Source organism: Acanthopagrus latus, chromosome 23 (genome assembly GCF_904848185.1).
Source record: "Acanthopagrus latus isolate v.2019 chromosome 23, fAcaLat1.1, whole genome shotgun sequence".
In the NCBI taxonomy this organism is placed as follows: Eukaryota; Metazoa; Chordata; class Actinopteri; order Spariformes; family Sparidae; genus Acanthopagrus; species Acanthopagrus latus.
The window spans coordinates 18709662-18998019 of record NC_051061.1 but is presented as its reverse complement, the minus strand read 5'-3'; the positions used below and the strand labels follow the sequence as shown (position 1 = coordinate 18998019).

The following is a 288358-nucleotide window of genomic DNA, read 5'->3' as shown; positions in this document are numbered from 1 at the left end:
ATCACATCCAATTAGTTGATGTTGCTCTGGCTTGTGTGGTGAGAGTAAACACAACGGGAACAAGCCTCCAGGCTGTACGATGTTTTCATCCTCGCTAGCTTTGAATGTATGTAATGAGTGATGTGCAGATACTTTTCATCATCAACTAAATTCATTCATTTATTCATCCCTCTAAAATTGACCTTCACCTGCGTTACTTTTCTCTATGACGCCAACAGGTCACTATGCTTTTTGCAGCTCCCAGATTTAAACCAAAAACAATGCCTTGCTAAAGGTTAATCAATTCTCACACCTTCCATAAGCAAATAGAGGAAACTCATGAGGTTTTTAAAGCAGTTTATAAACTGTTTGTTTTATAATCCAACAATAAACAAGTTTATGATGCTCTTATCATGGCTTACATAGTCTAACACATGTTATATTGCTTATCAGTTATGCTTATTACAAGAACCCTATATATAAATCTGTACTGGAGACATTTCAGTCTGACTTGACAATAATCTGTATAGACCTTGAGCTGAATATAAAACAATTCACACAAACACAAATGGGAAGGATATTTGTTTTCGAGCACTTTCAAACAGTTCCTGGGTGAGTTTGTGGTTATTCTGTTATGACTCCTGTAACGGCCCCGGGGCCTCTGCTAGGGCTTGCTGTGTGTTGTGTGTTGTTGCAGTGTTGCCAGTCTCTTGTTGATTGAAGCTGAGAGGTCACCAGGGCTGCCAGTTTGCATATAACCCTCCTAATCCTGTCAGTCTGGTGGCCTCCTCTTCCCCTGGCACACTCCTTCCTCAGACTCTTTTGTTTTTTAGTATATTAGTTATTTGTTATTACCCGAGTTATCTTCATATGTATACATAGATTTTTCCAGCAGATGTCTTTGTTAGAAACCTCATTCTGAGATACATTTGTTATCTTAATATTAATCTTTGTTTATCCCTCACATGTGCTTCCCTGTTTGTTTGTTGTGGTTCAACAGCCGGCCATAACACTCCAAATGACACAGACATTTGGATTTTGAATTGGCAGAAAAGGGAGATTTACCAACAGACTGGGGAACTATTTATCCATGTAAGAAATGCATGTCAAATAAACAAATTATTATATTCGAATATTACAGTGTGCTCCATATGTGGCTTTACAAAATATCTCTATGGCGACACTGGAAGTCTGTGGCGACATGTTGGAGAGACTTTTGAAAGGCTCGGAGATTTTGTCACTTTTGATGGAGATGATTTGCCAGCTCTGGAACATACTGTATTTATTACCAAGTTGTTGTTGTTTTCTGGTTGTGACTGCTAGGATCTTCTAATTGGTCTGCATTTTCAGAGCCCAGGCACATTACCCAGAGGTCAATTTACTTGTTTTTGCCCAAAAACATTTGAGACGATTAATGAACTATGTGCATCGATTTTACATACTGAAACACCAGGCGAATCCAAAGCAGCTCAGTACTGAGGAGTACGAAGGTGACTACATATTTAATGCTGAGACAAATCCCCTAAGAGACAGCAAACGAGGGGCTTTATAATGTGAAGCAGTGTGAAACTCTCTTCTTTCCGTTCCGACAGCCGAGAGGATCATTTGCTGAGATTAATTCGCTGAACACCCCGCAAACAAACAAAAAGATCGGCATTACGCGGGTTAATGAAGTACATAACAATGATGCTCGGAAAGATCTCACGCACCCTGACGGGGGAAGGGGTGGTAAATTCATGTTGCATCAAAACATACATGACATGCATATTTTACAGAGCTGAGAGTTCTCGCCCATGCATTACTGTTGAGAGGCGACTCACATCTGAATACTCAATATGACCGCGGTACATTTGTCTCAGTGCAGCCCCGAGGTTCAGCCAACATGTGTGGCTTCTGTGAGAATGGGTGATTTTTAATTTTCCTGCCCAGATCAGCCTCGGCAAAGCATCCACTTTTTCTGTCATCTATCAGTATTTCTGCCTGAAAGGATTCTCGTCACGGGAAGCTCTGTTGTCTGTCTTTGTGTACAAAGGGGAGAGCAACCGAAGCAGGTTTTGTCAGCAGACAAAGAAACCTTTTAATCACAGATGTGGTCTCAAAAGAGCGCCATGGCAGCGTGCTCATAATGCTCAGGTCGCCGCAGGTCCTCGTCTAATATTTCTTAAATGTGGAAAACAGTGTGAATAGAATTTGGTCCGAGCAAGGGAAATTAAATCTGTAATCTACAAGCTGTCTCACTGGGCATTCTTCATTCTAGCACAGAGCTTTTTTTTGTTGAAAGCTGGGTTCCATTTTTGTAGTTGTGTTTGGTGTTTCTGTGCTGCTGTTTCGTGTCATTTCTGCATGATTTATCGCCTGCCTGATGACTACTCACACACACTGAGAATGGTGTCAGGACTCGAGTGAAAAAAAAATGCAAAAAGAAAAATGAACTGAAACGGGCTTCCTTCTTCAATATTTGACATTTATGCTAATTTGAAATGAAGATCCTCATTTTTGAAATATCAGCCTTTACACAAAGCCTTTTACATTTCGCCCACCATTGTAGATTTCAGCAGAGGGATTTGGCTGGTTTTCAGTTTGTTGTTTGATGAATACATGAGACCATTTGGGTATTGTTTTTCGTGAGACATAATGGGCACAATATTTTACAGTGACATGGCCGTGTCTTTGTAGGCGGGCCACCCTTAATTCATTCATCAATCTGGGTGCCTGCGTGTGATGGCTGGGTGGCATTTTGTGAAGACCGAGAGCAGGTACGGTGCTGGTCTGAGATTCTGCCTTGGCATTATTTAGAACAGCAGGAAGCGCACAAATGCACTGCACACACCTGAGAAAAGGTCACCGAGAAAAATGGAGAACAGCAGCAAATTGCCTCTCAATCCCATTACTGGTCTCACCACAATATGTTATCCAGTCTGCCACACTGGTCGATGTGGACTGAGGGCTCCGGAGACTTAGAAGGAGAACTTTGACGGTGTGACATTAATCTGGTCTGGGTGTTTTTCACTTTCTACAATGAATTCTTTGTTTTACCTTCTCAGGGGAAGAAAAAAAAGGCTGATGACATTATTTTCCACTTTTGATTTTCTGGTTATCTGACATCAAGGCCACGGTTTTTTGCACGACAATTGCAACCCAATTGTCAGAGTAAATTAACAATGTAAATTTATGCCAACCATGGATATGTTCAGATTTCTATGTGCTGCAACTTTATGTTTCTGTAGATACATTTTTCAACATAATTTTCTGACAATGCTGTGCTTATGCTCTGGTTAGGTTGGAGCACAATAACTGCTTGGTTATGGTTCAGAAAATATTGGTTGCCTTGAACATGGATGAGGATGTCCAGAGGACTTCTCGTAAAAAAAAAAATATTTGTGTTTTACACAAACATCACTTGAAGTTGTCCCCAGGTCTCTTTAATAGTATTCAGCGGTTTCCGAGTTACAAATGTTAAAACGCAGTCTGGAAATATACCCTTAAAAATATGTGTGTTGCCTGTTTGGCAGCCTTGATTGGCTGTAATAACACCCCCACCATCACCTCCTTCTCCTGATGTGAGAGTCGGCTAATAAGCATTTATTGTGACCGTGATATACCACGTTTGCTACACGTGTCAGCCTTAGACTTGGATCGGTTGTTTGCAGAAATGTTCACTGCTAGCATTGCAATTCCCATTCGTCACAACTTCTCATATGAATATCAGGTAAAAACATGTATTGTGAAGGTGATACGAGACATTAATAAATGCCAGTATGGTATGCATGATATAAAAGATGATTGTATCAGGGGTTTTCAGAGACTGTCAACATTTTGCTCTGCCGAGTGGGCTGTTCGTTGTGTTTTCACTATGCTGGAAGTGACATTATGAACGTGAGTGATGAAACCCGAGTGCTTTACAGATGACTAATAGTGCCTTGACTGGATTGACTTGCCTTCAAATAATGAAATGGAATAAGTTCTCGGTGTAAATGCTGTGAGGTAAGATGAATATCTCCTCTCATTCATTCCTGCGGGTAATGATTCACAGTCATACATCTGGCATGTGAATGGGCACTCCAGCTCTTCAGAGCACATAGGCTACAACGCACAAAGAGTTCAATGAAAGCTGCAGTAACACAAATGCTTTTACTGATCAAAACCTTAAACTGTTAATACACTGAATAATTGTACTGCGGATTAAACATTCAGTTTGTATGATGCAAAAAAAAAAAGACTGTTTTGAAATCTTCTAACCAGTGGAGCTGCTCAGTGGATCAGATCAGAATTTCTGCCAGTGAATGCTTCACGTTTGTGTACATGACAATAGAAGAACTTGGACTTGGACGTCATTGTCAATCCCCCAGGCTTGGTTTGTCATTATCAATGGCCTCCACTCACACACTTGCCTCTACAGTTATTTTCTCCCCGGTAATCTCTGCTGTGTAAACGTGTCTGCAACGTTCAGACCTTCTCATCCTGCTATTATTACAGACATGTCAGCTGTGAGCTCTTGACCTGCCCTTGGACCCATCAGTCTGTCAAAGTGGTGAAATGTAACCCGATGGTCTCGGACAAAGTGGAAATGGAGTTCAAGGAAGCTTAAAAGAAGAAAACAAGAGATGTAGTTGACAAGTATATTGGATTATTTTTCTTATGGTAAATGCACAACATACTGTATTTCCCTTACAACCTATGGAATCTTATACAAAAGTGTGTGTTGGTGTCTGTGTCTGCTGAGACAATGCTTTTGTCTTAGTTTTTTGCTGTAGTTGGGGTGATGTTCGGTGTAAAGCTTCAGGCAAAAGTGTAGTCTTTGGCCAACAACAGTGCGCTTGGTCTGAGGTCTCTTTAAGTGAGGGTGATGCTGAGCTGTGTGTGCGCACACACACACACACACGCAGCACAGCAGGCCAGGAGATAGGAGGTCAAATTTAAATGTTGTGTTTACTAACAGCAACCAACAAATCCTGCATAATGTGCTCACTGTAGTCGTTATGATATGATATTGTTATGAACCAACCAACAGTTTTTGTGTCACTATCGATTGCTCTCCTGACTCTTCATTTCATTATATTCATGTCAAAATTAGCCCAAAGTGATGTCTTCAGATGTCTTGTTTTGACTAATGATCCAAAAGAAATGAATTTTACTAAAATCTCTGACAAAAAAAAGCATTTAACCTTAAAAGCGGGGAAGCTGGAACCAGTACGGGTATTTTTGGTTAAAATGAGGGGTGATTATTGTGTTAACAAAAGTTTTTGTTGTTGCAGCCTCTAATAGTAAGCTTGGGTATTTGGGCGGAAAACAAATTAAATATGCTGTCAACAAAATGAAAAACTAATAGAGAAAGAAAATGTTATCCAGACAGCATTATGTTTCCTTCAAAACATGTTTGTTTGCATTACTCGTAAAACTACTGTCTAATTTTGCAGGGTTGTGTTTTTTATTTGCTACTGTAAAGTCCTCGAGGACAAATCTATGTTGTATTTGTTAAAAGCTTCAACAAGCATGTGCTCTTTGTTCCCTACCGCAGGAGAATAGGTTAGTTGAATAACTAATGACACAGTAATTTTTCACAAGATAAAACAATTCTCCACTAAAAAAAAAGAAAACACTCCAGCCTTTTATCCCTGCCCTCTGGACTTTCCAGATGTACCAAACTCCTCTTCAACATTCGTTGGACAACAATTACCCGATCGATGTCTCTTTTAATTCTTCTAAAATGCTCAAGGCTGTACGTGCAACACAGAGTCACATTTCATGTTCCTCCCTGGCACAATTCCATTCATGAATTTATTGAATGAACACTAAGCTGCATTCAAGAGATCCGTTAGAATGGTATACTTTGATGTTGTTTTACTCGGCAAATCAAACTTCCCATCGGCCCGGTTTTTAATTCTCCTTTAGCGCTCGGCTAAATTAACAACATGACGGGAGTGATTCAGAGTGGGAGTGCACTGCCTGTCATCATTCACAAAGGCATCAGAGCATCAATGGAGCACCGTGTCTGTGTGTGTGTGTGTGTGTGTGTGTGTGTGTGTGTGTGTGTGTGTGTGTGTTTGGAGGTGTTGAGGGTGAGAGTGAAGCGGTTGATGAGGTTAGGGAGGTGTGTTCCTCTGTGGGTCTCTGTGCTGTTTGCTCTGGTTTACAATCTGTTTGGAAAGGGCTCCCAGCGAAAGCCTCAAAATGTTCACGTCTATGTGTCTTCAAGTGTACCCGGTGTCCAGGGCTCAAAATCTGCCAGTTTAATGTGCCCACTGAACAGGAACATTGTGTTTGACTTCGGCTGTTCTTATCTGCCCCTTGGTAGTATCCTTCTCACAGTCTAATTTACTTTCCACTGAAAGGCATTTTTGTTATTAAATTATTCAAATGAAGACTGCGACAGTATATGAAATAAACTTAAAGAGAATGGCTTCCACTTCAGGCAATAACGGTTTAAAATCATTTTAAAACCAGTAAGCCCTCAAACCATGAAAGAGACAAGGGGGGGAAGCAATCAGGCCGTTCTGTTGTCATGTGGATACATTCCCACCCAACAAGAACTGATTAGGGAAAACTTGGACCCTACAGAAAGAGTGTTTAAAGGGTAAGTTTGTCCAAAAAATAAGGCAGCTGTTTTCTACTCAACTTAACGCTGATGGGAAGTCAGGTAACGTTTTGTAGTCCACAAAACATTTCAGGAGCTTCACAGTGTTGCATCAACAACTGTAGTAGACAGGGACTAGTTTGAAATGTTTGGACTAATTGGACTAAAAAAACATAAAATGGCTCCATATAGTTCATCCAGCCTCATCAAAGTCTCAGGGACTCCTGAGATCTAAATCTATTTGAAGATGTTATTTATATTAAACACGTTTTCAACACTGCTTAGCTAAAAGCGTGTTTCAAAAACTTCTTCTCAAATCATTTTGATTACAGAAAATTTTTCACCTGTTTCCCAACATTAAAACAAAAAAAAAAAGCTAAATCAAATTGGTGGTCGGGTATCTAGGAAGTCTGCATGTGCTGCTGGCTGTCTAAACCCACAAATCAGGCAGTAAACCGGGGGCCTCAGGTGGATTTTCTACAGACTTCCAGAGAGGCTGCTCGGGGTGCAGATTTCACCAGACCTCACTGATTTAATTACAAAGCAGTTTATTACCATATGCAAGTGAGGCTGTAATTTTTCCAATGCAGACTAAAAGATAGAAAATGCATTATAAACGTGTGGAACGCTTACTTTATTTAAACATTGCTTGAATCATGCCGATAAAATCATTCAATATTCAGCCACATCATTATCCAGAAATATGAATGTAGGCCATAAATAAATGTTGTTATTGTAGTGTGTCTATAGCCATGCTGTCTCGTATCCTCCCTGATGTAAAGGTGAGCAGGTAGGAATGTACGACTTCTACTGTTCTCAAAACTGAACTATTTAAAAGCAACATTTCAAGCCCACATGAGGTCAGTAACTGACACTTAAACAATATCGCGATGCTATCATTTTGATCACTCAGAGGACTAGTCGGCTTTGTCTCATATTACATTTGTTTCAACAACTCTTGCCTGACATAAACTCCTGACCTGGGTCCACTGAGTGCTTTTGTGAAAAACAAATAAAAAAAAAATGACATGACAGACTGTCACATCATATGATTTATGGGCGCTATACTTTGCTGTCATGTGGATCTGTGAAGTTAGCTCGTGTAGTGAGCCAAAAAACATAAAAGCGCCACAACAAAGCTGACATTTGACAGGCTATGAAACATCTGTGCTGTGTGGAAATTCAAAATGGAGCTTATTACAGCAGACTGATGAAACTATCCTGATGAAGTGATTGGATCAGGAGATCTGCAATTAATGTTGGGCTTTTCTACTTGTGAAGATCTGGAGCTGAACGGACTTTAGTTGTTTACATTGACACCCCTAACAAACCTGTAGCTGCCACATGCAGATACTGAAAAAATAAATATAGTTGCCATTGAATAAAATTATTTATTATTCTTTTGAGAAGAGGTTGACAACTCTCATTACAAAAAAATAAAAACATTGGGGTTCAGCATAAATGTTAACACACTGCTGGGAGCATTACCTATTAGAAGTCAAACACAATGGCTTAAGAATCACCGAAGGCAAATGACAGCTATTTCTGCAATGTTTTTTTTTTTTTTTTTTTTTTTTACATCACTTCATCCCCAGGAAGCTGTAGAAAAATGTTAACTTTGCTCCAGCTGAAAGTGAGTTCAGGCCCGGGAGCTCTTCAACAATTAATTAGAGACTTCTAATGAAGGAACCATGAATAATCCATGTCTAAAACCACAGGAGTTAGCATAGCCTAGAGGGTGATCAGCATGCAGGTTTATTGTAATTATTATCATTCCCATTTCATTTATTTATTCTGCAGCCAACACATATTAACCTCCACCTTCTTTTGATAAAATCTGTTTGCACTGGGCTGATTTCAAGGCTTAAGCCACTCAAATAAACAGTTTAACTGACAGTTTACCCACAATGAAACTTTCTTTTTCTCCATTTCCAAATCCTTTTAGTCTGTTTTCACCTATTTTTGTATCTGCAGGTTGATTTATTATCACAAGAGGACTTGAGTCAATGTTAAATCAATGCCACTTGAGTGAAGCATTTAATAGAACAATCACTACCAGATATCACACAGTTCTTATTTTTTTATTCATTCTGTTTTTCACATTAAGCAGCTCTTTGACAATTCCATAGCACCTCTGAGTGTTTTCATATTAACATCACAGGAAGGATTACTGTTTTGGATTAGAGGGACTGAGTCATGTGTGGGTAGAACAGGTAAGCAGAAGACGAAGTGTTGCTATGGTGTTGGACTTCTCTTTATGTTTCAAGATATCAGACTGGCTGCGTGGGCAAAGTCTGTGCAGTTGTCATCCATCCGACCTCCAATCTAAAGTCACATCTCTGCGTGCAGCATTTGATCTCAGATATGATGTCTCAAGAGAAATCAAAACAGTGTTTGCAGTAACAAAATGGTGAAAATCAATCTTTCTTTTCAACAAAAAACCAAACAGTTCAGTTAAAAGAACAAACAGTCTTCATAATTATTGTTTGTCATTGTTCGTTTGATAAAAATCTTAAAGGAGGACCTATTATGCTTCTCCGTTTTTTGAAAGTTAACAAGCCATACATTGTCCAAATGTCACACATTCACATAATTTATGCATATATTCAAGGTAGAAGGGAGGTTAACTTGAAGCTGAAAACACGACAGAGCAGACAGGAGGGATGAGAGGTGCTGGGTCAGGTGTGTGTGAGCTGACCAATCAGACCAAACTGGGAATTCGGGAGGGGAGGCCTTAAAGAGGAGAGCCTCTCAGTAGGAGGGGGATACAGCGCTGCTGCAGAGAAAACTGATGCAATTTTGAGGATTAAAACATGTGATCTTAAAAAAATAGTGATCCAAAATACAATTTTTAATCTAAAAATTAAGTATAATGCGTCTCCGTTAATGCAAAGACTGAAACGAGTGCTTCATGATAAGAATGAGCAAGAAAGACACAAACAATTTAGATGACCTTCAAACTACGGAAGCCTGTTTCATAAACTTTTATGGCATTTCATTAATCATCCAGGTGATAACTGTCATTTTAATCAGCTCAATCATCAGAGTAAATGTTGGCAATGTGAACTTCTGCATACCCAGTATGATATTTTGAAACTTTTACATTTCTTTACATTGCAACTCTATTTATATCAAGGTTCAATTTTAAATGTTATATTTTGACCGTTCTTATGATCTGAAACCACTTGTTTAGAGCTGGGACAAGATCCTGAGTAGGTATGACACATTTAGTAGAAATGATGATACGATACAAATGAAATGTTCAAATTGAAATTGTAATCATTTTGCAGAAAGAAAGCTAAGATTTTATTAACCGGCAAGTGTGTTGGTTTAATCTCTGAGGTTGTATATGCATACCCACAAACTGACCTCGAATATCTGCTTATTGTATTATAATAATTATAAATATGTAACGTAAGCATAGACTTTCAAAATAAAGCATTCTGACAAAAATGTTTGCATATTATGACATACAGTGTAATGTAATCATTGATGTGAAACAGTTAGAGTGTTGCCAGGTTTAACCCCAAAGTACATGGTTGGGTTTAGGAAAACATGGGGTAAAATAACTACATTACTATTACCAGTTCAGCACTTACATAACATAACATAAATACAAGTCAGTCTCAAGGCTTGGTCACAGACACAACAGCAACCCTTGCATCCTAGAGGAGAGGTCTTTATATGATACATCCAACCAACCCGATCATTCCATATAATACTGCCCAGATGGGAGCTTCACCAGTTGATGCTAGGGGGGATAACAACAATGTCATACTTGGAAGAGTTGGGGCCACAGACCAGGCTGCAATATTTGATGCTTTGGCAGTGAGAGCAGGCTGTTATGATGGCCCTTTTTGACAATAGCTCCTTACCAAATCTCATTAAATATTCAACTCAGCTTTACTGTAAAACGGATAAACAACAGAATATTTTCCGTTTTCCTGACTGTCATTTGTTGAACATAGATCTCAGCTGCAAGTAAATAAATGATGAGGAGATCAAACGTTTGTCAAATAATTCTTCTCTTGCATAAAGTTATGTTTCTATCAGAGGAAAAACTGCTATTTGGATTCAAAGCTCCTGTCAAAGTTGGAAGTTTTTTTTTAACTAAATTATACCCATAAGGCTTTCTAGACTAAAGGCTGCCATATCAGAGGAGGATAATACAAAAGTACTGACAAAAATCTAACAGAAATAGGAATAATAACAATAAAACATTTTCTGTAGTTTATAAATTCAGGACGTGTATCACTGCTATAGGACATAAACATGAAAAAGTGGGCAACACACACTGTTTCAGTTTAGCTCTGCAGACAGGCACACATATGCACAAACAGCGTGAAGACACCACACAAACATTCCAGCTTCCCTTGTTTTCTTCAGAAAGGCAACCTGGTGGGTTGAATATACCGGCTGATATACAGCATGTGTGTAGAAAAGTCCCATCCAAACAGCTTTCAAAGCAGAATGTGAACCAACTCAGTTCACAAATTGTTTGCCCTCTCTGCCTCTAAACTCTGTGTGCTTGCAAACAGTATTTTTAAGAGCCGGCACCTGCGGATGTGCCCACCAGATATCTGGATGCAGTGGACGCCTCTGACTGGCTGATGTGGAGTGGGAGTTACAAGGATGTGATGGAGAAAAATGTATGCGATGTGGGAAGATAACAGTGAGGAAAATGTCTGAACGTTTAAAATTCCAGGCGTCACTTCTAAATTAATTTGATGTCTTAACTAAAATCATGGAAATAACTTCTCATACTGCTCTTCAAAAGGGAAAGTTAATGAGTATTCGATGAAAGAAGTTGTTATCTTTCTTATATTGCGCTTCTACACTGATTATTAAATACCAGTCATTATACAACGCCTTTAGATTCCTCTGTGTGTGTGTGTTTGTGTGTGTAGTAAATACAGATTAAATGATATGGTATGCATGGAAACAGGTAGTAGGGGTGCTGAGTCTTATGTTTGCCAAATTTACAAAAGATCCAAATAATTTGTCATAGTCAACGTTTCACAAAGTTCATACAATTCCTCAACAATGCTCCAAATTGAGCAGTTTTATAAAGGATTCTTGGATTTACTCTCCGTCTTCATCTCCTTGCTGTTGTTGAGTGCAGTTGCTGTGGCTGCTCTCACCTATATTGTTGTGAATTGTTCAAAACTATTGCCATTAAAATCAATGCAAAAATGTCCTTGAATTTCCTCCGGGATCACTTGAATTTCCTCCGGAATCAATAAAGTATCTATCTATCTATCTATCTATCTATCTATCTATCTATCTATCTAAAAAACATGTGATGATGCACAGCTTTTACTATGATGTCATTATCACTGTCCTCTCAGCACCTCCGGCTGTGACTGACTGTCCCGCTAGTCTGGAGTCGAGGCAAATCCGCTTCACTGCTCTCCTGGCACCAACTGTGAAATCTCAGTATGAACATATGTGAATATATGTATGCAATTACAAGAGTGCATTGCAGGAAAGGGAAATGCTTTGCTGGACAGTACTGCAGATTTCCTCTCTTTTATTGATCTGCTGCAGCCTACATTATAGAGAAGTGATAGGACTTGTTCGGCTTCTCTCTGCACACTGCTGCTGTCCTTCAAAGTCTGATAGGATCTTGACTTTGTCCAAATTAAAACGATTTTTTTTTTCCCAGTCTTTAAACTCCATCACCTGCTTTTACCTCTGCCAGAGTCGTCCCTTTGCTCATAGACCTTCTTTGTATGAAATGTCAGTTAGTGCTGTCACTTCTAATACTTTTTTTTTTCTCAAACCTTGCTGCATTGTCTGACTTGTCTCTCAAGATAGCTTTCAATTAATGTGGATTAGCTTCATTGCATTACCCCGGTAACACGGATTTGAATCAGAAGAAGTGCTTTTTTTTTTTTTTTTTTTACCTGCCGATGTTTCGACATGATGATTGTGTTATTAACCAGATTTCATGTTAAGAGTTCACATGCACGAGGATTAATAACCGTATAAAAGACAGGAGCTGCTGGTGAACCAGCTGTGCACGTCAGTGTTGCCCCGTCATGTTAAGTACGCAAGCATCCTAATAAACTCTTAAGCACTCAGAATGATTAGCTATTGCATAACCTGAAACAGCGCCAAAGGGTTAAAGCCCAGTTTTAATGTAGTTCAGACATTACTGGGCTTCAGTTTTGGGCTCCATTCCAAAAAGACAATTTAAGAGAATTACTAGCGGCACATTAAGTTGTCAAGATATCCATTCGATCAATGAACGCCTAAAGAAACATTGTGCTGCTGGAGAGAAATGCATCCCACACATGTGGGCTTTGTTAATTTGCCGCATTCATATCCTAAATGAACTCTCTTCAGCGAAAACAGGGCGGCTAAATTGCTCATAGTTTCAAACATTCTTCTAAGGTAGACCACATATTGTTTGTTTTTGAACAGTGACCTGCGCACCGTGTGGGCTGACAAACAGAAATGATGAACAGCTGCCTCTTGATTTGATTTTTATCATCAATATAAAGGCACAACTGTTTCTGTTTGGAAGAGGTGAGACGAATGCGTTATTGATTTGGGTCACGGCAGTTATATCCCCGTTAATGTGCATCTGCCTCTCAGCGTCACCTCAATCATCATTATCCGTAGAATCACACGGAAAAGCCAAAGAGCTTTTCAGCATATGGTTGCACTTTTGTTCAGATTGTTTATTAATGGTTGAAAGTGATGTTCACTCTAGCAGAAATCCTTAAATAACATCTACTTAAGGCAATTAACTAGACATCTTCATGAGTGTTCTTTGTGACTGTGTGTCCTTAAGGGACATAAAAATGAACATTCAGACATATTTTTGGTACATTGTAAAAAAAAAAAAAAGAAAAAATAGTTAAAAGAGGGTAAAAGTTGTAAAATTTGAGGCAGCAAAGTTACCAGCAGCTTCCATCAAAGAACAGTGAATTACTTACATCAACAATGATATACTGTAAAATTACAGCTTTTCTTTGGATATTCTCTGTAATTTGTTGATCAGATTTTAGTAGAATTACACATTTTCATGGTATTAAAAGATTTAAAATCAACAAACTGAAAGTGGTTTCCTTTAAATAAAGGCATAATTATGTTTTATGTCACAGAATCATTCAATCAATGTACAACATGCACCTGTCAAATTATTGGTCATTTAAAGTGAAATAAAACTTGTCAACAAAGGAAATATGTCAGTAAATGTTCTCATGCTATGAATTCACAATGGATGACGGTTAAATTTAGCTCATAAATTACTAGTTACTACCACATATTGTGTCTCACTGTTAAAGAACCGTCTTCTACTGTAACCACAGACCTTTTTGCATCTACCAGAGGAAACTTTCAATATTCTGAATCCTGTCCTGGAACTCAACATGGGACACAAGAGCTCAGTGTCATGGTGCCGAGCTACAGATTGAGCGTTTGCTTTTGGGACATACAAGGAAAACACAAGAAACTACTTGGCACATGGCATGATGGTAAATGTGGGCTGCCTTTGGCTGCAAAATATATCGTCTGTGTTTTCACACTTGTAACTGTGTTGCCTAAAAGAATAAACATGAAATCACATACTTGTGTTTGAAAACTGCTTCCTCAGATTTTAAGTTACAGAAGTTGACTGTACTTTTACAGGAGGTATATTTAAAAAGTCAGTGTTCCCATATTTCACAGGTGTTTTCTCTTATTATGAGAAAAACCTGCATTTATTTATGGTAGATTTATCTAAAATATGTACAAGTTTAATTAAATAGCTTAAATAGCTATATAAATGTAAAGTGGTTTGAATAGCTCAAGGTTCGGCTGGCTGAGTTCATGCTGTCTGCCTTGTTCTGAATCGGCTCTATGTGGATAGTTGTCCCTGTTCAGTAACGTTTCTGTGACTGAGCTGGTATCAAAATCACTTGATAAGGACAATGTGAGTTTGCAATGTCCTGAAGAAAAGGAGTCTGATAATATTCACAGCCCAACAGTTAGATGGTAGAAACTGAGTTTTATTTATGACTTATTTACTGTTTCACAGGAGCAGAAACCACAGCAATGACTTCCATGTAAACACAGTCTCTGCCTTTTGTTTGCAGTCCCCAGCCGCTCCCAATGTGTAACGAAAACTAATAAAAACACAGTGCACAGGAAAGGTAATCCATCATTGCCAAAAGAAGCAGAAAGCAAATACTAAATATCACTATTTCACTTATTTCTGATGCACAGTCTTTGTTGCTGTAAGTGACTGGACCTTGAATGTTAGTGCAGCACAAATTCATTTGATGGTGATCAGCAGCGATGTCTGATATCCTAATGGTAGAATTATCTCATGGATCTCTGGACCAGACCCGATACTGTTGCAAAATAATCTGCAAAATGTGAGATAGTTGGCAGTGCCAAGACTTCATTTGTGCCAAACTTTCAGAGGCAGCTGGTTATTAGTTCAACACTAACAGCTATTCCACATTTGTCCATAAGCTTCCATGAAATGTCTTCTTTTCTTTTAAGTTAGGTTACTGCTGCTGGCAGAGTAGGCAGAGGTCACATCAGCTGATATCCCTCTGTTCATGGAGGTTTTTGGCAGCTGGTGTACAGTTACTCATTTAGAGCTGCAGTTGGTTCGAGCCCTTTTCACAGGACCTATAGTGCTCTCAGGTCTCTGTGAATGGTCCTCAGAGATCTGTGAACGGTTGGTTAACTGTACGGTACGGATCTCTGCAATTCATGAGTTTGTTCAATATGAAGCTTTTGTGTAGAAACGCAGACGAATGAAAGCAGTGCAGTTCAAGGTGATGTCTGCCCAGGGAGTCATGCAAGCTAGGACTGCCACTGAGCGCCGCCATCCTCGAGAGTGCATTTAAAAAGGAAACATATTTACAGTTCTTTCTTCTGCATATGTGGAAAAAAAAAAAGATCTATAAAGCCTTGTGTGGCTCTAAGATGAAGATGCACAAAATCTGATAAATTGCTTAAAATTCCTGCAGTCATGTTGCTCTGTGAGTAATGTAGGTTTCATATTTTCACAAGGAAGAGGAGAGGAATTTCTAAAGGGGAAAGTTCATCCCCAAATCACAAATAAATATTTTTCCCCTTCCTCTGCATCTAGATCGAGGTCTCAGCCGCAGAGATGTCTGCCTTCGCTTCAATATGATTTCTTGAGCGAGTTCTTCAAATGCATTTTTGTGTGTCATCTAGTTAAATTAAATCCAAGAGGAGGCTTCCACTTCTCTGCGGAAGAATCACAAAAACTCAGCAACTCCCACCTAAACAATTTATTCTTTTTTAAATTTTAGGTGGAACTGTCCCTTTAAGTACATGTAAAGCGCAGAAATGATTCAGATATAGTATTGCTTTTCATTTCAATTGAATTCCTATCTTTACATCCAAATATCCAAACTACTATGTAAAAGTATACACAGTTTTTTTTGAAGGTCTCTGAGAGATAGTTTGTCTTCCTCTGCCTCTTCACATGCAGCCTTCCTCTAAAATGCATTTTCTGCCAAAGAACAGCACAGAGCAAGGTTACAGCTACAGCACACGGAAACCCAGATGAGAAAGTGGTAGCCTTCACTCCTTTTGATACAAGAGTCACCGTGCCTGACCTCTGTGCTGTGTTCAAGATTATGTAACTGCTACAAAAGGTGATCCTGTCAGATCTGACCGAGCTCCGAGGCAGTCCTCACTCTGCCTCTCTTTGCCTCGTGTCCATTGTTACATGGAGGCTGAATTCATGGTTTCAGTGAAAAGCCATCAGTAATCCATGGGAGTGCTGCATTCGCTTGCATGGTTGTCTTTGTTCCTCACATGGAAAGCCCGGCCTGAACCGATCTGGCCCGAGCTGACGGACGCTGACTGAGCATCAATATTCAAGCTCTGTGGCACCATCTGTGCCGCCACATTAAAAACAGCGTTTTGATATCACAGTAACAGAAACTTCCATGCCACACCTACTTGTGGTATATAAAAACGATACAAAGTTGTTGTTTTCAGCCTCTGTGACAACATTTTATTTTTAAAAGAGAACCATCCAACACTGCAAAGTTTAAAAAGGACAGTTAATCTGCATGAAGGCAGAGTGGAGATCAACAAAGGGTCATTTCCAAATGATCATTAATCACAGATGACTAACCCAGAAACTAAAAATATAAAATATAAAAATGTAAAATAGAAACATTTATCCCATTATATTATGTCAAGCCTTCGAAGATAATTTATCTAATTTCATTTCCTCTCTGTTTTCATTTGAAAATGTTTCATCTTTGCCTGTCTGGGCTGTGAATATGTGAGGGGTATTTGTACATGTGCTGTATTCATTAATGAACATTTTGAATGTGGTCTAGTGCGGTTACAAAAGCAGCTTAGTTCTTTTAACTGCCACTGAATGTAATCATCAGTAGGGGAAAAATACACATAAGTGTTTTTTAATTAAAGTCTCTTGCTTAGAACTGCCTGTGGCAACCTCTAATCTCAAAGCACCATGTTGTTGAGAACAGGGATATATTATTTTCAGGTCAAAATTAAATTCTCTGCAAAGGTTCCTATCAGAATCAAAGACCTTGCTTTTTTTCCCCTATATGAGAAAAAAAAAAACCTGTCTGAAGTTGTCTGATGTCGGCGGGACTGAGTGGAGCTTTTTATGTCACACAAAACGCTGTCTAACGGCTTTATTCAGGCCTGCTTTGCTTACTTAACTGTATTCATCTCTTTTATTTTAACCTGTGTTAATATTCCCAGAGAGTAAAAAGTGACTGCCACAGAAGTGTCACCAAGTAGAAGATATGGTAATGCAGAAGAGCAGCGAGTGTCAGTGAACAATTTAGTTTGGCAATCTCAACATTTAACCTCAGTTAATATTTAGACTGCAACCCCTTCATCTAGGATTTAATTAATTATTTAGTTTGGGGAAACTCTCTGTGTGGGATTTAGTTAAATATTAATTTGGGGAATCTTAACATTTAACGTTTGATGAAATATTTAGTTTGGGCTCAACTTCTGTCATGTCAAAAAATGCATTTTGGTAAAATCTTCTGCTAAGTGTCACGTCTTAGCTGCAAAGCTAACACTGGAAACTGTTTCAGCCAACCTGAGTGCACGCTGCATCAGCAGAAAAAATACTGGAGGCAAAAAAAAAAAAAAAAAGATGTAGAAAGTAGAAACTTGACTTTCCATCTAGGACATTTACTTGAGAGTGTGTGGAGATATCACTTCATCTGAATGCTAATTGTGAGACCTGATAAAAAAAAAATAAAAAATAAAAATAAGAATCAACATGCCTCTGGAAGAATGTGTTAGAGTATGTAGCACGGCTGGTGGACGAAATGATGTGTGATCTTTCTCCTCATATAAACAAACACAAAGCATCAACATTGGGACATGTTTAAAATCTATATGGAAAAAAGCTCAAATGGGCAGAATGTGAGCTTTAAAAGAAAGTTTTGAAATGCAGTAAATGAGGTCGTAGCCCTGCGGGTACTGGCACAGGACTCAGCAGCTTGGAGTCTGTAACCTTAAAAACCCCTGTGATGCTGAAGGAGCAGAGTTTGTCAGGGAGGAACGGGGAGGAGGAGCGCATGGGAGGAGTGAGGTGTGAAGGGCTGGATAAGGTCAGCAAATCATGCCCAAGACCATATTGGACTTGGAGCCAGTGTCTGTCCTGCAGGGAGTGTCGACTGGGTCACAGCGTGGAGATGAACACACTAGGTGTGCTGCTACCTGTGTAGAGACAGAGTGGTGTTCATGTACTGGAGGCCGGGAAATTACAAAACCATGCACTGGCCCTCAGATAGCTATAGTAAAAGTTCTCAGCCGTGGCGATGGACATGTTTCATGAAGAGATAAAGAGGTTTTTGTTCTTTTGAGTGAAAGATTCAAACGTGTGACGCAGGAGGAGGAATCGCTGCAATTTAACAAATGCCAGGAGCTTCACTTCAGATCTGGATCTGGCTGTATGCAGAATGTAAATTAAGGAGAGGCACCAGAGTAAACTATATCGTCTCTCTATATTTCTACTGGAGGAGTCATTATCAGGTGTAGCTCAGTAATTAATATCCGATCAATCGAGCATATATCTGCCAACTCCTTGCACAGAGGACGTCGATGTTTTGATCCACAAACCTTTTGAAACCACAACAAAAGGAATGAAACAAAAATGATTCCTATCCTAGAACATCCACAATAACTTTAATGACAGCAGTATTTCAGCAGCAGATCCTTTTTATTCTGTGTTCCTGCTGTTTACCAGCTGCAAAGCTTGTGGTGTTTTTCTCTCACGATTGCACAAAGTGACATCATGAATGTCTCTAATTATATGTGAGATAGACAAATATCTGCATGCCGACACTGGGGGCTATTAAACCCATCCAATCTAAATTTAAGTTTTGACGACCGCGGTGGCCGGGGACATATGTGCTGTGATAAACAACCGATAGAGATGAGGAGAGAAAAACGCTATTCTGGATAAAAGAGAAGCACATGTTTTTTTAAAATGTGCTTGTTGTTTGCTATCAACTATCAACAATGTGACAGGTGACAGGAAAGAGGAACCGTTTCACAATGTGGTATTATGGCACAGTAAAAATTTAGTGTCACCCTGAACAATTTCACTTCTGATGTGCCAACATTCATTCCTCTTCAGAAGCGAAGAACAATTCACAGAATGGTTCTTGTTTTTTTTTTTTTTTTATGTTGACAACCTCCCTCCATACTTTCAACCTGGCAAACAAAGTACAGGCTGGTGGTGTTGAATGTTACGTGCCAAGATCACAGGAATTCAAGTAGGAAATGTTATTATATTATATTCTGACACATCATTCTATTGAAAACCAGAACATGTTGCGTTTTTTTTTACATTTAAGTTTAAGTACAAATTTAACAAACACGATATAACATGAATTGGTGAGCTTTAGAGGTGCAGATAGTCAGATATGGCCGCTGCGTCCTCTGTTTCCAGTCACTACTAACATAAGCTAACAAGCTGCTGGCTGTAGCTTCATATTTACTGGAGTGTGAGTCAGAGCCATCTTCTCATCTTAGTCTTGATAAGAAAATGGATGAGCAAATTTCCCAAAATGTCAAGCTACTCCCTCAACACATAACTGTGAGCTCTGCTCCGGTTTTTAAATGCTTGTATAGCTCACTGATGCAGCTTTCCATTGACATAAAAATCATAGAGTTATGTGCTGAAAAGTGTTTCCCAACAAGTGGCCTCGAACAATTCAAATGTTGATGCTCCTCAGCTCGAAAACAGAGAACGACCAAAGTTAACAAAGTTACCTTTTATTTTTTACCTTGAAAATTAAAAACGATCAACAAACTAAAGATCAAGATGCGATTCTGTGTTTCGGTTTTTCTGAACAATCCTACAAGGTCGCAACAACTCCCAACAACATGACAGTTCCTAAAACAACGTGACATCTATAACCCTAAAATGTACATGATGTAAGTTGACATTATCGTAATTCTAGAAATTTTGGTAGAATTTAATCTATTCCAGTCTAGCCCAAAGTAAATTCAGAGCAGTCGTTGAACCATTTGGAGTACAGGCTGGCTGTGGGCTTTTTTTCAAAGGTTATAAGCTGATTTCCCCCCCCTGCCCACCCAGGCTTTCAGAAGCTCTTCAAGTGCTCCTGGCATTAATCTATAGGAGTTTTAACACACTGAATTATTAACTTATTTTTCTTGCCTAACTTCTTAATGCAAAAATAAACCTGCAGATGACCTGTAACTGCCCCCTTTTAGCTGAAAAGCACAATGGGTCCACTTCTTATTGCGTGGTCTAGGTTCAAATTTGATAACAATATCAGTGAAAATAAAAAACACTTAACACATGTTTTTCTGAGGAAAGATTTTGGCCAAGAAAGCCACTGTGTGACCTCATTATACCTTTGCTTTAGAGTAACAAAGCATTAAACCCACTATAGTTCTTTATTTCCTGGTTTACATTTATTTGATGCAGATAAAATAGTCAAAAACAAGTGTCTGGGTGGAAAAACAGCCTGTACAAAGAGCAAAGTGCATAAAAAACTACATAAACTTGCACAAGTTTGGAACTTTAAGAATTGATATAAACTATATAGTGCTGGATTTGAAATCTAATTGGCTACATTATATATCAATCCCCCAGAGGCTGGTGTGTGAGTGGCTCAGGAGAGAGAGGAAAGAAAAACGAGTGGCTCACTTGACTACACAATCACTCACACATTGGCTATTGTTAGTTCTAGGACAGGCATAGAAACTCATATCTGCTCAAATGAGCCGTCAGTCAAACGTAGTGTAGAAGGATAATGGCCTCTGCTCTGCAATGAGAGTCATGAAAAAGCATCCACAATGGCACTTGTGGTGTCCACCACATGAGGTTTTCTTGCCATCATAATGAATTTAAATCAGTGTTCACAAAAGAAAAGATTGATACAGTAGGTGTTTTTATCTGAACTAACTTTTTACTCTCTGTATTCCCACTAAGCTTCAGAAAGGTCACAGACTTCGAGCACGTGGTCGAGGACGAACAAAAGGGTTCCTCTGCATGTTTGTTTGTGTCATTTTTTTTCCCGCCCGATCCGATTAGAAAAGCTCAATCTGTCACAAGAAGCATGTTGAAAAATACGCTTATCGCCTGTAACACCGAGCGAATGTTAATCCGGCGAAGGTTTATCGCGATGATGAATTTAAATGACAACAATAGTTTTTCCTGCAGATAAAATTATCATTTCAAATGCCTTCCTATTCAGTCCCACTCCCACCTTCATGACCTCCCCCAAAGAATGAAAATGCCCTCTGAATTTTTAATCAGAATATGAAGATCCTTATTGTGGAAAGGTCACAAGGTCTCATTTGTCATTTCGCCTTGGAGACTGTCCCTGACTATCATGTTATTATTAGCAAACTAACTTTCAAGGTTTCGGTGGAGTTCAGTGCAGAAGCCTCGATGTGCATTTGATGACATTAAACCTTCCGGTGTATTCATTGAAATATATGATCTCATTTGAATGGGATGAAAATGCCATCTGTGCAACAAAAACTTTCATGATTTATAGATTTAAAAAAAAACTGGATGAAATGCAGACCTGAGCCTTTGAAGAGCGCAATCACGTCTCACATTTTTCACTCCATCTGTCATGTTGATTTGCCAGCTTTTAAACACTTTCCTGTATTCATGTTGTTTTTTTCCAGTTCCAAACATTTGCCAAAGTAATTTCCTTCTTTGGTACAGTGTGGACAAGGAAGCCTGTCTGTCGAGAGCCAATTTTCTTTCTGAAGTCATTCAAAAAAAAAGAAGAAGAAAAAAGAAAAAAGAAAAACAGCACTGCCAGCAGCAAATTTCAATAATAATGTAAATTCAGCATCTAATTGGCAGCACACCAGCTGTTTCTCATCAAAATAATGAGCTTTTTTTCCTTTATGAGAATATAATTCATCTTCTTTAGATGGTGAAAGCTCGGCTTTAGTGTTTCTTGTCTTTCTGGTGAAGCAGTGTGTCCTGACTGCACCACTGCAGCCTGAGGTCTCCACGCAGAGTTCCAGTCTGAACCTGCCTAGTGTTGCCAGCAGCCAGAAAAGCGAGAGGGAGGCTTTCACCACCAACAGGCACCTCACTGACTGCTCAAGACTAACTGATTAATTTCCTGCCTGTGTTGGTCAAGGCAATATAGACTCCTTCATAAGTCTTCTACCTTGTCGCCATCCCCCTTAATGGCCCGCTGCACAGTTTGATTGTATGCAGATGAGGGAACCTGATCAAGTCAGTTTCTGTGCACCTGCAGGGTCTTAGAGCTGCCACCTGAGTGCAACGTATTAATGATTCCTGGGACTCCAGCGCTTACATATGCACCGAGCAATATAAAAGGTTAATAGGTATTTTATTCTGCCTGTTTAAAGGGAGGCGGACGCCAGTGATCAAATTGCAATTCTTGTTGGGTATTAAATAAAAGAGCCTTCTGGCGTGGTGCTTTTGAGATTGAATGATAGCCACTCAGTAGCATTAATGAATTGCTGATGGCTGATTACATGAGATTGCTTCAATTTGTACTGTATTTGAAAGTAATGATATTCAGGTTCTAATTCAGTCTGTGCTTGAATCTTAATGAATAAACATAAAAAAATATGTCACTGATCAATATCTGCTTGGTGCCTGTAAGAGGTTGATAATCCTTTCATGTTTAACTAAACTATCAAGAACTCAGAGACACGGTAAATACACAGTATATACATCTTTTTATATTTTTATATAAAGCCTTTCATGTTGCCAGGAGATGAGCCTGTCTTTGTGTTGAGGTTTTTTTCTTGTCTGTCACGTTCATCATCGTGAAAGCAGCTAAGGACCAGAGACACCTCACTTCTTTCTCGTATCTGCTGAGAGTTGCCCATGGCATCTGGCGAGGCTCCTAAGTGCGTGGTGACACGGATACCACAGACAATGTGGGCTCACGGTTTATTTTGCTTCAGTCTCACTTTCAGACTGAGGGGATGGAAACATATGAGCACACCAGCATCTCTAACCCCAACATAGCATCACCCCTGATGAAGTGCGAAGATTGGCGTGTCCTACCAGGTGGTGCTCGAGCCAATCAACACCTGTATCGACTGCAGCGGCGTCTGATGAGGGAATGAATGCTGATTGTACCTGTCCACATTTAAGACCAAAGCCAGATCTTAGCAAGCGTTAGCTGGGTTTTTGTTCAGTGTGAAATGGATATAAAGGAGTCAACAGCCAGACTACTAGCTGCTCTGTGAGGTTACACATTCATAAAGAGTGAGTTGACATAAAAGCCAATCGCAGTTAATGTGCTAAAAATGCTAACATGGACATTTTTTGCAGATATGATGTTTATTAGGCTCACCATTTTGGTTTAACATGTTAGCATGCTAACAAATGCTAATTAGTACTTAAGACAACACAGGTCAGGCAAAGGGAATTGTAGTTTAGCATGTATTTGCTCATAAATCAAAGAACTGGAGACTAAGATTTTGATGATGATGGTGCTGGAGGAAAAGTAGTGGGATCATCAGTGTTATTGAAAGTCATCCTGAGGGCCATGAATATGTGGGTAGCAAATCTCAGTGACACCTCATTTTACAGGCACAGGAGATAAGTAGATAGCAATTACAGAGGCAACGTATTTTCAATTCTTCAAAAAGTACCAGAATTTACCACAAAACCAACAAGCTGTGAATAAATAACTCTTCTTATTTTTTTTATTTTTTATTTTTTTAAATAAATGTGTCATGCTTAACTTCTGCTCATCATGCCATTTTGATCCAGCTGGCTTGGGTCTCACTAACTCACCCAGACCCCTAAATTCAAGAGTTATTGCAACCTCAATATGTTACTTGCTAATTACCGCCTCCTGAACCTTTACAGTGAAGTTTAGCTCTGACTCAAATGTTCTGGAGTGCGGTCAAGTAAACACAGCACTTGGAAAGATACACTCACACACATGAAAATCTTTGACATATGTTAAACGCTCCTGACACTTGCAGGGGATGTAAGCCGCGGCGTCACCCCCACTGAGTTTTCATGTGAGATCCGATAAATTTCAAGACTCCATTACCAGCACTCATGGGTGATTTTCCTCCACAGCACGAGAAATATTGCTAAGTGATTGCACGGTTTGCATGCAACGATATAGGATGAGAGACGTGACGCAGAAGGTTCACAGCCAGTAATGTGATTAATTTCCACAGCATATGCTGCTCCATCTTTCTCCTCTTTGCCCCCCTTTGGTTTCTGAATAGTTTTGTTGCACGTACTGTACGAGTGAATCACAAACACGGCTGAACATTTGATGTCTGTGCACGTTAAGATGCTCCCTCTCATACAATTACACTCACATTTCCAATCATTGTACGAGTTACTGAATAGGTTAATGAAACTGATTGCCTGTTAACATGCTCATGCATAATGCCTGATTAATTAATCGTGCTTTGTCCCACTTCGTTATTGTTCCTCGCATGCTGTTATTGATTACATGCACAGGAGCATATTTTACATAGTGTTTACAAAATGATTCTCCAAAAAGTGTAGAAAGTTTAAACCTTTAATATGATACAGTAGACTATTTACAGTGCAACGCAATGTGACCACAACTCTCCTTTGGCTGTTAATGAGCCACAGTGACCTTATTTCTTTGTATTTCTTATTACAAAACAATACTGCTGCTTACTCATAATGATCTTCATGCATGTTGCTGTTATGGTTCTCTTGTGACAGGGCTTCCAACTGTGGAGGCTTAAAGCACTTATGGAAGCAGAAAACGATCAAGAGTTTATTGTGGTGTTTTCTAGAACGACGAGGATGTGACTAATCCATTCAAGTCGGCCTTTACACCGTGGAAATCGTTTATTATTCCTTCACAATCGCGTGACACTGGCAGCGTGTTGTGCACAGCTGACTTGTGATAGAAGATTTCATACATCCTCAAGACTGAAGAGATCAGCATGCTTTTGATATAATACAATACTCAAACCTGAGATGATACAGACCATGGGTTATAGTTTACATTTATTTGATTTCTCGTTATCATAATTGAAGACATTATCCTTGATAGTAAAAAAAAAAAAAACTTGCTCAGTAGAATGCACCAAAGTGTGATGCATGTACACGCTGGTAATTGTACCTCATAGCAACACATATTGTAGACCTTTAGTAGACCTGCATTATGTGTCTACCGGGCCATGCTGCAGGACTCATAAATCACTCTTCTGAATATTGAATTGAAGGTGACCCCAACCTCGGTGCAGTCACAACACATTGATTCCTGCATTTTGAAACAGAAATTAGTGAGTTATGGATCTATTGAATGCCGTCTTATGCATCTATTACTTAAAGGGGCACGAAGTAGTTTTTGTAAAGAAATTCAAACTCCAAATGTCTATATCTATAATATTAATAAGGTAAAAACATAAACTCATTTTATTTCCATAACTGATGAATAAGCCATCCTTAAAGTGAAACTCTTGCCAAAATGCAACCCAGGCTTTATTTGTGAATGTATATGAGTCAAACATTTGTGTAAAAGCATAATTACGACAAAAGGGGCACTTTTAAGATTTACTGTAGTTTTTGGTCGAGCTAAATTTCCCTGGAGTGCTGGGGCACGCGTACGCTAGCATCAAAAAGTGTTGATCCCTGAGTGCAACCTAACAGGAAGACTTGAGGAGCGGTCCACCCTACTCTCCTTCCTGTCGGTTGCACTCAGGGATCCACACTTTTTGTCTGCCATGACAGCGGCGCACCGAAGATACAGCTTCTAACGTGAATTGTTCAAAAACCTTATTTTTAATAAACTCTACGTACACAAACAATGTTCGCAATGCTCGTGTTTATGTGTAGAGACCCTGGTGATACTACGAGCAAAGTTTCATGTTGTGCCGAGCCTTCTTAGTGTTTTAAAAATAGCGATTTAAATGCTATAGTAAGGGTGCCACAGCACTCCATTGAAAATGAGCTTGCCTGAAAATGCAACTACGGTAAATCTTAAAAGTGCCTCTTTCATCGTAATTATGCTTTTACACAAAGGTTTGACTCATATACACTCACAAAAAAAGCCTGGGTTGCTTTTTGGGGAGAGTTTCACTTTAAAGGAGAGCACTGTTTGAAGCTAGAAAGGTGGCAGGGTCCAGCAGATGCAATGAATATGTTATATAGCTCTTTATATCTTCTTAATTCAGTTTATTCAGTCATTAAAATCAATCATTGAAGCCTTTTTTTTCTTATTATCAAAACTGAACATTGTTTATGACAATAAATATCAATTTAGTGACATTTTACATTCCAAACTTAAAATAATCACAAAATAGTAACATGCGTGTATCCTACCTTTTGAAGCAGTTTGTCTCACTATTGCAAATCTGCAGGCACATTTTCACAAACTGCATGAGAATTATAACTTTATCATAACTATTATTCTCTATTTTTTTTTTGTTAAAGCCGCCCCACATGCCTCAGTGGTTAGACACACAGTAACGCAATAAATATTAATGCAAGCTGCAAAAACACATTTGCCAAGAGACATGGCCAACAGTCTGTTTGGAATAATTATCTTGGCACTTTTTGTATAGTCAGCTAACTAAATAGCTGTGTTTATCTCGCATCAGGCCCTTATTCACAGATAATGTCAGTGGTAGCGACAGTCAGGCTCGGTTTGCATGACAACAGTTTGCCGCCTTATAGTGAAGACATTGGGCTAATCAGCTGCTGAGAGGGGATTAATAATGTTTGTGCTGCTTGTTGGATGTTTTTCTTTAGGATGTGGCTATTGTATGAACAGATGTGTGACAAGTTAAAGGAAAAAAAACAGCACAAACCTCCTAGTCTCTAGAAATCGCATCTCCATCATTTTAATTTGTCACCCATCATGTTTGTGTTACAAAACAAGGGGAAGTTTCCGAGTGAGACCAAACAAGCTCACGTCGAGCCTGTGAGCAAAGGAACATTTTACACTAAATAAAATCCAAGGGGCAGACACCCATGTGAAGCGCCCAGCAGCACGCTCACTCGCACTCAGGTTTATATAAATCCTTTAATGAGTATTTTTTTTCATTTGGTGTGATGCAGCATAACCAAACACTCTGAGGCATCCTCTGAAACTTCCATTTGGACTTTAATTTAATACCCTGGCTGTTAGGGACTTGATGTTCAAAAACAATGAGAGAGGAAAAGAAAACTTGTACGGTGACAGAGAAAATTGTATAATTGAAAATGAAATCATGGAGCCCCTAAAGAGACCACACTAATTTGCATAATAATGAGTACCCGTGTGTTATTGTGCGGTCCGGTACATGCTGGTTAACTGCACCGACACTTTGAAATGGTTTGTTCTTGGGCTTTGAACCTCTCGCTGTACAGCTGATGACTCTGCACCGAGCAGAATGACAGGGAAATAATGAAAAAGCATCTCCGCTCACATCAGAGGTCTCTGTAAATTCATTGGGAACACATCTGTTCCCCTGGAGTGTCATCAAGCAGTGCAGCTGTAAAATATGTGGGAGCGACGGTCGTTAATGGGGGAAGAGCACAAATGGCTAGCGTTACCCATCAGCCGCCATTTATTTACAAATAAAATGGGCTTATTTGTGTACTCAGTCGTTCTTCTCTGCTCAGGGGACAACTGAAATAATATCTTAGCAGCGGAAACAATAAATTGAAAATGTACCTAAACGTTGAGTGGCTGAATAAAAAACACTCATCACATTTATCAATTAAAAAACACGCTTCGCGGGCCCATATGCCTGCCATTAGCGGGTCTGTTATTCACTGTGTTGGCGCACTAGTGTTTTTTGCCCTTGACCTGAATGAAATATTCACCAGACAGCCACACACACACACACACACGCTGAGCTGGTGGAACACAAGCAGGTGTTATCTCCGGGTGGGCAACAAGCAGACGTCTTCATCTGCAGCGGTCAGAGTCACCGGGGTCGTCATTGTTCTGCTCTGACCCGCTCCGAGCGCCAGAGACACCTGAATCATTTTAATGGTTCCATCATATGGAGCCGCAGACACACGAGGAAGGATTACTGTGATTGCATCTGCACCGCTCCAGTGATATCAGTCTGCACGGTGGCATCGCAGGGTCACGTACGCCTGTGATTGAAGAAGCCGGCGTAGAGTTTAACAAACCTACAAAACAAAACTGTAGTCCAGAGAGAGAGGGAGGAAAAGAAAAGTCTCTTTGGCATTCACAAAGTAATTTCTGATTTTTTTTTTTTTTTTTTTGTCTCCCCTGATAATCCAAGTCGAAAAGCAATTTCATCTTGAGGGTTGGAGGTAATATCTCACTTGAATCGTATTTAGGTCAAAGATGATGGAGGGAAAAGGGATCTCAAACAGTGGTCGTCCACTGGCGGCACACGGCTGCATCTGGACCCCCCGAAGCTCTGCACCAAGGCACTAACGCATTCAGATAATGTACACGTCTGCTCATCAGCAGAAGAGGCCCTGAGTGTGATCATCGATTGACTTGCCAACCCCTGGCGATCAGCCAAAAAGTCATTAATTTATAGTTCACCCGTTCTACTCCATTCATTCTACCCCACCATCAAACCGCTCAACGTCTGAGCATTCCCCGGAGCCGGCAGAAACACATCGGCCGGATAATGGGAGTTAACCGCAGCAGTGGGAGAAAGTCGTCTGTTTGGCTCAAGAGCCGTCAAGTATTTACTGAGTTCGCGTCTTAAGAGAGAACTGTTCACCCTGTTTGTGAGGCTACTTGACATCTGAATAATGTTAATTGATGAGCCGCACAGTATTAATCAACCAAGTGTTGTAAACATCAGTTGCAACATCACAGTTACAGTTACTTGCATTTCCTTGCTTGTTAACAGCTAAATAACTGCGAACTAAAGTCTAATTCACTATAAATTTACCTTGTATTAATGATTCTATTCTAAGCAGAATCTATTGTCAGATAAGAACGCATTGATTGGTCGTTGAAGTGATGGTTTTGTATTGATCACTGGTTGCCTCCTCGGTGGTCTGAGAGCAATGTCAGTGAAGTGACTAGTTATGATTATGGATTTTCCATGTTTTTCAGGAGTCTGTTCAGGCTGATACAGGCTAATTAAAATAGCAATTTCATAAGAAAGTAAGACAAAAGTACCATTGTTTTTATTTGAAAGTCCGGCCCCCAAAAAGTCTGCTTTTAAAAATCTGGCCCTCGGACAAATGTAGTTGAGGACCCCTGATCTAAAACATCTAAAAATCAGTTTTATAATATCATAGAAAAAGACAAATGAGGTCTATACTGCTTTTATGATAATTCAAAGAATGGTAAAATACTCTTGCTCGATTTCTGAGCACAATTTACATGAGAAATTTGACACTGCCTCAATGACGCTAGCTTCAATAGCCAGATCATTTAGCTCATTAGTTTAGCAGGGTAAACAAATGATAAATAATGTGTTAATTAGTGATTTAAAACATGGGGACAGAGCCACTGCAGCTGTTTGCCCAGTTTCCAGTCTTAATGCTAGGCTTAGCTAACCAGCCGCTGGCTACAGCCTACTGTACAGACACGAGAGAGGCCTCTAAACACTCTTTTTACTCTGGGCAAGAAGCCAAATAAGCCTATTTCTCAAAGTGTCAAACTCATTTAAAATGTTCTTATATCACAATTCAAGTAGTAATGTACGGTTACATACGTGCAGAGAAAAGCAGTGCTGTATGATGTATTCACCGAGGGAGCCGGTAGGCTTTGCAGCTGAATGCCTCCATATGCTGCATGCTTTACACATGAGAGCTACGGGCCGGAAAACAAGGCAGGAGCTGTTCTCAGCGCTCCTTCCTACATGCTGCTTCTGTCTCTGGGGCTCTTGGGTTTGCATGTGTGAGACCAAACTCATTCTGCGTCAAAACCCTTCCTCCGTTTCACAGAAACTCCCTCGTCTACTCACGCTTCTCTCTTCGACTAAACAACGCTTTTACCGTGAATGAATCCATCTTAATTATCCTCTGAAACTATAAGTAAAAACCTCTCGGTCTCAGAAGTGTGTGGGGGAAATATGTGACTATTTCACTGTGATGTAACAAGCAGATTATTCATTGGATCATAGCAGCACCAGCTGCTGCCCTTATAGCTGCTGATTTGCGTATTTGACACCTTTGTAGATACGGCATGTGGAAGCATTCATAACTCTTCCTGTCACATTCAATAGCACCACAGAGTTGCAGCAATCTATAAAATGTACAGTAATTATTAAAAATGTTGCTTTTGCAAGCTTACAGTAGCAGCTTTTTGACTCCTCGACACTGAGCCTTTCATGAAACCAGAAGAGACTTTCTGATTTTTTTTTTTCCTTTGGCTTGCGTAGTCTCCTCTAAGGGACCCCCCAGTGATGGAGTCACTTGATTCAAAGTGTTTTCCTCTGAGAGAAGCTCTTTCAGAAAGTGATGTGTGATTATCTCCGCTTGTCACAATCCTAATCAAAATAAAGTTCAGATGCACCGCGGCGCGGGCATTATGGGGGGATGCACAGATGTCTCAGATAGCAAGAATCAGGTGCTACTCCCTTTCTGCCTCAAACAAATAACGTGATGTCTAAGAAGTGAAGGAAGCGTTTAAAATTTTATGTGGGGCACAAGATCGGAGAGCGCTTCTCAGGGGTTTTATTCAAACTTTTGGTCGCAGCATAGGAGTATTGGACCCACTATGTTTTACACTGCTGAGGTGACAGTGTCTGGTAGTAAACACCTCATACAATAATCCAGAGCTAAACAAGTGGGATTTGAGGTCAGATCAATATTTCATGATACTGTCAACAAAATATTAACACAGTGGAGCCACTGTGTAGTAAAACACACACACACTATGGTAAAGAGTGTTGATGCTCTTTAAATGTACAATCTTCAAAAGGTTCACATGCTGAAAAAGTCCCACACGTGCTTTTCATCTCTGCATCGATAGATTGATCGAACAAGTCATCTGAAAAGACCTTTGTAACCAAAATCTCAACCTTTTTAAAATAAATCTATCAAAGCAGAGCTGAAAAGTGTGTGTGAAAAGATGTCAAACGTTTTGAGAAAAGATAATTGTGGCTCAGATGTCTCAGACTTTTTTTTTGACAAATGATGTGGTGGGAAATTCAATTCCTTGCAGCAGAAAAACACAAGGAGCGAGTGAAGCGTGTGCTGCCTTTGACTCAAGGTGCTTGCCAACATTGATAAATTCAACAAGCTCACATACAGTAAGTGCTTGACCCACTCGGGGAGACTGGTGTGTTTAAATCCCCGAGCATTGGACTTTGAACGTTATGGGACAGCGGCTCAAACCTCTCCTGAATAAACCCACTATTCTCTATGACTGGCACAGCCTTCATGCTAATGTCACAGATCAGTAACTGGAACTATCTAAAAAGCCTGCAGAGCTTTCTGTGCCAGCTCAATATTTGGATATCCTTGCGGTGATGAAGGCCAGAGTGGCTGGATGACAATTAGCAGTTAGTGCTGTACGAGGCTCATGCATGAGTTCACCTCTTTCATAAGCATATTGACTGTAAGCAGAATATTTGCTCATTTGCTCACAGGACAGGCAAAAAAAAGGGGGGAAAAAAAGCTATGGGAGTTCGGGTGCAGCAAAGTACTCACCACAATCATTTTATCACACTATGAATCATGGATTTATCAAACAATGTTCTTAAATTCTGTATTCTAGTTTAATTAAGCAGCCCGATGTGCCGGAGGCCATCTGATTTCTCCACATTAAAGCAGAGGGATATTTTTCTAAGAGAGCTACACACAGAACGTTGAAAAAACTAATTTACCCAAAAACCCTGAGGTGTAAAAACTTGGCAACCCGGACGGAAGCCACAGCAAAATGGTTGTTTTCAATATGTTGAATGACTTGACTGTGGGAGCTGGGGCCCACATGAGGCTGAACGCAGGTGACTTTCTATTGTCACAAACAGCTTTTTGCACATTCATTCAAAAAACGGCTGTACCACTCCTCTGAACTATGACAGAAATGATGACTGGTGAACCTTTAACACTCAACGGGGCTCTGTGGAACTGCTGGTCATTAAATGATGTTGCTGTCTTCAGTTTTAAACGTGGGCTACTGTTGTTCTCTGTTGGCAGAATGGAGAATGAAATGAGACACTCGAGAACGTGCATCGAGTCAAATTGTTAGACTGTCGCGGAAAATCCATCCAAAGGCTTTCAGATGAAATCCACAGTCCAGCTGCTTAGAAAACTTAAAGGAGACATACATGCTAATTTTTAAGTAAATGATTTTATTTTGGGTTACTCCCATTTCCGTTTTTAGCTTTCAGTTGGCTTCTACTGTAAATATAGGCATAAATCATGTAAAGTGTGACAAGGTGACAAGTCACAGAATTAATGACGGGACTACTGACGAGGCGTTATAGGCACTTCAGGAGCAGGTTTTTCTTTCTCTGGGCTTTCTCCTTTGTATGCTTGTAAGGGAAGGTCTCACTTTTCATGTCACGTGTCAACCCGCTCACATATGGCCAATAAATAGTGATTAACACATGTAAATTGCCACAAATTGTTACATCCACTTTAAATACTAATAAAAACAGTCCTCTGCTGTTGAGGTATTTCGACAGCATTCCTGGATTCATTTTGATTTTGTCGGTTTGCGTTATTACAAATAATGTGCAATCTATATGAGCTCATGAATGAATAAATTCTCGTGCTGATGAGCTGTAATTAACATGTCGAGCTGGTAAGGTCATGACGGATTTAGTCGCTCGTCAAAACCTTGACAATAAGACGGAAGCCAGGATGTGTGTGCGTGGTTGTGTGCATACATCATGAATGCCTGTGTGCGCGTCTTGCTTTTATCGCTTTACAGCTTCAATAACACCACCTGCAATAATAGCGGAACATATGCCTGCTGTGTGTGAGTGCACTTCACTTGCCCCGCTCTCACCTTCAAAGATGTAGCAGAGTTCAGAAGAATGAGGCACTTTTAGCCCGAGTTTATCAAAACAATCCCTCTCCCCGCGCAGCCTGTCAGAAATCATAGACCAGCCTGCAACCTTTGACCCTCCTCTCTTTATTCAAGCGACTCTGCAGAGCACTAATGAAAAGTTTTACAGGAACTGAGGCAAGTATTTTCTCTAAACACTTTCCAACCTCCACTGATCATACACTTCACAATATGCTCTGCTTTTTTCACCGTTACGTGAGCCAGGGAATCATTTAGACAACACAGTGTAGGCGGATGTCCTTTTGTCAGTATGCACAGCATCTGTGTGGGCTGCCTGCTGGGCTCAGCTCTCTCATGGATAGGGCACTGGAAGGCCCAGGCTCCCTGGCTGCAGTCAGACAGATGCAGACTGGTGGGCGCCTCATTGCTTACTGCCTGCAGACAGACACGCAAACAGCAGTGGTAGTGTACCAACACTGGGTTTGAAATGGCTGTGAGAATGATGTGGCTATCCATCACATGTGCGCCCGAGTCCACTTCCCTGGCCTCTGACCCGCCATCAGTCTTATATTATGATGAGTCAGGTGTTGTGAATGAAGAAAACAACACTGTGTAGGATGAGGGATGTTTCATCCGCAGTGTTTGCCTTTATCATTGCCACATTGGTTTCTTTTTTGTGTTTAATTTCGTTAAATCGCACAAACAAAAATGAAAAGGGGGGTTAAGGGAATTGTTTTGGGAAATACAATTATTTTCTTTCTTTGATTGGATGATTGATGCCACTTTTATATATGTTTGGTAAATATGGTTACATAAACTGAGTATATTAGCTTTCATAAACTGTCATAACAGACTCGAGTCTGAGTGAAGTTTGGTGACCACTCTCTCGGTTTGGTTGGCGGGTCATGTTCGGACAGAAAATGCGACCAGAACAGTTTCCAGGAAGTAAGAGACGGCCTCAAATACATGCAACCCCCATGTAAAACTACAGATTATTACATTTTCAACTGATGAGCTTTAGAGGTGCTTGTTGGTGGATCTTGTTACCTTTGGGAAAAGTTAGCCAAGCTAGTTACCCTTGTATCAACAAAGCTAGCGTTATAAGCTAGCCATCGATTATGTTTGGTCACTATGGCTCTCTTTTCCACTCAGTTGCTAAAAACTGAAGTGACTGATGTACAAGTTCTTGTGAACTTGTGACCTCACCGCTGTATGAGGGATTAAAATCAGATGTCAGAGAGAAGGATGACTGGCGCTACTATCATGTGTACATGCAGAGCTGTTTAAGAGGCTAATGAGGCTAGCTGACAGGCTAACTTCGCTAGTTAAAAACACCTTTTGTGATAATCTAAATGATCGAACATGTTAAAAACACTACAAATGAAAACAGACGGTAACATGTAAAAACATGTACGTAGCAAACTGTAAAAAAGTGACTTTATGGATGAAAAACACTCAAGCAGATCACTGGGCAGATGGATGGTGCTTTACTTCAGAACAATTCTATCTGAATCTGGATTGATGAATGCTCTATGGTTGTTGTGAGAATATTACTCACGTGTCAGAAATGTATTTCAAACCCAGAAAGTTAATATGAAGGTGTCATCTAATATCAGCAGGGTTGTCTTCATATCAGCTCACATAATTAGCACTAAAGAAGATTATAAAGAATCTGAATGGGTAGCACATCCTTCATGACTGTTCCTCTTTGCTACGGCTCAATTGATACGCTGAGCGTCTGTACTGTTTAGTTGAGATGTTTCTCAAGACATTTCAGATGATGAAAGACGGCATCAGTTCCACAAGATGAATAATTAACTGGTTATTTTAGCCCCTCTGGGGCATGAAGCGGCTGCCAGTGTGTGTGCAGACAGGTGAGAGGATTGCTGACTGTATAAACGATCACATTGAGTCAGAGGATCTCGTGGCTTCACAGGTGTGCAGCCAGCTTGTTAATAAAAGTCCCTAGTAGGGGTTTGCTCTGCATTCAGAGCACTCTCATATTTGAATAATTCAAGAACGGAGATATTGGAAAGATTATTCTACATCCCAAGAAATCGAAGAAAAACCATGTGGCACTTAGTATCTCAAGCAAAGTCACTGTCATCAACTTCCCTCATGCGACAGAAATATATTTCCTATATCTATCGATTTTAAACACAGAACAACTGACTAACATGCGAGTGGTTAAACCATGAAATGGGCTGACATGGCTGGTGAAACTAGCTAGATAACAAATTTGCTAACACATCTAAATATTAAACAGAGGCAACGTCACATGACGTGTAATTTAGGTGGCGTCCGCAGCCTTTTATTTAACAAAGCCATAACAACGACTGAAGGCCAGTCAGAGATTTACTCTTTTCTCTCTGTCTCGTTCTCTCTTATTCCCTCCGTTAACATCCTCTGTGGTCCCTTCAGCTCTGTCATGATGTCCATAGAGGCTGTTGAGCCCGGTTCTGTTACCCCCCCAGCTCCAGTTCTGGTGCCCTTTCTGTCTGTGGACCTGTCTAAACTTCTGTGGTAGCGGTTCAGTGCACAAGTCACTGCACCATCACAATAATTTAAAAGCTGTTATATTAAAGGAAAAAAAGTGACATAATGTTGCTTTAATTCATGGATTTTTAAACACATATCAGTTTATATTGCCAATGTATTATCAAAGAGTAAATTGATTACATTTTGTACTATATTCTTGAAACACAATGCCGATGTACTGGCACATATTTGTTAGAAATTAAAATGTGTTCTGATATATTCCATTATATTTTTCATTTTATGTCAATATCTTCTTGCTCGCTCAGGGCTGATGGCAGAGCGGACACATTCCTATGACTACAGCGCTAAATTGTCGTGATATTCAAATTAAATCGATCTGTCACGGAACCTCAAATCCGAGTCAAGTCGTTACTTGTTGACGGATAAATTGAGCCGACAAGGCTCAACAAGCATCTGAATCATGCATGTAGTTCAATTTTCCTCTGAGCTATGTGTAAAATATAGGTATAACCCTGTTTCGCTTCCTGCCTCCAAGCTAAAGGCTAGAGAAGGAGACGGAGGTAGTACGACCAGAGCAGGCGCACAAGCACTTAGCCATTTTTAATTATATATGTCTTGCTTCCCTTGTCAAAATAATCCCACTGTGCATTCCCTATAAGTGTATCAATATGTGCCTGACACTATTTACAGACATGGCGCTGCCGTTGCTTTGGTCGGGGGGAGGGCAGCAAACCCTAAACCTGAACCAGAGTAGCGCAGCTGGGAGAGCTCAGAGTACCACCATCATTTTCATCCGTTCTTCCCTCTAAAACCATAAATAAACCTCGTTCATTCCAGAGTCACCGGGTACAGGCTGCATGTCACAGCTGTTGGAATAGCCGTGTCTCTTTTGTAAGGCTTTTAGTGTAGGTGGTGTGTTTATCCCACCGGTCACGCTGAGGCAGCCACCATGGGGCCTCAGCCCTCCTCGCTGAGTGTTGGCTGAGTTTGCCCACGCTCTGTTCTCCACTGCGAGCTGTCTGTCTCTCCCGGTACCCAAGCTGTCAAACATCTTCACAGGAAACATGCAGGAGGAAGGTGGCTGGGGGTGGTGGGGGTGCGGTACTGAGAGTGGACATAATTTTCAGTAAATCACAGAGCAGGTACGACCCTCCCACTAATTTTGTTTTGAGCTCTCTGGGAAATTGGGGCGCAAGTCTGACTGCTGCGTGATCAGGGTGGACACCGGCACAGCAGAGGGACAATAAATTTCACAGAGCACCGTGGCCTGAGCGACATTAAACTACTTCTGCAGTCAAGGATGAGAGAATAAAATCTCTAGTTGGTCTTCCTGTCTTTGTCAGCGGGTGATTGATGTTTCAGCCGAGTGAAGAAAGTTTCCCAAACAGCCGCACATTAAATTACGTGGCCGGATGAAACGAAAGCAGATCTTTGACTGAGTGACGACTGCGAGGCTATTCTAGATGCAATTTAGGACTTACGACTCCACCAGGAAGCGCCAGATCAATTATCATCTCCAACAGTTTATCTGCTCTGACTAAATATTTAAATGAATGCAAATGGTACTCCCACAAAGGCTCATGGCTTGGGATCTGTGTCGTAACCTAGTCCCACTCAGTGCTCTACCTAGTGTTTATGCAAATGAGTCTTTGGAGTTAGTTTGCTCATTGCGATTCTTTGGTTAGCGCGGCGCAGGTTAAGCTGGAGCCTGCGTACACATCTCTCCTTCCTTTTATCGCCCTGATTTGTCCCTCTGTCACTGCTTGTTATCGTGCACTCAATAGAATTTCAGATGGAGCTATTAAAGAGAAAATGCAAATGCATTCATGGCGTTTCGTAGGGCTCTATATATCACTGTGTTAATATTTAATGGTGGAATGTAACTGCGTACATTTACACGAGTACTGGACTTCAGTTCACATTTGTAAAGGATCTGAACTTTGTTTCGGTGTTCCATTACTTGATACTTTATATTGCACTTTTTACCCCACACATTTATCTAACAGGGAGAAATGACTCATCAATTAGCTGATAAGTCAATATGAAAAAAAAAAAAAAAAAACAATCAGTGGCTTCTTTGTTTTAGATCCACAAAGAATACAATTTGCTGAGTTTCCTCCAGTTAACTAAATCATTTTGAGGTTTATACTGCCAGCTGGAGAAACCTCTGAAAAAAACATCTGAAGATGTCACTTTAAGCTCGGGGGGTAATTGTGATGTGCATTTTCAATCATTTTCTTTAATTCTACAAACCAAACCATAAATGGACCGATCAAAGAAAGACAGTGAGATTAATAATGAAAAGGCTCAGTTGTTGCAGGAAAAAGAATGATGTTGAGTCAAGAAGGAAGGTTCAAGCGGCAGCAGCAGCTACAGGAGCAGCAGCAGCTACAGGAGCAGCAGCAGCAGCAGCAGCAGCTACAGGAGCAGCAGCAGCAGCAGCAGCAGCAGCAGCTACAGGAGCAGCAGCAGCAGCTACAGGAGCAGCAGCAGCAGCAGCAGCAGCAGCAGCAGCAGCAGCTACAGGAGCAGCAGCAGCAGCAGCAGCAGCAGCAGCAGCTACAGCAGCAGCAGCAGCAGCAGCAGCAGCTACAGGAGCAGCAGCAGCAGCAGCAGCAGCTACAGGAGCAGCAGCAGCAGCTACAGGAGCAGCAGCAGCAGCAGCAGCTGCGACAGGAGCAGCAGCAGCAGCTACAGGAGCAGCAGCTACAGGAGCAGCAGCAGCAGCTACAGGAGCAGCAGCAGCAGCTACAGGAGCAGCAGCTACAGGAGCAGCAGCAGCTACAGCAGCAGCAGCTACAGCAGCAGCAGCAGCAGCAGCTACAGGAGCAGCAGCTACAGGAGCAGCAGCAGCAGCTACAGGAGCAGCAGCTACAGGAGCAGCAGCAGCTACAGGAGCAGCAGCAGCAGCAGCTACAGGAGCAGCAGCAGCAGCAGCAGCTACAGGAGCAGCAGCAGCAGCAGCAGCAGCTACAGGAGCAGCAGCAGCAGCAGCAGCAGCTACAGGAGCAGCAGCAGCAGCTGCTACAGGAGCAGCAGCAGCAGCAGCAGCTGCTACAGGAGCAGCAGCAGCAGCAGCAGCAGCTACAGGAGCAGCAGCAGCAGCAGCAGCAGCTGCTACAGGAGCAGCAGCAGCAGCAGCAGCAGCAGCTACAGGAGCAGCAGCAGCAGCAGCTACAGCAGCAGCAGCTACAGGAGCAGCAGCAGCAGCAGCTACAGGAGCAGCAGCAGCAGCAGCAGCTACAGGAGCAGCAGCAGCAGCAACAGCAGCAGCAGCAGCAGCTACAGGAGCAGCAGCAGCAGCAGCAGCTACAGGAGCAGCAGCAGCAGCAGCAGCTACAGGAGCAGCAGCAGCAGCAGCAGCTACAGGAGCAGCAGCAGCTACAGGAGCAGCAGCAGCAGCAGCAGCTACAGGAGCAGCAGCAGCTACAGGAGCAGCAGCAGCAGCAGCAGCTACAGGAGCAGCAGCAGCTACAGGAGCAGCAGCAGCAGCAGCTACAGGAGCAGCAGCAGCTACAGGAGCAGCAGCAGCTACAGGAGCAGCAGCAGCAGCAGCTACAGGAGCAGCAGCAGCTACAGGAGCAGCAGCAGCAGCTACAGGAGCAGCAGCAGCAGCTACAGGAGCAGCAGCTACAGGAGCAGCAGCAGCAGCAGCAGCTACAGGAGCAGCAGCAGCAGCAGCAGCTACAGGAGCAGCAGCAGCAGCTACAGGAGCAGCAGCAGCTACAGGAGCAACAGCAGCAGCAGCAGCTACAGGAGCAACAGCAGCAGCAGCAACAGCAGCAGCAGCAGCAGCTACAGGAGCAGCAGCAGCAACAGCAGCAGCAGCAGCTACAGGAGCAGCAGCAGCAGCAGCAGCTACAGGAGCAGCAGCAGCAGCAGCAGCAGCTACAGGAGCAGCAGCAGCAGCAGCTACAGGAGCAGCAGCAGCTACAGGAGCAGCAGCAGCTACAGCAGCAGCAGCAGCTACAGGAGCAGCAGCAGCAGCAGGAGCAGCAGCAGCAGCTACAGGAGCAGCAGCAGCAGGAGCAGCAGCAGCAGCAGCTACAGGAGCAGCAGAAGCAGCAGCAGCAGCAGCAGCAGCTACAGGAGCAGCAGCAGCAGCAGCAGCAGCAGCTACAGGAGCAGCAGCAGCAGCAGCAGCTACAGGAGCAGCAGCAGCAGCAGCAACAGCAGCAGCAGCAGCTACAGGAGCAGCAGCAGCAGCAGCTACAGGAGCAGCAGCAGCAGCAGCTACAGGAGCAGCAGCAGCAGCAGCAGCAGCAGCAGCAGCTACAGGAGCAGCAGCAGCAGCAGCTACAGGAGCAGCAGCAGCTACAGGAGCAGCAGCAGCTACAGGAGCAGCAGCAGCAGCAGCTACAGGAGCAGCAGCAGCAGCATCTGCTGCTATGGACAATGTTGTTTTTGTTCCTCTTTAATCACAATGAAAACAGAGGATGAACATTTTGAGTAGGTGCTGCTCCTGTGTGACAAAGTCCTCCACATTGCCTTTAATTAACTAAACGGCAACAGCAAAAACTAAAGAAAAAAGCATCCCACATGTTGGTGAACACACAGTGATCTTTTTTGAAGTGTTTCTGTGCCTTAACGTTGCACATTTGACAACATTAGTAACAGTCGTGTTGTGTTAACTGTTTGTCAGGAAGGTTTCATTTAAAAGTCTAACCAGACGTTACATGTTGTTGTAGCCCTTCACATGCAAAACTAACACAAGAGGCAGAACGCGATCGTTTGAAGTTGAAGGCCACTGACTAAGCTGCCGTATTCAACTAGTTGGGAGTGAGAACATGTTGCTATGCCAAACTATATATAGCATCTGATTAGATATACACTCACAGGGACCCTTTCTCTGCATTGACTGCTTTTGCAGCTGCAGCCATCTGTATTTTTGTTAAAGGTCCATTTGTATGGCATCCAAAACATTTACACGACTATTTATTTCTTTAATTGATATGTGATTGTCACTTCATTTGATCAGGATCAGCTTTTGATGTATTTCTTTTTCCGACAGAGAAGACAGACAAGACCTGTGAACAAGTCATTAATGCCGTGTCACGTGGAATCATCTCGTACCGCTGCCTTTCCGAGGTATAACACCATCTGTATGCTGTGTGGACAATACGCTCATGTGTACGTAGGGCTGGTAAGTGTCAACAAGCCCCTTTGAGTGCAGCCCTCTATATCTTCCATTATCATTGGCGAAGCAGCTGTAGATGTCGGCCCCGCTGCTTTGCCAGTAAGATGGATCTGCTGCACTTCACTGACAGCAGATATTCCATTATATCAACCAGCAGTCACTGTCTCCTCCCCTGAATTATTGCCTGCCCTGCTACTTGCCTCAGCACCAAATTGGCTTAGCCAGTAAATGAAAGAATTGAATAATACATTCCACCTATCTGCCTCCTTTTCTTCTCCACCCAGACCGCCTGGACCTCATTTAGTGACATTATAAGCTTTCCATTTGGAGCAATTTCTCACAATTTACTCAAAACACCAGCCACCATCTGCATCATGCAAATCAAGCCAAAGCTGGCTGATGTCGAAAACAGTAGCGCTGTCATTTTTATCTTTTAGAAGTCTGGGTATGAATCTGAGTTTCTGACTAACAGAAAAATCAACATTTTTGTTATATGTAGATGCTCTGGACTTCATTGATTAGCAGGTTCAGGGGTGTGTTGGTCTCCTTTGTGCCTTTATTTCTCTTCAAACCTGTGTTGACAAAAGCAATTCAATGTGTTTTCCAAGGGGCTGAAATGTTATGTGTAGTTAAACCATAAAAATGTTTCATAGCACTCAATAAATACAAAAAAAATAAAAAATAAAAAAATACACACACTACTTTCAGTTACTTATGTCTTGTCATTGTGTCTTGAGGGTAACTCCATAAAGTTTACACATCACAGTGTGTGTACAGGTCTTGGGGGTGAGCTACCGCTTATGTGAAGAAGAAGAAGAAGCTGCACGTAATCTGATAAATGAGCCACAATTAAGTGGCTGGGTTGCATTGTGGGTAATGTAGGCGAGGGGTTTTAAAAGCAGTCCGCTGGTCTCAGCACTGCTCTAACGCTAAATGATCAAAATCAATACAGCCGACTCAGAGAAAAACCTGATGTGCCTACATTAGCCACGCTCCAATTTAGTCACTGCACGACTAGAGATTATATGCAGCTTCATCTGTAGCCACAGAAGGTTTCATATATCGATTTTTATTTTTTAAGTATGCAGTAGTACTCCCCAAGGGCTGTAAACATACTTCAGTGTGTAAATGTGGTGGAATTAATGCCAGCTAAAGTTTAGATAGTTTCACAGTAGAATATTCACATATATTCCACTTTTATTCAGTATGTACAAAAGTTTTTATGAGGAGTCTGACATACAAATGACATTTCTACTCTTGCGTGTAGGTGTACAGTGCAGTATTCAGACCTTGTTTACCCGTTTGTAAAACAGTAGATTAGAAAAACAGGAAAACAATAATTGAGGTGGATTTAAATTTGTACCCATTGCCAGGGGGAGTCATAATTTTTAGTTTAAAGCGTGCATATAGACTAATATTAAGTGACAGAATCATTGCTGCGCCTGCTTGTTTAGAAACGGACAATCACCTTGAACAGAAATGTGCCGCTTCAGGCTCAAACCTGAAAGCATCATTTTTACTGAAAAAGTGATTAAGCCACTAATGCAAAATGACTGAAATGTGTTGTAAACAAGCCTGTTGCTTATATTATTCTAACACCTTTCTGTTAATGCACTGCCCCTTTGTATCAAAGCAGACACACTACATTTCTAGATTTTCCCACATTTCTCTCACATATCCTCCGCATCGATAAAACCAGTAGCAGGCTGACGAGGTGACATGACATTTATCAGATATTCCCTCATATATTTACCCTCCTCTGTGCATCATTAATCATTATTATGAGCAGGAACAGTCCTATCCACTGGGAATCAAAGTTCATACCTGGACGACATTAAAGCTATCATGCCCTCAAGGTAGATTCAGCCGGGAAGGTTCATTATGAAAGCCCATCATGCCCACCCCATCTGCTGCACTCTGGCAGGTTCCTCGTGTTGTATCTGTGTGAACAAATTAACAAAAGAAATAATATTTCAGGAGCTTGTGATCCTTTCACTGATGTTTCCTTAAAAATATATATTTTGCATGTTCAGAATTGAAGCAGAAACATTGACATTTGTCAGAATTCATGTAGCTTGGGCTGCTCAAAATAAGAATGAGACCTTTGACTGTGACCTGTCTTCCTTCCTTCTGCCAGCTGTGGGTCCTGATATCTTCAAACCTTTATTTTGTAAATTAAGGCTGGTGTGCAGTGGCAGCACCGGGCTCAGAGGTTACAGTGTTTGTGTGGGGTCACGAATCAGCCTCGCCCCGAGGTCGCGAAGATATTAGGGAGCATGATACAGTGTGTCTGTCATCCTCAGTGCTGCAGCTGTGCTGCTCTGACTTCCTGGGCCGGGCTGCCCATATCCACATTTCACAGCTCCAATGTGACTGCTGCAATGAGACAAGACATTGCAGTGTGTGTGCCAAGTCTTCACACAACCACTTGCTCCCTCTCAGAGAGGAGCATCTGCAGCCTGGCTGCCGCTTCCCGACTTGCTCGGGTCATCCCCCAGACTACGTCATTACAGAGGACATCAGGCTGCACTCTCCATAAATTAAATCTGGGACTGCATTTACACAGGGACGGACAATGTGGGTTTAACCCTTGAGGCACAGATCAGATCTTTGCAGGGCTGCATCTTAGCAGGGGAATGTCACATTTCTTTTGTTTCCCACACACGTTTTGACGATGTTGTGATAACATCTTTGTAACACAATTTGCTTTACTTGGATTTTATTCATGTGCTGAATAAAAGGGGCAGGAAAGGGATTGTTTGGTATCCACACATATCAAAAATATGTCTCCAGGTAAACATGTTAGTATCATCTTGTATTTCTTGTAAGCACCATCCTGTCTCACACTGCATGGGTATAGAGCCTTACAGGGGGTGGGGGGTTGTTTGTATTCTGCAGGTTCTTGTATCCAATAATGTATCATTGATGTGTATTGATTTACTATCACGAGGACCGAGGCTTGACCTCTTCAGTGAAGTATGGCCTTCCTTCCCTCTGCCTCCCACTCCATTTAACCCTGAAATTTACAGACCACAGCCATCACAATGTGGCAGTTTTTACTTGTCTAAGGGGACTCTTTAATGGTTTCAATTTTCATTAGTGTGCCCATGTGCTGTCACGACAATCAGCCTGTAATCAAGGTGTCTAAGTACAGAAGTTGTTATATTCTTTTTAACCAAAAACAAAAAGAAAATCAGTCATCATCCAGTCGTCCTCACGCTGATGGAATGACAGGTGAATTCTCGTAATCCAAAAAACATTTCTGGAGCTTCGCAGCAGAACAGAGTTGCCACATTCTCCAAAAGAACTGAAGTAATGGGGGCTTGTTTCAAAAGAACAACAGAATAAATCACATTAGATAGCTCCATACTTCTCCTCCGTATTAAACAGACTAAATACTCTCAGCAGAGACGAGTATTATTATACTTATTTACTTAGTTGGGTGTCTATTGTAGCTCACGTATTAATATTTTGGTATTTAAATTCAGTTGGTTAGTCATCTACTGTACTACTGAGAAAAATATGGCGGACTTGTGTACATTTAAAAATAATGAATAATTATATAAACAAGGAAATAAGGATTTAGATGGGAATTTTTTTTTTTTTTTTGGGGGGGATTCTCAAAACAATTTAAAATTAATGTTAAATATTAGCTTAAGTAGGCAGTTCATGTCTTCGCTGTCTGGGCCTCCTAGTGGCACGAAATCCCTTGGCATGTGCCCTGAATAGATCCTGTCCAGAATGTTGGATCTCAGGGCTTCTGGAGACTTGGATGATGCCGGACATGCTCTGTGGAGCTTCATCATCACACTTTTTCTTTTCTGCGGATGTTTTCATGCATTTTAAGTCAAGTCTCCATCTACCTCAGTTGTTTCAGAGAATGCTACAACATTGTTTTTATCTGAGACTCCAGAAATGTTTCGCGGACTATGAAAATTCACCTGATTTTCTGTCGACAATGACTCAATTTGCATTTTGGGTGAACTTGTCCTTTAACGTGCACTGCATAAGAAATGGCCACCTGTCGGAATCGTACTCACAGGAAAAGGGGGCGGCATATCACCAGAGAAACCACTGACTGCTGCTTTTAGCTTGTTAGCTCAGTTAGCCGTGCAGCTAGCAGGTCGGACTGGGAGCTCTGCTATCCATGTTCAGTTGATTTATCATTATTTATCAAATAATAATACATTTTATTATTTAAAAGTAATAACCTTCTTCCATAAGGCATCTTTAAAAGCACATTCATGATTTTCGATATCAGGCTATGAAAATAAAATTGACTTCACTGCATGAATTCAGAGGGAGGCCAACATGAACGTGAGTATCATCCAGAGAACATCCAGGTGATGTTTAATTTCACAAAACACGTCCTGCAGGACTCAGTCAGCAAACAGCGTCAGACGGACATAATGAGCACTTATTTTGATTTTCAAGAGGCCCCCTGCTGGTGAGGACCAATGGACCTTCATGTGGGGAAAAATGTTATCTCCTTTCGTGCAATACCAAATTAAACATACCCCCAACCAGACTGTGAAATTGAGCAATTCAAAACCATTTCCAGCGCGGTGGTGCAGCCCGTCCTCCCCCAGAGAGAGAGAGAGAGAGAGAGAGAGAGAGAGAGAGAGAGAGAGAGAGAGAGAGAGAGAGAGGAAAAGTTTGCTCACAGATAGGCTGCTCCAGCCCCAGAGCTCATGTGACGTAGCTGATACTTTACACTCCGGCTGTCTTCGTTAACTTGAACCTATTCAGTTTTTATAATACACCGGCTATCATGCGTTTCCACTCCGGCCGGATAACCCTCCCGCCATCCGTGATGAACCTGCCACCATTTATAGCCTCGCGGTGACAAACAATCTTCTTAGGAGATTTAAACTTTGCCTCGGCTAGACCGGAGGATCAACATGCGCTCCTCTCGCACTTATTCCCCGCAGTTTTCCAACTGAATCCTCCGTGCCCACCTTCCCTCACCGCCTCCCCCGGCTGTGCGTGAACGCCGGTGTCAGCTCTCGGTGTAACAGACGAGCCCAGGCAGGGCTCCGGGTCTGCTCAGCATACATAAAGGCGAGCGGTGAGAGGAGCTCAGCCCCGAATTAAATCACTCACCGCTAAATGGATCTTTGAGACTCTCCCTTGACGCAGTCAGCTGCCGCTTTGTGCGTCTTCAAAAACCGAGAACAGAAAACTGGGATTCTCTCTCCTTTTCTTTTTTATGTTATTCCTGTTTTTTTTCCCGTATCATCATCAAGCAGAAAGATCTCATGTTGTCTTTAAACATGTCTTGTGTTCGTGGTGACATACAGTAAAGCCGCCAGCTTTGTGCCGGGGAGAGAAGAGGCTCGCGCTCCGCGATCGTCAAGCAGGTAAGCTTCATCTCACAGTGTTTCTCTGGATTCTGTCGCACACCTTTTTTAACGATGTAAGGAGCACCGCTTTGTGATTATTGTTCTGCTGTTGCGTGCAGAAAAAAAAACTCTTCTGATTGGGAGTGCACGCACACCTTGGCAAAATGCGCAGCTGAACTTGTGCACCATCGCGCCGAAATCGGTGCGTTTCTGCGTGCGGCGTCTCTCCGCTCGTGAACGGAGTCACTTATTTTCCGCGATCCGTGCGTCATGCACCAACAACAACAACAAAATCGCTCAAGTTTCTTTTTAAAGTTTATTATTATTATTATTATTATTTGTCTCTAAATCAGTCTGCGTGTGGTGCATTCCCTCCTACAAACCCTCCACCTGATACAGCTCCAGTGAAAGTCGAGGCTACTTTGTAACTGTGGAGCTCCGGTAACACCCGCTGGAGACGACGCTCCAGCACCGCGGACAGCTCCCCGACCGCTTCACTCCAACAGGGCGAGCCTCAACTTTCACACCTGAACACAAACCTTCACATCTGACTGAGAACTACATGCTCCTGTGAAGGTTTATGTTTTCTGATGAGTGTATTGGATAATAAATATGCAGAAAGGCTCCATATCAGGCAAGAAGCCGCATGAACTCATGACAAAAACATGATGAATGATTAGTGCATCCATGGCCTGAACCCATTATGTTGTCATTACACAGTAGCCTACTTACAGCCCCGTGCAGTCTCACTCAGATTAGCAGAGGATTTTGCTGCGTCTGTGCCATCTGTTTGGGAAATGCACACTATACACACAGCTCACTATAGGTGTTCTGATCCATTTGAAAGGTTTCCTATGGATTTTTTATTTCTTTTTTAAATGTATTATTATTATTTTTTTATTCCAGTCAGCATGAGCCTCGTTTCCAAAGCTTGTTAGAAAGCTCTGGAGTCTTTCACACTAATGAAGACTCTGAATTCTCTGACAGAAAGAGAAAGGGAATGAGGAGGAGGAGGAGGAGGAGGAGGAGGAGGAGGAGGCGGCGGTGGTGTTAGTGGTGGTGTTGGTGGGAGTTGGAGGGGATCTGCAGTCAAAAGCAAAGGAAAAAAAGGGTTCAGAAATGCTGAAACAATGCCAGGTTTAATATAACCTACACCTGCGGTGACATGAGAAAGAAATGAGAAGCCGATAGGAACAATTTTCTGGCTTTCCACTCAGCTGCACTATGGACGTAGGAGGGAGGAGTGCTGTATCATCTCTGTTCTGGCTAAGTAATGTGTTACTGTCCTGGTGACATTTAAAGCCAGCGAAGCCTTTTCAGACGTACCGCTTAAACAATCTGTTTCACGCCGCTGAACCTGCTGCCATTGTATTAATTGTCAGCCTGGTCGTTTCACACACAGGATCTCGGCTCAGCCTCCAACTTTTACTTGACTGTCCCAAAAACATCATAGTTTTGCTGCTGTTGCTAAAGCCGTCTCTCGCACACAGCCTTCACATCTTCCCCTTTTTTTTTTCCTGTCCCCCCGTCTCCCTTATCTTGATTATGCAGCTGGATGATTGAGTCAGCTATTTTGTATGCAAGTTGCCTTAGCTTGGTTTCTTTGTGGAGGAGAGAGAGAGAGAGAGAGAGAGAGAGAGAGAGAGAGAGAGAGAGAGAGAGAGAGAGAGAGAGAGAGAGAGAGAGGTAGAGCGAGGGAGAGGGGGAGAGATCGTGCAGAGGATACTGAGAGAGAATTACAGCTTCTCATGACGGTGAGGAGTGGGAAAGACGAGGCTGCCCTGTTCGATAAATTGCTGTTTGAGAGAGACAGATATCCTCGGGGGGGGGACGGCAGTTTTGGAAATGTGTCCAACCTTTCTAAATGGAAATGGCAGCGCACATTACAGCTTTCCACGGCTCTATACTGCGGACGACTTGAACTGAAGCACCTGAAAGTCTTTGTTGCCAAGTTAGTCTGATATATGCCTCCGAATGAGAAAGATTTTAAGGGGCAAGTCATGTTGCACGGTGTGGGGGAGGGGGGCGGAAATATCCCCACTGACAGTTTCAAGCCCACAGAAACCTTAAATGTGTGTCACTGCCTTTTATCTCTAAGCAAGTGATAAAAAAAATCATCTTTTTATCTTTTCTGTGGAGCTGATCCTCTTGGTAGTCAGTATTAACCACTAAAGATGCCTTTTTTTCGTATGTGTGTGTGTGTGTGCTGAGGATTGAGCACAGGAAACAACAACCTAATCATCATCATCATCATCATCATCACACATGCAATGCAAATAACATGTTTGCATTGTGAGACTGAAGTCAGAGTCGACGAGGCTTGGCGTTCTCCGGCTGTACAGTTAACAACGTGTAAAGTGTAATCAAAAGGGGACCAGACGTTTTTTTTTTTTTTTTTTTGTGGACGGAGCTGTGAAACATATGGTACAACAGCACGCCGTGTTTCACTTCCACAGCTCCACACACCCGTAAAGATTTCAGACAGTAACTTCCTGTGCAGTGAGAGTGTGTGTTGGCCACAAGCGCTGTTGCACCACCTCAGCCGCAAGTGTCTCATGTGACACTCAGGTGTTTTATGAAAGGAAGAATGAGCTCTTTTTTTTTTTTTTTTGCTCACTGGAGAAGAATGGTGAGGCCAAACAAAGTAGCCGGCTTATAAGAGCTGCAAATATGAGTCGATTAAAAGAAGATCTATTTTGACAATGAATTAATTTAGTTTCACTCGTTTTTTAAGCAAAAAAAGTCAAACATCTGCAGGTTCCTGCTTCGTTAATTTGACGTTTTGCTGCTTTTCTTGAGTCTTCTCGTTTTTCGACTGTTGATTGGACAAAAGAGAAGCAATTTGAAGATGCATTTTAGGATCTTGAAAATTGTGATTAACATTTTTTCACTGTTCTATAGACTAACCCAATAGGAAAATCATCAGATTTATCAAAAATAAAAACAATGGTTTGTTACTACTAACAATGCAATGTTCTTTTTTACCATTTAATTAATGTATATTCTGTAATCACCTCTTCATGTATTAGTATATACTGTTTGGGTTAAATAGCCTTCCCGAGGGATTCAGTGTGTAGGATTTAGTGGCGTTTAGCAGTGAGGTTTATGACTGCAACCAACTGAATACCCCTTGATTTATGTTTCCCCATGTAACCGAGCTCGTCTCATTAACATTTCCCAAACCTACGCTGCACACACGTTCACACGAGGGGGCACACAGTCATTAACCCTCAAAGACCTCGTAGACTTCCAGTGGCAGCTAAAAATAGCAACTGTGCTCAAAATGTGTGAGTTTTCAGCTTTTCTGTGGCATCCAACATGTCTCGTTTGGACGTCCGTAGGGATTGTGATTCTGCAAGTTTATTCCTGTGATCCAATAGGCAATGGCTGTATTCAAGATGCTTGACATATATAATGGCGGAAATGGCAAGTGGAATCATACACTATTTAAAGGGCCCTCTCCAGAGTCAGTGTTTCTTTTTTTCACGCTCCTAAAGCCATATCAGAGTTGAATTCAGTCACTGCCTCTGTGCTCTCCTGCCAGAACACAAGGTGGCTTTTATTGTGACGCACTCACAGGAAGTTGCAATTATTTTTCACGGACAGCTTTCTTAAAATAAACATACGTTTGTTTGACTGCGCTGTAAACAGATATACCAGTCCTTCTGATGCAGCATATCATCTAGCTCGAATTAATAAATAACAGCTTTGGCTTCTTGAATACAAAATGTTGAACTTCTCTGGTTTGTTGATGTCTCGTGTTGATGATGTAATAGTGAGCCAGGCCCATCAGCCAATCATTATTATATAAGCTTTGAAAAACAGATCACAATTAACGCATTATAGCTGAATGTACTTTGCTTTGAGTCTTTATTCCTCAGCATTGTAAATCCAGTTTTCCGGCAGCCAGGACTTGTGAAGAGTCCTTTGTTGTGAAGGACAGGACCATCAATGCCACTGTCAGGGTTGTGCCTCAGGACAACAGACATGAAAAGGAAATGATATTGACAGTAAATTAACATTCAGGGCAATGGGTTGAGGATTTCCAATATCTAATAAAGGCTGTGACTAGCAGATAAGCCTGGAAATACACAAAACTGCTGCCTCCTAAATGCAGCTGCCCTTGAGTGCGTTTTATTCAGCCGGTGCAAAACAAAGGCGCACCTTTGCTGAGATGATGATCTCCTGGAAAGCATGCAAAACACCATTAGCAAACTTCACCTTGAATCAGCAACTCGTGTGTCATTAACTGCACATTGTGCTCGCAGAGCTGTGGCCTCAGCTCAGGAAAGAATGTATTTGAGTTTACTTAGCCGAGTTTATTGAAAGTGGCAGCGATGGCCCTTTGGATTCCAGGCGCGTTTCAAAGTAGGGAAAAAAAAAAGAAAAAGAAAAAAAACATGGCAGGTGTAACCATTATCGCTGGGTTGTCTGATTTCTCCTACTTACTAGCTTCTTCACGTGCTGATTACATTTCAGGAGAAGATGAGGTGAGTGCCGTTTATGGTGATTTTTACATATAACAACTGATTAAACCAGCAGAGTATGTACATATGTACAGGAGGAGAGGGCTGGAGACAGTCTAGTTGGAATGAGCCACTGTACTATTGGCAGATTGTGGGGATCAAGCCGGAGATGTTGGGATTCACTCGAGGGTGTGAATCACTCATAATTAATTTAGGAGTGCACAAAAATTAATCCATCCGAGAGTGCCAGAGATTTGACTGTGTAGTTTCCCCAGCCACCTGCCGGCTGCCTTGTGATGGATGAAACCCTTCAGTAAACAAGCGTCATGAAATGTCACTGAGTGAGGCATATTGAACATCTCTGTCTCTTCCTTGCCATCTTCCCGGCAGAGTAATTAGATGCTGGGATGCAAAAACACCATGGCAGTGTATCTGCGGGCACCTGCCCGGCGTGATGAACATCCCGCACACGAGAGCCCATTAAGGCGATACATAACGGTTCTGTCAGAGATCACTTTTGTGTGACGTCCCTAATGGCCTAAATTCTTTCTTTTTGTAGCATCAGATTATGCATATGATGATGAATATGGCGTGCCTTACAGTCTGTCGGTCCTTTTCATTATAAGCCAATAGGAGGGGGGCAGTCGGAGGGAGTTTCAACAATAAGACTCAAGTGGAGTTTGTAGATACGCTGCTCACAAACACGGAGCTGGTTCACAATATGCAGGGCTGCTGGAGCTCTGCGAGGCAACATATTTCCTCTGTGCATTGTGCACTGCAAACCAATCCACTGGACATAAACACACACCAAAATAACTCCTCTTCTTATCTGTTTTATTTTCATGAAACTGAACTCTAAGTATTAGTTCTATCAGTTCCAAAAGACGATGCAAGCCAGTCAAATCACAGTGATATGCACGCTACAGTACTTGCATGTCGAAGACAAAACTCAGCAGATAAAGATCATGGTATGGGATGTTGTTAATAATCAATTGCTGGTGCCAGTTTATTTTAAATCCTAAAGCAATCCTGTTTCTTCTTGACCAAACAGCTCAACAGGGGGTTAATATGCAAAGCTGAGCAGTTACACTTACGTCTGAAATCCGATTCCTTCATGGGCAATGTAAAAACAAAGTTAAAGGCAGAATGTGTAAAAGTATGTTCAGATGTTATGTCAAAGACATCTATGTATTGTGTTGAAGTGATATCGACTGAAGTTAACCCTCTAACATGCCAGCCCCACCCGTCCTTTCTTCTAACACCACCACGAGCTCCCAGCCCGGACCGCTAACTGAGCTAGGTAGCTAACAGCAGCTATAGCTCACAGCAATTAGCGGTTAGTAGTGTCCATTTTTACATATTACACCTTTAATGCCAATATCTGTAGCTACATCAGTTTATGTAACACAAAGATCTGTGCTCAAATTTATACAAAGAGTGGGTGTGGAGTGTACTGGATGTCACGTCTGCTTCATCATCTGTATCTATACTCCTCCTCATATAAGTTTAGCTGCCAAAGAATATCATTATATCTAAATCATGTACCTAAAATGGTGCTTGTGGGAACCCCACCCTAAAAAAAGGGGTGTAAAAACTCCTAATCTTACGGAGTATTTAATCCAACTTCTGGTAGAAACTTGTCATTACACTTAATGTCAGACACAAGCACCGAACAGTGTTGGGTATAATGAGCTCATTGGTCAAATGAAGAAAAAACACTTTTGCACATTGCCCAGGTCACTTTTTTCTCTCCAGCATAATGTTAGAAGGTATATAATACTTTGAGTCAAGTACATAGGGCATAATAATTACCACTAAAACATTTGAACAGCAACACAAAACATCTAACTCACCATACAGTCCAGTATGCAGTGGGTAGTGAGTGATTTTGGACACTCCTTATCTCTGAATTTTGTCTCATTCTATTGGCAGATTTTATACTTATCACACGCGAGAAGAGCCTGTATTCATTCTTTTTGATGTATTTTTGAAGTGGCATTTCCCTCCAGTGTAATATTTCAAGAGGAAATAGTAGAAGTGGAATAGGGTGTTCTAAAGTGGAAAAAGAGTGGAAAAATACAAGTCAGAAATGCGATGGGTCACAGTGCACAGTCTTCTTCAGAAGACAAAATTTGTCTTTATAACCAGAGCAGGCCGTGAGAACCAGGGAGCAAGTATAAGTAAAATGTCTTTGATGGATTTTGTATTCATCCGGAGCACACCATCTGTGCATATTTGAATATAATATTTGTATTCTTTAACCCCCCCTTATAATTTTAAACCTCTGACTCATGTGAAGTCCATAACTTCACCATTTTCCATGTAGGCCTTTCTTGCAAGTTTTGGCTTTAAATTACTGCCTGTCCCAAACATCAGCTTCCTATACAGAGTCACATATTGTATGGTGTCAATCAGAAAGTACAAGCTGTTATAAAGGCCATATTTAGCTATAATGAAGGCACTTATGTGGGTTGTGATTATGTCTATTATTAATTTCCTTGGGTCCAAATCACGCAGGAGAAGTGTGTGAGATCTGGCCGGTGTGCTCGGAGGTTTTTACCTTCAGGCAAACACAGAGATGATAAATGAATAATTGCATGTGAGAGTCAGTCTCATGGTCTGTGCAGTCCAGACAGCATCTGCTCTCCATTAATTATAAAAGAAAGGAATGCCACGAAGATAAGGAGCCCACATATTGTTTATTGCCGTCTCAATTACGGTGGACACTTTTTTCTTTTCTTAATTTTTGATTAACTGACTAGTTGTTTGGTCTGTAAAAAGTCAGAAAATAGTGAAATACGTTGAATTGGGGTTTCCCAAAGAGAAACATGTTAAAATACAGCTGATTTTATGGTAATTACAGTGTTTTCCTCTGGATTTACCAAATATTAACAGTCAAATTGTTGCTTTTCTACATGTGATTATAGTAAAATATAAAGTTAAGTAGTATTTTTCTTGTTTCGTGTAATTGAATGCAATGATTTTATGGTCTTTAACCCATTCCCTTTGACAGGTTTTTAGTTTTATTTCTACTTTTCATCCTGACATGGCTTGTTTTGCCACAAACACATTCACTTTACGGTCATAGAAAAGAGAAGAAAAGAAAAGCAAACAGAAACTCTTCACGTTTAAGAAGCTGGAATCAGAGAACATTGACTTATTTAGAAAAATTACTCAACTAATAAGCAGTCGACAAGTAATCAGTTGATCATTGCAGCTCCTGTCTCGACACAGTTTTATGCGGCTCATTTGATCTCACCTGCTAAAGATAAGAGGTGGCGTGTCTTTTCATGAATTGAAATTTAACAGATGCGGTGTGAATGTGCCGTCAGGTGTGAATGAACAAAGTCTACAACGTGCCAGGGGTGACGTAGTTATAGTATAAATGACAGATATATATATATATATATATATATATATATATATATATATATATATATATATATATATATATATATATATATATATATATATATATATATATATATATATATATATATATATATATATATATATATATATATATATATATATATATATATATATATATATATATATATATATATACATATACATTTTAGAGTTTAAGGATCATACAAAGTGACAGCTACTCTAAGGAAGTCCTGGTGCTCCATCTCTAAGATACACAAATGAGCACCGATACTTCCACGCACACACAACATATCCTCTCTATATAATACAAACGCACGCACACTCTGTCTCTCACTGAAAAAGGCAGGACACCAATCACGTTAATTGGTTCCTTGGGGAAATTTAAAAATCCAAAGAGTAAGTCTGCAATGTCCAAGGCACTCAAAGTCTACCAAGCAAGAAAAAAAACATATCCAAGATTGTGAACTGTCCGTCCATCAAATCAAAGAAGTGCTGTGAGCTGCATGTCTTTTGTTTGGATAATCACATTAGATTTTGGTGCCATTACAAATAGTGCACGAAGATGTCGCTGATTAGATCCCTGATTGGTAATGCGGCATGATGAGGCAGTTGGCAGCTTCCTACCAATTATGAAATTTAAACCAACAGCCTTTTTAAGATGACAGATGCTCCGTGAATAAAGCCGCTCCCCACTTGCCACCACTGGAGTCGAGTGCTTTTTCATCAAACGGTGAGAAAATTCTTTGAGGTCAAAAAAATGTGCCAGAAGTCGAATCGTGATAATCAATACGTGGCTCTCCTCCCCGCGAATGTTAAGCAACTCCGGTCGGTGCTTGTAAACAGCTGATGTCCGAATGATGCACTGAGGAAATTAACCTATTCACTGACCTCTGCAAACATCGGGCGCAAAAATGTCTTTTAAATGTTGCAGCACCATCAGCTTTTCAGTTTACATACATCTTTATTCCTTTCAGCGTTAATTCCTACCGGTAGTTTTATTCATTCATGCACCACAGCAGATCGATTGAGCTCATCCTGCCAGAGTCATTAATTCAACTCTGGATGCAAAGAAAACAACTATGGAGATCTCTAATTCAGTTAGTAACTCATTTCTTTAAGTAAAATTTCATTTTAATTTAGGCCTAACATGACAGCAAAGAGGAGACAGGACGAGGGCCTTTTACCTTCTGTTCTGCCTGTAAACCATAAACCGTATGGTCTGTTTGTGATAATGTTTGAAAGGCCTTCGTAACAATTTTGTAGCCGTTTTGTTTCACGTTGCTGTCATTATGTCCATTTTAGGTCATTTTGTGTGTCTCTATAGTTGTTCAGCATCTTTTTGTGGTCATTGTGAATCACTTTGTTGTTATAATGTCTGCTTGGGGTCACTTTATATCTCTTGTTTTACACCATATTGTGGTTTTATGTTTCCTTGAATTGTTTTGTAGATGTCTTCTGGCATTTTTCAGTTGTGTTCTATCACTTTGTAGCTGTCTTGCATGTCTTTTAAGTTATTCAGCATCTCTTAATGGGTCACTGAGCATCACTTTGCTGTTATTATGGTGGTTTTTGTCTTTTTGTGTCTCTTCGTGGACACTAGTTCATGTCTTTGACATTGTTTTTGGCATTTTATTGTTGTTTTGTATCACTTTATATTGTTGTTTAACTCACAGTGCACCACTTTGCTGTCATCATGATTGTTTGTAGTCATTCTGTAGATGTTTTGCATCATATTGTGATTGCTTCACATCTCATGGTAACCGCTTCTGCATCATTTTCAAGGTGTTTAGACATTTTGTAGTTGTTCTTTATCACTTTGTAGTCATTTAACTTTTCTTTGAAGTTGTTTTAAATCTCGCTGTGCTTGTTTTTTATTCTCTTGGTAGATGTGTTGCTTCCCTTTGTGGCTGTTTTAATCCTCTTTTTGGTTGTATTGAGTTTCTTTGAAGTTGCGTCTCTTCGCGGTCACTTTGCATCTCTTCGTGGTTGTTTGATTGACTTTCCAACGAGAATGTATCTTCACTCTACAGTTCTGATCCTAAAAACCCACTACCTATCACCGTTTTTCTCTGGTAGGAGTAGTACACCAGTAGTGTCCAAACAGGTTGCAGGGACGTGTGCACACAACCCTCGGCCCTCCTTTGGCCTTGCCTATGGAGTAGTTTCCAAAAAGAACTATGATATGGGAAAGATAGAAGTGTAATAATGTGATCAAATTACTTGAAAACGCTCTGCAGTGAAATGAAAAAATTAAATTGACTGCGGGAAATACCTTTAAAAACTGTAGAATAGAAAAAGAATTGTTCTTTTCAGCTCTGCTATTAGAGGTCTCTCTGATATTGTCTCCACGTTTTTAACTCAGGCGATTGATTGTGGGGATGTTTTTTGCTCCGTGCACCCAATTGCCCCTCTGACACGGACTGAACAAACATTTCTTTAAGTGCACAATCATCTGAAGTGAAAGCCAACAAGACACAGAGCAATCAGATGATCAGGGACTCATCTACACTTTGATGCTGTGTGAAGGTCGTCCCTTAATCTTCCTTCACACCACAGACAACCATATTGTCGTACAAACGTCTGACCGATGATTTGATCAAGCCGATTGCTTCCCGTTGAGCCAACTGTACAGAAGCCATGTAGGGGACAAACTGCAGTGCTCGGGAGGGGTTGATGGCTGATGGGCAGCCCCTACAGATATCCAGCCTACCTACGTAACAAGGTCAATATCTGACAGTTCGTTGGATCATAGAAATGCAGGGAGGTCTGTGACTGAATTTAATGACTTCTAACATTATTAACATTGTTTGGATTTATATTATTACCACTTTTCTTAGAAGGCAACATGAGAAGGAAGCAGGAATAAGAAAAAAAAAACGCTGAACATGAAAACATGCTGCACATAGAGAACAGATGAAATTGAATTTGTAAATTGTTTTGTGTTTATATCCCTTCTTCTTTAAAAAAAAAAAAAAAAAAAGTACATCATCGTTTGATGTGTTTAATTTTAGGTTATCCGTTGTGCCCATTAGACAGAAAGCGTTCAAATTGGGAATACAGAAACAGAAATGGCAGAACATTCACTCAGTCAGCTATCTTATCAGACAGCTGATCATTTTAGGTTATCAGGACAAATACCTAAAAAAAAATGTAATAAAATAAAGCAATGACTTTATTTAAGTGTACACCGAAAGTATTAGATTTCACAAAAGAGGACCAAAAATGCGAGACACCCAAACAGTCCAAAACTTAAAGTTAGGCAACAATAATGGCAAAAAGTAGGTAGGGGCAAATCCTGAAAAACTAAAGAGAAATGCAAAACATAACCCAGGGAACAAATAAAGAACGCTGAAGACACATAATAAGCAAAGACAGGAATAAAGGAAGGGCAAAAAACAAAACAAAAAAAAAAGCAGACTCGGTGAAACACATAAAGGGAATCAAAAAAGGAAGAAAACACACAAAGACAGGAAGTGTAAAACTGAGTGCGACACATGAGGATGAAACCTACAATATAACACAGGAACTAACAGCTGGAAACCCCAGTCCATGTTGAAATTCACCAGGTTTTCAAAGTACATTTGTATTATTGAAAAGTACTTTGAGTAGAGGTATAAAGTATTTCATGTGTTGACAGCATAATCACTAGTTCCTTCACAAATTAAATGTTAAATGATAAATTCTTAAATTATACTTAAGATTAACTAATAAACCAAGGGGAAAAAAACCTAAACTAAACCCAAAAGCATATGAAGGAATTAACATGTGCTCCATTGCCCACAAGAATAATTTCTTGGCATTATGTAGTTTTACTTTACAGACTTTATGGAACATTTTTCTCTTGCCTTTCACTTTTAATGGAGTATTTTCACAGTGTGGTATTTCTAGTTTCGAACAACTTTCATTTCCCCCATACCTATCAGAGATTCAGTGTGGCATGGAGACTTGATTCTGATTCACAGTGAGGAATAATGCCACACAAGTGATTGTGGGTGATCATTTCCACTTCCTGCAGTAACAGCCTCTTGACTCAGTGTGCAGCTGTTGTAACAGAAGGCTTTTATCTCACAACAATCCCAGCATCTGTTTTACTATTGAAGTTCTGTTATCTTTGCTGCCAGGAAGATGGCAGTCAGACAAAGCTTAAATTCCCCACTTCTCTTCATTTTCAGCACTTTTTAAGGGTTCTGTTACTGTAGGACAATCGCGACTCGAGGGAGATTTGAGTCAAGGCTAATGGCTTACAATATCACAGAGTACGGATTCAGAAAGTCAAGCATTGTTCAGTGAGAAGATGGCTGCTTTAAAGACCAGCCGAGAAGGGCAGGTTGTAAATAATAGGGGGACTGACTCATCAATAATTTAGTCAGTCATATGTCTAGCCTTTCCAACCTGCGGACGACCTTGTTTGTTGTACTGTGGGGATCAAAGGTCAGTTTTGTGAGGAAATAATCAAGTAAAACATCTTTTGATAGCGATTGACTTCAGTTGATGAGTGTGCAAGCTGGCACAACCGTGAATGCATCTCAACTTAAAAGCCTTTAAAGGCTTCTGTCAAGATTGTGTAGAGCTTTTAAGTTTTGGCGATCAAGCGGCTTTGCTTACCTAAGCAACATGTTTCAAAGTGTCCGTGCAACGGCTGCCCGCAGGCTCGTCTTCATTTTTCATCAGTAGTACTAGCTAAATCTACAGATTGTCAGTGAGAAAGTGAAGATAGGACATTGTTGCCATAGAAACTGCTTCCAAACTTGGAGCCAACATACGAGCATCTACTTATAAAAATGTGCCAGTATTCACACCATTAGCAGGCCACAGTGTACCATAACACTCACATTGGAGAGCGTCGCTGCATACTTGACTTAGTGTTCATTGACACTATCCGAGGCTTTAATATGATGCAAATTATTCAAAGAGCCTGATTTCTAAACAGTCATTTAAATTAAGTCTTGAAAGGGCCTTCGTGAAGGTGCTCTGCACAATTACTTGCATAAGGGAGCTTAAAACGGCCAATGTGATAAATTAATTAAGACTCATGGTGTTTGTAAAGAATCCCACTGAGTCACTTGTGTTTCTATCTTTGTGACTGATTAAACGATGCAGTTGTTTAGAAAAAAGTGTCCTTTACAGAGAAGATTTGTTGAGGAGCAGCAAAGCGAGGCAGAACATCGGACTTTCAAAGCAATAACTGAACCGAGTCCTATCAGCTGGAAAATAATAAATAAAAAATCCCTATATTTGGTGTGCCCAGTGCAATGAAGTCAGTGTTGCATTGTGCCAAGTTTGAGAGTGCTGTTACCAAATACTATGGAGCATGATTCAGATCCGATGCAAGACCTTTCTTGGCAGCGTTCTTGCTGCTTGCAGCAGCGACTCAGAAACATATCAATATTTGCCTGGATAGCTGCCACACTGAAAACTGATGTCTCTCAACAACAGCCAGACGGATAACATGCAACTTTTTTTCTCCAAAGAACTGATTATTTCGTGGCCAAGTACCCTGGTAGCATGAACACTTTTGCAAACATACTTTTTTAATGATTATTATCCGGGTCGACAGCTGGCGAGAAAAGTGGTCCATCCCCAGCTGCAGAGCATTAATCTGACGCCCCACCTGTTGTCTCCACACTCACGCCCTCCGTTGCTCATTAGACAGCGCTGCCTTTCAGGCCGAATCAGCTCAGCCTGGTGATCACCCACTGTGAGACCAGAGCACAGAGAGAGAAGGGATCTGGGGTGCCAGATTGTCAGGCCTGTGAGGTGTTATTCCTCAAATAAATATGGAGATTATGTGTAAGGCCTATGTGCCAATTATGCTTTACCACTTCTTTAGTAAGACCACTTGGAATCTGAGCGAGGCCACAGTATGCACGCTGAATAAAACGCACAGTGAGGGCCTGATGTGACTGAAAGAATATAAGCATTGAAAATGAGCACATTTGTCTGTTCAAAAACAGGAAGTAGATCGTCCCTCCACCGGTGAAGCCGCAACAATCGAACCCCTCGGGACAATAAGCGTTTTGTATGTGAGGGCAGACTCTGTCCTTTCCTTTGGGCAAGAATAATTCCCATTTCACACACATGCACACACACACACAATTCTCATATCACCCATATTTTAGTTCCTATGTGCAGGGCTTCAACATCAAGGTGGTGGCGATACCTTGCTAAATAAAATATTCTTTTATTTATCCCCAGGTTGTTTCTAAGAACTGGATTTATGTCACTTGGTGTTCATGGATCACGTGTCACAGGAAGAGGGAATTGGCTAGTCACCCTGACTGAGCCTGTAAAAGCTTTTGCTGAATATTCAAGGGGTTTTACCACACACTGGGTCATTGCATATTCACACTTGTGTCATGTTTTCTGCCATCATGGCTCATAGAGTTGCTCGCTGGTTAAAGTGTCCTGAGTTAAGTTTTAAAGATTTTAACAGCCATATTCTGCAAAGACACAGATGGCATCTTTTCTACAATAGACTTGTCCCCCATTTTATAATGTAAGGCAATGTACTAGTACAATAAAGCAATCTGACAATCTGAGAAAAAAGAAATGTTTAGATGTTAGCAATTTAAAGTCCTGCCATCTCAACACAGGGTCTTTAAAATGAGTGTTTCATGCCTGTTGCGCCTCTGGAGTCTGACCTCTGACCTCCCTGTGTGGTCGAAATGTCAGGATGCATTGACCACATCCAGAGGGAACTCTATCACCAAACCAAGAGCAGCTCACGTCTAAATCGATGTCACAAAACACAGTAAATGAAAAACTGAAGCAGGGACTGGTGGAACCAAACGATGATCATCAACCATCTTTTACTCTGTAATTTGCAGCAACTAAATAGTGGCAGAGGTGCAACTTTATTGTTTTATGCATCCTTCCTTTCCTTTATCACAAGCAGAGATGCTGACATATTTCAATCAGATGATATTGGACTCGTGAAAAGTACATTATCTGTACTTACAGTACTCGCTCAGCTTTACTGTGCGTCCTCTGCAGGAGAGGAGAGCGACCTCCCACACAGCACTGTGACAGCGAGTGTTCAGCTGAAGGCATTCACACTCAATTAAAGCCATCAGTCCTTAGCTGTACCTAAAACATATCCTAGTTACTGGATGTTTTGGAGAACAGGTGATTGTCGAACAAGTGAAAATAGTTTCATTTTGTGTCTATTGAGGTTGAAGGAGGTTTTATTTAACGATGATCTTTGAGATAAAATCAGTGTTTTTGTCAATGGAGGCTGGTAGTTTTGAGGAGCACAATAGATCGCTTGTTTCTACCTCGAGGGGATGTGCGGCATTGTCGGATGACGTCTGTTGTCGGCATAGAAACAAATGTGTGCTCTCCATAACCCGTCTGAATTTAGATTCTGCCAAACCACTTTAGGTAAAATACAGGTGCCAAGGATCTTCACAATGACCGCCTGCTGCCAAAAGCGCTGGCGAATTCCAAATAAAAGCTGCAAGGAACAGGAAGAAACACCTGTTGTGACCTGCCGATAACAATCACAAGGCTCGATAAGATCATAAAAATTATAAGACGGATCCTAGGAGCACCTTGTCGCTGGTGTCTGTGAGGCTTTGTGTGTCTGTGGAGCTTTGCTAATGCATGTCTAAATTATATAGTTTGCTCCCTCCATACAGTTGGATACATATAGGCTCCACCTATATGCATACTGTACATATATAGGTAGTGGAGTGTAAGAAGTCATTACAGCTCCTCGCCTCCCTGCGTTTTGCCCGTTGAACATTTGACTGGAACATTGCTGCTGAACCAAGAGGGTGATTGATTGCGTCGTGCAATAGGAAAAGCAATTCACGTTCTACCATGTAAGTGTGTGACTTAATGAGCGCTCCGGTCATCCTGTTATAATGTAGGAGAATGAAGATCTGACCTCTTTAACTCTAAATTCACTGCCTTTTTCAACTTTATTGCTGGAGTCTGAAGTTGTTCATTTCAGTAACTACATGAAGAACCATAAATGACAGAGGTGACTCTCCGTCGGTCAAAGCACTGCTCAGAGATCAGATGAATACCAAAGCCTCGTGGTGTCAGGGCAGGAAATAACCTGTGAACGAAGGGTGGAGCAGAGTGCTCGCCTCGTAATATAATGCATCTGCTCGCTTGCACCAGCTGCAGAGGATTTTCATCACCTAATAAAAAACAGTGACATTGCATGGAGCAGGGGGAGAATATGAGGTGCACGTAAACATGAAGGACTTGAACACACTGTCACTGATTTCATGCAGAAAGGGGAGGAACCCTGTGATCCGGGAACCCCTATTCTCCAGAGAGGCCTCACTATGGGATTAGACTGATGGTTTCAGAGAGAGGAACATCCTCACACAGTAAGTTACAGTGCAGAGATGTAGATCAGGTGAACTCCAGGGAGAATGAGAGGTGTTTAAAGGAAATACTGTATAAGTAAGAGATGTTCCACAGACTGAAGTCTAACACCACTCGGGCCCTTCAACACCCCTTAGAGTGCTCGGTGGAATACCCGATGAATAAGCCCAGGCAGTGAATATTACTACAGCATATACTGTATGTTTTATTCGAGGACAGGGCCTCCCTCGAGGACCAGAGTGCCTATTAGCCCTGCGGGTGTGCCTGCTCAGACTTCACTCCTCTCCGCCGCAGGCACAGTCCCTCTGTCCGTTCCTCTGTGTTGTGCCTCCAGTCCCTCCTCCAGGGAAGTTTTCAAAAAGATACATCTGTTCTCCCACACGTTATGCCTCTTCTAACACGATGATTAAGTTGTTCTCCGGGTTTTTACAACTTATGAAAAGAACTATGATTATTAGTTTGAAGGTCCAGTGTGGAGGATTTAGGGAGGTTTAGGGGATATGCTCTCATTAGTTGTCTTCGTTTTTCGTTCCCCTCCTGAGGGGAGAACAGCCAACTCCCCAGAATTTTATATCGGCGGTTAACATTTCAGCAAACCACTATCACGTTCACATTCGTACATGTTGTAAGCTACCACAATTACATGTTGACAACACATGCTATCTTCACATGACTTCCATATCAGGAGGTGGGGGGGATTGTTGTAGCGAGAAAGCTGTCAAGCCAGTGACCACAGTTCAAGACTGTGTTTCAACATTTCTAGATGGGAAACCACTGGATATTTTTGACAAGGGACCGTTAGCGTTTTAACATTTGCAAGCCCGACACCAGTGGATATTTTAAGGATGGGATTGGGACAATTTCCATCCAGTTTTTGGGGACAACAACAGGATATTTTTGGACATCTCCAGCCGCTATTGTGCAACCAAAACAGGCATTTTAAGCCAAAACATGATGTTTTCCTAACCTATACCAAATGGTTTATGTGCCTAAACCTAACCAGAACATAAGCACAGCATTAAATTAAAATAAATTTAAAGTTGCTATATAAAAGCAACACAAGTTGCCAACATTGATTCTGGTGAGTGGGTCGAACAAAAGTTATTTGTTTAGTCACAAATTTCAACCTCACCACTAGATTTCCCCTAAATCCTACACACTGGACCTTTAATTGTGAAAAAATATTATAAATGAATTTAAGTTAAGCAGCTGGTCTTTTTTATGTGGGAGCTACAAGTTTTTCCCATGAATGAATAATAAACCCTCTAACATTAATTAAGCATTTTAGTAACAGTAATCAGTAAGCTTATTTCTGGAACTGTGCGTGACTCAACCCCTCAATATGGCATGTAATGTAAAAAATGTGTTATATTATGATTACATTAATCACGGCATAACAGAGGTCGAAATTTCAATTAATTTTCCCAGACAGACTTCTGAGATGCGAGCGTGATTAAAACGCATAATCCGTCTTGACCGGCGTAGAAATCCGACATCAGAGGAAGTGGATATATACATGAGGAAAAGTGTGAGTGGATGTTGGGCGCTGCACCCTGTTTTTAGAGGTTCAAGCTTGACTAACTGTATCCTTTTCTGTCTAATCTGATTTGCACAGCTAAATGCGTGTGCCTAGTTCCTCGTGCAAGTGTCACAGTGCTTTTAATTAAAAAACGGTAGCTCTTTCACTTTTCATTATTCTTGCTATTTAAGGATTTTTCAGTATTCCCAGCCAGTTGATGGGATCTGATCACAAAGATATACAGTGTAAATGACTCTGGCTGGACCGAGGAGACATCGATGCCTGACGTCCAAGCACGAGCACTTTTGATAATGAGAAATATATGCTAACACCGTTGATGATGCAATCATTTTACACAATTTCATCCATAATCTTGCATCCAACATCTTCTTCAGATCGTATAACAAGCAGTGAAGGTCTAAGATTAAAGTGGAAGTATGTTACAGGACACATACGGAGTTCAAAGCATACTTTTCCACATTAGTTGCCGTTCCGTGTAAAAGCTCCTTGATGGAAACGATGCATCGTATGGCGTAAATCTTTAATGTGGACGATGTTCAAAGCGATGAGGCTGCGCAGCTTCCATCATACAAAGAGCACAGGATGTTTCAGTTGTTAAAAATGAAATAGAGCCTGAAGTACATCATTCACAGGTGTACATCAAAGCTTTAGGAGTTTTTGTGCCTGTCTACATCAGCGAGCCAAAGCTGAGAGATTTGAGCTCTGCGATCTTGGCTGTCGTCCCTGCAGCTCGGACTGCAGCCAGGGTTCGGTCCGATGCGGGGGCTCCAAAGTTTGAAGGGACCTCCCATAAGAGGGAGACATTTGAACTTTGCCTGCCGCACTGTTCCATTGATTAAAAGTTGAGTTTTCTGTGAAAATGAACCCGCTGATACGTAGTGACTTTGTCCTCTTGTCCCGGCTTTCATCAGAAGTTTTTTGTTTTATTCCGGGGAAAGTTTGCAAACTTGCAGTTTTGTCCAGCAGTGTACAGCACAGTGAGCGACTGTGAGTCACCAGGCTGGAGCCCCGGCAATATGGCCTTCATGAATATCTTCACCTAGGAAGTGTAAACTAAAAATGTGGAGCAATCATTTTTTCAGAAGATCGCTGCCAAGACTATCTATAGAAAACTGAGGTCAATTAGCCTCTTTGAGTCAGATACTTATTACAGAAAATGGACTCACTGGGCTGAACGGGCCAGTAGAGAAAATATTAAAGAGTCCGATCCACTTCCTGTTTTCATTGCCCATGAAATAAAGCAGTATTAGAGCTTGTGGCAATGTATCGCTTCTTGTTTTCACACATCTAATATGAACTGATTAAAAGCATCAGTAATTCCCGTGAAAGGAACTGTAATAAGATTAAGCATTCGCGTAAAACTATCGCACAAAGCACAACATTTTACTATCAAACCATTAATCTGCTTAGAAAATTGCAACTGGAAACCTGCAATGTATTATTTTTATTACCATCTCTGTTTATTCTTATCCCCTTATTGAAACATCTCTAATGATCCAAAAGCAGGCTCTGTCTCCTCCATGTACTCGTCTATATAAAGCCTGTTGTTGGGGTCTGCTCCAGCCTGGACTGCCCTGCCACGATTCATTTGCATTTATGTGCATCAATAACTATGTAGGCCCCTGACCACATGGGGCTTCCTGGTGACCCCGTGGTGTGAAGCATGAACAATGTATGCGTGGTCTGAGGGCCTTGTTACATGTCTTTGCCCCGGGCTGCAGCTGTCTACTGTTAACTGCCAGGAAAAAAAAAAAAAAAAAGGAAGTCAAGTTAGAGCTTGGTTTGTTGGTCATGTTGGGATTAAAGTTGCTTCAAAACCACTACTGCAACTGGGCAAAAACGCCATATATTTTAAATGAAGAGTAGATTGTTGTGGTTGAATAAGTGAAGCGCAGCACTGTGTCCTGAAGGGTTGGGCGTACAGACATTGACCACTGAGCCCTGTACCATCGTAACATCATGATTTAAGAGATCCAAAAAGTAGTACGTCCCTTCAGAGTTGCCATAAGGTAGGAGTTGTTGTTTATTATTTTCTCATTAAATCTGCCTGGTTAGTTAAACCCGAGACGCCATCTTACATTGGTAGCAGCTGTGTTTTTCCCCAGTCGTACCCGTGTTGTTGCCATTTTCCTAGCTTCTACAGTATACCGTCACAGTGGGAAGAGGCGATGACTACAGTTGACTCCAGCCTTATGGCAACTCTGACTCTTTTTTGTTTGGTTGAGGCAAAAAAACAACATAGTCAGGTTTAGGAAAAGATCATAATTTCTTTGAAAATAAAGTGCGACATATGCATGATTTTCTGGCCTTTTTTTCCAAGATCATCCGTTCAGCTGTAGATGTACAGCCGCGGATGCTGCTGCAAAAAAGATGATTTAGATTTCTTTCTTGGTTTTGCTTCAAAACAAGCTTGTATTGTTTGCATCACATTGATTTTTGTTGTTGTTTTCTCCTTAAACCCCTCTGGAGCATAAAAAAAGCACAATTACATATGGAAGAAGAGGATTCTGGTGTTTTTCCTGCAAGTGGATGTTGGTGTTTTCTCTTTGTGAGCAACAACAAATGACACTTAATATTTAATGCAAGGTTCACATTCTCAGCTCAGCTGTTTTCTTACTATGTATGTGTGGCCCACATTCCAAAACAACACACTCTTTTTTTTGTTCTAATATTATTAAATGCATGCATATGAGCGCTTGCGTTGGCGCGGGAGGCAGGGGAGAGTCACATGTTTGCATCTCCCTCAACAAGCTCACATTCACAAGATTCTTTATACAGATTTTTTTTTTTTCCCCCATCAGCGCATTTTTGTGAACTTCCAGCCATGTTGTATTTTAGCAGTAGTCAAGTATGAGGAAACAGGCTCTTGTGAAATTACACAAGTCCTCTCACAAAACTGGAGAGATGCCAGTGGCAGCTTTGTGGGATCGGCTAGACCGGGCTTCTCTTCTCTCTTTAATGTGTTCTGCGCACACAGCCATGAGAACTCACACTTCCCCCGGCATCCTACAGACGCTCTACTTTTTTTTTTTTTTGTTTTCATCCTTTTAGTTTTGTAGCGTCTGCCTTTTACCCCAAAACATCAGCGCTGGTTTTTAAATGGCCGAGTGGGAGTTCTGCTCATCCTCTCATATTGTTTTTATTGACTCAGACAGTTTAAAAGCACAGAGTGAGAGACTTGGAGAGGGAACTGAGACAGAGGTGTCAGACACTGTCCTGGATCTGCTTTGTGTTCTGAGGCTTGTCAATAAATACAGTGAGAATGTACTTGTGTGTTGTACGGCTGTACAGAAACCAACCAACGGACACGAGCATGTTCTCCTTGGTGGGGGTAAAAAAGTCAAATTAAATGAAAATTGCACCATTGCTTGTCAAAAGATGTAAAATTCAATATTCGATTATTCATAACATGAATAAATCTGATTAAAAATCATAGAAAACATTGCAGAACTTGTCACGTTTTAAAGGGTTTGCAAACGAGAACTGATACCAGCTAATACAACCAAATTTTAGTAGTGCAAACCTGCAAAAAAACAAACCCAAGTGCATAGGCTAGCCCATAGCATAACTTAGCAAATCCATGGAGACATTATACTTCTTGTTTAAATCCCCCAAAGAATTTACTTGAAATGTGGTTCCAAGTACAAGAAAAAGGTAAAACTAAGAATATCCATTTTTATATTCAGCATTACTAAATCTCAGATTGTCCCATCGACATGGTTCTTATATTCCTGTAACAGTGGCATACTCTTTCATCCATCCATAGCTGTAAACCTGTGCACACACAGACAAAATAACTAAACATTTTCAACAATGTGTCATAACATGTACGATGGGAACCGCAGGGATTTTCAAATCAATATGGGCGGATAAGAAAAGCAGTGGGTGGTCGTCGAGTCACTGAGAGATGGACAAATTGAAATGATTTTCAAGACAAACATTCTTGTCTCGTCAGTCATCATTAGCTCGGCTCAATGGGATTTTTAGCTTTTACAAAATCTTTATTTTTTTTTTATCTGGACACGTATTAGAACTTGCCGAGCACTTTGATTGCGTGGAGTGTAGCAACCGAGGCCACGCGAAAGACCTGCCACTCCTGCAAGCTGTAAGCTCTCCCGTGCACTCCTCTGAATTACCTGTCAGCATCGATTACAGAGAGTCAGTGTGGATAGGATCTTGGATTTTCTCTCTCTCAGAATTAAGATAAGCTCCTGCCTGCCTGTTTGAGATGCCCCTTGTTGACCCACCTGTTGTGTGTGATGCGAGATGTGTGTTCCACCGCTGTGGCCATATTATCCCACCGCCACTCACACACACACACACACACACACACACACACACACACACACACACACACACACACACACACACACACACACACACACAGACGCACTCACGCCCAGCTGGCAGCACTCACTGTCCTCATCTGTTCACTTCTCCACCTCGCCCCCACTGCTCGCCTCTCCTCTTCACCTTTGTTTTCAGCCCTTGTTTTTCTTCTCTCTTCTCTGACCCCTCGTGCTAAGCTATCTGTCTGCTTTTATTCAACCTCATCTCTCTCGCCACACCTCGTTGACAGTGGATTCCAAAGAGAATGTCCCATTTCTGCCGTCATCCAAGCAGAAATAAAACATTCTGCTCATTTAGTTTGTGAAATTGGAAATATATACATTTAAATAGCCCATTTCCGTACAGTTAGGGTGCAAATTATTATGCTCCTCAGCTTGAGAATACAATGAATATCTACTTGGATGGAGAAATGTTTAGATGAGTTTAATCTAAAGTGATACGCGACATGTCTGTCTTTTTGTGATGCCTTGTCACAGCAGACCAGAAGGATCAAAATATTCCCAGAAAGATCTGTTGTTGTGTCATTATTAGAGCTGAACTATATGCAACAGAAAAACATCAGAGTGTGATTATTTTGACAGATGTTGAAATTGCAATCTGAGTCTTGGTTTGAGAAGAAATGTTCATTTCTGCATCTCATTTTCATCACACAAAACAAAACAAACAAACAGAGATGATTATGTATTTTTTGCACTATACTAAACAAACATTTTCCTTCATGGCTGGAGAATATGATTTATAGCACCACAATGCTTTATTAAAATGGTAAGTGTGACTTTTAGCCTTTTTCAAAAAGAAATGCAGCTCCTGCAATTTAGATAATGCACTTGGCCATATTTCAATAATATTTTTGATTAATTGGTAAGCCCTGATTATAAGACATATAGCATAATACATACATAATACTGACACATATTTGATTGTTCCAAGTCCTCCAAATGAAGCAGCTTCCAAAACAGTCACAAATCACTGTGTCTGTCCCGAAAAAACATTATGGTTAAAGTTTACTGAGGTTTAGACAAAATACATCAGGAGAAGGATCTAATTTGGGTTAAAACAAACAATTTAATTTGTCATGGTTACAATAAATAACATGTCAATGTGTTGACACATACATCTTTTTTTCCAATGTGTCCAAATATCTAGCGGTGTCTAGCTTGTCAGCCTTCTTGCACGACGATATGAAAGTCCTAAATATGTTTTGTGAATATGAAACTCTTAAAAATACAATTTTTCCATAACAGCCCCATATATCTAATATTTAATCGCTTGCAGGAAATGATTTAATGATAATAAACTCTCTAACCTCTGAGCTCAACACATTTAACTTACTGCCTCTATATTTGCGCTGCTGGCTTTAGACTTTGTCTCCATTTATCACTCACATGCGTGATGTAGTTTCAGATATTCAAACAGAGATCTCAACTTGAGCCAAAGATTAGAAGGCAGCTTTCAAACATTATTCCTGTTTTATTACAGCATTGTGGAAAAAGAGATTTCCCTGAGCTCTAATCCAATGCACAGTGTGTTTCACTAATATACAGCTCGAGAAATAGAGAAAGAAGGGAGCAGAAAAAATAGGTGGAGAAAATGGCCGAGGCAGTACAAGAATATTCTGCTCTTAGCAAATTGATCAACTTTTCCGTTCTTACTGGTATAATAAAGTAAAGCTCCCTGAGCAGTAAAGTTCCGACAAACTATTTATGAGTCATCCAAGTCCGTTTCCTGTGCATTATCGATGGAGGAGTTCTAGGCCGTGCATCAATGTGACACTGCAGTTTGGTCTGGGTTCTCCGGCTTCAAGAGGGAGTTTTTCATCTTTATAGATTCTGATTGAAATTTTTAACACCTCACGAAAATGATATGTGACTTTGCGGCGTTCTCCGAGCCATCGAAAAAGGTTTCATCTGGGTGGAGAGGGCCGGTCCTTAAACGAACGCTTTCCATAATTTGCACAGCTTCAAGCCTAATGTTAAGTTGATGAGAGTCTCATGGATGGGCGTCTGGAATCTAATATAATTTCAGCGGAGGGCTGATTACACTCCAAATGATGTGCAGACTTTTCAATATGTTGGGTTAAGTAGATAGGGGGGGAAAATGTATTTTTAGGCTTCTTCCGAGGGATTTCAATTACAAACACTGGATGGGCTTTTCAGTGGCAGAAGAAATAAGATATGACTTTGTAGTCTTCTCCCAAACTCTTAATGCAATTTCACATGTGGAAACAACACATCTTATTGTCGATCTGGAACTTACACATTTACACCCGAATTAGTGGGTCAAAACTAGTCCAAAATGACGCTCTATTCATGAGAAGAAAACTGCCCTCGATGAAGGTTTTTGCTGGAAGATTTGTTATGAACAACATAAACACAGCTAAGGTAAAAGGTTCAATTTAAGTATATAGTCATGTCATACATTGTTAGAAAAGCTTATATTGTGATTCGGTTCAGGCAAACAATGTAGAAAAGAAAAAATTACATCAGGCAGGTTCAATCTAATAACAAAGAGACTAGTCAACAAACAAGCACGTACAAGGTTTTGACAATTCACCGGTGAAGCATCTGACAGTTTTCAGAATCCAACAAAAGCTGGCTGTCACTATTTAAAATAAAAAAGACCGTCAAACTGCACTGCAGAGTTACCTAAGATCACTGCCAAACTCTGAACTACTGAATGACACCTCTTTTGACTTTTTGTTTGTTAGACCCTTCTATGCTCGCCCTGTGGTCTGCAACAGCCAATAAATTATTTCAGAGAGAGACCTCAACTTGTTTCATCCCCTCACTAGTTATTTTTGCATCAAGAAGTAATGTCTCAGGTGCTTCAGGTGCTTCTGTGCCTCGATTACCCTCGAGAACCATTGTTACTCTCCTCCATTTGATGCCTAGTCATACTTCTGCAGTTATTTTGGTGAAAGTAACACAGCGGTGTAATAAATGACACATTATTCTACACATCATTGAAGAGGAACTCATTAATTTCAAAGCGAAGTAACAAGTAAAATGTAATATGATACATTTTGTAGGCCAGTTCTTCAACACTGCTCACTTTCAAACCTGTGCAACATTGCTGTTGAAACTCATGTCTGATGGTGCTCCTCTCAGAAACCATTGTGCAGTTTGGGATTGTACTGAATGATGGCACCAATTGTCACAACACTTGTTTCTCTGTGCTGGTTTAACACACAAAAAAACCCTTCTCTACAAACAAATGGGAGACAAACTTCCACCAGACCAAACGGGCTACATCCTCAGAGGAATACTGTACAAAAATGGAACGTTTTCACACAAGGCAGACGCAGACTATAGCTTCTTTGAGGACGAAAGGAACCGGCTGTCAGTTCAATGAGTGGAACAGCTGATCTGTAGGAAGAGGTTCGTCTTCTCCAAGCGAGCTGAGCAACTGTCTCTCTTGCCTTTTACATGAACCTTTTAAACTGCCAAGATGTGAGGCAGCAAATGATCAGTGTGAGTCTCCAGACTTCTTTTCATCACCTGACACATGTCCATCAGTGTAATGTATTGGAGGAGCTCAGGGAGATGGGACACACGGAGATGTCCTGTGCTTAGAGTTGTGATTGACTCATGCCTCGGTCCTCTGAAAGGTACGACATGTCTGTCAGGGGCTGAAATAAACACTATCGCGTGACAGAAGACACGGTCCTTCCTCGGCTGTGTTAACTCGATGTGCTGATGAGGTCCCTGACAAGCATCAGAGGGCAAGCGTTTTTTCTCCGTATACAGATCGAGGCTTAACATGTACACGTCTTTTATACTCAACAAATGTAACAGAATAAGATCCCATGCAACACCCGATGAAGAAAAAAAGTATGGAGGTTGTCTTTCTGGCTCTTAAGAATTAGTCTTCGATTTCTGTTGTTTCAACAGGGGTAGTGTGAAGAGATAATGTCAGAGGTCTGAGGTTAGTTGCCACCTCAAAGACGGTGTGCAGGGCCATTCGAGCTCCGACCACCACCTCAAGCACTCGAGGCGACCACACAGTCACCTTGTTTTGTTAACTTGCTGAACTTCTCTGACCTCACTCGAGAAGCTTCCACATGTTAGGACATGGGGGACTGAGAATACAATCAGAATCAGAACGGGAGTAAAGTTTCATCAGCTCTAAGTCAACAAGAAAAAAAAAAAACGTTAAAGCAAGTGACTCGAAATGACATTTGTTTGTGTTCAAGTGCCAAAGCCGAGGTATAATTTACAGTCGTGTTTTCATTAGTTCATAATCACCTGTTATTATGAATCGTTGTGTCTCTGCTATCTTTTAATGGACAAATCAAAACATTGTTTCTAGAACAATTAACTTCCATTTGAAAATGTTATTTGAGGACAGTTTATAATTGAATCATTATTAGTTAGTTCATAATTATCTGAATGGACAAACTGACCACTGCCCCTGATGTGAACCAGCCGCTGAGTGGCACAAACTAGTGACGAATCATTAATTACTCATTATTGAATCATTAGTTACTCTTTGATTTACTTTCAAGTAAAATGAAACAATACTGACTTGTTGCCCTGTAAACTCATTAAATACTAATTACATAATCATTAGTTACAGCTCTTGTTTAGATTCAAGTAAAGTGAAACAAAATACAGAGTTGATGCCCAAGAAACGTAACCAAATACTAGCTACTTGTTAAATAATGCTGTATATAATTACGTATCCCTTTAGTTCAAGTTACACAATAAGATTAAGTAATGTGTTTTTAAAAACCTGTATGTACAGAGTTCTTGGAGGTAAATTGTCCTTTTTTAAAAACACAAATTCAAACAAACACCACACGTGAACTACTAGAAACCAAAGCATAGACACCTCTGAGCACCAGAGACACTGTAAACACATTGCGAGGACGTGGAAATGGAAAAGTCTAACAAGACGAGTGCGCTGTTTCTCTTCAAGACTCAGGTTCAATGCATGTGAGAGACTATTAAGCAGTCTCTCAGTCGGCGGTGGTCAGCGCGACGCTCTCTGGAGGCAGACAGGATAAACAAACTGTGAGAGAGTGTTGAGGCTGGACAGCCTGGAGGCAGCAGCGGGGAGGAAAGTCAGGTCTAAACTGCATCTTAGACAACACCTGGTGAGCTTATGCAGCTACAGAGCACCTCCAGCCTCTGGCTCAGAACCCAGCGGTGCTACACAGAACTCTTCTGGGGGCTCCGCAACCATCAGTGTTTTTACAGCAGCGCTTTATTTTATTGCTTGTCTCTTTTTCTAACTTTGGGTGAAAGTTCTGCATGTAAATACAGCCCAAGCTGTTGAAGATCATGAAGACACAACGCAGAGATTGAGCTCTGCTTTGTTGTGGATTTTCTCTCTAATCCTCTACACAAGCCTGCACGACAGAGTAAAAGGGATTTACCAAAGAATTCCAGTGTTGCATGTTATTCTGACGAAGATTGTAGAATTTCTTTTTGTATTCACTCAGCGCCAAGAAGAGAGCGTTTATTCTGCCAATCTCCAATTGTGCGCTCGTACAGTAACAGTTAAGAAAGATTCAGAAAGGACTGAAGGTTGAACTCCAGAAAAAAACACTCTTTTCACTTTAGTTTTAGTAAAGTTAGACAAGAAGCTAGGTATAGATAATGAACTCTGAATTTGACATTAGACTTTCTCCCTAAACTCGCACTTTGAGGATATTGATTGACCAAAAAACAGGACAGAAATGATTGTGGACATCTTTTTTCCCCCCAATCTTTTTAGATCCTTTCACCATAATACTGCTATTGTGAATTTGTTTGGTCACAATAATCAGTCTTTATGCTAAGCTATGCTGACTGGCCTCATATTAACCATGGACACATGAGAGTGACATCAGTCTTCTCATATTACCCGTGACAAGAATTCAAGCAAGTGTATTTCATAATGCACTGAACTGTTCTTTTAAGGCTTCCGGGTTGACTTTTAAAATAGCAATTAAATTAGTGGCAAATTATTGACATCGTAAACTATTATCGCTCAAGAAAACATCTCACAAGTCGCTGTTGAAGCCTGAAACCAGCAAACATAATTAGACCTTGTAAAGTAATGACAACTTGTCTTGTTCCCAACGTGCAGCTGTCTTTTGAAAATTAAACTACTGTTTGGCATTAGATAATTCCGGATTATTGATGAGCAAGTAAGATTTTGAGCATGTGTTGCAGGCCTCTACTCTGGCCTCAGAGTACGCCTGGACATATTAGATCAGCGATGGCACTAAGGAAATGGTGTCAACCTCAGGGTGGGATGGGCCCGAGGCGGTGTTGACTATCAGCTGATAAGGATATCTGCAGCGTCCTCGGGTCCTTTCTCCACCAGTATCACTCGATTCTTACTGAAGTTCAGACGCGGAGAGTATATTCCGAGCATGGCGAATAATGGATTAGAGGGATTAGAGGCAAGCAAACATGAAAAGAATCATATGTTTAGAATTTCCTTGTGACCTAGATGTATGCTGGCACAAAGTGATAGAGCCCAGTGTGCCGGTGTGTGTGTGTGTGCGTGTGATGTGACACAAAGTGAGAGCGAAGGGGTGCCGGACCGAGCGGTTTTTATGCGCATGTGTTTGATGTGTGTGGCAGAAATCAATTTACGGAAGATAATTGTTCATTTCCGAGGGGAGAGGAGGAGGCAATGAAAGATTGAGTCTACATCGCTGTACACAAATGGCACTAATGGGGACAATGATCATCTCCAAATGAATCCAATTACGGGCCTGTTACTCTCACACCTCACAAGTCTTTCGCGCTTTCATGCGGGTGCAGTTATTGAGCCGACAAAAAGCCGATAAAAAAAAAAGTTGTTGACCGCATCACACCTCGCTAATAAGCTCATATCTGCCCACAACAGTTTGTCAGTTAAATATAAACAGATGACAGGTGTCCAGGAAAAGCTCAACCAGGGAGGTTGTGGCTGTAGTGAAGTCGATGGGATTACCTGGAGGATTAGGAGCTGTAAATACAATAACAAAACGGGCTCGACGAGGACGCTATTACTTTGCCATGTTTGAGACGAGCTGATAAGCGCCAACAGTGTGGACATGAAGGCCTGAGTCAGCGTCCAACTTAACTCAAAATACGATTACCACGTCAAATAGTTCATTTAACATAACTTTTTTTTTTTTTTTTAACCAAAAACCACCTAATATTGACATAGTTTGGATCAATATCGACACAACACTCGGGTTTCTTTACTTAATGGGTAAAAACATATCACATGAATATTTCAAATAAACATATCTATTACCTTTTTAATATCGTAAACAATAAAATCTCTTTTCCAAAAGATTATGCTGTCCTCATAAACTTGCATTTATTAATTTCATATGTAAGGGATAAAGAAAGAAAACACTGAGACCATAAATGTATATTATGTAAATGTTATTCCATCAAATATAGTATAAATAAAGTTGTTTTTTTGTTACTCACACTGGCATCACCTAGCAACTGTGATTAAGATACAGTCTTGAAATTATTTTTTTCTCGTGGTCTTTCACTGTTAACACTTACAGTCATGAAGCAAAGCCAACACCAATGATAATAAAATGTTCCGGAGGATATTGAGTCCTCATCATTACCTGAGTTTGTAAATTCCAGGCTTGTTTACTGATTGCACAAATGAGACATCATGAAACGAAAACCACCAAATTGGCGGCCATTAGGGGAACCAGCCATTTGTGGAAGCGTGCATCCCGCTGGCTTCGATGGCACTTGTGGATTCATTGTTCTAAAACATCCATTAAGTGCAACTTTATAGATTGAACAGACTCATTACATGTCGCCATGGCGACGACAGTCACGAACGGTAACTCTAGTTTCACAATCACAGTCAGAGTCTTTTAATGGGGCTCTTTGCCACTTATCCTTGAATCTCTGTGGAGTGAACATTTGCATATGTGCGGCCGTCCAGGATGAGCCAACTTAGTGGTGTGGGGGGGAGGGGCTTCCCATGAGTGACAACACCACTTCCCTGACAGGAGAATGGTGTGGCAAAGTGCAATTACTGGGTCCTCTGCCCCTGACACTGACACAGCGACGTAATTAACTCTGAAGCTGGCCCGATGCAACTCTCATTGTTTAACCCTTGTGTAACAGGCCAGCAGGGTAGCCCGGTGCCCCCCATCTATCCTGATAGCAGAAGGTACCCAAGCTTGACAATAGACACATCAGAATGGAACAATCCAACACATCCCACCTTTTGTCAGGAAGTTGATGGGTGGCATGACGCAACTCAAGAGACCCACTGTGCAGAGAAACACGCAAGACACACACACACACACACACACAGCCTCTCAACTGAACGCACATCACAGTTCAAAACAACTGATTTCAACCCCACAAGATACATAGACAACACATGGCATTAGTTTTATTTCTATTTTAGTGAATCAAACACCTTGCTTTCACATGTCACCAAGCGCACCTGGCAACACCTGCTCTGTAGCTGCTGGAGATGAGTCAGTTGTTGTCAAGAAACAATTCAACCCACCATTTCTAACACCGTGATGTGTTGTTTATGCATTAATTCGACCAGATTTGAAGGTAAAAAAAAACAAAAAAAAAACACGCTGGCAGAAGGGGAGTTTGTTGACGAAAAATAAGCCGAACTTACATCAGTGTGATTCAAGCAGGATGGCTAACAAGTACACTGCTACTAGTCTGTGTAACTAAGAAGGCGAGAACACAGAAAATAGATTGTGCTGAGTTGAGCATTATGGAAATTATGTGAATCCATGAGGGGTTCCTGGTTGGTACCTAAAGAAAACATTTCCTCAACCCACAAGTTTCCCCCATTCAGAATTCCTCCCAAAATGGCAATTCATTCAGAACGTGTGCTTGTTTACGATAAAAGCTGTAACCCCGTCTCGGTGAGCAATAGAGTATCATACTGCAAATTGAATAGTGGATTCTTTACAACCCCAAAGTTAGTTGAGAAAGTTCATTACGTCATGTCTTTATTGACACCACCTATAATGTGGAGACTTGGAGAAACCAGAAGCCATTTTGCCAAACATCTCGTCCCAGCAGAACGGTGATGTAAGCACACAGGCTTTTTAGGTGGCCGGTGTGCAGCCAGGTAGAATGGCATATGGCAGGGAGGCATGAGCAGTGTGCTGCAAATCACACTTAGGTGAACACAATCTCTGCCTTGACTTTCAGGTTTCATAAATAATGCAGCATGGGCAAAGGAAAACATTTGGATTTCCCAGGAGCAAAGACAAATACCTTTTACATTCCGCCTCTAAGTGCACTTGTTAGGAAAGGGAAAAAAAAAACATTTATAGTGCGAGAGAGATAGAGAGAGCTTGGAAATGTCACTTGACTGTTCAACTTTGACCCTGGAAAAAATCTATTGTCATCCATTTTCAAACAAGACATAAATCTGGGTGCTGAACCAGACGGCGAGGTGACCGGCTCAGTCAGGTCTGTCCAGGTGGTCAGAGTTCACACAGAAGCCAGACCCATTCACAATGTGTTTGTCTCTGTTTAAAGCCGACTCTCCCTTGAGCGTATTATAGATAATAATGGCTCGTGCATTCTTTGAAGTCTATACTGACAATCTCACTACTGCACTGTGAGAAGTATATGGAGTTTCAGGTGATACAACAGTGTGAAAAACAGAGTGAGAAGTGTGTAAACGTATTCAGCGTCTGGATTATTGTTAGAAACTGAGTGAGGAAATGTTTATAAGAGGAAGGTTAGGGTTTTTAAATAGTAAGCAACCTTATGGTCTATGTATTCCTTAAAGATCTGCTAACCACATGAGGGCATGTGTTTCAACATGCGTAGGTGTTTTAACTTTCTGTGCCAAAACCTAACCTGATTATAATCACAGCGCTGTCAAAACATTCAAATTGAAAACTGAACCTAAGGAAACGTTAAGTTACAACATAAAAAAATGTAACTTAACATATCTGTGGTTTTCAGAAACCACATTCAAAATCCTTGCTAAATGCTAAATCCGTTCTTATGTGCCAAACAACCCACTAGGCATAAATTACGCAAATGCGTGACATGTCACGAAGTCACAGATTTAAAAGGTGAGATGACTGACGAGGCGCGGCGTTTTCTGTGGAGGAGAGGAGCTTCTGTCCATGTGACCTTTTTAACTTTCAAGACCTTTGACACGTACAGGAACATAAATAAATACCGAAGGAAAGGGGGGGTGGGGGGCATAAAAGGTCTCCTTTAACCGCCTGACACAAGACAATTCACGCTTCACTCTGACGTCCATTCTCAGTGTATGTGCACCGGAGGCTTCAGGTTTCTAAATGACATGCTGATTATTGGAGCATTGTGGGGCTTCCAAACTATTTGTGATGTCGTAAATCAAATTTCTAGGCCCTCCTCAGAATATCAGGTTTTGCAGTTCGTGTGAAAACAGCCTCCTAGATTCAGTCTCTGCACAGACAGCGTTCTACATAGTGAAGCTCAAACATTCAGCTGTAGGACCCAAAAGAAAAACACATTATTGGCTGGAGGGGCCACTGGATAGTCTGGATATTATAAAATCGTTCATTAAAACAACCAGTTGTTTAAAAAAAAAAAGGAGGTGGCAGGATATATATTAGGGCTGTGTTGTTATTATACGTATCTCAACTCAAATGAGTCTTGATAAGATGAGGTGGGTTTTTAGGAGTAAGGCACAGCAGACACTCACTCAGTAGTGTCATAAAAAGAGACAATGAATAAATGAGAGAAAAGGTGAAAAGGAGGTGGTTGAGAGCCATATGAAGAAAACAAGACAGGAAAATAAGAAGAGAGGGGTTTTTTTTTCTGCCTCGGACAGCATGTGGCCCTTTGTGTGATAGCCGGCGGCTGTAGGAGGCTGTGAATAGATAAGGTTTACTAATGGGGTGTTCAGGAGAATGTTTCATTTATTATCGCACTCTGCTAATGCGACCGTGGAGTAATATTGAGTGTCGGTGCTATTCATGCAAGCTCTGAGAGGTTTACATTGTTGGGACTGTTAGTGGTGCTTCCAAAACTGTTAATCCTGCTGGAGAAGAGGCAGCTGCGGTCCTGAGAAGCTGTTATGAAGTGTGGCTGCAGAGCGGCCGTGGGCTACAGTACAGTATGTTCCACAGACCTGATACTTCAGTCCGAGCTCATTTACATTATCAACTATTCCACCATGGTGCTTGTGTTTTCTAGTCCTTTCTATTCAATGCAAAACCTGCTGTCTGCTTTACCCACAATGCATCTCAACCACAGACGGTCCTGATGGAGATTCATGTGCGTTATGCGAGCAGCTAATGTTGCCTGGAGCCTCTAGCCTGCAGTAGAAATGAGGAATTAGCTCTAGAGGTCTGGTAAGCTCACTGCTTTCTAACTTTTCTAATTCTATTTTTCAGGCTTAGGCTTTAACTGGCGCTTAAGTGACATCACTTTAGGCAATTTATCAGACTTTATGCAGCTCCTGCTGGGCCCACTAAAGGCTTATTAAAATATCCTCATATCTGCAGTAATACTGCCCAAGACCTGTAAACAGGCTTTGATGTGTTAAATCGATGTTGTATCTCTTTATCTTCCATAACCTGCAAATGTTTTTGGTTTTAATGTTTGTTTTGTTTTTTTTAAGCTTTTTTCTAAGTTCTAACATCATTTTTAGTTGTGGTTTAGTGTAAGTTTTGTTTTGAGAAGACATTCTCATATTCCACCTTCACTGGAGGGGCTGTAAAACAGAAATGGAATACTTAAATAAATAAAATGAAATCATCCATGATTAAAACCCTTCTTTCCACTTTAAATCATACATATATATATATATATATATATACACACATACATACATACATACATACATACATACATACATGGCACATTTAAGAATCTTGCACAGTGCATATGTGTCATATGTTCAGTTTGTCTTATTGTGTCGTCTCTGAAAATACCTTCAAAGCAGAGTTACCTATTCCGTCTAATAAAATGTAAATTAACCTCTCTATCACTGAGTCAGAGGTGGAATTCTCCTCCTGCCAGTTTAATCTCCCTGACAGCTTCAATAACCTCAAGGAATTCAAGCATATAGCAGAGAGCGAATCACAGGAATTCAGATTATTTAAAAAGAGAGTGTTAAGTATGGAACAGCAAATTAGGAGAGCCACACAGCAGATGATCAACAGGAGGGGGAACATGCATGCACTGGGCAGGAGACGTCTCATGGGTGCACAGCCCAGAGGAGCTCTGGAAGCAGAGAGAGGAAAGCAAATCCCAGGAACATCGCCAACACAAACAGATGTCGGAAAATGTACCAGAAATGCAACACAGCCCAGGTGCCGGATAGCAATATAAAAGTGCAAGAAAACGTGGAAACACATAACAGACACAGAAAAGTTTCTGTTTGTTGCAGACAAACACAAAGTATTGACCGATCTGATCAAACTCTACCCTCAGACAGTTCAGAGAGGTTGTTTGTCTTTATTTCTCTAGCCGCGTTTCATGCAGAGAATATAATGCATGCTCCCACCAGCGAGAGGACTCGCAGCAAGCCATCTAGAAGGAATAAAGTAAAGCACCATGAATGAACTAGTAAAGTGCTCCACACTGAAGGTTCAATCGGTCCAAATTCAGCAAGCCCATCCATTTAAAGTTAAACACAGGATTCCACAGAAGGGAAGAAGACAAAGAAAACAACAGAGCCGACGACGATGAACTGGTGTGCGCAGATGTTTTGTGCCAGGAAAAGAGAAGCCAGATTTATGTTTGAGTGAAGCAGCTGAATGAAAGCAAACGGAGGAAAGAGGAACGTGATGTTTCCCAACAAGACATCAGCTATCTGCGGCAGTCATCTCATCCCTTGATGCATGCAGCGAGTCTGGCAAATCCCACTGCATTAAAACAGAGTGCAGGCTGCTCAGTGATGCCGCATGACATGGCTCTATTTTTATTATCACTGTCATGTGAACTTACGAACTCCAGAGAGCAGAGCGCTTACCTGTGCTCGCGAAAAACAAAGCGTCTTATTTCATTTATTTAACAGATGCAGGATTCTTTAACAACTCGGCCTGTTCCATTCACTGCAACCAAGATTGTGACCAATCGATTCTAATAATTTGGTAGTGTTTTTTTTAGGCATGCCACAAAATATCACTCTTCTGCTCCCCTTTTATCACTACGACTCAAGTCCTATTAGATATTAAACCTTCCGGATGACTGAGGGAGGCTAGCGGGGGGGAAACTGGGTCTGCATTTGTGATGAGACATTAGCCTCAACGTGTGTGTGTGTAGCCCTCAGATAACCCAAGGATCTATAGAGTTGACAGTGAATAATACATGTTATGGATGTTCCAAAACCTACAATGCCATGTTTTCTAAGCTCTTACATGCTGTTTGAGAAATCAGAGATGAGAGTTGATACTAAACGTTGGTCCACGCATTGTACAGGTCAATCAGGTGCATCAGTTTCCCAGCTGTTTTAGAGGTTTTTGTGTCATTTTTAGTGCAACCTTTGTTGAATGTCACCCTCCTACATGTGTGTCATCTTAGCAACTTGAAGAATTAACCGTAACAAACTGAATTGAAAACATGCACACACGCTCCTTCAGGAAATGTAGAAATTAAAAATAAATTAGACCTTTTGTAAGCGGTGATATTTGAACTTCCGCTTTAGTTAATGTCGATCATTTTTCACTGGATGCCACCCGGTTAATGTCAGTGATTATAATCATGTTTCCAACAGCCGATGCTTGAATTTGTCTTTGTTTTTGTTCATGTTACTTGAGACAGGTGATCCATCACAGCAAACAGCATGTCATCTTTTATTCATGTCAAAGCAATGTTGTTGTAGCACATTACCAGCTTTTTCTCTCATTAACGGAGATTCTGAAGATTTTTTTTTCAACATTTTGTTGTGTAATGATACGTATGTCCTTGAGAGTGTTTTACAGCATACCTGCCAGCGCTTACAATTTTGCAGGAGTCTCCCTATTTTTAACCACCTCTCCCGCTGTGCTCCTGATTGGTTATTACTCCTGTTAATCTCCCAATTTCATAGGGGAGTTTTCTAAGTCTCTCTGTGGGATGTGTGTCTTGGTACCTGGCAACCCAACTCTGAGTTTGCCCATGAATGAAGGATAAAACAGGTCCGAACAAGGAAGAATCCAAATTTCTACCCGACCTCTTCTTCTGTGTTTGAAGGTCTAACAGACAATGATGGCTCTTCAATGGCTAATTCCCCAGAAGTCTGTCTTTTTTTACAGCCTAATGTTGGCAGGTGTGCTTGAGCTCAACCCAAACTATTTATTTGCAAAACCAATTAATCTTGAAAAAGTACTCCACTAATTCAGCATTGTAGTCTTATAACAACACTCAGTTTGATAAAAGGTAACGGAAGCAGTAGAACCAGAGATGCAGTCTATTTCCTATTTTGTCAAAAACCTACACCTTCATTGACTAAAATGCAATCAACAAAATCACGGGATCCATCAACTGCTAACAGTTGAGTCAGAGATTCAAATAATGTGGTATGCTAGCAGCGGCTAGCCTCAACTCAGAGGTCAGATGAGCTCACATCTGCAGTCGTCCACCGCAGAGCCCATTAACAGACTCTGATGTGTGAAATCACTGGATTTTCCCTTTAATTTGATGTGATTGTTAGAAGGAACAATAGAATTGTAGAAAAAGGAAGAGAAGAAAACCTGATAATTGATGTATAGAAGTACTTGATTTAAAAAGAAAAGCATGCAGATACTGAGCAGGTGAGACCTGCAGTAATCATCTCCTCTGTTCAAGAAGTGGTGAGTCTCTTTTGGTCTAAAAAAATAAAAGAAAGGGAAGCCTCGTTTCTAAAATAAAAACCCAACTATGGCACGCTGATGAGCAGTTAAATATGTAGTTCAAAAGACGAACCATCATCATTAAGATATTTGTTCTGTGGAACTGACTCAATTACATTACCCTGAAAATAGTAATAGATGAATAGATTGGATCCTGTGACCTACTTCCAGAAGTAGAAAACACTAAAAGTTTGGTTTAATCAGCATTCAGCAAGTTTTAACCGATGGAAAGTTTGCTGAACTATATTAACACCCTAACAGTGGCAGCTGATAGTGGCAAGCAGATTTGGGCCAGGAGTGATCATCCAACAGTTGGAGGGTTGGTGGTTTGGCCCCTGCAGTCCACATGTCGAAGTGTCCTTGGGCAAGCTACTGAGTCCAAAAATATCTCCCAGTGGCTTTTCAATCTTTGTGAGAGTTAGTGTGAATGGTTATTGCTTATAATGGGATGGCGGCGCCTTGCATGGGAGCTTCTCCTACCCAGTGTGTGTCAATGGGTGAATGCTGAGAATTACTGCAGATGAATTAAATGAACGGGGTCAATTTGACCCTGAACAGAAGGAGGGTATCAGCTCTATTCATTAACATCGCCCCATTACAAAAATGGGAAAAAAAGTAATGTTATTTTAATCTAATGGAAAAACAGGCAAATACAGGCAATGTTTATTAAGATTTTTTGAGATCTGGCAACTTTTGGAAGGTTAAACTGGGTGGCTGTGGTTCAAGAGGTAGAGCAGTCGCCCACCAATCGGAAATTCCGGTCTGCATGTTGAAGTATCCTTGGGCAAGATACTGAACCCCAAATCGCTCTAAACGGCTCCTCCATCGGTGTGTGCGTACGTATGAATGGTTATCGGTCCTGATGAGCAGCTGGAGCCGTGCATGGCAGCCTCTGTCATGAGTGGCTGCTGCAGACCATTTAAACATGCAACAGGTCAAACTGAACCACAGACATTGCTGCTGCAGATCGAACATAACACAACGGGAGGGTTAAAATGCATGTTGCTCAAACAGGCTAAGTAAAACCAAATTGATAACAAGCACTTAATGGCAAAGTCTAATACAGAGAGTGTAGGCCACATTTATTGGTGGAACAATATGAAGTAAGTGAAGGAAGTTAATGTGCTATAATAAGCACTTACACAAAAGTTTTTAGTAGTCAGATAAATTCTGCTTAATAACTCAGGCCAATGAGTTGGCAGCTGCTCAGAATCTAAAAACGGTGTTGATCCTTGCATGACTCAGACACTGTAGGTAATTTAAGCGAGGAACTATTTGTGTTTTATTGCTCCAACTGTACACTTTGCACTTTAGACACCGTGGTCAGTACATTATGCAATATCATTATGTTCTGCGAGACGTTTTTATTAAGATATAATGTCGTTCCCCGCAAAAAGGCCTTTGGAAACAAAACAGGAAACGACTATTCAAACATCTCAACCAATTCATCTCCGTCAACGTTCTACCTCGTGCCGCAGAAACGCACGGAGGCAGAGGCTTGAAGCGGCTGCTTGGCTTCACTCTTGACACTGTAGCTTCATCAGACCCCAAAGTGCATTACCAGCTCCACTCAAACCCTTTAATGAATCAACTCTGGCAAGACCCATCAATATGAAGACACTGAATAATGCCTTTAGTGCAGACACTTAGCTTGTTAGCCTCTCCATCCATTCTATAAGTGCTGATTGAGGAAACGGGGAGGCGGGGGGGGGTAGCTGCAGTGCACAGGTCGGTCTCATTTATGGTGTCAACCCAAATGCTTTTATGGTTAATAGAATTAGTTTGATTGATGTGATGTGCGGCCATTTCTATATCAGCGTGGAACAAATGTTGCAGTCATATTAAGATTTTCCCTCTCCGGAGTGTAAATCGAACCATGAAATGTTACACCTGTTTTGAACAGCTCTCTCACAGACAACAATACCTCTACATGCTCGTAGCTCAAGTTACTTTCTACTCTTTGTATTATAGATGATGTCTGTTCATTTTCCCTTTTTAATTATTCAACCCATTAAACAGGAGCCGATTACATCAGTCGTCACTCATATTGCAAGGAATCGACGGTCAACGTGTGGTCGCACTCTGCATTGCGTTTGAGGGTTGTTTTCTTTTTTTATGTTTTATTTGTTTTGGAAATAAAAAGCAAAAGGTGTACGCTTTCAGCCTGGAGTTTGCTGAGTCATGACTATTCATCCTCACAGCCACTGACATTGGTGTCTTAGCGGCTGCAGAGTAAAGGCGGAGCGCTGCGCTGTGATTTATTGAGTGGGCCTACTGCAGAGGGGAGCGGGGAGAATAAAGTGCTCTCACCTGGAAAGTGAGGCTCACTGTGGTCAGAGGAGATTTGCAGAGGCTCCGCTGCTCACATCACTGTAAAGGGAGCCAATGAGGTCTGAATGATTCCATATTCATGAGCGGTTTAATGAAGAGTCGCAGGAATAGAGTCCGCGGTGCAAAATTGATTCTTAACATTTAACAGTGTTGAATATATGAATGGACATGAGTGAGTGCGCCGGAGGTTGACACGATGACCACCTGCTCTAAATAATGAACATAAACGGTGCGGTGCAGAGGCTGTAAACTGCCTGAACACACTCTGTGTGTGTGAGGGCACTCTGCGTGCTGCGTCTTCGCTGGCCTTGCAGGTTTCTGCGTTAACATATGTACTGCGCAGCCCCCCCCCCCCCGGTGGGCCCGACACTCCCTCTCCCCCGAGAACACTGAGCATTGTAAGTTGAACCGGGTGAGATAACTTGTGCCATTTTTCATGTCAGATCGTGTCCCAGATATACATCACCTACCAGGAAATGTAGGATGCATTTCCCATCTCATGCTTGGATATTTGACATATTGCAGCCACTCAGTTCTACACAGTGAAAATTTCAATTCTCCACCGGTTCAGGCGTAATAATAAACTTAAACATGAGGCTTTAACAGCACTCTGTCATGCTGACAACGTCTGCAAGGGACTCCAAGGCCTTAAGGCTCACCAGGGATGCAGCAATTCCAGGCTTTTACGTCTTACAGTCCTCTAAGTCTCCTCTGATCCCATCAATTAAACTGCAAGCTCCTCTTCACGGAGCGCTTATACCTTTTGTCCTTTACACAGTAAAGACCACCTTCAAAGCCATCCACATAACCTGATTGTTACCTGGTCAATCTGAGCAAACTGGCATGAGAGATTATATTTAAAATTCTATAATAGATGGCAACCAGCCAACTGGAAAGAAATGTTTTAATAGTAAAAAGTGCAGACTATTAAAAACATGAAATAACACAGTTTGAAAAGGAACACAGGAAACAATAATCTATTGTTTCATAGAATTTTCCCTGTTTACAGATTTTACAAGATCTCAAGAAAACTAATTTTGTTTATAATTTTATCCCCACAACAAGATAATTTATCATGAGAAAATGTATTCATTAAGATATGAGATGAGGCCACTTCTCCAGGATTCCAAACCGGACCAACATGGCGGCTTGCTTGAAAACTTTGTCTTACATTACTGAAAGAGCTCAGTGTTTCTGATGAGATTTTTTTGTGGGAAATAGGCCGTGCAGTTGTTTTTTGACTCAACAATGTTTGGGTTTTATTGTTTTCTTTAGTAGATTCCAGAGGGGTCGGTCGCAGTATCCACATTTCCAGTTTATGCTGATGAGGAGCAGACAGTGCAGCACCTCATCTTTCGAAACACAATGCACAATGACCAGAATGCATTGCACGGCTGCTTGCATAAACAATAAATGAGAAGTGTGCAAGTTGTGGACACCTTGAGAATCACAGTTTAAATTCAAGTCCACTGCTAACACTGATGACTCATTTTAATGATTGCTGGAGCTGAATGCAGATTTTCCTCTGCTGTTTGTTTTACTTAAATCATTGCAGCGGTGCTCGATTTGTTGTGCAGTTGCTTCTTGATAGGGTCGTCAATCTCAAAACTAAGAGAAAACCGCTGTACAGGAGCTTCGCCGCAACATCGGGGCAGAATGGCGCCACATGTCCTCCCTGATGCCTCCAGCTTCCACTCACAGGAGTATCAGAGAAAGCATTTCTGATGAAGCGACCTCTTTGTAACTGCACAGTTATGTGAATTACAGTAGACTTTGCGGTTACACTACATACTCAAAGGCCAATTACTTGCTAACAAAGGGTCCATAGATTCATTAGCAGTCGCTTATTAACTGTCTCCAATTTGAAATATCAGAGATACTGAAGATTATTAGTGCAATAAAAGGATACAGGACTGTATGTGCGTACGTGACTCGATAGATTTTCAGACTGAAAGTGCACGCTGTAGCATGAATCCTTTCTGTTCGTGAAAAGAGCCAATGTGCATTAGTGGGTTCTCAGCGTTCACATGTTCCCGACTGTTCTTCTCCTGGAATACCAGCACACAAAGCCCTCTTTAACCGGTCCTGCCCTGAAGAAAATCAGCAGAAAGCAATAAAGGCAGCAGAGTAAAACCGGGCCGAGCCCCTGTTGTACTTGTCATCCTTATCATTCTACCCCACTTATTTCAGATAATAACAAATTACTGGCCGTGTCACTCAAGAGATCTGACTATGAACGAGAATAAAAGTCATTACGGTGCTTCACAAGATGTTCCCGATGAATAATCCTGGAGAGCGAAAAAAACAGACACGGGAGTACATTAATGTCTTTGTCACATGCATGTGTGCGAGGCCACTCTCGGGCACAGATTGCCATTCTGCTGCTATTCATCACCATTCAGAGCTGGCCCGGAAGAAAGAGGAATCTGCGTGGCAAAGATCAGGCATTAAATGAACGATTCCCCGGGCTCAAAAAAACAGCCCCAGAGTTTGTGCCACTTAATAGCTTTTCCTGCCTCTGTGCCCCCGGGTCCAGTCTGTTCACAGAGCACAGAAACGGCTCGGACAAAAGATTATGAATGCACCTCTGAAATGAAGTGTCAACAGCATGGTTTCCTTTAGTGTGGCAAAGGTTAACTGCACAGCTTTTATATGTTAAAACAACCCAAGAGGTACCATGCTGAGAGGGTCATCTTAGACTATGTATGTAATAAAATCCTGACAAGAGGCGCTGTGCTGCGAGGTACCTTTTGAATATGATGATAAATACCGCCAGGAAATGCTGAATTCTAAAGCACTGTAGTGAAACGGCAGGAATGAGAGGTCAAATTTAATTAAAGTGTTCAATAAATTATGTACTCTAGGTTATTTGTTTTTCCTCAGTGTGCTGCTCTCAAGTTCAGGGTCTCTGTCTGCAAAAATCTGCTTATTTATCCGCGTTAGGAATCCGAAAGGCTTCATATTTTACCACATTGCACTGGAGTGAATAAAAAAAAACTGTAATCCTTTTAAAAGGTGCAATATATAAAAAAAAAAAAACAGGTGTCTTGTCAAATTCATACTCAAAACAAATATGGGCCAGCATACCACCAGAATAACCTAAGTGTCATCATCCATGCTCATTAACCTTTTCTATGTTTGTTCTAGGCCTAGACCAGAAAAAGATGGTTTTCATGTGCTTATAGGCTGCAGATGAGATGTAAGAAATATAATATATATACAGCATATTTATATACATAAAATATTACAATGAACGAACCCTTCGGCACAGATCTGCCTTTCACAATTTTGTTATATTTTCCATAAATAACAATTATTTTGGAGACATTGGAGGGATTGTACTGCTGTTTATCTCTGTAAATTTTACTAATGCTTGGGAGAATATTACTTTTTAATACAATAAAATACAATATTCAGCATCCCTCGCAACTGCAATAATTATTATGCAGTCCCTTATCTCTGAATTAGAATAAATCTTCTAATCTCTGATACATTTTACAAGAACACGCAGTTGCACAGTTTATACATTATATGATTATTAGGTTCCAAGTTACATTAGCTCTTGTTACAACTTCTAAGATAGTTGAACCACTACAATGTGCCTTTTAACTGAATATTTCATCCGTTTTATTTAATTTTAATAGGCTAGCATGCACAATTTAACTTGAGATGCTGTTAGACGTTAACCTTTACATGACAAAGTGGCAGTTTCTTGCATAAACTTTAGTATAATCTAAAACGCAAATTTCATTCATGTAACAATACCTTAAAATGTCCCATTTGTTGTAAAGTGTCCACACACTGACACATTTTGTACTTAAGCACTGACGACTGCGTCCAGCCGTTTTCTTTTTTTTTCAGTCAAGCCATTACAACATCATTATGTGTGCTCTAGAAAGCATGCGATGCTGCTTTAATATTGAATGAGTGAAGGAATAGCACACCAGTATCTTGCTTTCATGAAGCTATCAGGAAACCCATTCTGTCTCCAAATGTGTTTTTTTTTTTTTTTTTTCACTGTCGATAGCATTTGCTATGGTTGAGGGTACAGTAAGTATTACTGCACGTCTATTTTTAGAAAGGCAATTTCAAAGTTTGCTGTGTGCATACGGATGCACACCGGTAAGTGTGTATATGCAAGGATCCTTCAGCGTGTGTGCGTGTGTGTGTGTGTGGACGTTGCTTTGCTCAAGGCTTGTTGTTTGTGTGTTCAACAGGCAGCACATACTCTCATATTCTCCATAGGGGAAACTAGCTGTGTTGCTCCATTTCCATACCTCCAGGCTCAGCAGAGACTGAGTCACTCAGATGTAAAATCAAGAACTTAGCAAGTTGAGTATTAGAAAATAATATGTAAATCAAATAACTTTATAATAACCCCCCAGTTCAGCTACTTCTTGGGCGGAACAGCCTGGCTGCTGTAATAAACTGCATTTAGAATCCATCCCAAATAGGGCTGGGAAAACATTATGGTACAGGAATATTTTACAGTACTTTCTCTTATAACAAGTTATTGATGCACCAGTGGCAAAATATGAAGAAATATGTGAGGAAATAACAGTTTTGACTTTATGTCAAAGACATCTTTTGAAGTTAGCATGCTAACCAGCTAGCCCCAGGCCTTAAAAACCTCTTTCTCCCAGTGAGGTGGCCAATTATTAAGTATTGCACCTTTAACATGCAGGCTTAGGTGTTAAACAGGCACTATGCCCAGACATATAGTCTCATCTCAGCTGTCAAATTATGTGGAACTGGCACCACAATATACATAATATACCAATATTGATGGCTATAGTGATATTAAAAGATCAAATATTGATATTGTGTTAATAATACACATTTAATAATATTGTGTAAATGAATCAGCACCTCTTAGATTGTGATTGTGATTTGTGACTTTTGATTGTTAGGTAAAGCCCCATTTAGGAAGAAAAAGCCCTTTGATAACTAAGGTTAGAGGAGTCAGTAATGTTTCTTTAGAGTTCAAACTGGAAATAATTTAAATGCAGTTTGTAAATCAGTGTCAATCAGTCCTGCTGTTATCATTCGCTCAGTAATCGTATCATGAGTAATTCTGGAATCCTCGCCCCTCAATCCAGTGTAATCCATTGAGATTCTTTTAATTATGTTAAAGTGAAAAAAACTTAACAAAACTGACCCACCCAGCAGCGTTCATACTTTTAGCCGGACTGCTGCTCACTCTGTGCAGTCTATTGCTTGTGACTGTGCCACAAAGATTTGTTCTGCTTTCATATACCCTCCTCCACCCCAGCTGCCACACTTTTTAAGCTTTGCAAAGTGAGGTGCTCCTTGATTGGCAGCACAGGATCAGTGAAGTACATAACAGGAAATGTTTTCACCACCTTAACCTCGTCATCCTGCCAAGACCAAAAATTGTCTAATTTAATACATGTTACTCTGACTCAAATGTACCAGTCAGGGACCAAGCCATGTGAACAGTGTTGTATTCTGTTACTTCCTCACACTGAGATTTATTTCTGCTGTTTGGCCACCGGCCATCGGAAGTTAATACATAGCGTTACGAGATAATGTGAGCCCGTCAGCGTCATGTCGGCTTATGCAACCTGATTTTATAATCATGAGAGACAGAGATAAGAAATCAAACTGAATGATGTGTTTTGACATAGAGTGGAGCACACTCTCCATTTCAAGCAGGTTACCAATCAATGTGATTAATGCTTTTCTTTTTACAAAATGGATTTGGATTTAGATGCTTTTTGAAGCCATGGGAAGCCGTCTACAGCCCAACACAGCCCATGGTACCAGGGTCAATACATTTTTAAGGGCACTTTCTCTAAATTGCTGTTGGTTGTTGGTAACACCTGATGCCTGCAGGGTTCACCCAGGAGAGCAATACTTGAAATGAGTCCCACCGAGGCTGAGGGAGAGCTGAAGTCACATGTGTATCTAAACACTCTGCACCAGCTTTATAGATGCTTCCCGTGAATTTATAACACTTTCATTTTCAAAATTGTTTCTTCAAAGCCAGGCCCAAAATGTGTATTCCTCTGAAGAAATGTATGCGTATGTGGCTGCTACACTCTGCAGAAGATAATTTAAATGTGCATGAGGTAACCTCATCAGAGCGCAAGAGCACAAGACATTTATAGCTCATCTACTGGCATGGTAGATCAACAGAACATTCATCAACAGAACATTAATCAACAACCATTTAGATAGTCAGCCAAAATGCCAAATATTTTATGACTCTGGCTTGTCAAGTAACTTAAATTATAATATTTCAAAGCTTTTTTTTTTTTACTGCTGATCGGATAAAACAAGACATCACCTGATAACATCACGTTGAGCATCTTTCACTGTTTTCTATTGTTTTCTAGCTCAAAACCATGAAAAACTGATAATGAAAATAGTTCAGCAGCGAAGTTACCAACTACCTGTCTGTCCTGAGAGGCAAGGTGGGACTTGAAACTGAGTAAGCGTAAAGCTAGACTGGGCTTTTGTTGTAAAACTACAAAAGGAAGTGCTACAACTCGCCTGGTAAAGATGGCTTGGTTCACACTGATGGCCAGAATGACCTGTGTGTGTATTGTTGAATACACAGTGTGTCACATGTAGGACAGAGGAATGGGCGATTGCATCCTCCTTGTTGATTTTTTAACACTTAAATGTAATATTCATTTAGAAAATCTCACTCGCTCCCATCTTAAGGAGGCCTTAAGTCTGAGAACCACTTAAGCACACTAATCTCTTCGATTAATGATCAAGCACAACTAGATGATTTGCCTTTTTCCTCGCAGAAAGCTGTGAAGGGCACAGACGATTTGACTCTGGGTCGCTTATTTTATGAATGGTTGAACTGCTTTCTTTATTCAGATAGATTACACAACACAGCTCTTGAATAGCAAATCTCCACTCAAGGTGGTAATGCCACAAATTAAAATCAAATTAGCTGAAACATCCTTAAAATATTGCTATGCTGTGATCCTACCATAGAAAGTTGACGTGGGACAGAATAAATTGGCACTGATTTGAATTCCGGACAGTTGCGTCAAGCTGTGGACCACAGCATGCTATTTTTGTCCTCATATCCATGTGCGCTCCTCTGCACGTCAGCAGCTGAGCAGAATCAGTCAGATCGGTGCCAGTGCTCAACCTTTCAGCGCTCCGGGTCAGCATCCTGGAGTTATGCCAGGGATTCCAGCTCCTCAGGACCATATGGGGTCTGTTTCTCTTCACCACCTCTTCCACTCTTCCCCTCCTGCAGTCCTGCCTCTGAGGCCATGACCTGACCCACTCTCATGTACATCATGTCTTATGAAAAGCAACACAAAGGATCAGTGTCTATGGACCAGAGAGAGAGAGAGAGACCTCGATGGATACTCCTCTAGTTCTCCAGAGGAAACGATCAGTACTTCACAGAAAAGGAATTTTATAGATTCACTGTATATTTTTAGTTTACCTAAGGAATTAACACAAGAGACCAGTTGTCTTATACAGTGTTACAAAATAAGGTGTAATATCCCTTATTGTAAGAAGATGCATTTGATTAGATAATTTCACTTAACAACTTAGTCTGAAAATCTCCAAGATTATGTTGTATCTTGAACATTGGCATCAATTTTATTAATGTGAAGTGTTGTGTATTATTACCTGAAACTAAGAATCATTGTGCTTTCATTAACTGAGAGGGAGCCTTTTGTATTGTTGGTCCTCTTCCAGAGTCTGCAATGTTGCACTGCCATGTTTCTACAGTAGCCCAGAATGGACAAACTAAAGACTTGCACTAGAGAGGGGCTTTTGCATTTTCAGGGGACTACCATGAGGAAGGAGGCGAGGGGTATTCAGTTGGTTGCAATCTATCGCCACACTGCTAAAAGCCACTGACTCATGTAAAAGCCAAACTAATAATAATTATAATAATAATAATATTTTAAAACAGGCAGTTATTACTTATTATTTTCAAAACATGTTTGGACTATATACATATATGCTTATTTATAAGCAGCCTTATAACAAGCCGACAAAAAAACACCTAAATTGAATTGAAACAGCAGCATAATATAACAGTAACTGACTGTACATATAGGACACATTCTCCATCTTCAATGATGTCGGACCGATGATTTTTACATACCTACAATCCTTTCAGCAGTTGCGTCATGGTGGCTTCCAATGTGACAAACTGTCATATTGGAAATACTAATCATTATTTCATGCTGAACAACATTCATGAAGGAAAATCACTTTCTTCCATATAATGAGCTCCACCTTAAATTCCCTCATGGAGTCACTTTGAGCTCATCCTTCATCTGTGGCAATAGAGCCCGCGTGAACACGTGGAGATGTGTTCTGTGAGAAGTTCTCGAGCAACCTGTCTGTTGAAGCCTGGTGGGGGGAAATAAATAAAGTTCCCTCTTGGTTGAAGCATGGCAGTCAGGGGCAGCTGCAGGACTGACCCTGCCAAGGACAGAGAGCTTCCCATGCCTGCTCAATGCCGTAAAATGGGTCATTGAACAGCTAAATGGAGTCATTATGACGAGTAATTAAAAGAATACTGCTGAAGACTCCCAAACTCCCCTTTTCTCTTGGTTCCGCTGCTTTCTGTGTTGTCATGGGCCTTTGCTGAAAGGCAGCTGCCTTGGGCCACTTAAACTATCACCCCTTTCACTGGAATGCAAATAGCTGCCTTAGCAGCTAATTGAATTGCATTATCTATTGTCCTCTCATTTACTGGAAATCTAGCCATTTTGCAGATTTCCATAACTGATTGTTGGAGATTGAATTTTGCCCGCGCTTTTCATCTGATACAGCATGTCATACTCTCTGAATCACAAGGGATGAGAGCACAGAATTGTTTCATTAGAGGAAGAGCAGTAATATGAATACTGATTGTGCAGTAATCTGGAGCTTGTCTTGTGCCGGTATTAATATGCATGTAGGTGGGAAAATTGCAGCCTTGCATTGCTGCATTGCTGAGGATTCTCAGTAAACAAAATCATAAAAGCAGGGATGGAGCACGGATAAGAGATGGGAAAAATCATGTTTCATTTTTATTTCACATATTGTAATGAATACAAAAACATCAATCTCCCTCAAAGCCTCACCTTCCCTTTATTTTAACTACCAATAAAAATGCATGAAGATTTGCCCATGCGGCCTCCCCCTGGGCGGTGTGTGCCGTACATTCTCATTCACTTTACGGGGAGTCATTAAGATGATAGGAGGGGAACTGATGTTTTGATTAATTAGTAAAACTAACTTTGGCTGGACCGGAAACTGAAACAGAGGATTTCATTAGCTTGTACTTGTTAGATAAGGTTAATGAGGTGGTTCTGATTCTTGAAAAAAAAAGTTCGGGGAAAAAAAGAACATTCATGCTGCTGAATTCATTTCAGAGACTGCAATGCCAAAAGAAGGTTATCCTCTGAAGAAGCAGCCTTTTATTACATGCCCCATTAAGAGCGGCCTTCATGGACTGGATTTAATATGTTGACTTAAATACGTGCATGTTAAATTAAAATGTTAAAGGTCCCATATTACAGAAAAGGATATTTGTTTTTCTGTTTTATTGTGGAGGAGAAAATAGCTATTGTGATCACAATTCCACAATCCCCATATTCAGTAACTGTGCCTTTAAACAAGCCGTCAGGACTTCTGTAAAGTTGTGATGTCACATCTATACAGTCACCGCCCTCAGCCACGCCCCCAACATGGCTGTGGTGGCAAAAATACCAAGGTTGTTGCTGAAACACGGGGTGGTGCTTGCATCAGAGTAAACTTTCTTGCTAAATAAGAGGATTCAGACAGGGGGTGAATAGAGGTGCTGCAGGATTGGGCAGTATGAGAAACATTATGTGTTTTCTGAACAGTAAAGCATGTAAACAATGTCAGTAGACACCAAAAATACAATATGAACCTGAAAATGAACATCTTGTGGGACCTTTAAGCCCTTTATATACCTGTCAGCATACAAGCTCATATCAATAACTATCTCTCTCCTTTATATCTTCCCTCAGAGTTCAAGAAGAGACATCAGTGAACATCTGCACTGCTGGAGGACACCAGGGATGCTCTCTCACACTGTGGACTTCAACCTAGATTACAGAGGTAAGTGCAGTTATGTGGTACAGCCTGAGTCAACTGCATCGCTGCATGAGCAAACGCCCCTTAAGAGGATCACAGAGAATCCATCGCTAATCTCCTGGTCAATACAAGTACAGTGCCAAAGAAAAGTCGCTCAAAGGACACGTCAACCCGAGGATGAACAGTCTGTACATCGCTCCATGTTTGTTAGTGTTGTGCTTAGGTGTCTCTGTTTCAGACTCCTCTTTTTCATTTAAGTCAGCATGTTGGCATAAAGAACTACAATGTTTATTATCATTTTAAGTAGGCAATATGGCGTCTATAAAGTAGTTAAATAAGAAATAAAGATAAACAAAAAATGAGTAGGAGTGTTAAAATAAAATGGCACTTTCAGCTACCTCACCAGAAGACAAATCAAATTAAATGGCTGAAAAATAATGATCTTATCATCCTATTAGATTATCCTTTACAAATCTATTTCAACAAGAAGATGTTACTCCTAATTCATTTCATAATAAGTAGAAACCTGTTTGAAAATTATTGTTAATGTCAACTAAATAGGCCCAGTGTGCAGGATTTAGTATCTAGTGGTGGGGTTGAAGATTGCAACCAACATATCATCGCTCGTCTCACCCTCCTGTACAGAGGCCACTAAAAATGTGTAAAACATGAAAGGCAGTCTTCAGAGACGATGTTTGGTGTGTCCACTGTGGGCTGCTGTAGAAACACGGTGCTGCAACATGGCGAAATCTCAGCAGAAGACTCGCCCCTTCAATGAATTAAAAAAAAGGTAACGAAAAACAAAAACTCTGAGCTTCAGGTTATTGTACTACAATAATACATTCAATTAGTGCCAATATTCTAATACATCTCTGCCCATAAAGTCAACTTAATCCTACTCATTGTATTTCTTAAAAGGTACTTCTGGCTCTGTCCCCTTTTCTTCCCACCTGTGATGAAGCAACAAATGAGTAGACTCTACTCTCATCCACTGATGCGTACACAGCGACAGGAAGAGCATGTGCATTGCACTGAGCAGCGTTACATGTAATCAGGAAGCCATTCACATAAGGGACATGGCCTCAAAATTTCATCATTGACTCACTTTCTGAAAATACATTTTCCTAATGCCCACAATCTTTCTATTTGACTGACTCATGAGTTACTCAACCAGTCTGTCAGGTAAGGCAGAGCGGATGAAGTGGCCTCTGGCTTCATTAAAAGCCAGTAAACACAACATATCACTGCTTATCCTTACACAAGAGTTGTTACAGCAGTGTTAACAGTACCTGCCAGCCATCTCAGTGACCACTTTCAGCTGTATTGAAGAAAATGCAGAGAGAAAAGTGTGATTTAGAACACCTTCCTCTGCCGAATGAGAATAACATAAAACATAAATTTCCGTCTTTTATAAATATGTATACACACAGCCATTCCCATCCCAGATGTATTTAAAGAAGTAATTTGGAGGCTATATGATGAGAATTTAAGTTTAAAACATGCAATAAACATATCATCAGAGTGTGAAAAAACAACAATACTGACACTATGTCAAATATGTCTTATGTCCTTTGTTGCAGAGAAGTCATAGCAGCAAAGTTGTGTGTTTCATTAGGGAGATATTAAAGTGGCAACCCTGCAACTTAGTCTCATAATTCAATAAAATAAACTCACAAAATATAAAGAGAGTAGACAATTTAACAGCAGTTTTCCTCAATAAACAGAAAAATACTACTATACACCGCCTGAATCCAAGCTCTCTTTTTCACCAAACCAAGATGAGCTGCCGCATATACTCACACGCTTCATTCACACCCGACATAAACTAATTTAAACCACCAACGCAGTCTTGGCTTGGTCAAATGTTAAATATTCTGGCACTGCATACCATTTTTGCATTTTGCTGATGGCCACTCTCTTGCTCCCCTGCCACCTCACGCTTCTTCTGACCCTGCCTGCTGTGCCCTCTTGTCCCATGAGTCAGGTCTTCTGTAAATCGCCTCCATACTGCATCCCCTGTCTTCAAACTGGCATCTGTTGGTCTCAAAGGCTGTGCTCAGTCCCAGTCTTTGGAGGCTGGTTAACTGAGCCCAAGTGGACGCAGTTACTCCCCCTATCATACGATGCTGTGGTGCAGGCAGACTTTCGCATCATTAGCGCCACAGCTAACAGAGACTTGCTAACAGCAGCTAGTCGCTGCAGTAAACCATAGCTAAAACAAAGAGTAGCAAGAATTATACCTTCAAATGAAATTCATAGCAAGTAGAAATTTCCACTTGTCCAGTTCCTTAACTCCTCTAAGGGTTTGTATGTGTGTTTGGCGTTTACATTGAATCTTTATGTCATCATGAAGTTTCTTTACAGGTAAAACTTTATGAAAATGGTGTGAAATCAGCAATACGATCTCAGGGAATGCTTGTGTAGCTATAAACCTTTGTCTTTCGTCCAAACTAAAGCCCCAGTTTCCTTTAAACCAAGATAGAAACTACACTGAATAAAGAGTTGCAACCTCAAAGAGGGCCTAAAACAGGAATGTATACTAATAAAGATAATGTTGTATGGGAAGCTATGGAGAAATTATAAAGACTTTCTGGAATCAGCTTTACACTTGGCAGATAATGTAATCAGTGGTTCATGTTTTATTCTATCAGCTTGCAACAAGACACTGTACGAGATCTGCCCGAGGCCTTAAATTGATATTGGATCTGCTGTTTTAGTGTCATCACTAACCAAAGAAATCCTCTTTAATGTATTTTTTATACATTTGTGTTATAAATCTTTGGATTTCATGTTTACATAATTTGTTTCAAATGGGCGCAGCTTCTCCTTTGATCGTTATTTAAACTGCAAGTTGAAAGATAATCAGCCGTTGTTTATGCGAACATTTGTATTATTTCTTGTCAGTCTTATAAGGGAATTCATACTTGGAAAGACTCCAAACATCGAATCCCTATTGGACGCATCTATGAGTGCTGGATCAATTGAATGACTTTGATATCATCCACTCTGCCTTTCAAATACGGCCAGAGGGATTTTTCTCATGTCCAGAAATATTTCTACACAAATTTCTTTGGGTATAAATATAAAACCACATCATTATGCATAGCGAGCACGGCGAGCCAATATATGCACACTATTTATTGCAATCCTAAAACAAGTTCTGGCAGCCTGTGAAAGAGTGGTGCAGTGTAGGTTTTAACCACAGCCGTTAAAGCTGCCGATGGAGTGCTGCTGCTGATGAGGTTGAAGTCGCGAGTCTGTGGGTTCAGAGCAGGAGAGGGACCACAAAACTCCCAGTTTAATTATTTTATTTTTAAAAAGAGTGTCCAGAGCAATATTCTTTTAGGGGACCTATATTTCAAAGTTTCCCTACAGAGATAATGTGCTTTTAGTTCAGTGATTTGTGCAAGATGTGGAAGGAATGTCCTGCCAACACTGGGTCTGTCTATCGATTTTTAACCTACATCTCTCTAACTGTCTTCTGTAAGGCTTGTTAGTGCAACTGTTCTAAGTCAAAACGACTGAATAGGTTGATTGCCCCCAAAACGAGATGGCTGTGATACAACCCAATCACCCGAGTTAATGTTAGCTAAGTGCGCTTCTGCAAAACCACAGATAAGTTAAGACTTAACTCTATCTTGCTGCTAAAGTTTTGATTGCCCTCTCCTTACAATGCTGTGCTCATGGTCTGCTTACGTTTAGGCACAAAAACCACTCAGTTAGGGTTAAGAAAACATCATGGCTGAAGTTGGTACGTCTACCTGTGAAAAATGACTGGCTTCAATTGCCAAAAGAAATAACTGCTTGAAATCTCCCCACAGGGTTGAACTGCAGTCGCTACTTGGCAGCCGTGTGGCTTGTAATAACCCAGCCTGATCAGCGATCATTACAATCGACGCCCCTAAAATCTCACAAATAATGCTACTCGTTAAGTTTCACTCACAAAGATTTCACCAAAGAGCAGAACGGAGGATTTCATACTGCAGTGTTTCAGGTCCTGCTGTCAGAAATCCAACAGAAAATGTAAAAGTCTCTATAGCAGTGTTGAAGGACCAGAAACTATTTGAACTAACATTAATAGTTCAACCTCCAATGACATATAATCAGAGCAGCGCGGTGCTGAGCCTGAAATAATTTGAAATCTAGTTAAAAGGCAGAATGTGCGTGTGTGCGTGTGTGTTTTAATCTTTTATCGATAAAATCAGTAAAAGGCAAACGGTTGGCCTCTGGGTCAGAATATCGCCAAAGCCACTGATCACTACAATGATTGCTCTTACGTCCAGGTCACGGCCGCTTTAAGCTTCAGCCCAATCGTGCCATGCGGTGCCAGCTCCTTTGGTCAACTTGGATTCCTAATTGATGGCACTAGAGGAGAGTTATTTGAATGGATTACCGTAAAGAGCATCATGGATTAGCCTGTGAGAGACATGGATCCTGGGGGAGCCTTAAATTGGTCACATAAAGTGATTATAAAACATCCATATGGCCGGCCATTATTGGGCTCCTTTCTCATCGCAGGAATTTAACCCTTCCTCATCGCTCGCTCAATGCATCGTTATCATTCTGGCCCGTGCGACCTCACGTTGGCTGCCATGTGCACGTTGGCTGCTGTGGTGTTCGTCTGTGTCCAGATGATCAAAGCCTGCAGGATGGTTGATACTGGCTGTAAATATAGCATTGCTTGATGTTGCATTACGTTGGGGAGTTAGCTATCAGGATGTAAGTAACACATGGTGACTGTATGAAACCAGCCGTCTTTTTTCAGGCAAGATTAGTGCGGCATACCACACTCTTCATGGCCGCATGATCCACATTTAAAGGCTAAATGACTGGTTTACACATCTTGATTAATGATTCATGTGATTACATTATTACTGGGAGCTGCGGTGCTCAATCAGAATAAAAGAAAATCCGACACTGTGCCTCCTCAGTGGTTCTGCGAAGGTTCCGTATTCCCAGAATTGAACTCATCCAATTGCCTCGCTGTCATCAGTCCTAATGTGCCGTAATTTTTAGTGATCACTTATTCACTTGATGCTCCCTCAGTCCATTAATTTCTTGATGCGAGTGACTCCTATCAGAAATAGGGCCACCAGAAGATTTAAGGCTGTGCCCTGGGAACGACGAGTGGAACCAAATCGGAGAGAATATGCCTTCAGTAAACATCCCGTGCAATTAAACTGACAAAAAGCTGAAAAAAAAAAGAAGAAAAAAAAATAGGTGTCCTGGTACTATCGCCACAAAGACTAGACATTTTCTAGACATCTCATTTAAAATATTCAATTATGTTGGGACTAACAGCTGCAAAATGTCGAGTTTACTTGGGATAAATGTTACAATTGGCTTTAGTCTCACATTATTTTGGGTTTCAGAGACCCAAATTCTGTATGTTGTGAAAATTACAATAATCTCAAAATCTACCTTTTTATGAATATTAAACATTTTATTCTGCCCTCATTTAAAACCATATGTAGATAAGTGTTCAACCCTTTCACAAACCAGGCAAAATCAATACAGAAAAGACCATGAAGCGTCATTACACCAAGGAAAGAACTGTCTTATGTTTCAGTCGCTATGTGTGCAGTGCATTGATATATAGTCCTTTGACATGAACAGTGAGTATCCTGCACAACAATGCTACTTTTGAATTAGACAAATTCAGACAACGAACCCTACAAATACACTTATTTAGGAGGGCTATTGATGTACGGAAGTAATGCCTAAAATCTATATTTATACACAATTATCATAAAAACAGAGAGGGTCTCAAGAACCCCTAACAGATCATTAGAGAGTAACACTTTACAGTAACCATTAATATGTTGTGAATTTAAAGTTAAACAATGAAATGCTAGATAAACCAGTTATTGAGCAATTTTAGTACACAGAATTTGTGTTATAAACATCAGTTGCAATTTACAATAAATAAAATGCTTGACAATTGATTTATAAAGCATGTTGTTGTTTGTTTACACTTATAACTAAATTAACATTTAATTAATTATAACTTTAACATTTATTAGTTGTGGCTGATATAGAATGATGCAAATAAGGTTTAAGTTACAGGGAGAAAAGATTACAGCCCACATGAAGTGTCACACAATGAAAACCTGTAAAATAAACTAAAACTACACTACCATGACCTTAAGCAAGTCAACCCGCGGCTCGATTGTATAATGTCATCTCCATTACTTTAATCAAACTTTGTTAATGAAGATCAGCACCAGCAGGCAGGTGGTGACTTCACAATGAGAAAGGCAATCATGCAGAAAATGAATGAAAGCTTACAAAAAAGAGGCCGCTCTCCGTTGACAGACAGCTGTCAGCCGCTCATTACAGACTCCCTAATGATTTCTCTTCCACACCACTGATAAAGAGCCGCGGCACCTTTCCCAGCACGACAGGGGACTCTTCTCAAATCATGACACCGCAATTCTTCCCTCTTATTACAAATCAGTCAGTCAGACTACAATCACTGGAGTGTAACTGTAGACTTTTGATTCAATGCAACAAAACAACGTTTAAATCATACAGACTTAAACACACACACACACACACACGTGTTCTTGAGTGGGAAAATAGGAGATAATTAGGGATTTGGTGTTATCGTCAACAGAGAAGGATTAAACACCTGAGGCCACTCACCTTTAAAGAAGGATCTCTGGCCATCTGCTTTTATGTTTCCTCTTGTTAAAAGATGTCCTTCGCTTTGCCACGTCACTTGAACATTTCTGTTGTATGACATGATCTACTGTGCTTTTATTAAGGCCTGTAAATGAGTGCTAGATTTCATAGACACTATAAATATACCAGAACAAATGGCGGTGTTCAGATGAGTTTTATTGACAATTGAAGAGCATGCACTATTATCCGTACGTGCACTCAGTTGTCCCCCGTCTTGCATTATGTAAATGTTAAGTGACTCATCATTTTTAATACGGGGGCTAAAACTGAAGTGAAAAACTGTCTCAGGTACATAATCTTCCTATTGCACTTCAAACAAAGTTTTCTCTGGTGTGAAGTCTAAAGAGATTGCAGGAGATGTGACAGCAGGTTACTCAAATGAGAAAACTGTCACCGGAATCATTTGATGAACCGTTTGCAGGAACTCAGTTTATTGGCTTTTAATCTGTCTGACTGCCGTCCTCCAACTTTATGATTTCAGCCTCCCCCTGACATCACTCCTTTAAAACAAATATCTATAATTTCCATTAAAACCTGCAACATTTGTTTACTTCTACTCGACAGGAAGTGACCGAACCATTTCGGGATTGACTCATGTTTGATGATGTGTTCTTCAGTGCCTCTCCGTTCCCTCATCCCTTCTGAAAGATAGCACAAAGCTGGAAATTGCATCGCAAATGGATTATAGATCAGTATCAGTGTCTGACTGTCCAACTTGGGTGGTAATGTGTCAGGATTGCCGCACAGTCCTGACAAACAATCACTCACCTGGTGTGTTTTGAAAATCTTGATAAAGGTGCAATAAATCCTGAATCCAGCTGATATGAGTGAATCAGTCAATAACGCTGACTTGAGTTTCATTTATCCACATCAGTTATTTCTGACTGTGAGCGAGAATCATCCAGCTCTACTGTACAGCAGGTGCATTTACTTATTAATTCACCTGCAGCAAGTGAGAGGGAATGAAGTGATTAAATCAACAGCTGTAACACCCTGATACCTGTAGACACACAGCTGTGAGGGTTTCATGAATAAAGAACACTGAGGTTACTGCGTCTAACAGTAAACAAAATACATAAACACCAAAGAGTGTAATTATTAGTTTACATTTCTTGGTGTCATTTTGATAAACGGCTCAGTTATGAATGACAGGAGTTGTAACAAGTGTGGGTGTTTAAAAACAGCAGTGACCGTATCTCCACTTTCACTGAAGTATGACTATTGAGAGTGCATGTTCACAGTGTTGGTTAGAAGCAACAGATAAATTGTTGAACATCAAGCTTCTGCTGCTCCAATGTAAGAAGTCTGGATGCAAACTTGAAGAAACTCACAATGTCTTAAGGTTTCCTGTCAATTTTCTTTTTTGTCTTGTATATTCCCGACATATTTGAGGTATGTTTTAACATAAAAACATATCGTATGATTGTTTCTTATTTTTTTTTCCATCAATGATGTAATCAAGTCATCATACTAGCAACAAGTATTTTTCTCACTTCGTCCACTGCTTGATATGTCACTGTACCTGGGTATTTGATTTGATTCATCTCATGTCATGAATTGCATGATTGTGCAACATTTGCTACCGTCAAATCCAAGACACTAACCTTGCATTCACTTCAGTAGACTCTCTTTTGAGCTTGCACTTTTTACAAAACTACGCATTTATTTAACAGCTCAGTTAAATCTGAGCCCGCCGGTGTAACTGACCTGACTTAAAGAGCTCGGTAAAAAGAACACTTTTCATCTGCAAAATGATAAATCACGTCACATAAGGCGTCTGTCCAGCTGGTAATACATCTTGTCATATGACCTTTTCACTTTGTTGTAGAATGATAATTGCCTCTCCCTCATCTCCTTAGTAGGTTATGACATGGATGACATTTATTGACTATCCACCCTTGTACGAGGATTTTACAAGATGTGTGCATACGGCGGTGTAGATGAGGAGCATCTGTGATAGAGAGGCAGCTGATCGTATTCTCCATGCCGTTAAAAAACATTACAATGCTTCTTTAAATAGGAAATTCTTTTTGTAATAAAATCTCTTTCACACAGTCAGATGGATTTTTCAACCGCTGTTTGCACTACAAGATTGTTCCTTTGTGAAGAAACACTTCCCTTTTTCTCAAAATCAGCAAAGCACATCTCCCTTTTTTTCCCCATGTGCTTCCATGGAAGTAAATTCAAATGGACAACAGCAATAAAAATGCAAATTCTGACACAATCTTATCAGAGCAATTTACGTCAGCTTAGCTCCACTAATGTCCATTAGCATTTAAAACCTTTATTTATTGCATCCTCCAACCTAACTGGGATAAAAGTCCTCCCTGTGGTCCACCTGTCATGTCCCGTTCGGATCTCCTTCAAGTCTGCAGTTGGCTATCTGCGGTCCACCAAAGAGCCTTTCACTCCTTTGATAGTCAGGCACGAGCTCTCCGTTGCATCTTCTGCCCCTCATTGAGCCGGAGAGAATCTGTCCTGTCAGAGACAATAACTTTTCTTTTCAAGGCAGAGACAGTTTTAGTTCTCAATAAATCTATCGCAGAAGGTGGTTGTATCCATTTGCCTCCCCCGTGTTTCCTTTCATTCCAGCACTCATCATAGATGGATCAAATTGAAGCGCTGGGAAAGTCAGACTTTCTGACATCCTTGCTAGCACAGATTGATTTTTTTTTGGCTGTCACCTTGTGTGACTGTAACACTGCTTTTGGGTTCAAAAGGAGCTCATACTGCAGCTTCAGGATGGAGCACGAAGTCATTATTCACCTGGAATCAGATGATAATCATCTGATGTCCCTGAGCTCCAACTATACACCCACACATCTATTCACACAATAGGCTAATGTATTAAGAGTCTTTTCCTGTGATTCTTTGTGAATCTGCTGCTACTATCTGCTGTCACTGTTAACCACAAGCTTAAACTGAGCACCAAAGGCTGGATTACAGAACAAGTAGAGATCCAAAAGGCCCAGGATGTCAGGGCCTCTGTTTGAAATAACTGTCAACATCAAATGACTTGTGTTATGTATTATGTATTGATATTCATTTTCATACCAACTAGTAAGAAACACAAGTTGACTACAAAATGACAGAGAGATGCAAAATGAATCCAAAAAGCTGTGAAACAACTTTAATGAGATGCAAACGACTACAAAAAGATGGTAAATAATAATAGAGTCGAGAAACATCTGCAAACGTGAGACGAGTAAGAGATTCAAAATGACTACAAGCAGACACAAAATGAGCTCAAAAAGAAGGAATTGACTACAAAGAGATGTGAAACAACCACGAAGACACAAAAAGATACTTCAGAGAGATGCCAACAACTCCAGACTGCAGCAAATTACCACAAAGATAAAGAAAAAAACATAAACGACCATAAATGACTACAGAGGGATGTGAGAGGACCACAAGGACACACAAAACAACTACAAAGAGATGCGAAATGACTACAAACACACACAAATTGACCTCAAAGAGATTCAAAGTGAGTGGGGGGCTTTTACAGTACATGTTCACATAAGCCCATTATCTCATAATCCATCATTGGCACCACCCACCACCAATAGCCTCCAGTCACATTTTCACTTTAGGCTACTGATGCTTTTAACTGCTTTTGTTGCTAACCATCATTATTTGGCAATTGGCAGTGGTGTATTAAACACCACCCACCACCTCAGCATTCACCTGCACCCAGTTGCAGCGGCTGTCTGCTAACAAAACTGCTGTTCATCTGTTCATCTCCTCAGTCCAGGTCCATTCACGAACAAGTGGTTAACCTTATCATTATTCCGATGATACAGCAGGCGTTTTAACACGCTGCTTTGAATGGAGCCATCATGTCCGGCGTGATGATGATATTTGTGGCATGAGGGTGCAATTAAATGAAAATCAGCAGACTCGGGACACGGTGGAGGATTCAGTATTCCAAATAGTTTGATTAACAGTTTGATTATTTTAGCCAAACCTTACGTTTGTGACTAGATTTTTAACTCTTATATGTACGACCGCTTCCCCCTTTGTTTCCCAGCAGCCTCCTGAACATTATAACAGTCTTGTTTTAATGTGTGGTTGTGACAATAAAAATGTCCATGAACAAATCTCAGATTCATTTTAACAACATGCAGAGACATGCTGAAAATAAAGAGGCGGTTATCACACGGTATGTCATCAGTGAGACAGAGCCTCGCATTAGTTCAGGCAGGCACGGATGTCATTTTATATTCACATCCTCTATTCCCTGTTCACGACCTGCAGTATCTCTCACACAATGGCCCGTCCACATTAACATTAGGTGCTCGGTCTGCATATACAGCAATGCTGAGCTCTGCATCCTCGCTGCTCCACTGCTGCCTGCTATCAAAAGTTTAACTCACTCCACCTCCCCAGCCTCTTCCTGTATACACATTTTATAATATGTGAATTTGTAATGCGTTCACGTAGTAAATGTTGTATGTCTCAGGTTTTGTTAAGGGGAAATGTGAGCATAGGGACGTCTGTGTCATGAGCAGAGTCACACCGCCAGACTGAAAAGCATAATGCTGCAACAAAAAGCTCAACACCTTGACGTCTTGATCAGTAACTTAAAGACAGACGATGTGTCTCCAGCTGTACAAAAAAAAATTAAGCCAAATTATCTGGGATATGGCCGCGGCCAGAATGCACTGGTGACATGTTTAAGAGTCATCTTCCGAACATCTTTGGGAAATATTGATGTGTACTTTGAGTTTTAACGTGGAGAGGGCAGGATTTACGATTATACAATTTTACTATAATGCATATGATGTAGTCAAACAAGATGTTTGGCTTCAATTTCAAAACAGTAATTTCAGTCTGTCATGTCGCCCATCTCAAAACTAGATACCAAATGCAAAGATGATTCCTATTTGTCCAAAGAGAATCACTCGCCTGCCAAAAAGTTTCAGGTTTCTTTCCAGTTATACGACCCACTGAACAGTTTCCTCCCCACCGAGTGGAATTTTTGATTGCAATACCGCAAATGACCTCCAGGCTAAACTGGAGCGAAGACTGAATGCCACCACTGCATCCAGGTCTAAATAGTTGCTTCATTATCTCTATATACAGTAAATCATCCAACTGATTTAAGTATGAGGATGAAATTGTAAAATTCCATGGCAATCAAGGCAACCCTCTGAGTAAATCACTGTCCTCTTTGAGGAGATAATCTCAAAGTGATAATGTCCTCTTCCTAACTGTGTCAGATAGTGTGTCGGGTCAGACAGATATAAACATGCAGCTCGTACAGCGGCTGCTCTGCTGTTCACAGCCTGTCAATCAGAACACTGAGGCAGGTTGACCTGTCAGTCAGCAGCACGGTCCTGCAGTGGAGCGTTATTGAATTAGCTCCAGTCACTTTCTGAAGGTTAATTGGTGGGGAAACCTTGGCTGAGCATGGCGAGGTAATTGACCAAGATAAGGAGGGCTGTCTTATCACAGATTTTGTCAGCATGTGTGAACTTCATCAATCCTCCAAATGTAATATATTGAGAATTCTAAATATAAAGATGTTGACACTCAGCAATCCTGTTAAATCCGCCTGAATCGTGAGTTTTCTGTACGTTTCTGTCACGCTCAGGGCTGCACAGCAGCTCCTACTTTAGTTCCACATGTCATGAGTCAGCAGCGAGAGACACTGCTGGCAGATGCTTTGGCTCGGAGGCCAAAATAACGTGCCGAGTTGATGGTCAGTTGATGGCCTGGAAAATTGCATTTAAACCTTCAGGTGTTATTCCAAGTTGTATCTTACTCTCAAACGTACAGAATTAAATTAAACTCTACTTTGCTCCTGTCCCTTTGATAAATGCTCTCCATAGCCCAGTTCACTTCCCCCCCTGTTCAGTATGCATCGTGTGGAGCCGAAGCTCTTATGGTTTTGTTACAGAGCGCAGTCCAGTCCAGATATCGCAGCATTAATGTTGAAGAAAGAGCTGTTGGAGGGGTGAGGGGGATGCACTTTTACTGCTTTTTTGTTCTCTGCTAACTGTTAAATCTCCTGCAGGGTTCCACCGATGCATCTGTATCTATCAGTGCCATGTGATTCCACGCCATTCTCCATGGCTTATCATCTTTATAAGAGGTGTCACCCAAAGTAGGGCTTTTAGTTTGTAATGAGATTTTTTTTTGCTCTCGTCTAAGCTTGAAACGCACTAGGTCATGAGCCTGCTGAAGGACTCTTGATACACTGAAGAACAATAGAGTGAGATATTGGGAATTTACAAGAGATGGCAGGGCAGTAAGTCATTTAAAGTTTTACAAAGTATGACACCTGTGTGGAATACCAAGTAGTAAGTGGGCTGAATGTAACTTTTCCAGCAGACTGAGAGGCAGTGTCTCATGCAGGATGCCTGTGCAGATCCGTATCCGCCCAACCTTTGCACTCAAGGCCGTAATTAGCCAAAAGGATGTGTTATTTGACATTTAGCACTAATGTATCATCAGCATTAATTGAGATCAACCCACACTCCAGTAATTCTCAGTATCCCCGTGCTGATTTGCAGCTAATTAGCAGGTAGCGCTAATTAGCAGCAAAGTTATGTTTTTCCTTTATTGATGTCTACAAAAACTTTTAATAAATCTAGGATGTTAGATTACTGGATGAGATAACAAAAATAAAGGTTTACACGTATTTTTTTAGATTTGTTTTCACAAGACTAATGCTTCAGGCATCAAGCAGAGACGATGTGTGAGGAGAACGCAGCTCACTCAGGAGGCCCTTGTCCGTCTACCTCTTCATCAAATACAGATTTTTCTTCTTGCTTCGACAGTTGAATGTTTGAGCTTCACTGTGCGGAGACTAATAGAATGGTCTCACGGTCATTGCTCGAAGTGTAAAGTTTCTCTGCACTCATTGTAAACCAGATTTTAAGGGGCGGGCCAATGGGCATTATTTATGACTCTCAATAATATGAGAGCCAGTCCTGGTCCAATATTAAGTGTGCACGCATACAAGTGTTATGGGGAAACACTTACAATGGACAGTGAGGATGGAGACATCTTGTGACCAGTGGTTAAACTTTCTGTTTGCTGGTGCCCCACCACTTTTCTTTTATGAATTTTATTCATAAAATCACCAAGTGTAGATTTGCAGCAGCTGTGACGGGGTATGCAGAGACTTTCACGTGCATATAACAGTCCACCCGCGATGGTCAATTTCAGCCTCATAGATAGAAAGTTGTGTTTTCTTTTTGGTATCATTTAATCATAGTATCCAATGGGGTGGCAGATCATGCATTCCGGACTCGTTTACAAGAAGCTCATTTTAAAGCACTGGAAATAAACATATCATTAGAGAGAACTGATGAGGTATTATTTGACCATAGAAGAGACGTCGCCTGAGCATAACAATAAAACCAATCAATTCAATGAGGTGTTGAAGTACATTTCTGAAGGGAAGGGGGGAACTGGTGGAGAATACAGGACCATAAATTAAAGTAAGGTGTGTGTGTGTGTGTGTGTGTGTGTGTGTTGCTATACATTGTGTTTGTAGAAGGTGGGGGGTTGGCGTAAGAGGGATGTGTGCTGTGTGTCAGATATATGAGCATAATATGAACATAAATGTCTCTTATCATGTGTTTTATGTCTTCGGTGTGTGTATGCATTAATGTTTCATGTTATCCTGATGCCCTCCCAGGCTAGTATGAAATGCCTTATACAATATATTATAAGATACATTTGTTGTTGAAAAAAAAAAAATTGTTTGGAACATGAAGTTAAATAAAGAAATAGATGGCTCGAGTCAGTCAGTGCTGAGTTTGAAAGAAAGATGAAAAAAGATGCACGATGTCTCACTCCATAGCAACTTCCATTGATAGATTAGTGTAAAACTGTTTTAATACAGAATTTGATTAATTAGAACCTTTTAAAATAAGTTTTAATGTGTTTGGATGTAGTCTGATCCACTGCTGTCTACTGTTTTCCACAAAGGCGAACTCCGACAGATGGCAATGTGACAAAGTCAGTGCTTATTGTAGCCTACTTTTAGCCAGTTTACCCCTTTAAAAAAAGCCTAAATATACAGGTTTATTTTGATGTAAAAATGTGTCAGAGAGGATAACTGATGGGTGGCTAGCGCTCCCACGACTTTTGCTCAAAATCTAGTGTAAGTATGTGAATTAATTTAGAAGTTATGCACCTTTATTATAATGAGCCCCTCCCATTAACCCCCTTTTAGCCAATTGGCATGAATAAAAACACTGTTACACATTCTCGTCTGCTATGCTAAATTTTGGCCTCCTCGGACGAAAACTGGGGGGAAATGGTTGCAGCTTTAAAAAATAAGCAAATTACCGTTTTCGAACCCCCTACGTTCTGCGACTCCAAATACAGTCTTATCACTACATTTATCACTTTATTCCAGCCTCAGGAGGTCATATTGAGATAAATGCTGTGCTGAAAGCTTCTTCTGGCTCCGTTTTATATGAGGAAGTAACTCCAATTGTCGTTTGGGAATAAAAGGCTTTGTCTGGGAAACAAATGAATCCAGCGCATCGAGGTGGCATACAATACTCCTCAGGATATACTAACTAAAAACTCCATCTGCTGTCTGAAAAAAAGACATGCCGAGTCCAACGAGTGATTTCACCCAAGCCATAAAATGTGCTGAACTTTTAGCAAAACAGTATTCAATGAAGACGGCGTCACCAATTCTTATCCAGGCGATATTCCCTGAGTAATTAATGCATGAGTTTAATATCCTCTGATATAACCCAAGCATATGTGCCCTCATTCTCCCTTTCTCCAAAGCAATTCGGTACCTCAATGAGCACAATGTTTTCCTTCCCCAAGAGAAGTAGTTCCATTTCAACTCAATTGATTCTCCACTTCTGGTTTCCCATCTTTACTTCTTTTTTTTTCCATTCTTCACCGGTGAGAGCTGCATGCATTTTCAATGACATCAAATAAAGGGCAGTCATTGGTATGGATGAGGGGGGTCCTCGGAGAATGAGGCACCTTCACCGCCACAAAGCACAAGATAGGAAGCTCGAGGGGGGGGGGAACAAGAAAAAGCAGGGGCCTCAAACTGTAAAAGCCGATCCTTTGATATCACGCTTTTGTAGACACTCGGAGACAGAACAGAAAAATATTCATTTGGTATGCACGCTGAAATTGCTTGGACAGACACGCTGACAAACAGAAGGGGACTGAGAGGGAGAGATAGCCAGACAGGGAGGTGAGGTGCAGCCTGGTTGGTTTGCATACAATATACGACTGTTTGAGTGGAGGGAAGATTCTTTTTAAAAAAAATTTTATTTTTTTTGTTTGTCTTATTGTGTCGCTCCGGAGCTTCTGTCAAAGTTTGCCTTGAAGCTCTGGCTCTTGAGGCGGGCGGAGCGGCACTCCAGAGGCTCCGAGGGAGAGGGGCTGACTCTTCTGCTTCATATTAAGAGCCACCGCAGCTAAAAGGTTCCCCTTAAAGTACTGTAACCTGTCACCATCACCTACTTCAGCCCTCTCACTTCGGGCCATTACAGCTGGCATTTGACACCAAATTGTTGGCTTGAATTGTTGTTGCTTTATTCGCTTCCACAACTCAGATGCAGACCTCAATTTCTCCACTTTTGCAGCCGCGCTTGTGTTTTTCATAAGAAAAGAGTCAACGATTTACTGAGTTGGGGTGAAGTATGAGGAGGCTCTGAGTAACTGGAAGGGGAAATACACATGGCTGTGTTTGAATCATTCTTCAGCAGCAGGGTTTCAATAGGTTATCCACAGAAGAGGGAGAAGAAAAAAGCCTTCATTACCCAGTGCATAAAGCCTAAATGGAAAAGAGACTGTGGAATGGCTGCCTGTGTCTGATAGGGGAATATACTCAGCTCTGATGCCTTGGGTGTTCTGGCCTGCTGCACTCAGAGCTAGTACTGGACTATACAGATTGCTGCCATTATGGAAAGTGGCTATGTGGTGGCAAACAGACCTAAGCCCTCTTCAGGCAACACACCCAGGCTCATTTGAAGATCTGACTGTACAGTGTGATGCGATTTGCATGAAAACAAAGCAGTGGAAATTAATTTTAATGTAGTTGGTTGCTTTGTTTATCCCCCCCAATAATGCCACACCGCTGGCGTTGTTTTTGTTGACATATGCTGTGTGATACACTGGGACACAAGTGCAAGAGTTAAGACAGTGTTTGAATGCAAAATCAACATTTTACTACAGTATCACCTCTCAGTGATAGCGTGTATTCGTGTTTACCCTAACAAGGGGGAACTAGCCCGGCTGTAATTTATGCAGGGTTTTCAGTGGCGTGGCAGTGAATCAGTCGGAGGCTCGCTAGAGTGAGTCACTGTGGACAAACACAACACAGCCAATGCATGCCAAATGAGAGGAGACTTCTCGGCTTTCACTTAAACTTCCATTTAGCCACTGAAGGATCTCGCACCAGTGCCACGCTGTGAGCAAGTGGAGGTCAAGTCAGATGGGCTCAGGCTGTGCCATGCGGTATTTGTGATAAAGGTCAGCGACTGGGGAATAATAACAAGACAACGTTTTTCTTTATGAGATCCTCGCCGTGCCGGAGATTCTGCAGAGCTGTATTTTTCATATTCATTTCATGGAACATTTGATTTGGGAGCTCTCTTCCCTCCCAGGGGCGTCAAGAGTGTTCTTTTCTTCAACGCTCCTCTGCCGCTGCTCTTTTGTCGTCATGAAGGTGGTTTTGTATTGGCAGCCTTTGGCATTTTGTCGCAGTGTGTCCTCCACCACAGCATTTATTTCTCGTACTTCTCTGCACTTAAATAGCTGATCGGTGCTTTTACTCGATCATCTCAGCCCAATTGCATATAATTTCTCAGTACATTGCGAACCAGAGAGAATAACAATTAAAGGTTTTAGATGCAAGGATATTGCCCATCCCTTGGGTTAAATGAGGTCTCTTATCTGCCTCTGATTGAAACCAAGGTCGTCCTCTTTTAAGTGTGTATGGGTACAGCCTCCAAGACATCTATAGATGTACCAGGACTGAAATCTGTGACAAGGTCTGCCCTCACTCACCGGAACATTGACAAAGACGTCCTCACAAAGGACTGCCGCTGCTATAAGAGTTTATTGAAATGAATGAAAGAAGACATACAAGCCTGCCCATTTAAGCAAATACAGGCTTAACTATGAGCTATAGATTTTTATATGATAATTATATGATGACTCCAATCTGAAACATGACATGAAAAAGAGAGTTAAAAAAGAGGTAATCATGAACGTTTTACATGCTTGCAGCCACTCCTTATTTATGACAGCTTCTCTTTATAACAAACTGTTCGACCTGATGAGGGTCTGGTACTCGGACATAACACGGTGTGCAGGAGCTGGTTTGCAACTCTTTGTCTCCTCATCCCTCACTCCACACCTGGCTCATGATATAGACGTGTGAAGAATTTTAATTGGATTTGTTTAAAATGTTGGCACTCAATTTAAAAAACTAAAATGATAGTTTAACAGATTTTGCAGAATCGTCCAGTGTCAGTGGAGATATATATATATAATACTGTGCAGTGAATGTATGTGTTCACTGACAGTGGAATTAATTTGTTTTTCTGTATCTGCAAAAAGAAGCAAATTAATTAGTTTCCCACAAGTGTCTAGACCTGGCCTTAAAAAAAAACAGTTACAGTTGAAATCGGGGTCCTGGTTAAATCTTCAAAGAGTCGTTTGTGATACAAAGCACTTAATTAACACTTATCCAAATCCACAAACCGTAACGTTTGGTGCTTAAACTCTCTGGTGTGTCCAAGTCCTGTTCTTTGTGCACCCATCATGAAATCCCATATATATAAAAACAAAGCACCTCTGAACATGTTTTGGTTGCAGACCCATCCAAACCAAAACGTTAAAAAAAAACCCTCCTGTGATCATGCTCAGTCAAGGCCCTGGCCTCAGAACTGGTGCCGGTCCCCACTTGGTACCCATCTACCAAACTGATGATTATGTTTCAGTGCAGACTCTTGTATCTCTGTCCTGATGTATGAAGAGGAAAACCGCAATCCTAATGTGATTGTAACGTGATAAAATAAACTCAGAAAAAGGTCAAATGACAGCAGGAATGGTCTTTAAGGCCAAAGCGGCAGGTGGGATTTCAACTTGAAGTATATTCTTTCTGCCACAAACTGTCACATTTATTCTATTCCAACAGTGATTGTCTCTGTTGTGTGGAGCCATGTCCGCTAACACGCAAAAGCCCTTTCTCACCCACCACGTCTGCCCCACAAAGCAATCTGACTGGTGAACAAAAGGACAAAAGTAGATTACTACTCATATCAAGACCTCAGGAGAGCTTGTATTATTTACAAATTAGTGGTTATTACAAGATCAGTTTTCATTATAATCTTAAATATTTCTGTGGTTGCTTCACAACAATTTCTCTAAGTTTTTAACATATTTCTCTTTCATTGCTGCAGCACCTTTCACCCTCTGGCTGAGTGCTCCATTTACTGCCTGTCTCTTTAAGGTGCAGCCTCCCAAATATCCCAGTCTGCTCTGATTGGTCAGCTCTCACAGGCCTGAGTAGGCACCACCCACTGCATATTTATATCTATCAGCTCTGTCAGTGTTTCTGCAACCAAGGTCGAGCTGGTGAGGGTGATGAGTGTGTAGCTGTGACATCACAATGTTACAGGAGTACAAGTAGCTCATTTAAAGGCTCAGTTTCTGAATACAGGGTGCATTTCTCGATGGATTCATTTTTTTTAAATACTTTTTATAGTATTTATGTAACACCAATACCTGCTTTTTAAAATCAGAACAAGACATACGATCTAATTTTCTACTGTATGGGATCTTTAATACTGTCATCATCACCATAAAGTTCACTATATAATGGCAATGAACAGGGGAAATAACTGAAAAAAGGAAGGCTGTTGATATCTACGAAGGCAACAGCAAAACAAAGTGCTCAATTTTATTTTAGAGATGTATTAAAAAAAATCTAATGTATTTTAGAGATAATGAGGCTTCATTGTTTAGAATGCACCATCTTGTAGAAGTCAGATTTAATGACAAGATTTCTAGATGAAATTCTTCTTCTGACGGTCAGAACACGCCCAAAGTCTTGCTGCATGTTAAAAATTGCTTCATAGGACACATTGTTATTGTCAGTTGCTGTCTTGAAACCACCACTGCATAACTGTGCAGCAGGAAGCATTTTCTGTATTTCCTTGTCAGCAGCAATACGTTGACCCTTGAACAATTAATTGCTGTAATGAAGGCTGTGATAACGAGTGATTTGGAGATGTAATAGCGTGAGGTTGTGCTCTGAATCCCTCTACACAAAGAGCCATTATATCTACACTTTTAAGCAACATTGTGTGAGTGTCGAAAGACTATATAGAACATTAATTACATTCTAGCAGCATTTACCATCAAATTAAATGGCGTAGGATCAGGGTCAGAAACAACCGCCAAGCACTAGTGTGGCAAATAAATTGCTGATGGCTATGTGCCACACTGGAGGGTACATTTTTGTGCCAAAATAGCCATATATGATATAGATATAGATATAGATCATCATTATTTTTTTTTCTTTATTTATAATATGATAGCCTGTACCTCAGCTTTAATTTTCAAGTTTACTTATTGCAACATTTCCTCAATAATTAAATGCTAAAATCATATTCAATATACATAAACTGTGGCTGGTAAAAAAAAAAAAAATATGCTTGGCTGGTCCTTCAGCCAGTCCTCCGGGCCATTAAGTCAAGTCTTCTCAGACACCACATAGAACGGCTTTGAATCTAATTATCTGTAAGATTTCCAAGTAAGGAAAGAAGACCGTTTTCAGCCAGGCTCAAATGCATATTATATCACTGAGTGGATTTATTGGTGTTATGTTATTGTATTGATTAGATAGGGCATGGATATTGTATGGATATGTATGAGCTTGTAAGGATGTCATATAATGTATTTTGTATTTCATCAGCAAGAAAGAAAACAAGACTTGTCAAAAAAGAAAATCATTTTGCTTTTTTTTTGTTTTGTTTTTTTTTGCTGCTGTTGCCTCCCCTGCATATTAAAGAGCTGTTGCTCCCATTTTTCTAGCATGTCACCCTTCGCAAAAGATCTTAAATTAATTTGGGATAATCCAGTAATCACACCTCGCATGTGATTTTCCTCTTTTCTCTTGAAGAATAAGTGCTAGAAAATAACCCTTTTAATATATGAATGAAGGTTTTCAGAGGAAAATCCACCATACATTCATCCAAAGTGTCATTTTATTAGGTGTTGACTAATTGATTTAATACAGCTTCTTTAACACTGGACCTCCCTCAGATGCGCCTGACAGTCTTCAGGTTAATGGTGTGAAAATAGGGACCCTGCTTTTCCCAACCTGTCAAGTGGTAATTGGTCGACATCTTCCCTAAATTGCAGTCTGCCACAGGGATTGCAAACACCTCTTAAATTGTGTACAAAATAATTAGTGGGGCATGAACAAGGAGAGCATGCAGCATACATGAATCCAAGGCTTTGAGTGTACCCTCTTAATACAGACATGTGCAACATAAATACATTGTTTTCCAGAGAAACTGTAATTAAAGTCAACTGTGTGTTCTTGTCTTTATGTTGCAGGTTATTCCTCCGTGCACATGAGAGAGACTCAGAAGGGAAGACGGTAGCAAAAACAATAAAATGAGACCATTTAATGATGGTAACCTTTAAGGAGAAAAGCACAAGCCAGCCCGAGATGGTGAATTCTCTTTCAAGCATCACCAAAAGCTCCCTGCAGGCGAACCTCAATGAAAGAAACTCAGTGTAAGGGCAGGCACTCGACATTTTTCTGATTGGTACATGGGGACAAAACCATCCATCGATGAAGAGGAGACCAATAAAAGGATTGTTTCTAGTCCATGAGAACAGTTGAACATCCAGCTGATTTCCCTACTAGATCACCTCAGCTGTACTGATACCAGAGCAGTATCACCTTCCTCTCGTTTTATTTTAGCCCTGCACATGACTCTCAGAGAAGCACCAATGGCCTGCAGCTTAGGCATGGTGATGAGTGCCTTGTTTTGGTCTGTAGCCATTGTATATTTGACTCAAATTGGCAGAGTCAGCGGAGACTGCTGGTTAATTGAAGGTGAAAAGGGCTTTGTATGGCTTGCAATTTGTAGCCAAAACCAACCACCTTATGAGGCCATCCCCCAGCATATCAACAGCACCATTGTGGACCTTCGTCTGAATGAAAACAAAATCAAGAGTATCCATTATTCTGCCCTTAGTCGCTTTGCCAACTTGACCTACCTGAACCTGACAAAGAATGAAATCTCCTACATCGAGGATGGGGCCTTTTCTGCTCAGTTTAACTTACAAGTCCTTCAGATGGGCTTCAACAAGTTGCGGAACCTGACGGAGGGGATCCTCAGGGGTTTAGGAAAGCTGCAGTACCTCTACCTCCAGGCAAACCTGATTGAGACTGTGACACCCAATGCCTTTTGGGAATGCCCCAACATTGAGAACATTGACCTCTCCATGAATCGAATCCAGCAGTTAGACGGGTCCACGTTTACCAGTTTGAACAAACTGACCACCTGCGAGCTGTACACCAACCCCTTCAACTGTTCGTGTGAATTACTTGGTTTTGTCAAATGGCTCTCGGTTTTCCCCAACAGGACGAACGAGCGGATGGTCTGTGACTCCCCACCTGGCGTCTCTGGTTATAGCTTGTTGAGCCAGAATCCCAATAATCCGACATACCGAAATGCGCTTCACATGCTCACAACTGTGTGTACTGACGACTACGTGACACCATTCATCCCCATGCCCACCGAGTCCACGACACCCCCACCGGACTCGACGATTTGTGGGCTGGAAGATTGTCCCTCAGGCACAGAACCAGACGAGCTCATCATCAGTACAACCTACAACGATGTGGAAGTAAACCCTGTGATGAAACTGAAGCAAGTATCAAACACAGGTGCCACCATCACGGTTCAGATCCCTCATCCCTACAAGAAGATGTACATCCTTGTCCTGTACAACAACAGCTTTTTCACAGATATCCAAAACCTGAAAGATATAAAGGAGGACATTGAGCTAAAAAACCTGAAACCCCACACTAACTACACATACTGTGTCGCTTCAATACGTAACTCTCTTCGACACAACCACACTTGTCTGACAATCACGACTGGCCCTTGGAATGGAAAGGAGAGAAATGTGAATAATGCAACTGCTACTCACTACATTATGACAATTTTAGGCTGTCTCTTCAGCATGGTCATCTTTCTGGGTGTGGTCTACTATTGCTTGCGGAGGAAGCGTCAGCAAGATGAGAAGCACAAAAAAGCGGGTAGCCTGAAGAAAAATATAATGGAGCTTAAATATGGACAAGAACTGGAAGGAGGGACTATTTCTCGAATGTCACAGAAGCAGCTGTTGGCCGGGGACAGTATGGCACGTATGCCGTACTTACCCTCTGCAGCTGAAATGGAGCAGTACAAATTTCAAGAGATGAGTGATACGCCGAAGATGATGAAAGGAAATTACATGGAGGTGCGGAGCATGGATCACCACGAACGCAGAGAGTGTGACATGGGAATGCCTGGGAATAGCCAGGGGTCAGTGGCGGAGATTTCCACCATTGCAAAAGAGGTGGATAAAGTCAATCAAATCATTAACAACTGTATAGATGCTCTGAAGTCAGAATCCACCTCTTTTCAAGGGGTGAAATCTGGAGCAGTGTCCACTGCAGAGCCCCAGCTTGTGCTAATATCAGAGCACCCACAGAGTAAATCTGGCCTTCTGTCCCCAGCGTATAAGGACAGCTACCACCACTCTCTGCAGAGGCATCGGTCCTCTGATGTCTCGCCAAAGAGGCCCAGTACTGCCACAGGAGGGCCCATGAGAAGCCCCAGGCCTTATCGCTCCGAATCCAAGTACATAGAGAAAACCTCCCCGACAGGAGAAACCATCCTCACTGTAACACCTGCTGCTGCCATCCTGAGGGCTGAGGCAGACAAGATCCGCCAGTACAGTGACCACCGGCACTCATACCCCGACGCTCAGATAGAGGAGCTTGAAGGACCTGACGGCCACAAGTCCTCCATGTTGGAGCCTCTTACTCACTCCCGTTCCAGAGACTTAGCATATGCCCAGCTGCCATCTCAATACCACAATCTAAGCTACTCCTCCAGTCCTGAATACTACTGCAAACCTTCACACAGCATCTGGGAGCGATTCAAACTGCACCGGAAACGGCACAAAGATGACGAGTACATGGCTGCGGGCCATGCGCTGCGTAAGAAAGTCCAGTTTGCAAAGGATGAGGACCTGCATGATATTTTAGACTACTGGAAAGGTGTATCAGCCCAACATAAATCATAAACTCTTTAGGTGTTTTTAAAATGGACCACACATTGCAGAAATGACACAAGAACCTCATCTGACAATTGAATCAATGGATACTTCCATATTATAATCAACTACTCACACACACGTGTCACATTCTCTTTTGACTGTGAGGAAAATGGGGTGAAGATTCTTTAAATTTGTCATATTATGTAAAGCATTCAACAGGAAAACTTTTATCTATTAAAGAGAAAATATATTGCAAATTAATAATATATATGTTACAATGGATTATAGGTTTTATGGGTATCGCATGGCCAAGTCCTGTGACAGTGGATTTGCTGTTGTGTAATATGAAACTACTATATGAAGATATGTCTACTGAAACCTCAATGTTTTTTGAGGAACTACCCGGACCCTTCATTCAAAAAGAACTTTGTTTTTCTTCCTTCCCTGCATATATTTAATTCAACAAAACTATGTACAGATATGGGTTTCTATATTTGCAATGTTTGCTGTGTAAATGGAAAAGTATTAGTGGGTGAATCAGGTTTTATCAAATGGAGCGCTGTTCATTTAGAATAACGTGTTGCTGAAGAGCAGCATATTCCACTTTAAACCTGTCAGATCATTTGTCATATTAACCATCGCCGCCTGTTTTACACCTGTTTTATTTTTTTTTATAATTGTTTCTTTTTTAAAAAAAAAACAAAAAAAAACGCTTTTACATGCATTTACACAAGACACAGACGGATTCAGTTTTAACGTCCCTTCAATCACACAATGCAGTATTCAGTGGATGGACTCTGATAGACTGCATACAGGCAAGCTGCAGTGTATTTTGATGCTGTAATGAAGGTCTTCAGTCGTCAGTTTCATCAACCATCCTTTGTATCTTTAGTACCAAAGTAGTAAAAAGCTGAAATGTTTACAATATTTCTGCCTGGTCTGGGAATCGTATGAATTTTGAGCAGTAGGTCCATGCTGACTTCTTTTGTTTTTTCTTTTTTCTATTGTATCAGTTACTCCTTCAAAAGTGAAAACATTGGGAAACGATAACGTCCACACTGAGGATGTGGTACTGAAAGCCTACAACTAATCACTAACATTTCAAGGGGGAAGGCAGCTGCTTTCTGTCGCCTGTGGTTTAGATAGAGGCAGCTGTCTTTCCCTGCAGGAGAGCCCGATGGATGAATGTAACAGATACATATTCTGATCTGTCTATGGCAGCTTTTATGTAAGGAAATATTTATTTGATGCTATTAACGACTGTGTTTTCCATTCCTTTGCTTCAGTATTTCTTCCAGTGTATTATATTGCATAATGTCTGATCCGATAAATGCAGGAAAAGTAGTTTGTTATTCGGATGGGCCTTGTTGCTTGCTGAGAGGTTTCATTTGATTTTTACCTGCTAGGCTGTTGAATCTTTTTTGTATATTATGAAAGCTACGTACCAGACGAATATCAACATGCTAGAGTAAAATTTGAGAATGTGAAACTGAATCCTCTGACTTACTGGCTGTGAATTTGTATATCATGAAATTTTTTGAGTAAATATGAAACTTAACGCTTTTTACTTTGTAAGATGTTTATGTAACTTTTTCCAGATGGGCTCATGATGTTTCATTACACATCTATGAATGAGAAATAGATATGCGCTTACTTAATTGCAGGATTGTAATAATGTGGTGTCAGTATAGGATTTAGGGTTTATTAAAAAGCAGAGAGCAGCTCTTTAAATTTTAAACAGTTAAGCCTCACTTCAGGTATTTTTAGGGCTGCAGAGATATTAAAAAAAAAAATTTCAAAATTGCTGTTATATAAAATCTGCTGAATTGAAAACTTTTTCCCCAAGTCGATGCAGGACTTCTTGACATTGTTCCTTGAGTGACCTCAAACTAGTTTTTTAAATTTTAGCGCATTTTTAACCACACTTTCCAAAAAACAAAAGAAAATGCTATTTAGTGCATATTTTCATTCAATCCTGTTTCCAGTCAAAATTTTAGATGTTAGCTGCATTAAGATAAACAGTTGGTGACACTAATTGTCCGGTCCTATTTCATCTTCTCCCAATGCTGTGCTTATGATGTTCTTAGGTTTAAGCACAAAAACACCTCAGTTATGGTTAGGAAAACATCATGTTTTGGCCTCAAATACCTATTTTCGTCAGTACAAACACAGCTGTAGATGTGTCGACTGGAAAACGTCCCAGCATCTGCTTCAAAACACCTAGTGGATTCACGCTTAGAGTTGTTGAAATGCAGTCTCGAACTGCGGCTGCTGGCTTGGCACCCTTCTTGCCTGTAACTCTGCCATCATCCCCTCCACCACTCGACGTGAAAGTAGGGGTCGTAAACAAGCGACGGGAACGTGATGGGACACGTTTTTAAGTAATGGCAACATAGCCTGTGAAATGTACAAATGTGAACATATTATAGTGGTTTGCAGAAACTGCCAACACGCCCTGGCAACTGGGCTGCGTTTTCTGGGCCGAGTTAGTGCAACCCTCTGTTTAAAAACATCAGATAAACCAAATTGGCTCTTTATGATGTTGTATGAAGGTAAAATCCTGATACAACTTTGGCCAGAATCTGTGGTGCTTTAAACAGAACACAAAGAGGTAGTTTGTCCAGATGACACACACATGATCCACTGATAATTTGTTCCTTTCCATTTTGTTTCGCTCTACATTTTATCTCACTTTTGGAACACATCAGCCCTTTGAGTGTAAATTAATAGCAAACACTTGGATATCGATGACTGAATTACGTGAAAGCAGGACAGTGAGATATGCGAGTTGAGGTGAGGAACAGAGTCTGTGATCTGATAGCAGAGCTGAGCCCGAGGGAACGACTTTATCTGGTGACATATTTTTTCATCAGCTCTTTTTTCCTTCCATTAGACATCGAGTGTGGAAGTATAACTGCAGGCATTAGTTAGCCCATTTGTATTTTTTTTTCTGTGTCATGAAGCTGCGTCCATTTCATCTAAGTGTGTCATGACGCCGTTATTATTCATTAATGTGAAATGAAGCATTCATGAGCCTGATGTGTTATGTAAGCACTTTATAAAGTGTTAACTTGGTTGTCTGACTTAATATTTCAACCGCCTTAAGATTTTGGGATATGTGTACAAGTGTAAATTTTCCTTTTGTTTGATTTCAATGTTGATACTGTTGACAAGTCTCCATTTGTTGTTATTTTTATAAAAGCATTTCAGTATCTTCTGAGAGCTGTCAGGTTTCTAGTTCATTTAGCTATTTAGCAACATGTTTTTTATACTGCATATTGTAGCACTTCTGTGTCTAATAAGAGTTTAAAGTGATGATAAAACCTTTAGAAAGATCAACAGTTGTTGTTCAAGTGCATCAAAACAAACAAGAGCACAAAAATGTGTTTTTTTATTTTATTTCTTAATACTATGTTATCTGCTTTCAGACAAAGTACTGTGAAATAAAGTTAAGGGTGCACATCAGTATACACTCGGCATCTTTTTGATGACTTTTGGCCAGAATCACTTTAAGGCCTCTCAAACGTCTGTTGAGCCCTCGATCCAGCTGTTCAAGCGCCAGTCCCAGCTGCCGGAGATGATGACCTCTGATACTTGCCGTGGCACAAACATCTCGCTCAGCACTCCTCAGCCTGCTTTCTTTATGAGCCAGGTGGACTTTTTCTTCAGGAGCCACTGTTTAATAGGTTACTTCCACTGGAGATTAAAACCATGGTGGCAATGTGACTTAACCAATCTTGGAACCCGTCAGTTGCCATTCTGATGATGATTTTAGCTTCTTGGGCTGATTGTTTTGGGGTTTCTGGCATAGTCAGCAGATAAGACACGACAATTGAAGTTGAAGCAAAGTAAAGACTTTAAATTTATCTGCATATTAATGACGATATTTCGGTCAATGAGTTCTGCTTTGTTTGTTCGCCGCACTGACTTTTTTACCTTCATATAGCGTGAATGGTCAATATTAATCAGACTTCTAAACTAAAATTCTTCCCAAAATGTTCCTCCTATAGATTCTACATACTGTACATTAACACATGTCTGTTTATGATGATTATAACTAAGGCAAAGTCAAACCAGAACATGACACGGTGGACATTCGTTAGGAGGCTATACCTCGGCAAAGTATCTACTTTTTATTCAAACCAGTAAAAACAACATAATGAACGCCGGTTGAATAAAATATTTTATGGTAATGAAAAAAGAAAGAAAAACAATACTTTATTCTCTTTGGCAAAATATGCAGACCTCCTGTAGAAATCTACCTGTTGACACAGCAAAGGAGAACATGTCAGGACCTGCCCTGCCATTTTACTTCATTAATTCACAGCTTTATGCGGCAAGGTGAGCTCCTGCCTGACAGCCTCTCAGCTTCAACTGCTGCCATGGAAATCAACGTCCAAGGTTTTTGAGGAAGCAGAGACCAAAAAAAGAGGTAAAAACTAATAATGAACGAGAAAGTGCACGCACATGATGTGAACATACATCTGGGAGGATTCACGCCCCATCATGCTGTGATGGACATGAGCTTGACCTTCGACCCTCCCTATGTGCTCAACACTGATGTCTCCCCTCCCGTCCTCCTCCATCATTAAACTCCAAAAGGATGTAAGTATATAATGACAGCTGCTGTTGCCGCCTCTCGGCCCCCCGCAAAGCCTCGAATATGTGCAAGTGATTCTTGCTCAAGCTTTGAAGCCACAAAAATGATATTCGGAAGTCCGTGTGCATCTACACTAGATCCAACCTCTGTCGTTAGCATGAACCTTGTTGTTCTTGAGTAATTTAACCACATTCTTGTGATGTATTCATTATGTGATCTTGCAAGGGAGGTTGAGTGTTCCACCCCATCCATTTGGGATTTTGTGGCTCATCATGACATTATATGTGCTTTAAAGATGACGGTTAATACAAATCAGTTAAGCTTGCACAAATATAAACCTCCAGAGAGATGACATCATCTCCTTTCATGAACGCTACACCTGCCAGTCTCATTTTCATGTAAACTCTGAACCAGCAGACCCGTTTCCATGCACACCTCGTCATATATTTTAATGTGATTAGGTTGAAAATACAAGCAAGTCCTGAACAAGTGGATTAAGAGCCTTTTTTAAAATTTTTTTACAAAACCACCTTGTGTTTCCTGACTCCATGTTGTTGTTTGGTGGCACAGTTTGATGTATTTCCAGTATTTCCAACATTTCTGACAGTATATTCTTTGAGGTATTGAGAACATAAATGTAGGACCTGGATGTCATCTTTTCACAATCAGAGCCGTGGTGTCTTCCTTTGCCTTTACACCCATCGCACCGGGGGAAAAAAAGGAGCAGCAACACCTTTTTTCTCCATCTGAGGTAGCTTCAATAGCACAACACAATGTAGCTGCACATTGCGGCAGCTCTGCCATTGTCATGATTGCACGGCAACAACTATAAAAGAAGGTAAAAGGCTGCATTTGAAAGCCTCTCTCATGTCCGTACTGCCACCTTTGACAAAAAACTAAAGTCCAAGCCCATTGACAGAGTCAAAACGATTGTATTAAAGATCCTGTGTGGTTCCTTGTCCTGTTTCTGCTTTCTGGATGCATAATATGAGCAGTAAACAGCTGCAGGGGTTGCTGATTAATCGAGCTGGGTAAACAAGCCAAGGTACATGTCCAGACTGCATGCAGCAGCAGACCAAGGCTGGGTTTTTTTATGTTCTCTCACTGTCTCATCTAGTTCACTTACATTTTCTGTCCTCAACAAACCACTGCCAATGCAACTATATGACATCCGGTAATACTCCTGATGAACAACAGCACTTCATTCACGTACTGTCCATTACCCAGGAAATGCTCATTACTACTTCCCTAAAAATGCAATGAACTTCGACAACAAAGCAATAACTATATTACCTCACTGTGCTTGACTCACCTCAGCCATCAATAGCTTGTTTACAGTTCTGCTTTTGCTGCCTTTCTGTTGCAATTTGCTTCGCCTGGAGGGAAATGAAGGGGAGAGGCTGTGGAAGGCATCGGCTGTGATTTGTTGTTACTCACATCACTGAACAACAGAGTTTAGCATTAAGGCAGAAATTACCCACAGACTCAACCGGTAACTTCTCACTTAATCTCTGTGTGGTAGGAGCAGTGTCGGACCCCCGTCCATGGTTGGAAAGTTTTACACCTGTGCCCAACTTAGGACTTCCCTTGCTGAATGTTAGTGACTTATTGTTAGAAAAGTTAGCTATTAATAATGATGATAAAGAAACATGTGGAAATGCTGTTGCTCTGATGGATTTTCCTCTCAGCCAAGTTCCTAAGTCAGTTTTTCTCTGGAGACCAATAACGAACTAGAAGATAATAAAAACACAGGCTGTGGCCAAACTCCCCGTCTACTATATGGTGCAATTTATTTAGTGTCTAGTATTTTATGTCCGTGTGCATATTTATTTATTTTATACTGCCTTCCAAAATAAAATAAAAAATCCTGATGTAAATGTAAAGCAGTGCACATTCTCTTAAAGGGCTCCTGACACCAGGTGGAGGGGGAGGTTTGGTATTTATTTTCTTTAACAAGGTTTCTACAGCTCTCTTTGACCAACAACAGACTGGAACAGCTGAAGATACATTAAAGTGAATTGTCAACTTTAGCTTAACACAACTAACATTTGTTGCCTTCACTATCTTCCCCCTTCAGTCCCCTTTTCCTAGCCAATATACAGCATCAGAGAAAACAAAGCGCATGTTTATCTATCATTTGAAAGATTATGTTTTTTTTAAATGGAGATAGCTAGCAAACTTACACAGTAAGTCAGCTGAGCCCTCTCAGTGTCATGGTTTACATTTTTAGCTCAGGTATTTCCCGTTTCATTTTCTAGGTTCTCTCCTCATGTCGTGTTTTACTTTCCACTTCCTGTCTGTCTTCCTGCACTTTGTCCTTCTCACCTGTGTTTCCGGTGCTCTGTTTCCCTCCTGTGTCGCTGTGCAGCCTGATTCTCCTCCGCGCCTGTCCTGCATCAGCCTCATTAGGCCTGCCTTGTCCCCAGTGACTTTTCCCATCTTATCAGCTCCTTCCTTGTGTCTCTCCACCTGCACCACATCCCCTCATTAGTTTATTTTGTACTTACGTCCCGTCTTTAGTTCAGCCTTTTTCAAGTCATTATCTTGTTTTAACCTGTTCTTGTTACTTATTTTGAATAACATTTCTGCTGACCTGCCTGCAAATAAAAGTGATCATCCAAGTGTTTAATGTACAATTTCATCCTAAATGGAGAACAACACATAAAGGACTACAACAGTGATGGTCAAATCTTATCTCATGTCTCATCAGAATCATATATCAGTCACAGTGACATTTCACTGCAAAAAGAGAACTTTCAGTACAATGCTTTAAGAACATTTTACTGATAATACTTCTGTAGTTTTACACCCCCCAAGACAACCAACTAACTAACTAACTAGGGAATTAATGTAAATGCCGCTGGTTTAGTTATGCTCCATCTGTTACATTGTGCAGTTAACATAAACATCTTAACAGTGTGCTGAAGCAGAACACTTGTCTATTGCCAGAACCAAACACCTCTGCCTCCACAGCATCCAACTGTAAAACCCAGGGCAAACCCTGTAGTGCCTCACATTTCAAAGATGCAAAAGCACCATTTTGCAACTGCACACCTGTCAGTGATGATTACGTGACATGACTTACTGTCCGAAATATCAATTCACTACTCACTATTGAGTAAACTATTGAGCGTCCATCCTGTGGGGAGTACTGAATGAGTGGTCGTGGGAGTGATCTGGGACGAAGCCACATTCTTCAGTTTAACAAGACAGGAGAAGCAGCTCCGTGAGGCACAGCAGTGCTTTGAGTTAAATGCCAACATCAGTGTGCCAGCATGCATCTTAGTTTAACATGTGCGTATGCTAACATTTGCTTTAGCACAACGTTGCAGAGGCTTGTTGGATTATATTAACTTTTGCACGTAATTAGACATTATCCAAAGTATTTAACTGATTATGGACCTAATGAATGCACAATGTTGAAGCGATGCAGATATGGGGACTGTGAGTGTTTTTTATGTGTGTGTTGAGATATTTCACAGGATAAATGTAAACATTGAGCTGATTGGATATCCTGACAAAAAAAATGGGCAATACATCCATTTATAGAGACATTTCAGTAAAAAAGAAATCTGTCTGCTAGCAGCTGCAGAGGGAAAGTCAGTGGATCTGCTAAGTACGTGTGATTCATCTTTCGGAGACCATGAATGTCTGCACAGAATTTCAAGGCAATCCATTCAATAGCTCTTGAGAGGCTTCAGTCTGCACCAAAGCTCAGGACTAACCGACCAGTGGATAGACACTGACATCCAGTATACGATCCAGGGTGAGCAGAGACATTTTGAGCTTTAAATCCATCCAAACTTGAGACTTGTCAGAGACTATAAATATTCTTTGAAAACAAGACTGCACCAAGGCATGTGCAGTGCTCACAGCCTGGCTGCACGGCACTGCTCTCTCTGTTTGAAAACAACAGCTCAGTCAGCACACAGCATGAATCATGAATCATCATCAAAACCTAATTAATGGAGGGAGCGCTATGATGAAGTTTCGACACCTCTGACCACACCCAGTGCTGATGTAGGCTCATATCATGAACCTGTGAAAATCACAGTTGCTGAATGGAACCTTAAAATTATAGAAATATTTTAAATCATCAGAAAGTTTTGATCGTATGCCTCCATGTCCCAGTGAAGTAGATAGATAGATAGATAGATAGATAGATAGATAGATAGATAGATAGACACACACTCAGCAACCATGGATGATGTTAGATTGCATGCAGTACAAATTTCTGCATAATGTTGCTTTATAACGGATGCTTCACAATATGGATGTTGCTGCAAAGATGCTACAAATTCTAAATCTGGATGCCTCATCACATACTGTACAAGATCACTCCAATGACCACAGTTTCAAGATGGACACCCATGATTAGTGTGTGTGTTAGCCAATTCAGTGTCCAACTTACAGTAATGTGAAATATGGCCACATCTCTCCATCTCTGCTGTTGAATTGTGGCCAGAAAAGTGTTTATATATTTTTTCATATAAGTGTTGTTGAGGTCAACAGGTGACTTAATGGGATTTGAACTGAATTCAGTCACCCACAATCCTCGAGGTCCACAGAGTTACTGTAGGTGCAAAGACCATGCAGGGACACAGTTTTGAGCTGCCACTGATTCATAGATTCCCTCTAAATATTGGATGAATTTTTGGGTTATGGCCAAAGAAAAATGTTTTGTTCGAATGTTTATCATGTAGGGAATAGTGAATGTGAGAGCCGGTGAGTGATTTCAGAGACAGCACAGACTGAACTCTGTGGAGCTGTGGACTCCATCATGTCACAGTTGAAAAAGCAGGGCTCTGTACACTGATCACACAACTGGGGCTTTACCCAAGGGTACATGTTGATCCTGAACAAACAAATATTTTAGGGGACACAGTGTAACAGCTAGATAATAATGAGGGAAAAAAAAGGTCAACCTAATCCCCAGAACACATTTGTTTATGCCATTTTCTTCACTGAAACAGGGTGCAAAGACAAAAGATCAAGTCAATTGTTGAGATGGAAAACAAGTGACAAATATTACTTTCATCTGGAGACATTTTTAAAAAGCCCCTTTCACTGTAGGGAAGATTGCTTTTTTGGACGTAAACACCCTGCCTGCCATCCTTTAGCAAAGGAGACCTTCTATCTCTGGAAATGGCACACAGAGTGCATTAATCAGCTGTCAGCAGAGCATGACTACGGCTCCCAGTTTGGCGCACTTGAGAGGAAACACCAAAAGCTCCTCAGCTTGTCAAATCCAATGTCTAATTGGATATGGGTGATCAGCTATAAAGAACGGAGCATCTACAGTGGGCTCTAAAAAGGAGATCTGTGCAGAGATCAAAGATGAAATAGCTGGTATAATTAAGAGATCAGGCTTCTATAAAGCTAATTTGGAGGATGATCAAATGAGCCAATAGCAATTCTCCGGGGAAGAAAAAAAAAAAGCCTGGTAAATTAGAGGAGACAGTTAGCCAATTTTTATGTTCGGAGTTTCAACTAGAACTGTACTCACTCTCTGAAACACCCTGTTTTGGCTCCTCCAAAGAGTCTGCTCTGATTGGCTAGCTCACACAGGCCTGAGCTAGCACAACTAACCTTCTCTCCTTTCTGTTTTTTCTCTTTAGCGACCAGTTAGCTGCACTTATACCATAAATAGAACTATTATGATCCATTTTGATCTCAGCCTCACCACCCAGCACCACTGGAGTTACAACTGTGATGGTCTTTGTATGGTATTAGCAAGCTAACGTTTACTGCGGGGTGCCAATCAAAGTTTTGGCCACATTTTCTGTTTCACATGTATCTGTATCGTTATCTACAGGGCGTGTCTATCTACTACATGTACGCACAGCAGCAACATGCATGAACATACCAGTGATGAAAATGAGCTACGTATAACAACAAAGCTAGCCCTAGCTAGCATTACAAACACAAAAAGCAATATGAAGTTTGAATATACTGTTCATTTCTTAGTTGGCTTCTAATTACATTTAAAGTCCAGCAGAGTTTCTCTTGACTGTCAGTATTAGACCATTAGTCCAACATCGCCCCAGACTGGGAGTAGTCACTCTAGCAACATGCTCACGCCTGATTCGACAAGCTAACCCACAAATTATAAACACTGAAACAACATAAAACATGGCAAAACTTACAGTTTGAAGTCTGGTCACGGACAGCCGGTATTGATCTTTTCTTGAGCTTGTACATGTCAGGTTTTCAAAAACAGGATCCAAATGAGAACAAGAGGGCACGCAGGTCCACCACCAAAAGCTTAATGAAAGCAGAGAAAACAGTCCAATAATCCGAAAATGTGATAAACAAAAAGGCAGGCAACAAAAATAGATATGGATATGAAGAAAATCCACAGGATAGCAGTGGACCCAGGATGAAGCCTCAACAAAGAGCCGAGGGGGGAAACACAAGTTTAAATACACAGGGAGTGATTGACAAATGAGACACAGGTGTTCAAGGGCGGGAAAACAGACAAAGGGGTGAAGTGGAGAGTGAAACGTGACACACAAGGACATAAACCACAAAAAGAAAACAGGAGATGACTAACGAAAACTGTGACTATTGTCTATAACTATTTATATACACATTTAAAAAAAAAAATGAATCCAGTTGGTCTTGACAACAACAGAGCAGCTGGCCTCAAAGCAGCACAATTATGGAGAAGAAATTAAAACTCAGAATTTGACTATTTAAACTACAAACCACAAACTCAGAAATATTTATTTGTTTCCTTAACTGGATAAACAAGCTGTTCTCAAAGGAAAATATACTGTTTTAAGCTAGAGAGGTGGAAGGGTCCGCCAAATATAAACAGAGTAAAACAGTATGAAATTGTGTTGTTCTTTAAAGTCAGTTCATTTGTTCATTTTATTAAAAGAAGGATAGTTTTGAGTTTGCTGAGGCATTAAAAAAACAGTCAATGAAGCTCTTTCTCTCCGTCCCCAAATCTACATAATGCACCTTTAACTCTTACCTTGAAATAATGCTGATGCTCAAATGTCCTTAGAGAAAACAATGGCAGACATTCATGAGAGGTAGTTTTCTAGACCCCGGCAGCCCTTTAACAGTTTCTGGGTCGGTGGGTACTCCACATTTTCATTATGTCCCCTTTAATTTCAAATGTGTTTAACTTGAAAAGTTGCAGTTTACTTTGATATTAGAAGTATTTACATTAAGCAGTAACATTCCCCACATACAGCTAAATGTGTTATGTGCCTACCACTGTGACTTATCCCTCCAGAAGGAGCATTATGTATGAATCTTTAATGTTTTTTACCAGGAGGCGTAGAAGCCTGTGATCTATGAGCACCTTCATGTTGATGGGCTGAAACTCTTCACTCTTGTTAAAGGAGATTTATGCTGATGGATGGCACCAACGAGCCGAGAAAGACCCAGGACCCGCTCATTAATACGTGGCGCAGCAGCGGCAGTGATCGGCAAGCAGAACGAGTGAATGATCCTTCAAATGAGCGCTGTGCAGAGGCAGGTCACAGAGACCACCACTCAACACTACTGGCGGAGAAGAGAAGTAGAACTGCTGAGCACATACCCATGTTGGAGCAGGAGAGACCGTACGGCTCATTACGATATGAAAGTGAAAGCAAATCAAAGAGGCTTCTCACAGTGGAAAATATGAGACGTGAGCCCACACAGGTCACATGACTTTGGTTCCCGTAACTTTTGCTTCTGGCGATAATGAGCCTGCCTGTCTCTTCCCCACATCTTTGGTCCTCTTCTTTTTCTTCTTCTTCTTCTATTTTTTTTTCCAGCAAAACAAAGACTCCTCTGATCATGGCCGACTACAAACGAGAAGAGGCTGAACACAAAAAAGGAAAAAATCAATGGTTCCATTCTTGGGGAAGATAAAAAGCTTTTAGGCTTTAATTATTTCCCCCTTGTAGCTCTATGAATTTGCTTACAGCACCACTCAATTCAGAGGTGAGGACTTCCTCGAGCACGATAGGCAGGATCAGTTAATTTTCCTGCCACCACAGTTAAAGTAGCAAGATAATTATTAGCCTGTATCAAAGCCTCAACTCACTCAGACACAAACTTATATTTCACCATAAACAGAAAGAGTTTGCTCCTTCATTTTCTCTTGTTTTGCTTGAAATCAAATAGTTAGTCAATAACATTAACATTTTAAGAAAACACAAGGCTGACGAGCAAAATCAAAGTGTTCTTGTTGTTTGTTTTTGTATTGTAAATTAACAATAGGCCCATTTCATTTCATTTCAGATATCACAGTAAGAAAAGCTGTAAATAATAAAATCAATGAAGGTGACATTTGATTCAGTTTCCAGGTCCAGAGTCTGTGCATCACTGTCAAGCTGTCACGGCGTAATGGGACGTTTAAACAGAACTGCGCCGTAGTTAATGACGTTAGTGGCACCTGAGCTTTTCCTGTTTTGACAAGTCAAATTGTCTGCTGTCAAAAAGGCCTCAATGATCAAATAAACAATGGATGTATTTTTTCCCCAAACAACCTATTTTTCTTTATTATTTTTCATAGGCTACTATGAAGGTAATGGACACTGGTGGATACCAGACTGTCACTGTGAGCTGGTCTCTCATTGGTTCTACACCAACTTATGGTGGGTCAAGGTCTTTGTAACAAACAGCATGTGTATCTCATATTTGTGTGAAGGTTGTTTGTCTCTTGTTTAATACCAAATTTTGTCTAAAAATAATTGTGTTAAAATAACTACATTCCGTATTTGCATGACAAAAGTTATATCAATTCCATATGTGCAATTACGTAATACGACTTTAAAATAATTCACAAAGTGTATGATCCATGTTATCCCCCCAGCCACACCCAGACTCAGGCTGTTCTCAGTCTTTATACTACTGCCCTAGAAGGGTGCTTCAGGAAGTAACTAGAGGAGTATTCACAGTGTCAAACTCAGAGGCGTCAGGCCACTGACCAGGCTGCAGTATTTGACAAGTTGAAAGAAGTGCCTGGAGTGTTTTTTTTTGTTCCCCCGACAAGTTTAAAGGGTATTTTTTTCAGTGACCCAATACTGTTTGAAAAAGTTAAATCTCATAGAAAAAATTTTGTATAAGAATTATCCATCTATATCAAAGTCTAACACCTTCTACTTCAGTTCAGCACCAGTAATTGTTTAAAACGCCGCCTCTGTAGTTTCTGACCACTAGGAGCGCTGTGGAGCAGCAACCTGTCGAGCTGGTCCCTGTTTTGATCTGGTTTATCTGAATGCACGTGAGGACGAACATGCATGTGCGCAGGTAGAGGACTGATGCCGTACACGATCCTGCCAGTGGTATCAAACTTTTCTACCAATCCAAGAAAACACTTATGTGAACAATACAGGATTTGAAATGTTTTAAAAGTCATCATCACACACAATTTTATTAGGGAAAGAAATTAAGTGAATGTTGTCTAAAGTTTCACTTTTAAACAGCCCAGGCACTTTTGTGGTTTAATTTTGAAGATAATATCCTTGTGTGCCATGTTTTACTTTCCACTTCCTGTCTTTGTCTCTTTCCTGTTCGCTTGTGTTTGGTTGGTTAATCAGCTCCTGTGTATTCAAGTCTTTGTTTTTCCAACACTCTTTGTTGGTTGGTCTGATTCTTCTGTGTCTGTTCCCCAGTCATGTTGGCTCCTTGTGTTCCCTTTTTGTTTCCTGCCTGTGTTCCCAGTGCTTCACTGGCTTGTGCTTTGTTTAGTTTTTGTATTTCTTGTACTTCATTAGTCGTCGGATTTGCCCCCGCCTGCTTCTTTTATTTATTTATTTATTTTTGATGCCTGCCAGTTTTGTTCTTTTGATTACAGCTTTCTTTATTAAAGCTCGTTTTTTGTTTTTCTAACCTGCCTGCCGCGCTGATTTGCGTATGGGTCCTTTTTTCACACACAAAAACAGGCGCAGGGTGCCGGAGGAATATCAGCATTTATTTGAAGTCCCATCTTCTGACAAAGCTGCCAGTGATATAAAGCCATTTTCATCGAGCTTGACACAAAACTAGAGTGTTAAAAATAGTGTTACAGCAGAACAGATTTATGAAAAATGCATCAAAGATTCCACTACAAACCCCGGTGAGGGAGAATTCTGAATCTCACTGAGGGACTACGTCACTTTGTGCAAGATGAGCAGCAGTTCAGATTCATTTTAGAGGAGGAACCCGCTGTGTTGAGTGAAATGATGTCAAGCTGCTGTGTTCTCGTTTTTTGTGTGTGTGCGTGTCAGTACAAGATCCTGAGCAATGACGTCACACAATGAGATTTCTTTCTGTCACACTTTGTGGGTGCTTTTGTCCCGGCTGGGAATTCACCGTCATCCTCAGTGTGATGTCTCTTAATCTCAAAACGCTGCAATCACAGGAGCTTTTTTTTTTCTTTCTTTCCTTTCCCTTTTCCTGGGGGACGTGTTTCTGATTGCTGAGGCACTTGTTATTTCCTTGAAGAGGCTCTGGTGCATACTACAGCTCTCTAATCTGTCCAGCAATCATAAAGTCTCGGGAAGCTGTCACTGATTGGCCTGATAGTGACATCATTTCTGAGGATGCGTAAAAATGATTTCCTGTGAATGAAAGGCCCTTTTTATTACCACCGTCAATTTATGTCCACATCATCTCAATGTAGTATTTGTAAACACTAAAACATTTACAGTACAAATAGATATTCAGTGCTCTTGAGGACAAAGATGAAAAAAAAAATAACACTCAAGCCATCAATTTAAGAACATTTTGTTTGCAGTAATTACATTTCTTTACAGCGTAGCGGGTCAGCCTTTATCTGCGTGAGTTAGAAGCAGTTGAGAAGGATGTTTTTTTAAATTATCAGCTTCGAAATGTGCTGCCTTTGACTTGCGAAATGACTTTGTGGTGCAGAGGAGAATGCAATTAGTCAGTGGCTTCATGATTTCAAATAGCCTAGATTGCAATCCATCATAGACTAAAAAGTATTTCAGGAATTCTCTGAATACGTTCACCCTTTGCATTATTGTCTCCCTTTAGTGAGAAACAATTCTCCATTATCTAAATCCTATTGACTGTTTAATCACACAGAAAAGGGAAGGAAGTGCCGTGATATTTCTCATACTCTGCGTATGAATCCCAGCATTAATCAGAGCGCAGTGGCAACAAGTACGGAGACATCAGGAAGTGAAGAAGCTGATGAACATGAATGGAACATCTGCACGGCACCCAAATGAAGGAAACTCGACTGCTTGTATCAGATGCGATGCAGAACTGTTTGGGAACTGAAATCATATTGACACATTTCAAGTCACTCATTAATTTCCCATGCCCACGGTTCAAATAGAGGTCAGAGTATTTCCCAGCATGCATCAGGCGAGAGGCCCAGAAACAGCCTGGATAGGTTTCAGGTCCATCACAGGCCAGACAATCACAGAGATGCGTGTCAAAGTGGTGTGTGTGTGTGTGTGTGTGCGTGTGCGTGTGTGTGTGCGTGTGTGTGTGTTTGGGAAATTATTGAACATGTGTTAAGACTCTAACTCAAAGTCCTGGTTCCTGGTGATATTAACATGTACATTATTAATACCTACCATATTTATTCAGTAATAAATGAATGCCAAATTTTGAAAAAGAACTTGCTCTAAGTAATGCTCTAAACTGAACTCATATTAATAATTCCAGATAGCCTTGAGCCACGGACCAGCTGAGCAATAATAAGCCAGATAAAGCGCCCCGCTCTCTACACAGCAACAAGACCAAGGCTCGACAAACAAAAGTATTGTTGTTGTTCTGTGTCTCTTTTTGTTAGTTTTGTGTCTCTTAGTCACCAGTTTGTGTTCCTCCATGACTATTGTCTCTTTGCTGTTGTTTTTGTGTCTCTGGTAGTCGATTTGCATGTCCCTTTGGTCTTTTTGCCCCTCTTTGCACTTCTTCTGCATCCCTTCGTAGTTGTTTAGCATGTGTTTGTGGTCATATTGCGCTTCTTTGACATCCATTTTCACGTCTTTCTCATCTTTCTGCATATCTTCATAGTCGTTTTTGCATCTCCGTGTAGCCAATTTGTATGTCTTTGTTGGCTTTTGCATCTCCTCGTGGTTGTTATGTGTGTCTTTGTGGTCATTTTCCATGGCTCTGTGGTCGTTCTGACCCCGCCTCTGCTCTACATTCATTCCTATGGGACCTAAGAGTGTGGAACATGTAAACTGTATGCAAAAATGTATGGCCTTCATACCATTCACACTGCATTTCATATGCTATTACAACCTATGAAATATGCAACTCTATTACAACATTTAAGACACTGCGCTTATAAGCATGTTTGCATTTGATTACCAAAGAATGTCTCTTGTCTCTGCAAGAGAAACTTCTTTTGAAGGATAAAGAGTGAAAAAGACAAGTGATAATTTGGACTGAACCTCCTCTGCATTCCCCTTAACAACCACACTCTCTGCTGAATAGAGAATGAGAGGCATCAGACCGGGGAATAGCGCGTTAGTATGCATTGTGACTGAAATCAAGCTTTGTTCTTCATTTTACATCCTTGGCATGCAGAGAAACCTGAATTCTACGGAAATAGCTCCTGTAGGTGGCTGTGCATAAATTCATTACTTCTCGTAAAAGCAGTGACAACGACCCAGTCACATGATGCTATGTGAGAGGAACGGAGGACTCTATCCAACAGAGGAGATCAAAAATAAATGGTGCTGATGTGGAATCAAAGGAGGATAAAGGGCCTCCAGCTTTTCACCCTTTTCTTTGATTGATCGTGGGACAAAAGTCAAGTTTCACAGTCAGACGGTTGTTGTTTTTTTTGTCTCCTTTGCTGTGAGCCTGAGCGCTTGTATGTTCTCAGCATGTCTGAATGGGTTTTCTGTGGCCGCTCTGGTCTCCTCCCATAGACTAAAGACATGCAGGTCAGGAGAAAGTAATTCTAAATCGCCTGTGGGTGTGAACGTGAGTGGGAATGTGTTTGTTTGTCTGTCTGTACGTATTGGCCCGTGTAATAGATTGGCGACCTCTCCAGCAGCGTTCCCCCAGCCTCTCACCAAATGCATGCTGGGCTAGGCTCCGACCCCCCACAACCATGAGCAAAATCAGTGGGTTTGGACCGAGGGAGGGTGTGAGCCATCTATGATATCTGTAAATGCCTCGTCTACGGTGAGTGCATCAAACACAGATGAGCTGTGAAGATTATTTTGTTGTCTTATTATAAAAATCCTTCAGCGTTTTCACATTTCACCATGGATTGTTTAATTTCATGAGTTACTATGTGGGTTCTTGTAAAGTAAAAGGTCTTGAGAGTTAAATGCACTGAAGTCTGCACCAACGGGAGCTCCTATCTCCCACAGAAAACACGGCCCCTGAAACACCTCGTCAGTAGTCCCTCCTTTAATTCCATAACTTTGTGACTTTTTGAAGATAGAAGTGAATCTAACTGGAAGCTGACAACATGACGTAGATGACTGGGGACACAATGAGCAATGCTGGCTCATGCGTGTATGAGCAGGCCAATCAGAGCAGACTGGGTTTTCAGGGGGGCTTAAAGAGACAGGAGCTCAAACGGGAGAGGGAGTACAGTGCAATGTGTTTTTCGAGTATTAATGCACGTGAACCTGTTCCAGTAGTAACCCAAAATAGAATTATAAACCTGAAAATGAGCATAATGTGTCTCCCTTAAAATCCACAGAGAATTATCTTTAACTATCTTATGGAAAACCTTTCAAATTACACACTATCCACAAAACGCTCATTCAAGTTTTCAGATGCCTGTGGCAGCTGTCGAAGTCTCCAGCTGACAATAATCCATCATCTTCCATTTACCTTCAAAACCTCTGTGTCCTTCTGTTTGTTTATGTTTGCGAACGCTCTCCCCATTTAGCCCAAAACCAAAAAAAGCAACTCAAGACCGAAGGTAACGTTTTGTGTAAATAAATCATGAGAACATAGTCAACCTTGATGGGAACACTTAGTAAGTGGAGTCTTCCAGATACTTTCAGTGTTAGAGGTGGCTGTGCCATCTGCAGAGAGGAAAGACTCATATTTGCCAATATTGTAGTTATAGAGTTGTATCAAATTCATGTAAATATATTATAATACTGTAAGTTGTAACAGCTGCAGGCCAAGCATTTTCTTGGGACTGTGTAATGCTAATGAGACAGGAACTCATTAAAATCTCTGTAAACATATGCAGCACATTATTGAATCACCGCTGCAGATATAGAGCTCAACAGTGAGGTTCTGCTAGTGAAAAGTCCCTTTCAGATTCTTAAGGAGGATGTTGATTATGGCCATATTGTTGTAACTATCTAAGATAGACTTATCCGTACCTTTGAGATTGTGTAATGCTGTTAAACGCTCCTGTAGAGGCCATTTAACCAACAACAAAAAGCTCCTTGAGACAGAAGGTAACACTTTGTGTAAATAAATCATGAGTACATGGTCAACCTTGATGGGAACACTTACTTACATAAATGGAGTCTTCCAGATACTTTGAGTGTTAGAAGTGGCTGTGCAATCTGCAGAGGGGAAAGATTCATGTTTATTAATATTGTAGTTATAGAGCATCAACCTTGGTTCAAAAAGTTTAATTTTAAGGTAGCTCTAAATCTTCTAGTGGCACCAAAACCTCTACAGCTGCTCACTATATACTAGTTACTATAGTCTAACTTTTTTTGTTACATTTATCTGTCTTTAACAAATAGGGCAGTTAGCTATGGAGCTAAGTGGCACTGGCTCCCCCTTGCTGTGGCATGTTTGCTGAAATCCACCTGGTTGGGTTTTGAAACCCTGATCTTCTGTACCAAGATTATTTATTTATGCATGTATGAGTATTAAGGTCTATAATTATGTATTTATTTATCTATGTATGAATTTTGGCCCTTAAAGCTCTCCATATTCTATTTTTTTTAACATTTTTATATTGTGTTTGGCACAAGTGCCGCCATACATTTATTACTTATATAACAATTCCAAGCAGAATACACACAGTGAATACTGCCCAAATGTAGACTGTGGTTGATAGCATGACTCATGGCTTTGTTATATTTGGGTTCTTAATTTCCTTACTGGTAATTAAACACATAATACTGAGACACCTGAATGTAACGCCACCAAAAACCATCACTGCCAATACTGTCGGTTCCGCCTGTGCTTTTCCCGTCACACCCATGATGGAAATTTGTGAGAAAACGAATTCAGTTAATGACAACCATCACTCCTTTCTACAGTTATGTCACGTACGTAAGAAAGTGAGAATAACAATCTAAACGCTAAAACTATTCAATGTCACTGGTGCCAGGGTGGCGCAGGATGTGATTAAGACAATTAGATCCACCTGTTCTCTGCTGTCCCCAACGATCCCGTACTCAACCACTCACTGATTAGAGGCTGCAGGCAAAACAGTCTCTACCCGACTTTCATTTGAGGAGCGAACACCCTCCAGCTCCTGTATGTGTTTGTCCAGTCCAGGTGATTGATCCCCGTCCTCCTGAATTATCCCTCCTTTATTTTCCTCTCTGTTTTCAAGCCAATTTGTCCGAGAGGGGCTAGCTGAGAGAGTGGGTCAGATATCGAGCTGCAAGAGGATATATTCAGTGAAAGCGTGCCAGAATTACTTTATACTGAAGAAGTGCAGACAGTAGTGTGTCCGACTCGGCTGATTGATCTTGATTTGGCTACTTATCAGAAACAGATGGACAGAGCAGCGAGACCGGTCAGGCGAGAGCTGCAGGAAGGAGGACCAGGTTCCAGTTTTTGCCCTGAAAACAAACAGCTGGATCAGCTGGAGGACATTCATGGTCCCCAGATGATGTCTCCTAATTTTTTTGGTCATCCAGCGACCTTTCCAGCAGCACTTCCATCCAAAACACTTGTCATGAAAGGTACTGCACTCATTGAAGCTACAGTTTGGAATAAGATCACCCTCTGGCACTACCATTATGAGCAGAGTCTCATTCAGTTTCATGGCACATTAATGTAGTACTAAAAGGATTACGCACAGAAACCTGCAAATAAGTGAGGCAGGGTACTGAGTTTAAGATATGCTGTGGTATGAAAACTGACAATTATCAAGATACCCTTCTCTGGGTATGAAATCTATGGTGTAATTGTTATTTGACAAAAAAATAATATTAATTGTATAATAAATAAATGTTTTGTTAAATTATAATAATAAGAAGAAGAAGAACAAAACACTTCTGTTTTGTTCATTGTAACTGATAATCATTGCAATATTGAGAGTGTAACATACTGTGCTACCATGAAACAGTGATATTTTCTGAGAAATGCATCATACCATGAAAATGCTGGTTCCATTCTCCGCCTTGATAACCTTGATCGCTGGGAAAACATGGCGGGTATTTTAAATGAGTCGATCAACTGATACAGTAATCTACAGGTTAATCAAACAGGGGAAATTATTGCCCTGCAAACCTGTAAACTCAGTTTTGGACCTCTGCAGGTTTGCTCATCATTGATCTTGTAAGCCATGTTATAGCTATCTTATTCCCAGCTTTAATATAGTTTCTAATCCTAAACAATGTAATTTCAAAGCCACAATCAATAAAGTAATCTGCAAATCTCTGATTGTACCTTTACTTTACATACCTCTCTTTAGACACAAGGATTTGTGTGCATTCAATACAATATGATATATTCTATTGTCCCCAAAGAGAGATCTGACTTGGACTCAAGTGCTGCACACAAATAGTTTCCTTAATAGTACTAATAATTAAAAAAAAAAAAATCAACATGTATACAGAGCAGCACAAGCACACGTATTGCCAAAATTACACAACCAGTCGTAAGAACACCGTGAAGCTGTTACAGCCTCAAGCAACATTATTTACATTTTCAATTGAGGCATGTGTTTCAAAGCAGCAGAATAGAGGACCTCATGCATAGACCGAGCCAGAACAGGATGAAGAAAAAAATTACAAAATCAGTCTTCAAATTAACAGGCTTACAGTCAGGCATGAGGAGGCAGCCTGTGAAGGTTCCTCAGAAATTAACGGGCCATTTGGGAAAAGTGAAAAGAGGCTGGAGACGGAGCCAGAGGGGCGCAGTGAGCAGAATAAAAAAATCACTGACGCAGCCGTCGTCACAGCGTTGTCCACCCCTCTTCTTCTACCACTGTACTCCAGAGAGTGAGTGGCAGGTTCACAAATGTTTCACTGACTCGAGGGTTTTACATATTTTCCAGTGGCTTATTTGTCTCGCTCAGCCAAGCCTCCTCACTTTGTGCTGGGTCATTCAACATGTGTTAGTCATGCTTTTAATGTTGCAGAACATGGAGTCGCTTACTGACTTCCTGTGCAGAAGCAGCGCGTCAGACAGTGTAGGTGAGAATTACTCCCCGTTTGTTAAACCGGCAGTGTACTGTACTATACGCACTACACCTCTGTAAATGTCACAGCAGGAGGCGAGCATCTGATCTCCTCCAGAGAGAAAGAAGGTCCCATTGTTTTCACATTTATTTAAAATCTTGGTGACATTGGCTGTCAAAAATCCATCATTCTAAATAACACATCAAATGTTAGGAACGTTCCTTGAATACCAAAATCATCGTATGAAAATCGTCAGTGCTTAAGATCAGCATGAATCTTCCCCTTTACCTCAAGGTCTCAGTGTGTGAGTTGCAGTAAGAAACAGCGGTAAGATCAGATTGAATATTGAATGTACATTGATTCATTATGTGTTTTAAATATGTGCTCCTACTAACAACCACTTTGATTTATCGATGAATCTGCTCATTATTTTTATATTAATAAAATGGTGCCATGGTGGGCAAGGAAGGTACTGCAGGTGGGCTGCGACAGGTCATTTACACTAAATGAATAAAAAGTTTTACAATTAATTTTTTTCTAAAATTAGATAAAACATGTATGATTTAATGTTGTCATTAAAGCATTCATGACAGTTGATTAAACATGTAAATGGTGTGCTGTACTTACTTGAAGTTAAATCTTGTTTTTCCATTGATATGTGCAGGAAACATGATATTTGATATTCAACAGGCTTAAACACAACATCGGCACACAGTTGTGATTAAAAGTTTGGGTGGGCCAAAGACTGTTTTCCTTTTTTTTTTTTTTTTTATTGAATGGTCGATAAAATGTCAAGAATGCTCGTCATGATTTCCCAGAGCCCAAAGTGACGTCTCTGAAGTCCTCCTTTATTCTAACCAACGGGCCAAAAACCCTAAAATGTGTCATTTACTATCATGAAGACAGATTAAGCAGCAGATCTTGACATTTAAGGAACTGGATCCAGTGTATGTTTGACATGTTTACTTAAAGAACGACTGGAACGATAAATCAAGCATCAAACAGTTGGTTCATTACTTTTCTTTTGATCGACTTATCAATTAATGGATTTCTAAACGATAAGGCCCAAAGGAACATTGCCCTCACTGGAGTTTTTACTCATTATGAGACTTTCAAGCAGCTGACATATGCTTATTAGTAAAGCAAATGAAGAGCAGTGGATAAATTGTCAGGAGGCATTACAGTCAAGGCCACTCTGTTCTCCCCGGAGAGTACCTGCAAAAAGTTGTAACATCATGGAAGATGCTTGTTCTACCACTTATACCGTCCAAAATAAACAGAAGTGATACTTAGTGGCAATCTGTACAATGCTTTAACCTTGACTTTGCTCAAGAATACCCTCTTTAACATTACGTACATAATTATTTTTTGCAAGAGGAGTCATACAGAAAGAAAAGAAGAGATGATGGTATAACTTTCTTGTACAATACTGAGATAGATTCAGCTTTTGCACATTTTTTTCAGAAATAGCTTGTGGCCTCCTGCATTAAAAGTAGGAGGAATCCACCAGTTTGGCCTTAAAATAAAGTCAGAAATCCAATTCAAAGATTGAAAAAATTGTTGTTTTCAGACTCAAAGCAGTCTGTACCTACTACTGATACAAAGTGGGCAACAGGATGGAAACACTCTTCACACGTGTCCAGTCAGTGACAGAGCTAACAAAGACAAATACCTCACCTTCACGTCTGAGAGCGAGAAGATGGATTACAGGAGCACCTCTGACTTGCAGGTCTTTTTGCTGAGAGGAAAACATGAGCACAGATTGCAAAACTTAGGAACACAGGAACTTTCTTAGACTTTTTTTTTTTTTCTTCTTGTGTTCAACATAATTAAATATCACATTTCTTACCCTGACTGTTTACAGCAATTACTGAGACTAACTGGCATGGGGAATGATATGCGTGCGCAGTAATATCTAAAATCAAAACCCATTAAGCAAAAGTTACAGATCAACACGCTGTGCTGCATTTTAACGAGACGCATCATACGGTGCATCATAATAACAACAGGAATACTCAAGTGCAGCCCCGGTCAATACCGGTCGCACTAATTAACAGCAATGACACCGAGAGTCTGGACTTCTGCTAATATGATGTGCAGTTATTGACTAAGTCTTCCTTATTAACATCAGCTGCCTCCAAAACACAACCGTGGACGGCTAATTTGCTTTTAATTCATTGTTTGGGTCAGAGTGTGAGTCACTGAGGAGCTCTGACAGCTTTGTCGCCCCTGTCAGCGCTCGCCACAGAACGCTTTCATATTTTGGCTCAGTCTTTTAAAAAAAAGTGTAGGTGGACTTGAAGTCCTGAATGCGGTGACTATGTGACACTTCTAGCAATGTGTCCAGCCTCTGCGTCTTTTGAAATGTAACTGCAGAAAAGAAGACTGTCCCTCCATCTAATGCACTCTGTATTCCTCAGTCTTAAGCAGGTGAAATGCAAACATCAGAATAGATTTTTCACCTTCAGGATGGCGTATTTGAATTCGTAAGCGTGTTTGCAGAACAGAACACCAACTTCTGAGAAACCCACACTTCCTAAATGTTTCAAATGCACCGTGGAGAAGATATTAGGTAAATACATCTCAGATCAAAGCCTCTGGCGCCGCAGTGAATGAAACTAAAAAATGTCTGCGGTGAATGAAAAGCCATTTCTATCCTCAGAAATGTGCAGAAAAAAAAACTTGATAACTCTGGTATTATTCTTATAGGGTCACATCCCATTTTAGATCTAATAAATTTCATTACACTTTAATACCATGACCGCCATGAATACTCAATTCTGAATGACTCGAGGGATGTTGATTAATTTCAGATAACAGCATATAGCTTTGATGGAGTGGTCTTATCACTGCTTCATATAACTGGTGATGTGAGCATGCTGTTAAGCCACCGGGCTGATGCAAAGCCTGTGGAGCAACATGTATGTGTCCAGACAATAGTTATGTTTCTTACAGTACGACATGATCACAGTGTATATATATATATATATATATATATATATATATATATATATATATATATATATATATATATATATATATATATATATATATATATATATATATATATATATATATATATATATATATATATATATATATATATATATATATATATATATATATATAACTGCCTTCTCCTATTAGGACTGTTTGCAACATGCAACAAGTCTCAAAACTGAGCATTTTTTTAAAGGAGTCTGGTGATAAAAATGTTGCTTTTATTAGTCACTGTTTACTGTATGTGTAATATTTGAAAAATTATGTAAAATGTTTTTTTTAAGTCAGAAATCTTGGAGCCATTTAAGATGTCACCTTGAACTAATTTCTTTTGTACATACCTCACTTCTTCATTTCAGTGCATCGTGCGCTTCGTCGTGGACATTGTTTCAGCAGTTTCTTCACCTGCTGCCAAGTTGGCTGGTAACCTGATGACTCTACTCGCTGCAATTAATTTTTAAACATGTTTTGGACGGTGGGCTGGTGCTAATTTCAAGCCTTGATGGGCACCCATAAACACTGTCTCATATAGCTTCGGGCGGGTGGTATCATGACAATTGTTTCATCTTGTTTTGCATGATGGTCATGTCAGGTTCAAACATAAAAATTCATGGTGAGTTTTAGGAGACATCATACTTTGTATCTGATGCATTGGGAGTGAGAAAGTGCTGTTATTTTTCTATCAAAGGTCTGGAGTCGTTTCCCCGGGCACAGTGTGCCGGCTGCCCACTGCTCCCTCAGGATGGGTTAAATGCAGAAAGAACCAGTTTCACCACGTTGTGCATTGTATATGTGATAAAAATAGAGATTCCTCTTCTTCCTCTTACATAACATGGTGACTTGTAAAAATCAATCCTGACTCCTGGTCACAAACAGGAGATGAACCCCGTCCTCCCCAGGGGGAACGTTCTATTTATGACCCATCCAGTCACCCCAAGTTCAGATTGTCTCCCTCTTTATATTAGTGCACTAGAGGAGAACTTCAAGAAATGATGCTAGAGGAGCAACTTCAGTGTGAAACTTAAAAGGTAGTGGCCACTGACCAGGCTGCTGTATTTGATGTGTTGTGATGAAGAGTTTAGTGACCAAAGCACGTGCGAACAAATATGCAAGTTTTATTGCAGATATGAATGCAGTTAAATTGAGATCCATCGCTTCATTCCGCACCAATCTACAGGAGGTTCATGCACAGTGTGGTGTCACACAGCATGTTGCCTAACAAGATGGTCAAAGTACTCATGGCTTTATAATAAAAGGCCATTAGAGGCACAAAGGCATAAAGGCATAAAAGCACAACAGCAAGTCCGCCCACTCTCCGAAGATCGACTTGTGAGATTGTTTCTAGTGGGGTGATTACAGACTGTCAATAAGTCGGATGACCTTTGATAGAGTCGTCGTCTTGGCCAGATGTTTGCTAACACACATGGCTGTGGTTCAGGGCGGAGGAATCATATTTCTTCTCTCTCCGTGACATTTAACACTGTAAAGATTCACAGTCGTTATCTGACGGTCTGACACGGACCAGTCGAGGCGACGGACAGCACTCGCTTGTCTTTTTACAGCCTCTCTTCTTTTGCTTCATGGTCACTTCCCACGTCTCCCTCGTGGCTCTCTAACCATGATCTAACACCCACTATAATAAAAGGCCAGGATATTGAATTGAATTGTATGCGAGCGCTGGTGGATGGGACTCTGACTCGCAGATCTGCGATAAGGCACAGCAGTGTTTATTTTACCCAGCGTAAAATAAACTGCTTAAGCGCATGTGGTGGAAAGATGACCTTGTTTGACTGAATCCGTTTTTAACCTCTGTGCTGTAAAGTCTGGCTTGGCAGCTTGTGCTTACAGAACAAAAACTGACTGGGGAGTAAAAATTACAAGGTTGTCTGATTCTTATATTTGAGCAGACGACCTCGGGTCGACACTTTAGAGAGCCGAAGAATACAAGGCCGAAGACTCACTCAACTCGGCGGTGATTTAACTTAGCAGTGTGCACATACAAAATGACATCTTGCCATTCTTTAATGCTCACTGTTGTAGTGAATGTCTGTCGTCTCTGGAGAAACAACAGTATTGATCATTTCTTAAAGCCCCAGATGTTTGTTTTTTTTGGCAGGGTGGGGGGGCAAAGGTGGACGGAAAGGCTTGACGTTGATACACCACCACAGTAACAGTTAGGGCGGAGGGTCGGTGGATGATTGATGAAAACATGGGGCTTTGAAGCTGGAGGCAGCGCTCTTTCTGTCTCCTACAGATCTGAAAAACTGGTTCGTTTTCACTGTAAAAACAATAAAAGTTCCCTGACCACAACAAGAAGTCTTAAAGTTATAATTCAAGACTTCCCAGTCAAGTTTTATTGGCTCTGATCTCAAGCTGAGCCCTTTTATATTGATCTGCTGATCCAGCGCTTGTGAGTGTTGATTAATATCTGACTTGCATTATTATTCACGAGCTACTTGATCCAATTTTGATGGTCCTGATTCTAAACAGTCAATACACTTAAATGTTTGACATGATGAATGGAAATTTGCACCTCCTGAAACCAACATGAGGCGGTCTGCCAAAGCAGCTTGTCCTCTTAAGAACGACACATCAGTCGTGTGTGAAATCTTCATATTATGATCCATATGAATGTTTGTTGTGACTTCCAGTGGTCGTAGTAATAACTATGGCAGCAAGGGAGGAAGTCCTGCTGTGCCAGAAGGCTGCCAAGGCGGTGACTACAGTCGGAGGCTGCATTTCAACATTTTTAAGTGTGGCACCAACAGATATACATTTGACGAGGGACCCTTGGCGTTCCAGAATTTGGAAGTGTGACGATACAGAATAATTTGAAGGAGACATCGGGACGATATCCAGCCATGTTTGTAGTGACCAGAAGAGGTATTTCAAGTCAAAACATGATCTTCTCCTAACCTTAACCAGGTGAGTTTTGTGCCTAAACCCAAGCAGGCTACAAGAACAGAAAAAAAAACAACTTGAACCTAAAGAAAAGTCAGAGCTGTATGTGGCTTCGACTTATAAACAGTCAGCTTCTTCAGTCGTTCAGGTATGAGGACGTGTTGGTTAGAGAGAGATGGATGGACCAAACCCTTCATAATGCAGTAAAGTAAGAGCCGCATCTTTTATCCTCTTTACTTTATCAGGTACGATCCATCATCTCGTTATAATGCTTGAGATTTTCATTAAATCAACACCTGTTTTTGATCTAATCTATTGCCTACATGTTCTAGCATTTACTATTCGCTGTCTTTTGACTCAGTAATTACCTTTCTAAATAGTTTTTAATTGTTGGCGGCAGAGTCCGCAAATCCTGCAGTGGATAAAAATTGTCCGCCACTAAAAACAATGCAGCATGTAATCCAGAATTAAGCAGATAGAGGCTTTTTGTTTCATTTGAGTGGCAGGTCAGGAATATTTCTACACACATATATTTCTTCGTACTTCAATACACAAAATGATCCTCTCCTCCGTTACTGTCTGCAGTCAATAGGTGTCTTTTTTAAAATTACAGCATGTGCTAATGTACAGTATGTTTGAGATAGCGGAAAATATACATAATTAGTTTTTAATGAGCTAAGACATTCAAAACCACCCATCTGGTCGTCTGATTCCTCTTTGTCATGATTACCTTTAAATAAACCTGTTGTTTTCTTGACTTTCTTGTTAATTCACCATGAAGAGCTGCTATTTTTCTTTCTGTAAGGCACAAATAAAGACAAAACCACAGCAGCATGTTATATGAAAAATAAAGAGCAGGGTAGTTCCAACACTCGACAGTGACTGGCAGACTGGACTAACTCCTCTCGCTGAAATGACAGCTTGACTGGCATCGCTTACTCTCAGTGTGAGCTGCAGAGCTGTAAACCTGACTCGACTCGATGGGAGACGTGACAATCAAGAGCCACCAGGAAGAGATGCAAAAGAAGGCTCGACGTTCAGCTCTAGTTTGTTTGTTTTCATTAAAAATCAGAACAGAACTACATGTGATGCAAAATGTAAGAAGGAAGTCTGAATTTATGCTGTGTGTTATTTTCACGGCAGCCCTAAAATAATATCATTGTTTCGAGGTTTTAGTGTGTTTGTTTAGCTGTGTGAAAAGACTCTGTGTCTTCAAGCGTAATAATACGAATTTTCATTTTCCCCAGTCGTCCCTAATACTCTGCACTACATTTGGAGGCAGCAGGAAGCTACAGGCTACAGAGGAGGTGACACATTTGAATCCACACACATCCAAAAAAAAAAACTGAAAAACGGGTGAGGCATGCTCTCCTCTCCTCTTCGCCAGTGATGACTGTCAAAGTGCCCTTGAGCAAAGCATGAACCTCCCTAACTGCTCCAGTAGAGCTGCTAATTGGTCTAAAGTAGACACAAGAAAGCGACGGTTCTCTTGGGCGGATCCCAGATGTGACTGTTTGCAAAATGTCGATTATTAACCTCAGTGCTGTTTAAAGAAAGGGCACAAAAACTTTGGTTTAAAGGAAAACCCAAAACAACTGATTGTCTTTTTGTATAACTGAACATAAATGATCACAAAAGTAACTAAATACATTGGGGACTGTAAAATTGCAGCCCTTTAAGAACTACAGCCAGCCACAGCATAAACCAGACTTCACTTCCACACGCCTGGCAGCCAAATCCACTACATGACCCCTGAGGTGGACGGCATGTCTGTACATGTTGGACATGTTCCTCGTCCTCTCAATAAGAATCTTCATTGATTTGGTCTTTCGGTGTGATATCTGGTTTCTCTTGGTAAATCTAACACGTTTTCTGTTTTTTGCTGTGATGTTTGAACCTCTAACAACTGATTTTTCTGGCCACTAGCAGGTGGTGAAGACAAGCTGTGAACACGATCATCACTTCTGGAGTTGATGTGTTTGACTTAGCGAGCAGTCTCTTGCTAGCAACAGACATATTTGAGGAAGTGGAATTAACTTTAAGCTAGTCGCTAACTGGTGCAGTTTGGTGTTTTAGCTGTCAATCTATAATTAAATTGAATTGCTGGGTGTTTATGGGCGGGAAAGGAAGAAGGTTTGATTAAGAGGAAAAACCCAAACATGCATTTTTTTTTTTTTTTTTTCACGTTTCTGGTTTATAATGATGGGCAGCAGAACAATACAGCTATAGGCCCACAGGGTCACACTACAGAAAAGACATTTTTCATTTCCGGGGACCTTTAAGCCTTCTGAGTTACACAAGAGTCATTTAAAATCTGCCAATACGATTATGTTTACTATCGGAACATTCACACTGCATTTAAGTACAATGCCTCTCAGGAAATTACCACTGTAGGTTGTTTCAGCATCGCACAGCTGGCCCACTTTTTTCTTTTTTTTTTTGCACGATGACCTTTTCAGCCCTCATGAAAACCATTTATATTATATTCCCTCAAGCACAGTGGCATTAATTCATGCTCAAACTCTACTCCAAGCTCTGGATTTGAACTCGCCTGCACTCGTTGTAACCCGTCTCACCTCTGCTGGTTCTCTCTCTCAGCAGCAGTGACAGAAGCCTGAAGCTTATTTAGTTCACCGGGCTCTCTGCAGCAGCTGACACGGGCGAGACGGCCGCCGTCGCACCTGCGCTCACATCGGATCGGGAGCGCGTGGCTCTGACAAAATGCCAAGTGTCAGCGTTTGGGAAACCTGAAGCACATCGGATATATACTCGATTCTGTGATTCTAATAAGCCTCATGAACTTCACTTGTTGTCTCCCACTAATTATTTGAACATCAAACAGTAAAGACGGGCGAGGCTGCATTCATTACCGCACTCAGGAAGATTAATGGGTTCAGCCGTGATGGCGAACGCCACCTCAGTCAGGAAACAAAGCAACACGCAACAACATAAACACAGTGACACGGCTCCTCATAATGATCTTGAGGCCTCTTTGAAGAGATCGGCTCGTCGGGAGAGCGTCTGCAAAGTGATTTATGTCGCAGGACACCTTTAATGTTAATGGACGATTCACATGAGATAACAGATCTCTAATCAGTCTTTGAGATTACTGAGATGGGAGCGTCTGTTCCATTTACAGCGGCGCCTATTCTATTTACATGCAGTCCTCACGGCGGAGGCTGCGGCCAAACAAGACAGATATGTCAGAATAGGCTGCACATGGCCATCGGCTTATTGGCCTCGTGATATCTTAAAGCACAGACGTTTCTGCCTCTCAGCTACATGGTAATGTTTCCTTTCGATTTTTTTACATTCTTGGGATGAAGTTGGTTGGAGATGTAACAATAAGTCTATATTATTTTAAGTTATTTCATATTCTGGTTCCAGCTCCTCCAATGTGCTGATATGCTGCTCCTCTTTGTCTTCTACGTGATTGTACAAGGAAATATGTCTGCGTTTAGAACAGAGCTCATTGAACAAAACAAGGAGGAAACTGCGATGGACATCTTCCCACTTTTCTTTGCAATTTATTGACAATCATGAATTAATCAAGAAAATAATCAGCAGGTTAATTAATAATGAAAATAACTATTGTGGCACTGAAATTCACATCATAAAACTGTGCACTTTGTGTTGAGGTATGCCAGCAATAATAAAGTGCAAAAGAGTGCCCCTGAATGAAAATAATGCATGTGTTCATTGCATTTGGTATTCTCTTAATTTAAATGACGTGGAAAACTTAACGCCTCTGTAACATTAAATATCCTTTACTTGAAAAGCCACTTCAAAGATCAAAAGGCATTATCTCTTAATAACTCTCAAATACTTCCTCTGCTTCACTGATCAAAAAATCACCCACTGAGGCGTAAAGCCCAGTGCCCCTGAAGAGATGAAGCCTGGCTCATGTAGTGTGAAGGTGATCTGATCACATATTGACAGTTTCCAAACAACCCCCGCCCCCAAAATGAGTCTGAGATTCAAAAGTTGATAGTCTGTGACATCACATATTCACGAGCAAGCGCTTCAGAAGAGCGAGAAGAGCTCAGACGGCGTGTGGCGAGGCCGGACTTTGGTTAAACACTGGAGGTCAGGTAATGTAGGTGATGTCAGAGGACGTCATGGCGCATGGAGCTAAATGAAATAAAATCCCCTCAGGAAATAAAGAACACGCAGGTAGTCGGCTGGTTTCCTGTTTTACAGCTCTTCTTCTTCTTCTTGCATCACACTTCATTCTTTGCTTGCGTCCAACAGAAGTCAAAATATTCTCAACTTTTTCAGCTCAAAGCACAGAGTCGCATCCCTTTTACACACAGTCCCGCTCTTGTCAGGCTTCACAGCTAGAGTACATTTGCCAGATATTTGGCTGTGAACTCTAATTAGGAGACTGTCGGGTTGTTGGCTAATGCGACTTCAGCCCGTCTCACACCCGGTGGCTTGCTTTTCACAGTCTGGACCAAATCTGCTGTGATTAATGGAGGGAGACGCTGTAGTAGCAATGCACAAACGCACGCAGCCCATTCAGTAGGCTAGCTATTATGCTACAGGTCTGCAGCATAATAAGCAGAGACGGTGCCTGACTCACTTGTCGAGTGAAAGTGGTACAAAAAACAGAAGGAACCGGCGGCACACAGTTTAATGTAGCTCCACTTGTTCGACCTGTAGAAACCTGCCCACCACTTTTATTCAGCAGCTGTTTATTACATTTGGTTGTTTTGTTACTTAAGTGCACATTGACAACGATTTTTGCAGAAGGTTGCACATGAGATCACAAAATATTCCACTAAACCTCTTCCTCTTCTGTGTGCTGTCACCTCGAGCACAAAGTCAATCATCCCGCTCCGTCCTCAGCGAGGAAGGATTTAAATGGAGCCTAACCTTGGAGGGACACTCGGCGGATGTTTTACAGTGGACGTGTTCCACCCGCGGACCTCCAGAGAGACCCCTTAAATCCGATGTGACAAACGAAACGAGGGAAATAATGGCGGTTCAAAGATGGTCAACTGTTAAAAGGATTTCGGATCACCCGACTATAAAGATGAAAAGATGCCGGGGGGATAATCATTTCTCTTTGGGCTGCGTTGCGTGAGTGAAGGTGCTGCTCGGAAAATATCATCTCCCCCTCATTTGCATCTGCGAGTGCCTGTCCATCAAGACGTATGCGTGCGCTGCGCATTGTTAAACACGCGCCGCGGCAGATCTTTTACCTTGTCACCTTCATCCGCACTCAGCCGGCTACTTTCACAGTGAGGGCGTGCTCGGCCTGCCTGTGTGTATGTGTGTGTGTTTTAACTTTGCAGGGCAGTAGCTCTATTAGTGGCTCTGTCAGCAGCCATATTTCAGCATCCGTATGTGTTCCCACCCCTCTGCTCCCAATAACAAACACCATAAAGTGTCAATTGAATTATGAGGCCTGGTTTCTGCCTACTCATTTTGATAATAGATTTTGCGATAAATCACGCAGCTTTGTTTGGTGACTAATGCTGCGTCGACGGAGGACAAAGCTCCCACATTATATATATATATATATATATATATATATATATATATATATATATATATATATATATATATATATATATATATATATATACACCTCTGTCTCGTCTGAAGCACTAACGAGACGCCGCTGGATGTTTCTCACAGCAACATGCTACACGGGAGACCGTGGATTGAATTGCCACCGCTTCCGAAATCTATGAAGAGAGAGCGGGGAGCGTGGTCGGGGGGTAGCTCGGCTGGCTAAGACAAAACACGACCACCAAGCGGGCGGGAAATCTTCCTGCCTATGTGAATGGAGCCTGTTTAAATTGCTGGAAGGCCACAACTCTGCTGTGACAGTTTTGTATTGCTCTTTCTCCAATTAATAACTTCAGTGTGAAAGGTTTGCGAGCAGTGCTCATTGATTCCGTGTTATTAAAACTCCCAGCGCTCCCCACTAAGTCTCTGAGCCCTCGCCTGCAGACTGTTAAGCAGGACCCCCCCCCCCCACCCCACCCCACCTACCGTCTGCTCTTCTAATTTGGGCTGTTTGCTATCGATATTGATTTGTTCTTGATATTCCCTTCAGCTGGCCTGTCTGCGAAACTCTCCACTGTAAGTCATTGCTCACCCACATGTCAATTACCGTGGAAGGGGGAGAGCACCACTCGGTCTTAATGAAAGCAGATGGGCTGAGGAGTTGAACAGTTTGCCTCTGTTGCAGATATAAAGGGATGTGTTGAGGAAGTGAGAAACTGGCTTGTTGTGGACACTGCACGCAGCTTCTCTACTGCGGCAGACCCGACTGTGATGCAGCGTGATTACAGCGGCAACAGAAAGCGTGTTCGTCTGATTTAAATTTCAAAACATTAGGGCTGAAGGCGATATGTAGAAGGGAAAAAAACAAATTTAATATATAGGACTGCACAATATTAGATTTGGGATTTGATCAAGTTATTCTGACATATTCTCTATTATTCAGCTCATTGGGTGTTTCTGGAGTATGCTGTGCACTGTTGATAAATGTGTTTTATTCCCAATTTCAAAAGAAAAAAAGAGGAGACATTCAGATCTTCAAGCTATGAAGACGCTGTGTGAAATATCAATATATTCAATCAAGAAAAAAGCCTTCCGTTTTATTTGCTCTTCTCTCAATAAAGAAGTACTCTCAAGTTCACTGATATAACTGGAGCTAGAGCAGCATCTGTGTTGGTAGCTTCCACTCTACAGCTGATGAATGAACGCTACCTAATCCAGTGCTCCTGTGACGGCTTGTACAACAGGCTAAGTGATGAAAAACGCTTGAAGAAAAAAAAAGAGGCAAGGAGACCTGCTGAGAAATTTGTTATAGTGTGCTGCCATAGAGAGGCGGGAGGGGGTTTACTAACTGTGAAACTGACAGGAAGTTAGCAACAACAACGCTTACAGCAGCTGTAAGCCAACCCAAGACGCTCCGTTACATTGAGGCTAGCTGAGTTTTTTTTTTCAACCTCGCCACATGAGCTTTGATTATATGTACATTAGTGTTGTGTTCGCAACTTGTGTCTGCTCCCCCAAACTGGCCACAAAAATTCATAGCAGGTTTAAGAATGTTTAAGATGGCATATTTTTTTGTAGAAAAAGCATATGGTAACAATATAAATGTGCTCGCAGGAATTCTTTATATTCATCTAGGATTTGCAGTGACGGCCTCTTTCCTCACTCAGACGTTGCGTCTTGCCACGAAGATCTCTGTGTTCTTGACACCCACAGAACGCTAAATAAAGCCTTCCATCAAACCGTAGTGCAGCCTGCATTCAAGTCACTCTCCAACTCTCTATTTTGACCGTAGAAAAGAGCCAAAAGAGCCAAAGGGAAGTTCTGAATGACAGGATGTGGCGGTTCCCTCAGCTCGGGTCCATCCGAAAACAGGCGTGTGAAGCTCGCAGCCACGAGGAAGCAGCCAGCGACTCCAGCACAGACCGGCAGCCGGAGGCCAAATTCAGGTTCAGGTGCAGCAGCCACTAAATTGAGTGAAAATACAGTAGACAGCTGTTGGGAATGGAGCAGAATTTAATCTACATCTGCTACAGTACTGTTGTGAGCCAGGATTTATATCCGTTCACCAAAAACAGCCCCAATTCTCACACTTTTCGCCGTAAATGATTATATTTCAGTTCAAACATTTTATACATGGACGGCTCTGGAATTAAACACAGCCACATTAAGCATCACAACCTTGAAGTATGTGCAATCATGATTCCTGAAAGCAGTTATTAGTACAATTTAGTCTGATGAGCTATTAACACATGTCAATGGAGATGATTGCTGAGATGCACATTTCCTCACCACCTGCTGCATTTGATAATCACTGACAGAAAAGGCGGAAACTCCATCCAGATAAATCAGAATCCTCATCCCAGAACTTTCCAAACAGGTACGACAACGTGATGCAGCGGCACTTTATGTCCAAACACTTTCTATTACACACGGAAGAGGTTTGCTGGGTTTTTTCTCTCCCCGACAAAGGAGCGTGAACAAAGTTTCCAAATTGGCTGTGGATGTTTTGTTTTGCCAGTGATGGAGACTTTTGTCAAAATGTAATGAGGCCATTTTTCGACACATCCAATCTTACTGCAGCAGCTGAGCGACGGAGCGTCATGCATGAACAGGGTTGATTAACAGGGAGGAGTCGCATTCAAAGCAAGTGTGATGACTAATGTGGGGAGACGTGAATTATTTGTCCAATTTCTGATTAAAAACCCCATTATCAGAGATCATCGTGAATGGGAAGACAATTTGGATGACAGCAGCAGCAGCAGGCCGAGTCCAGGACGAAATAACAGAAAACAGAAAATTACTCCTTAAAAGTACCCTTGTCTTGTCTGTGATGTGCAGAAGGAGAGGACATCAGAGTGATGTTGAGAAAGTGAGAGCTCTCCATTTTCAGACTAATGGCATTTCAACCAACCTGCCATCATTAGTACTCTTACCTATACCATTACATCGTCCTCATCGTCTCCATCAAGGGTGCCCCTTTGGGTATTTATGGCTTTTATACGACGAGTATGCTGCTCAACAACCTCTCAACAGAGCAGCAAGAAGAAAAACTCCACAACGGATCAAGAAAAGTTGAAGAAAAGTTCCTCAAACAGCTTCCAGGCCGGGTGAGATGTAGGAACAGAGGTGAACATCGTGACCATTGTCAAGTTAGACAGGACATTCATAAATACTTTTCAATTAAATGACAATGTTGCTCCTGTCCTCATCAGGAAAAAAACAACCACATGAATCGAATTTAAAAGCAGCTTATTAAAGCCCGTATTTAGACTTCATGTCAGACGGCCACCTCTGGGTGGGTGGAGTAATTGCGAAAGGAGAAACTGAGTCGAAGTAATATGATGAGCGAAAAGTCCTCATAGAGAGAATACAGGAAGTAAGGTCAGAAGTCAGCGGTGATTTATTTGAAAATACTAACGTTGTGCAGTTGCGTCGTGTCTGTTACATAACTGTGTTCGTAACTGAATTTACATTCAATTTGATAAACATAGTTATTTTCCCGTCAGACCATGATGTCATCCTCAACCTAACCAAACTGTGCAGTGCGTCACACACACACACACACACACAGTGCACGTCGATGGGCCAATTTAAGTATTTCACAGCCTTCCGCAATCAGTTCATTAGGTGACAATCTGCCCTCGCTCTTTCCCTCCCGTCAATCACACAAGCTCCGCAGGCAGAGAGAGATGCTCTCTGGTATTACATCCCTCCTGCAAACACACTGATTGTGATGTGACCTCTTCTATTTAACACAGGCCTACTTACATCGCTGATTTGTACAAGCTTGTTAGCGTGACTTCGTTCGACGCACGTCGGTTTGATCTTCCGCATGCGGCTCACCTGCTGTTATGACAGCTCCTAAACGTGAGGTGTGTATTTTTGTTCGACTTTAGAAAGCCTACCGCTGACAAGAATGCAAATAACGTTACCGGTAGAGAGAAACAGAGGGGCGAGGCAAGCCGGTGTGTGTGCATTATAAGAAGGACAATTAAAGCAACGCTCAAGGCAACTCTTGAAGCGATTCCAAAGAAAGGAATGTGGTTTTTGAGTTTCATTCTCAAGCCGTCAAATGCACATAGATGTCCTAAAACAAGACTGCATTTGAGTGATAATGCTGCTCCCAGTTGCTGAATGTGTAAAAGCACACATTCAGCACACATCAATTCTCCTGCATGTACATTGTGCAGCCAATTGGTCCTTTACCTTGAATGTCAGCATGATGGTCAGATCTGCACATGCGCCTAAAAAAAAAACTGTGTACACATCTGTTATTTTGACACAAAGCAATGTGATCAAAGCTTCTCGCTCTGCACAATCTGCATTATTTTTAAGTCATCAGCATGTTAAGAATCAGGATGCAAGCAGCTCTGAGGGGGGTGGAGGTGATGGTGATGGCGGTGGGCTTGTCTGTGAAGCGGACCGCTGGGCCATCGATCTACCACAACACATCACTCCAGCTCCATTTACACAACCAATCACATCCCCCGCTGATTGATGTGCGGATAATTGAGCTGTCGCGAAGGTTTTCATGTTTCTCCTCCAGCCCGCTTCAGACTTTAGTTATTGTATTGTATTTTACTTTAACACCGTTTACAACAAAGGACATCCTGATGTGTATTTATGTCAATATCCTGCCAGACTGCTGTCAGGGAGACAGAGAGATGCTAACTCCTGTGATAGACCACTAGCCTGTCCAGGCTAATTAACCTCAGGGGCCGGGCCTCCTGCTACCCTGCAGGGTCAGCCGGTGTGACAGCTGCTTCATCCTCACTGCTCAAAGTCTCGGGCTCCTATCTGTTTCTGTATTTATGCTGTAACCTTACATTTCATTAATTTCTGGTTAGGTTCAGGATAAACAACTTGTTTAGGGTTTAAAAAAAAAAAAAAAGATTGTGTTTTGCCTTTAAAATACCTGCTTTGGTCACCACACACACAGCTGGAGATTGTGGAGAGTTCTCCTTAAATATCCCGTGGTGTCATGCTTGGCACCACCAGCATCCCCTCCACCTCCAGACATGAAGTCAGGTCAGAAACATGTATTGTCAACGTGATATGACACGTATTGTGGAAATGAGAATATGGCACGTATGACTCATACAAATGAGGTGGTTTGCAGAAACATTATCTGCCCACATGTTGTCCTGACAGCCTATGAAAACAGGACAAGACAACACATGAGGACTGACTTCTCTGTGCACGTCTGTAACCTGCCGTGTGTCACGCACGCTGTCAATCAAGCAGCTTCATATTCTATCGGAGAGTCATGCCCTGCATAATAATGTTGATTCTTTTTTATTTTGCCATTTTTCCTTGATTTTGGTTCCTCTACCATGAGTGAGTTGTTAAGTGTTTATCTGTTAGTCTGTTTTAAGTGTGTTCATCATTAATATTTTCAGCTTTGTTGTGCTGCAAATCCTGAGTCTGCACCGGTTGTTTTATTTTGAAAATTGACCAGATGCTCCTTGCCAGTCTTGTTTCCGACTTTCTGAACTTATCAGACTGTTCAAATTGTTCTAATACTTGACTTTACACTCTTAGTCATTATATCCTCTTATTACTGTATGTTATTTATTCATTAGAACTTGTATTGTGCTAATGTTTAGTGAAAGAACAGACAGTCATCTCTACAATGCGGTCACAATAATAATATTAATATTTAGCTTTTTCTCGGTTTGGGGACTTTTCCCTGGTTTTTGCTGACATCGCGCTTCGTGTGCAGACCCAGCCATCTGTAAAACCTGCTTCTTCTCCTCTCTGTTCTTAGTCCTATCAGGGAAGGACCTATCACGGCCCACTCTGTTCAATGGATGTATAAGTGCGTATCTGGCTGGTGATGTTTCCTCAGTTCTGCATGACCTTTGGTGGACTTCTGTTCTCTAATTTCCCCCCAAGCTTCAGTAGACCACAACACAAGCCTAATGTTATGTTGTGTCTGTTGGAATTGCAGATTCTTTCCCTTCATTAAAAAACAGTAAAACTGGGCAAGAGGACTGGCGAGCGAAATGGTTTCTCTTCTCTCCAGTTTGTAATTTTCTCTCTTTTTTCTTATTCATGGAAACTTGTTTTTGTTGCTCCTTTACTGAAGCACCACTTTTTGGTAGGACAAGAACTCAGATAGTGTGGATCTCACCAAAGCTTGGTTATGTTAATATTGTGATTATTATGTAAATATGTCTACTTCCAAAGATGACATGTCACAGGCTTCAAAACAAAATGAAACAAAGAGAGCAACACAAAGAAAAACAGGAAATCAGAATGAATTCTTTATTTATGCATTGAGTCGATGACAACTAGGCCAGATGGCAGTTTACAAGTGTCTGGGGCAGCTAGAATTCTGAAATGATGATGAAAATGGGTTTTCTCCGTGGTCTGAGCAGTCGCACTTTACAGAGCACATTAGGCCACGAGAACCTCCTGTGGTGTCTTTCTGTCCGCGAGTGGACGAGCAGCAGGTTAACGCTGCCCACGTGGAAGAGGCTGCTGCCACAGAATTAATAATTAAAGAGGCCCAGCGTCTCTCCGCTTGTATTGTTTCCCCCTCGCGATGGCCATAAGCGAGTTGATTATCCCTTTCAGCGTCGACTCGGCAAGATTATCATCTGCTGCCCGCTGATACAGCGGCCATCACATCAAAGCTTGCTTTCCAGCAAACTGCATCATTGCTCTCAGGCAATGGCAGCTTCATCAGGAAACTCAGCCATGCACTGAGATAGCTGGTGATAATGCTTCCACACAGCGGGCCACATCTTGGAAAGACGTCTCTCTCTCTCTCCCTCTCACTCTCACACTCTCTCGACTAGCGGTGGCCATGGCTTCTCACAGCCTGTCATTAGTTTCACTAACATATAATTAATTATGCATTCACAAGGTGGGTTAGAAGGAAAAACCCTTTACCAATACGACTGCCGTGTTTTCATGTACGTGATGTTTTCTTTCAAGGCAAAAAAAAAAAAAAGACATTTGTAGAATTTCCATGAGGTAAGATATGTGGGGTATAAGTCATCAGCCATACAGCCCAGGTCACCATGTGGGCGAGTTTCACCTGCTGAAGTGTTATTGAGCAGGACCATGACCTCGGTACCGACACCGATCATGACCTCTGACCTCTAAAGGGGCAAAACAAAACATTTTCCAGTGGCTGTTAATGTGAGTCATTTCTTTTCGCGATATGCTTTGATCCACTGGCCGCTCTCAGACTGGGTATCAGTTACTTGCACTGATGAAATTGAGACGGGGCTAAACAATAGCAGTCAGGTGGTAAAAGAGTCAGTTCAGACGCAGAGATGAGGGTCTCTGTACGGGTCACTGAGTGCCAATAGTGGTACAAAAGGTGGAGAGTGAAAAGTTAGACAATAAAGCACAGGAAGACTGTGATGGGGGAGAAAGGATATAATAATCTTTTAATAGAGCTTACATAAAGGACATTGATATATTCAAAGTGCAGAGGTGTTTAGTCAACATGTGTTCAGATGGTGAAAAGGCTAAAGCTTCAGTGAAAAAAAGAAGAAAAACAGCCGTGCCAGGGGTTCTGGGAGGGCGCTGAGTTTGAGCTTAATGTCAAAGTCAGCAACCCACGACGCTCACTAATCATCCTGATGTTAATCGGGTATTTTACCATGTTCAGCATCCGCAATAGGAAACTGCTATAACAACTAGAGATCGACGAGGTAAAACAAACAAACATGCTACTGCAAGGAGGAGCCAGGACGACAGGTCATCCTCTGCACACTTATTGGGGTACCAAGCACCAATTACAGCTCATGAGAAAAGATCATTCATTAGTGTTACATTATCATTATCTTAGAGTGAAGTGGGTAAGTAGCAACTCAGCAAAATATATAACAAAGACATACTTGTTATATATTTTATTTACATGTTTATACAACATTTTTCCACATATCATCGATCTATATATTGTCTATGTAATATAATCAATATAAAATATCATATAGTATAAGATTTGAGCTGTAATACCCCTTGACTGCGAAAAGAGAAATCACGTAAGGACAGACATGATGAAGAAACAACATGTCATGTTGTTGTTGAGTTGCACTGTAATCCTCATGTCGGAGCTGAGAGGCTCCTCTGGGAAGAATGATATGGCTGCACATTCCTCTCTGTGCCAGATGTCCCTGAAGGGAGCGAGCTAACCTCTTTCATCCATGTGCTTGGCTTACCCGGGCTCCATGAAGCATGCCACGCTGGTTACAACTGGGCCCTTTACTCTTTATGTGCCCCTTTAATTTGAATGCCTGACCTCTCATAGCTGCCAGAGATGTGGACGAGGCAAACTGTGGCGCTTCGAGGGAGGCATGGATGAGAATGTTTTTGACATTCGTTTCGGGTGTTGTCCCATTTCAGCATGGATCAGTGTCCCCCACACATCAATTTCACATGAGTTAGATCCAAAAGCAAACATAGCCGGAGGGGCTACGGCTGTCTGGTACTCAAATCTTTTGGAACAAGGCCTGTGGACATCAGAGTCCAGAGCATGAGCAAAACAACATATGCTGAGCAGCGAATGTCTTCATAGAACAGCCTCCTCAACAGGTTTACTGTCACGCAATATATGTCTTATGATGTATATTTCTAACAGGGCAGAGGAGGTGTTAGCTCCAAGGGAACCAATATTTATCTAACCCTCTGTGGTGCATTCAAACTGTAGACCAACTGTTCCCCTCCTGTGGGAGCCCAGACCTCTCCCAGCCCAGGTTTTTATATCCCTCACGTGGAATCTGAAGTTGAATATAGATCTGCTCAAGTCAATTAATTGAATAAATCAAAGGCAAACATCTCTTTATATATTTATAAGCTTTTAATAACACTATTACTCTTGTTGACGTTGCATTTATTGGTTGTATCCTTGGTAAAGAATGGCTCAACATCACATTAAAACAGCGGAAACAACTGTGTGCTGTGCAATTTGCAGTTGCTCCCTGGTTGCACATTACGAGAGCACGGACTCCAAGTTACAGCACAGAGATGTTTACTGCAACGGGCACAATAGGAGGGAGCGCTCTGAAATGGAAAGAGATAACGCCAAGATGTGTTTGACAGCGCGGTGGAGTTTTACAAATTAAAGGCAGCGCATGGCCCTCAAGTGAAATAACAAATGTGATGTAGAGGACGGACAAATAGACACCATTCTGAGAACAAAGTTACAGAGAGGCCTCATCAGACAGCTGCACAGTGGTGCAGTCGGCTCCATAGATTTTTGCCGCTGCACCGGCAGGAGTTCATTCTCTTTCATTTTTTATGCTTGTTTTTGATTCAATAATTGATGCAAATTTATACAGTGCCCCCCAGAGGTAAACCGTGACTCCAGTAGGTGTGTAGACATAGTTAAATGTTTTACTCTTTGTGTCCTGAATAAAATAAATGAAGCTGGAGTTGCATCGGAGAAACCAGCGAGGGCAAGCAGGATTTTGAAAGCATTTAACCGGAAAGAAAATCCTATTCCCTCCCGAAGCCATGCCTCCAAAACTCTCCCTAACTCTCTTAGCTTTCTCTGGTCTAATAAATACATAAATAAGCAACTCCGTTAAACTTCGCAATCACATAATCACAAGTAAAATCGCCATTGTGAACATATCTCGGTGTTAAAAGGCTACTTGGCCCAGCAGTTGCTCCTCACTGCTGCAGGCGTGTGCTTTTATGCGCAGTGGGGAAAGTATGCTGTTGCCATAGCGTGCTGCAGGAACGAGTCCTAAAACCTCGAATTAAGGTCCACCAACCAACCAATCGATCAACAGCAACATTTTTTGAATGTCACAGTGTTTGATTTATCGATTGCTGTCGGGATGTTTTTCTGGAAATACACCAACACTCCTTTAGCTTTGACTGCGTTAGTTTTGCTATAATCTGAATTTGTGAGATATTCCGCAGTGAAGTGGTCGGCCAGTGGAGTTCCACTTTCACATCGGGGGAATAAACATCTATTGTGGATGTCAGATGAATAAATCGATAGAGTTAAAATTAATCTTGGTCACTTTAAGTGGACGGAGATTGATAACATGTGACGAAAGATCCCTGGTGGGACTGAGGACGCTGCTCTCACACGGTCACAAGGCCAACGGGACATGACTCAGACGTCGTCATTTGTGTTCAGTCTGACTTGTGTATTAGTTTGTGATTTATAACATGCATGACCAAACTGCTGTCCAACCAAGGGATTAATGCTAAAAAAAAAAAGACTGTGTTGAAATTGTTAAAAACAATTGTATGTGATCACGTTGTACACTGATCATTAAACAGTGAGTTACACTTTTAGATACTAAAGCTAATGATTACTGCTCTTCAAGCCGACTGATCGTATCTACCAAACGGTCTGTAGATGGTGCATTTTGAATTCAAACTAGGCCTCCTTTTGAGAGTATTTTGACCAACAAATTTCGTCATATTTCTCAGAAATGCAAAGCCCTCCCTGCATCATTTCATTCACTGAAGCCAAGTTCACCCACCCGACTGTTCGGCAGCAGCGAGCACCCACAGCACATTTCTGTTATCAGCGCCTCGGTCAAAGATCTGCAGCAGGAAAAGACCTGATGCCAAAGGATGCACGGAAAAGGTGAAAGAAGACTAGAGCACCCGCATGAAACTCCTCCAGGCATGGCGAGATCATAAAAGGATTGATTAGTAGATTGCAGAAGCTTCCCATGTGGTTTGCGCCTCTCATCTGAACTCATTAGAGTCACAGTGTCGCTTTAAATATGATGTTCACGTGTGGTGAGCGGCTAAATGCTCAAGGGAAGGCGACAGGTTTTGAGCAGACGGCGTCGCATGACACAAGTCCTGCTGGTTTTGAACGGTTCTGGCTTAATGAACAGCAACGTGGAATCATCTCTGCAGTCAGGTCGCAGGTGCACAATGCAGGCGACTTTTAACTCAGTCGATCTGACAAACATTGATCAAAGGTCCACGAGGCTCGGAGAAGAGAGGCACGGATCCTATGCAACACTGCTCCTGCTAGGATGCAAAGGGTTATCTGTCAGAAGTTTAACCAAGTGAGAAGCCTGCTGAAAATGAAGCCGAGTAAGAAACCAATATTGCTTTTTTTTTTTTTTTTTTTTACATCCAACATCACACTTTCACACCGGAACGCGCCGTCAAAGACCTGTTGGGAGCTGCGGTATATTGACGAATTCCCTGTCAAATGCAAACGCTGGTGAGGATTCTATTTTTTTTAAATGGCTGCGCAGTGTTGTGGACCAAAGTACAGAAATAAGACCAAAACTCTGCAGGATAATTTCAAAACCAAATTGGCACTCAATGAAGCACATACAAACGGCCAACATGCCAGGTTTCCAGTATCAGTTGAAACAAATACAATATCACTACATCTGATTTTTATCTTTATTTGGATAAACCTAACCCTAACCCGACATTAGTGACCAAATGAAATGCACCATTACATTAAGCAAACTGGTGGATTTCTCTGGATCTGAACATCATTTGTTGAGGATAATCAAAGTACACAGCTCTAAAATATAAATATAACAGTCTAGTTGTTTTGGGTTTTTTTTAAGATATTTTAATGCATTATTCCTTCATATTATATCTTTAAAGAAAGTGAGACAGTAGTTGCACAGGCAAAAACAGAACTTCCCTGGGGGAGGTATTAAAACGAGTCATTTAAAGCGAGCTGATCAATTCTTGCACCTCATGTACCTTGGTGGATATCATTCTATCTGTTCACCATCACTATCATCCAGCTGAGCTTTTGTGTTTCTTTTTTAAGCGGTGGATTAAACATGTTTTCCCTGCATCAGTGTTAATAGTTGGTAAGATATCCTATTGATTCAGTGTGTTATTGCTCAACCTTTAGGCACAATTAAAGGAAATCATTTAGTTTAATGAAATACTGGAGTGCTGGTCCACTTCTCAAAAGGTTCCTCTCATTAGAATGGCCCCACATCGTCAAGTATATGTGATTCTGCTCTGTTCACTGTTTGAGTTAGGCCTCTCTCATTAGACATCTTTTCCACAGGGAGGATTCATGTCAGATTTAGCCCTCAAACTCACTGCATGGTGGTGTTCACATGGCAGGAGCTCTGCTTTTTATTGAAGGGAATCCTGTTTTAATCCTTTAAGGATGGCTGCCGAATACGTTTATTGATATCTTAACTTTGCTGCTGATTGCTCATCAAGGTAATTCCCTGTTTTATTTCGTAACGCGGCAACAGAAGATCCGGGATAATTCACAATCACTCCACAACAGAGCTCTTTGTCTTTTGCCTTCCAAGATGCCGGCCCTAGAGGGGACCACTGCAAGCTGCACTCTCTCTGAAGGAAATTCAAAAGTGCAGCACCTCTAAAATAAAACCTTGGACAAAATCCTGGACTGAATGATGATGGGAAATAGGTGGCAGGGGAGGCGGGTGAAGGGTCCAGATCAAAAATTATGTTTCAGAAATGGAAAGCACTCGCCCCACTGGACAGATTTTCAGTGGGAAGATCAATACCTTTTCCAAATGCTCTCTTAACAAACAACCTTTATGTCCACCAGCCAGTTTAGATTTAGATGTGAGATAAATATAATTGCTTGGATGCTCCTTGATGGAGGTTGCTCGATCCAAAACCCAAGCGCACTAATTAGGAAAGTAGGAATAATCCAATGCCAATATTAGGTTGCCCTGAGCAGCAGCCCTGGATAAGCATTTGTGAAGGTCACCCCTCTCAATCAGCTCTGCTGGTTATCATGTCAGAGCAGAAATCGTGACTCACGAGGCTTTCAGAGTCAACGGTACATCTTAACCTGTGACTGTTATTCCTTGTAATTTGGAAAGAATAAAGAGAGCGCAGGGGAAAATGCAGTGAAGTCATTTGGAGAGAGTGAAAAAGTGCAAACACTGAAAAATGAAATGGCAAAGAAATGAAATTTAAATCAAACATGTTTAATTATCATTTATACTTAATCAACCTACAATCTTTTTTCCAACAGGAGAGTCTTGGTAACAGCGATGCCCTGTGATATTTTGCACATTTTCTGGAGGCCGTGTTCTTTTCAGATCCTTAGTCTGAAAATCCGGCACTCCTGCATCGATAGCTCATTCAAAGTTGCGTTCAAGTACCACAAATTGTAGCTGTAATCAGAAACCCTGTATTTATCTGGTCAAAGCTCACTCACTGACAGAACGCTGCTCTCTAATAATGTATATTACGCCTACTCCATATGTTAATTCAGCGTTCTGAATGTAGTTTATGCAAAAAAAAAATCACTCTAAATTCACCACCATGTCATACTTTGTTCTTTTACACCCCATCTGTTCTTGCTTCACCTGTGCCACTTTATTTTGCACGACATTTCAGAAACACGCAGCTCAGTTTCCGATCCCCGAAAGCAGAAATTATTACCTCAAACAACTGTTTTTAAAAGGCGCAATTTGTAAGATAAGGCCAGAATTTTAATTTAAAACATACAAATTTGAACCAACATTATCGAAGTTAGCATGCTAACCACTTTGAACCACAAGAGACCGTATAGATTGAGCTGGTCTTCACTCTGAAAGCAATTCACTCCACATGCAAATGAAAATTTCAATGTGTAAATGTGAGAAATGATTTGGTCTCACCGGTGATCGACTGTTCTGACACCTGAGTGCACTTGCTATTAGCTGAGACAGTAATAAATCTGTTGTCTCTTCGCTCTTGTCAGCAAAGCTTACTCCTCCTCTCAGCCTCTCTTTAATAGCCGTCTCTTTAATCTGTAAAAATGACAAACGTCTCAGGTGGCAGGTCCTGTCAGCTGTCGCTAATTAAGTTAATTCCGTGAGTAACCTGACAGGCCAAAACAAAACTGTTGTCATTTTTTCTGTCAAGCTGTCCGACTGCTCCGTATTAGTTTCAGGAGTCACTCTGATCCATTCGTCAACTTTATAGTTTTGGATCTGGATCCTTGCTATTGGCTGAAGTAGCGTGTGACAAAAGCTGCAGCTTTAAGTAGCTACAGCTGTGTTGGTTTTCGCTTACCGTCATCAGATCGCAGACGTTAATGGATTAGAATTGGGATTGGGACCAAAAAACTTGAGATGAAGACATTTCTAGTCAGCGGTCGACTCAGGATGCTTCGGGGGAGGGGGAAGAAAAAAATAAAAAAGGGAACCAGTGTGCAGAAACTGGTGATACATTTAAAGTGAAGAGACGTCACTTCACAATGTTTTTTTCCACTGGAAGGGCACATCACAGAGATCTCTAATTGGTTGTCTTGTGCTTCGGACAGTAGCCATGCTGCTGGTGGCAGCCATGTTGCTAGCGCCGACAGTATATACCACATGGATGCACTGGGAGGGAGGAAAGGTGAGCAGTCGTCTATTTCCTCTTTGACATCAGCCATTGTTGCTTATTTTTTTGGCGTTTTTAGGCATGTCATGGTGAAGCACATCAAGTTTTACTATGATAAAACACTTTCCACACCACAGAGTCCTAAATAGGGAAATGCACACAGTGTTCACAGAGCAGCAAAAGATCCTCATGCTCTTCTGCCTTTACTGGAGCAAATCAATGGATGATCATATACAAAAAAAAAGCTTAGAATACCCTTGATGATATTATAGTAAGCTTAAGTCGAACCGCAAACACTTAAACACATTGGTGTAAATGGATGATGATTGAATAAACAGGATAAGCATTGGAGGGAGCCTTTAGTGGCTGATTTTCATCCTTCTTGAAGCGTAGGCAGCGGCTGCAGGATTTGCTTCTTCTCCCCTACTGAGGCCTCATGCTGCCAGCGGCAAGAAAATGACAAGACAAAATGAACAGCAATGTGGCAGGCTTAAAATTCATAGATGAGGATATGTATAAATATTTGATGAAGATAATTAATGGAAAGGGCTATACTCAGTGAAAATAGACATCAAAATTCTTCACATGCTGGGGAAAAAGTTGTCATTGAACCAATTTAACCGTGACCTAATTCTAATTTACTTTGTTCAACCAAAAAGCTACGTCTGATTCATAATCTTGATCGCTTTCTGGACAAATTGCTCCTTGATTAGTCTTACCGCTCTGCCCTTAAACTGTTGCTGATCCAAGAGCACTGGCTACTAATTTACAAGACAGACAATGTTTTGTCATGGCTGTCATGCCACGTCAAAACTAAATGGAGATGACAAATGAGCTGCCGGGATCAAGATAATTTAATGCATGCGCCATACTCGGAGGGATGAGGGTCCGAGCACCTCGTCAGCGACAGGTTCCTGCCAACATGATGGAGCAGCCGAGTCGGTGGTTAAATCACTGGCAGGATAAATGGATCCACGACTGAGCAAAGGACAAGCGAACAAACACTCACTCACATCCAGGTGTGGTGAAGAACATTAACATGAGTCTGAGCGCAGGAAGTGGCCAGACACCTGCAAACATTACAGTCGTTATCATTAACATCAGCTATACTTTGTGTTTAATCCTGGTATGAAAAGTGAAGCCAAGGCAGAAGTGCCTTAAACCTAAGACCCTACTTCTCTCTTGATTTATTACCTCAGTAAATAGTTTCCCAATAAGCATATTGTCTTAAACGCTGGTTTCTGCCCAGTTTAGCGAAAAGGACCCAAATGCCAGACGAAGGCAGACTGAACAAACAAAAAGTGAGCTTTGATACAATAAAGCTCAAATCCAACGAACAGAAACTGGCAGAGCAAACAAAGGCAGAAGGTTGGGGCAGATCCAAAACACTTAAATGAGAGAAAAAGAAGAAGAAAAAACAGAAAGACAAAGCAGGAATACTGATGAGGGATGAGCTATACATGCAGGACTGCGGGAAAGACCAGGACCAAAAGCGCAGGGACGGATTAACTAATGAAACACAGGTGATCAAACCCAACAGGCTGGAAAAGGATGAAGATAGGAAGTGTAGGAAGGTCCTTTACAACTTAAAACAGGAAATAACGAAATATAACCCAAGACTAGGACAATTTCAAGTCCTCTTCAACAACAACCACATAATGATGGTCACATTTACAGTGAAATGGACGATGAAGCTGGGAATGCTTTGGGGCGTGGCCAGCTCGTGATTGACAAGTGGCAACCACAGTGTGTCCTCAAGTTCTCAGTCAAATCCGATCGGGAATTCATCGACAACACAAACTTGAATTTCTTCAGTCACCTTCATTTTGTAGTCAGATTTTTTATGTGAAGTACCTTCTGTGTGATATAAAACACAGCACAAACGCTGTAAGTAGTCTGATGTTTATTACAGTTTGTTGTGCCGCTGCGCTCCAGATCAAAGAGTGCTTTTCCTCGCTCTGAAGTGTTTCATCTCGGGCAGATTCAACAGTTCTGTAAAATACAACACCCACTCTCGTCTGCTCTGTATTGCAGCTCAGAAACTTTTCCCTTGTCGAAGCGTACAGGACACAAAAATACCTGTCTTTGGCCCCAGGTGTTTCATGTCATGAACAATGAAATTCTGTGGGGGGAAGCACATAACAAGTACAACACACCGATCCACCAGAGGGGACCCGGGCAGAAACAAGAGACTCTTTGAAATGTTGTGGTTTCACTTTCCAAAGTTTTCTTGGAAAGTCTGACTGGAACATTGTTTTAAGCTACATTTCCTCGTGTCGGTCCCATAATCACACTAAAATAACAATAGAGGGGGGGATATGGTTTAATACATCAAAACACGTTACAGTGGCAGAGTGATAAAAGAAGCAATTATCATTGTCATGTTGCTCATTGAGCTTTATTGTTGCCTCTCAGCGTGCACGCCCCAATATTGATGTCTCTATCCACCTTTATCCTAATTACGCTCAGAATAATAGCTTGCTGACATGTGAAAAGCGCGGCCTCGTGAGAGCACCAGACTAAACATAGTCTTCACAAGCTTTCATTATGATCTTCTGGGAGCCTGTAATTTACAACTAAGATTTGCACTGCTGTTCAAGGAGACAGAAGTGCACAGTCATTTACAAAACACACAGCCTTTTTTTAAATGCACCACTGGCAGCAATTTGCTTTAGCGATATTTTTTTATCATTATTTATGCTTTGGCAACAGATCTCTAATGGGAAATGTAGGCACACCAGCTCCCTCTTTTTTTAGTCAGGTGCCTCTAAGCGACACACACAGACCTTGAGCTGCTCTGCAGCCAGCGAGCACTGTGGTCATACTGGTATGAACGCATCGGCAAATTAAACTGAAACATCCAAATGCCAAAGGCCAGATGGGAAAACTCTGAATTGAGTAACATGTTAATACACTCATCTGAGCAGGAAATTATTTTCAAACCTTTATTTTGCTTTGGATTACGTCTCTCAGGCAACATACAAGCAGACTAACCTTGTTTGTGGAGGCTGAGCACTGATACGTGAACACTGTCACAGGCTATGTTTCATATTGATATTTCTAGAAAATCATGTCATGTCACCTCCACAGTATGTGTTTATGACCTGACTTCCGTATCAGGAGGTGAAAAGGATGGAGCTGGAGCTACGAGCATGAAGGCTGCCGAGCCAGTGACCACAGTTCAAGACCACGTTCAACATTTCTTTGCATGAAACATTGTGTGCATTATTTTTAAAAGGAGAAATCAGGGTGACTTCCTGCCATGTTCATGGCAACAAAATACAGATATATTTGACACAGGGTTAGGACACCTTTGGTTGTCTCTATGGTGACAGAAAACAGGTGATTTTCATGAGACTTCGGGACATCCCCAGCCATGTTTGTGCCGACTAAAACAGGCACTGTAAGCCAAACATTATGTTTTCCTAACCCTAACCAAGTGGTCGTCGTGTGGAATCTAAAGATATCTGATAATCTGCCGTCTTTAGAAACGTTCACTGCAAACATTTATTCTTGTCATCATCTAGTTGGGGCTTTCTGCAGCTTGTGAGGAAGACGATACTTAGGTGAAAAAAAGTCTCCGCAGCCACCAAGAACAAAATATAATGTATAATTGTCTCACTCAAAGTTAAGTGAAGTTTGAGAGCAGTGAAGAATAAATAAAACATTACTGAAGTTAAAGTTTCATTACTGAGATCAGGAAAAAGTACTTTGAATCATTTGTTAAACATTTTTATTCTAGGCTATTACTGGATCAGTCAACTGCAGCAATTTATGTGTTGTTTTTGTGCAAAGATCAAGAGCAACTGAGAGAATCCACATCACACACACAGAGTCGGGCTGGGGAGGAGCACAGGAACACAAGAAAACAGGCTGGAAACAGAACACTGTGAACCAAGGTGAGCAGGGAAAAGTGCGGGATAAAATAAACAAACAACTTAGAAAATATAATTTATGTAACAAGCAACATTTTTATTTGACTCAGATGTTGCAAGAGGTCTTTTTTGTGCTGAACAGACACGTTTATCTTCCATGTTGCTCATTCTGAAATCTAGCTTTCGTAGATTCAACAACAAGCCCCTCTCTGCTGAATCCGTCCTGTTTGTGTCTGCCTTCGGGCGACCTACCAATTAGCATTATTTGATATCATTATCGTCTCTGACAGTGTTTTGTAACTTCCTGTCCCTCTTCGGGGATGCTGATTTTCTCGGCTTAGTTTCGTCCTGATGTTTGAAACTTTCCCCCCTTGACACATTAAATAATTTAGTGCGATTTTAGCAGATGCACCTGCGATTGACACAGAGGATTTGGCCTCTTTGAAGCATGGTTAGTCAGTTCATCATGCTTTGAAGAGTCATATCAAAGTGCTAATCTGCAGACTTTACAGCTGAGGAATGACGTTAATTGCCTATTAGGACGCGCATTTGTTGACTGACTGTAACTGAAATAGAGTTTCTTTTTGGTCCAGGAGTTTTTGTGTTGAGTTGCGTTAATGTCCAGAGGAGCAGACCGGCTTTGTTGGCTTCGTTGGTAGAAAAACGGAACCAGCTCATCATCTCTCATGTGTTTTATCGGTACGCCTCGATTTGCTACGGCATACAGTGAATTTAATCGCATGACACTAAACGTCGGGGAGCACTAACTCCAAAAATGTCATCAATTAAGTTTACAAGCTACCACTAAATTACCTGCAGTTACGACCACATTAACGCTGCCTCCCAGTTTGTTTAATACTGATGTAAAACAGTGATTTATTAAACGTAGTAACCCCCCAATCTCTTTCTCTGTTTCAGTATGAATACTCTCATTGTGGCCATCTTGTTTTATTAGTCTATGTGCAGTGGTTTGCTGCTGAAAAGCGTGATTGAAGCCAAAATTTCAAACCAAAACCCAGCAGAAAACTGACAGAAAAACACAGGCAGCTTCTACAAGGTGGCTTTCAAACTGGGCTGTACTTCAGAACATTGTCTTCACTGCAAATGAGTTGCCTTATGTAAGAGTACGTAACATGGCTGGAGTCATCTATCTGCATCAATAATGGCAGTAAAGAGTTTTCTGATATTCGCAACCTGGTTCTGAGTTAATGCGAAGATGACGACGAAGAAGACTCCTTCCACAGGCTGCATCTCTGACAGACTTTTATGTTACAGGTCGAAGCATTAATTAATGACCGTCATGAGCATGAGTGACGCTTGGCTGCTCTCCTCACAGCAAGCACACAAATACGCTGGCATCAATTTCATCATTTAACGATATAAGAGAGCAAATCTGCTGCCTGATTTATAACACCCGACGGTGCACATGATTTAAATGAGAGGATGTTAAGTTGGCACTCTCACCTGGGTGTGTTCACCTCTTTTGCCCCGGTCACACTGTGAGGGGAGAGCAGTTTGATGAGACTTTTGAAGGATCTCCTCAAAATCTAGAAACTGGCTATTTTATATTTCATGGTTTACTCAACTGCATTTTATTTTCTCTGTGCTTAAGACAGATAAGTCATTATCCACTAACCCTCATGTAGGTGGAAAGTCAGGTGATGTTTCATGGTCCACAAAACATTTCCGAAGCTTCACAGCAACAGCTAAAGCAGCTGGGGGCGTGTTTTAAACCATAAGAAAATAACGTAAAAATGGCTCCTTACAGCCCATCTGCTGTGATCAAAGTCTCTGGAGATCCCAAATTGATTTGACTGATTGAAAAGACACTATGTACATCATTTTGAAAGATAAAAAATTGTCACTTTAGCTGCTTAGCTAAAAGCAAAGTCTCTGGAAACATTGCAGAGTTGCTCACAAGTCCAAGTCAAGTCTCAAGTCTCTTCTGGTTGTAATGAGGTGCCATGCGGTCTGCTTAGTTCACTGCATAGTTATATCTGAGGAATTCAAAGCATGTACTGTATCATCATCACTCTTTTATCAGCATAAAATATTATCAGCACTGATTAGTTGTTTAGTATATGATCACTTTAAACAGGCCATTGCAATGCAATATGAAGAAAAAAAAAAACACAATCAAAATTCATGACTGTTTTTTGCTCTGCAAAATAAATACACAGCTGAATGCAGAAACACTATCGCTGCCAAATTATCTGAAATAAAGTGCGAGTCCATAAGCTGGTGATATCAAACCGTGAACAGTTTTCTTCAAAAGGAGAGATCGACCATTTGTGAAAATTGGCACCTTTCTTTGTGTGACAAAAAAAATGATTCCTTGCATGAATATAAAACTCATGATGGAATATAATTGGAGTTATTGGCTATTTTGAGTCCTTCTCTACAGAAAAAATACGTTTTTGTTCATACAGCCAATTCTTTAAGGCTCTGCAATATCCAGTTTAATCCATTTAAGATGACAGGCTGTTGCTACAGTTAGCCCGACAGAAAGTGATCAGGACTCAATAAAGAATTGGAACTAGGATCAATAATGGCCTTGATATCGATAAAACATTTGAGCTGCTGTTTTTCAGTTGATCAGACAGTTTTCGATCTTTGTTCAGACTTGGTTGGAGTTGATGTTGATCGAGGTTCAGGGGGCCAACGTGGCGACATCGAGCTTTTCGTCGACTCGATTAAACATTCAGAGATTTTAATTTGGTCCTTGTCGCAGTAACAATGAAGTCATGAAAACAGTTCTGGTTAAAGAGAATTTCCAAATAAAGTGTTGTTTTGAAACAACACCACAGACTCCAGGTGGCCTCTAATTAACATCTCTTTCTAGTGCTACTTGTACGTCGTGTTCTGCCTTGATCAATGCACTTCCCCCAGGGCTGCACTTCAACGGCCCTGAGGTGAATACATTGGGTCACGATCACACTTTCTCACTTCAATTCCTAAGAGCAATAACACTTGATTGAAAATGGCGTGCTGGGCTTTCGATTCGGAGCTGTCTGATCTGCAGTTTGCAGAACTAATAAGAGCGGAACAGCTCTGTTAACAGTTGTCTTGGGAGGGGCAACATTCAGCTCTTATTTCATCAGACCTCTGATTGCAGGGATTAATTAACTCTGTGTTCCTGGCATGTGTCTCGGAAGAGCGCTTCCATTTTGATGCGGGAATTCTAGATACAGATTTACTGAAGCCTAATTGGTTTTGGCAAGATTACATATCAGAGATTTTTAACTGACAACCAGAGAAACAAAAAATCTGAAAGGCTAAAGAAAACGCTGAGACCGCACTCTGCGCGCCGACATTGCTCTGCGTGGGCTACGAACCTGCCACTCAGCACGGGCATGTATGAGCAGTAGATTCTCAGAAATGCTTGGACAGTTATGAGTGCACATCCTATACACACTTCATCAAAGTGTTGACCAAGGCCCGAACTGAGAAGGTGAACAGAGAGGGCAGTTTGGGGCCCAAATCGTGGAAATGCAAGTCACAATCAATAGATGAGATAATCTTCTACATTAACACAACGACAAGTTCCTCAAACAAAAAGACAAAGTACATCCTTTGTCCATGCACAACATCAGCGACAGATTTAAGGTTTGGTTAAGGTTTAGTCAAGCTTAGGGAGACATTATGCTTTCAGTTAATCTTGCAACTTTATTTAGGTCAGGGGAGCTTCACTGTCATGGCTGCAATAACACAGAAAGTGGTTGAGGTCTGGGAACGACCACTGACTGTAAACAGAAAATAACAGTTGTTTCCTGTGTTGTCTGATGTCAAAAGTCTGATGTTTTGTTGACCCTCTTCATCAAAAAAAACGGTATGGGTTGATAGGCGGCAACCAAATGTGGCTGCAGTAATTATTAAATTCAAAAGGAGAAGGAGGGGAGTTGATACAAAAGAGCAGAAAAGTCAGCTGAGGGTGAAGGTGGGAAATGGATGGATGGTTGGGTTAAATAAGCACCGGACATTTCCCCAGGAGACCAGTGATCATGTCCCACGCAAAACCAAAAGTCAGAAGAGAGTTATTTCATCCATCTGTTCAGTCTTTAAAGTCAGACCTCCTCTGAGTCCTGACTTTCTCTTTTGCTCCTGTCATAATTCACATGGACTTCAGCCAGAGGAGTTTGTAGCGTGGTATCGGTAAGCCTGCTCCTCTTGGAGTTGAGTCTCTTTGACACCAGCCCAGTCACCAGGATGATATGTTAGCAGTTAATGTTTCTGAAAACCCCAGGTAAGTCTGAGGTTGACGTGTGTAGCAGACGTGTCATATCCCGCTCTAATTATATGCTTATTAGCCACCTGACGCAGCAGGAAGTGGAGGCGACAAGAGCAGTGTTGTTACGAGCCAACAAGGCAGCTAAATAGGTGACAGGACTTCGAGTCACACCGCTCAAATTACACCACTCGATATTCTTCGTAACATCTGGAGACATTTCCAGCTGATCGACCGGGTGTTTTTTTACGGTGCTGTGGAGACATCTCTCTGTTTTACCGTGGCGCCAAAACCAGCTATTTTTCTCGGGAAGTCAGACGATCTCCACCCATATTTGTGGCACGTGTAAAGCGAAACCATGATGCTGTCCTAGCTCTTTGTAAACAAAGGGAAAGTCCCAACAAAGAGAAGCTTTGAACTCCCCCCTGGTGTTGCAGAAACGTACTTGTTTAACATTTAATCGGGCTTTTGGGTTGTTGCTGTGTGTTATGTTGGCAGAAAAAGGTGTACACCGCCTTCCATCTTCTAGCCACCAGCTGCTTGCTCATAATAAGCAATTTTTGACCTGCTAGATGATCTATTTCAACCTATAAAAACATAAACCACCGCTCCAATTACAGCTGAAGCAACCACTTTCAAGCGGAATATCAACAGTCACAGCTGGAGCCTTTCCAACAGCAAAGGCCATTAGCCCCATTACCCATCGGCCTACTGTTGCTGACAATGATGCTGAGTTTGGGGATTATTAGATTTCGACACTGTGGGCTAATTCTTAAGGTACAAACACTGCAGTAAGTACAGTGCAACTCAAACGAGCACCCAGAGCGGGTATGAACGTGGCAGAATTAAATGCTGAGCCTCCAGGAGGCTTGTGGGCCCCGAGTCAGTGAACCAGCCCTGAACACAGGCGGCAACTTTACAACCCTAATGAAACACTTAGCCTCCTCAGGCCTTTGCCCTACTTTTCACAGCACTTCAGACAGACACACCAGGAACCATGTACTACTTTTACCTGACAGTGGAGCAGTTCAATCAACCAGAGTGACATTAATGAAATGCATGGGATAGAGGAAACGCACGGCTGCAACTGTCCAGGGTGGTGGCCCAAAATGTAAGGCATTGGGGGGACGCGGTGCTCACCACCAGCTTCTCAAAATCACTGTGGAGCCAACAAATCTGTGTTCTTCTGCTGTACCAGGGAATATTATTGTCTTGCAAAATATGGGTTATTTGAATTTCAGTGTCAACATGCACTTTTGAGATTTGCAAGGTTTCAGTTAGGCTTACATACGGTAAATATGATGAGGGATTTGAAAGGATACGAGAGGATTCGGTGTTGGTTCAGATTTGTTAAACTGCAAGCTACAAAACTAATCCAAACTATGGATTGTGTGTATCTACACTGTAAGTGTCGCTGAGGGCTGCATTCCCATTCAAGTGTTCTTTCCAGAGTTTTAAAACCCTGTCGAACTGCGGTTTTGGGCATCTGTTCAACATTAATATCCATTTTCATTCAATTTCTCAAACTGGCCCCCCTGGATTGATTTTCATCTTCTCACCCGGTACCTGTAGCAACACGCCCACACCAACTCAGACGGTTGCATGTTTTTTAGTAATTGGTTGTTGTTCTGTCAGAAATATAGAGCTATTTTGGGTGGACTAAAAGGGGTAAAAAGAGGACACGGGCACACCTTTTTTTTTTACTTGGCCTCAAACTGACCTTTGTGACGGTTTTCACACTTCCTCTCGTCCACACGTGAACCTGGGGGTGCAAAAACGTCAAAAACCTTCCAAAAAAATCCACAGAGATAAGGGTAAAGAAAAAGGTCATGTAGTTTCATGTAACCACAAAAGTTTGGCTACCCACTGGAAAGACATATCTGACAGTACATGTCTGAGCCTCGGCCGGCGAGCAGAGAGGACTGAGTGGCCCTCCCTCGGGGCTGCCACTCTCTGCTGTCCATGTCTACTGAGAGGATGAGGCACGGCGCTGAAGCCGCTCCCTGCTGCACCCCTGGGACCGAGGCTTGTGAACGTTCTGTCACAAGCAGGGAGCGCCCACGTCAGGCTTAGTTTGCTCTGTTACATATAATCCAGCAGAGGCTTTAATGAGGCTGCGTGCTTCCCTTTTATCAGACGTAAATTAATTAAAGTTCCCCTCCTAGTCTCAGAAATCTCCCACCTGGTGTTCCAGAGGAAACGGCCCATAACTGAAATCGGAATGTGTGGCAAATTCCTCTCAATCATCCTGTAATTCACAAAATTAAATGCAAGGCTTTTCAAGACCTTTTTAATACCACATGGCACGCCATTCAACAGAGTGAACCTTCACTGGCTCACTCATGATTCAATAACGATTCAGCTGTCAGCAACTGAAATGCACAGTTCTCGATGCATCTCGATGAACAGCATGATCAATTTTCAAGACTTCTGCAAACTTTTTATTATTAAATACAAGTGAAATCTAAATTCCCTTTTTATTTAGAAAGTCATGTCAAGTACGAGACTACAACAGCCTACAATATAAAAAAAAATGCATCTTTTCAAAACCAGTTGCTTGTCTTGCCTCAGCACATAAAGATTAGAAAAGCAGAACAGAAATCCCTTTGCAGTGAATTACAAGTGTCCTCCAAAGGACGCAAATATTATTTTCACGTAGCAGCTTCCAGACGGGCCGTACGCAGGTTGAATAACGCTGCATGCCGTAAGGTTAGACGGTAGCAATCTAACATGGGCACAGCGATATGGACTTCTGTAAAGTCTGTATCACACAATATACTGTATATGTACATCAGAAATACCTCAATATTGATATTGCACCAATATTGCAGGGATGACTATCAGAGCCATCTGGCTGGTTCTGACGTCACTCTGCTGTTATTCAGCCTTTAAAACCAGGATCACGATATAATGATATCCCAAGTCTAAGATGATACAAAATCTCATATCACAGTAATATAATATCAATATACTGCTCAGTTAAATATTGGGAAATATGTGTTACTGGGTATTTATTGGTGTCGCTGAAATTCTAGCTGATAATATGAAGCCAGTTTGGTTTCATTGACTGAAAAATGATTCGGTCAGAGGCTGTTTGCACCTTGAAAGTTGGTTTGTGATACACTGATAAAGAGAGAACATGGAGAAACAAAAAAAACCTCCTCGTCAGAGTGGACGTTTTCTACAGTTTCTGCAGAAGAATATGCAACTGCAGTTTGCAACTCATGTTCCACGAGGGTTAAGAGAAGACGGACAAGTCCAGAGGTTTTCACAGAGCAGATCTAAGTGAAGCTGTGGAAGATTAAATCATCCATCTTTGCTCATTACATCTGAGCCTTTCTTACAGCAGGTGAGCATTAACTACCAATTATGAACTTCATAAATATAAAAATGTGAAATGATCAATTTGCAATATTGGCATTGTACATGCCTTAATTACTGACATTATATCACATCTGTCAGAACTTCCCAGGTGTACAGGAAAATAATTCCAAACAGTATTACTAATCAGTTAAGAAAGAGAAAGGAAAACATGTTTGACACAACTGTAAATTGAATTCCAGACTTTTTGATTCCTTCCCAGGCCTTTTGTTGAAGAACTGGTTCAATCTGTTAAGACTTGCAGATATCCTGTTATCTGGTGAAACTAATTTCCAAGACCACACTGCAATCCATAGTGTCGTTTTTTATTAGAGAGCAAAGACATTCAAATCTCAACCACGATTGCTTTATAAGAATAGATCTGAAAAAATAAAGCCAGCCGGTCCCTAAAGCCCCATCCTGTCTTCACCTAGGGCCCAATTAGAGCAGCCATAGTGACAAGTCAAGCGTTACTGGTCTCGGCAGGCCAAAGAGATCTGGACTCTTGTTTATCTCTTATTTCAAATGTAGAAACCACATTAGAATTCTCCTTCAGCGTGCTATTAATAAGTGCCAAAACAACGTAAGCTGCACGGCCAATATATGTTCAATTAGGATTATCCAGAGACACAATTCATTGGGAGTGTGGAGTTCAAGTCTTCGTGAAGCTTGTCAGACTGCACAAACTTCCACGAGGCTTTAAAGGGTTCGGATTTGCAATTAACTAAAGCGACGGCGGGGAGAACAATGCATCTGCCCGAGCCCGCCCCCACCCCAAAGCTTTCCCATTATTTTAACAAGCACAACAACATATTGTATGTTAATAGATTTCCTCCCGGGCCTCTGGAGCTCGCCCCGGCCTGTTGTCAGTCTAGTTGATTAACAGGAACGCAATTAGAATTTCAGGGCGCTGTTTAGCATTAGCATTCCTGATGTACGGCTCAATGCACCTACATGGTCGTCGGTGTCACCTGCCGCTTTTACCTGCCGGTTTCAACTCCAGGGGGTGTTCTCCGTTTGACCCTCCGACGAGAGTCACACTTAAATCTTTTGTTGTGTTAATTTTAAGACGTGATTGCATCTCAGACTGAGACTTCAGCCTCCCCGCGATGCTCCACGAATACTAAGGAGCAATACGGACAGATGTTGAAGGAGCAAGTGACGTCATTAAAGGTACAGTTCATCTCTTATATTATAATTCAGCTGTTACGTCCTTTAAAATGTTTGCATTGAAAGAAATAAACGATGTGAAATAGTTTTAAACTTTTTGGTCAGTTGTCCATATTGTTGACATTTTAGTGGAACAAAACCACTGTAAACTTTTACTTGTGATGATAAATATATCTGACTTTTCCACCAGCAGGTTAAATCCTGTAAATTATCTATACGCTGACTCGAGTGTCACTCATGGTTGCTTCTTTGATAAACCCAGTGAGTTTGGTGGTGTGCCCAGGTCAACATTTCTAATTTGTCTAACAAAAAGAGTGATGAGATTTCTACTTGCAAGATGTTTAGTGCTAATTAGCAAAAGCTTGCACGCTCACATGCTAAACCGAAATGGTGAAAATGGTCATATCTGCCTGATATCATCACATCAACAGTGTGACAGAGCTGTTGGCATGACTGTAGACTTGTAATCTGCAGTCTTAATAGATAGATGTTATATTTCAGGAGGGATGTATAGGGTCATTTCTTTGTTGCTTTGCTCTTGGACTTTTTCCTGAGAGCCGGCGTCTCGCATGAAATGGAACTATTGAGACTCTCGTGTCTTGGTCATAACTCTTTTAAAGACAACCTTTAGCTGTTTTCTTTTGCATTTCCTTTTCAGTTTTATACAATTGCAAAGGGAATGTCTTTGAGCTCTGACATTTATAAATAACAAGATTCATAGATTTATCCAAATATAACTGATGTGTACAGATTTCTCGCCGACACGACGGTTGATTATCCGCAGAGACGAATGATTCAGACCTCTTCAGTTTGCTCACTTCACCCTGACCTCGGTGAAGGACCTTCTATCGTTTTACTTTCCCGCTGTTAAACCCTGCGCCGCTGTGGAACATGAAGTAACTGTTTAAATGTACGATTGCTCAAATAAAGCTCCATTGTAAATGTGATGGAGACATCAGCTGCTGCCAGTCGTCGAGGTAATTCAGCGGATCCTGCTTCTATCCCCACTCCTACGCAGACATCCCACACAGTTATCAGGCACTATGAATAATCTATTCAGAGCACTCCACCAGTGTGATGATATATTGGAGGGACCTGCCACTTAATGATACACTTGTGATTCTGTGTATAAAAGGTTTGCAGACACGGAAAAAAATGCCTATTTGAGTCTGGAACAGTCTGAAATTTTACCTTCCAGTTTATCCATGAACACAGTGTCTTTTGCTGCTGTATCCCCACAGCACCCGCTGCACATGCTTGCCATTGAGGCGTTGTGTACTAATATCCCATATCGACACGCTTTAGATACAGTTCACACAGAAGGAGTCTCTGGAACTTTATGTGAAATCTGGCTTTGTTTGTTTCAAATGGGTCTTTTTGTCCTTCAACAAAAGCACTCTACCTACACATCCTCGGAACAATAACGGGAACAGACACTGCTGCAGGTTATGCAACTCGCTCTCAGTTTGTCATATAATGAAGGATCATTTAACACCTAAGAGGTTTCTTGAAGACGAAAACACAAACATTGTTTTTATTCAGAATCATCGGATGGCGATGTTGAATCCTTTCAAGCTGTCACATCTGAGTTCTTGTCCAATTTTGGGGGCGCAGGGAAAAAAAAAAAAGGATGTGAACACAAGATACAGTATCATCATCTTTTAAAGGTGCAATGTGTGGGGATTCTAGTTTAAGATGTTCTAAAATTAACCACCAATTATCAACCAAATGTGAAGAAATGCCAGTCAAAGATGTAAATGTATTGTGTTGCAGAAGTATATACTGAAGTTAGCATGCTACCCTGCTGGAAAAAACTAGCATAGACCAGCACCAAAACACAACACATGCTGGTCTTGCAGGTGCTGGTTTTGGTGCTGGTCTATGCTAGTTTTTCCAGCAAGGTAACCAGCGAGCCCCAGGCCTGGAAACCTCTTTCTCCCAGCAGTTAAAAGGACCTGCGCTAGCAACACTTATGCTAGCTGCACAACTAACCGAGTTACATGGAGAAAAAAAGAAGTATGCCACAACACCTTGATCACTTCCTTTCTGACACTTTCCAGGCTCCAGGCTTTCTGTGATATTAACCTTGTAAAATGTGCCATTTTTTGAGTAGCACTTAGTCATCGAGTTTAAAGCTTAAAGCTTAAAGTGACTGCTCGTGTCTTTAATGAGCCAAGTTCAATTACGTCGGCATCAGAAGCGGAGAACAAGACGGATACATCTGAAGCATTCAGGCTTTATTCAGATTAAAGAGGCGATAATGCGACCTCGAAAGGCTTCTGTTTCTGCGTTTATAGCTCTGCCGTTTTTAGCTCCCTAATAATCTGATGACTTGAGGTGGAGAAAATGTGTTGTCTTTTTTTCCATTTTCTCCTAAACAATGCCCTCAGCTAGAAGTACATTTCATTAAACCAACAGTTTGTCAGGCCAGCGAACAGCCCGCCTGTGTGAGACGGAGCATTTTCTCTCAGTCTAACAAAGTGCTTTTTTTTTCCCCTTTCATGTCTGGAAATCTAACAAACAAGAAGAAGATTAGGCAGCATGTACACCCTCAAAAGCCTCATTTTAAAACACGGGATCTGCAGCTTATCCTCGCGTTCGACAAATGCCAGCGGAAACAATAATGAGGGATATTCAAATTTCCGGACTTGTGCATGTTCAAGTGGAAAAGTAGTTCATTTCTTTCACTTCCTGTTTACCAAAGTTGTGGAAAGAAAACTTTCACACCTAAGCGATCTGCTCCACGTACGGCCCAAAAGACTCATTTCTCTCGGCAAGCAACTTTCCGGAGGACATCCTAACATCCCTATATTAACGTCAATTCAATCAATACTTTTTCATTTAGACTTTTAATAGTTTTACGTAATTGAACCTCCAGGGTCCACTAGGTGGGACTCAATCATTTATCTAAATGGCTAAACTGCTCACTGATACCTGTTTTAATTTTGTCAGAGCCGCCGCAGTGAGCTGAAAAACATTAGAAGCTGGAAATGAAAAACTCTCCACCGCGGGGTCTGTGTTTCCTCTCTTATTTTCCTGCTCACAGCAAATAGGCTACCATTAGCCAGTCAATGTGCCACGAAGATTGTGTGAATATAAATAACCGTTTTGTCGAGACTGTGTGTTTTTCCAACATCTGCGCCGGTCGCGTTCTGTAAACATTTTCGAGCACCAAAACCCGGCTGAGGGGATTTTCTCTGGTGCTCACATTATCCTCAGACAAACACAGAGCTGACATTTACAACACTGTCAAACACTCTGCGCCATCTCTGACAAATCATGTTCAATTCAAGTAGCAAGGAGACTTCTTTTTTTTTTTAAAGCGTGAAGGTTTAACAGGAGTAACGGCTGTCGTTTGTGGTGTATATACACATGATGATATGGACATCATCTTATCTAAAATACAAATCACGCATTGCACTTTTCTTATAAAAGACGAAGACGTCACAGTTCATCCTTTTTCCTTTGCACCTGCAGCTCATGCCTTCCTTCCAATTACTCCCCCCCCCTTTTAAGCCACACTGGGTGTCTAAATGCAGCAATTAGCCAAAGTCATTTACATCCCAGGGCTCTATATCAGGCAAAACTTTTTTCCCTCATCTGATCACTTTTGTGTTTCTGAGTTGCACTTCAAGGCAGGGGAGTGTGGGTGCCGAGGGGGTCTGTAACACCCCCTAAAACCGAGGCATTAAAATAACCCTCAGTTGATTGCAGAAGAAGTGCAGCGCACACTCGAAGCGGAGAAAGAGAGTTTGTGAGAACATGAAGTGCCCGCAAAACTTTCTTGACGTTACTCTTTAATTCTGTGGTTTCAGAGACAATCAGGTAGATCCACATTACATACGTTTGTATTTAATTAAAAAAAAAAAAAATCTGCGTTTCATGATATTTTCCTTTTCTGGTGGAGGTGTTAACACTCACTGTGTTTTTGCCTCCTATGAATCTAGTCACGCCCACGTCCTCCTTGCTCTGATGTCCTGATGTCAAATGAAAAAACAAACAGGTAGTAAACAGCAATCTGAACTGCTACCTGCACTGCTAAATAAGCTTACTAGTTAGTTAGTTAGCAGTAGTTTGCAGTCTGGTGATCTGTTGCCCCCATTTGTTTTAAGTCAGAAATTGACAGAGGGCCAATGTGGACACTTTCCAGTGGTAACCCACTACAGACTGCTCTGTGGAAACATGCTTACCTAAGTCTCATTGCATTTGATGGGAGAACATGGAGCCTGTTGAATCATGGTGCCAGTGCGTCCTCTCGAGTGTATAGTGAAGGTGAAGATGCTGGAGGAACAGAACGCGACCTTTGTTCCCCGAGAGGCTACATCTTATCCCCACATCAGCACAAAACAGTCCTCCACCGTGCAGAGGAGCATGACCCAGAGCGTCGCCTCGGGTCAGCTCTACCACCTGGGTGAGCTGAGTATATAGACAAATTGAAGACTAGGAATCTATAAGACATAACATTTGGAAATTCCCTAAAATGGGCTGCAGCACTTTAATGTGCAACATGAGCTGAATTTACAAGAAGCCCCAAATAATTCAGAAAATTGTCAGAGAGAGCTTTTAACAAGTTCGTTAAGTTTCTTCAAACACAACAATGATTTTATGACAGATACTGGGGAGTAGATACTGTGGCTGCTTTGACCTACAGTCTGTTGGTGTTCAAGTTTGCAGCATAGTGAAACATCCTCTCAAAATTAAAACGACAAGTAGATAATATAAGTTTAATCAGTGTGTGATCAAAGTAAATGGTGGCGTAGACTGAACTCTGCAAACCCTGTTTTAAGGTGTCATAGTGACAGAAGCATATTTAGGCACAATTGGAGATGTTTTATTAAAGATCAGTGAAGCTCTTCTAAAATTAATGAATTTTCTTTTGTCATCTTCACAAGTGAGAAAGGTGATTTGGGCCTGTTTCAGTCAGCTCAGAGAGAAATGCTCAGCATCTCAGAGGGACGGTGCGAACCTCAATTCGGATGCGTTGGGAGCCGAGGCGTTTAGCTTTGATGTTGCAGTTTTTTGGGAGCTGCCTCGCTCCATCTGAATAGTTAACAGCGAGAGCGAATCCCATCAAGGAATTACAGAAATATGACAGGCAGCAACCTCGTGAGATTACTGTAGATGCTTGCTCCGAGTGGGGGAATGCCTGGAAGACGCCTTTTTTTTCCCCCACCTGGGGGGAGCTCGGTGCTTACTCAGCTTTGTGGGAAAATTAAAAGACGAGTTAGAAACGAACCATTTTTCTCCACAAAACAAGCGAAAATGTTAAAGCTGGTAAATGTCACGCAACAGGTGGGTTCCCTTTTTCATCCACCTCCACCTGCGTTTGTCATCGATCTAATGGGGGAACAATGAAGTTCTATAACGATGACATTTTAATAAAATAACCCTGGACTGTAAAAGCCCTTTACATAATAAAAACATTGTGCAGCATGTCATTAAGCCCACTTTCCAACGCTGAATTTCCATAAGGCAGAAAATTGCCTGGTTTTATCTGCTGCCAGGCGTAAAGAGCAGACAGAGATCTGTAACCTCTGTCTTTCATGCATATGTTGAGATACTTGAGGTACATAATGTGGCTGAGGGGTTCCTAATCACACGGAGCAGCACGCTGTCGATAAACTGACCTGCTCTAAATGACAGAAAAATATACGTTGACACAGCATCAAGACAAACATCTATTGTGTAACGCTGGTGTCCTTGCCTGACTATATATGGAATCATGTACTCTCATTAAAAAAGTAGATAACAAGCAAAAAAAAAGAAAAAAAGAACATATTATGAGTCATTTCTTGCTTTGTGTGACCCAGACGCCACACTTTTCCCATAGGCAGGCTAACAATATCTGATTTGAACTGCCAGTCTGATCCCTCTGGACCGATTGTTGCCGTTCCAGGCAAATTAAAGTGGATAGAAAAAAAGAAGAAAAAAAAGCCAATCAAAATGTTATTAGTTCCTTACTGAACTCTTCTCTGTTTAGTCACCTCAGCCTGTTGCGGCACTTCTCTCCGTTAAAGCAGCCAGGCTTGACACTGCGAGCATTTGGCTGCATACGGGAGTGAAAATTAGAGCGTGTGTGTGAATGTGTAAAATGATTTGGACACGCTGGTGACTGACTCTGTTCTGACACCCGGGCTGGCAAAATATATGGATTCGCTACAAGCCCTGATGATAACAAAGCTGTTATCGCCCTTCTCTTTCATTAGAGCAGAGCCCAACACATTCAGCCGCAGACTCTCGTTATTAGACGACAGCGGCTGCCGCTCTCTCTGGTTAAGATGATGCAGCCGGTCATATTAGCTGTTTGCTAATTAACAATATCTCTGTGAATGAATTGGCTGCCGTCGAGTATTTGCACTCTCTGCAATCTAGTTTCTGCTCAGCCAAAAATTGTTTGTGTGGTAGAAGAAGCATCGTCCTGTGACAAATGTTCAACCACAACTGATTGTGTTCATAAGTAAATATCTTTAAAAAGAGTGCATAAAGTGCCGAAAGTGATGTCTTAGTTTGTTGCAGAAGAATGTTGACATCTTTCCAGAGCTTCCAGTTCACCTGTCAGCACAGATGTATGTATAATCGGCACTTATGTGGTTTCAAGCAGAAATGGTAATATCTTGGGACTGCTGCATTATTTATTTGTCCTCCTCATTACCTACACATGAGGTTTAATTTCTGGCTCAAAACTCGCTGGGTTACCAAATTTTGTGGTACACTGCAGATGGAGTTTGTTCTTCTTAAGTATCATCCCTGGGGTGCAAACTTTTTCTCTAGCAGAAACTAAAACAATCACTCATGCTGAGGGAGTCTTTACAAAGATGACTGTAAACTTTGTGAAATTTCTGGGACGGACCAAACTGAAAAAATGGTGCATGACTGCTGGAGGAGACAAAATGGAAGACAGCTGTTAAGTGAAATTAAAAAAGTCTCACTATATGATGCCTGAGTAAAGGCCGGGCAAGGCTCCATTGGAGTCCGTCCTCATCAGGAGATCATTATAGGTGAACTGTGAAAATAGCTTAATACGACCCCAGGGTGACCTCTAGTGACCGGAATAAGTATTATAGCAGCAAAGGAGGACGTCGGGTGAAGTATTTTCAACCCAAACCACAATATTTTCTCAATCAAGCAATTAGTTTCAGTTCAACCAACTGTGACTATACGACAAAGATCAGGTACTCCTGTCACTGGTACACTGCAAACACGCTGTAGTCTGGGGAACGTAAAGCCTTGATCATCCAGTGCAATGTCAATATTCTGCCGGGAAAACGGGTCCTGACATTCATGATAGGATGCCACAATTTGACAGTTGACACAAACGACCCACCTAAACACTTGTGGACCAAGAAAAAAAACCTCCAGGCAACACCCCAGTGCCAGTGCCCTCAGCTCAAGGCGTTAATCTGGCCTGCATGTTCCCAACTTCCCAATCTGATTGAGGCCGTGCCAGAAAATGTCCGATCCGTGGAGGCCACAACCCCCAACCCACAGACACCACAGTACAGCCATCGGAGCTGTTTTGGCTGCACAGAGGTAACCTTCAAAATATAAAGCAGGTGGTTTAATTGCTGTGGCCGATCGATGTGTGGCATTTTGGGAGTCACTGGCAATCAACCTGCTATCCGTTGAGGTATGAGGATGAGTTGCGTAGAGCCAGCGAGTGTTAGTCATTCAATCCCCAGCCCACATCCTCCAGGCTTGTCTGCAGATTTGAACCAGCACCTCCGTCATCACTTCTCTAACATTTAGGCCTCTAATGTAGAGCTTAAACAAATACAGAGGGGGAAAAAATGTGCTGAACCATTTGATTAAACTACAAATGTGTTATTAAAAATACTGTTTGCATATTCTGTAATTGAAAATATGAAATGGGTGCCATCTGATATGCCGGAGAAACACATGGGGGATTGCTTCACACAACAGCAAGCAGGAATTAATGAGCCAGGAGCGTCGACTAATAAAGGGAATGTTTATCTTTCAAAGGACATGTGTCATTTGAATTTAGACGCAATTTAATAGGGCTCGGATTTGAGGACAAAGCAGAGGAAACTGCTGCAGGACACACTGTTTTAGTTAGCTCATTAATTGGGTGGCAATTAAGGAAACAAATCCTTCCGGCTGTTCTCAGTTTTCTACTGAATACTGTATATTTTGCTTTTGGATCCATTAGTGACAGCCTCCGCTGTCCACTTTCAAGGGAAATGTCCTGGGACCGTTAAAAATGCAGTTCATTAAAATGTTCCTTTTTTCAGGTCCACAAAATTTCCTTCGTGCTGTCAACGTGTCATCGTAATAAGTTTATGAGCAACAGGACAAAGTAGTTTCCCAGCGGTGGTGAAAATAGAATTGAACAATTATGAGTCAGAGATAATGTGGTTGTTGTCATTTTCCTCTTTTCATACATAAGAGCATTTCATTCTGACAAATGAATATGAAACATCCCCCACAAACCGACTTTAAGATGAAAGTGAGGCTATAATGTCTGACACTTCCGTGTGATATCCCACATCATCGCCGCTGCTGAGATCTTTTTTTCGCAGGAAATTCTCCAAGTGTACTTTCATAACATCGAGGAGACTTTAAAGTTGTTTCTGTCACATTTCATGAGTCATTGTTGCTCTTCAAAGCAACGACTGGAGCAATTTCGCTTTCAGCTCTCGGTAGTCCATCAGATGATGAAAGCGTAACGGCGCTTTCATTGAACACTTACGAATCCAAAGTTCTACATAAAACCAAATTTTCAGAGTATCCTCGCCGCTGATCTGAGCAAACTTTGCCACTGCAGCAACACAGGAATGGAAGAAATTACAGTTTGTTCCAGATTGGTTTTACTAGTTTGATGAGATTGCTCCCTCCCCCTCCATTTAACCAACCAGAGTCTGCCACGAACACTATCAGCCAATCACGTCCCTGCTGTCAAACCTACAACAGCTCTCCTCTCTGTTGCCGTCAGCTGTCATTTCAGGCATTCAAGCGACCCTCCTCCACCTCATCCTCCTCCAGCTCTTCATCTAGTGGATGCCAGAATCAACTCCCCCGTCGCCAGATCTCCGGGATCCTTGTTCCTCCATCACCTCCACCACCACCACCTTCACCACAAGTGTCTAGACTCCATCAGGGGAGGGGTTTCCTATTCCAAGATTCATCATCTCCCCAAATATTTCTTCATCACGATGGAGACTAACTGCACACATGGCAATAAATCTTCATGCTCACTCAAAATAATTATATACCTCCTGACTGAAACGGTTAAGTGTGTTTGCCCTTTTTTTTTTTTATCCTGGGTAAATTTGGATACAATTCAACCATTTCTTACCTGTTTATCTACATTTTGATGCTTCTGGCTGTATTTTTATTTCGGTATCTTTAAATGGCTGTCTTTAAACTTCTCTTAGGAGCATTTCTTGCTGGATTTGATTGCTTGTGATAAATTCTTTAAAGTTCTCCCGTGGCGTTAATGTTCTTGTTTTTGTTTTTTGCAGTGGAAGCTACATTTGGTTTGCCGGTAATGAGAAATGAACTGCACACTAATGTGTGACATTTACTGTACCTACAGACACACATACACACACAAAATAGTCACACTCCCATAATTTACTTACACATTAATACTTACACCTGTGTTTGTAGGGCAATAGGAACAATGGATACATAGATATAGTGGTATAACACACATATCAATGAGAGAAAAAAAGATGGAAAAAAGTTTTATAAAACATTGGTAGCTAACTGCATTAGCCAGCTCATATGGGCTGGATTTGCTATGTGAATACTGTAGTGCTGTACTGGTGTTATATATCTTCACCTCACATACACACCATAGCACAGCAGAGCGATTAGAATATCCATAATAAACTTCCCACCAATACCGCATTAGATACAATACTGCCCCTAAAAGCTGAGATAAACAGCCTTTCTGTGGCAAATCTAAACACCAGATTCTAGACTGATATGCAGCACCAGCAGCAGGTATTTTTATCTCAATATTCATGTCTTGTAGCAGATAGTCTTCTCCTCTCTCGTGAAATGTTATGAAGCGATGATAAGCTGCAGATGACCATCAGCACATGACTTTAAGATTAAGGTTGTGAGGAGCGCCGCTTGTACTGCATGTACCGCGTACCATTAAATAGGAGCTCGGTTCAGATGCGATTATGATACGAAGTAGAGTAAAGAAACTGTCACATAAACCTGCCGAAAGTAAGGCCGCTGAGAAAAAAAAATGTAAATTTGAGAGCCTAAGATAAGGAAATAAATATTTGTACATCAAGAGGCTGTTTTTATATCCTCAGAGCCAACATCTCCTCTGCTAGGGACCAAAGTCTTCACCTCAACATTCAATCAGCACGAAAAACAGACACAAACACAGAAATAATCTCAGCTAATGTTCTCCTGAATCTGGGATTGACAGTTTAAATCAAATCAAAACACAAAAAATAGCAGGTTTTTCAAAAAAAAAAAAAAAAAGACAGGAACATGGTAGGTATCACTTTATCAATCACTTTAATTAACTTTAATCCACTTAAGACAGCGTCTGCAGTTTGCTGCTACATCATGAAAACAACCGGGAAATAATCCCTAACTACCCTGCTGAGGTTTAATGAACAGCAGATTATCATGTCACTTCTAATATAGATAAAGGATTACGTAACGTGGGAGAAACCTGCGAGACGTTTAGGCACATAACTGCTCTAACCACGGCTCCCGTTAAAGTGCAGCAAGTCTGGTTCATTATTTCTTTTCCTATTTAAACTCAGCCCGGAGATAATTGTTTTGCCCCGTTTCTGTTGAGTTTCTGTATTCTCTCTTTTAAGCAGCATATTTATTGGTGAATTCAAACCAATTATGATGTACATTAGCCTTTATTTGTTCGGTTTGTGAAGATAATTGGTGAAAGTAGTGCCGTTCTACTAACTTGTGATGAGCTTAATAAAACTATTAGGGGCTGGATATTGAGTGGATGACTGTTTTATTTCGTATCATTTTAATTATAGTCCAAATTAGCCCAACAGCTGAGTTTTTCATAGGCGCTTGTGAAGGTGCAGCATTCTGTGAACCGCTTGTTATTGCAGGTATAAATCTCTGGCATTATTGGATTTCGGTGTAAAACATAAAAGTCATAAATTGCCACAACCAAAAAGGAGCTGCGGCGCAGGCTTCAGACCGCGAGTGCTCAAAATGCATCCTCCTCCGGTTTTTACAATAAGAGATAACACGACCATTAGGTTCATTGTAATGACTGCACATGGCAGTTATTCAAATCTATCTCTGTAATATGGGGATCAGCGCCTCTTCCAGTCATAAACCTCGGCGGAAATCACATAAAGAAGGAGGAGAAATACTATTTTGTGAACTTTCATATAATGAGACTATTGCCCTCCAGATGAGTTACAGGTTCCACGACTTTATTGAACAAGCTCGGAATTGGTGCCGGCCCACAGTGTAGGTTGGGAAAAAAAATGGTTAGTAATAAAGTGATGTGTTCTGTCTTTTAACATTTTGCAACTCGTGAGGTTGATGTGTGGGTTCAGCGCCGACTCTCTGCACTCCCACATCTAACCGAAGGAAGGAATCTCCATCCGTCTGTCTGGATGTTATCCACTTATCTCAAGAACCGTTCACCTGATCTACTTCACACTCGGCAGGTGTGCTGCTGAGGATCCAGGCAAACACAGTGTCAGATTCGATGCAATTTGGACACGTGACACATTCAATATTAATAGATTTTGAACTGACAGTGAACACTGCTCGGTGTAGCAGCGGGGCCACAGCTTCAGCAGACTTGCCATCCCTCCTGATTTTCCCAGTAGACTCCTGTTTTGCATTTTTCATTTCACAATTCTCCTGTATTTCTCCTGATGTATGACAATATATTGCACACCTTTTGCCCTCTTAGTCACCGCAACCACTTTCTGGCAGTGTTCACCGCGCATGCTGCTTTACTGTTGCACCTCGTCCCCCTCAGTGAGCAAGAGACGGACTGAGAAGAAAGACGAGACTGAATATTCAAACAAATTTCTGATGCACTATCAATCCTTGTCGAGAGGCTGACAAACACAGGGCAGACTCTATAAAGGGCAGGGGCAAAACTGAATGAAAAGTGACAAATATTACTTCATGCCAAAGCTTTACACAAGTTTGCACCAGGGGGCAAATTATTCTGCAGCGTTTTCTGAGAATTCAAAGTAGTTTGACATAAAAACGCTGTTGCATTTGACTCATGCTGCTGTTTTTTTCTGTCTTTAAATGTCATTCGAATGCAGGAAACACATTTCTTGAATCTCAAGGTTTCCAGAACACCGCCTCGGTTGCTAAATTCTCCCTATTCTTAAGGTCTCAAGGTTTCTAAGTATTGGCCGCAGCACTTCAGTGGCTTCACGTCTCTGCAGACTGAAGCTGGACTGTCATGTCATCTCATGATGAAGCAGAAGGTTAAACGAGTAATGCTTCAGCGAGAACTAGAGGTGAGATTTTAGATTTCCATCAACAATAGTATGCTAGCTAGCATTTACTGTTACAGCTGCCAGGAGATGCCTTTTAGACAGCAGTAATTGTCCGATGTAATGATCCATCAGGTTTGATATCATCCCAGTGGACCCGATGAGTCCGTAAGCACTGGATCTGTGAACCCTTCACATGAGCAGCTAATCTGGGCCGAACAGCACATTTTTGGGCAGGCACTGCACTAGTACTGTTAAGGTACAAGGGAGTCAAACCCAAATTAAGACCAACACAACATTACAGATGATCCAAGATTATTTTAAACCCACAAATATGCAATCAGGGAAATGAACGTAGTTATTGATAACGCCTCAAATGTGAATACTGGTTCATTTACATGGCAAGACATCACAGTGTAGATAATGTTTCTTTCTTGTGTAATGACAGCTTCTTGTTTTGGATCCTCTTCAAGACATTCGCACGAAGATGGAACTTTTAAATTCAATTACCAGAGAATCTCAGGGTTTTCAGCTCACTTAAAAAAAAAAAACTTGTTATTTACTGCTGCCTTCTGATGCTGTTCATCACCTTTATTTGTTTTTTATGTCTTTATTTTCAGTAATACCTCCCAGTTTGTCTGCTCACAGTTTATTTGCAGCTGCCTTGTGTATGAACTCTGAGATATAAATAAATGTGCCTTTCCTCGCCACATTTTATTGCCCCATAAAATGCTATATAATTTGCATATTTAGTTGAAAATGTTGAATTAAGCTCTTTTGATATAATATTGGCTGTGTGGTTATCCTGTACCAAAACAATCAGACTCGCATTAACTGATGCATTGGGTCATTTAGCGGTCCTGCAAGCTTTAAACAGAACATTACCATCTCATGAAGTCCATATGGCTTATCTGCACATGTTAGCGTGTGTTTTCATCTCACAAATGTAACTTGAGTATTCACAATCCTTGAGGGAAACATCTGGCAATATGGCTGCTAAATGCTCCACTTTTTACCATTTAGTCACTAACTGTGTTGTCTGCTGTCTGGTGCCGGACAGTGGGCTCTTTGGAGGCACTCTAACTGAAAACAGCTTGCATGCTTCCCGTCAAAAATGAGGCAGAGAATGAATTAAATTGGCGAAGTTGGGGAGAACATTTCACACACGAGTGAAACTAGTTAGAGCAGTGCATGAAGAGACGAGACAACACGCAACATATGCTCAGGTGAAAGTCTCATAACGGACGGTCTGCAGCTGATAGGTCACCTGCAGGTGTAACCTACCTGCAGAGGTTTTAAACATGCTAAAGCTCCACTCGTTTATAGTCGATGCCAAAGCTACATGGGACGAGTGCCTGACTGCTGACCTGAATTAGCCGTGTGATGAATTTGGCTGTGCTGTGGGAAAAGGGACAGTCTGTACTTTTGAGCATTTGCTGTCAGATTCGCACTGCTTCAGGCAGAATATTGAAAATAAATAAAGACTGAAGAATCTGGAGCAGCAAAATGGATGAATACGGTCCAGGAGGCAGAAATAGAGTGGCAGACATGAAAAGACTTTAAGGGGCTCTAGCAAACATATTTCATGTATTAATCTTTCTTTGTATTGGCCACATGAGCAGTTGCCTATACGAGTGTGTGTACCATTTGTCTAAGTTGTTTAACTCGGCTGGCCTGTGGATTTCTTTATAAAGGACAAATCCAAAGTATGTGACTTCACGCACGTTCTCGAGTGCTTCGTCTCAGCGCCTCTCTCCGGTCCTCTGACAGAGAACAGTAGCCAACATTAGTTTAGAAAAGGAGTCTGCCAGCGTAAACTGACGACCAGCTTCCAGCGCAACACAGAAGATCCCTGGAACCGTTTTGAGATCATTTTTCGATGATGTGTTTATTTTTCGGGTTCGGCAGGGCCTAGGCAGAGGAAGTCTTGGAAACAGGAGACAGTATAATATGGCTGGTAGTGTAGGCAGTAAAATGACTGAGCAGTGGCTTCAATCAGGCAGCATGGATGGAGAGAGACACTGGGGAAGTGGCAACAATTAAGCTCTTGAAGTTGCGGGACTGTCAGCAGAAGCAGACGTACCGCAACACGATTTCACTGAGCTATTCAGTCTGCCATCAGGCTGGATTCTGCCCGTAAAAGAAATGATGGTCGTACTTTGGCACAAAGGAAGGAAGAGGCATTGTTTTCCGTGGTCGCTATCTCCAGGTAATGGTGGAAGGAACTGGCATAACTGTGCAAACTCTAGGCTGGAAAAGACAAAGAACCCTGCTGATGAAGGAGGCGCAGAAGAGAACGGACAGGCATTCACTCAGTAAAGAGGGCCGGTGTTGTGTCAAGGTCTGTTCCCATGCTGATATGTGTTTCCTCTCACCAGTGAGCCTGAGATAATTCAAAACCAACATGTTTTCTACCAGATCAGTATGTAACAAAAAATACATGCAACTGGATGTTTCACTTTTGCTTTGGACAGTAGCCAGGTTGCTACCGTTAGCCATGTTGCTAATGCTGTCTTTGCAACAGTAATGCAAGAGGGAAACTCCAGGAGGGAGGATTTGAAAAGTTGTCTGTTCCTACTTTAAGATCAAAACTGATCGGAGATCTGTTTTCTGAATAAGGCCCTCGATACAAAAAGTTACATGTTGTGTTTCAGCTTTAAAAGAACAATCACACGATCGCTGTCGAACATTCATTACCCTCAAGTCATCAGTCTGAACATGATTTAACATTCTCGAAACTGAGAGTGGGTTTATATCAATCATTTTCAACATTTTAAATAATAATCAGTCTTTAAGTATTGGCAGAAGCGACTCGACTGCAGACTTCTCGCAAAGTTTAGGAATGCAATTAAGGTGATACACAAAATTGCTCATTGAGAGCAGATTTGTTTTTGTCTCCCCAGTTTAAGACGTTCCTCCTGATGATAGGTTACTCATCCATTGTCACCGTGATTGCACATCCAGTATGAAGATTGAGAACAAGCTAATTTAAAGTTTTGACGTAGATAATGCCACCTGATTTTTCTGCTGCTGGATCTCAACAAAACATCTATCAAAGTATCCACTCATAAATCATCCCTGACAGGGTATTTAAAAACAAATACACATTGAAGTCGTGAGTGCGGAGTCACGCGGTGTCGCGGCTGCGAGCTCGGCACCAGTGCACCCACGTTTTGGCACCAGATCATCGGTTTTGTCTTCTTCTTCTGCTTCCATCAGTGTCCACTGATTGATAGTGACACTTCATTTCATTTTTTTTTCTCTCTCTCTCTCCCATAACTTCCAGTTGCCTTCCATGCCGCAGTGTAAACATGTAGACAATGAACAGCAGTGCACGAAACGAGACGGACAGCGGGATCATGTCTGCACTTGTGTGTCGGCGGGTCGTTGCAGGCCCGGTGATGAGAGACAACTTTCGGCTACATGACTGGCATATTTGGATGAACACACAGCCTCAGGATTTCATTGAGCGTTGATGCACCGCTGGGCCGGAGACAGATTTCCTGCTTCACGAAAACACACAAGACTTTGGGCCGGGAATAATCAATGAGTTTGCTTCACCACTACAGCCACGAATCAAGTTGAGTGTCTTGAAATCGGGCTGGTATCCTGCAGAGGGAAGAAGCCGTGCTCGTTGCACTTATTTTCATTTCATTTTGCCGGTGGATAACCAGTAATATCCGCCTGTACACCCGCTGAGAAAGATGCAGCTCTTTTCAAGTCCGCCCCTGCGGCCGACCTGATTGTTATATTGCTATGTGCCGCTAAGACAGTCAGAATGCTCAACAGACGCTTTCCATGATGAGGAGTTATTTGTCAGTCTCAAGTCTGTCACTGAGGGAAATATGGGACAAGCCAGTCCAGTCACCTCAGAAATGATTTGTTAACTCTGGGTGAGTCGGCACAGAACAAACTATCTCTGATGCCAACATCTAGAGCTAATGTGAAAATAATGGGCCATTCATGTGGCATGCTGGAAACTAAACAGTGGAGACCCAATTGCAAGAACGAAATGTTGGCAATTTAAGTTTCTGCAAAACACAAACATGTTTGAAATGTATTTATTATATAAACTTTTGTTTCTTTAGATTGAGTTTTGGATCATGACAGCACTATCCTTATGCTCTGGATAGGCTGAGGCACAAAAAAACACTTGGTTGGGGTTTGGAAAAGATCCTGTCTTAGCTTAAAATACTTGTGGTCGGCACAAATACGGTTGGACATTGTCCTGATGTCTCTGACTCTGTTTTGTTGGCATAAATGAGTCTCGAGAAGTCCCAACTCCTTGTCAAAAATATCTATCCCCTCAAACGCAGCTGGAAATTGTCCCTGTTTTAATATCATCACTCCTGGCTCCAAAAAACAAAGATGGCGATGGCCATAATGATAAACCCGAAGCTGCATAACCACAGTCCACAAATCAATGTGGGATGCAGATCCAAAACTGAAATATCTCATCAAATACTGGACGGATCTGTGCAGATACTCACGGTGCCAACACAGAGGGCTCTGCCAAAAAAAAAAAAAAAAAATGCAGGGTTGTTTAACAAAAGAGCAGGCTCAACCTTTAATGCACTGAATGTAACATCATCCAGAAAAACACTGCATCAGCCAATAACATATCTGCAACCGCAAAATTCACGTTGTTTACTTCCTAATAATCATGACAATTAACTGAAATAGTTACCAGTTCTCTGTTGCTCCAGCTAGACTTCCTGGATCATACTTCACTGTGTCACCAGTAACTTTAAGTTGAATTATTAGCAGCTCTCACCTTCTTCTTGTGTCTAACTGTGAGCCAGATCCAGTAAGTGTGCATGTTTTTTTTCAGTACTTTACTTTTTGTAGTTAAATTATTGTTTGATATTCAAATTAGTCAATACTGCTTGAATGGCTTCTGTATGAAAACACAACTGTTTACTTCAAAACAGTAATGGCTTTTCAAACCAGCCACGTAAAAACGACCTGTAGTTGTTTACCATTTTGTTCGACTGGTCTGTGGTCACTTCATACTCAACACTGTTTTTTTTTTAACTTTTGTTTTCTCATCAGTGTCCCTGCTGGTATTGACTGAGTCTCTGTGATGTAAATGTGGGGCAAACGCGGCACTATTGACCGAAAAGCTTTATTTTTAACACGCGGTGGCAGAGCAATTGTGTTATCACCATGACTGCAAGCAATATAAACTTTCACTCTTGAGTAATAAAGCCTCAAATTAATCAGGCAAATCGTGTTGTCGCGTTTGCCATCACCGGCCCAGGATGCGATGTTTCATCAGCACGCAGCGAGCCAGCGCATGCTTCCTTCCAGAGAAGCAAAGCCGCCGTTTGGAAACAGTCTCCTCGTGTCCTGAATGAGGGATTGAACAGTTCTCAACAATGCAACATAAATTGAGGCTGCGGGCCCCCAGAGGATTCTGGCTTCCTCATTCTCGCCTCAATTGGTCACATCGAATGAAAAGAGGCGAGGCCATTCCTTAAGCAGACTATCAGACTGAAGGTGCATCACTGTCCACAGCTCTATGCATGAGGAAACGCAAAAACACATAAATCTGTGAAACTGAAAATTGCCAGTTCTGGTTTCTGTATAGTAGATATGCAGTATTGTTTCCCAGAATCTATTAAATTCTTCTGGAAAAGCTTCTGGCTGCAGAAAAATAAGACCCAACAGCTCCCAAAAAAAAAAAAAAAAAGAAAAGATGATAGTAAATAAATGCTCCACACCAACACCATCTGTAACAGGCACGTGTCCGGGGGCCCAAAGAGTCAAGGGACCCGTGGAACCAGCGCCGCTGCCTAAAGTGACATTTCTTAATATTTCCAACACTTCTTGTTGGATAGTCGATCCAACAAAGAGACGCAAAACAACCACAAAGACATGTGAAACAATGAAAAAGATATACAAAATGACCAGAAAAAGGAACACCATGGCAAAACCAGAGGAAACAGTCCAGCCACTACTGCAGCCGCTGAGCACCTGGCGGTGGTCACGCCAGCAGCCCGTCAGGTAATCAGGGGAGAGATTCACTCATTCAGGCTTACAAGCAGGCCGTCAAATTAGCCGTTAAGTGAGCAGCAAACAACCAGCATCACTTGGATTTCTACCCAGAGGCTTGTAAGAAGCTTGTCTGTTCGAGTGAGTCTTTTTCTGGCTGAACCAAACACAATCTTCGAACAATGCTGGACATCCCCAGATTTATTGTGGCTCACCTAGACTTTCTCCCTCTTCTCCTCCCCCACCTAGGAAAACTGACCATTAACCCGAGGGAGAGGCTGGAGCTGCAACAACGTGATTAGAAAGGCTCATCGCTCTCACTCTGCTCTGCCGGCAGAACAGTGGAGCAGCCCTTTGTTAGCTGAAGGCTGAGCACCCAAACGGTCCTGGATGGGAGGAATCTTCAGTTCCAGTTCGACCCCCTCCTCAAAAATGATTTATTTAACACACCTTTGTTTACTGTTACTGTTTGAGCCTCATATTCTACTGTGACTTCTGCCTGTGCCTCCTGTGGTTCTGCCAAAACACAAACAGCTACGAAGATACACAAACAAAAACACACACACACACACAGAACCACTACAAAGAGATGTGAAACAACCACAAAGATATAACTACAAAGAGACACAAAAAACTGCAGAGATGCAAAACAACCGCAAAGATGCAAAACTACAAGATACACAAAATGAGCCCAAGAAGGCACAAACTACAGAGAGACGCAATGAGAAAACGAGATACCCAAAACAAAAACAAAGACACACAAAACTACAAAGAGACAAACTACAAAGAGGTACAAAAAAGAGACACAAACAACTACAAAGATGAGGCCATCTTGACCACCCAACCCATGAGTGCTTTGAACTCCATTTCGATCTCAGCTGTGCAGCCATAATGTTTTGTGAGTGAGCAAAGTAAAACTGTTTATGGGGTAGTTCGCACTCCAATAGGCGTCTCCAGGACCACATTTTGTCATGATGAGACACACACACAGTGAAAGCACTAGCAGCCAACGCTGTTGTGGCTGCTAATAACCACAGAGAAACAAAAAGAGACGCCAAGCAACTATAAAGGAACCTAAAATGGCAACGAGCAAAGTAACTGCACCTCTTCGCCAACGTAGAAGCAGCGGGGGGTCTTTTCTATATTTTACACGTCTGTCCCAGGGGCCCACTGTCTCACATCACACCCATTCCTCACCCAAAGATTCCTCTAAACAACGTAGAGAAAATATTCTCAGTATTAAAACTCATGTCATGGCAAGTAGCAATAACGTCATATTCTGTCCAGCCCTAATGATGTCCTGATCCGAAAGGGCTCAGTAACTGGGAAGCCTGTCAGAAGCTAAGATATATGCCTCTTATTTATGGAACGTCAATAGTATGGACGATCCATCCGCAACTTGCTCCTTTGATTAACTCACTTCATTTGGATCTACTCTCACGGGCTTGTTTCCGTCCTCGCCTCGATCGATGACCCCCTCTGTTTGTTAAACAGTCACGTGATCCCGGGGTTGTATTTTTAGCACCGGCAAACATGATCGTTTATTGCAGGGCCATTGCAGAATTTCAGATTATGTGGTAAATTCTGCATGTCTGCTATAAAAAAATATCAGTACACATTATAGGATGGCTTGTGGCGAGGGCTCCTCGTGCTTTTTTCCTACTGCGAGACTATATTTCCCAACATTACACAACCAAAAGTGCCCTCATGATCTCCTTAAATTGCATCAGTATCACTTAATTTAATTCAAAGCATTACCATTGTATTCAAGTTCCCCTTTCTAAGCTCTTAATGCTTTTGGAATCTCAAGTTTTGGCTCTTTGTAGTCGACTGATGAACTACACGTCTTTGTAATAGAGACGAAATAAAGCTGGCCAATTACTGAGACAAGCCCCCTTCATTAAAAGAACTGAGACATGTTATTCCCATGACTTCAAGGCAGAGCTCTCACTTCAAAATGATGTCGTTCTTTTGAGGGAATGTGGACTGCGCTTCTCTCTTAACAACACAAATCTCACTTGGACCAGTAAGCTGCAGCACTGACAGTGAATGCCAGCCCCAGTTAATGTGATTGATGGAAGAGCTGCCTGTGAGCCTGGTAGGAATGGTCACTGTGGTTGAGAAAGAATTTTCTTCCAACAATAACTATGATGGTTTTCAAGGTAGCCCATAATCCGACGCTGTGGCTCCACAGTAATGGAAATGTTAAGATGAATTAGTCCACACATGGCATTAGAGACTGATCTCACAGGCAGCGGAATTTGATTAAACTTCTCAACAGTCTCGCCAGACGTCAGCGTTCCGGTCTCCAGCAGCGTGGCCATCAAGTCTGCCGGCGCAATTTGACAACAGGCCTGCATCGATCATTTATCCAGCCAGACAAACACGTGGCCTTTCTCAGCGGAGGTCAAAATTTTTGCTTCATTAGTCACTTTTCGTTTTCATTAATTCACAATCAAACCGCATCTCCCGTTGAGAAAAACAGCCAATTGTTCCACATGAACACCGACAAAATGCAGGAAATGCTTCATTCCTGACACGGTCGATTTAACATGAGAATTATTTTAAGGAAAGTCAGCAGACGACTGCACACATTTATGATGACTGATATACAGTTTATATGTATTCCTTTCAGATACACTACAACAACAAAGTGATTTAGAAGATAGTGCTGTTGTGGCTTGGTGTGTGGATTTAGTGTCATTTAGGAACAAAAGTGGAATTTATATATGAATGAATTATAATTATGTTTTCCTGAGGGTATAATCACCTAAAAAAAAACCTGTTGAGTTTTCATTACCTTAGAATGAGTCTTTACATCTACAGAGGGAAGCAGTCCTCTTCAGCAGACTCTGCCATGTTCTTAGCAGCCACTGATGGAGAGGGTGAGACGAGGGATATTTAGTTGGTTTCGAGCTGCAACACCACAGCTAGATGCCGCTACATCCTACACGCTGATTTTGTGACTCTTTTTTGGTTTGCCTGGACTCCTGGTTTTTGTGTTTCATTCAGCTTTGTTTAGATGAAGCTCGCTTTTTGTCGTCTGCACTTGGGTCCTTACCTTGTTTGTAACAATCTGTGAGTGTTGCTGAAAAGGCTTCAACAAAGTGCAAACAAAAGAAAAAGTACAAATCAATGAACCTTACCACAGGGACAAACTAGGAGACACTGGAGAAGACGCGGGTGGGAAACACAGGGCGGCATCATGGGAGAAACATGGATGAACACGACACAGACTGGCAAAGACATGAGGGAGAGGAAAGACTAGATACAGACATACTAACGAGGGGATCAGGTACAGGTGAGGGAAAGGAACGGAAAAACACCGGAAGGAGGGAAAATCACATAGAGGGAGGATCCGAAAAGCAAAATGTGACACTTAAGGGCACAATTTCAAAATAAAACAGGAAACACAAGACCAACAAAACTCATGTCAGATATCCTCCATTGGTTACATGTCTTTGTCACAAGTGTTTGATAGCCACATTTGAGGGACCATTGCAAAGAGAAAATGTGTGTTATCGACTGGTAAATCATTATTCTTACTCCCTCATATCATCATTGTTATTGGCCCCAAAAGTTGGTTGGGTTGCAATATAAATGTGTTGGTTAACATGTGTCTTGACAAAATAATCACTTTGAATTTTATGTGTGGGACTTTTCCTTTGGTTTTCTATGAGCAACAACAACATGAACCGTTTTTATTCAACTATCCACCTAACACAGCGCAGTCTTTTCTGCAAGCATATCAGCGTCTCATAGAAACCATCATTAAGTCGGTATGGTGTCAAACATTGATGTAATGCAGTGACATCCCTGCAGTCATGGCCGACCCTCAGACAAAGACCGATCTCGGGCACTCCAAGTACAGAATTTCACATATATCATTAAAATAGTTGGTGAGACATCCCAGTCTGGACCTGAATGTTGAATGCCACGGTTCTAACAGCAAAGGTATCTGGAAGAAGCTATACAGGTTGATTTAAGTATTAATATTCATTGCATAATATATACGGTCGAGTTGCTGGTGGAGGAAATCGGAATTGATTGCGGTGATAATTAAGGAATTCTGATGCATCACATGTAGTGTAGAGTGTATGAATATTAAATCACACCTCTCTTAATAAGCAGTTTGGACACTAAACCCTAGACAGGACCCAGCTTCCACTTCCTGCACCTGCTGCATAAAAGAACAGGAAATTCAATCTGTGAGGGAGTTTGTTATTCAGCCGGTCTGGGATCATTTTCAACCAGGAGATAAGACACTTCTATGCATCAAATCCTGTTCCATATTACTGTCAAAGTGGGGAGAATCATTTGTGGTCACACTGCAAATTACAATATTGATTGTAAAATGGGGATGTGAAGTGTTATGCTGCCGCACCTCATGCAGACAAACTTCTGCCTGAGGTGTCTGACTGTGTTGGCGCAGACAGATCTCTGTTGTCTTTATGGACACATTCTTTGTTATATCGCCCAGGCTTGTTGAGATTAAAGTCATCTTTTAGAGGATTCATGGGAAAATTGCAACACAATTTTGTTACATAAAAAATGAAAAAAAAAAAAAGCTTCAAACATTCAAACAGACATTAAAATGAAGCAGTTTGTAGAAAACTATACACAGAAAAAAGGCATTTTGAACTGAGGAAATATGAAATACAGACACAAATCCAGAAAGATACTCATGCAAATATAGAAGGCCCAGTTTTTATCTGGAAGGAAAGTGATGGCAGAATAAGGCAAGGACAAAGCGACCTGTACAGTTATTGTGTTGATGAGAGATCGATTCATTTTGGCTGGCTTGACAATGGTGATTTTTCACCATTAGGCTCCATTAGCTTTAGTTTAAGACTTAATCATGGAAATTATACTGCATCATTTCTATCTCAGCATGTGAAAAATGGTGGTGAGGTGGTTTCACAATAGAGGTTGTTACAGAAGCGGAGGGAGAACCGAGAAAATTACAAACGGACAAAAAAAAAAAAATGGGTGAATAACCTGACAAACCAATCTGCAGGAAAAAATATTAACATAGAAATAGGAATTAACAAGAGTCACAAAGGATAAAAATGGGTCAAAATGGGTCAGCGTTTAATTTAATAGTCATTTTACAACACCAGGGTTGGAGAGGGAAATGTAAGGTGAAGTCCCTTCATGCAACATAAAAAGAAATAACTATTTTTGTGTGCGATCTGTAGTCTGGGTGGTAGGACAGCAGATACCGATGTCACTGATGCAAAGAAGTTCTGGGCAGTTTAAATCACCCACCGTGCTCCTTCCTGTCCTGGGCTGTGAGCAGTCCAGCCAGGATGCTTTTAATTGCTACTCCTTAAAAGCTGCCACCAAAAAAAAACACAAATATTGTAATAGTAAAATATGAGAAGTGTTTAGCAGTGTTGGGTTTGGGGTGGGTGAGATGTTCTGCAGCACATTCCAGCTGTGAAGTTCATGCAACCAAGCATGACTGTGGTAAAAATACAGCAGGTCTGACTGTCGTGATCTGTCACTGCCACAGGTTAGAGGAGAGGGAGAGGCGATGCAGACTTTTTAATGTTTGGCACGTTAGTTTCATCCCGATTAAAAATGACAATCGCTTAATTATCTCCTATACGGCTTCTCATATTACAGCCCTCCTGATAGTAAACACCTCACTCCTGGCATCTCCCTCTCTTCCATTCCACCATCTCAGCAACCTTGACTAAGCCCAGTAAAACTACAATGATGCCCCTGGGTGCAGAGACACAGAGCAATAAGCTCAAAGTACCACAGAGTTGTTTTTCCCGGCAATATGTTTGTTTGGTTTTTTTGCCAGAGCTTTGCTCTTTCTTTCCTCTTTTTTTTCTCACAAAACCAAAAGACCGTGGCAGGAAATGTTAATTCATTCAACAGCAGGCTGAGGAAAATGGATGATAGAGCCATTCTGAAGCAAAATCAGAACAATAAACCGGGAAACAAAGAGACTGCTCATCCTGGAGGCGACTCCTGTCACAAGGGGAGAAGTTTTTCCAAACAGTGTGTCCTGCTGAGGCTCGCCTGCACCAGAAGACCACAGCAAAACACTACTTTCATTAAATGAAGCCGGTGCAGCGAAAGGTGAAGCCACCATATGGTGAAGCAGTGGCGACAGGTTGTGACTGTGCAGGAGGACGGCGACAGATATAGAGACTTAATGGGACTCAGGTGCTGCTCGTTGTCTCATCAGGCCGCCTCTCACCTCTGCCCGCCTCCTGACCGGCAACACAGCTCGGCCTGCTCGCCACACACATCCATCTTTCAGCTGTCTCATTTTCACTCCTTTCACATTGATGTGTTTTTGAAAATCTACTAAAAAAAAACGTCTCTTATGAGTCTCGTCAAGATGTTCATTAACATTAACACGAATATGTTCGCGTCCTCACCCCATCATTGACAGGTTTATTGTCTTATTATACAACATTTATAAGAACTATGAGCAAGTTCACTGTTGCAAGACTGCTTATGAACATATTTATTGAGTTGACCTAACATGAAATGTAATCTTTAACCTTTACTAAGCTTTTCTTTTGCTTTAATAAGTTTAATACTTACTTTACTATGCACTTATTAGCAGATATTGTAGGTTTTTGTAGCTACTGGATTTATTTTTTACTTTCTAAAGCCCTATTTGGATCAGACCTGTGTTATATTTCTTCTCTTGGTGCTTTTACATGTCTAGAAGGATAAAAAAAAAACACTGTCTGCGCCAACAGGAGCTCCTCTCTCCCACAGAAAACACTGCTCTGAAACGCCTCATCAGTAGTTAACACCTTTTATTTACGTGACTTTGTGAGGTCACACATTTGCATCATTTATGCCTATATCAACGTTAAAAATGAAGCAAACTGAAAGCTGAACACGTGACAGAGCTGACGATGACACTGAGAGCGATGCAGGCTCAGGCGTTTGTGAGCTGACCAATCAGAGCAGACTGGGGAGGGAGGGCCTTAAAGAGACAGGAGTACATACGGTACAGTATGGGGAAACCGATGTGTTCTTTGAGCATTAAAGCAGGTACATCTTTCCAAATAGTAACACAAAATTAAATTTTGAACCTTAAAATGAGCATAGTGAGTCTCCTTTAATCAGGTGGCTGCTGTAGAACAGGTGCGATGCTTCTGAAAGTTGACGTTACGTGGAGCCTTGAAAGCATCTCCAGGAGATAATGTCAGTAAATATGAATAAATACTGTGTTAATGAGCCACATGAAATACAATCCTGGCAGGGGGGTGTAATATCTAACTCACATGAGGTCCCCTGGTGATAGTAGTCCCATGGGAACAGGGCTTTAAATAGGCCAACCAGTTGACTGTTTTCCCAGAGACTTTTTTTCAATCTGTAGAGAAAATGCACATAAGATAGTTAAAAGTCATACAATGAGCTGGATTTTCTTTTTTGTCTTATCTGTGTTTGTTTTGATGGATTACTGAATGTCAACACAGATAGTGATAATCCTGAAAGGGAAAGGTCTTCCATGTTAACACACAGTCTTCGCAAATCATATGAGTATTTAAAATCACAGCTTGAATCGACCAAAACTCTGAAATAGTAACACGTTTAATTTCAGTCTTCTTGCATAACAACGGAGATGTTTTTCTTTCGCATTCATCAACCTCCCGCTGCTCTTCAAGTCTCAGGGAACGTTTTGGATGCTTTGCCAAAAGTGTTGTGTTCCTCTCCCGCTGGTAGAATGACAACTCCCCCAATAGGTGAAGTTTTGCACCTTCCAGGAACGAGACAAGTCGACCATAACAGCCAGCGGAGCACTGTGGGAGCGCGCAGACAGCTCGCCCCCATCCGTCTCCAATTCTGCTCGAGAAAAACAAAAAACCCAACGCAGCGCCTCTGGCTGTACAAGCGGCTCTCCACACAGCGCTGACATGAACCCAAGGGGTTGCCGCCGCACAGCCATGTCAACGTGAGCCTTCAGCATCTGCAGAAAGATTAATGAGCAAAAGACCAAAAGACTCCCCTGCCTCCTCGCCCGCTCTCTAAGTAATCCAGGGGGGGGGTTCAGTCATCACCTGAGACGCTAAGTGGGTGAATTTGACTTCAAAGTCTCGGATTTGATCTTAATTTATATAATTAAAGTCTAAATAGAGGAGACACGAGTGTATTTTGGCCCAAACCACTAAAACATTTTTCAACATTAAATCTGGCTGGAGAGAAATTTTCGGTATTTTTTTTTTCCCCAAATCAGCCACTCGAGTGTTACCACAGATGATGTGAGCTCCTCCCTCCAATATGTAAACAGATACATGAAGTGAGATGTCACACAATTAGCCCTTGCACCATCTGTCTTCTGCCCAGCCTTTCACTCCCAGTCGCATTTCTCTCATTCTTCTATCCAGCAGAAAGCAGATTGGCCGCACGATTCCCACAAGACCGCTCCCCATGTGTCCCGTGACAAGTTAATTAAACGGAAAAGAAAAGAAAACAAAAAAAGAATCCAATTAAAACTTAGATTTCTGCTCATCTTGTTTACGGAGCGCTTAAACAGGAACACTGCATGCATGTAGCTCTACTGTTGCGTTCCGCTGAGACCGCGATGATTCATCGTCGGGCACGTCGCTCGCTCGGAACCAGCACAAACAAACTATCCGTTTCTTACATGGCGAGGTAAGACAAATGCCCCACAGCCGCTAAACAGAGTGGAATCTGCAGAGATTTAAAAATAAAGATGAAACTGCAATCGCCGCAGACATGTCAACTCAAGTCAGGTTTATTTGTATGTCTCAGCGGAGCAACAACACTGGAGTGTCACGATGGCTGTGGGCTTTAAAGATTGTCTAACTATGAGATCGCAACATCCACATCTCCAATCTTTGTTGCATGACATCCCTTCTCTCTGTTTTCTCTCAGTCCCTGTCACCTCACTACTATCCACGGTCACAATGAAGGCAAAAATAGTCTTTAAAAAGTCATAACATCGTTGGTTTCTGACCCAGTGACAAAAACCACAGATGGATCAGAGTTGAATGAACAGGGAAGAGATCCTGAAAGCCAATCTTGCCAGAAGTGAGTATTACAATACTCCACATGAAAAGAATATTCTATAACTTTTGTCTGCCATGTTGTCTTGTCATCTTTCTGTTTAAAAAACATGTCACAGCCACACCTGAAAGATTTGCAGCTCCACTGTACTCGGGGTCCTTCTCCTTCTCCCCTGTTTTCCCTCAGGCTCTCCTCTGTGGGACCGCAGGCTGCCCAGGAACCGCTCTCTCTCTCTCTCTCTCTCTCTCTCTCTCTCTCTCTCTCTCTCTCTCTCTCTCTCTCTCTCTCTCTCTCTCTCTCTCTCTCCCTCCTGGATGTCGGTGCCTTGAACAGATGTTGGATCTGGACCGTCACCCCCCCTTGGAGTCCTGTTACGGATCATCACTCACTTGTGTTTTACAGTCAAAAAATATGTATTTGTTACAGCCACAACAGTGTCAGCTGGTGTGTGTGTGTGTGTGTTTGTGTTTGTGTGTGTGTGTGTGTGTGTGTGTGTGTGTGTGTGTGTGTGTGTGTGTGTGTGTGTGTGTGTGTGTGTGCCGCTGTCACTGTGTTCTTGGAGACAGCCTTTGCAATGGAAGTACTACCACAGAAGCAGTTTTGAGCACTTAGCCAGGTGTTTATATGCAACCAAATCACCAGAAAAAATGGTTTATGCTCACTACTTGGTTAGGGTTAGGAAAGACTGGCATTTGGTTTAAAATACCTGTTTCAGACACCACCAACACTGCTGGAGATATCCCAAGGTCTCCTCAAAAATACCTGCTTCTGTCAACACAAAACTGGCTGGAAATTGTCGCGAGGTCACCTTAGAAAGATCCGATCGTGTCTCACTTCCAGATGTTGAGACTCAGTTTGGAACTGCGCTCACTGGCTTGGCAGACTATCGCCTCAATCACCATGTAATTATGTAGTAATTACTACTGAGGACTCATGGGTCGCAAGGTGAACATGCTGACAGGAAACATGGATAGTGTGATCATATCGGATGCTCGTTTACTCGTGCGGCCTGTCCTCTTCTAGGTCACCGTGGTGGCGAGGAGGCCATGTGGCGCAGGTTCTGCCAGGCGCCACCTCGAGCTGCTCGGCCTCTCCTGTGATATCGCTGATGTTGGTGTTGTTCCTGAAACATCATAATCAATGTTGCTCATTAAAACTGACCAACACATTTTTTGTAATGTCATAGCTTCGCAACTCTGAAAAAAAAAAAAGATGTTATCCTTTCGAACAAGTATTTAGTGTCGCGACAGGGTCTATTTTAACCCAAACCATGTTTTCCTAAACCTAATCAAGGATTTCTGTTGCCTGAGGACAAGGTCTGAGGACAGAGGGTGTCTCACACTCTACAGCCCCCTGAGGTGTTGTGGTATGTGATTTAAGGCCGCATGCAGTGAAAAAGGGAGTGGGACTGGTGTGGCAGTTGTTATCCAGATGATTCACCCATTTCTGAAACTACCAGCTACAGCTGCCACGCAGCATTTTGATTCTCCTTTGAGTGACCGAAATCAGGAGTTACTTCAGCTCCCTGACATCACCCATGATTCATTGACCTGTTTGCTCTGAGCTGATGCTGAGCTGATTAAAAATGTAGCCCCACGCGGCGAGATGGAAGTTGCGTAATCTAAAATGGCAGCGCTTCGCTGTTTGATGTCGGTAAACACGGGCACAGTCTTTGTCTAGATAAGCCTTTTCTGGTTCTGTTTTTTGATCGTCAAGTTGACTCTCGACTGCCCTCCTGCATGCCGCTGTAAATGATGAAATGTAAAATTCAGCATCTTGAAAGGACAAGTCATCTGCTGTTACACAGATTTGGCACGGACGATGCCTTCACAGAGGAAAAAAAAGTGAGTATAGCGAAAGAGGGAGAAAATCAAATTTATACATTAGCTGATTCATCGGAAACATGATATTAAGATCTGACAATTATAGATGCTCTGGGTGTTTACAACGACCGATAAGTGGTCTTTCTGGTCTTCAAAGGATAGCTGACGATGATAATGAAGAATTACTATTCATGAGCCACAGAGGGGTTTAAAGCTATACTCGTGTTTGAAGGCTCTGATAAAGGGAGCTGACACTTTCAGACATCAAGTTTCATCAGATTATACCTCCCCTGGTATGTACTGCAATTACTAATTAAGAGTAGTGACTAGTTAATCTATCAATGGGAGGAAAATCCCCTTCCTCCTCGTCCTCCGTTTCTACCACACGTTGATTTATAGACACTTTTCTGAGCTAAATCCTTCTAAACTTAAAAACCACCTGAAGGTCAACGACTCCAAATGTTAACGTCAGGTCGTTTTCTTTCAGTTTCCGTCTGCAGTCATTTTCGATACTTTCGAATAAATGTCAGATTTGGCTAATGTGAGGATGGAAAAATGGTGCCACTGGGGGCAACACGTGCTTTGTTTATTCTCCGTAGCTGCTGCTTTTTTTTTATTATCCTCCCTTGTCTCTTTTGTAACCCTCCTCCCACAGCCATCCTTCACCTTGTTTGCAGTAATGGTCCTGACATTTTTCCGCAGGACGGCGGTAAAGTCAAAAAAGGGAAAAAAAGAGAAGAAGAAGAGGGAGAGGGAGAGGGAGATTGCTTGATTATTCACTGACATGTGTCCTTTTGTATGAGAGTGCCGGAGAGGCAGAAACAAAACACCTGGAAGTTTTTGGCAGACTTTAGCACACCATGGAGGGAGACGCACTGAAGCGCTGCACCTCCAATATCATGTTTGAACAGGCATGAATATTTTAATTGCACGCTTAATTTTTTTAAAACTCCCACATTTTCTGAGAAACTCGGTTGTTTACAGGGAAATTTCCCCCGTTCCATTATGTCAAATGGTTCCCCAAAACATCCACATCATAAACCGTGAGTGGTGCCGATAAAAAAAGAGCATACTACCCTGAGATTTCAGATTCATTTATTTGTGTGGATGGTATGAAATTATCATCATAATAGTAGTCATTACTTTGTGTCAGTGAATGGCTGCTTGGCTTGGCCTGCTAACATTCAGAGACAGGCTCGGGGAGTAATGAATGTTGTCAGACGAGCAATTCATTCTTGCAGCCCAGGTCAGCCAAGGGAATGAATGGGACGATGGTGAGGAATGATATTACCATTTCTTTAATTTCCTGTCAATTTGTGACTTAATATTAGAGAGTCGGTTTGTTTTTATTATTGAGACCGAGCGAAATTTGAACAAGAAAACATTCCTTCCTCACAAAATGTTTAAGAGTCCTGTTGCATCACATGAACATCATTTTACAACGATGACATTTGCAAAATCACTCCAAAGGCCAGCGTGCGTGCGGTTTTCATAAAAGCCCGCATGCGGTGGAACGAATCAATTGGGATTTCAAACCGTTTTCTAATTTTATGTCTTCAGCAGACCTGTGGCACCGCAGCAAATAACGTCAGATCAGAGCTCACAGGACTAATAAGGATTCACTCAAGTAAACACTCAGACTTTCCCAGGTAACACTTGATTAAGCTGACACTAAGTGGTGGCTGATTATACTCATCTTCCTCCTCATAATTTGATCATTAATGATTTCTTACAGATTAACTGACAGAAAACAGGGAGGGAGCCTTGTGGCATTTTAAGCTAATATTGAAATATGTTGAGATATGACGTATATGTTGTTAAACAAAAGCATATAACTGTGTCATCTTTTCAATCCATACAGAAAAAAAGCATTTAAAAGAGGTTTCTCCGCAGCAGATTGTTTTCCAAACACAGACGATAATAGAACCATCAACTCTGAATTTAATATCTGCAGCTCTCCGTCAGATTCTCCCTCTTAATTTACTAGTATTTACATGTGAACCTGCAGCTGGCCGATGAAGAATGAATTAACCTGTGAATGAATCATCATTCATCCCGAGTCCGGGTGCTCGGCCACAGTGGAATTTACATAAATCCTGCAGTAATTTTAGAATAATTTAAATCTAAATAGCAAAGGGCTGAATAATCAACAAGTAATGAGAAGTAAAATTGGTCATCTGTTCACATCTTTCACTATCAGCTTCATCAAACAGGCATGGCCGGCTCCCATTCACTCCAAACAATCATCTTTGGAGGTCAGTCCCCCTTTCAATGGAGTTAATTTCACCAAGAGGCATGAATGTCTCAGTTCATACTGTGTTGCTCATCACTCCTGAGACAGAAAGGCTAAATAGCAGCCTGTTTAATTTATTCATGTGAGCCATCTCTTCCTTCGCTGCCATACATGCAAATTCAGTCTTGATTAGGCTTTCAATTTTCATTTTGTGGATTGATCAAACTTTAAGAACCAATTAAGGTAAATTGATTTCAATAACGATGATAAGTTATTATTAATTTGTTTGTTGTTTGTAAGAAAAGAAGATTTTCCAGTTGCACCGAGCAGCTGGAAATGTAAAAGGAACTTTATTTGCTCGTGGGCAACTCTGAAATTTAACACAAATGCTTAATGAATTAAAATTCAATATTTAACGATTCAGCCTTTTACTTCTTAAACACTGATAGACATTTGCATTCACCTCTTCTCAAAAAGGTTTCCATGTAAACACAGCACCCATAAAACAAGACATCCCACTGTTCTCATCGGAGGGTTGTCTCACTCTTTGTCTGTGTCTGCCATTTTGACACTTTGACGTGGTTTGCCTCTTTAGTATTTATCATGTGTGAGTCTGAGTGTGTGATTTTGTTTTGTTTTTTTGTTTTTTTATCATTTAATTCCTAACAAAGTTGGAGTCTCTTGCCGCAACCCCCCCTTTTAGGAGCAGCCAATGGTTTAGTCCACTGGAAACCATGGCGATAGCGCTGATACTTTCATAGCGAAAAACCCTCAAGCAATCTGTCTTTCAAGCAGCTGAAGTAGGCTAACAAAGAGAAAACAAGACATTATGATAATTTGAGGGGAAACTACTCTAAATTATGTATCTGTCTTTTGAAAGAACCTTTCCACAGACATATCGTTTCATACTCCCATGTTATCAAGACCAAGGTGAGCTCGTAAAGTCAGTGGAGTCAGAACACATTTGTTTCACATTACAGAGAAAGATTTACAGCAAAAGAGTGAACACTATGAACTAGCATTTTCAACAGGACTACAGTCTAATATTGTCTTGCAGTAGTACTTTCTCAGGGTAGAAGCCAGAAAATGTAGTATTTTTTATGATCCCAGTCGAATCAAAGTTAAAGTTTCACTTTTATTCAAGCAATATTACCTGTAAAGTGGTGCAAAATAGGTGGTTATACTGATAACCACTGAGAATGTGTTTGGTTGTTATTCATATCCTTGTACATGGAGGTCTCCCTCCTGTCATTTCTCTACTGATGGCTATAATAAAAGCATAAAGCTCCTCAAAACATGCACACAAACTGATGTCCCAAGAGGAGAAGTTGGCCAACTGAGGCGACATATGGACAGGGACCAGATTTTCATGAACATATACGTACATCACATTGTAAGCAACGTCACAACTCGACGTGGAAGTAAGTATAGAAAGGAAGTAAGTATTTGTTCAGGACTGTAATTTGACTTTACTTAAGTATGCATTACACCATGTACATACCATCGACTTGACTGACCTGAGTCCGGCGAACAATTTGAAATAATGTCCAACCCTCATTTGCAATTTTGACGTATACTCAACTGAAAACCGTACAAACGTAATACATCTTATGTTCCACCTCATCAACTTCATTGTTTATCCGTAAATGTACGCTTATTTTGAATTTGATGTCAAAAAAATATTTTAAACAAGATGGGACAGGAGCAACAAAAGGTTGAGAGAATTGTGGAATGCTAATGAAAACACCTTTTTCCCCCACAGGTGACAGTATCATGATTGGGTACAACTGGGGCGTCCTATGGTGTTCACAAGCAAGGATGGGACAAGGTTCACCACATTGTGGAACACATGATGACTAAACGCTTCATCAAGCCGTTCTGTCAACACAACTCTTTTCCAAATGATTGCATTCCAATTTTATTGGACTTATTGGATATAGGGTTTTAATGTTAGGTAGCAGGAACTATACCGTGGATCCCTTATATTTGTTTCTGTGCCAGCAGAAATACAACTTGTGCGTTTTATAATGTAACTATGACAGAAACATCCTTTTATTTCATTGCCAGTGTTTCAAAATTCTGACAAGACCATAATCAGCATGACAACACTCTCCACGATGTTCAGCACTGTCATTTACAGAAGAATCTTTAAAGAAAATCTGTCTACTGGGCTGAAAACGTTTTCCCAGGAAATGGACATCTCTCCGCTGTCGGAGAGCAGAGCCCCGGCAACACTCGCTGCGTGCCAAGCTGCAGTATCATCCCACTTCCCATTAGTCATGCTGTATGTGACTCTTATGTATTAGGTTTTCCCTTCATAACCTCTCATTGAGAGAATGATTACATATTTCTACATGACTGCCAGTGCAAATTATTAGCATAAGCAGCACTGGTAAATGACTTTCCGTGACAGAGCAAACACCAAACTGACTGTGTAGAACAAACACTGAGGGGGCAAACAATAAGTTGAGAGAGAACACAGCAGCACTGGGCTCTTGAGGAACACCACACTGATGATTCTTGCATAGGATTACATATTAGACATTCACTGCTGCTGCTGTGTTAAGTTTGAAGGGATAAAAATCAGCACCAGCAGTATGTAATGTGTCTGTGTCGGCAGCTGGGAGCCTTACTGATGCCTCAACAGTGCCACCTTTTGATCAAAGTCATTAAGTAAGCCTCCTCTTCATGTTCACTCATTAAACATTGTGTGTGTGCGCACTCCAAAAAACTCCAGAAAACATCTGAACTGGACAAATTCTTCATTTTAGGACACAATGTAGAAAAATAAAAGAGAACTATTATCTTTTTACTGTCTTTCTGTACATTTTAGCAAAGAAATATCTCTCAGCGGAATCCTTCCTGCTGGAGTTTGGCTTTAAAGTCTGAACGCTGCCGAACACACTCGAGAGTTTCTCCTGGAGTTTATGAGCGATGATGCCGTCCCAGTATTTACAGAGCAGAGAGCCCCCCGGCCGTAAAATCTTCGCAGCCAAGTCCACCAAAGACAAACACATCGTGATGAGTCTCTCGTGGTCCATCTCTCGGAAACCGCTGGCGTTGGGAGCCATGTCGCTGAGGATGACGTGAGCCTGGCCGCCGGGGAGCAGCTCCAGCAGCTTGGCGTGCGTGGCGGGGTCAGTGACGTCATGACAGGACAGGAAGTGGGCACCGTCCAGAGGTGGTATGTGCAGCAGATCAATGCCAACAACTGTGCCGCACGGTACCTCTGGATCTAGGATGCAGGAAAACATCTTGTCATCAACAAGGAGGCTTTTCAGTTAACATGTTACTCACACAGCAGTATGGTCACATGACCCAAATCCACAGGTGATGAACTGCAGGTATTAACAAACAAATATGAGCAACATGGGGTCCCGTTGTAAGACTTAATAGTCTGTTAAGTTTTTCTTCTTTCCCTTTCCAAACAAATAAGTAAATCCTTGAAAAAAAGTTCAAGGTTGGCCGGAGAATAGCTCATAGCTCAATCATTTACCAACTGATGAATCGACCGGTCGTTGCAGCGCAAATTTGTCTGAAAAACAGTTTGTAAAGACGTTCAAAGGCCTTGATAATCCATCACATTAACCCTCTGCGCATACACCTACGTTACTAAGCAACATTAATACAACTTTGACATGTCATTATTTAAAACTGCAGCACAGCGATGTGGCTTTCTGAGCTGTCCCCTGCAATTAAAAAGTTTAGTCAGCGCCGTCTCCGAACCAGCTCTTCACACCCTCACATACCCACTCTGCTTTCACTGGTTGGCATCGAAACGGACTAGACTTTGTTTTTTTTTGGTTTTTTTGAAGACTTGTCTGTCAATGATTCATTCTTGTCTTTTGAATGTTTACTCAAGGAAAGGCAATATTCCAAAATTGCATTTCTCTAGCTATCTGCAAGTTCTCAGCTTTACCTCCAAACAATTTTCCTACATATCCCAAACAGAACGAGTGACGATTCTGCATATAAAATATTAAATCTGAATCCATCTGACAGGGGCCACTATCTGTTGATGTGTGTCTGTTGATATAAGCAGAAAAACCACTTTTAATGAAGTTGTTTAAAAACAAAGTATGGTCAGATACAGTCATGTTTTATGACTGAAAACTCACTTCTGTATATATATATATATAATTATACAGATGCCATTAAAAAAAAATAGTATTGTAAATCTCACTGCCACCGTTTAGACTGAGGTTGTATTGCTGTTTCCAAACAAAATACAATATCACTGGCTTATATCTTTGTCAGTGAGTACTGAGAGGACAAACTGATCACTTAATTATTATCATTATCATTATTATTATTAACTTTGAAATTGATTATTCAGTATTAGTTTAAAGAGAGCAACACTGCACCTGATTGTGTCTTGTGCTCTGTCTCTGTTATTCTGTCCACCCCTGATATTCTTCCTGTCTCACCTGTCCCGGCAGAGTTGACCCTGTGCACCGCCACCTGGCTCCAGGCTCCAGGTGCAGCCCCGCAGTCCACCACGCTGTATCCGGGCTGTAAGAGCCGGAACTTGTCGTCTATCTCCAGCAGCTTGAAGGCGCTCCGGCACCGGAAGTTCTGTTGGTGAGCAGCCTTGACGTACGGGTCTCTGAGCTGCCGCAGCACCCAGCGCTGCCCGGCGGGAGTCTTCTTCATCAGACAGGACGAGGAGTGGAGCCCTCTGCTCTGGAGGCGCGACCACCACATTGTTTTTGACTGAGAAAGGTCATGTGTAGCGTACAGCCAACTGCGCCTGCGTGGAACGACAACTCGCGATTGGTCAAAGACAAACTCTGTGCGTAACACATGTACATGTCCCCTCATTGTGGAGACTGACTATAGTTCCTACCCCAGAAAGTCGAGGCTGTTCCTGCGCATATAGAAACTGTTTTCATGCGACAATTACATCATTACATCAATGAAGTAAAAATACAAATTCAGAAAGATGCATCTTTTCCGTAACTGAATAAACAAGCTGTTCTCAGAGGAATATAAAGTCTCCAGATTACTGAAGCAAAACAGTATGAAATAGTGTTGTCACGTTGTTTACTTAGTTTATTCAGTCATGAAAATTAAGAGAGGTTGTTTATAGTTTGTTTAGGTATAAAATAAGTAAATAAAATTTAAAAAGACAATGAAAAGTCAATTAAAATCCCCAAACTACACAGTGCACCTATTAGGCTTCTATACTTGGGAGGGAAAAAAAGATAAGTGAGAGAAGAAAATGAAAAACTTCCAATGGAAGGGGCATGAAATAAAGTGCAATTAGAGAAATAATGGTTATGATGTCATGTCATGGGTGTTTCAATTTCTGTCATTCAAAGACAAAAAAAATCATAGTTATGAAAATGTGAAATGATGCATTACAAGGTCATAGCTATGAAATAAGAGAAGTCCAAGTTAATATCTACTTTATTTTACCTCATGACTTTTTATCCCATGTAAATATTCATATATTCAAAATTCGTTTTCATCTTCTGTTTTTTTTCCTTTTAGCTGGTGGAAATGGGCTTTCATATTTTTGTTTGTCTTCAAGCTGTAAATGTATCCAAAGCCCCTGCAAATATAAATGACATTATCAGTATTGTTGTTTGTTGTTGAAGCCTTCAGTTTCTAGTCGAACATATTTGAAAGTAACACGTTCATGCAACAGATCCTCCAAACACATGATGGGACGCTTCTGTCCGGGCTGATGCTGTTTGGACCGATCCGGGCACTCATACGTCAGCGCGTCACGTGATCACGTCTGTGGCGCTGCACGCGGGAGTCCTTCAAAGTTTCTTATTCATCATTTACTTCAATTTATTCTTTTAATATCCGTTTTCACTGTTTTTACCGGGTCACGTGCAGCCACAGTCTCTGGACAGACTCTGAACAGGTGAGGTTGTCGCTCACGCTGCTGTGTTTCTGATGTTTGCTCAGGTCGGTGTTGACATTGTGTTTCTGTGAAGGTGTATCTCATCTCTTCCTGTCAGGCCGCTGACATGATGAGCCCCAAGCTGCTGACCCTGGTGCTGGTGGTCCGGCCCGGCAGAGTGCTGCTCGGCATGAAGAAGAGAGGGTTCGGGGTAGGGAAGTGGAACGGCTTCGGGGGCAAAGTTCAACAAGGAGAAACCATCGAGGAAGGTGCACGGAGGTAAAGTCATCTGCTCACCTGTCTCCATGAAGCTGCACTGCCCTGAGGGGGTGTGTGGGGTTCACAGCACAGCTGACAGAGTCTGAAGGGAAACAAGCAATTAAAGCTGGAATTTTAGATTTAATATTATGTAAAACAAAGCGTGTATCAGCTTTGATGTCAACCATGTAGTTTTTAGAGAAATTCAAATTCAGAATTTTAATACTTTTCCAAATTAGCCTCTCTTTGTGTCTCTGTGTAATGAACAGAGCGTATCTGTGTGCAACTACAAGATCTATTTGAATAATCAGGGCAACATAACAAAGGGAACACTGGAAGTATTTGTTCAGATGTGTAAGTATAAGGATATATGTCACTGGGTCAGAGTGATTTATATTGGCACACAGCATAAATTCAAGATTTGTTTTGTTTTAGAATAAATTTCCCCGATGAACGATGCAGCTGCAGCTCCAAATCTCTAGCAAACAACTGCAAAACAGCTGAACGTTACATCTGACAACTGTTATGCTAATACATTGAGTCAGAACTAAATTAAAGAGGTTTTAGTCCACAGCACTCAGGCAGAACCTCTAAATGTGCCCCTTTTTTTGGGGAACATTTTGGCACCATCTGTGCCATTTTAAATTTCTCGGGTACCAAACTACTACTGTTTCAGGTATATTGCTATTAGGTGCTCAACAAATAGCCCAATTGGGCTCCACGCAGACTTAACAGGTTAACGGGGAAAAAAATAACATATTTGCTTTTGTGTGTGTGTGTGTGTGTGTGTGTGTGTGTGTGTGTGTGTGTGTGTGTGCGATCATCAGTCACCAGCAGGATGTTTGTTCTAAAAGCTAAAGGAAGGAAGTTCTGAATGCAATCAGGCCGAGTCTCAAACTGTTTTCTCTCGGGGTCAAGCACAGACCTGCTCTGTGTGTAAGGAGTTCTGGAAAGCTGCAACAGTTAATCAACTAGCTGTAAACTATTAAATGAATTGCGGACATTTTTGATAATTGATTAATAGTCAAAATTCTGATTCCAGCTTCGTTAAACTGCCTATCTGTGGAGATATTTCTCTTACCAGCTGCCTCTATCAGTGAAAGTGGTTGACTCACTTTGTGTCAACACTTTACAATCCTAACCTGCTGTCAGTGTCTGTGTGAAGTCTCCTCTGAGTTTATTTCTAAAAGACACGTTATCAAATATTCATGTGATGATGTCCTTCTCAGAGAACTGCTGGAAGAGAGCGGCCTCACGGTGGACGCCCTGGAGAAGGTCGGAAATATCAAATTTGAGTTTGTCGGGGACCCGCAGCTGCTGGACGTCCACATTTTCAGAGCTGACGATTATAACGGAGAGCCGACCGAATCAGATGGTACGTTACCACGGCAACACACTGATCCCAGCGTATTTCTACCTGATTTTTATGTTAATGGGTAAAAAGTGAAACAGCTGTGGGATGACACAGCTACTGTATTATTATCTATCTTGAAATAGCTTTAAAACAATGACTTAGAAAATAGAAGTGTCTCTTATTACCATGTTTAAAAAAAAAAAAAAGAGGAACAGCTGAAACTGCATTTCCACCAAAAGTACCCAGAACTACTTTTCAGAGACTAAAAGCTTCATTGGGTCCATTGTTGTCTCAGTTTCCATCACGGTCAAAGATCTGTGAAAAAACTCATCAGTCATGTGCTTTTTTTTCTGTAAAAAACAGATTAGTTTGCAGCTGCAGGCTTTCAGCACCACAAGCCCCGCCCCTAAATTTCCTGTGCTTTTGGAAAGTACCATCCCACAAGCAAAGGGGTGAAGGCACGCTCAGACAGGGCAGTTCTGGGGACTCCCCAGGAGGAACTGCTCAGTGAGGAACAATATACCTTTTTAAGGATGTTTGTTTGGGATTTTCTTTTATAGGACCCTTGAGTTGTGTAAGCCAGCCAGCTTTTTTTGTTTTCACTTGTTCGCACAGCTGGCAGGATTTCAAAAAAAAAAAAAAATAAATTGCCAGCACTTGCTCCTGACATGGACAAACCACTCTACACTTACATTTCTCTGGTGCTGCAGAGGAACCTGCTCTCTGGTTGGAGCCTAAAAAAAAACAGCGTTCTAAGAACTATGATTGTTCGCAGTTCACAGGAACGTCTATTTTTGTCGTACATGATTCCAACTCACTGACCAACAAAGCCGACTGTAATCCTGCAAATAAAATTCCCTTTTTACTTTTGGTTCCCCTTATATCTTGAACCTCCTATTATGTTTATCTCGATGCCAGTCCAGGCTTTGTGAGAGTTCTAGTCTGAGATAACGATGCCTTCTGAGAATCAATAGTTTTGGTTCACAGTGCATCTAGTTCATGTTTTTGGAAATCACCTATGAAACAAAACAGACCATAATGTTCCCACTGAGTGAATAATTGAAACATTTATATGGGAACTTTTTCACAGACATGGCTGAGAGCAAAGAGAGCACTCGAGTTCAGGGCAGGGATCGATGAATATGCTCTCAGCAGTTAAGTTTAAAAGACTGTAAATTCACAAAGGGAAGAAGAGGCCCTCAAAGGAAGGAATGCAGAGGCCTGCAGTGATCTGCGCTTCCCGAGAATTTAGTCAAGGTCAACGGGGTGAAGTGGAGGCACAGCAAAGTGCAGCTCGTCGAGGAGTCAGACATTAACGCCGGACCTGAGGGAGGGCAAGAGGAGTCAAACAGCCGGCGGGAAGAGAGAGAAACGGAGGAGACGCTTGAATGAAATGTGCCAAAGTTGGTGCTGAAACTTGCTGTCAGCACTGGTATGGCTTTAAAGTTCTACACGCTGTCTCAGCAAGTGGTGATGTTTAAGAAATCACATTTTCTACTTCACCCACGGGAGAGGAAAGTTCGCTACATGTTTTTAAACACAGTTTAGTGACAGGAGAAGTCAAGCCGCTGTACCAAAGTTCTCTCTTTAGTTTGAGAAAGAAGTGAAAGGCTGACGTCTTTTGTGTTTTTAAAATGTTGAATCTTCTCAGTTGTTTATCTACTTCAACAGAAAAGTATTATACGCCAGTATAGTGAACTTAAAGGGTAGGTTCACATTTTTTAAAATCTCTCTGGAAACAATACTCGTAATCTGCGGTATCGTGCAACACTTCATTTGGTAAATTGAGGCTTCTTCAGTCTGAGGTAGATGTTACACGTTGAGGTCTTTCCAAGTTTTTAGCCCAACATTGGCTCTTTTTTGTTACACAGCTCAGCAGGAAAAAGCAAAGAGGGATTTTGTACCAAAATGACCATAGCGTTAAAAGATTGACACTGGATTTATTCTTTTGAAGCCTCATAGACGAACTCTGTAGGCCATAATATGTTCTCTCTCCATCTCCGGCATTAGTGTTGGGCTTAAAGGAAACAGGGCAGCCAACTGTAACTCGCCCATATTGCACACATTGACGTGTGAGTACTGTTTTGAGACAGACCTCTGAAAACACAATCTAAATGGGAATCTTTTATTATGCCTCGAAATTAAATGTGTGTGCCTTTCAGGAGGTCTGCTAACTATGTCCTGCTGTTTTCTAGAAATGAGGCCTCAGTGGTTTGAATGTCACCAGATCCCCTTCAGCCAAATGTGGGCAGATGACATCATTTGGTTCCCGCTGATGCTCCAGAAGAAGAAATTCGTTGGCTACTTTAAGTTTCAGGGTCACGATGTGATCCTCAGCCACAAACTGGAAGAAGTGGAGCAACTGTGAGCGGTACTGTGTTTCTGAGGACATTTATTAAAAGCATCGGCCTTCCAGGTTTCTTCTTTAATGGTGAAGTTATCTTTATAAATTCTCTAGTGATTGTTGTTTGTCCTTTCTTTACTCTACATGTAGTGTTTACATGTAAAATAACTGTTACAGTAACTGTTTCAAAAAAAGAGACAATCAAAGCATCAATACAGTGAAAGAAAAATCCTGTGTTTTTATTTTTCAGGATAACTGATTTTACACAATTCAGCAAGGATTTCTTAGATAAAATATTTACAATATCTACAGTCATAATTTTATTGGGTTCATATTCTGTGCAAGTCAACCTGATTCCTGATACTGTTTTTCTTTTCAAATGTGTTCAAACTGTATGCACAAATGTTTCAGTTTCTTTATAAAATAAAAGTTGAACTACGTGCACACGTCCTTTACTTTCCGGTCAGTCAGCTTGGTGTGTTTGTGAGGTAACTTTAAATTCATGAGCCCGTCTGTGGCAAAGTGTCCCTTTTTTACTTTAATAATATATGTATCCATTTATATATTATGCTCTGATAAACTACATGTGTACAGTCACAAATATAGATCATGGTTTTCATGCCAAATATCTAAAAAGTAGTAATATTGTAGATCTTTGTATGGAAGCCTTAAACAGCCATGGGTCAGACATATTTTTTCCTTCAATTTTACATAACATGGTAATTTTTTCCTGGTTTCTCTGAGATAATGAGATCATTTTCTCAGGGTTTTCAGAAAACAAAACCTTCATATGCCATTATCACGTTAAAAGTTAAACAACTTTAAGTTGTTGTGAGAGGATAATGGAAAATGTTTGAATTTTGACAGCATAGTTTAGGTACGGAAGCCCAAAAGAGACAAATGAGTCAAACATATTTTCTCAGTTTTCCTGTGATAAGTCAATGCAATGTTGTTTTCCTGAAATAACAAGATCATTTATCAAGATTGTGAGAAAAAAAAAAATCAAATGTACATCATTAACATGGAAACAAAATTAAATAATGTTTTACTCATGGCCGTTCAGGGTTACCATCTCTTTGCCCTGATACACATCACTAAACAAATTTAAATCTACAACTGTGAAAAAATACTCTATAAGGTGATTTGGCCAAGTTATTTATTATTACATTTTAACTGCTTAGGAATCTTGTTACGTGACTTATTGCACAGCTGTGTATTTTTAGTGAATTTATATAATAGATCTTTGGTAGTTAATCAATAGCTTATAGTGTTATTTTTGACACTAGTGCCAGAGGTTGTTGGGTTTTTTTAATCAATAAATCTCAAATCTCTGCCCTTTGTAGTATTTGTACTCTGAGTGTAAGCCTTTCAAAGTAGCTTATAAAATAAAACAGTCTTCAAACAATTTAAGCGGAGAAAGCAAAGAAGTAAATACTATAACAGTGAGAGAAGGAGCACAAGCGTCCATAAACATGTGAAGTACGATGCTACACGTCCTTATGAACTACAAATCTGTATCAAAAATCATTTCGTCTAAAGTTATTCAGCAAAAAAACCTTCATGACTGGAGATTTAAAATAATCCCATCCTTTAATAAAGTCTAACTGTCTGACCAGCGCTACTCTTCCTCAGCTATCTTAGTGTATAAAACCTCTTAAAAAGTTAAAAGTTATAAACAGGTGCTTCAGGAAATGAGTGGGAATGCATGAGTTTACCATCATCCTTCAAGGCCGACGTGCCGACTGCTCCCTTAAATAAAATAACTGTTAGAGGATTTTCCCTCCTTCGTTTGGAAAAAAGGAAATAATTTGCTCATCAAGCGGAGCATGAAATGGCAGATTTATGAGCCCAGCGTGTTTTCCACTTACATGGTCGATGATCAAACCCCCAAAATAAGTCGAGAAGTTGAGAATCCGTTTACATTAACAATCCTCTTATTGAGAGAAATGTATACTGTGTAATGGGATGACGAGAGGTTGTGCATTCTTAATTTTTAAAAGTTCTTTTCCAGTTTGTGATCCTCGTCCGCTGCAGTTTTCCCCTCCTTCCACTTCTGTGTCTTTCGGGTTTCAGATGGGACGTCTCAGTCCGTTATTACCACCGAAGAGACATCCGAGCTTTGGCTGGAGTTCGTTCCACACCTCTCCCATCTGCAGAGAAGGCAAAAAGTGCATAGTTAAATGGAGGAAGGTTAAAAGTTAAAAGGACACCGGCTCCCTTACATGACATAATATGACGAGATGTTGGGAATAGAGATTATAGTTTGAGGATTTAGAAGCCACTTTTACCTCTCAACATGTGCCATTCTGTGTTGTTAAACATTTAAATCCTGCGTTAACTTTTAAAATTGCCACTTTCAGACAAGGTTAAGTTCACTCTTTCACCAAAATCCAAGCTCTTCAGCCCACGTATGAAACCTGTATATTGTTTATGGTTTCCAGGTAATCATATTCAGAAAACAACCAAGTTAAATCACATCAAGTTTCACAGAAATGTTGCCACATTGTTGGGCTGTGTGCAGTAAGGCCTGAAAATAATACCCCAATATTTTCAGGCTAAAAACTAAAAAGTATTAGCAAGTCAGAAAATGACATCACATACTATAACACAGCCTATAAACAACAGACAACACTGTCGCACCATGATATAATGATATCCTAAGTCTAAGATGATACATTTTCATGATAATGATACATGAACATATTTCCCGGCCCTTCCATATTGGCGGTTGAGTGAAAAAGATTAAATTCAGATCGAGGCGTCTAACCTGTTTGCTTCATTTGGTTTTTAAATAAATATTTCAGTACAAACAAATAAATAGGCGAAGGCTTGTGTGGGAGATTCATCTATTCATGTGAACTGTAAACAAGCTCCAATCGTCCATGAGGGAGATTATTCCTCCGGTGATACCATCCATCATTATTAGTCCTTTCATCGGAAGCCAATTTAAAAAAAACTGATTTGACCTCTCGCAGCGACAGAGGAGAAAAACTGCAGAAAATGATGATTCCCTCACCTCTCGGTGTCCTTGGACCTGGGAGTTAACAAAAGCCCCGAGGATGTGGGATGTGATGGGAAGGTAGATGAAGATGAGCTGCGTCTCTTGGTGGAGGCAGAACAGGGAGAAGTAGTTACGCAGCTCCATCGTCTGAATGGCGTTTTCTTGCTGTTAAACAGAAAAATCACAAAACGTTTATAATGTGTAAAATAAAATAATGTTACTGACATTAAATAACACTGAGAGAGGTTCAACTGACTGAACAGTCAAAATCCAAAAACTGAAGCTGAAATGATCAGAAAACAATTTCATTCAGTTTCTAACCACGTACTCCAAACACAGACGAACCACACTGAGAGTAACCACAGTCACAAGATGAAACCAGCAGGGAGACAGCCAGTCGACAAAAGCTGTTAATTGATATCAAACCCAATGTGACTCATGTTTCCACCCATGTTCGAAACTGTGATTTGCTCCATTCAAAGTTGGTCTTATTCATTCAGTTGTATTATCCTATCTGGCCCCCTGCGTCGAGCGTTTCAATAGAAGGTCGCTGCGACAGGAAGTGCGCTGAAGCATTAGAGGTGTTTGCGCTTGAAAATGTGAAACGGTCTGAATTCAATTAAAAGAGACCTTATGGATACTGATCTAATTCCTCAACACTGGAGAATATGAAACAGTGTGAGAACATTTTGGTGTCAAATTACACCCAGTGGATGTTGTGTGTGTGTAACATTTTATTTATCGAGCACTGAATTACTTAAAACAGTCAGGAAGCCTTAAAGATGCTGAAACTGACGGATCACCTGAACAATCCGTGACTCCAGCTGCTCCACAGACGCCTGCTCTTTGGGCTGCACTGTGGCGCTCATCATCTGCCTCTTCATCACGCTGTACTTGTGCAGAGCTCTCTGGTGCTCGTGGAGGACGCCCTTCTCGTGGCGCTCGCAGAGATCCTGGGGTCAAAATGCAAGTCACATGCAGTTCTCCTCAGCTGCCTCGAAAATGGCACGGATTATAGACAGAACCGTGGTGCACAACAGCCGAGGATGATAGGAGAGCTGTTTGTGCAAAATGTTAAATGGCCATATAAATCGAAGTTAACAGATTGTGGTAAGTCCCCAGTCCCCTTGTTTAGTCACAGCAAAATGGATTATTACATAATCCTGAATCTAGTTACTAAGTACTTCCTGTCTTGTAATCATGGGACCTGCATGACTGATCGGTGTCATACATTGAAATGTCACACTAGACACACTCTGAGTTATTTGTGCACTGAAAACGAACTGAACTGAAAAACTGTTGTGGTTCAGCAGGGTCGACACAGTTTGTTTGTATAGATTCTGGTACAGACTTCAGTAAAAGCTTTTATGTGCTCGTTCCATAAAAATGGATGCTTGGTTAGACCGAGTTCAGAGAGCTGCTGTGGATGACAGAGGAGAGAGGGAGAAAGGAGAGAGTGTCATTGGCTGAAGCTCGTTCCTTGATGCTCGACCCATCGGCGATTTAACCAGATATTCATCCTGCTGGATATCCAGCAGAACATCGCTCATTTGAACAGTTCAGACACAACGGCTGTCGCCAACAATCTGCCTCTGATCTGAGGCCTTTTGTCAGCGATCTCCAGAAAAATCCTCAGCAAAGTGGAAGAAAATCTTGTGGTGCGAACTTGAACACTCAAAAACAGGAGATTTTTATTTTATGCCTTGTTTTGGTGAAAGCTGCTTTGCAGTGCTTCATAAAGTTGGATTCATTAATGGAGGAGGTGGATCATTTACATCCTAACGCAACAATTCTTTCATTTAAAATTTTTGTTTAGTTAGAGTAGGTAAGTATAATCAGGAAAATGCACTAAACCTACAAGAAAAAAGTGTTTTGAAGATTATTATTACTCTATATTCATGTAAAAGGAGAATTTTAATTGGAGCTCAGTTGGGCTTTTAGTGTGTACGACTGTAACTAATTAGTTTTTTTCATTGTGGATTAATCTGCCGAGCATTTTCTCCACTCATCAACTGACTGCTTGGTTTGAAAGTTCTGAAAATGGTGAGAAATGCTGTCAAAATTACAGTCCAGTAACAGTCTAAAATCTCAAAATAATTAGAAATGTGTTCAAATGATTGTAAGTGAAAGGAAAAATATGTCAAACGATTATCCAAATAGTTGCCAGTTAATTTCTGTCAATCTAATAATTGATCGATCGCCTCATTGTATCAGATGTACTTGTGTGAACTGTAAAAACATCTGATTTTGAAAAACATGTTCACGTGTTTCCTGTGCAAGAATCTTAATTTGTAAAGTACTCACTCTGTATGATTGCAGCAAATCCAGGAAAAGATTCAGTTTTTCCACAACGTCGTCCTCCTCCCGTCGGCCCTGAGGACATCAGCACAACAACATTCACTACTCGTGTCGGTTTTGGGCAGCAGGTGGTGGGGATGAAGGACTGAGAGCCGTACCTGCTGAGCAGCTTTGTCAGACAGCACGGCAAACTCCACGGACAGACTCTTCAGAGACTGACGCAGGGTCCCCCAGGTACTTTGTGAGGAGGCCAAGGAGGGAAGAGACGAAGCATCTGAGCCCAGCGTGCTGAAGAAAAACAGCGTTATTACAGAGGCGGAATGGAACATTGTGGTGTCTGAGCTGCCAAACTCATTTCAAGGTAACAACCATGAAGAGACACAACAACACTGAAGATTTGGAGTCTTATTAACGTTTGTCTTCCCAAAGTCCAAAAGCTCTGGAAACTGGAGACAGACTTCAACGTTACATCCATAATAATGAAATACCTGAGCTCTTTGCCAAACATGAGGAGATCAGTTGCGTTCTCCTTCGAGCGCTCCGCCATTTTCTCGGCTCTGTCCCGCAGCTTTTGGAAGCTGTTGTGAATATTTCTAATCAGCTCTCTGCTTGCTGAGAACTGAGCCTGGATGTCGGCGGGGAGATATTCCTACACAACAGAGACAACACAGCTCTTAAAAGACACCTGGTCAAGTGGCTGTACTTTGGGTTTTTCTTCCCACCGTTTACGTGACAAACCTTTGCCAGGGTTGCAATTCTGTTGGTCATGAACTCATCCCCCGTTTTCTTGTAAGTGTCACGCAGCTTAGTCTGAACATCCTGTGTGGGAAGAGGGGTGGGGAGTGTGTGAGTGGAAAAAGACACCGAGTAGCTGGAACAGGAAGCATTTCACTGTCAGTCATCATGATGATAATGCTTATTGTGCAAAAGCCGCAGAGCGAGGCAGCAGCGAGTCGCGAAAGCACCACGTACGGAGCCGCTGAAGGTGAGGAAGGTCTTGACCAGCTCGTCCTCTGAGAAGAAGGGATGCCGCGCCACCAGGTTGATGAATCTGCCGAGGGCGCGTCGCCTGCCCTCGATGAACTCGCGCTCGGAGACGTTGGTCAGGACTGTGGATGGACGCCGGAGAAACAAAAAAATCATAGGATACATTTTTAGTGGGAAATAAGTGGACTGTGAGGAACACATGACGCAATCTGACCAGGAATGTTAATGTTGACAGACATGGGGCAATTAACTGAAATAGTTGTTTAAAGGTCAATTTATATAATGTGGCATCAGAGACGTTATGAGAGGGGAGACAGACCACTTAAAGCTTCATGAATAGAAAACTCTGTGTTTCCCGAGATGGCGGTTTTATGACACATATCCTGCCCCTGCCCCCAAAAGCCAATTGTCTACTGAACCAGGAAACAGGAAACAATTGTATTCCTGCACTGAGCATTTTAAATCTTATTTTTGGGCGAAGTCACAGAACGTTTTAAGCATTTTTTTAAATCAGATTTGCGTGTTTTCCCAAGATGGTTGCCAAGAAACAAGACTTGCCTAAAAGAACTTTTCAAGCATTCCCCCTGAAGCACGCCCTGTTTGATCCTCTATTTAACACCAAATGGGACCATACTTCACAAAATGAACATCATTTCATTTCATGAATTTCATGAAGAAGACTTTGAACAATTGATTGAGACCACAGACTTATTAGGAAAGTGTTTACTAAGATGACAAATCAAGTGAGAAGTGGGATCATTTTCACATAAGCTTATATATGGTTGGTCCTTTTTCTGCAACCATTCAAAGTGTCTGCTGGTCAGAAGACAGAATGCAGGTTCAAGGCACTTCTACATGGACACTTATTGTACTGTGAAATCAGATAAACTGCCTTCAGTGATGTCACTTGAGTCAGTTCCAGGTAGTCTGCACCCGAACCTGCAACTGAACCGTTGGTGCTTGAGTTGCATTGTGGGTAATGTAGGCACCAGATTTTTGACCAGGAAAAAGAAATCTATGGAATTTTCTTTAAGTGGTATCTCTTGATGTTTCTGTGGCATCTTTTTTCATTTCATTTCCCAAAAACTTGTGATTTCAGCAATTTTGTGGGAGAACGATACTAAAACTGGTCAAGTTATCTTTCAAGGATCAGCATGTAAAGACTCACTGACTGCACCAATTAGTGAAACAACACATAATCTTACATATGCACATATTGAAGTAGATCTTGTGCTACACATATCAGAGGAAATGAGCACAGCTGGCAGGACGTTGGATTTATGTGTGTGGTAACTTTTTCGATATATTCTGTACTTTGATTCTAATTGAGAGACTGTCTAATCAAGAGTTTTGCCAGGATCCCTCACTGTGTGTACGTGTGTGTGTGTGTGTGTGTGTGTGTTGACTTAATTATCATTCCAAAGCAACAATAAGTCCTTGTGAACTGAAACAGCCTCATTTTACACATCACTAGTTTCCCTGTTTCTTTCAGGCAATAACTTTGATGAATGGGGACGACTGTGTTTGAAACAAAAGAACCTGCAGGAATACCAGTTTCTATTAAAATTGAACATTTATTATTTATCAGCCGTAAAAACTACCAAGCTACCAGAACCCCCCTGGATATTTACAGCCGACCTTTCAGTTAAGTATATAATCTCTAACTAATGGGCACAGAGTAGTGGATCTAAGACAGAGGAAATGCAGAAAACAAAGAAATACAATCAGAACTGTGTGGATGTCAGAGTTCAGAGTCAACGTACCTCCTTTTAACATTCTTTTAGGTGGCAGTGCCGGCACCATTCTGTAGGCAAATCTCTGGATCAGAACCTCGTGGAAGACATCAAAATCGCTGTAGCGTCGGTAAACGGATATTTTATACCGCTAGAGAACATATAGCAGAGGAAGGAAGTGATTAGAAAATGGGCTAGTGCACGCACGATTATGTTTTCTGTTCCAAATTTAGTGTCATGGCAGATGGATGGAGAGGCCATGGTGTGACTAAAACCCAATTCAATCAAAATCTAATCTAAAAAATAATACTGCAACACATTTATTCTAACACAACAATCTAAAAGGAGTACAATGTATTGGGTGCCTTGCCTGGCTGGTGACCTGGTACTCCACATGTTTGAGGAACAGGCCCTTCTTCTCGGGTATGAGCTCCACCTGGACTGTGTCCTGGGCCAGCAGTTTGTCCAGCGTCTGGGACACCGTCAGTACGTCCTCTTGAGCCGGCTGCATCCTCAGCGCACTCAAGTCCCTCGGCTCCCCGAGCTGAGGTTTTGGAAACTCTGTCAAGCACAAAAACGGTACTGAATATCTTCCAATATTTGCTTTGTTAATGATAAATCTAGGATGAAATGAATTTCCTCACAGTGAGGAATGCTGGTGTTAAAACCACAGATTACTACGTGTCCGGCTCTATTTGTCTCTTGCCGGCTCAGTATTGTGCCTGGAGTTCATTCCAAGAAGGTCATGAATCTGAATGTAATGCACTGCGACAAACGCAGAAAACTTGTTCTAGCAAAGATGAGGAAGTGGCATGCAGCAAGCTGCCACACTGGCCCCACCTGAAATAACAGAGAGAGCCTTAAATAATCACGGAAGGTTGGGAATGGATCTAAGTCAAGCCAGCATAATGGCTACCTCTATGAAAACCATAAAATTCCCCTCTATCATCTTCCCAGTGTTGAACAAGTGAAAGAATGCAACACTGAAACATAGCGGAGCTCTCCACCAGAATAAAATAAAATAAATGAAGCTTAATTATATCAAATTGTAGGTTTTTACTCTGTTGTAAAAGAAACACAATGTATGGGAGAAAAGTTATATTTTGTACCTATCGTTTTTATATAAATGCTCCCAAGAGACTGTCTTTATAACAATAGGCGGGTGTATCCTTGTCGTAACCGGTCATAGAGAAACTCTGTAAGAAGCGAAACCTCGTATACGTGAGCCAATAAAAGAGTGACATTTGCCCTGAACAGATGACACATCACAGCAGCAGAAGGATGAATGGGGGTTTGGAGGTTACGATCAAGCTACTCATTAAGCAGAAAGCTTTACTGCTCTGCTGTCATCTACCCTGTATGCAGTTCTCCAAGAGCTTGGGGCTGGGCTCCTTCCCTTGCTGAGCGAGAGCGATCAGGGCGAGCGCTTTGTAGAGGGACAACTTGCTCAGGAATCCATCTGTGGAGTCAACATGCTCAGCGATCTGCGAGGGACAGACAGAGACAGCATGACGTCAGAGGGTCACCGCTTCTCAGTCCAGCATCTAAATTTCAACTGTGGTTTGCATTCCTTCATGCAAAAAGTGCTCACTCGACACAAAGGCGATGATACGCTGAAGAGTCAGGAAACTGGACATTCTGCTGAACCATGAGCTGGCTCTCAAATACTCCAAAGACATGTGTTGTAACATATGACTGTAACTCAGCAGTACAGGGAGAAAAACTGACAGGATATCTAAAGGACAAGTTCACCCAAAAATGAGAATTCAGTCATTAACTCACGCTCACGCCAATAGGAAGATTCGTAGTCCATAAAACATTTACGGACCTTTAAAGCAAAACAGTGTCACAGCATTCTTGTAATTCTTTTAATTCTTGTAACAACTGAAGGAGATGGGGACTCGCTTCAATATGTAAAAGTCTTGACGAGACGTCATTAACACTTCCTTTTTAGAGCTGAAATCTTTAGGTAGCTCCTAAGCTAAAACGATAGCGCACACCCCATCTGAAGTGGTTGTCTGCATAAATATTGTTGTTTCCTTCAGCTGTTGAGGAGAAAGCTGCAACGCCGTTTTGCTGCGAAGCTCCAGGAAAGTTTCGTGGACCATGAAACTTCATCCAACTTTCCACCAGCACACATACTGACAGAATTTTTATTTTCAGATGTACTCATCCTTTAAAGCTTGTGTCTTTAAAGGTGCTCTATGTAACAATTGTCATGTATTATCCCCTTTTTTATTGGCTGTATGTGAGCGGATTGTAACGTGACATGAAAAAAGGGTCCTTATAAGTTGCCTGATCAAAGCCTGTGGATGATTTTTTTTAGCAGCTCAATGCTGCTGGACTGTGGATTTTGTTGAGACGGACTCAGGTCGGATTTTCCGTGACAATCCAATGGACGTGACTTTAAGCGCGTCCTCACATGTTTGTCTCGGTGCTCCTCTCCGCTCCAGTAACAGATAACAATAGAAATGGAGTCCGTTAACATAATCAAATGTTCCATGTCCACAGAGCCCCTGTAACAATCTGCTAAACCCACACAGAGCTTTCCAACATCCTGTTGATATCACAACCATATCATGGCCTACGTTATCTGAAGCCCCCTGATATTAAGTCACAACACATACTGTCTTATCAGAACTGAACACATATTTGCGCAAAAGATATCACACAGTCAAGTGTTTAACTTATAAATGTTGATTAGAAGAAGCCTCAGCCTCAGTTAGCCTTCATTTGAAACAGTGAAAGTGATATTTAATGTTGTTTTTAAATGGTGCCTATGAATCAAACTGCCCCCCACAGGTAAAGATCATGAGTACAAACCCCTCACCTGGCCTAAAACCGCCTTGGAGAGATCGGTCCGTTGGAGCAACCGCTGAAACACTTCGACCTGCACCCTCTCATCTGTCCTACAGCGGATGGCCTCATACACTTCCCTGTAATAGGCAGGAACTGAGCCTGAAAGAGGAACAACACCTACATGGCATCACAGCGTCCACGAGCAGCCTGTCAGAGCAGCATCCCCCCCAATCATCACACAGTGAGGGAGGACAGGTCAGCGAGCAGTGCAAACAGCTGAGTTAGATGATCTTATCACCTTTTTATGGGACCTAGTCACTCATTTCATTCCAACCATGTGACTTCAAATCATCCCTCACAGATCAGATCATTTAAAAAAACAAATGAAAATAGTTTAGATCTTCCAAGACAACACTAAACATTCAGTAGCATTATCAGAGATTCACAGTATGAGGAATACAGCTGATTAAGTTGTTATCAAATATATAGATGGATATATATACTGCGATGCACAAGTGACAGCTTTATCACGTGGCAGGTGGGAAAAAAACATCAAAACTTTAATAACCGGTTTGCATCATCTCAAACAGTAACATTCACTAATACTGTAGCACAGGGAGGCATAAACAGGAGACCCAATCAATTTAAATCACTAATGGAGGGTTTTTAGATGGAGCGACTTGACGAGATCTTCATGTACCCAAAAAGTTCTCACTGGTCAGCTCCCATCGGGACTCCACCACGCAAACACATCCACATTCAGAAAAAAAGAAAAAGAAAAACGTCTCGCCGCTGTAGTTTTCTCCGGCTTTGACACCGCGACGCCAAACAAGACACATAAAAAAGCAAAACAATAACGAAACGGTCCCACAGCGTTGTGTCGAGAGGAGTGTGAGAAGTTTGTCGTACTGTACCTTCATTGATCTCTCCAGCCATGGTTCAGACTGTCATGTGAGCGCAAGAGCACCTCCATGTGATTTCCTGCAGAAAAGAAAAAACAAGTCATTTATTTCTTAAAGTTGTAGCGAGCTGCTGGGTAAAGTCCAAGTCAGGAGGACAGAGTCATAAAAAAAAGAAAAGAAAGAAATACCTGACACCTCAGACGCCCTGCGAGCAAAGCGACTGTCATTACCTGAAGTGACACAAACTTTGAAATCTTTTAAAGGTGTCGAGAGGAAAAGAAACGCTAGTGTTTTTATTTTATTTTTTTTCCCCTAGTTCGGCCGCCCTGATCATGAGGTCTGGATTTCACCGAATACTCAGGCACATGTTTTTTTTATTTTTATACCTGTCTGTTTCCTTGTTTCGCTTGTGAAAGTTAACTTCACTTGATTTTGTTCCTCATTCTTCTTAACCGAGCAAACGCTACCTTCAGGGACCCCTCGTATATTTCACGTTTTGTGTTGCTCAAGTCTTAAATACATTCCTTTCCACAATAAGAGCATGCTGATTAGAAATCAAGCTACAAGATATGTGGAAAAAAAAAACAGGAATGCTTACTTTGCTGGAACACTCACCTCATTCGACAGATACTTTAATTTATCCTGCACTGTCTCATTGGACTGGGAATCATTTTGTTTGATCATTCTTACTCTATTCCTCTTAATATTTAATGCTCCTGTTCATTTCTATATGCAGAACACGCACAATTGCTTTGTGTCTACTAATATTCATGTCTCAATTTAATTTACAGCGTGTGTGTGTGTGTGTGCGCGCGCGCGCGCGTGTGTTTTATCCTTATACTGTGTATACAATTCACATTCACATTTTGTTTTTTTTATACTCCTTCATTTGTGTTCTGTATGTGTCGTATATTAATAAAGTATCTATCTATCTATCTATCTATCTATCTATCTATCTATCTATCTATCTATCTATCTATCTATCTATCTATCTATCTAATGAAATTTTATATTTCCGACACTCCCTGAACCTCCCACCAGCCCTGCAACATGGCGCCTCTGGATGGCGCTACCGGGCCATGTTTCCGCCGGTGAGGCGAGGTGGGCTGTGTGCGGGCCGGGGCCGGGTAAACTGCCAGCTGAGTGGATGTCGTGGTCGTGGACGGCCGCCTAGTTGGCTCCAGTCTCCCAACACTCCGCTGACAACTGGATGGATCTTTTTGCTCGGAGGAGCTTGTTTCTGAAGCCGATGCGGTTGAGGAAGACTGCGAGGAGATGAAGTGAGGAAGTACCAGCCGAGCGAAAACAGGATGTAACTAACCGCAGACCAGAATGTCAAGTGGAACAAAAGAGACTTCTTCTTGTTATTCGCCTCCCTGCCAGAGTCTCAGCGGACTGAACTAACCAGCAGCTAAACCGGCTAACGCTAGCTGAGTTAACGCTAGCTACTTCACGGGTATAACCAGCTTCTTTTTTTTAAAAAAACTCACTGTTTATTTTAACAAAATGTAAATAGAGCACGGTGACAGAATAGTAGGGTACCGGCTACAGACGCATCGTTGACTTAAGTTGAGAGGTTAACAGGCTAACAAAGCTAACTAAGCCGTCAGGTCGCAGAGGTTACAGCTACTAGTTAACGTTAGCAAGCTACTAGCTAAATCAGTGTTTGTTATGTTAGCGAGCTGTTGTTGTGGTCGCACTTTAAGCGATAGGATAAAAGTCTCAAACGCTTTTAAATGATGTATTGATTGATTAAGTGGACTGGAATCATTTTTGATTGGCTTTATCGTGAAAATAATAATTCAGCGTTTACTAGTATGTCTAGCTAGCTTGCTAATTTCACCCCCTGCGAGATGCGCTTCTGTTCTTCTCTTTCATCCCGGAAACGGTGAGACTTTCTGAAGTGGGCTCCGCTCTGTGTTTACAGTTTCGAGCATCCTCGCTTTGCTTCCCTGCCCGGTGAGTGGATCTCATTGACATTTACTCGCCATGGCAGCTGTGGTTAGCTACTCTCCACCATGGTGGGTGAACCTCCTGCACCGACTTCCCCATTTCAACCTTCAGTTCGAGCAAACGAGCAGTGATTTCCAGCCGGAGGACTGGACGTATCAACAGGTAACACATACCCCACTGACCTCCTTTTGCATCGTGTCACATTACCAAAGGAGCAGAGTGAATGTGATTGTTTTCGGTGCTTCTCAAACTGTGCAGCCTTACATTTAAGGTACAAATTAGGAGTTTTTGTCATTGACCTGTGACCTGTTTACACCTGTTCTCAGGATTCATGTCACCATCTGTGTCTAGCTGTTACATCCAGGGCTTGAACTTTGTCAGACTGCAACCAGCTGGCATTGTGCTGTACGATCCAAGCCACATAAGTTGACCTCAGGGGATTGGACACACAAGAAGTATTAAAGAGTATCTCTGAATTTGGGTTAAGTGATCCTTGGTTTTCTTAGCTTTCCTCGCTATGCTGTCATTTATCTAGATGCTACTGGTTTCTGTTACCCCCCCTTCAGCTTGTCCAAGTTTTGCTTTTATTCTGTTTTTGAAAAAGAGAAAAACGTGATATGTGATCGCCTTTTTTTTGTTTTACATTCAACAAAGATATTCCAACATCTGTGAGTGTCACTCTGTCCAAAGTTAAGGGAGGTTGACCTGTTTTTTTGGTTAATTTGTGATGTCATGGGTGTCTTTTTTTATTTTAAAAATGCATCACTTTCAAATCTTCTATGGTGCTGTGGTTTTTCTTTCAAAGGTTCACAGAGACTGAGCTAATTTTAACAAAAGTAAAATTTGGCAGTGGCAGACATGGGTGGGAGTCATGGGATAGCAGCGCTTCTCTTCTTCCGTGGAAGGATGATTCAGAAAAATCAAGAAGTGAATCTTGATTCCTAAGAAACAGGAAGATGCGTTCCAGACATGCTTCAGCAGTAGCAGTATGAAAATGAACCTGATCAGAGGCGTCAGATGTTTGCTTTTCGGTTCCGTTAGTTCATCCATGATTTCTCTAGTTAAGAGGAAAAGAGAACTTTAAGGAATATATTGTTTACCTGAGACTACACTGGAATCCATTAGCTGAAAAGCATCATCATTGTACCACACACAGTTGTTATTGTCCAGCTCTCTGACGTATTATTGGGTCGTTTCCTGGGAGGATACAGGAAGGGTTCATTGGCTGGATAATGGGTGCAGCTGTATGTGTTTGGTCCAAGTGTGTACAGCCAAGAAATTCAGTGCAGACAGCATCATTCTTAAAAGGACAGTCACTGGAAACAGAATATGTAGAATAATGCACATTTTTTATTAAAATGCATAGGTTATACCACTGTTGGAGCACATGATATCACTCCTTTCACACGCGTGTCACAGCAAGAGCAAAACATGAGAGGTAATCATTAGGCTGACTCACTAAACCGTAATTATTAACCCACTGTGATGACAGGCTGGTAATTATTGTCAATGAAGAGCTCTCACTCAGGCTTCAGGAGAAGACTCGGCTTGTCCAGGTGGCTGAGCTGTCTCACTACAGGTCTACGTCAGGATGATGCAGCCCTCTGGGCCTTTTGATTTGTCACTCTTTCCTCTTGCACAGTTGATATGCACAAAATGCACTTAAAGTGAAACGCAGTAGCAGTACAATTTATTTTTGTACTCCTAAATGGTGTTTAACTACATATTATGTTGTCAAGAAGACCAGTGCTTTGAGCCTGCAATTGTTCTATAAGTGAGTTCTCTTGCTGCCATGAACAGACAGACAGCCACTACATCAGGGCGTGTCAGTCACTGTGATGTATCGTTGAGGAGACCGAAACAAATAGAACAACCTCGTGTTCTTCCTAAACAAAAGTGGCAGGATAGAAATCTGCCCCAGCCGCGAATCCTCAGGAGTATACAGTGAACACAGAGGCCGCCTGTCTGACCTACATAGGAAGTGCTGCTGTTGGCTGAGAGGTTTGACTGTGATGGTATTTTCCTCCACTGCTAGCTTTAAAATTCTGCCAGTGTTGGGCAGGTAGTTGTAATATGTAGCACATATTACTAGTTTTATTTAGTTTTTCAGGAGGTATTTATTGAGCCATTCTTCTTTTACTCTGAAATTGTATTACTTAATTGCTTAAAGTAGAGCTTTAAATTGTTGTTTTTCATTCGTCTCAAAGAGATCAAGTACACATTTAGGGCCGTTTTTATTGTGCTTAAATTAACTGCCTGTTCTGCACTTCATTAAAATCAAAGAGCTTTTTGTTTACCACTCGCAGAGAAAGCTGCAACGTCTTACTTAAGAGATGTTTTCTCCTGATTATAGAGCATCGTCCACCCACCTGTGCACAAAATTAGCCTTCATTTTCATTTAGAACAAACATGAGAACAGTTGTAAGCTCCTGTGTTGCAAAGACTATAGAGCAAAGACTAAAAAGCATCATTTTTCATACTAATATTAGGCTTGATGATGCATCAAAACTCACTAAGTGGCTTTCTGCTGATCTAACGGTTGATGTTGGTCCCAGTGGACTTTTTTGGTGTTGTTTATTCATCATCTGCTCTCGTCTTGTTAGTCCTGTTGAGAAAGATGCAGCTCCCCATATTGGGGTGTACCTGTAATTAACACACCTGTGTAGGTTGATTGGCATAGCTGGTCCATTCCTCTCCTCCACTTACCTACGACAACCAGTGTATTTATGAAGGCCTCTGATGCACACATCAACTAAATAATCATTTATTTATCATTTATCATGCAGTAAGATTGCAATGTACTGTGTGGGACTCCCTGTTGGACACTTGGAGGCCCATTACGCCAACTGTTATTGACGTGAAAGTTGTATCAGGAATGAATTTTCCATAACCCCCATCTCTCTGTTCACCAGTCCATCCTGTTACTGGGAGGTGTGGCGCTCGCCTGTCTGGCCCTGGACCTGCTGTTCCTGTTCATTTATTCTATTTGTCTGTGCTGCCGGCGGAACAAAAATGAGGAGCAGCCCAACGCTGACTGCTGCTGCACAGCCTGGTGTGTCATCATCGCAACACTCGTCTGCAGGTCAGTGTAAACACGGGGTCAGAGTGGCGCTCACCAGTCGTATCGGGGATGTGAGCTGCTTTGCATTCACTCACCCAGAGATAAACATGCGGGCAGAGACCGTCAACAGCTTACAAATCTAGGATAGATATGTAAATGATGCTGTCAGCACTGCACGTGATACAATGCTTTATATCTATTGAGGGTAACGAACTAGTCTGAGGAAGTTTTTCTATGTTTTGTTCTGCTGTTCTATGTTATGACATTGAATTGAATGTGAATTTAGGTCATTGAAAACTCTTTCCAGGATTAAGATTTTCAGAATGTCCGTCCAGTGTTTTATGTCTGGACAGAAACTTTTTTTAGAAGCGAAGATTAGCTGGGTCTTATCTGTGCATTACTATTAATGTAAACTTGGATTGTGTAGGCTGTTATGGAGTATTTGAGTTAGTACAGTGATGGAAAGGGTGTTATATTGTCTTTATTTAGAAAGTCACCAACAGACATTGATAACACAGTGATGGAAAAGTGAGACAAAATGCCTGTGGCTAATGTTGTTTTTTTTTATAAAAAAATGGCAATATCCAGGACGATTCTATAAAGAGATGTCACAGAATCACATTGTAATCACATCACAATAAAACAGATTCTTAGCTGTAACCCAACAGATTTATTCCAAAATCTACAATCCTTCTGGGACTCTGAGGGCATTAATGCCTGTAAGCGCACAGACAACAGGAGTACTGTATACACTGGCTTCAAATTCATGTTTTGTTATTTCGGAAGTGGACGGTGTGAGAACTGTACCATCTGGACATGCTTTCTATCCTTGAACACTGCATTTGTTTCCTGTTTTCCTCGCCCTGGTGATGGGCCACTGGAGAGCCATCGTGGCTGATTCAGAGTAGCACAAAGAGCTCAGGGACCTGATGAGTACAAGAACTGAATCACAATCACTGTATATCTGTGTGTGCTCATATCCAAGCATAAATGGGTTGTAGTAAAAGCAGGAGAACCAGTTGCACAGATCATACATATTTATGCTTTGTTTTGTTTTGCACCGCACCGCTTTTAAAGATAATGAGATTATGTTGTCTTTTATCTCCGTGCGGTTGGTTGCTTCACCCAATATTAAAAGTGCAGTCGAGAGTTTCCACAGGTTCACATCTCAGTAGGGAGTTTGGTTTTTGTTTTTGCTTTGACTCTGCCTCTGTTCACCTTTTTCACACTGCGGACTGTGAGAGGAAGAGATTAGCAGCCCTCCAGGAAGAGAGAGAACCCATTGAGACACTGAGTGCTGCTGGCTAAAGGCTGTTAGACTTAGTCTGACTTGACTTGGAGTGATTCCCTTTATCGTCATCCTATTTGCCCTGGCATCAGATGAGGGTCAGCAGCCAACAAGACCAACAGCTGCAACACGGGAGGAGATATCAGTTCTTACTTTAGACTGCTTCTCTGAGAACAGAAAATACAAAACGATACCCCTGTGAGGAGCTTCAACTCTCCAGTATATTCAAAGAAACAGGATTGATAAATTGATAGATATTAGAGGTTTTTTTTGCAGATGAAGCGATAGCAACTGTTTCCCATGCAGTTGCCAGAGCAGTTTTCAAGCAACCTGAGCAAATGGGAGCTGATCTCCTGCCTCAGTACAGCCTTTGTCAGCCATAGTGTGGGGTTTGGGGCATAGCTGGTCCATTCCTCTGTGTTTCCATGGTTCTGTATGGAGTCTTTCTGCCGCAGCTGAAAGGAGCCTGTTGACTGGGGTCTGAACCGACAGGGTTAATGGAGAGTTCACACGCCTCGCTATCCCCACTCGCTCGCTCTCTTCTCTGTCTCCTCTCTGTGTCTTTTTTAGCTAATCCCTCCTCCTCACCACCCTGTCTCCCCTCCCTTCCTTTTGTCTCCCCTCAGCGCTGGCATTGCTGTGGGTTTCTATGGGAACGGCGAGACTTGTGATGGAGTGAATCGGTTGACGTATTCCCTGCGCCATGCTAACCGCACAATCACTGGGGTGCAGAAGCTGGTAAGACCGAGAGCACAAACTGTACCAGCATGGTTAATAATTCATCGCCCTTCTGCCATGAGTGTTCCCGGTTTCCCTTACCATGAGAGTTGTGCAGTCAGTGAGTCTTTCTTCTTCTTCCCCTCAACTCAACCATGACCTTGTTCGCACCCCGGTCTAGGTATATGACGGTACATCCTCACTGAACCAGACCGTAGAAGACAATCTGCAACAGCTTGAGAGCCAGTACGCACAGCAAGCGGACTACCTGTCCATCGTCCAAAAGCTGCAGGGCCAGCTGGATGAGCTGGTCAGGCAGATGGTGGAGATTCCCTTCTGGGACAACACCAACATCTCCTTGGAGGAACTGGCCGTCACGATTGAGCTGTATGACTGGTACAGGTAAGACGGTAATCAAGCATTCATTCACACAAGAAGAGCGCCATACAAAATAATACAACCCCAATCTCCAAATAGTTATTGTTGTGAAGAATATTGTCATGAACCCCTTCTGGTCCCCGACTTGTATGAAACATGTTGCTGCCATCAAACGTAGAGTAAGCATACATTTCCAAAACATCATATGTTGTCTTTGCACCGTTTTGAATTGAGTACATGTCAAAAAGTATCAGCAAATTATCAAAGATTGTCTGCTGCTGCACAGTGAGGAGTATGTCAGCATCTCAGACAATTCATGTGAGACATCTCCTTAATGTCGCCTACAAACTTTCATCGTAGACGCACACTTTTCAGGAATTCAATGCTTTGCTGTCACTCGTCTGAGTTCATACATTGTCAAAAAGTCGAAAGTTTACTCCCCTGACGTTGTTGGCTGCAATGTTTTTGAATGAAAATCTCTGAGTGAATCTAAAAGCGGGAAGCAAATGCGAGCACAGACAACAAGGAATGAGTCTTACTCGTTCAGCATATCATTAGGCAGCTGGCTGTCTGAGAATCTAAGACCTGCATTGAGTTCCCTGTTAGGTAGAAAATATAGAGGAGTCGTGGTAAATCAGCCTGGGCCGCAGTGAGTTTGCTTACTTGTGTGCCTGAAATTATAAATATGCATGTGTCCTACCAAACTATGAATAAGAATAAGACCTTTGCTTTATGAGTTTGTATTTTAGTGCTTACTCTAAAGAAGAGGCTCTCTTTTGTTTTGGGAGATGTTATGCTGTGCTGCTCTTGGCCATTTGTTGTTGATGACATTTGTCTTCACAGGTGGCTGGGCTACATAGGCCTGCTACTGTTCGATGTCCTCATCTGCCTTCTGGTGCTGTTCGGCCTCATTCGCAACTCCAAGGGAACGCTTATAGGGTGAGTCTCATCATGAGTTCATGGTCACTTCAGGGGAAATTAGTCTGCTGCTCGGGGGAAATTATTTGAGCTGCACATGAAGCCTTCATCTGATCAGGGCCACCTTGTCATTACTGTTTAGTCGGGATGAATTGATGTCTGGTAAAATATCAGCCCACAACTCAGTTAGAATCACACAGTTACCCTAATGACACTGACTTTGTTTCATACTTTTGCTTTCTGTTTATGTAATAGAATCACAATTTGCTTGTTATAGACACAACAAATAATACCAGTAAATGCAACAAAGTCTGCCAAAGAAAATGATTCATTTAGACCACCAAGTTTTTTTCCCTTTAATGGCAAAAAAAGCCTCATTTAATATATTTGGACATAGTTAGTTAAGTCACTGTCATAACATTGCTTGTAGATAATCATTCTCTCTGTACAAACTAAATTGCACACAGTGTTTGTAAATCAGAGCAATGTTTCACTTAGAAAAGAAAACTGGTTGAATGTGATTCATGAGAACACTTGACACATACTAAAGGACCAACTTAATTATCTTTAACATTTCCCCCTCTACACATTATAGGCTTTTGCTGTGAGTATGAACAGTATTGCTTTAACACTACAGGTTAAAAGTACTTGACTTTCTCATCACCCCTCGCTCTCCTCAGGGTGTGCTTGTTTGGCGTGGTGGCTCTGGTAATCAGCTGGGTCTCCCTGGGGCTGGAGTTGGCTGTCTCAGTGGTAAGTGTCTCCATCAGAGCGTGATCCTGTTTTCCAGGTAGAAGTGCACCGTTAATTATGCATTATTGGATAACACGATTTCTGTGTGCACAGCCAAAAACTGCAGGATTTGGCCTTTGTAGAACCATTTTAGTTCTGTTAACCATTAAATATGAGGAGTCAAGATGTTTGTGAAGTGGCCTGGAGTGACAAGAAAAAATAGCAACACCTGTATGATGAAATACAACCTGAAGGATTAGATCGTGGATACCCGACTAAATCCTAGTTTGTGTTTTTGGCATGGTTTGGTCATGTGAATTGAGGTGCTGCTTCAGTTTTCTTTTAGTACAAATAAAGTGTAAAAATAAGAGATATTAAGGAATGAACCTGCTTTCTGTGTTGGAGCTATATATCCTGTTAAGTGCTTGGGTTTGTTATTTACATGACAAGCATTGAACGCAACTCAGAGGCTAGAAGAGCAAAGTGGCTAATTTGGACACTAGCTATTTTACCGATGGCTGATTTAGTTGTTGTTTTATAGCTCTCAGCTGAGGAGGAGTCAGCCTGCCACATTGTAAAGCTGCGATCAATAACTCTCATCTAGTGGTGCGCCTTAAAGACTCGGCTGTCTCTTACTCATTTTAAAGGCTTTGTTTTCTTGTTTTTCCAGACTTCCAGTGACTTCTGCGTTGCTCCCGACATGTATGTCACCAAAGTGGCGAGCCAGTATGGCGTCGTCAATCAAGGTATGAATCACATTCACAGAGTACAATTCATATGGTACTGAGGTTTCAACATGTTGCCTCTTCAAAATGGTGAATATTAGTCATCTGTAGAGGACGACTGAATTGCTGACTCTCCTCCCCCTAACTGGCCTCAATGCTGATTACTGTGCAGCAGTGAGACGACATTGTTCTAAAGAGAGGGGCTTGGTCTTGTTCATGGACCATAAAAAAAGCCTCTAAAAATTACTACCACATCTGCGGCAGTGTCAAGAGGGCAATTGGTTTCCTTTTAAAGCAGGACAGACGCCTCTCTAACATGTCTCTTTTTGGTAATTGTCCAATCTGTCCCGTGATGGGATGCGTGTAATGGAAAAAACTATCGAGCCTCGTGTGCATGCGTGTGTGTGAAGCAGAGGGTATGAGGGAGATAAGAGCAGTGGAGAAGAGGATCAGAGGCACCATATATTTCCTGCATCTGTCTTCATTCCCTGGAGAAAAAAATAGAAGATGACTCTTAGAAATGTGCTTTTTTTCCCCCCGAACATCAGCTTCACCATTTGTCTTTTCTACTGTCGTCTAGAAAATATGATGATTGCTGAACTGCTCAAGATTTTAGTTAGTAAAAGCAGAGCATCAGCTGTAAATGCTGGGATTTTATCAGAGCGAAGTCTATGCACTAAACTGCATTTTGCTGCAGCTGAAGCACTGTCTGCCTCCAGGCTGATTCATGCAGTATGGGGGTTTTCTGTTCTATTTTTTCCCCCCTAACACATGTTAACTATTCAGCTATGAAAGAAGCCTTTATTTTATGTTGACAATTGAATTCAGTCTATGCTAGATGCCAGATGTAGGCCTGGAAAGGGAGCATCTTACTCAGTTGTTGTATATTTTCTCTTCTAGCTCTCTGCTGAAGATTGCTGCAGACAAATCTCTAGATGGAATGAAGAGTGTTATTACTACAGTGGATTTATTGCTTTCCTCCCCCGGATAGCTGTTATATTTTCTTTCCAACATGCATCATTTCAACAACCCTCGTTCTTATTTTTCACTCGCCTTGCTTTCTCCTTGTTGCACAATTATGTCAAACACATGCTGTTGATCCAAACAGAGAGTGAGAGTTAGTGTCTGAAATGTGTCATGTTGCAGCCATTATTTCTCTGTTACTCCGATGGCTTTCTTTGGAAAATACGTAAATGATAACAGAAGTGACAAAGATGATATGTATCTGTGAAAAAAGTCCAACTTCCAAACTGAAGACAGCTACATTCAAGTATTTCTTTCCTCTAAGCTTGTTTTTAGGTGCTCAGTCTCTGTAAAACATTTGCTTGTTGAGTTTGGTTAACGTCACAGTTTCTCATGCTTTGAAAACAAGACACAGCTTGATAACGAAATCCTCAGAGAGTAACTCGACTGAAGCACCAGGGACTGGAACCAGATTTGTTGTGCCTCCCTCAACCTGCCAAACTTTACACCTGGTGGGCTGATGTGCTGCCAGATCTCTGTCCAGTAAGCAAGTCTTGTGACCAAAAACGGAACGGAACAATATTCTGGTGTCGTCAAAGTCATTGAAACTGAAGCCACATTAATTTTTTTTGCACTAGCACATTCATGAGCTGCTGGCTTGTGGCATCTCTGCCATAAGTCTGCTTTGGAATGGTTCAATTTAATCTCATTTAAAGATTTATTTGTTTCCCTGGCACAAAAGATGGATTAGATAACAACAGAAACTAAATAACGCCAATAAAGATGAGAGCAGTGTCAACACTGGATATGTTGCTATTTTAAAGAAGAGGTGTTTTCTAGGAGTGGGAGAAATTGATTCTTAGATGCATCGTGATGCGGACGTGGATGATTCTGAATCGATTTACAAAAGTCAAAAATTGATTTTTCTAAATGTTAATTGACAATGTAATGTTGACGGAACGTAAAAGGCGGAACTTGTAATTGCGGAAGTGCAGCGCCCGGACAGTCGGTGCAAACGTGACAAAAAATAACAGGGAGTGGCTCAGCGCAACATTCAACCGGCAGTCGCTGCTTTAACAGCAAGCGTGTGGAAGCGTGGTTGTAGTTGCTTCCAGCTAGAGGACCATCGAGCAAGTGATAACAAATTTTCCACCCAACTCGGAAAGAGCGAAGCAAATTACAAACTCTATCGCAACTTTGATTGCCAAGGACTTGTGTCTGTATTCAGTCGCGCTTTGTTGGGCACCGCTTGCATTTTAACACATTGTGCAACAACTTTTTTGCACAATGTGTTGAAATGCAAGTGGCATAAAGTAGCATAGCATTGGAATATGCTGCCTGTCACCCATAACAGGAGGATTTTGTGATAGGAGAAGTCTTATTCTTATCTTTGACTGAGAGCAGCTTTTTCTTTAATGACACACAGAGAAGAAAAATTAATCTGATTTTTTTTTATTATCAGTGACCAAAAGTAGCCATGTGTTTGGTATGAGAGCTGATACATGGGTCCATAATGTGTTGAATTGCAAGCTGCATAGGCTACGGTATACTGTTTTTCTCTCAGGGATCTGCTCACTGCCTGTAACAAGAGGATTCTGTGTTCAAGTCAAATCTATTTGTGGCAAAGAAAAGCCTTTCCTTTATCAAATAATAGATAAGATTATTATTATTATTATTATTTTATTTTATTTTAAATCATGCATGAAATATACACAAAAAATATCAACATTCGGTTTAGAATCGAATCGTTGACCTCTGAATCAGAATCGAATCGTGATGTGCCAAGAGATTCCCACCCCTAATGTTTTCTCTAGAATCGAAGGCAAGTAGATGGGGCGATAAAACTCACAGTGAGTGTCAGTTACAGAAGTTATGGCAGGGTTATGCAAGATAATTCACAGACTCTTGTTGAGAGCAGTTTCATGTAGAAACTTTTTTTTTTTTTGCTTCCCCCGCACAGAAGGAAGTATCCATCCACACATGGTCTAGTTTCTAGCTAACGTTATAGGTCAGGCAAGGACAGCAATTATTTTTTTACATCCTGCGCTGTCGCGAGCTCGAGTCCTCATATCCATGAGTAGATGCATGTGTCCTTCTGTTTGGTGATACAGTTGGTGGGTGTAGATTGGTAGAAAGAAAATAGTGATCATCTCTTTTTTGGCACTTGGAGCATCACAAGACAAGTTCCATCTACTGCAGGTAAGAGAAAAAATATACATTTTAGATTTTGGGGTGAGCTGTCCCTTTAAATATCAGTATACGCAACTGATGCATCCATAATAGATTAATGGGTTTTTGTGCTGTATTTGGCACAAGAGCTGAACCCAGCCCCATGATGATGCATCAGTTGTTCCGTTACCACAAGTCAGACTCTAAAAAATCTGCTCCTCCTCATATTTATGTCTGTGGGCGTATGTGTGACAGAAGCTTGTTCGATATGTGCTTCTCTGGACCGGAAATCCTCCTCCCCTCCCATGAGCTTGTTCAACTGTGTGGGAAACAAACTCCTGACACAGCAGTGAGTGTGGACGTTAACTACACTGTGTGTTATGTTGGCGGTGGTGTTCTCACAGCTTGTATTTGTGGATGTTGCAGTAGCTTTTAAGTCACTCAGGATTTCTCATCGACTCCTACTCACTGCTGTGAGTCGGACAAAGTAGCGAGAGTGGGTTGTAATAGCCAAAGTCCAAAATCTTTAATTACAATCTGCTTAGGTTTTGAGGTGTACTGTGAACAGAAGACAAGTTTGGTCATGTTATTTAACAATAACTCCGGAGATGATGTAACTGCCTTTGTGCAGTAAGACGGGTTTTACCTAAGCCCCTCGTTTGCTGCTGCTGCATCTAAGGGAAAACATGTTCATTAAACTAATACAGCACGTGTGAACTTTATTCTTTTGGATCATTTCGCCGTCAGAGCTCAGGATTAGCTCAGCGTGTGCACTGTTACAAAAGCAGCAAAGCTTTAACAGGGCAGCAGGGAACACGACAAGACAGAACTAGAAAACCGAAAATATCTCTGCATCAGTTTGTTGCGTGGCGTTTTGGGCTCTTTCCCAGACGGAAACAGTGATGACTAAAGCACTCGATGCGATGTGAAATAAGAGATGACCAACGTCAAGAGACAAACGATGCCCGAGTCATGTCAGATAGATTTTCATCAGCAATGGTGGTTCTTTAGAGGGTTGAGTTTGACCACGGGATCATTTGTGTTTATACGCATCACTCATGTAACAGCCAGATTACTACACATTAGCCGTAAGATGGCAAGCAAGGACACACAGAGGTTGTGTGTGTCTGTGGGTTCCAGTTCTATCTCTTCTCTTTAACCTCTCCTCTCTGTAACATGATGTAAACTATATTTCCCCTCCAGCTCTTGTCAGCAGCCAACATTGCAGGACATGCTGCCGCCTGCTGCAATCATGCTGATAAACAGGGGTGAAGATAAATCCACTCCTCAATTCCAAAATGTGAAAGTAATCTTTGTAGTTAAACTTTCAACATCCTGCCTCCAGTGTTTGACAGCCACATACAGTATTTTGCTCCCTAATAACAGAATCAGGTTGTGTGTTCCAGCTGCAGCCCTGCATGTGAACCTATGTGGCTCTGCTATCATATTCTGTCCTTTTCTTCGCAGACATCCTGCAGTACTACCTTAGTTGCAGTGTGGAACAAACCAACCCCTTCCAGCAGGTTTGTTGCATATATAACTAAATATGTTTCTGCATGTTTGAGGTTGTAACATGGTAAATGAAATCATCCGTCCAGAAGATGAATACCAATAAGTCTGACTATATGAATAATTAGTCTGACTTCTAGCTTCCTAGTTTGATGTATGACATTGCAATTGGTGGGAATTTAAGTAGATACAGTGAGTCAGTCCCATTGCCTCATGGAATGACTTTTTTCATGCAGTGGTACAATACCTCCCTTTCTGCCAGCAGGAAAACTGATGCAGAGCAGCTTTTCCTGTGTGTCTGTTTTGATGGCACACGCTGGAAGCTTAGAGACGCAGAATGCCACTTTTTATTGTGAATCTATAGTTTGCTTTAATGGACTACATGCAGGTAATCCTGCAAACCACATAAATAAATCAAAACTTGTGAGTGCTGCTGAAGTCCAGGCATCTATTGTTAGTGCGACTATAAAGAAAAGGAAGCTATATAAAGTATGTAAGCCTTTTAGCTCTCATCTATAAGCTGTCAGCTTGCAAGCACCAGATGTCTGTGTGAATACAAAGAGGGAGCCACCAAAGCCCCGTCTGTAATGATTCAGAAAATGGAAATGCTTTTGAGATGTGCTGGGCTGCTACAGTATTCATACTTTTATTTCAGAAGCTTTCTGGGAGCCACAAAGCATTAGTGGAGATGCAGGATGACGTGTCGGAACTGCTGCGCTCTGCCACTGGAGAGTATAAACAAACTAAGGTATGTTTCCAGCCCCGTCAACACAAACGCACTCTTTACAGTACATTACATTACATTACAGTACATTACACTATAGTATATTACATAACAGGGTAGCTGCTAACGTAAACACCCCCTACCTCTAGGCCACAAGCGGTCCTGCACTATTGTATTATTTGTGATGACAGAATATCCCAGTGAAAGGGACCAAAACGACCGACCTGCAGAGAAGTGAAGTGCACCTGTCCACATAAAGATCTGCTGACAGCCCACCTGGGACCTGCATTATGTCCATTTTTACCGCATTAGGCTTTCACTGGCCCTTGTCAATACAACACTGTGGCATTGTCTGGCACTGGTCCTTACACTGTGTTGACAGAGGCACAAATGAGAGCTGACATTGGGAATGGAGAGGGGCATATTTCACTTCACATAGCCACACAGAGAAATGTGCTGAGGCGGTGGAAACGCCTCTATCGGGCAATCAGACGCGTTTTCCGTCTGAGCTGTAATGAGAACTGGAGGAAGAAGGGAAACAGGAAATTAAAATGTATCATACATTAAAATCTGCTTTTTCAGCTGGAATACTGATGAAAGATGCATCCTTGTCTGGTGTGCATGGAATGTATAATCAGTGACTTAATCAGTTAATCACAAAAGGGCAGTTTGCTTCCTTTTTGCAAATGTTTTTAATAATATTTACAATGTTTGAAAGAGCACTTTTTGAGATATTGCCAGAATTTTAGTTGAAAAGTTTTTTTTTTTAAATGTGTTGGTCTTTGAGGAAACATGAGTGTTGATGCCGTGTCGAAGACGTCTGCGTACAACGTGGCTGCGATGTCTTCTGAAGCTAACCAGCTAGCCCCAGCCTGTCCTGTCTCGTTACACCACTTTGTGCCACAAGAGGCACAAATGCCAACGTTTAGTGCAGTGAATGAACAAAATACACTCATAAATTGTTGAGAAATAAAATACTTTGACCACTATGTTCCTTACACCATCTCGATTTTAGTTTCTCTCTTCTACCACTGCTAATGTCTGACTCTCTTAGGTTCCTCTCTAGCAACACTCCTCTCATGTCCCTGTCTGCCACTTGTCTGACATGTCTTGTTGTCCCAGAAGTCATTGTTCTGGTCGGAGCAGCTGCAAATAATTGGTCCAGGCAACAACTGGCTCCACAGCTAACTGAGCCATGAGCTGATTAGCAAGAGGTCATTAGCCACAGCCAAGGATAGCTAGTAAACTTGTGGGTTACTTTGGTGATATGCTGCCCCCTGTATTATAAGAGCTTGAATTCTGGCAAATATTTGATTAATTACTCCTTCAACCATAGGAAACTAACACTTTGTTGCATTTGTAAACAATGGCGATAAGTCAATTTGTTAGCAAGTGGCTTTGTTATGGTTGGTCATGGGTGCCAAAGTCGGATGTCAAGTTAAGCCTGTTTCAACATTGTTTTCTTCTTTCATTTCCAGGGAAGTTTGGAAGAGATCCAGGGGATCCTGAACACCACAGAGATCAGTCTACATCAGCTCACCGCTCTGGTGGACTGTCGCAGCCTGCACATGGTGAGCAGGGAGGAGAAGACTGTGGAGTTGCTTCATGTCTGATGGAGACTGATTTATTGTGACATCTTTGTAGTGCAGCTTAGTTGCATAAAGCAAAGCTCTCTTTTATGCTTGTGCAGCTGACTACACCTGTCACCATAAATAACGTTTGTCTTCCTGTATGCGACTTCTTGTCCGATTGATGCTGGCTATCCTCCATTTATGAAGCTGCCTGAATGACAAGTACTTGGCTATCACAGCGCTTTGGAGGATTGTTCCTCAGCGGCTTCCAAATTCTAAGTGCACACGTGCAAGTGGAGCACTTTCTGCTCTGGCTTCCCTTGTGCCAAAGCTTATTATTTCCTGAAAATGAAAGCAGAATACAAACAATGTTTCTGCTGTGCAGAGCATACAGAATGAAGATTTTCAATCATGATGTTGTGGAGCGAACATGGGTAAAAATACACCAACTTCCTGCTAGTTTGCCAACTCTGAGCTCATTGGTTTGACCTAGATTAAATGAAGAATCACAGCAGATGCCTTTTAAAAGACCCTCTTAAAATTCACATTCAGACATGTCTGCTCTTCCCTCCATGTTGAATGTTTGAGACTCTGATCTGATTCTACCTGCTCTAAATAAAATGATGTCTCCCCTTTTGTGCAGGACTACGTCCAGGCTATGACAGGAATGTGTTATGACGGACTGGAAGGCCTCATCTACCTCGTGTTCTTCTCCTTCGTCACTGCTCTCATGTTCAGCTCAATCGTCTGCAGTGTCCCTCACACCTGGCATGCAAAGAGGTAAAAGGCTGCATATCCACCCTTCAATCCAACATAGGAACCAAAAGCTTTTAAGCCGATTTTGTATGCAGGACTGTGTGTATACAGTGAGAAATAATTCATGAGGATAGGCCTATCAATTAATTATGATTTTATAGCATCTACAGCACTTGTTTTTACGCGACATGGGAGGGAAGCACACAAAGTAATTTCAGATAAATCTACACAGATACAGAAACATGATTGTTTTTGTGTCTGAGTTCAAAGACTTGCTGTTTACCACTGGGAGTTGTCCAGAAGGCTCCAGCTGCTTCCTCAAATAGACTGCTTCCCACTATCCCCCCTAATTGTGCCGAGTGGCCTAAATCTATCATAACCACCACTACCGCCGGAGCTGGTGTCTTTTTCTGCAGCTGACGGGTGAAATTACTCTGATTACTTTGTCCTATCGGCAGCAGATCAGGTTTGCAGGACGGCTAACAGGGGAAAGTGGTTTCTCAGGCACAGCCGTCAGCTCAGCTGCACCACATAATTAGCTGATCCTTCCTAACCGTTGGGGGGGCATGTTTATCAGTTTGATCTCAGCTGGAGCTTCCTGTTATAAAGCAAAGGCTTACACACTACCAGGCTGTTGTCCTAGTGATCCCTATGCGGGGATGTTGTTTTACTGTCATAGTGATCTGTACTAAAAAAGTTTCTGATTAAAATTCAAGGTCAGCATTTCTAGAGTGTAAAATATATGAAAAAAAATATGTTAGAAATATGACCTCCTGTCCTCTGATATGTATACTGAGGTAAATAAATGTCTAGAAAGTTGGGCTGAATGAAATTCCGTGATCTCATGGATTGAATATGCGGGAAACGGCTTGTGAGATGAGCACTAGAGGGAGACAGGCTCCATGAGGTCATGTCATTGTTGCTGTTTTGACACAGCATGTTGGGAAATTATTGTTGTCTCACTAACACTCTCAAGCTTCATTGTCAGAAAAGAATCAAGTGGAATTGCATTCTTTGTGTAGAGAAAGGCTACCGATTTTATTTGACAGCGCAAATGGATGCTTTTATTGTCCCAATGCAAAAGCAATTCTCCTGCAGAGACTGAACCGATTGCATGAGGCTATTTTTAACGGCTTTGTGAAAACCTGCATCATCTTTTCTTCTCACAGCACAGAATTCATCTCCTGTTTCCCCCTCAGGCAGTGAGGAAAGTGATTCAAAATGTGACCAAGAATAAACACAGAATGTGACCACATGGCAGCTTCTCTGCTGCTTTGTTGTCAGTCAGATGGGACGGGGGGCCCTCTGGTGGTGGTGGTGTTACAGTGTTTGGTGATGTTTGCAGGAGCGATGATGACAGCGAGGACGAGTCTCTGAGCCACGGGGGAAGGCAAAACCACGATAACCTGTACCGGGTCCACATGCCCAGCCTGTACAGCTGTGGCAGCAGCTACGGCAGCGAGACCTCCATCCCTGCTGCAGCCCACACCGTCAGCAACGCACCAGTCACTGAGTACATGTAAGTACTTCAGTCCATACATGTCTAAAAAAAGACTGGTGAAAGAAGTAATGAATAAATGTCTTTCCTCAAGTAAAAGTAAAAAGTACAGGCTCTGTAATAATTACTCAAGTACAGATACGTGAAAAATCTATTTAAGTACAGTAACAAAGTATCTGTACTTTGTTACTTCCCACCTCTGAAATGTGTAAAGAAAGCTGCACTAAGTGAGAGGCACAAGTGTGGGATGATTTATTCTCATAACCCGGCCTGGGTTGTTCACAGCGCAGCTGACATTAGATACCTCATGTACTCGGGAGCCAGTTTTTATGTCCTCAGAGAGGAGCTAAGCCCTCCTATAGAAAGTCATGCAGTGTCCAGAAGAATGCAGCTGTTGCTCTCCAGCTGTGACGAAACACAACGCTCTCTGCCTCATGAGTGAAGCTCCGTGTTAGAGACACTGGTTTCATAAAGCCTTGGTATGTCGAGAGCTGGCTTCATATATACAGTTTAGTGTTTCATTTGATCTCCCCTTCATGTTTAACACCAAGAAGATTGAGCACATTACACCAGCGTTTAAATCACGCCACTGGCTTCCTGTGTGTCAACGGAAAGATTTTTAAATGATGGCTACTTGTTAAATTAACCACAAAATGGTCTCATGGTAAACTTGTGCACCACAAAGCGTCCGGTGTTGCTCACTGACTTGCTCAGAAGCTTTATTAATACCTGAGGTCTAATAAAACTCATATAATCAGGGCTTAAAACAATTACTGTTCACTGTGGCTTTTAGACAGTTAGATTCATGACCTCCTTTCAATCTGTCTTGTTCTCTCTTTTTTATTCGCTTACTCTTGTTTTATTGTACAGTGTATTTTCTATGCTGTGTAAATCACTTTGAATGGTGTCTGAATGGCGCTATGTAAATAAACTTGCCTCTCCTTGCATTTAACTCGCCAGGGCTCAGAACGCCAACTTTCAGAACTCTCGCTGTGAAAACACGCCTCTGATAGGACGAGAGTCTCCTCCCCCCTCGGTAAGTGTTGCATTTCCTGTACAAAACACGAGCGCTATAGGAACACCTCTGGCTCATTCGGCATTTGCTTTTTGTGAGAGCACTGGCCGTTAGCCCTCTGAGACCAAAGTGGTCCAGGAACCAGAGGAACTAAACTCAGGAACTAAACTTTGCTGCTTCCACCTCGTCTGAAGAAGCGTGAAGATTTGGCTAATTAGACTCGTGACGGATTAAAGAACAGCGTCGGTGTTTGAAACACAGGCACGCAGTCGTCCTGTTTATTGTTGAGTGGCTTTGATGTTTGAGTTTGATGTGATGAATGAATCAAAAGTAGAAAAGCTAAGATAAAAGCATTATAACGCATTCTGTCTGAAGCGGGTGCACAAGCTCGACGTGGGAGTAAATATAGTTTTTTAAAAATGACTTTTAGGATCTCAGGGTTTCTGGATGCTTGGATTAAACCAGAAGAACTGTGTGGAGCCATTTTGTGTTTTCCCTCTGCCGTTTCTTAGCTTCAGAGATGCTTTGTGGACCTCACAAGACTTTCCATCGGCATGGGGATGAGTAGATGGTAATTGAAATTGGATTTACATTTTGGGGGGAACTTATCCGAACATAAGAGCCAGTATTCAAATTATAGAGCTCTTGTGTCCATGAGCTAAACACAGTGACACGCTGATCCCTCCAGCTTTGGCAGCAGTTTTGATGATCTTTGTTACTGACAGGGATGTTAAACACAAATTGATTTCCCCTCATGCATCGGCATAGTGTCAGATTATCACCTGACATGAAACCTATCTTTATATTACAGTTTGTGGTCAAGGTGGAAAGAAAATAGATAATCCTGCACACTGACAATCACTTTGTCTTTTGATTGATTATGTTTTTTGCCAGCAATGATAGAGTCTTGCCCAGGAAAAAGAGCTCAGTGTCCTTTATTTTCATATCTGAAAACTATATATGTACTGTATGATTACTTGGGGTGTTTCTGGTGGTCCGTGTGCTTTTTCCCTGGTGAGAGCCTATAGATAGTTAGTAAAGGGGCCACAAATGATGACGTGCGGGATTCATTGTTTTCTTTCAAAGTGTTTTTGATCTTGTTGCTGTGAGCGAGAACTTTTTGGAAATTCCGACTTGTTGACGATGACGTTTTTGGAGGTAGAGACTTTATATGTATTTGGGACAAGCCTCCGTCATCCCCTCCGGCCCCCCTAGCCTGAACCTCTAACAGAGCTCCTGCCCTCCCTGGTGTCTTGTGTGTCTGCCCCAGACCTAGACGCTGCTTTGTGTATCTTCTCTATACTCTCTTCTTGTCGTTTTTTTGTTGTTTTTTTTTGTTTCTGCGGATCCATACAGTTGTATTTGACTGCCGCCGACAGTAACAGCGGTCAGAGCTGGCAGTTAAAGCCTTCGGCGAGTTCAAGATCGTTTTGGTAACCTCATCTGCTATCCTAACAGGTACAAAACATGCCCGCCTCCTCCACCTGCTGGCCTGTTCCTCCTCTGTACCACCTCCCAAACTCCCAGCTCTACTCACCCTCTATTAAGGTCCCACCAGGGCTGCTGGACCCCCTCCTCCCCCCCACCACTCCCTCTGTGTCCCGACTCTTGCTAGTGTCCCACCTGGTGTCTCACCCGATGTTTGTTTCCTGTGGCCCTGGGCTGCATGTTCCCTGACCCCTCTGCACCACAGATATACTGGGAGGAACATGTGAACCCCGGGGCTCACTGGGACCTACGAGTCAGATTAAGAAGCCGTTACACTTTTTCACTGATCATGTGGATCTGCTTTGTCTTGATTAAGGGGTCAAAAATTTAGGGGTGTTTAAGATTCAGTTATTTGGTGTGTGGCACAGGGAGGTCCCTTTTTTTTCCACTTGTCATGTAGATATTTTTCAACGCAGCACGTAGGTGATAAATCTACAAAGATAGCAACTCACATTAGCTGAATTTGTTTTCTCAAAATCTGGAGTCAGTAAACTCACACAACCTAATATTCTGCACTCTTCTAATGTAAACTATTGCAACCTTTTTTTCCTTTAACATCCAAGGTAAGTCTGTTGTTCCGTCGAGCCCGTATGAGAGGCTCTGAAGGTCGATCCCAACATCTAGAAATATACCATCAGCCTGAAAAACAACCAGATCATCTAAACGTTTCCGTATGAGTTTGCATTGCAGCCTTTTTGTGCTTGTATCGCCTGTGTTTCAAAATGCATGGGTGCATCCTAAATGTTTATGAATGACTGGAAATGCCGACGTGCGACAAGGGTGAAAGGGAAAAGCTGTTATTTTTAAACCGGGGTTCCATGTTTACATATTTAGGAGTGTAAATGATTATCAGCAAGGTTTCTGAATCGGCCCAGTAGATCGCCTCAGCTCGCTCCCAGCATAATCCACTGGGGCAGCTCCGAGTGTGAAAGCTTTGACAACGTTACGGAAACGATTCCCGAGAGAGACATTTTTGTCAGATGATGTAACCAGAAGTCTCACTCTGAAAGCTTGTGAGAGGTAAGTTGTTGAGGAAAGGCGACAGTGGGAACATGAGTCAGAGTTGGAGAGAGAAGTTGAATTTCCAACAAGACTTTATGTCCAAAAGTCACAGCTGAATATTTAGCTGATTTTGTGAAGCTAGATGAGGCAACAGCCAGAAACAAACCAGCTGTTGCCTCATCTAGATTGTCTCCCTAAAGACTTTGGACATAAACTCTTCTCTCAAACTCTGACTCACATTTCCAAAGTCATCGTTCTGCATCAGCTCACCTCTGCTGAGAATTCAGGGCAAGACATGTCCTGGATATAAAAAAAGAATCTACAACGAGGTTGGTGTCTGATGTTCCGGTAATGTTGTCAGACACTGAGGCGATGTTCAGCCAACATCTGATCTTTGGCATATCCAGATTTTATCCAGATTCATTTTAGGAAGTCCGGAAAGCAAAAAAGGACATGAAATGGAATTTTTGCAAATCAGATCAAAACCACATTTGTGGGGGGTTTAAAGTCCCATTAAACATTTTTTACATCTGGACACTTTTAACGGAGTCTGTTGTGTCGATATTAATGCGACACACAACGAAGACATGACGACACTTTGAACAACTTGATAGCATGATTGTTTAGAAAGCAAGATGATGGATCTCAGTAATAACAGTGCAGACACTCTGATTTGAGTAAGAAAATCTGATTTTCCTGCCGTCGGAACATTGCAGTCCTGCAGTCCTACCAAATTAGGTGGCAAGAACAAGCACTGTTACGAGCTATTTTGACGTACAGAGATGCCCTAAAGGATCACGTTTCAGCCACTACAGCCTGGTCACAGCTGCTGGCTGAGGTGATCTAATGCACCACATCCCAAACAATGAATTATTTACATACCAAAACATATAAATATAGGGCCCAGGTTTAAAAATACCAGAATGCTCCTTTAATGGTGAAACAAGTGCCTCTGAAATCGGTGTATAGTTAAACAATTCCTTGTTCCATGATGTCGTCGTCCTCTGTAGCTGTTTCTGTCATGTTCTCTCTGTAGTTGAATAATTTACGACCCCTTTAGTTTTCCAGCACTCTGGAGCAAATAGTTTGGAAGGTAATCTGTAGGATTTTCTCTGATCTGATAAATGAACTGAACTGAATGCGCTGCCACTTTTGATGTTTTTAGTTAAAAGGAGTTTTTTTCATCTGACTCAACAAAGCGCCTAAGAATCTGTTTGATATGCCAACATTCATATTTTTATTCCAGGCTGAGAGAATCCTACAGGGAATTTGTTTTAAAGTAAAAGACGGGAGTGCTTTTAAACCTCCCCTTTTTTTTTTTTTTTTAGTTGAGTTGTTTTTGCTTTGAACGGTGAAGTCTTGATTCATGTGTTCTTCTGTGTGTCATTCTCTGTTTCTCTTCCACAGTACACCTCCAGCATGCGGGCCAAGTACCTGGCCAACAGCCGACCCGATCCCAACAACCCTCCTGCGCAGTAGACCACGCTGGACTCCACCGAGCACTCATCCAGTCCGTCAGTCGTTACTTCACCTTCCTCTGCTCTCCTCCAACATGTCACTTGACTTAAAATGGGGAAAAAAAACAAATGTGCTTTCGCTGGCTGGTTGAAGCAAAACTTCCCGCAGATCATCAACTCATCTCATTCAGACATCGGGGAGTGCTTTTTCTCTTAATACCCACAACCCTCGTCTGCAAGATTCATCACAGGTGCTGGGAATTCATCTAAAAACTCGAGCCTGGACTGACTTTTACACTCCACACGTTGTTTGATTTTTTAATTTTTATTTTTTTTTACTTACTCTACACACGAACACACCACAACATGTACACCGAAAAAGGCATTGCAGTGTTGAGGACTCCAGAAGTGCTCACAGACTAACACTGAAAACCACTGGTCGTTGTTTTACTTTGTAAAGTACCGTGCTGCTCTCTCATCTCGTCGCTGTGGGAGATTCAGAGAAAATGCCTTACATACAAACACGAGGGGAATCAGCTGTTTTCTGAAGCGTTGTTTCTCACAGTCAGCGTTGGTTAAACTGTAGAATAGATTAATGTCACAGCGCAACAACTCTTCAGGTTTTATTTTCTGCCTGTGGGACTTGAAATGCAACCAGTTAAGATTTACATTATACTCCAGTTGATGTTGTTGTTTTGTTTTTTAAATCTAATGTCTGGGACCAGTTTTCCTGCACAGTTGCACATCTTACAGGTCTGAAACTGATTTTTATTTTAGATTTGTTTTTGTTTCCTTCTTGGGACGCTTTTACTTCCCGTGGCTTTTTAAAAAAAAAAACATTGACGAGCCACTATTCCACACTTGTGAAGCTGTGAAGATAAATTCAGGCACATGCTCTCAGAGGATTTGACGAGGACAAAGATCAGCGGGATGAGAGAAAACGAAAAAGAATTGAACCGTCATGAGCTTGAAGATTTTATACTACTGGAGCAGAAACGTTGTTTTTTTTTTTTTTACAGCTCTTTGAAGACGATGTCGAGGCAGAGGAGGACAGACTCGTGCTTTTAACGATAATTTGCCTCTTCATTGGACTGCTTGTTAGTCTCTCCACGTTCACCGTCGAGATGTGGAGCCTCATCTCCCTGAACAGAAGTGGGAATTGTCCACACACACACACACACACACACACACACTTGACTCTGATCTTCTCGACCAAATGCAGCAGAAATTCCTCTCACCGATTTATTCCAACAAGAAATCTTAACACAAGCGTATGTGGAAAAAAATGTGCATATGAAACATGATGCATTGGCGATGCAGTGTCTCACAAATGTGTTTTAGCATTTTAAGCAGCGGTAGTAAGAGTGAGTGGATGCTGTGACGGGATTGCGACGACTCTGCTCTCTCTGTGATAAAAGAGGAATTCTGCCGACGTTCCTGTTGAAGCATGACGATCCTTCAAAATCGTGGAGTGAAATGTTTGTCTCCTAGATGTGCTTTTTAGCCCCCCTGTGCTTTTCGTGCCAACAAGTGAAGCACAACTCTTTTACTATCTGAATATCTTTTTTTCAGTGTCTTTACTCGAGGCCAGTTTGTACAGTCGACGGCTCCCGGTCGCCTGCGCAGTCGAACGAGACCATGAGCTTGACTTTTTCACCTCCTTTACGTGCTGTAAAACATCATCACGCCGACGCAATCTTTCTGTTTTAGGGTAGAAGTCATATTCTCTTTGTTGTTTGTAACGCGAGGCCGTTGTACAGATGATAAGCTTTCACAAAAAGATGAAAAAAGAAAAAAGTGGCTAAAATTGACGTTTCATTTTTAATTTCTCTTTCTTTTTAAATGATTTTTTATTTGATTTGCTCTTTGTTGTTTTTTTTTTATTATTATTATTTCATCTTAGAATCTGTAGCAAGCACAATGTGTTGCTTCATTAATGTGAATACAGTAAATAGATTTTTAATTTTCATTGAGTTTTTTTTTCTTTTCTTTTCTGGAAAAAAAAATCACTGTAGATGTTTTTTGTTTTTTTTTTTCTACATCATTTTTGCAGTCTCTAAAATGTGTACATGTTAAACCTGTGGTTATATTGAGCTTGAATGCTGTGTTTTAAAATTAAACCAACCTTAACTGTAGAGCAGCTGCCCTGTGGATTTCTTGCAGCGGACACCAGAGAGCAGCAGAACTCCACTGCAGCTCTCTGCTCACACCAACCTGCTGATGCAGAGGTGAACGGGTCAACTTCACCTTTTATTAACACTGTTTGTGATTGCGTTAAAAAGCAGGACACAGTAACTACAACGTTTGACAAGTGGAACCAAAATACAAAATATGAAATGATAAAAACCAATACACATGAAAAAAAAATCTCAAGAAATGCAGCAACAAAGAAATTGCATCCAAGTGTTTCACATTAAAACGACAGAATGAATGAAGATAGGAAATAAGATGGAGAAGAAAACTGACTGGACAGTAATAGTTAAAGGAACAGTTCACAGTTTTTGCAAAATGAAAATTTAAGTCATTATCTACCCCACAGATTGAAAGTCGGGTGAAATTTTGAAGTTTGCGAAGCATATTTGAGCTTCACAGCAAACCAATGTAGCAGCATTCACCTAAACAATTTAAGTGGATGAGAACTTATTTTAAAACATTAAATAACAACTAAAAAATATATTAAATGGGTCCAAACAGCTCATAAAGTTTAATCCAAGTCTTGAGAAGTTATTTACACCATTTTGAGGCCAAAGTCTTCACTGTAGCAGCTTTTTATTCTCTCTTTTAAAGTTTTAAAACAAGCCTTTGTGTACTTCAGTTGTTTAGGAGAACCCTGTGTTGTGGGTTTTGCTGTGACACTCCATAAATGTTTTGTAGGCTACAAAACGTCACCTGACTTCAGCATCACCGTGGGACTGATTAGATGATGACTGAATATGCATTTTTGGGTAAATGTGTCCTTTAAAATGAGGATGAAAACAGTATAGAGAGGTGATATAACAGATGAAGAATAAGATCTGATGAATAATCACAAAATTAAGTTAAAAGTAAGTCAAAATAACTGGGTATAGAAAACGGGACACCAGATCACAGCTAGTGATGCTCACATACATGTCAGCCCACACAGTGGCTACATTATCCACAAGTGGACTGATGGTCAGAGGTGTGACCATGTGACCCAAACCAAGTGAGACAAGGACGGGCCAAGACAAAGACCAGAGAGCAGAAATCAGACAGATCAAAACACAGAATAATAACATACGACACAGAAGTCACTGCTCTCTATAATGGTTTCAAACCAACCAACAGCTGTAGTCTGTAAGGTCTTGACATTTTACAACAATCACAGCTTCAGCACAACAAAATGTGACTATTTCAAACCCTGAATACTGTTCCTCATGAAACAGAAGATGATGTGGGGCCTGTAACACAATCAAAGTGTCACTATGACTGACTTCATTAACTCAACGACAACATGAGCTGTATAATCACGTAGCTAGAAGCTGAAGAAACTCTGACTTCTAAAGGTTTCACAATGATTTTGTTCTGTTTGAGTCCTGTTGATGGCACCGGTTCTGTTTCTCCCTGAGATGTGTATGTTGGTATTTGCTGGTCTTTGCTGGCCGGCATGCAGACGACTCTGAGCGGAGCAGAAAGGCAGTTTTGTGTTGGTGACCTCTCTGGGCCGACAGCAGGCGAGGGGTCAGTGTCAGCACCGGGCCACCAGTCTGGTTCTGTCAACTTCCTTCATACCGCCAGCCAGCTGCTGTCACCCCCCAAACACTGATGTCTCCTGAGGAAGTCTGAGGGATGAAATGGATTATATTGTATAAGATAGATGGAGTCCACTTCCTTTATCTTTAAAAACATACAGTTTTAATCTCCTTACTCTTAACATTTTGATCTGTTTTTATTGTTCAGGCTTTAAATGTTTCACTAACACTTGAGTCCTTTGGGTAAAACCTACAAACAGAATGCTGAAAAATCCAAAATCCAGCAGGTTTTTGGCTCTAAATCCAACATTTTTCTTTAATCTTTCAGGGTATTTTCTGTCTCAAAAGATGAGTCCAGAGATTACAGCATCCCGGCGGGTTCCCTGCTGTTTATTGTGTGGGCCGAGCTAAACAAAGCGGTAAACAAAGCGCGATGGAGGCAGAGAGGTTTTTGGTTTTTTTTACAACCCCGTCTTACACACAGAACCAGAGATGCAAATGAAATTTCACACGGTCCCACTGTCGAGGAAATTGAATTACCCTGCTTGTTGCTGCTCTGGAGGAATGCATTACTAATGCTTTGAGGTGAGGAGCTGAATGGAGAGGGAGGGGAGGACACACACACACACACACACACACACACACACACACACACACAGACACTTCCTGAGTCTGGCCCGGCTCTCTGCCAGGAGGTCAGACCACGGCTCTCCTCCTCCTCACTGCCAGGCAGCTGCATGACGGCCAGGAGAGACACGAGGGAGTTCGGCCTGCACCAGACTCCCATTATAAAATGCGCCCGTTTAATGAGGCCGGAAACATCACAGCCTCTTTTTTTTTAACTGAGGCCTCGCTGTGCTCTGACCTTTTTTGCTCTCGGTACCCCCCCAAACAAACGATGAGTCAGACTGAGCTGATATAAATCACGTCTGCAGTAGGTTTACTGACTGGCCTTTTCCACAAACAGCGTGCCCTAAATATTTAGATGATGCTCCTGACGTTCTGACTGCCGCGTTATTCCACTCATTTCGTTATACCAACAGTCCCACAGTGGACAGTCACAGCCCAGCCACTGGGATAAACGCTTATGGTCTGCTCAAAAATAACACTTGATTGGGGTTTAGGAAAAGATCATCACTGGTTCTGGGAAAGAAGGGTCGTCACGTCACTGAATGTTGCTTGTGGTGCCAGACTGTGGTGACAGCTGTATAGAAGTCTATGAGAGAAACACTGTAGAATTCAACATATCTACACCGTGTGACTTCTAATCATGAAACGCTTCCAGAAAACGAAAGAACGAACTTTAAAGAGTTGATTTTGACAGCTGATTTTGACGAGATGAGCCTGTAATTACACTGCGAACAGGATTACGAACAACAAAACTATCTGTGGTTATTCTACGCTCTGAAGTGTGCTCTTCTATTTTCTGGAGGAATTTCTTCATCAGAAGTCATACAAAAGTAGATATGTTGGGTTTTAGCGTGTTTCTCCCATAGACTTCAATACAGCCGTCACCACACTCTGGCACCACGAGCAAGATTCAGTGACGCAATGACCCTCATTTTCTTGTAAAACATGATATAAGAATGCAGTGTAAAGTATGTTATAGTTCTTTCATCTCTCATCTGGTCACCACAGGTCAGGTGAGGCAGGTGGACGTGAGCACCTTCATGTCTCACTTCTGGAGGGAACGCTGCTGCTTTGTGTGCAGCCATGAGGAGGGAGTGAGGGAGTGAGGGAGGGAGTGAGGGAGGGAGTGAGGGAGGGAGGGAGGGAGTGGAGGAGACAGGGTGCCTGGCTTGTCTCCTTTGTTGGCCCGGGGGGCTCACAGGGAGGCAGCTGTGTCCCGGGAGTCACTGCTCATGTTATTTACACCTCACCTCCTCCTTTGTGCCCGTCGCCCGGACCAGTCAGAGGGAGCACGTAGGACCTGGTGGAGGATTTATGGAGCTGTCCGGTTATCCTCCTGCTCGCTGCGACGCTGCAAGAACTTTCTGTTGTTTTAAAGTACATATGAATGTCTGCGTTAAAACCTCCATGTTTCCATTTTTTGTCCCATAATGTCACTTTGCTATAATAGCAGTGATGAGTGATGGCTGCCTGAGGTTCTCCAGCAGCATTTGCATCCTGATTTGCATTTCTGTCAAGCATCATGACTCACTCATCCTACCTTGATGCAAATTACCTTCATTTAATACATTTGTATGTTGCTGTTTAAACTATAAACACTTCAGTCAGTTTGACACTTTGACCTTATACCAACAAAAAAGTTCAAATAAAGGTTCATTTGTGTAACTTAGTGAGTACAAAACCACCATGTGTTTCAATCATTTGAAGCATAGAAATGTTTGATAAATGGTTTAAAATGTGTTTTAATGTCATTGTCAGCAGAGCAGATATGGGGTCTTTTAAAGTGTTTTTGGAGGGTGTTAACAGCAAGTTTAAAGGATCAGTTCACCCAAAAATGAAAAATCAGTCATTGTCCACAAAGCATTTTTGGAGCTTCTGGGCAAAACAGCTTGGTGGCGTTCTCGTGCATGCTCACGCTTTTAGTTTAGCAGCTTCAGTGAAGCTTTCAGCTTTGAAAAGGGAGTTAATAATGTGTTTTTTCAAATCACTTTAGGATCTCGGGCCTTCCGAAATACTGCTGGGCGAGCTGTTGGCAGCCATTTTTGTTATTTTCCGCTGTTGTTTAGGAGAACGCTGCATAATTTCTTGCTGTGAAGCTCCCGAAATGTTTATGTAGATTAAGAAACGTCACTTTGATGTCGTTGTATATAACACAGAAATATCTTCATAAAAAGTGAAAATGATTTGTAGTTTAGTCATCATACAACAGTATGTGGTTGATCTCATGATGATCAACTGACTTTTAATATGGAAATCATGTATTTCCTGCAACACAACTGAGGAAAAAAAAAAAAGGCTCCTGGTCAGTTTTCGCCACTCAGGCTCCACATTCCTCAGCTCCTCCACTCAAGTGCTCCTTACTATGAAGTTCAAGTCGCTCTCCAGCGGGGATATGTGATACCTGGATTATCATCAACAGCCACTTGGTCTGCCTGTAGAGCACATGTTGAGCAGGATTAGCGTCTGGGCCAGTTGCTGTGAGATCTCTCTGTGGGCCGGTGGGACTTGTCCCGCCGCTGCTAATCCTGCAGACAATGTGGGCTGTTAATTGGAGACTGACTGATATAGCGGAGGCCGGTCATGAAGACAATGTGTGAGTGGCCAGCGTCTCTGTAATCCTCTGCACTCTGAGGAATGTCCCTCTCCGTGGCGGCCGTCCAGACTTCACCAGAATACTCCGGCTCCTCACCTCCCACTCGGGGGGAGGAGGGGGTTTCACTTCACTGACAGCCAGAGCCACCGATTTGTTTTCTCCTGAGCCGGACGAACACAAAGAGAGCGACTTTACAGAGCTGTGAAACTTCACATATTCCACTCAGAGCGCTGATGGGAGGTGCAAGAAAGCACACCCACGTGTTTGTGTTTTAATCAGCAGGGTTCAAACTGTTAACAGACTTTATTAGAAGCACCGGTGTTTCCTGTCACCTTCAGACCGGCTCACATGATGTCACTGTCAAGAGCTGTGAGGCCTCAAATAACCAGAGTTTGAACATGTTCTTATACTTTATTACATATAAGTGATGCACTGAGCATATTCTTTGTGATCGATGTGTGTGTCTTTGATAGTTCTTTTGAGTATTTTGTTAGTTTTGAGTCATTTTTCATTTCTCTTTATTTTGTGTCACTTTGTTGCATTCATTGCAGATTATTTTGCGTCTCCTCACAGCCGCTTTGTGTCTCTCTGTGGTGGTTTTGTGCCAGCTTTAGTCATTGTGCATCTTATTTGTGTCTCCTTCAGTCTTTTTGTGTTGCTATAATCTTGTATCGTTTAGTTGTCGTTCCGTATCTTATTTTGCATATTGTTATTGACACGAGTCTCCCTGTATTCATTTTGTGTCTTTTAACAATTGATTTGTGTTACTTTGTTGTCATTTTGCACTTGATTTGGTGTCCATGTAGTTGTTCTGTGTATCTTTGTAGTCATGTTGTATTTCTTTGTACTTGTTTAATGTTACTTTGTTTTCAGTTGGCATCTCCTTGTCGTCACTTTGTGCCCCGTGATCATTTTGTGTTTCTTTTAGTAATTCATCTACCGTTATATTTTTTTATTAATCTTTAGTTATTTTGCATCAAATCTTGTGTCTTATTCTAAATTCCTTACTCGATTTGTGTCTGTTGGCAGTTGTTTTGTTTCTCTTTGTTATTGTCTCGTGTCACTTTGTGTCTTGTTTTTGCGTTTGCGTTTTTGTCTTTGTTGCAGTTCTCTGTAGTCATTTTGTGTCTTTATGAAGTTGTTTTGTGTCTGTTTATAGCTGTGTTGCATCTCTTTGTAGTTGGTTTGTAGCTGTTTTGTGTCTCTTTGTAGTCGGTTTGCATCTCTTTGTAGTCACTTTGTGGCTGTTATGTGTCCCATTGATTTGTGTCTCTTTTTGCTGTCGTTTTAAGTCTATTAGTAGTCATACTGTTGTTTTGCGCAGTTGTACTGCATTTCTCTGTGTCTCTTGTGTCTTTTTGAAGTTGTTTTGTGTCCCTTTGTAGTTGGTGTGTAGCTGTTTCATGTCTCCTTGTGGTCGTTTGATTCACTTTCCAACAACAAAGGTCAGCAGAAACATACAGAGGCTCTGTTCCTCTGGGGCTATAAATGAAACGCCTGTCCAGTAATCCATCCATGACACAAATAAGACAACTACCAGGGGGTCACCCATCTTTCCCATCCAGAACTGGGCGAGCTTTACTCACAGCAATGACAAAACTTTCAGCTCAGGCTGTCAGGTCATCATGGCGGTTTGGTTTCTTCCTCAGGGTGAAAATCTGTAGGCGGCTGCATTTCTTGTAAAGTATGACTCAAACTGAGACTGACACAAATCAAGTGGGACATTTCTTAGTTTTGTAAACAGAACGTGATAGACATTTTGGATACGAGATCTTTTATCACTGGAAGATAATCAGCGACAGCCTCCAGTCATATTTCGCCATAGTTCACAACTGACAGTTAGATGGTCGACACGTGGTGGAAGTCTGCAGTTGGAGGTTTGTGTTCTTGTAATTTCTCACTTGTTGCCACAGCATACATATGCAAAACAGCATCACTGACATAATTTCACTGTACGAGCGGAGCGACTGGTGTTACACCTGAGTCGATCATGATAGGCCTTCTGACTTCCTATTTAAAGACATCTGCCACAGATTTTAACATCTGTTTTTGTGAACACACTGTTCAAACTGATCATTGCGCAACAAACAGCAACATCCCCGGACCCCCCTCACAAACTGTGTGATTTTAAGAGTTGTTGTGTGAGGAGGAACTTAACAGAGCTTGTGAAACGGCTACAGCATATTCTAAATCATTCGCACCATCCTGTAAATTCTGCATTAATCTAAATACATTTAGTTGTTTATTTCCTTTCAAACACTGTGTTTGTTGTGACATCTATGTAGCAGCCAGTCCACCTTTGTGTCTAAAGTGTGTCTTTACCTGCCAACATTTACACAAAATGTATGAAAGAAGACAACATTTTATTGACAGGAGAGGTCCAATTTCACAAATACAGTAAACATCAGGCATCCATGTGAGAAAGTGTCCAGACTCCCTTTAAAAAATGCTCAATTTTAAGAGTTGTTGCATTAGGAAGAACTTTATAAACTTTATTAAATGCAGTTTACAAAAAACGTGTCACTATTTTGGCCGTCTTGTTGATTTGGCAAATGCTATGCACGAAGAAATTCCTTTCTTTGTGTTAAAAACATCAGGTCCGTTTGTCCCGGTGACGTGATGTGTGATGATACGTCCACTTGTGAGCGGGTCACTCAGGATGGATGTCAGTAAGAGGTCCGAGTTCCCTCCCAGTGTCTCGAGCGGTCCCTCCTCTCTGTCTTCTGTCCAAACTGTCTCTGAAAAATTCTTGGCCTCAGCCTCGGGGGTGTGAATTGAAATTCTAACAGCGTACACGTCAGAGCTCAGTCTGACTGTATTTATTGTTCTGCAGCTGCTGTATGGGAACAGACATAATTGCAACAGCAAACATTAAGGAATGATAAACAAGGGAAAAAAAATCTGCCATTCATTCGACGTTGCCTCACAGATGTGACGGACTGCTATGTTTAAGGGATCACCGATGCGCGAGGATTACAAATAAGCTGGAGGAAATGCCTATAGGCAAATTTAAATCTCATACGCCTCCTTTATTTCCTCTCATCTCAATGCTCCGTTACCTGTGAATGATCTGATAGTGTCTCTTTGGTTATGACTTTAAAAAACGTTACGTACAAGAGACACTTCTGAGCGTTTAAGCTTTAGAAGAGGCAGATTACACCAACACACTAATGATTTATTTGAGTAAAAACCTTCCCCTGTTGCAGGAGAAGATCAAACTGCCGCTGATCCGATTACTGTTTGCACTTTCACAGCTTGCCAATTTAATAATACAAGAGTTTTATGCTTAAGCCACATGCCCTCTTTTCCCATGGGTGCAGTGCCAGAGGAGGGATCTGTCTCTTCCTCTTGTTAGCAGTCTGGCCGAGGCTGAAGAAAAAACGGTCAAAGCTTCAAATCAAACTGCTCCGCTCGCGCTATTTCATACCACGTATGATTTGAAACTACTGTGCAGATTAATTGGAAACATTTTTTTCGAGTGAACCGGGAGAAGAAAGAGGGCGCGGATGACTGATGTGTGTTCGAACATGAGATTTAGACACATAAAAGACTCGCCGTTTTTCCCACTATACATCTCTGGAAGGCAAAGCTGTGATTATGGTTTGTGGTGGGGATGTTTGCTCTGAGTAATTTGTCTCCCATGCGAGGCTTTGGTGATGGATCTTCAGCTCTGGGTCTGCTAGAGTTCAGCCAGCATGCTTTCAGACTAATAACATCTTCTTTGTTTTTAAATGGAATTCAGGATAGCAATTAGAAGAATGACAAGTATTCAGTGCTTTTCTGTGTCAGAAGAGTGTAAACTGACAACCGTTGATGTTTTTACTGTTTTTGACTATATATAATGAATTTTATTGAATTTGATGAACTTTAGAGGTGCTTGTTTATGGATTTTGTCACCTCTGAACAGAGCTGAACCGGCGGTTTCTCTCTCTTTACAGTCATCATGCTAAGCTAAGTTAGCCGCCACAGCTGCTGGCTGTAGCTTCACATTTAGCAAATGTGGCCGAGTTATTGTACAAAAGGTAACAAATAGTAACTAAAACCTTCGTACAAGTTGTAAAGTAAAAAGTACTGTAACTCCCACTGACGTGTAGTGGAGTAAGTAACCAGTAACTTTTAAAAAAAGCTCAATATTTGCCTGTAGTGAAGTAAAAGTGTAAAATAACTTTTAAAAAAAACTCTAGTTAAATAAAAAATAGCATGAAATTGAACCCAAGTCACAGACCCACTGTGACAACCCAGGATGAAATGTAACTAAGTACATTTACTCATGTCGTACAATTTTGAGGTACTTGTACTTTCCACTTTCCATACTTTATACTTGATTCATTTCATAACTTAAGTTACTGATTACATGCAGATTATATGCTACATCATCATCAAATCAATTTATTTGATCAGCTTTTAGATTAAAATTTAAAAAAAAAAAAAACTGGTTTAAATAATCAAAACAATGAATGAATATCAGATCAGATAATTGGTTTCCCCATAGTATACTATACTGTATGTACTACTACTATGTACTACTAAAGTTTGTACTACATTCAGTGCTGGAAAATGAGTTTTGATAATTACATAGGCTTGATGTGATATCAGAGACTTTTACTAGAGCACCATTTGAGTGGGTGACTTTCACTTTTACCTTAGTCATATTTTAACACAGTAATTGGACTTTTACTCCACGATGACTCTTGGGTACTTTTTTTTTTAACAACACTGCAACACGTAATCCGGTCGGGCAGTGTCACTTAACACTGAATATAAGGTTTAAAAAGTAATTATTGGTAACATGAAAGGTATGTAGGAGACGGGCAAATAAAAAACATGACAAAGCGTGTAATGTTTCTCAGTGGTTATGCACTTTTATTCAAAGTTTCTAGGTCCCACCATGGGTCCCATGGTAGTTAATACCAGGATCAGCTCATAATCCCTGAGAAGCCAGTATTGGGAATGAACTGCTCAGACCCTCCAGATACTGGAGAATAATAAAACACCACAGTCATGTAACACAGTTCAAAGCAGTACAATACAAAAAAAAAAAAAAATCATGTCCAGGTCATTAAAAGCGTACGTAAACCACAAAATTACATTCTACACATTATACCGTCAGGACTAAGTTAAACACAGTACACAATACTGTCATCAAGATGTACAGCGTCACCCAATATGGGTGAGAGAGAACACAGAGGGAACAGACGCCTCCATGTGTGGAAAACACTGACGTTGCTCTTGTTAAGTTCTCACCTCACAGGCCTCGACAGTTAGCAGCCGGTGTGTTGTGTGTAAATAAAGAACATGGGTTTTTACAATAACAGGAGGCACATCAGTCTTTTTGTGCAAACTATTATAGACTGTGGCTCAGATTACACATGTGGTTATTATTTTAGATGCCAACTGGCTTATATCCGAGACAAAAGTCGCTAAATTCGCCCGCTGTCGAGCCTCGTGAGGTGAGCGTCTTCCCAGGAGCAAATACCAGCTCATTTTGAAACCCAGCTGTGCAATTATATATAAAAAGAACAAAAATAAACTTTTCAAAGCTGATTGCAACCCCCCCAATCAAAATCTCTTCCACTCGTTATTCTTCCCTGATTGTGACAAATGCAAGGAGTCTTATTAAATACATAAAACTTGAATAGATACTGAGATTTTGAGGGGTTATTCAATATTTTCTTTCGTTAAGCTTGGACACAAATCTGAAGCATGTCGTTAAAGGACGTAAATTAGGTCAGTTCGCTAAGAAAATTATCAAAAAGTGCTTCGTCCTGATGTACTTCAGATGCATTTGGAGATCTGCCTACTGCCAGCTCAGCTTTTACGGGAAGAAAAATAACACTGTTAACTCAAAAGCACAACAACATCTTCATATTAGAGCGTTTGTCCGGAGTCATCGGAGTGAAACAAGGAAAAAAAAAATCGGCAGTTATAATGTGAGAAAAGCCTACGAACGAAGACTGTCTTTAAAATAGCGAGAAAAAAACAAAATAAATGTTAATGCAAAAGCTGGCAAAAAAGGCTTGAATATATGACAATACATTCTATGAGAATTGCAGATACATTTACAAGCAACATATACATCACAAAGCTCAACTGATTGCCTGCAAAGCTTAACGCTGAAAGCTACTTCCTGCCGAGAGCCGGAGACGAGGTCCGGGCTCCGGAACGGGAAGGAATATAGTCCCAAGGCGGGCCGCACAGCAGCCCAGTAAAACTATTAAAGACCGCGGACGACTGCAAATACAGCAGCGGCGCGGTCTGATACCAAACACTGGTCCCCACGAGCCTTTCAGATACCGAGGCAGGACGGGGACGAGGATGAGAAAGGAGCGGTCGCCCTAGAAGGCAACCTGGGGGGGACACCAGGGGGTGTCTGGGTACAGGAGACAGTGCACAGACTTGAACCTGGAAGACAGAGAGGAGAGAGATTTGGAGTTAGATTTGCTTAAAACTGAGATTAAACCTGTGAGACTTCATTAAAGGGTCACTCCGCCAATTTCAAAGCGAAGTTTATATGTCTTGAGGAGAACTGCTGAGTATGTGAAGAAAGTAGTATAAAGCCTTTTGTGGCTCCAGGGGAAGCTGCATGTAATCGGATAAATTCCCCCCTGTGATGTCACTAATTGGCCAAGTTGCATTGTGGGTGACGTAGGCAGCAGGTTTTGAAAAGGAAGAAGAATGCGCGGCAAGACACAAAAGGCTTCATGCTACTTTTTTCCGCCTGTAAATGGACTTTGACGTGTAAAAACTGGTGGAGTTGCCCTTTAAACACAGAACGGTCTCTCACCTTGATGGATCCTCCTCCACAGGAAAAGCCCCTTTCAGATTGATGATGTTGCTCTTGTTTTCAAACATCCCATAACTGAGAGTGATCTGGAGGATAAAATACAGACAATATGAGCATCACAGCAAAAAAAAAACAAAAAAAAAACCCGGAAACACACCCAGTTCATGACTTCAGAAACAGAAGAGCCTCTCACCTGCTTGTGAATCTCAGATCTTGACACCTGTTGCAGGTTCTCCAGGTGGGAGTGGAACAGGTTGCTGCGGGTCAGAGGAACCCCCAGAACCGACTCGATGATGTAGCCGATGGTGCAGTCGTCGGGCAGGCGGATCTTCTCTGCCGTGTTCATGAAGTGTCCGCCGCTGGAGGTGACGAAATAATAGACAGCTGGTTAAGAGCTGATTTCTCTTGAGACTGAACGCGCTTTTATTTTGAAAAGCAAACAAGTACATCTCTGCATGTCCTGCCGTTTCTCACCTGGCCCACGGGCTCATCTTCAGCGCCAGGCCCCGGCTCACACAGAAGCCTGCTCCTCCGGTCGCAAACCAGAAGTTGACTGGTTTCTACAAGGACACAGAATAAAGTTTGTCAGCACAGGACGATCTGACAAGAGTAAATGATCTGACACCAAAGGTAAGAATCTTCCACGTACCATCTTATTGTCGCCCAGCCTCTCTGTGGCCTCGATGGGCCGGTCCAGGCTGGGTTTACCGAGGTACATGTCCTGGGTGTGAGGGTACTGGGACAGGAGTTTCACCAGAGTCCGAACATTCACGTAGTTGTCGTCGTCGACGTGACAGAACCACCTGCGCAGCAGACAGAAAGGACTCATTAGATCCAGACTAATGAAGAAATCAGCATTCAAAATAAAAATAATCAACCGTCTGTGATTCTTACTTTTTCCCCGACTCGATGAACTTGTCGTATTCCACCGCCATCTTGCAAGACAGAGCTTGTCGGCTGTGAGCTGCAGAGCAGTTGGTGTTGATTGCATGACTCCCTGTGGCGACGATAAAAGAAATATATTTAGCTCCGTCAGTGGAGGCTCTGTGTACTTCACAGAAGGGGGAATAAAGCTCAAAGCAGAATTTTCATCATCGTTTAGGAACATTTGATGCAACTTCTCAAAGCGCCTCTCTGTTCCCCGCCGAGAAGTCCCCCTCATGAAACTCACCGATTTTCTTTTTCAGCTCCTCGTCCTCTCCGTCTGTGAAGATGTACGTCTGCAAACAAAACAAAGAGACAACACAGATGAGTGCGCTTGCTCTGTAAATCCATAAAAATCAAGACGACTTCGGGCGCTCATGTGGCGTGATCACGACGTCCAAAGTCCTTCCTCCCCTCGCATCCAGCCCGGTGCGATTAGCATCAATCGACGCGTCTTTTATGCAGTGGAAAACACGTCGAGTTAAACAACCCCCGGCTCTAATAAAGCCCTTTTGTCCCGTGTTTCACTCTCTCCATGGCAACTATGCAGCCGCCCCAAAGCATCCCAGACATAGAACAAAGCAGGAGGCAGACTGTCCGCCCCCACGCACACCCCATTCATGCGCCCCATCCCCCGGCTGAGCCCCCATCACTCTGCTGGACCTGCTGCCGGGCTTCAACAGCAGCAAACAGGTCTGACAAACCAAGCAACACAATCCTCTGTGTGTGTGTGTGTGTGTGTGTGTGTGTGTGTGTGTGTGTGTGTGTGCTCGCTGCCATATGACTGACAGACTCAAGGATTGAACCACGAGCCTGCAGGCGCCTGTTAAATGTAGCAGCTACTCATAAAAGAGGAGTTAACAACAAAGAGACGGGAACACACACTTTCAGAAGGAGCGGGGGCAGATTAGACCGAGCAGGTGCAAGCTGCTGAATGGTGACGATGAAAAGGCCGCCGGTGCTGAGCTTTGTAACCGCCAGTGGTCTGTTTACTCTTCACCTCAGGTGAGGCAGCACCTGCCGAGCATCACGCGACCTTATCTGCGCCACGTGTCTCTACACGCCAGGTCGTGGGGGCCTCAGCCCTCACTGACAGACGTTCACCACGGTTGCTGCCGGACCCACTTTTTTTTTGTTTTGTTTTTTGTGTTTTTTACGCTTTTCTTTCTTTCTAACTTTTTATTTGTGTAGCAAACTCTCAGCAGATGCAGCTCGATGCTTGTATTTGTTTAAGGAAGGGTGGTGGTTTTCGCTGGTGAAGGGATCAGAGGCTGGCGCTGTTTGCTTTAAAGCCCGTTGAATAGACAGCCTAATCACCGAGGCAGCTGCCAGAGCTGCCAGGGCCCTGACAGAGGGAGGGAGGGAAGAGAGGGAGAGAGGGAGAGAGGAGGAGGAGGGGGAGGAGGAGGAGGGGGTCTCACTGCTGATTAGTAAATCGAAAACCATGTGTGGCCATTCACCCCCACTTCACCCTCTCTCCTCCTCCTCCTCCCCCTCCAACCAGAGCCTCTTGAATAGAACAATGCTGTGAGTTTTCATGCTGGGTAAAGTCTCCACTGGGTAAATTCGAAATATGTTTGCCAGCATTTGCATACAGCTGCAGGAGTTAACTAAAGAGAAACCTCCCGGGAAAGTCCGCCTTTGTTTCTTAACTGAAACTTAAAAGAACACTTACTTTCGGTGAATACTAATTCCTACCGAAAAAGAAAGAAAGAGGAGTTCGAGGCAGAGATAAGAGGGGACAGAGTGGAGGAAGAGGAGGAGGAGGAGGGGGCTCCTGACCACAGGAAGGCCTGGCACGGCCCTGTCTGAGCCGAACGTGGTGCCTGGCTGGCTGTCTCCAGCTCCACGGGAAGGAAGGGCATCGCTCCCCTCCCTCCATCGAACACTTCCCCCCTCTGTCCAAGAAATTCAAAGCATTTTTCCATCAGGACAAATGATTTGGACATCAGAGTGCTCGAGTGGCCGCAGCGCCGACAGTAAAAAGATGAAGAGCAGGCACAGATTTTCTTCCGAGCCCGGGCTTCTGAATCCTTCTGATTAACTCGACCACTCAGCCAAGTGTTTTCTCTCCTAAAACGCTAAAAGCGCTCTTTGTTGGGTTGCTGGCTAATTATCATACTCTTAAGAGAGGAATGCATGGCACACCATGAAGATGGAGGTGCCAGCTGCAAAATGAATTCACGCTCTGATGGAAGCAGCTGCTACTTGCCAGATCTAGAGATCAATTTGTGGCCGATCGACGCTCTGGAACGAGAAGTTCAATTTCGTTTGTCTTTTCTTTTACAGTTCTGAAAATCCGTTGTCGGAGGGAAGAGGTGCTGGATTTTAAAAAAAAAAAAAAAGTTCTAAAATGACTTTGGTCTGCCTGTCTGGTTCTCGCCACAGAGGAGATCTTTTCACATGAATGCTGTTTACTCTCTGAATGGGCTCAAAGATTAAGAAGGCCACAGGCACTATTGTGTCAACTCGGCTATCACTGAGATAATCTTCCCTCCCTCTTCTCATGTAAACAGCGGCAGATAGCAGCAGCTCCATCTGCATACGAGGGAAGGGGATCTCACAAGCAGCGGCGAGAAATCACAAAGTCCTCGCAGGAGCAATACTTTTTCTCCCTCGCGTCTCTAAAAGCGAATCCAAACTCGGCAGATGTTTAGTCAGCTGAGCGTGAGAATCAAACCTGAACACCGAGGATGCACCATATGTACATTGTGGGAACTGGGAGCATCATATGGCTGGCATTAAGGCCGTCCTTTGTTACCCTCTCCTGACCACCTGTCACCCTTTCCTGCAGGAACTCCCTCTTGCATTGTGAGCTCAGTCTGTCCTTTTTCTTTCTTTTTTTTTTTTGTCCACGCAGCCACCCCCGCCAGCTGCCTCCCTGCCCGCGAGCCCTGCTGCTGGCTCTGTCAGGATGGGTTAACTAACTAACTAACATCCACCTGTGCGGCGTGAGCAGATGTTGCAGGTGACTCCATCTGATCTGCCTCTGACTGACAGCCTGGGATTATCCACTTTGGAGGTGCACCAGATGAAAGACAGGGAACCTTGTGTGTGACAGCGCCCGAGGCAAATTAAAAAGACTTCAGAGAGAAGCACATGTGACGCCTCTGGGTGCAGGATAAAATCACTTTGACTAAAGCCGAGCGTGTCTTTGTGCAGCTCGCTTCCCGGCGCAAACTTGCCTATAGATGCACCCCTTTGTCCCTCCCCAAAGCATCCCCTTAACGAAGCCCCCCAGTTTTCCCATCCCTCCAGCAAAGCTTGACCCAGACTCGGCTCCCACGTTCCCATGGAGAGAGGGGAGACAAGGGGCTGGGAAAGCTTTTCTTCCCCCTTCAGAAAGACGCTTTGTTAGTCCTGGAAGGGGGACAGCGCCGGAGCTTGGTGCTGTGAAGCATCCATTGCACCGGGGGCATTCACAGGGACACCCAAAGAGGAGGAGGGATAATAGAGAGTGGGGGGAGAGAGAGAGAGAGGGGAGAAGAGGGAGAGCTGAAACTGCTCCCCTCCGTTTCTCAGGGACATCACTCAGAGGAGAATAAAAAGTGACAGAGCTGGAGGAACTCAGCAGTGAGCCGGGGTGGGGAGGGGGGCAAACAATGCAGCCATGAAACACACATCACCTCCACACCAATCCCTCAGACCAACAGTTCCCTGCGCACAAAACATGACAGATCTCAAAAATGTTTTTTTTTTTTTTTGCACTGGTCCTTTACCTGCTGCATGTTTCTGGAGATCCACGTGTCGAGCAGCAGGTTCAGCCTGGACTGGTGGAACTTCTTGGTGGTCTTCACGGCGATGAAGATGTCCCCGGCGCCGATGTCCTCTGCCGGGGGCGGGTCGGCGGAGGACGCGGGGGAGCGCGCCGGCCTCTCCACCTCCCTGCGGCCCCGGGTCAGCTTGGTGAAGTAGGCGGAGAAGCCGCTCTTCGCCGGCGCGTCCTCCTCCCGGAGCAGAGCGCGCGTCCCTGCGTCCTGCTCCGCGCTCGGCTCCGCGTCCAGCTGAGCGCGGTGATGCTGCTGCTGCTGCACGGCGACCAGCAGCAGCAGCAGGCAGACGCAGGCTGTGCTGGCAGCAGTGATGGCTGCCTTCTTTCCATTATTCTTCAACATGATTAAACCCAAAAAAAAAAAAAAAAAAGACTAAAAACTATGAAGCGGCGCGACGAAACTCCAAAGCAAAGTCCATATGGTGTTCTTGTCTTTTAAACGACTCGTCCGTCGAGGTGCATGGTTCAATCACGTATGGATGAATAGAAAAGAAGGGGCATTTATAAGCTTCCGTGCTGGCCACGCCTCATGGGAGGTCCTCGAACGCAGCATGCCGGGCGGTGACGCAGCAAAGAGGCGTGGTCACAACTTTTGTGTCACCTACATGGAAGTTGAGATAGTGTGAGTGAAAGATTGACCCCAAGGGAAACAAAACAGGCAGGAAAAGGTGTGTTGAAGCCGCACCTGCATCACAAACACACTCTGAGATCCACATTCGCAGTCAAGACCTGTGAAGCTGTTTGGGACTCAGCCGACTGTGAGCTCAGGGGAAAAAAAAAAAAAAAAAAACAGCCCCTATTGTTCCCCGCTGACCTTGTGAGGACTCTAAACAGTTGGCCCATTCCTGAACACTTGTTATTCAAATTCTGGCTCTCGCAAACCGAGTGCCGTCTGCTGCCGGGCCGCTCGCCGAAAGACACGCAGGGGCGACGTGCAGCTGGTGGAGCCACAATGAGGCACCCATCCCCACCCCCCCACCCACCACGACTCCCAGGAACCTACCAGATTTAGACGGTTCGGAATCAAACAAATGTCTGGTTAAATATAATCTGGGGGAATTTTAACAACAACCACAGTGTGAGGTTGAATCTCTTTGTTTTGTACAGAGGCAGCTGGAAACACAAGTCTCACTCCAGATATCGTGTGAGGTCACTTTTGTGATGAAACTCCCAAAAAGTCAATGTTGTTTGAGGGAAAGTCTGAGTCGCGCCCCACATTTACACGCCGCGTCTCTAGTTGAAGGAAAAATTCACCCAAAAAATGAATCCTTTATCTTCTCGCCTCATGTCCAAAGTCCAGGAGAACAACCCAGGATTAAAGAGAACGAAACACCTGCAGTGGAAATAGATTTTTCCCTGAGAAAAAAGATTTTGATGAACTATTATCTGACTAGCGCCAAGACAAATAAAGACAGAGGAGTTAAAGGAGCAGTTCCCCCCAAACTGAGTCATTATCTCTTTCACCCTCGTGCTGATGGAAAGTCAGGTGAAGATTTGTTGCCCGCAAAACATTTCCTGGAGCTTTTTACTGATATATTACTGTTACATGTTAGTTTGTAGCGCGGTACCCCAACACCGGTTGTTTAGGAGAATTGCTGTGAAGCTCCAGAAATGTCTTGTGGACTTTGAATCTTCACCGACTTTCCATCAGCTCGATGGTGAGCTGATAAAAGAGGGACATTTTCATTTTGGCGTGAACTTATCCTTTAACTCCTCTGTCTTTACTTGCAGTTGGACTAGTCGGAGAGCTGTTTCACAAGAGAGAAACTCATTTTCCACTGCAGGTGTTTCTTTGTTTTAGCTCTGGCACACGGGACATGAGTTACCTCTCTGCTTTGTCGCTCCTGACAAGCTCTTTTATTCACATTTTTAAAAGTGCGCACAGAAAAGGCGTCTAAAAAGCAAGCAGCAGAAACCAGGCAGAGGGGGCCGTCTCCGTGGCCCCCATTCTTCTCCGATCACCCCCCTCTTTCTGCCGGGGCTTGCGGGGCATTCGTCCCACCTCGGAAACTCTCTTTGCTCCTTTGGACTCGTGGAAACAATGTCGGTTGTTAAAAGTTCTGCAGCCGTATTAGCTCCGGCCTCCCCCTCGCTTCAGCCTTTTGCTCGCTACTCTGACACCAGTAGAAAAAACACTTTCTTGTCCCTTTTGAACACAGCTCCCCCCCTCCTCCTCTGAACACTACTTCTGAATACCAGTTAGATTAAACCCAGTTTCTTCAGACAAGCCCACTTCCTCACCACAGCGGCCACAAACCCACAAATAAACACCGCAGCGGGCTTGATTTTACCGCTGATGGTCTCAGCATGTGGGGGGATCTGCTATTTATAGATCCTGCCTATACAAAGCTGATTATACACGATGTATGACAGGTAAAGAGCGCCGCGACCGTCCAGAAGAAAACATCAAGTGTCTCTTTTCATTCTTTGATACATGTCGAAGTGGAAACACATGTGCACAACCAGCTATAACTCGATACCCTGCATATGGATCCAACGCAGCATGGAAGACATTAACTCAAAGCCACATCTTTGGCTTTTTATTTTTATGTTCCAGTCCGTCTGACATTCCTCCGGATGGTTCCTCGGAGCGTTTGAAGCTCTTGTTTATTAGTCGCTGATTCAAATATGTGTCCGCTGAATTCCAGTCGTTCATATTCTGATCTGAGATGCCGCTGTGGAAGACGAGACTGAGACCTCCCGCAAACTGAACTCTCTTGGATCGTATTCTCAAAGGCATTTTTCTCAGCGGAGCTCTGTCGAACTTATCCTCGTGATATCTTGATGGTGATGTGGAAGCACTTTGCTGTGTTTGATTTGTCATTTGTTATAATGTGTTGTGGTTGTTTTTGTTCAACAGGTGTCACAGAGAAAAAAAATGACTTCCGAAACTATAACAAACGAAACTAACAGCGTATATCCATGTCTCATGGGTGACATGAATGTTTCAGGGCACCTTCCCAAACGTAAAGAGCATGTGAACTGCACTGTAAAGTCATACTATAGGAACATACTTAATGTAACTACGTAGGTCATTTCAACTTCGAATGTCAAGTTGAGACCACGCAACTCATTAAATAAACACCCCGGGCACATCGGTCAGAAAAAGCCACTAACACTAATTGACATATGGCTTTTGTCTTCAGCTGGAAAAGGAATAATCAGCATTCGTTCCTGTGCAACATGACTTTTTTTCATATTCATCAGTTCCAGCTTCATCACTTTCCTTGGAGACATGACATCTGTGTGGAAACGCTCGTTTTTGAAGTTAAGGGCGCTGGCATACAAATCGTTTTCTGTTCGTCCCTGTTCAAGTAACACTGGACTTTTTGTGTTGCACTTTGAGTTGCCTTGTGTCTGAATTGTGCTATATAAATAAACTTGCCTTGCCTTGAGTTTGAAATACAGCATATTAAAAATCTAACTTCCAAAAACATTATCGCTGGCCTTGTGTTCTGCACGTCTTCTTAACAGAGCTGAGAGAGAAGCGAGATGGCTCACTCCTTCACTCTGGAGTAAAAAACAGACTGATGTGTTAAAATCATAAAGTTTTCTTCAACTTCCACAAGCTGTGGAAAAGGAGTAAATAATCTATTTATGGTGGGTTTATCCACATTCAAAGCACTCATTTATTCATATTACATATATAATTTTGGTGTAAAAGTGTTTCATGATTGTTGAAGTTAAGTTGTCGAGTTATTAGCAACTGGGACGTTGTTCAGTCAGCATTGAATTTGCAAGAGAGACTGAAATTAAAAGTAGAAAATAGTAACCGCCGCAAAAACGTCTGGCGATGAGAAAAGAAGTTAAGTTCATCTATTATCGGTTCACTTACATTAAAAAAAAACCTTCATATGCACTGCTTTTGATGTAAAAATGGTGTAAGTCTGTAAAAAAATCAAGAATAGCATGTTAGCAGACTTCCCAGCATGCACTGTTTTAGAGTAAAAACTCATCAGGCGTCTTGTTTATTTGTTGTCAGTCAAACATGATGGGTTCTTCCTGCGTGTCTCGTATTAAATGCCTGAGCCTACATGTATACACGAGCTATAATTACGTATGAATGGTTCTACCCTGTGAAGATCAGCGGGAGCTGGGCGACGGGATCGCTCTTCAGTCCTGTTTATGTTCCCAGCGTGGACACACTAGCTCTGATGGGATTACAGGTCACACCAGAAGTGAGAGCCGGGGGAACCGGGCGTCCTCCTCAGAACTCGGCTTCAGTTTCCCCCCTCCACATGCAACTTTAGAGGAGGCTCTCCGAGGACCGCGGCTGAGAACGCTTCGGCTGCTTCCAGAGACAAATAAATATGGCCCGCTCTCATTGATCTGCAGGGAGAGTTCCCATCAGCCTGGATCGAGCTTGTTCAGGTGAACGCAACAAGCCGAGGGAAATGGAATGAGTTCATATTCTTAGCTGAGATAAAGGGAGCAACATCCCAAAACACTTCACACAGAGACTGTAGGAATCCCATGTGACTGAATGGACTCCAGGCTGATTCACGTACACACAGAGCTGCGTGGAAACGAGCTGAGAGCAAAATCCTGCTTTTGGTTTGCTTAAAAACTCTCCGAGCTGAATGAGTGCAGATCAGATTCTCCAACTGTAAATGATCAACCAGGAGTGTCAGGTTACATCCTGGCATGCCCGGACATGTTGAACATAATTTTCCTCCATTCAATAAATTGGAGCTATAAAGATCATCGGGCCAGAAACGGCAGCCTTGTTAAGTCAGATGGATATTTGTCTTTGTTTCACAACAGCACAGACGTCTCTCCACACTGTACAAAAACCACTTATTGTTGCTGGAAACTAGATATTCGCTGGGGACCCCTCAGGTTTATATTTCCACCAAGCGCTCACCGAGCTCAAGGGACCTCTAAAAGCTGTTGACAACTTTGAGTTATTCCCATATCAGAATGTAAATTTAAGAGCCAGGAGGTCGATGGTTGCATGTCCCAAAACAAGCCTATGAAAAGGCCCCTTGTGTCGGGTTAAACAATCATTTTTTTCCGGAGCAGTGCACAGTGTCTTTTTGTCTGCGCTGGCTGTATAGGTACCTTGCTGGGACGAACAATGGGAAGTCCAGCAGACAAAGAGGAGACACAGGAGCCATTGAGGTGCTTTAAATAGTTTGTTGTGCCCCTTTTCTCACCGAGATGCATGAACTGTGTGAGTAATTGACGAGTCAATGCGCATAATCAGTACTCAGCCTGAGGTACTCGGTCGACATCTTGCCAATGAGATTCTTGCTGAATTCTGCAAGATATATATGTGCTGTTGGGGTTGATGCTATATCACCTGACTGCCAGAAATAATCTAACGGGCCTAACAGGACCAGCGTCGCCATGTTTCTTTTTTTCAGGCTTGTCCAACCCAGCAGCAGTAACTAAGTTGGTCAGTTCCTATAGTATACAGTTAATATACATCCATCCAAATATATCTCTATGTATTTTCTCTGATATCACAGGACATGACATGTAAAGAGTTTGTTCTAAATGTAAAACATCCATGTGGGAGTCAGCCGACTCTTGATTTGTCGGAGGATGTATCAGTAGCGATGAAGTTTACTCTAAATTTCTTGGCTAAATAAACGAGCTCGGCGCTCTGAGGCGAGGGACAATCTCCGCTGCCGAGGAGAAAAAAACACGACTCTGCAGATCCAATGAAAACAGGAAACTCGCGGCCGGTGGTTGATGTCCTATTTTAAAGCGCCCCCTTCCCCTCCCGTCATAATTGTTCCCCTTTTTTCACTTTCTTCTCCATAACCAGGCGAACACAAGTCATTTGCATAACTGTTCAGACCTGCTCGTCACCCCCTGGTCTGCCCTACTTCCACTCCGTCAGCCTAATGCTTCCCAGCACTCTCTCTTTGTGCCGGCTCTTGTTGTTCTGGGAACATCAAATGATCGACATATTAAATTAGGAGGACTCGAGTCTAGTCTGGTCTCTACGGCCTCACAACTCCAAACGTACGATGGGGGAGAGCGGCTGTGTGTTGTGTCTTTCCAAACCAGAGTTACAGGCCGGGCTTTATGTTGTGAAACATGAAGAGGTGCAGAGATATGATCTGTGTTTGTGTGTGTGTATTATGGTGGAAGAATAGGGCTGTGGGATCTGATACTGTGAAAATGACAGGGCAGTCTGATGTGTCAGACTCTCACGGGACAGCAGGCAGAGCGGAGCTCCGGCTCCGGTGGGAAACTGCTGAGGTTTCACTCACGGAGTGTTATGTGGGTGTCGCACGCATTGTGTAATTTCTCTCTCTCTCTTTTTTTTTTTTTTGTCCCGAAGGAGATCTGAGTGGCTGCAGACATTTTCGGGGTTAGTGGTAACAACCACAATGGAAATGATTGTCTGAAATAAAGAAGTTAAGCACAAAAGGACAATCACCAGTTCTTTACATCCCCTTTTAGAGATAGTTTCTGTGGCGGATCTGTTCCTTATTCAACTTCATTTTTTCACTCTTGCTTATGAGGGGGTATAGCTCAGTGGTAGAGCATTTGACTGCAGATCAAGAGGTCTCCGGTTCAATTCCGGATGCCCCCTTACCTTTAGCAGGGGCAAATGTACAAAAACGCTTCAACCTGAATTACGCAGTTGCTGCAGACACATAATGTAAAAACACTTTAATGAAGGCTACAATTAAAGATTCAGAAGCTGTAAAAGTACTGAAACCCACTGTGGCTCTTACAGTAGACAAGTTGTGTGTTCCGGTCAGGTTTAGGCACAAATGACACTTGGTTGCTGTCACATTATCACATCATGTTTTGGCTAATCTGGATCTGTCACAGCTGTGAATTGTCCTGAGGCCATGTTAAAAATATCCAGTGTTTTCATGCTTACAAAGCTCATCTCACCATCTATGATAGGTATCATGTGTGCAAATTCATCATACTTATCACAGGTTTTGTGGGGGTATAGCTCAGTGGACTCCGGTTCAAATCCGGATGCCCCCTTTACCTTTCGAGTCACAGATGTAAGACTTGAACTGGAGGCTATTGAGCTGCACTCTTGTGAAACAGGCAACTTAACAGTGGATGACTTACGACTCTGCATGCTGAAATCCAACCATGCTCTAATGGTCACCTTTAGTTGCCGCGTTAGCAGAACCTCGTGTGTTGTTTTACCTTATCTGTCGCCACAAAAACAGCTGGAAATTGTCCCAAAGTCTCGTTAAAAACATCCAGTGATCTCAAACATACAAATGTTGAAAAAACATGTGGAACAATTGTGTTTCATTTGGCAGCTGTGTACCTCCACCATCCCTGAGCTTATACCCGAGTATGTACCCGGTTTCATGAGGGGGTATAGCTCAGTGGTAGAGCATTTGACTGCAGATCAAGAGGTCTCTGGTTCAATTCCGGATGCCCCCTTACCTTTAGCTTCACAGAAATTAATCTGTAAGCAAAACTAACCATAACCTCCAGTGTTGTGAAAATATACAAGAAGCAGGTGTATGAATGAATGAAGAGCTGCATACTGTTAAATTACTAAAAAAAACAGTTATGCTCATACACTTGAAGAGTTGTGTGGTCTAGTTAGGTTTCAGCACACATACCACTTGGCAACTGTTGTGTCATTATGTTACATTTTCGTTTATCTGGTTCTGTGCTGTTATAAGTATCCAGTGTTTTCATGCTTACAAAGCTAAAAAAAAAAAGCCGTCTTTGATATTTATTAAGTGCAAATATTTTACCTCTTTCAATACTACTTCATGGGTGATATAGCTCAGTATTTGACTGCAGATCAGGAGGTCTCCAGCTTGAATCTGGATTCCCCCTTAACCTTTAGATAAAAAAGAAAATAACTCATCAGAATCAGACGAGTTTTCCTTACCGGCTGTTGTTCGACACATTAACAGCTGGAATTAGTAAAAAAAAAAAAAAGATGTATAAAAAAAAGTTCTCAGCTGCCGATTGTCCCAACCTCTCAACAAAAGTATGTGTTTTTTTGGCCAAAAACACAGCTGGAAAATGTCCCGATGTGTTCATGTACCAGTGGGTCATTTACTTCCTTTAGTGTTTTTAACTCTTAAGGGGGTATAGCTCAGTGGTAGACTGCAGATAAAGAGGTCCCTGGTTTAAATCCTGATGCCCCCTGACCCCCAACAGGAACGACGCCCTTATAGAAATCAATTTATTGGAAAACAAATCACTGAACGGTATTACTGTGAAAATATGCAAGAAAATAATGGACGAGTTAAAGATGGACATGCTGTTTAAATGCTAAAGCACTTAAAAAGAGGTGATGTATGCAGCTCACTGTAGAAAAAGCCCTCTTTTTGTGTACGAGTCAAAGATTTTCAGAAAAGAAGCAGAAATTTTTATCTGGCTGTGAATTCTCCCAGCGCCTGGTTAGGAACATCCAGAGTCTTTGTGCTTCCAAATGTAGAAACACCATCTTGAATGGTCACTTTTTGCTCGGCAGCCGTCTCACTAAGCTGTATAGCACAACCATATCTACAATTATACTGTATATGTGTATTCATGTATGTGCTATGACACATTTTTTTAAAAATTATGGTAGTACCCTAACTTCTTTCCGTACATATTCAGGTAAGGGGGGTATAGCTCAGTGGTAGAGCATTTGACTGCAGATCAAGAGGTCTCCGGTTCAAATCCGGATGCCCCCTTAACATCGTGGAACTGTTCCAGCTCTTTACTTTCGTTATAAAGTATACAGACATGTCTGGATAATCACCTGTTGTCAATGAAGCGCTGTATCTACGTTTGGCAAATGTCTTGAAGCAGCTTCCTCTCTTCTAACTAACTGGAGGGGAATTCCAGGCGTTTAAACTCTTCATGGGAGTGTCCAAAGTTTAAACGCCTGCAACTCCCCTGCAGTTAGTCCCCAACACCTGCACCTGATGCTAAAACACTACTACCATGACGGGATGTATCTCAGCGGCAGATCTGACTACAGTTCTCCAGTTCTGCACAATTCAAGCAGCAGTTGTAAAAGCAAACGCAAGGAAAGTTGATTTAAACTTTTATCAATTTTAAAGCATTTTGTACTATCTTGATCATCAAAAGACATCAAAAGCATCATTTCTTGCTGCATATAGCCCCTTTGCTGATCCTGGCGGCCCTGTGACCACAGATGAAATGGCGTTCAGAGTCCTCTGGGTCTCTCGCTTCAGAGCGTCCTGTCACTGGATCTGTTTAGAAACCTTCTCACTTCCCGCTCCTCTGGGCTTTGTGGCATCCCAAAAACACAACCACAGCAGACATTCCCCGTCAGGAGAGGCCTGGATATTTCCGAGATGCTTTAACTCAATGTTCTCCTGTGAAAAATGACAGACGGGTTAAAAAAAAAAACTCAAGGTCAATCATGTCTGCAACTCACTCCATCTGTATCTGTTTAGGATTTTTAATGTTTGTCCATTAGCAACCAGCAGGATTAATCATTTTCAGAGGATCGAGGTTAATTGCCCCCTCTTTTTTGTTGTTTTTGTTACTCGTTTGGATTTTCGTTCATGTTTTTGTGGCAAAGTTCAATAGGGGCTTATTGTTTACTGAGGGGGAGCTCCGCGGGGAGCAGGGTGATATACAGCAACAGGGGAGGCCTGACGAATTAGGGAGGCATGACAATGAAACACAGATGTGAGTGAAGGAGAGTTTATTACTGGAAAACAGCAAGAGATAATGTGGTAAATGCTCACTAATTATCAAAGACATTCTGTTAAGTGATTGAGAATGTGACAGTAAGGATAAAAAAAAGTCGGAGCAGATGTTTTTCCTGTCCTTTTTGGTTTATGAATACAGATGTTGCCATTTTTTATTTTTTTTATCTCTGAAAGCTGTCGTGTATTTTTGTGATCCGTTAATTGCAATTAAAACTGGTGTTAAATGACAATATTAAAGGATAGCGGGATTAAAGGCTATGGAGGCTAAGCAGGGCTGCCACATGGCGTATTTTAACCCATCAGAAAATCCACTGTAGTTACAGACGCGCATGTACACATGCACCTTCTTCCCAGACCGTCCGACCTGGTCAGCTGAGGGAATCCGCTCATTTTGATACCCGGGATTATTTCCTGGCACCAGTTCTGGCGCAGCTCCAGAGCAGCTTCCACCCTGCAGAGCAGCAGTTTATCCCTTGTGGTGGGTCCAACCGGTCTGATCCTCTCATATTAAATGGATTAGCGGAGGCCTTGTTCTACTGTCAGGAGCTTGTGAAAGGAGCAGGGATTTAGCATGTTGCCGCTTTTTTTTTGTTTTGTTTTTTTGACAACATTTCAAACTGTAAATGTAAAAAAAAAAATCACGCTCTCATTGAAAGTAAATCTTCCAGCCTGTTCGCACCGAGCAAATATCTGCACCCCGGTGTCAGAAACATGATTCGCCGCTGACCTCTCGGAGAGTATCAGCCCTGTTTAGCCCCTGTAGTATCCGTGGGAAACTGTAGCATCAGTGCTGCTTACAAGCTTTGCAATTTCCCATGGGAGACATCCATGACAGGAGCAGGTTAGGCTGGGCCCTCAATGCTGCGTTTGCCTGACCCGGGATAGAAAAGATCACGTTACAGATATCTGGAAAAATTACATGAAGGGTGTGAGGTTCACACTCACTGTGGGACACATTCAAGCTGAACGCCGCTGCTTTTTTTTGCCGTTCCTCACGAGATAGAGCCGAGATTCTCTGCGGTCGCCCTGCACTTCAAACACAGTTACTGTTAGATCTCCTGCCCTGCCGGTCTTTCAGTAGACGGATGGCAGGTGCTCCTCCCTGCCTGCGCTGTTGTATTAATCTCCCTCAGAAGGCAGCCGACCCGTCACCCTCCCAGGCTTCCATACGGGCGCCACACTAATCACACTGTTTAATGGGAGGTTGTCTGTGTCCGAGTGCTCACGCAGACTCCACAGATGTCCTGAGATCAGGCTGGGCACAAACAGGCCTGACCCCGGATCAACCCTCCAGGACCAGACCTGCACTGACACAGCCTCAGTTCTTTATAATCCTCTTTCACTGATAAATGTGTTTAGTTTATTCTTTACTCTGGCAGCCAGTCATCAAACTTAAAACTCCAGTGTCAAGCCTGCGGGCAGAGAATAAGATGTTGGCACTGAACGTTTCTGCAAAGCACCGATATGTTAAATGGGAACATTTCATGTATCATATTATATTTATTACTATGTGTGTATGAGTTTCTCATCAGGATGAGGAGAGGATGTTAGTCATGTGACAATGAGCAGGCAACAAAAAAAGGGCTTCCATGAGGGGGTATAGCTCAGTGGTAGAGCATTTGACTGCAGATCAAGAGGTCTCTGGTTCAATTCCGGATGCCCCCTGCCCCTCAATAGGGGTCAAATATTTATAGAAATAACTCTGAATCATCAACCTGTGTAACTGTAAAAATGAATATATTAAAGAAAGACATGCTGAAACACTTCAGTGATGCAGTATGAAGCCCACCAGTAGAGTGAACCATAAAAAGGTCTCCAGGTAAAATCTGCCTTTCTGTGCGGGAGTCAAACATTTTCAGAAAACGAAGCCATTTACTTATCTCGTTCTGTCGCAACAAGCTGTGAATTCTTACAAATGTTCAAACGTCATCTTTTGCCTGGCAGCCGTCTCACCGAGCTACCAGCCACCGCCATATCAGGTATATGAGTGTGTGCTTTGACGTGTATCGTAGCTGTCATGGTCGTTTGTCTACTGCTGTCTACTGACAGAAGGGGGTATAGCTCAGTGGTAGAGCATTTGACTGCAGATCAAGAGGTCTCCGGTTCAAATCCGGATGCCCCCTACTCATTTAGTTTCACAGAGCTGAGTTCATCAGAAACAGGTAAGAACCATCGATCTGTGTTGTTCTGGTTGTGCATATGTACAGGAAAAGCACTATGTGCTGGTCAAAGACATGATGATATCTCACTGGTGGTGACAGTCTAGTCACTAGTGCTGACAATTGTTGAAATCCCGTCACGAACAGCCTCTCCTAGCTGTCATGTTATCACCATGAGTGAACATTTTCTGAATGTTTGAACTTCGAACAAACAATGAAAATGATCTGCAAAGGCTAGTGCAGGCTTAAAACACTAAAAGTAAACTTACATTAATCCAAACCACCACTTTGTTGATATTGTAGATGAGCTTTAAGCCCTGCAGCATCATCTTAATATGCCTTGAGATGTTTTAAAAGTCTCAGTGTGAGCCCACACACGTGTGTCCCATCACAGTCAGACAGTGTTGGTCATGTGATCTACAGTGAGCCCCCTCTCGCTCAGCTGGACTCGGTATAGGCCTTTCAGCGAGGCAGGCCCGGCCCCCCGATTGAGGCCACACTTACACACTGGCCCTTTCCCACAACCTCCAGGCACCTTGGAGGAAGTCATCCATGCATAACTGTGCTCCTTAATCAAAGGCTGAATGTAGAAGTTGTCCCGGAGGTTGGCTGCTGCGAGTGCGGCATTAGCAAAGCACATGCTCTCCTTTCAGGGGGGAGACAATGCCGCCCATTGTGTCCGGCCACAAGTGTCTATTTTGATTTAAAGGGGGATCTCACGAGCAGATAGACAATGACGAGGGAAGATCTCTGACGAACACACAGGATGCGCTCAGGACAGCACACCACCAGAAAATTAACAAGCTCCTGTGTGTCGGCATCATCCTCCAGATAACAGACGCAGCCTCCGCCACGACTGATATCAGAGATGCCCTGCAGAGTAATGCCCTCTGCAGCTGTTTTGACAGACTGAACTTATCTGTGTTTTCAACTGATGTAACGAGCTCCACTGGGCCTCTCACAGATGTCAAAATAACAGCTTAGTGTGATAAATGGTCGAGACCTCCGGCTATCTGGATTCACTCTGATAGCAGCTTTACTGGTCATTAGTGTGAGAGACACACTGGGCAGTCATACAGGCTGATGAGTGTCACGAAATCAACTGAACTAATTTAATCTAACATATCTGGAGGCTGCGTGTCGCAGTGGACGCACAAGAATAAACCAGACAAATCTTGTCTTCGTGTTCCGTCCCACCTCCTTCTGGCCTCTTCACGGCTTTATAAATAGCAGTGACCCATCTTTAAATAGGACATTGTTTTGTCTATTGTCTTTCCATCCATGCGCTGTCCTGATCACTGATGCTGAAGAGCTGCGGTAAACATCCTCTGACCCCCCCAACACAAAACCCTGACCTCAGTCACAACACGCAGGCCACCGTGTTTTAGGAACGTGCTTAAAGTTACGATAGTAGAAGTTCAAAAAACAAGAGTTGAGTTAATGAAATGTGTGTTTTGCACATAGGATTAAAAAAAACAAAACTACAGAACATTTCAAATTGAACCTAATGAAACGTAAAGATTAAACACTTTGATTCAACAGTTTGCTGCATGTGCTGATGGACTGACGTCACCCGACGATGAAACATGGTTGACGAACAGTGTGTTGATGGTAAGAAATCTTTAACGAATTAATATATTCTGTGGTCATTATACTGTTTCCTTTGCACTTGAAACTACTGGAAACGCTAAAATACAAAAAAAACAAACAAACCACGACACGTGAACACACTGAGGTCTGGAGAACGACTTCCCAACTCAGGAAATGAGTCCAATCTGAGAGAGCACATCTGTGATGTTTGGGGCTTAAAACTCTTCAGACGTGTCTAATCAAAAGCATCAAACGTGTCATAGGAGCATTATCTAC

General features: G+C 41.7%; 6 protein-coding genes, 2 long non-coding RNA genes and 5 other non-coding genes across 20 annotated transcripts; 8 read left to right on the top strand and 5 right to left on the bottom strand.

Moving 5' to 3' along the window:
* Window positions 1-45260: 45260 nt before the first annotated feature.
* On the top strand, window positions 45261-122942 carry elfn1a (extracellular leucine-rich repeat and fibronectin type III domain containing 1a). The gene is made up of 3 exons (XM_037090206.1): window positions 45261-45921; window positions 95092-95182; window positions 116417-122942. Exon 3 carries the CDS (start codon window positions 116798-116800, stop codon window positions 119168-119170), a length of 2373 nt encoding a protein of 790 aa, XP_036946101.1. The 5' UTR covers window positions 45261-45921; window positions 95092-95182; window positions 116417-116797; the 3' UTR covers window positions 119171-122942.
* Window positions 122943-123303: 361 nt separating this feature from the next.
* On the bottom strand, window positions 123304-130161 carry LOC119014756. Its single transcript, XR_005073057.1, has 4 exons — window positions 129890-130161; window positions 126069-126212; window positions 125056-125119; window positions 123304-123405 (listed from the first exon to the last, which is right to left on the bottom strand). It is a non-coding gene; the product is annotated as an uncharacterized LOC119014756 (long non-coding RNA).
* A 3504-nt stretch (window positions 130162-133665) lies between these two features.
* LOC119014299 lies at window positions 133666-201011 on the bottom strand. The gene is made up of 4 exons (XR_005072925.1): window positions 200919-201011; window positions 200573-200645; window positions 138154-138202; window positions 133666-134290 (listed from the first exon to the last, which is right to left on the bottom strand). It is a non-coding gene; the product is annotated as an uncharacterized LOC119014299 (long non-coding RNA).
* Window positions 201012-212779: 11768 nt separating this feature from the next.
* mrm2 (mitochondrial rRNA methyltransferase 2) lies at window positions 212780-216275 on the bottom strand. 2 transcript variants are annotated; one of them, XM_037087703.1, is made up of 3 exons: window positions 216256-216275; window positions 215202-215587; window positions 212780-214072 (listed from the first exon to the last, which is right to left on the bottom strand). In XM_037087703.1, exons 1-3 carry the CDS (start codon window positions 216258-216260, stop codon window positions 213639-213641), a joined length of 825 nt encoding a protein of 274 aa, XP_036943598.1. In that variant the 5' UTR covers window positions 216261-216275; the 3' UTR covers window positions 212780-213638. The 2 variants fall into 2 exon arrangements, with proteins under 2 accessions (XP_036943598.1, XP_036943597.1); XM_037087702.1 differs by lacking the exon at window positions 216256-216275 and having other exon boundaries at window positions 215265-215629.
* Window positions 216276-216408: 133 nt separating this feature from the next.
* Window positions 216409-221087, top strand: nudt1 (nudix (nucleoside diphosphate linked moiety X)-type motif 1). Of its 2 annotated transcripts, none has more exons than XM_037087704.1 (4): window positions 216409-216712; window positions 216810-216970; window positions 218179-218324; window positions 220499-221087. In XM_037087704.1, exons 2-4 carry the CDS (start codon window positions 216819-216821, stop codon window positions 220669-220671), a joined length of 471 nt encoding a protein of 156 aa, XP_036943599.1. In that variant the 5' UTR covers window positions 216409-216712; window positions 216810-216818; the 3' UTR covers window positions 220672-221087. The 2 variants fall into 2 exon arrangements, with proteins under 2 accessions (XP_036943599.1, XP_036943600.1); XM_037087705.1 differs by having other exon boundaries at window positions 216786-216970.
* Window positions 220861-232846, bottom strand: snx8a (sorting nexin 8a). Of its 4 annotated transcripts, none has more exons than XM_037087698.1 (14): window positions 232754-232846; window positions 232380-232446; window positions 231497-231624; window positions 230021-230150; window positions 229037-229227; window positions 228697-228817; window positions 226919-227055; window positions 226685-226765; window positions 226435-226595; window positions 226105-226234; window positions 225953-226021; window positions 224452-224601; window positions 223664-223813; window positions 220861-222797 (listed from the first exon to the last, which is right to left on the bottom strand). In XM_037087698.1, exons 2-14 carry the CDS (start codon window positions 232399-232401, stop codon window positions 222717-222719), a joined length of 1551 nt encoding a protein of 516 aa, XP_036943593.1. In that variant the 5' UTR covers window positions 232402-232446; window positions 232754-232846; the 3' UTR covers window positions 220861-222716. The 4 variants fall into 4 exon arrangements, with proteins under 4 accessions (XP_036943593.1, XP_036943591.1, XP_036943594.1 ...); XM_037087696.1 differs by lacking the exon at window positions 232754-232846 and adding an exon at window positions 232556-232739; XM_037087699.1 differs by lacking the exon at window positions 232754-232846 and adding an exon at window positions 232598-232653.
* A 534-nt stretch (window positions 232847-233380) lies between these two features.
* On the top strand, window positions 233381-258431 carry ttyh3a (tweety family member 3a). Of its 3 annotated transcripts, XR_005072722.1 has the most exons (17): window positions 233381-233823; window positions 234295-234482; window positions 237233-237402; window positions 239296-239407; window positions 239568-239788; window positions 240608-240703; window positions 241363-241435; window positions 242085-242160; window positions 246739-246794; window positions 247436-247528; window positions 248983-249075; window positions 249719-249855; window positions 251177-251350; window positions 252290-252365; window positions 253701-253802; window positions 256242-256542; window positions 257311-258431. XR_005072722.1 is itself a non-coding variant. In XM_037087700.1 (16 exons), the coding sequence occupies exons 2-15, from the start codon at window positions 234357-234359 to the stop codon at window positions 253779-253781; spliced, it is 1584 nt and encodes a 527-aa protein (XP_036943595.1). In that variant the 5' UTR covers window positions 233381-233823; window positions 234295-234356; the 3' UTR covers window positions 253782-253802; window positions 256242-257128. The 3 variants fall into 3 exon arrangements, 2 of the variants coding, with proteins under 2 accessions (XP_036943595.1, XP_036943596.1); XM_037087700.1 differs by lacking the exon at window positions 257311-258431 and having other exon boundaries at window positions 256242-257128; XM_037087701.1 differs by lacking the exons at window positions 253701-253802; window positions 257311-258431 and having other exon boundaries at window positions 233386-233823; window positions 256242-257128.
* A 9630-nt stretch (window positions 258432-268061) lies between these two features.
* On the bottom strand, window positions 268062-275185 carry lfng (LFNG O-fucosylpeptide 3-beta-N-acetylglucosaminyltransferase). The gene is made up of 8 exons (XM_037090257.1): window positions 274652-275185; window positions 271180-271228; window positions 270903-271005; window positions 270658-270811; window positions 270483-270568; window positions 270202-270367; window positions 270009-270094; window positions 268062-269626 (listed from the first exon to the last, which is right to left on the bottom strand). The coding sequence occupies exons 1-8, from the start codon at window positions 275045-275047 to the stop codon at window positions 269560-269562; spliced, it is 1107 nt and encodes a 368-aa protein (XP_036946152.1). The 5' UTR covers window positions 275048-275185; the 3' UTR covers window positions 268062-269559.
* A 5997-nt stretch (window positions 275186-281182) lies between these two features.
* Window positions 281183-281254, top strand: trnac-gca. The gene has a single exon. It is a non-coding gene; the product is annotated as a tRNA-Cys (tRNA).
* Window positions 281255-282009: 755 nt separating this feature from the next.
* Window positions 282010-282081, top strand: trnac-gca. The gene has a single exon. It is a non-coding gene; the product is annotated as a tRNA-Cys (tRNA).
* A 1187-nt stretch (window positions 282082-283268) lies between these two features.
* On the top strand, window positions 283269-283340 carry trnac-gca. The gene has a single exon. It is a non-coding gene; the product is annotated as a tRNA-Cys (tRNA).
* A 2586-nt stretch (window positions 283341-285926) lies between these two features.
* On the top strand, window positions 285927-285998 carry trnac-gca. The gene has a single exon. It is a non-coding gene; the product is annotated as a tRNA-Cys (tRNA).
* A 386-nt stretch (window positions 285999-286384) lies between these two features.
* trnac-gca lies at window positions 286385-286456 on the top strand. The gene has a single exon. It is a non-coding gene; the product is annotated as a tRNA-Cys (tRNA).
* Window positions 286457-288358: the final 1902 nt, after the last annotated feature.

What these genes read in the sequence shown, in the direction of transcription:
- lfng (XM_037090257.1), bottom strand. Translation starts at nt 275,047, where the DNA reads ATGTTGAAGAATAATGGAAAGAAGGCAGCCATCACTGCTGCCAGCACA. An exon ending in AAGATGAGCCCGTGGGCCAG is followed by an intron (nt 270,368 to 270,482) that starts GTGAGAAACGGC and finishes CGTCACCTCCAG; the next exon opens with CGGCGGACACTTCATGAACA. An exon ending in GTGGAGGAGGATCCATCAAG is followed by an intron (nt 269,627 to 270,008) that starts GTGAGAGACCGT and finishes TCTGTCTTCCAG; the next exon opens with GTTCAAGTCTGTGCACTGTC.
- elfn1a (XM_037090206.1), top strand. Translation starts at nt 116,798, where the DNA reads ATGACTCTCAGAGAAGCACCAATGGCCTGCAGCTTAGGCATGGTGATG.
- mrm2 (XM_037087703.1), bottom strand. An exon ending in AGAGCACAAGACACAATCAG is followed by an intron (nt 214,073 to 215,201) that starts GTGCAGTGTTGC and finishes CCTGCATCCTAG; the next exon opens with ATCCAGAGGTACCGTGCGGC.
- snx8a (XM_037087695.1), bottom strand. Translation starts at nt 232,304, where the DNA reads ATGTGTCTTGTTTGGCGTCGCGGTGTCAAAGCCGGAGAAAACTACAGC. An exon ending in CTTGGAGAACTGCATACAGG is followed by an intron (nt 229,228 to 230,020) that starts GTAGATGACAGC and finishes TGTGCTTGACAG; the next exon opens with AGTTTCCAAAACCTCAGCTC. An exon ending in GAATTGCAACCCTGGCAAAG is followed by an intron (nt 226,596 to 226,684) that starts GTTTGTCACGTA and finishes TCTGTTGTGTAG; the next exon opens with GAATATCTCCCCGCCGACAT.
- ttyh3a (XM_037087700.1), top strand. Translation starts at nt 234,357, where the DNA reads ATGGCAGCTGTGGTTAGCTACTCTCCACCATGGTGGGTGAACCTCCTG. An exon ending in TGGAGTTGGCTGTCTCAGTG is followed by an intron (nt 241,436 to 242,084) that starts GTAAGTGTCTCC and finishes TTGTTTTTCCAG; the next exon opens with ACTTCCAGTGACTTCTGCGT. An exon ending in GAGAGTCTCCTCCCCCCTCG is followed by an intron (nt 252,366 to 253,700) that starts GTAAGTGTTGCA and finishes GGATCCATACAG; the next exon opens with TTGTATTTGACTGCCGCCGA.
- nudt1 (XM_037087704.1), top strand. Translation starts at nt 216,819, where the DNA reads ATGATGAGCCCCAAGCTGCTGACCCTGGTGCTGGTGGTCCGGCCCGGC. An exon ending in ATCGAGGAAGGTGCACGGAG is followed by an intron (nt 216,971 to 218,178) that starts GTAAAGTCATCT and finishes TGTCCTTCTCAG; the next exon opens with AGAACTGCTGGAAGAGAGCG. An exon ending in AGAGCCGACCGAATCAGATG is followed by an intron (nt 218,325 to 220,498) that starts GTACGTTACCAC and finishes GCTGTTTTCTAG; the next exon opens with AAATGAGGCCTCAGTGGTTT.